General features: G+C 37.6%; 2 protein-coding genes across 6 annotated transcripts; one reads left to right on the top strand and one right to left on the bottom strand.

The window, feature by feature from the left end:
• Positions 1-19684: 19684 nt before the first annotated feature.
• On the bottom strand, positions 19685-71585 carry RPGRIP1L (RPGRIP1 like). 5 transcript variants are annotated; one of them, XM_026036562.1, is made up of 26 exons: positions 71556-71585; positions 68275-68366; positions 67349-67493; positions 64036-64334; positions 62345-62444; positions 61407-61547; positions 58099-58204; positions 54696-54842; positions 54177-54250; positions 50716-50855; positions 48286-48392; positions 47997-48047; positions 46901-47080; positions 46430-46547; positions 45147-45599; positions 44430-44581; positions 42265-42628; positions 41103-41317; positions 39879-39962; positions 39217-39291; positions 38355-38517; positions 37207-37304; positions 31908-32091; positions 27799-27883; positions 22063-22196; positions 19685-20064 (listed from the first exon to the last, which is right to left on the bottom strand). In XM_026036562.1, the coding sequence occupies exons 2-26, from the start codon at positions 68357-68359 to the stop codon at positions 19952-19954; spliced, it is 3813 nt and encodes a 1270-aa protein (XP_025892347.1). In that variant the 5' UTR covers positions 68360-68366; positions 71556-71585; the 3' UTR covers positions 19685-19951. The 5 variants fall into 5 exon arrangements, with proteins under 5 accessions (XP_025892347.1, XP_025892346.1, XP_025892348.1 ...); XM_026036561.1 differs by having other exon boundaries at positions 42265-42631; XM_026036563.1 differs by lacking the exon at positions 19685-20064 and adding an exon at positions 27585-27646 and having other exon boundaries at positions 22109-22196; positions 42265-42631.
• A 744-nt stretch (positions 71586-72329) lies between these two features.
• On the top strand, positions 72330-203608 carry FTO (FTO, alpha-ketoglutarate dependent dioxygenase). The gene is made up of 9 exons (XM_026036536.1): positions 72330-72380; positions 103650-103727; positions 105509-106166; positions 113266-113409; positions 120264-120343; positions 121571-121714; positions 127574-127693; positions 156759-156883; positions 203236-203608. Exons 1-9 carry the CDS (start codon positions 72342-72344, stop codon positions 203297-203299), a joined length of 1452 nt encoding a protein of 483 aa, XP_025892321.1. The 5' UTR covers positions 72330-72341; the 3' UTR covers positions 203300-203608.
• The last annotated feature ends 84750 nt before the right edge of the window (positions 203609-288358 follow it).

A 288358-nucleotide genomic window follows, 5' to 3' on the forward strand; every position in this document is an offset into this window, starting at 1 on the left:
CTGAAATTAACTCATTTGATAGCGTAATCTAGCATGAAAATCAGGGTTACCAAACACAAAAGAGAAACAGCAATTTTTTTGCATAATCAAAGCTGGAGGAGAACAGAACTGTCAAGGCCTCCTTTCTATCCCAGGATTCAGGTGAATGTGCAGCTCTTTTCATGGACTGATAGTCCTTGAAGGAGCAAGTGAGGAGCCTGGAGGTTCCTGGCAACCCTGTTTGCTAGTTGAAGCATACAGACGTGTTCATTTTGTAAAAACTTTCTTTAGCTTCAAATTTCGTTTTTTTTTTTTTCACCACTCTCCTTATTCTTTCACAAAACAAACATATGTTTTGGCGAGGAATCCTAATTCCTTCTCTGTGAATGCAACACTAGGCTGTTACTGCTGGATGTACTGCAGTCCCATTGTGGACACATGCTTTGGAAACAAACCCAACAGCCAGAATTTACTCTTGTTGGGTTTGTTTCCATTTGAAAAGAAATAGACATTGAAATTAGGTGTTTCTTTTCCTTAATGTTGTATAAAGAATGTACAAACTTTTTTAACAAGCAGACAGAAATAGTTGCTTTGCTCCTTCTCTCAAAACCTGTCTTAGTACATCATGCAATGATAGTGAGGCTATTTTACGAAAACCTTGTTATCACATATTCTCTATGAAAAGCTCTAGATAAAGTCTTAGGACTTAATATACTCTATTCATTACTTCTTATGTACGCGTCACTATTTTATCAGGTTCCTCAAAGGAGGCCTGCTTGTCTTTCTCCTGGGACTGTAAGAATATGTTTGAAGAAGTTATTAAAAGGATACCTAAAATGTCCTTACCTCCTAGAATGTTTTATTTTTCCAGAGATAAATAAGAATATTTTTGTCAGCAGGATTTCTACATCATTTCGCCCTCTGCCTTTATTTTTTTTTTTTTCTCTTTTTCCTCATCTTTTTCAGTAACTTCATACATGAGAATTAGTGTTGTTCTTGTTATTCAGCACTGAGTAAAATCCTTGAGGGCATTCACAAAGGCTACGCTCAACCTAGTGAGTCTAATCCCTCTTGATACCTTCTCCCTCGAGGGAGAGAAATGAGTCCACCCAAGATGTGCTCCACGACTGGTTAAACTGCTGATACGAGTCACTGTGCAAAGGAACTCCTGTTTACAGGACAGAGGAACAAGCTGCATTAGCTTAACTGCTTTTGCATTACTTCCTCGCTGTTCTGTAAATCCTCTGTAGGTATTGGGCTGTACTCCCAGATTTGTGTTTCCAGACTCTAATGAAACTTTTCTATAGTTTTCATCTGATTCGGGGGCATACAGTTATTGCGATCTCTAGAACCTGAGAAATTTACAATTTCAAAGCAATTTAAATCTTCTACCGCACCTAAGTGCAACCAGCTTCTCTATTTACTCAAGCTCTTGGTTTCTTACAGACCGTTTTATGAAATTGTCCATAGTTGCTAGATCATCAGAACCTGGCTCAGACCCAAATAGGGTGTGCAATACACCAAGGTTCTTGCAGTCTGGTGGCTTAAAGGTCATTATTTACCTGTTTTTTCCTCAAAAAATTATACGGTACATCTTGATGCTAACATGTACCCATAGAGACACCAAAAGAAGAGGCCAAGCCAGGATAATTAAAATGAGCCCCCACTCAGAGGGACTCCTGTGAATTAAGGGTTTTTACTTTGAAAACTCAAAAAGATTCTACTCTACTAAGCAGCTTATCAGCTGCTTGTTCCTACACAGCACAGATTTCAAGAATCTGCCTTCATTTTCAGCAACTCAGGGGACTAGAGGAAATAGAGAAGTATTTGGTTTTTTTTTTTTCTCCCCAAGTTCACTCACTTCTCTAAGCAATCAATTCCCTGCTGTCTTGTTTATGGAAATATTTGCAACCAGCAATCAAAATGCCACGTGAATGCAACATTAGCATTATCGTGCCTGCGTTCAAAGCCTGTGGCACAGTGTGGTAGATGGGTAATTGCCTGGCAACTTTCCTACAGAGTTCCTCAATCTATAGAATCATTGAAGGAGATACGTGGTCTATCCTGATCATAAATTCCCACTAAGAAAATATACTTTAACCATAGCCATGACTGACTTGTGCAATAATTTGTCTTTGGAGAACTTTGTACCCCCCCTACCTCATCCTCCCCCTGACCTCCCACCCTGGTAATAAGCTAGCAATATCTCAACCCCTTTGTGTTCCTGTGTCAACACCACCCCCAAACTATAAGTGTTAGCAGCTGTGCACAATATGAAAGGGTTTTTGAAACACAGGAGGACTAAAACAGGAGCAATCACAAGAGCCTCTTTGACTCTCAAAAAGCTAAATCACACGCTGCTGATCACTGAAATGGTTTCCTTTCTTTACCCAACTTATGTAGTGGTTTTGCTGTTTTGGCCAACCTACAAATGAACCTTTTGTAATAGGAGGCCTAAAAACTCTGAACATATGTGAGCATCTAAAGAGTCTGTAAGTTTTGGAGAGCTTCAGCTTTCTTCTTGTTGCAAACATTTTCCCCTCCCTGACTGTATAGCTAAAATAATTCGTTTTGAAAACTATTCATATTTCTTTGGATTCAATTTCAGATTAATACTGTGACGTTACCACGTTTATAAAATATCATCATCAAGATTCTGCATCAAGATCAAATCATTGTAGAGAGAATGCAATACCATGTAAACCCATAAAACATGGTGATGCTTATGCCCACACAAGCCCAAAGGCTTCACAGACCTTACCTGTTTCTATAAGCAGGCTCTTTCCTGTCTTCCACACTGTATTCTACTTGCCAAAGTCCTTTTTTAGCAGTCTCCTCTGGAAAAACAGCATAAACCTGCCACAGCGTTAAGGATATCATCTACTAATGTCAAAGAAAAAGGCCTACAAAACGATTTTATATATATAAACAGCTGATCAAACAGGCAGCACTCTAATCTTTTCTTGGACTGAGCTACAGGCCAGACCAAAGAGGTGGCTGCGTCCCTTCCATGCCTCCCTGAGGAGTTTTGAAGAACTTGTCCTTCCCCTACAAGTAACAGGCACAATAACTGCATGAGCAACTGTTTCTCCCATATGTCCAATATTGTGTTAAACCTGACTTGCTGGGCTGAAGCCCTCTTCTTAATTCTGAGCAGAGTTTCTTGGATAATGTTGCTGTTCTTCCTTAAAGTGAGGAGCAACTAGTCCAAGCTATTTTGTACTCACCTTGAACTCCCTTTTCTTTGCAATGTTTTCCTAGAGCAATATCTGCTAGAGCTGCTTCCTCACATTTGCATTCCAGTTCCAGATCCACAAGAACATTAGAAAAGACTAGTTTTGACTACACACAGATAACACATGGGTACTATCACCTTCTCTATAGTGACCATCTGTGTACATTCCCTTACCTTACACTTCCTTCTAATAGGGACAGAATATCTCGCTCTTCAGGTACTGAGCCTCAGGAGGTAGTTGTACCAGGATCTAGCACTGTTTCAGTTATTCACTTAAGTAATGTCATTGGTAACTACCTTTCTTCTAAATCAAGGCCATGGGTCACACCCTAGCTATTTAAATCAAACTCAATGCCAACATAAAAATAAAGAGCATACCAGATACCCTTTAGTCCATTTAGACTGTAATCAGGTAAGGTGCTCAGCACCTGAGGAAAAAGGGCAGTCTCTCCAGCAGAAATTGTGAGGAGACAAAAACAACCCCCCCACAAAACTAAAAATGTAAAAGGGGGAACTTAAGGGTAAGATCTGATGGTAAGATCCCCCATGATAGCACTAGCCTGCTAATAAAACATGAAATTTAAAGCAAGCAGGCCAGCATACAAAGCAATATTGAATACAATTTCATTAGCAGATTTTCTGGAAATAACTGGAGACCAGCTGTTCTAATTGGGGCTGCAAATGACCTTGAAATACTTAGAACCAAATAAGGGGGAGAGAGGTTTTGGGTTTTTTTTTTTTTTTTTTTTTTTTGTTAAACATGGTAAATAGTGAAGCCCCAGAAATGGAGAGATCTGCCATCAATGGTTAAGATTTTCTCCCTCTTGACTCTAGATGGAGCCAGAACATAAGTAAATTCCCTCTTGGCAATACAAGTTTGGAATTTGGCGGAATATGCAGGGAGGCTTTTCGGCATTGTTATATTATTGAGGTTTTAATTTCCAGTACAAACAATGTGTGAAGCTCCCTGTTTTCCCATTTTCTCAGTATGCTCAACAGACTCAGTTCTCCTCAAGAACTCAGAAAGAAAGAAAAACAGTTGTTCAACCTTTAGTCTGTCCTGCAATTATCACCTAATCTAACCTCCTTCTCTAACAAGTTCTCTGCTTAAGGGCACCCCTAGGGCTCAGTCCAGCTGAATTCATTTAGAAAATTAAATCCAAACCTGACTATTCCTATTCATCTCTTAGGCCCATTATTCCTTTCACAGTTTTATGCTACCATACCAAAACGTAAGGCAACAACACATTCTGTGGATTTTATTGTATTCCATTTTAAACCGACTGCTGAAATATGGATTTTGGGAATGTTAGTAAGGAAGGAGGAATCTTAGCACCATCTGACTGAAAGATGTGAGATAAAAGAGGAGCTATTTATAGGAGTAAAATATGACTGTAGTTATCACTGTGGCTAACAATACAGGCTTCATAAGCAAAATTAATCCTTTCCTTCCTATACCTCGCTTGTCCAAAAAAGCAAAACAAGATCAAAACCCACAAAGTACTCCTTCGTCCCCAGCAGCAGAAAAAAAACCCTCCAGCAAGCCAAATAAGCAGAAATATCTTCCATGCTTCTCAATATATTTTGTCTACTTCATCCTCTAAGAAGGAATGTGTATTATTAAAGTTCTGTGAGGCAAATTATGTATATAAAGACTGCATCCTCAGTAAGGGATTGATACTTGGAATCCAAATCTGAACATGGAGAGCTGTAATAACCAGAAACACCAGAAACGCTTTCTTCAATTACTATCGTTACCGAAAAAGTTAAGGAAAAGCCTTTCTTTGACGGCTGGGAAACGCGCCTGGCTCTAGATGCTGCAAACCCAAAGGGAGCTGCAGCCAAGAGAGATCTTGAAGAGAGATAAAAGGGAAGGAGCAGCACGACTCAACATCTCATGAAACCGAACTTCTAATTGAACAGTAAACTTGTACAATTAGCAGCTCGTGCTACGATACTTAATAGCTACATGACAAGACAGTTATCTATACCTGATAAACCAGTCAGCACTTCTGTCTTCAGTATGTTTACATTGACTCTAGGCTGAAATGCAAGCGGATTAGCTCTTTCACATACTATGCATTTCATTTGAAGCATACATTAGATATTGCTCATTTCCATAAAGATTATTTTTCAGACTGCAAATTATTTGCTGATTCAATTAACATATTACATCAATGATAAAAACACTTGGAAGTATCCAGGTCTATTGCAAGGCAATGGTTCTTGGAGATAAAATAAGATGTATCCTATTAACTATAAATTACTTGGGTTGGATTGTGCAGGTACTTAAGCTTGAGAATATGCTATACTGAATTCCAACATCGATTTGTTAATTTTATCTCATTTAGCAAAAAATTATTTTTGGATCACTTAGTGTACAAAATTATCTGTAAGGAGATTAATTTTTTTAAATCATTCTCATTACCCATGAATTCACCTAAGGAACAGATGATAACCCTTCTCTGTTGCTTTCTTTGTTCAGTCATAATACAGAGATATGTGGCAATTTTTACATATTTTTTAATGCAAGGAAAAGCATTCTCTGCAGATGAATGACATTAATTTAGTCTATCCAGATGGTGAAATGTGCTTCAAGTTATATTGCATAAAATATCAGGGATGTCTGTGTTCTAATTAAATAAAAACTTTCTCGTTCTACCTAAATAATTAAAATAGTCACTTTCAAAAGCTAAGCTGTCCAAAAGATGCCCCAGTAAATACATGTGTAACAGCTATTCCTTGTTTTCAGATATATTCACATATGTAAAACTGTCTCCTAGATTTAGATATTGTGTAATATGAGAGATCTGTTCCTCTTTGTATTAAGAGATGAGCAGAAAGGAAAAAAATCAAGATAAGTTGCCAATTACTTTCACAGAATGCTTTAGAGCGCGTGACTTAAAACAAATTATTTAATTTGCTATAGGCTGATCTTAATACATCTTTGGAAACCACTGGATAAATCAAAGCTTTGACCAGCTTATGTAAATGAGAGTTTTGGTACCAATTACAATAGTGGCGGGTTGGGTATATTTAAACCAGCTCAACGTAATTCAAAAAGCTCCCCTTACCTTTCTGAGCTTCCACCTCATGGCTCCACTCACTCCTGAAACTGAAGTGATCAGGTCTCAGGTACCTGGTGACCCACAGGTTGAAAAACGTACCTGGAGCATCTACACCCAGAGATGGGGCACCAAGATCTTATGTCATTAGGTCTAATAGATCATCTCCCACTTCAAAAAAAAATAGTCAAATGAAAGAATCATTTAACTAAAACAATTACAGCAATTCATTTTATTTATCTGCTTAGTATCTGCACTAAGGCCATTTTTAGTATATGGCAATAGAATTTGTTTTCTGGTGTTCTGGCTTAAATTAGATAACCGTTTTTGGATTTTATGCAAGACATATGGAAAATTAATCACTGATTCACTGCACATTTCCACACACAGTCAAACTAATATCTGATCATTACTGAAGAAGCAAAACTGCTTGGCAGTGAATGCAAAAGCAAATTTCCAAACACGTGGACATGTGCAAGAACCCCGCAATGGTTTAAAATACAAACCAAGACACTGCAGCATTTAATCAGAAAGGGTAAAGGAAAGTCTAAATTGGGGTTTCTTTTCACTTCAACTGAAATAGACAATAAAATAAAATGAATATATTTCAAGATCCATTTCTAAAACTTGGTATAATAAGTTTAGGATTTTAGAATTTATTTATACAATAAATATTTTTAGAGCTGCTTAAAAATGTAGAAAATAATTTCTCAGTTTTGAACATTAGCCATAAGAAATAATCTTTGGTTACCTGTGCAATATGTTTTTACTTCTACTCATTCTTCTGGGTAACAACTTGCAGTTGTCCACTGTGCCGCTTCCAACAACAGGAGATATTTGCTCTGCTTCACTTGGGTTTTCTCCTTTTTGTCCTAGTCAACTTTTCCTTGAGTTACAGTTAGACCAACAACACTAGCTTTAGTATCCAGAGCAGGTGGAATGACCTTTCCCCCATCCCTGACATGTTTTATGGACCCTATGTGAAATGATTTGAGAGCCTACAGGAACAAATTATAGTTGAAGTTAGCATCTTCTACAGGTCAGAAGGTTAGATTTTTTTTTTTTTTTTTTGGCATTTTATTACAGACAAAGCTAATAATAAGGTGGCATTCCAGTTAATTAGAAATCCAGCCTCTTTTTAAGGACTCATCTCAGACTTTTTTTTTTTTTTTTTTCTCCCCCTGGAAGGAAGCATAGGGGAAGAGTGACTGGTAACCCTGATTTGGGAGGTATTTAACTACAGAGCACAGTTCACAGATGTTTTTGTGTCCTCAATAGCTTTACCGGTAAGATAGTTAACTTTGATGATATGAAAATGTCAAGAAGAATTACCAGGGAATAAAAACTCAAAAAGTTTTCCAAGGTTAAATGACAACAAGGAACCATCCTATTTTTTTTCTTTTTTTTTTTCTCTCCTCTCTCTCTCTCTCCAAGTAGTAGTAGTAGTAAGAATAAACTATTTCTGATGAGCAGATGGTTCCCCTGAACAAAAGGAAGAAGACTGCACTGGAAATAGAGTATTTGAAAAGCAAAACCATGCCTCTTGCTGGATACTGTCATGGGTACAGAGTAGTTAATCCATCTTTTAGCAAGATTAGCTGTCAGATTAACACTTTATCCATGTGAGTCACAGTTAAAATCTAAATGGAGGATGTGCTCGAAGAATGATGTGCACCCACATGAAGGAAGGTTTACAGAGGCTGACTTACAACACCGCTCAGGAATGCAAACCCTGCCTATTTTTTTTTCTTCCCCTAATGCTGCCCAGAGCTCTAAAAACAGCCATTCTCCAATTTTGGATCACGCTGAGCTGATACAAGCCTTGATGTGGATTTGAACATCCATATGCAGGTCTTCCATCTGCCACACACATCTATGCATTAACTCCAGGGCATAGATGTGCCTCTGTTCTCCTGGACAATATATATTAAGACATTACATAAAGAGTTTACTTACTCAAAATGCTCTTTAAATTTTTTGTTTGCATACATTCAAATGCATTCAATTATGCCTTTGGAAAGCCAAGCATCAGTCAATTCAATTACCCAATAGAATAACAGGATGCAGGCTGCAAACAGGATGTCTTCTTAAAAATGTAAAGAGCCCAGATGGAAGTTTTCCCAAGCAGCTGGTAGGTGTCCAAGGGCTATTAGAAAAGCCACACCCTCAGTCTTGAGTATACCTAGCACTGCACCTCCTGGATTCCAAATAACAAAATAAGAGAAACTTCATTGGGAATGCCTGCCTTTTGGAGATAATCTGAAAGATCTTACTGAAACAAGGGACTGAAGCTCAGAGGGAGGGAATTTTCTCTTGACAACATTTCTGTTTCAGTTTCCTTTTGCTCTCCACTACTCTTCCATCTATTGCTTGATTTTTCGCTCTTCAGCAAGCCAAGAATGTCCACCTTTTCTTTGCATTGTCTATACCTACAGCTTTTTACAAATTTCCAAACTTAATAACCAAGTTAAATGAAGAAGCTTGCTCCAAAACAGACTTTATTCCCATTCCCAAATACTGGGCAAGAAAAGGAAGCCTTGTTAAAGAAGCTTCTTAAACATCCTAGGTGGTGTCTGAAACAGCCAAGGCCAACGCTTGCTGTCTGCAAGAGCCCCTCTAAGTAATGGATATGAAAGAAGCCACAGGAGACAGCTAATTTCACTTAAAAAACAAACCCTTCATCCGCACGTATATTAAGGAATTGAACTCACTTAGAAATGAGTAAGCAGCAGATCTAAGACACAAAATAGAACACGAGTTTTGGTGCAGCCTTTATCAGACCAAGCTTGTAAAAGCTAATTTACCAATTCAGATCTGACAGATTTAAAAAAATGCCTTTAAAAAGCACAGTGAGAAGATGCAAGGGAAATTCCTATCCACTTAAAGTCTTACTCTGAAATAAGAAGTCATCCAACATCTTCAGCTAATTGTTATCTTCCGCTGGCTTATTCCACACTGTACCTGACTGACAACCTCCCAAACCCAATAAATTCATAAGGGTGGAAACAGCAAGCAGGGCCACGCCTTATGATGAAATATTTCCTGTATTCGCCTTGGAAGCTAAAACTCACTTTAAGATCAAGCTGTGATTCAGTATTGCTCTTAAGATGTTCAGCTGATGGGTAGCTCCTACCTAGAACATTCATCTCTGCAGAGAGAAACAATAACTGCTAATTGCTTTCGTTCTTAGTTTAAATACTGCCCCAGTAAGAAGAATGATGTTATTTTATGTGTTGATAAATTATAGTAGTTCCTGCCCTTTTATTTTATCTCTAAAGCACCAGAGAAGACCTGGAGGGTAGGGAGTCATCTGATTTAATATAGATGATAATGAAATACTAGAACAATGAAAACACTTTTTTTTATTTTTTTTTTTTTTTAACGTGTTTGAGCTAAGGGATTTTTTTTTGTCCAGTAGAAACATTCCTTGAATTTTTTCCCCTTATTTCGTTTTACATTTCAAAACAACATTCTTTTCTAAGTAGGCAACAGGAACTGAGGCAAGAAACTGCATTAAATAAATCTCTAAAATCTTTCTAAACAGGCTTTAGGCTACGCTGTACTTTTTCTTTCAAATATTTCCATGTAAAATCAGATGTTAACTCTCTGAGTGAACCCATGTGCAAACTCTTTATTCAACAGATTAATGGCTGTGGAGCAACAGGCAGCTGAGCACATTTCCCCTCACATAAGGTATTCATGACTTCACAGAAAACTTCACATTATTGTAACTACTTTTCAGTCAAATACATTGCATCTAGTGAAGAAGGAAATAAATTGCAACAAGGCTTAATAGGGAAACTACAGTGAATGTATTGACATTGGTAGGAATTTGTTTCTTTGAACAGGACCGTGCTATTAATTTGATAGATGGATTTTTGCCTTGTTGTATATTTGAAAACAAAACAAAAACATTCCTCACCCAGGGATACTCCAGCACTGCCCAGTGTAATATCATTCCTTGTTGCTGCTTTGAGGCAGATTCTGGGTCCCATTAATAAAACCAGTCAGTCTCCTGCACCACTGTATCAGCTAAGAAATATATCAAGATCGATAATCTATGGGCAGAAAATATTGAGGAAACTACAAAAAGTCATTATTCTATAATAGAATTTTTGCTTTCATTTTGCATACTAATATATAACTATACAAAATAAACATACAAAGCTATATATGATTATATATATTAATGGCATGGTTTCACTTCTGGATATTTGATAACAGGGACGTGATAGATATAGACAAGATAAAATATGCATGTAATGATGATTTTACCACAAGAAAAGCAATAAGCTCATCAAGACATAGGTAAATTCAGTAATATGTTAGAGAAAGTAAGAAATTAGACATTCATACATGTAATAAAAATCAATTTACAGCAATAAACATCCAAATATATAAAAACGTATATATAAATATATAAAAAATTTTAAAAATATACCAGCCTAGAGTGTAAGGCCTTGAACTACAAAGATGGAGCTGGAGCCACAGAAAAACAAGCCTAAAGCTAAGAATAAACTTGTGTAGCTTGCACTTACTGCTCCTCATAGCTATAGTTATTAAGTTCTACATACCTCATTTTCCCTTCGATTTTAATCCTTTTTCTGCTGTGTTGTACTTTGCTAGGTTTTCAACTTACTAACCCTTTCTAGGTACTTCTTCCCTACTTATTTTTTTCCTTTCCAAATAATTTGTAGGTGCTACTCAGTTTGGAAAATGCTTTAGGGATTCCTTCTCAGAAACTACAAATCAAAGATAGAGAATACTATTATTTCATGAAAACACCCAACCAAACTGGCATTTTAATGTTATTAATACCAGCAGTATGAACTAAGTAGGCACCTGCTAGAATGTTTGGCAATCACTACTGAATACTTTAAGATCCTTTAATGCAACTGGCATTGACAGACATCATTTGAAAGCAAATACTGCCAAATATTTTGTTATACTCTAGCTGTTTAAAGTAGGAATTGTGCTGCACAAACAGGAACACACTCAGGGTGACAAGGCCAGTGCTCTGCAAACTTCTCAGCAGTTTCCAGTTGTGACAAGATCTCCTCAGTCTTTAGAGTATTTTTGCATCTAGGGGTTTTCAACTGCTAACTCACAAGGCTGACAAATTCTCAGCAGGCAATTACAGGCAGTTAAGCTGAGCTGATACTGTTTAAAGGACAAACAGAAAGTTAAGTAACAGCACCCTGAAAAAAAAAAGAGTATTTTGAGAGCTTGAATACTTGTACATTTGTTTGTTTCTTAATGTCTGATTTGACCAAATCAAAGTTGCAAAATAACCTATCAGGCTGGCATCTCATAGTAGGACACTCTATAGTTAGCATATAATCCAAATAAATTGTTGGAATGGAGCAGTCTGCAGCAGCTAACTAGGCACTGAAAGGGAAGATTTAAACTTTTTTTTTTTTTTTTTTTTTAAATTCATAACCACCATGTAAACAGCTTCTATCAAAATTAAATGTTTTAGCTCCAACTCTTATACTTAATGAAAAGCAGATCAGTATTTCAAAAACATTTGGGTTAGCTTGAGCTCATTTTCTTCCAGTAACATCTCTTTTATCTACTATATTTACAAATGAAAATTTAAAATCTGGAATTGAACTATCTTATTTAAAGAACCAGTAGGAATAAATTAACCTCAAATTTTCCTGTGAATTACTCTTCTGAATGTAAACATTGCAGCAGACAGTAGGGGGCAACTTGCCCCTGCAAGTTTTACTTTGTACATTCTGATATAGCATATTATGACAAATATATTGAAATGAATATTTTTAATATTTATCTAAGTTTATTGTGTGGTCTGTAATGATTCTATAAAATGTAAGTTTTCATGTTTAAACCCTGTTTTGTCCTCCAGACAGTGTGTTAAGGAAATATTTGATTCATATATTAGAAAAATAATGTAAAATAAATTAAGAAAGTTCAATCTCAGATCTGTTGAGAAATGAAAGAGGAGAACAATTACATTCCTCTAGTTCACTCGCATAGGATTTGTGAGAAACCAAAAAGATTATTTTTCCACACTCCATTTTTGATAAATGATTCTTCCTTGAATACATGATTTATAGAAACCATAATACTTAAAAAACAAAGGACTAACGTAAAAAAGTTATAATCAATAGCAAAATACTCACTACTGACATTAACGTGCAAAATTAGACCATCCTTATCAACAGATCTATATTTAAAAAGTGTTTGATATAAGTCAATCACTTTGTATCACTTGGAAAACACTAGTTTTGTCACTAATTCCTTGGATAGTAAATGCTGAAACATGAGCATGGCCTCAGAGAACAAAAAGAATCAAACTCCTACCCTCTCCGTCCCAAGCATGCTGAACTATGCCATATAACTATGATTTCTGAATTTAAAGAGTACATAAGCCATAGAATTTATTATGAAACTGATTTCCCTTCAACATTTATGATTCATTTTTTAAATTATGAGATTGATAATGATTAAAAGGAAGGAAAAAGAGGTGGCACAGAAAGTGTTTTCACACCAAACCCCAGTGAAGGTAAACAACTCAAACACTTGCAATGAAGCCACAAGATGAGGGCTAGTCTTGCTAAAAGGTTCACAGGATGAAGAGGCTAAGCCTAGGGTGAGCTTTAAGCAAATCTGGACCAATTCATACTTTCAAATGAAGGATGTCGCTGGATTCCCAATCATACAAAACCTTATGCTCCATTTAAGCATCAAACTTAAATACACTGGATGACCAACTAGAGCAACAAAGTGAAAAACTCAGTGCAGAACTTCCTTCAAAAGTGTCCTGAGATCCTTTAATAATTCAGGTGGAGCTAAAAATATGACTTTCTTTCAGTCTTTGCCAAGACATCAGACTAAGTGATGATGAATGTGTCTTCTACCTTTAAATCAAAAGAATCTGGGTTTTTTTTTGTCTTTTTTTTTTCTTCAGACTACATTGATGTAGCTAACAGTTATTTTTCTAAACCTTAAAATACAAAACTCCTGTTTCAGTTAGTGCATTTAAAGTGTTTTTTTTTTAATACACAGAGCATAACATAAACATGGATTACACAATGTGAAAAACATCCACCCTCCAGCAGTTCCTGAAATGAGCTTGCATTTTCATGTTACTACTGAAAGAGCATGTGTGTGACTGCTATCAACAGCCCTGCTTTAGAAACCAAACTAATCATAAAAACACAGTAGCAAAGCAAGCCAAACATCTAGAAAGGAATGTTCTTTCTTGATCGCTTTGTGTCTTTCTGTCCCAACTTGGTCAAACATTACTAACAGATAAGGTACCATAATAAATTACTCTGATTTTCCTTCCTTCTTGCTGCCCTACAAATTACTGTGTTGTCTTTTTTTATTTTACTTTTTTTTCTCCCCTCTCCATTTTACCTGTTACTGAGAAGACTCCTGCTGTTTTATCACGATTTGACAAGACTGAACTCTGAATGCAACTGAACTGTTGACTTCCACTCCCTTTTTCCCCTTAGTGACTTTTCCCCCGAGCGTCCTCACAGCAGTTGGCACACCAGGACCCAACTTTTAGTTCATGGGCCTCATTGCTTGCGCCCAGTCTTGATTTCTATAATGATGGACATGGAGAACTATGGTTCTCCAGGCTGAACAAGACGTCCCTGCACAGGCTATGAAGTTCAGTTGCCTCCTCTATCCCTCTGTGATCCAGGCTAACCTCCACCCAGCAGTGAAGCTCACTTTGGAAACCTGCTTCTCCTATGATGCAGGATTCTCTTGCCATAGCCGGCTCCTGCTTGTTCATTCCTTCCTGCTACTGCTTCTTCTTTAGCATCACTTCTCTTGCCTCAGGCCCTCCTCAGTCTCCTGTATCCACCCCACAGGCAGCGATCCCCAAAAGCAGTCCATATCCTTGTTGCTGCAGGTTTTCAAAATGACCATGTCCCCTAACATCTACTTGACATATATCTAGGTAGGCTCAGCCATCAATTGGCTCACAGGTGCTACCCAGGCTTTCTCCTTTACCCATCTGGGTTTGCAGGTCAAGGCCCTCAGGATGGGGCCATGTGGCCGCCTCCCAGCAGGCAGGCACCAGCTTGTTCCTTGGCAAGGTGGCTCCAAATTATGTGGCTTTTCCTTGCATGGAGAGGAAAAAAGCTCTAGTCCCAAGCCAAAACTGAAAGAATTATGAAAGATAACTGCACTAATGTGTGGAATTAGGTTAAACTCAACACTAGCAAATGTTTGTCTCTTCTGTCAGTAATTGTAAAGCCTTGTTTCACCACATGGAAGGTACATGTGATAAAAGAGGAGCTGCTATAAAACACCCAATTCATCTCTCAAGTGAGAAAGGCCTCCATTTCACAAATATCCCAATGCCAGTATTTCAAGGATGCCACAGAAAATAGAATTATACCAGATAATACTAAAGGCTACAATATGGAAATATCCAAAGCTGTTGACCTCTTACCCATTAATTAACTGCATATTACAGATAGCTTGATCTATTTGCTGTCTGTCCTCTAGTCTTTTCTCTCTCCCTTGATGCAAGTTGCCAAAGAGACCCCAAAACCTGTAGGTGCATTTGGGGAGCAAACTGCCACACAAGTCAACTAACCACGAAGGGTGGCACACGACTCATTGCCTGTAGCAGTGCCTTCTGTTTCCGCAACATATAGTGATTTCATTGTTCCAATTCTTCCTGTAAAGAGCTTATTTTCATTCCTGAAAAAAGCACACAATCAAGATAGTAGTTTCACAGAACTTGCAGTCATCTATGTGCAAGAATTAAGGTTAACGGCCTGACAGGTTTGTTTTTTTGCAAAGCCCTTCTGTTAGCAGATTTTAACAAAAAAAAAAAAGGTGACTTTTCTACTAAAAGTCTTCCACTTACCTGTGGTAATGAGATTCTCCCCAGAGAATGTGGAAAATGCAGGAACAGTGCATCTAACACCCTACAAAATTCACAGCTTCTGCACTCTCCCTACATAGGGCAGCTCAGAGAAAAACATTATGAAGAGGCTTAAAAACTACAGAAATCACCATTTTCCATCAGCAGGAAAGGTGCTGTAGGATCTGCTGTAGGAAAGATGCTCCTGGTCTGAGGTTGGGAGGGCAAACATAACCCCTCAACTACTCTTCAGCTTCTGTAGATAACTGAAAAGTCACTAAAAGCTTTGTGTAGATAAGCGTAAACTCTATTTGAAAATGGTTTATTATGCTAAGTTGTTTAACTTAAATATAGCTACACTACAAAAAGAGAATGGATATTCCTGCTCATGTAATATATACTATGTAATGATACACAAGTGATTGATACAGCATTATATATTGTTGACAATATATATTGTATGTGTGCATATATATATAGCCACTAATATTTGACTGTAACAAAAGGAAAGAAGGTTAAGAAATGTTTTTACAATGTAGAAAGATCTTTCCATATGTTTTCTTCTTAGGTTAGCTGTGTTTTACTTACCATTCACCTACTACTGTGTGTAGAAAGTGAGATGATGGGTAGTGCATTGCTTTGAAAGTCTTGCCCTATATGCACTATTTTTTTACTGCGTATTTATTTTGAAGTTATCCTTTATCGCTCAGGCCAACGGCTGCCACCTATGCCAGTCTATTAATCTTTAGGATCATGTAATCAGAAGGCAAAATGTAATCTTCATGCAAAAGCATTTTCCTTTTTCTTTTTGCTTGTATGAGAAGGACCACATTTTTCCAATAGTTTTTCAAAGAAAGTGCACTTTTACAGCTTTAGCACATAAGGAAGTAATTTTGCATTCAACAAGAATGCCAGTTTGTCTAAATAGAAAATAGATTATTTTCCAAATCCACAAAAATGTTAAACAGTTCACTGCTAGATCATGTGCAAGACCTGTCTTGCATTGCTGCAGCTATTGATGTTGGATTACTAAAGTAATATGTCTAATATGTATTTTGTTAGAGGGAGATGGGTTTGGGCAGAGGTTGCACATTTATATTCCTCCTTCTCACTGCTCAGGGAACACATTTCTTTACAAGTTTAAACTTTATGTGTTTAGAGTTAATGAAAGAAGGGCAAGAAGATCAAAATTTAAATGTGAGCCTAGTTTTGTTTGATTAATCTGATTCTTTTTTAAAATAACCTGAAGCCAGATATAGAAGACATTAGGAAGAAAGGGAAAATATATTAGTACTAGAAAACTCAAAAAGAAGAAAATCTGAATAAACCACATGGTTAACTATAACTACCTTTTTTCAACTGCTTCACAAAAGTGTGGATGGAAATTTAATGGCATTCTGGAGAGCCATAGGTACTAAAATCAACACCTAAATGCCCTTAGGCATTTGTACTTTTATACAAAATTTTAAATGGCTGAAATAAATTAAGTACTAACAAAACAAGAGCATTTTTGTGCCATTCATAGAACTATACTCAAATTTATTTCTCATTCTCAGATTTTTTTGATCTTGAAATGTGCAATAAAAGATAATGCAAATATACAGCCAAACTCAAATTAATTTCTCATCTAAAAAAATAATAAAACAAAATTTAACAGCAATGGTTAGTGATATCTTTTGTGACCTCTTGGACTATGATAGAGTGTTATGTTTTAAAGTAATAAAAAGCATCTCAAAACAATCTTGTTATAAGCACATAATATAATAAGTTGAGACTTACTATACAGTACAATTCATCAGTTTCATATAGATGTTGTATTGATTGTCATTTCTAGATTATGAATCATAACAAGGTAAAAGCAACAAAAATAAAAAAAACTTTGAGAAAATCTAATGTTTACTTCCTAATTATTATGCCAAGGCCATCTGGAGCTGTTCTACTGCTTAAGATAATTCAACAAAGCTATAAACTGTAACAATTAACCGAGAATAACATAAATTACAGAAAATAAACAGAAGAGATCAGCTGATCACCCAAAAGTGCCCTATTCATCTTACCTAGGATGCATGTTACAGGTTACATATTACATCCAGTTTGCACTTTAGAAATTAAGAGCACAAAGGGTGTTATTTAAAGTATTGAAAAAAAGGATACTCCTCGACTCAAGCCTAATATTAAAAATAGACATTTTCTTCAAGCTATTCCCAGCTAAAATTTGGACAAAATAGTGTGAGCATTACATTTTCTACTTTTCTTGCACATCACAGAATTCAGTCACAACTTTTAAGAGCTTGTTGGAAATACAGATTACTTAAGCCAAGAACAAAACTTTCTAGCATGGTCATATGTTTATGTTGCCCAAGATAATACAATCCATCTGCTATTAAGTCCTCACTGAATATTCTTAGTAATAAATATGAATAGAAAACAAGATTTTTAAGTCAAAACCGGAAAACAGAGAGCCTTAGGAAAAAATATATTTAGGAACCTGAGACAAATTATACATGTTAATGTTGGAGTCACTGAGAACAGTTAGCACGATGTAACCAAATGTCAACTGGAGTATTTTGCACTAACTTACCAAAGAGGTCTGTGTTTAATGAGTATACGAATACTTGGTTTCTAAGTTTTCAGTTTCAGATGGTGAAGATTAAGTGCTAAGAGTGTTACTGTAAATGTTTCAGTGAGATGAACATCACTGATTTTCTAATTTTACCACATGGTTTATTTCACAAGAAAACAAGCACCAGTTACAAAGTTCTCCTGCAATTCAGTAAACAGCAACTCCTTCAAAAAAAAAAAAATAGGGGGAACAATTCCCTTCTCTTTTTATGCAGGATACTCAGTTTGGTTTGCAAAGTATTAGGAGAATAATGTGAACCTCCTGGTAGAATACCACAACTAAATTTCTCAAAAGCCACTCAGTTAATCTCAGTGTTGAATCTAGCTGTTTTAAATTATTGTAATGTATAATAACAGTCTTAATGACAATATAGGTGCACAGAGCCAAAAAAAAGCTAGAAGCAATGGCCAAACCCAGGAACTAAGAGCCAGCTGAAATGACAACAAACATATGGCCATTAACTTAAGAATGGAGGAGCTGAGGAATGCAGCTGCCTGTGGTCTCCTGAAAGATCCCAAGGAATGAAATGCTGTGAGGATTGGCACTGCCTGGATGAGCAGTACTACTCCTGAAGATGGTAGACCCTAAAACGGAGTCAACCATCAACTCATGGTGGAATTCAGAGATTTCTGTGGTCAGAATATATTCATTCCATTGGCCTCATAACGTACATCAACAAATTAATATTGTATGGATGTCATTTCAAAGCCTACTGAAGACGAAGAGCCATTATTGAAGCCATTAGAGCACAGATGGTTCAAACTATATGCAGATATTCATACTTGCAGTTCTGCATTATAACTGCTTTTTTTTTTCTGTTGAACTGTAATGAATTGTCTCATAATCTATTCCATCTTCTTGCCATTAGCAGGCTTTGAATGTTCACAAATAGGAGCAAAGAACTCATTTTCCAGAGCTTTAATCACACAAAGAGGGAATGCCTAATTCTCTAAATGAAATGGTCTGTGATCACTGAAGCAGAGATTTAATATATCACGGCAAATTAGGTAGATTTTAATAAATTACTTATCTCTCTGAATACTTTACACATGCTTATGAAGAAACATAGCCTGTTTGCAAACAGTGAAAATCCACAGTCTATAAAATCCTTTGAAGAAAATGACAAATAAAAAAGTAAATTAAAAAATGAAATGTATTATATCCTCGTTCTCAAGAGACAATCCTTTTGTGGCATTGATTCACAGCTCCATTAAAAATATCAATTAAATCCTTCATTGAGATTGGTTAAATGCTAGAAAATTAACTTTCCAAGCTGCTTTCTAGACACTGGTTATTAGGATACAACAAATCATTATATGTGTCTGATCTAAGTTCTAAAAGTGACAAAAAGCCAAATGAAAACACAGTTGCCTGTCCCTACAACTAAACTAGGTGAAGCAAAATCTGATATTTTATAGCTTTTCTGTGCTTTGACAGATGTTGGCTGAAAGTAAATCTTTTACAGTATAGAAAAAGGATTGTGCCTGCCCTCCCCCCCACTTCAAATCATCATAATCATAAACAGCTGATTATAATGTTTGGAGAAGGGCAAAAATTATTTTAAAAAAGGCTGCAGTAATTTAATAAGTCCTGCAACTAGCCTCATTCTTTATATTTAATTGATAGGAACTGCATGCATCAAAGAAAACACATACTGAGATTTAATGTGCATAAAATGGATATTAGCATTTTAAAGAGGCAGATTAACACATTAATCCAAGTAATTTTCATATATTGCTTTTAATAAAATCTTCACAGTATAAAATTCTTAATGAGGCTAATCACAGGCATTCCATTTAGTGGGGTGATTAGGGATAACATAAAAGTATTTTTAATCAGTTTTCTAAGGCTTATGGCTTTTTTATTAAAAATTAAAAATTTGACTTGCATTTTTATTACTGTTTTATGTAGGAAAAATGTTGAAAATGCAAATAAAGCACATCATTCAATCATGTAGGTATTAATTATTTACAAGACGTTGTCCATTGTGGAGAGATGCTTAGCCTTAGGGGGGAGATATAAAAACAAACAGACTGAAAAGTATACAAAATTTTACAACTGCAAATCAAGCGTCCTTTCCATATTAATTATACATTAAATAAACTGTAAGAATCACAAAGATCTCATCTTGGAAGAGCTATCAAGCATGTATTTACACTGGGAGAAGGGGCTCCTGTAGGCCAACTTCCCTTTCATGCCTCCTCGGCGTCTCCGCACTCCTCGCGGACCGAGCGCAGCGCGTCAAGGGCCTCCACAGTTACTCTGAGCTTCCCAATTACTGCCCTCTCATCTTGGGAATCGAAAACTAGAAGGGAAACATCAGAAAATGGTCTTAGGAACTTCATTTCTTTTTTTTTTTTTTTTTCCTGCTAGCATTTGTGCAGATTCAAAGGCACCTATATATGCTCAAAAATAAAATAGCTTCCAGCTTTAGCACTCAGGTTAAGAGAAAGGCTTCATTTCTTATGGCAAGGAGCTGGTGCTCAGCCTGCTGGAAACTGAGCACTTCAAGCAGCAGAAAGTACACAAAAGAAGTATTTGTGTTGGAATTAACTTGGAAATGAAGAGAACTGTGTGTCTGACACATTGCTAAATTCATTGCTCATTTTTCATAATAAATCAAGTGCTGAGACTTCAGAATCCAAGCTCTGTTCAAGACGCACATGAATGCTTATTAATTCCTTGAATTAAAAAAAAAGTTCCCAATGAACCTATTTTTCTACACTGTGTATGAGACTGGGCCCAATCAGCCAAAACAGGTACTAGTCTTTCAGTGGCAAATTGTTGTTCCATTTGGTGCAGTGCACAACTATTTTCATTCCATACTTGATCTGCTGTGATGGAAAACATGTTGCCAACAGTCAGAAAGAGGTTCCTTCTCTGTTCTATTTAAAAAACCATAAGACTGCTTAACTTGACTCTAGAAGGAGTTTGAATAACAACAAATAGTCTCAGCACAACTTTGTCAGCTTTAGCTGCATCTTTCTGAGGAACAGAATTACTCTCTATGAGCAAGGGAAATGGGTATAGTAATAAGAAAGGTAATATCACTCATAATGTATAGGGAGAAAATAAAGATTAGTTCATATGCCTTAGGATAAGGCAAAGGAATGTTGTGCCAGAAGAGCTATAAATAGCCGATTTTGCATCATAATGATTTCCTTTTGACAAACACTAGTAAACAAGACAGTCATTCCTGCCAAAATAATTATCTCTGATTGCAATTAATAAGGAGTTTTAAGAATTTTGTGAAAAGTGACTTGCAGCAGTGCAAAAATCATAGACTAATCAGTCTCATCAAGGAGAAGCTATGAGAAAGAGTCATAAAATCCAGAACAAAAGCCATTTTCTAGTGATAGATTACGAAATACCTGTTTGAAGGACATGAGCTTTCAGTAGGTGCTTTCATGTAGCTACTCAGAGAAATTATCGGCAGAGAAAAGATCAAGTGGTTCGGCCACAAAACTGTATCAAATACAGATATTATTTTTCCAGGGTATGGAAATTTGATTCTTCTTATCATTTTCCTTATGTTCCTCAAACTTTGACATATATTTTCGATATTTTAGCAACAACATGGATACAAATCACGCATGATCAGGGAAATGGATAAGATAACCCCCTCCTGTCCCTACTGGGCTCTCCATCACTGGAGGTCCAGCAAGTCCCATTAACCTGGCACTCTACCAGGCTGACCAGGTCTTGCTGTTATGAAGACTATGTTTCAAACAATGCTGCTCTGCTTCTAGTCATCAAGCTAGCTCATTTTCCTTCGGACAAGAGTTTGTGTCCTAACAGATACATTTTCACCTTCTATTTTAATTTTTGTGGAGAAAGAGAATGGAGAGGAACACATAAGGCGAAAATGCACTTTTGGTAACTGCACTGTGCTGATAAATCCACCAACTGCATTGATACTAGCATTAATACTCTTATTAACATCAATTATGTTTTATAGAAAATCCTAGTTGATGCACCCTAAACCGTGTTAGGTTTTAAAACTGATTACCCAAAACAAGTAAAGAAAACTTGAGAATGCTGTGGGTTTTGTCTGTTTGTTTCAAATCAGAAGAATTATAAGCACTAACAAAGTTGCACAGCTTTTAATGATTTTTGCAAATACAGAGGTCTATATTACAAATACTAAATAAAGTAAAAGTAAAAGTAAAGTAAAGTAAAAATACTAAAGTATTTTTTCTTCAAACAGGCATTACATTACTAAAGCTTACAGAAGCAAGTAAAAATATGATTAATAATTTTTCATTTACAAAACGTTACAATAAAGTAACTTTTAAACACTTACCATCAATATCTTGTTCAATGATATCTCTTTCTTTCTGAAGTATCTCTCTCAAACTGACATAAGCAAAACCAATATCTTCACACTCAAGCTCCTGTTCATCTTCTGGAGGATCGCTAACCACTGTAAACCGTAGGCTAAGCATAGAAAAAAGAAAAAAGATATTTTTACCTTCAAAATAGGTGGAAAGTTAAGTCAAAACCCCACAAAAGCCAAAAAAACTCTATATTGCCAGCTGAGCTTAAAACAGATCTGTCCAACTATGATGCTTACCATCATACCATACTATACAGATTAATTCACATGACCATAAGTGTACCTATGAAAAAAATTAAATAGCAATAATATTTCATCAGACATGGATTGTGATCTACATTTTGCTGTTAAAAACCTTTTGGCACAATATAAACTCAAAAAGATTTCATTGGTTCATCTGCATTACTGTTTCAGCTTGGATCTGGAGCACGAAGCCAATCTGCTGAGCTGCCCCCAGCTGCTGTACCTTGGTTCTCACAGTATTCCTGGAGCAAGTTAATTGGATTACTTTTCAGTTGGACTAAAATAAAACTGAAGACTTGCTCCAGGAGCACTATCCCTAATGCATTCCATTGCAAATAGCTTTCAGTCCATGGGACCACCTGGGCATGCCCTGAAGTCTGTTTTACTCTAGAGATCCTCTCCTGCTGGTCTGCACTATTTGCTAATCAGGATTTTGCCTTAAACTCTGGCTATGCATTTTCTTGCCTTTACATCGAGCAGTCCAGGAGACCCGAGAAACATATTTGAGAGCAACTATATCAAATACCTGCCTGTTATCAGAAATACTAGCATGAAACAAGTATTTCCAAGCAGCAAGTGCAAAATATTTGGCTGAAAGTTATTTGGGAATTTTCACACCTCATTTAGAGACTTGAGAGCATATTTTAGTCAAGAAAACATTCAACAAAAAGAACCACCTGAAGGCAGTTCTCTCAAAATAGTCTCTTTCTAATGCTGTATTATGCACTTACTCTTTAAAACTGAATTCTACATGGTAATTTAAAACGTACTGCACTCATTCCTGCTGACTAGTAGAGCTCAAATGTTATCTTCATTATTCTCTTCCTCTTGTGCATGTGAAAAACCACCTATGAAGGTAGTCTGGATACAAAGCCCCATGAATATTTACTATGCACACTTAAATACAGACATTTGGGATGGGCAAACAGGCTAAGACCAACAACTAGACAAAAATATTTGTATTTCTCCTGGGAACTTAAGCTACACTCACTGCATCCAAGGATAGCTTTTCTTTTCAACACATAATTGCAGAAATCTGCTGGAGCTGACTTGAGTTAGTGGCTTGTGTTAAGGCCAAAAAGGTTGAGATTGACAAGATGTCAGGAATTCGGGGTTGACTACTTTTGGATGCATCTTGGAGATAGCATTGAAATCCCAAATGCTTGTAAGCTTTACAGACTAAAAATTTTTCAAAGAGTGATACCAAATGAGTATCAACCAAACTGCACAAAATCTAAGTCTACAAAAAAGGGTACTTTACTCAATATATAACCAAATAATGTTAAAAGCTTTTAAACATATTAACAATGACCACAACATATATAGTATTTCATATTCAAAATGTTTTTAAAATAATAGACAAAAGGGATGATTATCGGGAATTGTTATGATTCATTGTCAATGGTCAACCAAACTGATTGGAGAAATCAGTTGAGACACTGGTAGGAGAGGATGGGACTACTGCCGATTGTTTTTTTATCATTTAAATCTATTAACTCCTAAAATTTTCATGGAAGTAGAAACTCAAACCAGCCCTAACAACATCTGGGACAGTACCTAATAAAGTTATAAATACAGGTCCACTTTCTGGTCCAAATCACATGTGATGCTTTTACACAAACAGAAAGGCTTCAGCCAAACACTTCAAAAGCACCACACCTCTAATGCCCTATGTTCCAGTCCCCTCACAGGTCATCAGCTGGGATGAAAACTTCGCTGCTAATCAGGAAGGAGAGGATCTGAACTCTTAAGCCTGGGGAAATACTGTAACCACAGACTGCTGCAATCAGCACCACAACCACTTGGACGTTTGGATTTTTGAAATATATTGCAAATGACTTTTAAATTTAGGAAAAAATAAAATGTGCTCTCAAACTTTTTTTTTTAAATCCATAAATTGCAAGTGTTTTCTTTTCAGCTTAAAATTAATATTAACAGCACATGTAGCATTGGAACATACTCCCTCACATGTGCAGCCTCCTCACTCCGCTGTAGCATAAAAGGCACAAATATCCCATTTAGGCCAGCTCTGCCTTAACAGGGTAAGGAACTTGCGCTGGAATGGATAAACCATACAAAGATTTTTTTTTAAACAAATAAAGGTTGTACCTCTTCAGTACTTTAAGAACTTAACCTTTCTCTAAAGCTCATTTCTACATTTTTTTTCTGTACCACAGTAACAGCAGGTATCAGTACTCATTTCCTTGCAGAGATTATTGCCTACTGACAGAATGAGCAGAAATCTTGACACTGTTACAAGTACTGTGAGGCAAGATATTTGCTAGTCACTGTAAGAAACACACTAGAGAATTAAGTGAAATATGCCTGCTAACAGAGTCAAAAGGAATCAAAAATGGTAGTTGCTTTAAGCTTAAAAAATACATTACAACATAGCAAAAAGTAACTGAACCAAATGCTTATAATTACAATGATAACACTAGTATTACCACCAGCAGGGAATTTGGAGTGCCTGTGAGAAGATGTGAATAGCAAGTTTGATGTCTCATTCTTTCTTAGAGAGGTCAGGCATTTTGAAGCAGCACGGACAGAAGCCTGGGCGTTCACCTAGCACTTTCTGGTGGCGCTAACCGCACATATCCACTCGCAGCGGGCGCCACGGCTGTGCGAGCTGCGCGACGCTGCACAAGGACTTGATGCAGCTGTGCTCCTCGAGCAGCATCATTTGCAGGCAAGAAGGGCTGCACCTGCCACCAGCAGCCACGGAGGCTCCTGCAAAAACCTGCTCACTCCTGTCCTCGCAGCAGGGTGACTGCTGCACACAGGGGTTGCTCCTTCTCTTCCCATGTGTCTCTTCTGACACTTGCCAGCACAGCACTTAGTCCAGCGGCAGCTCTGCAGGCGTCGCAAGTGCAAACCCACATGAAAAATGAGCCAAGCTTTTCTACATGAGCCCAGTTTCTATCCTCCTAAAGAGCTGAAAGGCAACAAGTGAATACAAACAGGAGGAAGAATAAAGGATAACTGACACTGTTATTGTAGGTTAAATGGACTGTCACAAACACCTCGTTATTAAGGATTTGAGTATAGAGGCAGTAACTCAGGTTAAGCTAAAAACCCTCACATTATAGGATGACACACAATTGTTTGCAAAGTTTGACAAATAGTAAGCATATCTTCATAACAGAAACAAACAAATTAGCTGACGTATCCCTACTACTTGTCACACAATGAAGTTATAAGAAACAACAACTGACAAAAGCTTTCATATATTAATGAAGAAACATATTGTCCAGCAGAAAGCAGGTAAAGACAAAGATGTTTGTCAAAAGAGAGAATATCTTTCTGGCAGGCAGAACCTAAATAGGGTTTTAAATAGTCTTTCTAAATCTCTACTTCTTCATGCTCATATATTCTAGACTCTAACTCATTTTACTTAACAGCATATTTCCTTTTTCACTCATAATTTATAAAATGTCATTTACTGAATATCACATATCCTTGCATTTTCTGCCAATAAAACAATTTTAGGTGGAACCAAAATCAACATTTCTTCAAAAATTAGAGTTATTTCATAACAAGTAGTAAAACTGAAGGAATAAAACAAGTTGGCTTTGAAAGCTACACTCTAACTCCAACCTCATCCCGAGAGAAACATACTTGCCCATGTAGGTATATACCTTTATTTGTGAATATAGACTATAACAGAATACAAAGCTGTGAAATTAATTATTTTCAGGACCAAGCTAGCCTGTTTCAGTTATAAAGTTAGGCTACAGCCAGAACTTAGCAGTAACTTTATTTATTACACTAATATCCTGTATCTGTTTCCCTTGGACAGCAGTGTGTGCATAACTTCTTAGCACTTGTGATTATTTATCTCCTTTCAAGTACGTTCATTAAACTGACTTTCCTTTTGGAAAAGATCATTGCATGCAGCATATCTCCTTATAGGTATTTTAATACGGGCCCAATCATTAAGACTACCATTTCTAACAACATTTATTGCAATGATGAGGACCTTCACCTGAACACCTAATACTTAGCTTTATACACATAATACAGTGCCCCTCCTCCTGCAAGCTACCATCACACATACACCAATAAAGTGTTAGACTAAAGCATGTGCAGGCAATTTTCAATGATATTTATATCCTTGATAATTTGGTTTCCTGAACTTTAAAGCATTAGTTTAGTTCAGTTCCTGTTTCAGCTGAAAAAGCTCTGATATTATTTTGCAAAGGCTGTGATAGAAAACACGTGTTAAAGAAATAACTAGTCCAGGTTTATAAAGCACAGTGCTGAAAATCATTGGTGCACAAGCAGTTTTCCACAAATTTTATTTCCTGGTGGTCCCTTTGCTGAGCTAAAGCAGGGAACTGGACTACTAATCAAACTCCCATCTTGCTGTTTAGTCAACCAAGTACCCAAACTTTCTCAGAGACCCAACTCCACATATTCATAAACAAAAAAGATTTACCTAGAAACATGGAAGACATTACTATGACAGTGAACATAAGCACAACACTTCTGTGGTTGAAACAGGGCTCGCTCTAGCTTTTTTTAATCTTTCTTAAAATGATATTTCCTATAGACTATGTCAGAATGAGGCTTAGTAAACATATAGTATAGATATATAATGAATTCATAGTACCATTGTGGCCTATGAACTAGCTCTTCTTCACTGAATTAACCTTCAGAGATGAAAACATTTTCCTCTCCACACTGTAAAATTCTTGGCAGAGCAGGCTATCCAATTATCTCACCTACATGATAAAATAAGGCTTCTGCTTGCTTATTCTATGGAGACAATCTATTTTTTATTTCCAAACCTCAAAATATTTTGTTATGACATTTCCTTCCCTGAAAGGAATCATTTTATGGAGTTCCTGTTCCATTCCCATAAAATTTGTCATCTGGCCACTGCATGGAACTCAGCTTAAGAAGGCAAATGGACCGAAAAGAGATGACTTCTCTATTGCAGAGTGAATCCATTGTTACGTAAGTAAATATTATATAAGTAAATACTTGGCAGACAGACCAGAAAGTCTTACACTTCAAACACAATCAACATGGAATTCTACTCTTCTTCACATTATAGGAGCCTTTCAATTTACAGTTGCTCAATTTTTATCAAGTTTGACCTTCAAGTGGAAATAGAAATAATGCCTCTTGTTCATTTGCTCAGAATAAATTATTATCACAATCAAAAAATTGCATAACAAATACACAAATTATGAGCTTAGATAGGACTAATTTATGCTTCCAACTAAGTGCTCTATACTTACAAAACTTCTCAGGGAGGACATGTACTTCAGTGACTGCATCAGAACGTGGATATGATTCCTTGCTGAAAAAAAACCCCCTCACATTACTTAACTAACTTCTGTGGAATATTTCTTTAACACAATCAAACAAAACAAGTCAAGACAAACCATAGTACCATTTAGAAAAACCTTTTGAGAAGTGAGATAGGGAGCAATATTCAGCAGCAGTATTTACCTGTCAGCATTTAGATCTGGTTTTTGAAGTATCATCTTCAGATATTCTCTTCTTGCATGATTATTTGCTTTATCCACATAAATCACTGCAAAACAAATTGGAATTAATATAGTTAGCTATAAATTGTTTTCAATCCTTGAGAAAACAAGAGTATTGGGGAAAAAAGGTCTTTTTCCCTTATCTTTCCTAAGAAAAAGGAACAATGCTGAAATCAAATTTGAAAGGGCACATGATCTAATGCCATGTCACTGGCAGGTTTATGCACACACTGCCAAAGAAGATACAAGCTGCATCTAAGCATGCCATATAGTTGTCATTTTCTCTTAATGGCAATAGCAGTCACAATTTTAAAAGCCAGTGGTCTTTATCGCTTTGTATTTGAAAGGATTTACTGCATTTTCTTCCACCCAGGAAGCTAGTGATAATGATAATGTATGGCAGAGTGCTTGTCCTTTTTGACAGCCTCAGTAATTTAATCCTCCTTTCCTGCCACAATATTCAATAAGAGGAGCATTTAGACCAATGGACTGGAGAAAATCCACAGCCTAGGGAACGCGTATGAGTACTCAAAGCCTTTTGTTGTTCTAATTTAAAATACAAACCCCAGAATCAGCTTTTAATTCTTTGTACCATTAGTAAAACCCACAGTGAAAAACAGCTTGGATTGGAACAACATTATTAGAAACAGTAACAGGGTTTTAGGAAAGTCCATAACTAGTTTTTGAGCATCTTGGGTTAAGAAAGCAGCTTCTTTCTTACAAAATATACATGGGCTACCAGTATCAGAACTTTAACTACTGATAGATTGCAGGAAACGCAGGATGTGCAAATTACTACAAATGGATTTTCCTTTTTTAAACTGAGAAAATTTAGCTGAAAAAATGTAGAGAGAACTGCAATGAAGATGACCCTCTGAAAAATAAACACATGCATTAGTTTTTGGGGGAGAGTCTTCATTTGTTTTCAAGGGCAGGAAGAGCATCAGAAGGCTTCTCCAAGTTCCAGCATCTCTAATATTGAAATACTTCTGTCCTCTCTATATACTCTATCCCTCTCCATTTCCTTCCCATTTTCCTAAACATTGGTGGACCCATTGTCACATGGCATAGTCATTCTACTATCCAACTTAAATTTACTTGTATAAACAGAAATTGCACAAATTACAGGAAATCCACCAAAGAATATAGGCGTACAAAAGAGAAACAAGACACAGAATCAGTATTAAAAGTTATTTTCAGGTAATAGTCAATTGTTATCAGAATCCTTCCATCAATGGAATAAGCAATTTAACATATTCCTTACAGAAAAGGAGGGACTGGGTTTTACCTTGGGTTTTATCTTTCTGTTACTTCTCTAGATTAAAAGTAGTTGTTACTTCCATCTGCTCTTCTTTTGGGCATGTGGATGACTTTGCACATGTGCTGCTCTCATGGCCCAACACTCCTGGGGCCACCACAGGAAAGAACAGGGAGGCAGCAGGGAGACAGATGGACAGCAACAAACTTCAAAGGAGCTGCCACATCGACACATTCTTCCCTTCCCCATAAGCATCCCAACTGAAACTCACTGAATTTACAAATCTTGTATCTAGAATGATGTTAAATCAAAGTCTACTGACAAAATCTGGTGTTTGGGAAGCTCTCCTTTTGAGAGCCAAGTTGTGGCACTGCAAGGCTTAGATTTTCTTAGATATTCTGCTGGCTTTTACAACACCTTGAGCACAGCAGCTCCTTTTCTCAGTCATTATGGCCAGCAATAGATAAAACAGTAAATGTGAAGGGAAACTGGGAGTGATGCAGTGCAACCTAGTGTGTACTTTGTATACGACTTTCCATCCCAAGATCTGGGAGAAAGAAAATCTTGTCACTATCCATAATCACAGCAATGATCAAAATAAACAACTCAGGGGAGGTTATATCTCTATTTGTGAAAAGGGAAATTCACAAGATGTTTTATGTCCAGATCAACAGAGATCTAATATATTCTAATATACTGCTTTCCAAAACGTTTGCACTAGAATAATTATCTTGGAATTTTGTGTTTAAAATAAAGGCAAAGATCATGCAAATGAAGGGAGCTCCCATAGCTAAGCTGATACATGTTTAAAACAGCCATGGTGATCGTTATAAATAAAAGTTTTATTTACAACTTTTTTTAGATTGCCTATGGATTTACCATGTTATTTCTATGCAAAATCTAGAAACCTATTAATTTCCCTCTAAGCTCAAAGTACATTTCTTTTCCCCATCCCAATCTCATTTTTATTAAGGAATATTTTCAATTAACCTCTAATATTCAACATTCCCACCTAATTAGGTATGAATATGAGGTGTAGTAAAGCTATAGTAAACACAGGCACAGATTTCATTACTATTAGCTTTCTCAGTGACATTATCGAACAGCAGACTGATTACGAGTTTTTCCTTACATGCAAAGCTAATCTTAAGTAGAAATCTTATGACCAATTATCCAAGTAAAACTCTGCAAATAGCCTCATTAGAAATACGCTGTGGAATGTAATCCTAGAGCAATTGCAACCAACCCCCCCCCTTTTTCTTTTTTTTAATTGATTCATTAGGGTATTTTAAACTTAAAATCACTCCATGCTCAGACAGGAAATGGAAAAATGAAAGTTATGAAGCCAGGCTTCAACTAACAGAAATAATGATATCATATGCCATCTCCAGGAGCATTACACATGACAATCTGTACTAATCTGATCCAGTTTTAAAGCATTACATTTTGATATGCTTAAGTTTCATCATTGTCCTTAGTTGCAGGAATTTCACCATATTGCTGCCTCTTGTCAATTCTCACTGTACTTGCCCTAACTTTGTTACCTTTTGCTAATGTAGCTTTACAGAACTTCAAGATATGATACTTGGATCATATCCCATGTGCAACAGAATCATAAGGTGCAAGGACGTATTATTATATTTTCTGAGTGCTTCTTATACCTTAGACTAATTCTAGATAAAGTAGTTAAAAAAATCAAGAAGCAAAAGAAAATGAGAAGTGTAAAACCTGCTTTCCTGGGTTCATGGTGTTAATTCAGTGAGATTTTAAAAATCTGATTTCAAAAAGTGTCTAACATGTGCAAAATATGTTTTCAGTAACTACCAAGATGACTAATTCCTATTCAATATATACAAATAAGCATTTGTTGTATATATATATCTGACATCTCAGTTAGGATATGCTGCCAGAAATTCCCCTTGTTGAAATGGCAGCAAGACTCAGTGAACAAAACCCCTATTTGAGGAGATATTAGTTATTTTCTTGCTAAAATCTTACCAGAATTACTGTCTTTCACAAAGTAACAGGAACTAAAAACTTTGTGCCGTGTCCCTTCAAATATTCTCTCTCAATATATTCTCTCTCCAAAGAGACACCCCAATACACGGTCGAGGTGTTTGATGTGATGTTTGCAGGGAATATCAAACTTCAGTAAGGTGCAATTCAATACTTTATGAGTGTTAGGAGGACATAAAAGTGTTCAAGTAATAAATTTATTTCTCTTTCTCTCCATTTTATCTCAAGTCTCCTTTTAAGATGAGAATTATAGATAGGTACAATTTAGAGAGTTACGCAAACAAATTCTGAACTTTACAAAAGCCGGTTTTATAAAATGATTATCAAAAGAATGCTTAATTGGACTGTCGGTAGCTGTTGTGTGCCACGTATCTAGCAAACTAACTCACTTGCAGCAGAAGTGCAACACAACATGAAGCAATCAGGATGCATCTTAAACGCAAGCAGACATTCACAGCACAAGTTAAGAACTGAAATATTAAGTAATAGCCGGAAAAAATAACAAGAGCATTAACAGCTGTTATAACAATAGTTCTGGGGATCCTACTGGTGTAAATTATCTTGCACTAATTGTGAAGTGTATTACCTACCTCCAACTGTTCATTTAAAGAAAAGCATATAGAACATTCAGGGTTAAGTACTGTGAAGTAGTAAAACGTGTCCAACTGGTAAATACAATAGGAACTTTTAAAACCCTCATCATAACCTAGAGAGAGTAGATTTTCGTATTTTTTTTTTTTTCATAAAATTGAGTTTAAAAGAAGAAAAAAAGCCTGATCAGAAGAGCTGATGCTTACCTTTACTGTAATTATAGTGAACCCAGTGACCACGTGTTGGTTTTGGGAGTGACACCGGAGTCTCCTCTGCAAGGAAATTGTATAATCTGCATTCTACGAACAGCTGCTGTATCGTGTCATCCACTGCAATCCGTGAGTCCGTAAAGCAAAGCGAGATAATTTCAATCCGGATTTTTTCACCTGCCTATTTAAAAACACAATGCAAACACAATTAAAAAATATTTTGTTTTTCTTGTAGTGTTAAACATCAACTCACAGAGTACTTAAGTGTATAAAACAAGCCTGTATTTGTACAAAACTCAATTTAAAACTCAAAACTTTTCTAGTTAAATGAAATGCACACTTAAAAGGTAAAATTAGAACAGCATTATAAAAGGAATATCCCAGCTTGTCCTCTCTAGGGCCTTTTCTTAACATCTTTAAGACAACATTTTCATAGCATGCAGCAATGCCTTTTTGCTTACAAATAAATTTTACTAAGTTTTATTTCATTTGGGAAGGTGAAATTTGACAGATGAAGCCACAAATACTTTCCCGTGCAACTCATTCAAGGAAATGAATACTAGTGGAATACCTAGTTCATCATTCAATGTTTAGACTTTTCTTCACAGAGGAAACAATGCTTCTTACCATATATAAGCCTTTCCTTCTCTTTTCCAGTTCATAAATTTATTAAAGTTATTTCCCCTATATGGAAATATTTTGACAATTTCTGATTGTAAAATCAAATCATTTTAAGTAATAAATAACTTCAAACATGAGCTCTCTAGATTCAGTGTTCGAACTGCAAATCAATATTCTAATTTATTACAGAATTTGCTTACGCTTTTCCAAGCTTATTAGATAATTAATCAAACTGAAAAGCAGGTGTAGCCGATTGTAAAAATATCCTTCACATGGAACAATTTCCATTGCTGTCAAGCCCTTTCAATATTTGATGAAGTAATTTTACACCCTCCTTTCAGAAGACATTTCCTTTTATTATGTATCCTAAGACACTTTAACTAAAAACCCAAATCTGAATATTTCAATAAGGTTGTTTTATTATTCAGTAGATTCATGGAAATTTTACCAGGATGACAGAGGAAATTCCATACCATTCTGTCTCCACTAATACAGGTACACGGCTTCAGCTGGCAATATTACTAGGATTAGCATAGTATGATGAAATATTTAAAGGAATTTTTTTTTCTAAAATCTAATAAATCAAATGACTGCCAAATGTCATTAAAGTGATGGTCTTTGACTTGAATATGCTTTTCATATTCAAATTTGAAAAGAAAGAGATGAAAGCCTGGAAAGGTTACTCAGTTTCAACTAATAACCTCAAGCACTCTACATTCACATGCATAAAAAATGAAATTGGCTCTATTGTCTAATTTTACTTCAGAAACAACTCTTTTCTTTTTGCACTCAACAGATGTATTAGCATCTGTATTTAAAGTGATAAGCTAAGAGGCTTTGTTCCCCCCAAGTATTTAGCAGTTATGTCAGATTAGTTTGTACACAGACAGTAGTTTATAAATCAAGTCCTAATATAATATCCTGCATTATAAAGTAGTTGTTTTACATAACTTAAAATTTGACATATTTAACACTTGTAATTGCATCCTGTAGGAAAAGAGCATTATAGCTTTTCCAAAAAAAGAGTAGATTCAAGCTATTGATCTTATCCTGCTTGCTAGCTTACAAGAAAACAAATGAGTCCTAAGTACTATAAAATTATAAAAAAATTACTTTAGAGATAAGCACACAAGAATATTTAAAGGTCTATTTTTATTAAATATGAATACACTATATACAAAGCAGAACAAGCTGTTTTTTAAAAATATTATATTTGCAAATTAAAACACGCAACTTACGAATAGGGACAGTTGCCATGTCATAATTCACTGCTAACATAAAAATTCCATATTATAAAGCCATGCAGAAAATACATGCAGTATCCAAAAAAATGATAGGAATTAAGTTTTAAATAACCATTTGTCCTTTTATACTGCAGAGTGGACTTTATTTTTTATTTTCCTAAGTTTCTTTTTTAAACCCTTTCCCTATTTACTAGCTACTATTCAAGTGAAAAATGGAGAGTTTGTAATGATCAAATACTTCATTCGGGTCCTTTTATTTTGATGTGAGTTCAATTATTCTTCCAAGCAAAATTTTAAGAAATCATTTGGTTCATTCTATAGTTCATTGCATTACTGGTAGAACATAAGCTACCATGTCTACGATGAAGGAGACTTCCTGAAATGCTTTTTTCTTATTAGTATTTTTTAACTTCCATTAATCATCTCATGTTCCTTTTAATCTTTAAGTATTTTGGTAATGCTTAGATATTGCTTTTTGGTACAATAATCTGTCAGCAATTTACAACCTTCATCAGCTAATGTATATACCAAAATTCCTTTACGTTCCCTTAAATATTGATTAGATGTACATAACAGAACAAAGGGGACTGAAAACTTAAATGGGTATCTCTGAGAAATGGGTTCAGGCCTTTTAGTTTTGAAGGAAGAAAACAAAACAGGGGACAGATTCTGTCTATGGCAATATTCTTACTTTCTCTATCACTATTTTGATAATGACTCTTGCTAATACTAGGCAAAACCTTGGAAGAATCAGCTATCTTTACAGTCTTGCATTAATAGTTCTTTCACTATCCAAAGACTTCATGCCTTTGCCCATCCAAATACACAGAACTACAAATGGTCTCCCCCAAGCAGGCTACATCAGAAGCATAAATACACAAAAAACCTCATTGGCAAGGTTCAAAATAGCTCTAGTTGAAAATTTTATATAGGCTTACTCGGTCTTAAGTTTTTCTCCATAACTGAATATTTTCAATGTTATCTAATAGATGAGAGGCTACCTAAGAGCATCTGATGTTCTGTATTTTCCACCAACAATGTTAGAAACGCACTTGAAATGAAAACCAAGAAATTAAGACCGCTGAGCACAGCGCTCAAAGGATGGATCAAAAGTAAAGAGATAAACACTTACTTTTAGGAGACAAGTGAAAAGTATTAAACGTACCATTTCAGTATACTATCTGTTTAAATTAAGTCTATCTCAAGCCTTATCAGAATAAATGACTGGGAAGAATGAAAAAAAGCAACTCAGGTTTTGCCTAGAGTCTTCAAGCTTCCTTCATTTCTCTCACTTGGGCTTTTGTCTGCTATTGACCTTAGTAACCCATAAACTTCAAGATCTCATTCTTTTGATGAATGAAAATAATATCTCATAGGATGAATATCAACTAATTGTGCAAAAAAAGCATAATGAAAATGAAATTATAGAGTAAAATAATAGATATGTTCATACTTTACATCTTCCCAACCTGTCACAAAGATGTTTTGTTCAAAAGCAGAATTACAAGCAATTGGCATTACTTAATGGTATTTAAGAGAGTTTAACGTCAAAATTAATTATATCATGAGATCTTAATTTACTTGAACTGGTAATGATGGTATTCAATAAACTGCTAAGTGTACAACACTTGTTGTACATGCAGTGAAGAAGAGATGCAAACATACCTAAAGAAAAATGGGACCACCACGGAATAAATTGCTTTTGCCAGTAATTGCCTTATGGGCACATTTTAAAACAACTTGCAAGCTGACAGCGGTAAATTTTATAGTGATAATTGAATGCCATACTATCTTCTATAAGGATAAAGTGTAGACACGGGGGTGAAAGGGAGGAGGGATAGAAAAGACAATTTTTTTTTTTTTTATAAAGACCATGCCAAAGGAAATGCAAATTCCCAGTTTTGATGTCTATTTTGAGAAACTGAAACAAGGCTTTTAATCAATGTATTATACATCAAATTGATAATGTTAACTTCTGATTATTCAAATGTATGAAATATTCATAGAGAACTGTCCAAACTTTTACATTTCTCAGACTTCTTTTCTCTATTAATTATCATGCCTGGAAGCTTTTTAGTAAAAGCAGCAGCCATCAGCCTGACTGAACCTGACAAGCTAGCAAGGCCCAATTACACTGGCACTCTGTGGCACTTTGATGTACTGGAAACGAAAAGAGATAGGGGCAAATTGTATAGCACATTATGTTAATGACTTGATTTAATCCAGCCACTAAACTTTATGTAGCCTGTTAAAAAAGATGCTAACACTAATTACGCCACTTTGGAAAGGAAAGAAGGGGACAAGCATTTCATACCGACAAAGTGAAGCTCATAAATGTTGTAAATGAAATGAAACAAAATGAAGTAATCTATGATTAATTATACATCATAGACAAGAAGAAAAGAGAAAGAAGCAAGTGGTACAGCTAAGTACTGGAAAATCTGTTAGATTCCTTTTATGATCAACATATCTAAGAAATAACCATGAACTGTCTAATTTGCAACATGCAAAAGAGAAACAGTACGATCTTAAATGGCTTAAGCAGTTTGGCACCCAGCTCGGATTTATAGGATAATTACCATAACAATCTCTAAAAAATCACAAGCCGTATTTACAGTGTTTGATTACTTGCAGGATATTCATCTCAGAAGATAAAAGGCACTGATATTCCATCTTAAACAACAACAAATTCAATCTCAATTTTCACAAGCTGTATTCTTTAAATTACCATAGTTTTCCAATACAACAATGCCTCATTTTAAAACCAAATTTGTATCAAATTTGTTGCCTTAATAGTTCATAGATTTTACTGTCTTGTGTTTTGCTACCTACCTTTCTCCAACACACTCTTTACTACTAAATGAAGGAAGCAAAAGTACGTCTTAATGAATCATAAATAAACCTACACTCACAATTCTTTCAGACATCAGCTGAAAGAACTTTTATCTAATTAAATCCAAGATAACTATAAATGTATATATTAACTGTATTATTGATTGGTTTAACCCTGAGAAGTTAGTCATTTTAGTTCACCATGTTAGAGTTAGTAGCTTTCAAAATATTTCACATATAACAAGGCAATTTCCTCTTTCAAAATACCTTCTATATCAATCTTGAACCTGCATAAGGGATAGTATTGTTAAATTCCTGCTAGAGTTCATCAAGAAAGCAGCATTATTTCTCATATGAAACATCACTTATTATTACTAGTTACTGTGTAAGATGTCACACAGACTTACTTGCATCAAGAACACTAGAACCAAATTCTTCCAGGTTATTGCACATCAGACTATCAACAAAATTTAATGCCAGTAGGATATAACCATATGATACAACTGCTCCTTAAAGTTATTGGGGAGAAATATCAAGCTTAAGGATATTAGGCTTAAAATAATTCTCACATTTGCCAAATACTTAATTGTCAAAAATACCTGTTTAATAGTCCTGGAAACTGGACTCGAAACAATACAATCATCACTGTCTGTTATTATTGATTCAATGGCATCATTTGTTCTTCTGTCATCTTGATCTGGTAAAAAAATAAGCATTTGTTGAAAAATCTGATAGGAATATATTGGCTTTTTTAACAAATGTAAAGCATCAGTGTCAGATGGACCTTCTTTTCCATGCAGATGATAACATTGGGACATCAGTGACCTTTAAAAAATTCTGAAGAATCTTTTTCTTGGTTTTCTAAAAACACTAGTACTTTCAAATGGCAGTGGTAAATGCAATGATTAAGTCTCAGATGAACTGCAGTACCAACATTGATCAGCTTTAGGTAACAGTATGGATTGAAATTGTGGATTTCCTCCAGTTTGGACACTATGTCCATATAAAGAAAACAGTATTCTTGTTTTAAATAAGTTGTTCTTCATGCAGATGGACTGCATGAAGAAGCATTTGGGTTTCTGCTTTCTGGACTAAAGCTACTTACAAACACAACAGGGAGCCAATAGCATGTCTTTCAAGTTGTACTAATGAAGTATTACTGTGCAGAAGTTGCAAAACAACTAAATGCAAAATTCTCTGTGCCTTTTGTTTTGCTAGTGTTATCAAAGACTCTGTTTATTTCCATGATACCAAGTTTAAATTTAGAGGTAAAATCGGACAACTTGGCTTTTATAACCTTTAGGTAAATCTGTTTTTAACAACTTTGTCACATATATATGATAGGATATACTATCCTCTCTGTGTGAAAGGATCTCTGATACCAAGATTGGCTGTTATCTGCAGACAATAGGAGAATACTCATTAAAATAGTCTTTATAACAGCCCAGTTCTAAGAGAGAATATAAAGATATTTAAAACACAAGTCGAGTTTCCTTTAATATTTCATGAATCTAGGTCAGATACCAGATTTTTGCATTCAATTACAATGCAGTTTGAATTTGGGCTGGAAATAAAACCTATATACCCACCACCTACTTCAGCTATAAAGTACATTAGAATATCATTTCTGTCAGGAAGCTTCTCATAATGAGGCAGCTCCCACTGCTAGGAAGAAATGCTTAAAAATGAAAAAAGATATAGATTTATTAAGGAAATATAGGTGCTTGTGCATATAAATGAGTTCTACCTTCTGGCTCCAATTCTTCAGTTATTTCTGTTTCATCTCCAGAGGTGGCTGAGTTTTCGTCAGCCAGCTGTCCCTCAGACAGATGCGAAAAGTCTTCGTTTTCCTGTTGAATTTCCTCAGCAGTCTCCTTCACCTTATCACCAGCCGGGGTTTCTTGTTTAACCTAATGCAAAACCAAGACAGAAAAACTTAGTCTTTATAACACTCCTTAAAACTGAAATTATGGCTCGTGTTCATTATATATACACACACTCTTTTACACAGTTACGTGGTTAATGCAGTGTGGCAGGTTATGAGACTGATCAGTTTTAAACCACAGTAACAAGTAATTGACACAGTAAGACAACAACTATTTAACAACACACATTTGCTAAAATACAACTTCTCTCACTATTCAGTACTTGTCATCACACACAGAGGCTCTTAGATTTCCAAACACGTATCTGTATTTCAGCTCTACCAGTTCTAAAATCATCTCTTTCCAAAAAAGTCATCCTCAATTACTAATTTTATAAATTAGTTGATATAATACTTGGTTTCCAAAGTAAATTAAAATGACATAAAAAACAAACAGCTTTGCAGTTATATTATGAACACTACAAGCATGTCATGTAAAGTAAAAAAACTTCTGTGCATAATTTCTTTCGAAGTAAATTCACCTTCTTTCCCTTGAAGTATTTATTACACCACCTTATCAGCAGATACAACCTAAGAGACACAGCATCTCCCACGGAAATTTGCTGGAAAATCATGTACAACCTATTATTAGACAATTCTCTAGGACTTAATTTTCCAGAGTTGGGAACACCAATTCAAATACACTCTACAAAAGCCACAAACTTTGAATAAACTCATATCATACCACTGAAACACTTGTAGCTGTTGAAGTCTTTATCTTCTGTGCAAGTTCCTTGTGATTTTCAACAGCAACAGAGCTCTGTTATAGGTAAAATAAGAAAAAATCCTTATTATTACTTAACACCTTTATTAGCATATCTTTTATTATATATTTATAATTATTTCTAATTTTCTTGCATGGGCACTTCTGCAATGCAAATAGAAAATTTACATTTCAGAGAAACCCCAGCTATTTCATTATTTGTAGTAACACTTTTTTGGCTGTAATCAGACAGTGAGGCTTGGATTTTTAAAGCAGCAAAGGGTGGTACTGCCTAGCACTGAATGATTTCCAATAAAGACAAAATAGCTAATCCTCTCCCTTTGAAAAACATAACTTTATGAAAACATTTTAAGTTTTAAGAGTCTGCTGTACAGATAGCTAAAGAGAAGAGGTGCTATGCATGTGAATACATCGCTAACATGGTGGATGGGAAACCATTCTTACAAAGTCAGACAGATATCCATGTTGTGCTCTCCCAATGCTATCAGTCATTGCCTGGGAGATCCCAATCTGTTGTTGCTTAAATAACAGAGCATTCACTAACAGTCTTCAAGATTGCCCACAGTGTGGCATAAACAGTCATACTTGCTTCAATAGGTATAAGCAAAGCAGTTAGAACTTACTGTCCTGTGTAATGAGCCACCATCCAGAAAAGATACTTTTTTGTCTGCTTGAGCTATACGCTGCCTTGGTTTAGGTGTTGGTTTCTATAAAATAGAAATAGTGTTGAAAACTATTCTTACTCCTATATTCTAATCACCTTATTTTGCTGTGATTCTTAAGGTCCCTGATTTTTTTGTAAGGAAAACATCATTATACTTAACTTGGAAATCACCAATTCTACACAGGTAAGACTAGGTAGATTTTGTTTGAACCTGCACCCATGCAAAGTTTGGGGATACCTTTCAGAATGAGTGTAACAGTCCACAGCATCCACAGGATGCAATGAGAGTTCTAGGTTAAAAAAATAACAGGTATCTAGCAAAATAACATATTACTGTTATTTATAGAATGTTTAATTCTTTTTTCTTGTTCTGTAAAATTAACATATATTTGACACTCCCCCTCATCCTTTTGGAAAATGCTGATATAGAATCAGTAAGTAACTAATAAGAGTTGCAAAATGAACAAAATGGCCTATAAAGTTTTCTATCTTGGTATTACAATATCAAAGATAGAAAATAAACAGGCAGTGGCTTATTGCTTTTTAAGTTTTACTCTCATGAAGGTCAAAATTCTCTTTCATGTCCATTGATTCTTATGCACAGGATTTTCCTTTTTCTACTAATTTATGAGTCTCTTTATGAGTAACTTTAAGGAGGTAACTTTTATATCTCAGTCCCATGTCCCAGGCAACAAAACAACAAGGAGATGCAGACACATGTAAGCATCTACACAGGGCTTGGAAGTAGCAGCCTGAGAATTCCTTTGGCTCAAAGTTATCCTACTGACCACATCTGGCTGAATATTTAAGAGACCTCAAAAATAAAAGACAGCCTATCTCTGCTATCCCAAATTTCTACCTCTGGCAAAATTATACAAACATATAACTGCTTGATTTTAAAGAGCAATAAAAACAGAATTAATAAACATCAATTTCATACGGAAAACAGTGTTCATTATGTCTCTTCTTCTCCATCACTCTTTTACTACCATTGCACAAGTCCTCTGAGGTTATGGACACAGAAATAACATGACTTCCAAAAGGAATTTCAAGATGGTCATTATATGAACTATTTGTACTAAGCATTATTTCACAGTAAGGACACATTCTAGGCATCATGGAAGAAATGATCTAACAGGTCTTTTATATCTCTTAGTGTTTCTGAGTTGGTTAAATTACTTACTGTCATTGATGTAGTAAAAGAAGGAGTCAGGGCTGGAGCCTGCACTTCCTTCTCTTCTACTAATTTAGTTGCCATTGATTTCTCATTTTGAATGTAATTTTCTAAGTCTGCAGCCATGGCCAACCCACTTGGCAGTAAATAGGCAAACTTCCACTTTAACTCCACTTGGATAGTACCAGCAGCACATTTTGCAGAATCTTTCAGTTCAAAAGTACCTGAAAACAAAAGGGAAATCTTATCTAAATACTCTATTTTAGAAATACATATTAAAATGCAATACAAATCAGAATGCGAATCAGGCATGAAATCACTTAATAGCTGTAATTTTAAAAGACAAATAATGTCAAAACATTACCACCTTTGGTGGTTCCAAATATCACAGAGGAGATAAAGACAGTTAAGAGGTATAAATTACTATTGCTATGTTCTTTCAACATATCCTGTTGATTTCTTGGGCAATCCAATACCATACAATAGATCTAACATAATTCAACATCTATCTTAAGCAAAACATTTTCTTTTTAGTAACTATTACACTTGTTAAAGAAACTTAAAAGGGTTTTACCTATCTGAAAGTTACTAAATCTTTACTAGAGAAGAAACACCTTACATTCCGCTGCACAGCTTGCCCTTTCATACACTTATATATAGTCATTATAGAATCATATTGTTCAACAGAATATATAAATCCTAATTCTGCCATAAATATGATTCTGTCACTCATAGTCGACAAAATTAAACAGTTTTAGTATAAGCACAGTACCAACTGTGCAAAGGATACTCATCTGTGGGGAGCAATCCTTGCACTGATGGCAGGGCTCCTCTTTCTAGAAAAAGGAAAAAGGGGTAGCAACCCTGGAACATCATTAGTCCCACCTTGAGACCAAAAGAAGTTTTCCAAGGTTTTTCTTTCTCTAACATTTGTAGTTGATGCACTATATTCAAGAACCATTTTCAATTCTGTCACACATTTTTCTTTAGTCATGACTTAAGGAACATTATTTATTTTCAGGATTTTACTGGACACTTCTGTCAAATTAAATCCATAAAGGATAGTTAAGGATTTTACTTCGCTCTGGTTCTTAAAGAGATATAGAAACAGGTAATATACCTGCAAAGGTATAGGTAAAGAGTTTGTTAGCCTTAAAGGTCAAATTCTTACCAGAGATACATCTGTCATGTGCCAAAGAAATTAGAGGTACATTGGCTTTTCCCAAATAATCACTTTCTTCAGTTTCAGCATCATCAAAAACGTAACAAGTTAGGGGTTCTGATTTTAGGTATCGGTCTAAATCTACATCCATTGGTACTTGAAAACACATATGGTCATTTATTTGTGGGTTGTTGCTGCTAGGAATGATGGGAGTATCGTGGTCTGCAAAATCAAAGAACTTGTAGACAACATAAGCATTTGGCTGAAGATGTTTTTTCCTGGACTGTAGACTGTTACAACATTTTATTGTAATGTGGAGTTCATTTAAATTGCCATCTGCTGAAGTGCTGACTTGGGCAGTCCCGAGTATCTGCTGCTTTAAATGAAAAAGTAGTAAATTAAAAACATTAGACTTATGTTACCGCACACCAAGAACTATATAAATAGAAAATAACTGATTGCTTAAATGACACTCCAACTTCTGTTTAACTTTTTATATCAGTCTGTTACTTGTTCTATAAATTCAGCTACATCTCTCTCTGGCTACAGGTTTAAAGAAATAAGAGGTTAATTCATTTATTATCTGTGATTATTTGCCTTATTCTCCTAAAACCTTACTGTTCCCTTGGCATTTGATTATCTATAAGTGAAGATCACAGTTTTAAGACTGACATCTTATACCACTTTCAAACTAGACTTTCTGATCTGGACAGCTATGCTGTATCAAGATACAATAACTGCAGTCTTTTATATATGTGCTTTTCTTTAGTTAAAATCACACTGGAAATTAATTTGTTTCAGTATTTTTTCCTTCCCAAACCTTTACATACCCAAATTCTAACATAAAGATCAACAGAAATCAACACATAAATAGTAATAATAAATGTTTAGAGTAGATAGCAAAGGGAATGATTTCAAAAAAATCTTATCAATTACCTATCATTGGCCTGTATGTATTGGGGAATCCTAAGCATACAGGCTATTTTAATAAAAACAGAAGAGTGTCAAGAAAATACAGCTATCTTTATATTGATATCAAAAGCATCTACTTTTGATTATATTATAATACAGATCCTTTCATTCGCTGTATAGAATTATCTTGTCAGTGTTCTAGCAATGTTCTGTCCTGTGCTGAGGAAATGGGTATGAGTGATTCTACATCATTAAATATTTTGATTAAATCAAACAAATACTTATTGAGAAAGAAAAAAAGGGTTTAAAATGAATTACTTTTATTTGCTTCATTATCTGTTGACCTCACGTTTACATTTCAAGCTATTCAGAGCTGAAACATACTCCTTGTAGTAGTCTGCACACAGTTCATGTTTCCATAATTGCTGCAACTACATAGGATAATTTTTTTATATTTCTAACTAGGTAAAGCTTAAATTTTGAAGCACACAACGGAAACTACTTCTCAGATGGCATAGTGTTATCTGAAATTGTGTTATAATTTAAGCTTATATCATGGGGTAATATAGAACACCTAAGTTACTCCAGGCTTACAGTTATTTAGGCTGGAAGATTTAGGACATGATAGAAGGTTTGCAGTACTTCCATTTATACAGTTAAGATCGGTTGCTTTAATTTCCCAAGGTAATTATTCAAGATATCCTGAATTCCCTTCTTTTTTTTCCCCTGTCTGGGACCTTGGTTTAAGCATCATTACATACCGAATTATAGCAACAGAATTTCATCTCCATCTAAAAAAGGGAAAGTGAAATAATACGACCTTCCCACACAAACTTTAACTTTGAGACCTTTCTTAAAAATGACTCAACCTATAACAGTAATCTGACACTGAGTTGGCTTAACATTCCTGTGTATTGTAATAGAGCCAAGTGTTAACAAAATCTGACACTTACAGCTTAAGGAAATTAAATGTATTAATCACATAATTATTTCAAATTTTCAGGCCACAAGGTTATTGACAATTTCAGTAAAAATTAATAACTGGTTTAAGACTTAGTCTCTTTAGCAAAGCCATGATTCAGCTAGTTCTTGAACTCTTTATATGATAAAATTGTCATTCAACTGGTATTTTTCCATTCAAGAAGCTTTAAGCTTCTTAACCTTTGCTATATAAAGAACTGAAGTAAGTTCTTGGAACTGAAAAAGAAGTAATTTTGAACAATGTATTTCATGAAAACTATTAAGGACAAAGACAAACATACCTGCGATGATTGCTCTTGGTCTCTGAAATTGGATGTTAGATACCCCAGAGCTTTTGACCTTTCTTTGTAGAGTCTAATAGCTTGATCCATCGGAACTCGTAACCTGATCCAGTACTCTATGGTACCATAATTTTGGATGTTTCCATTGATTCCTAAGCAAAAAAAAATGCACGTATGATTAATTTCTGTTTCCATGTTGAAGAATTTAACTCAAACACACAAGCTAAGAAGCACAACAAATTCAGTATTAACTGATCTTGTGACAGTGCACCATGACAATTTGAATGGCTTAGTATGTTTAATTTACATCAGAATTAGCAGGAATTTTGCTGGTCCTACTAGGTCTAAAAACACAAGACGAAAATAGTTTCATTTTGTCATCTGCAACATTTACTGTCCACATTATAGAATTAAATAAGGTTCATTATTTTACTCAATATTAAGGAAATTAAAGTTCAGGAACATTTGGTGCACTGAGAGGTGAAAATACCCCCCAGAGTAGCAGACAGTTTTGATTACTAAATTTCCCTTTGAAATGGCTTGTTAAGCCATATCTTTGACACTGAAAAGAATAAGCAGTTACAGGCCTCTAAATGTACCCTGATCTACCTAAGAGGAAATATCATGTTGCATAAACCATTTTTAGTTTCTGAAGTATTAATATATGATTTCAGTATTGCCCAACTGCACCAAATAGACTTTTGATATGTTAGTTACCAACTAAAGTCGCTGAGCTGTAGATCCTGCCGTTGTTTTCCAGGATGTCATGCAGTTTCAGTTGACATGCAGCAGCTGTTTCATAATCTGTGCCATACGCGTGATGAACCTCAACTGTGAGGCTGTTCTGTTGCATATAGTGCAAGAAGCAGTCATCAACTCGCACAAGATACTGAGAAGTGAAGTCAAAGGATGCAATCAACCCACGCACTACTGGGGTTGTCTGAAGTTCAAAGTCATAGAATGCATAAGTACAAAAAGTTGCAGGTTCCTCGGCACCAAAAACTTGCACAGCTTCAGGAGAAAACATCACTTTGCTAATATGAACTTCAAAAAGATTCTCTCCTCTTTCTAAATGTAAAGTTTCATCAAATTCATCCACTGGATCATCTGGCAATATTTCTGGCCTGAATTTGTATTGCTTAGTACCATAGGCAATGTCTCTTAGTTGAGCTGCAACAAACAAAGCAGAGCTACAATATGACATCTTTTTAAAGTGTTACCAAAATAATTGCATATTTGAAACAATACAACTGCTGCTCAATTAGCACACTGACAACAACCAAGAATATCTCCAGCTTCTTCAATACATACAAAATTAAGTACAGGCTCCTAAAAATTATAAGACTATGAGGCATTTAGAAAAATCAAGAATGCAGAAGCATTACAGATTAATCAAAATAACACTATGATGATATGGAGCACTGGCTTAGCACATGTATATATACAGCTTAAGTATACAAAATAGTATTAATTGCTGGAGAAATAAGGAAAAATACATGCTTACACAATCAGGACAAATCATCATGCAACCCTGTAGTACAGGGGATGTCATGTGGAGACAAAGTTAAACTTGCTACCACATTAGGCTTTGGAAGGTATCCTTCAGGTCTCGTGCACACCACTTAAATGTATTAAAAAAGCATTTAAGATTTTTCATATACTTTGCAGCAACACAATAATTATGAAATTGTAGGATAGCCCATTAAGAGATTGACTACAGATTATATATAGTTTTTTTAAAATATATATATATATATAAAGTTTGAGCTTTATCCAAACTCAGGAATAGCTGCAGTGGATAGTGGTATGTTCATTTTGATTAATAGCTTTAGCATCTAAGTTAAGGGAAGAGCACACAGATAAATTTCTATGAAAGACCTGACTTCTCTATTACTTTTAGAAATAAAAGGGTTCTCCAGGTAGGAAACTTAATTCTTGCAAGGATAACTTGCAGCAGATAGACTATGTAAAGATTGGAGGAAAGGATATTGCAAAAATACCTTCTAATTTTCTGATGCGAGCAGCCCTAATGTCAAGAAGGTGGACATATTGTTCCAGTTTTACCTCATAATCTTTCTGTAGACTTTCCATCTTTTGCGTCACTACTTCAACTTCAGTCTGAAAAAAAGGTGTATATAAAAGAAGAAAAAGACTTAAAAAGATTGTCTGTATTGATATTGCATAAATAGTAACAATTCAACAACAGTCTACTCTAATTTCAAAATACAAATTTTTTTTTTCTTTACTATCACAATTCTGTTCTTCCAGGTGAATGTTCCTAGCGGTTTATTATTACTTTCAACAGCAGCAAATCTTGCATTACCTTACCTAAAAAAAACAACCGCCTTTGTTGCTTAACTTCCAAGTCTAACTTATCACTTCCTATTTTCCTAAGGGAAAACAAGTTCTAGTGGTAGAAATGTTAAAATATTACTATTGGGTTATTTTTCGCTATGAGAAGAGGTTAGTACCTGATAATCCTTGTTAATTTTATGCTGTACTATTAACATATTTCTTGTCTTTTCAAGTTCTTGCACTGTTTCTGCATGTGTTAACTGCAGATTCCGCAAGGACTGTTCCAAATCTTTATGGATGCCATCTTCTGCTTTTGCAAAAATCCTAAGGTCTCCATTCTTCTGCTGCTTTTGAACCTGAAGCAATTTGAAAAAAATATTGGAACAGACTTTTGTGAAAGAATCAGACACATTTGTGCATGATTAAATGTAGCATTGGAATAGTATTCTGGATCTACTAAGTAAAGTAACACTAGTAAATTACTGTTTTACTAGTAAAACAATAATGCCAATTTTGAAAATTTGGAGTAGGCCACAGTGTAAAAGTTACAAAAGAGGTATACTAATAAGCATCAGGATGACATTGTGTCCTCTATTATCATCAGGAACCAATTAAGAGCAGCTTGAAAGCAATCAGTCTCTTCAAGCCACTGAAAATACTGTGAGAAGCCAAAAGTGAGATTTTCATGTAAACTTTTATTTTCATTTCTCTTCTCCCTGTTTCATTTTCATTTTTGCTACATAGAAAAGAATTACAACCTGTGTAAACATAACCTCAAAACACAAAAACACTTTTCCATAGTTTTTCTCTGTAATGGACAGAAAAGTTGCTAAGCATGGTTCTTGTATTTTCAGCATTTCCATACTTAGAACATGTACTCATAACTTACAGTACTACTAAAGAAAATATTGCTAGTGTTACAGAACAGAGGCATAAGAACAAATTACAGTGTTACAGAAAGGAAGCATAAGAACAAGTGGTAATAATTCCTTTAACTGTGAAAAAGCCAGAAAATGCTTTCACGTCTGGTTTAATTCACTTTTGATGTTATAATGAAATATGTACAGAACCCTAAGTAAATTACATCCCTGCAATTTTTTCTTCCGCTTCACCATAACTGAAAAATGACAAATGCACACATACAAGCTTAAAGCATTAGCTGCCAAAATATGCACAAACGACATACCCCTTGAAAATCCTGAGCATCATGCAGAAAACGTGCAAGGGTCAAAGTTGGGAAAAATATATGCAAATAAATTATTTCAAAGTTACCTTTATGAGCAAGAGAGCTTCTCGGAGTTCTGCCACTTCAATATCACTTTCCTGAAACAGAAAAACTCAATGAAAAGGTGTTACTGGATGTGAATGAATGAATAATGGAAAGAGACATTGAGAATAACAAGATGCATTCTCACTAGACATGACATTTTGCCTGCTATCATGAATAAATAAAGTCTGCTATATTTCTGCATTCTTTTACTTTTAAGAGAAGTACTTGCATTATGTATAAAACAGAGCAGGGGGGCTTTTTGGACATTTTCTAAACAGAAATAGAGCTCACCTTGGTGAGGAACTTCACGTGATTCCTCAGTTCTTCTAGCTGTTGCTTATGTTCCAGACAGTGTAAGTGCAGGTCTTTGTTCTCTTGGGTCAGCTTTTCATTTTGGTCTTTATATGTAGAGAAAGAATATAATAATCCGCTTAGTTCAACAATAATTGTAGAAACCATGAACTTAGTCATATTAACTCTGTATAAACAACGTAAAAATGAATTTGTTCTATAAATGGAATTACTTGTCTTATCAAATGATAACAGTGACACAGAAAACTCTTATCTGATTGAGCTGCATGGATAAAAAGGCACAATCTTCTTTCCTTATATATTTCATTGTTATAACAACCTTACTTCTTTCATGTAGAGAAGTTTTAAATACTAGCTTTTCTCTAAAATCAAGTTTCTAAGGGACAAAAATACACTTTTCCCATTACTGTCCTTCCCCTTGCAATTCATATCCTCTAGACTGTAACCCAGATCCTTAAACACTGTAAATTCATATTCTAGGTCCAAGGGACACAAATGTGTACCTAATATGCAAGTATTAGCCTCCACAAGTAGCATATGCATTAGTAGAAATTAAATGTCAGAAAAAAACCCACTACTTAGTTGAGAATACACCCTACTCCTTTTGAGAAAATAGCCCATGAAACCCTTTTAATGGTGAAATCTTTTCTGCTCACCCTCAGGGTACGATGCACAGCTACCGATTTTTCTATGCACAAAACAGCTTTTCAGTTTTGAGGTTTTTAACTCAGCAAGAAGTAGCAGTTGACATTCTAGTCTCAAGGGTTTGGGCATGTTTTAAGAAAACTGACATCAAGTTAATTTTAATTCCATAGTGTTTATATATCAAATGACATCTTCTCTAAGAACGAATCATCTGAAATGCCAACGCTCCTACAAATAGTAGCCTCCCTCAGACACATGTTGGGACTCCCTAAGAGTCACTTTCAATTCAAACATGTATTTGCCAGTAAGGTTTAATTCTCTGCAGTTGGGAGGAAAATGCAATATATTTATGCAATTGCGAAGAGCATGCAGTAAGAACCTTTAGCAGCTACCAATGCGAAAGCCAATAAGGAAATAATCAAAACTAGCTTTTTGGGGGATGTTTTGAGGGAGAAAGCCTTGATAGAAGATTGTGAAACATTTATCAGCAATTGATTCCAGATAAATCCAGGATCTGTGTCTGTTGGGTAGGAGGTATCCCACAAATAAAGGCACAGAGTGTGGAGAGGGCTCCTAATGGCAACATTACTTCTCTCTAAGCTACAAAGAGGTCTGACTGGCACTTTCTCTGGGGATAAGAAGAGGTCTCTCTCCTCAGATTCTCTATCTTCTCTTTACTTTTTTTTTTTTTTTTTTTCCTGACAGCAGCAAGCTCAGGTCACTTGTTTTCTAACATTAACCCTCCATTTCTGTAGACCTTTTAATAGAAGCAGAATTCAAAATATCTAGGTTAAGATATCTAACACAGTTTGAGAAATGACTAAGCAGCCTGTAGGTTGGGACCATTTGAAATTTATCTTTACTGCTCAACATGGGGGCAGCAAAGACAGATAATGTAAAGTATGTAGCTGCAGCAAAGAATGCCTAAGTTTTGATTGGGGGGGAAAAAAAAGGAAAAAGCTGTAAATTAATCCCAAATACTTAGGTCTAGAAGGGTTTTAATTCATTTTTCTTTCTTAGGTACCCTTAATGAACACACAGTGCCTACTGCTTACTCCAAATATCCTTTGGAAGGAGGTGTGCGTGCATGGAGAGAGGGGCTGTAGATAAAACAGTTGGGAACTGAAGAGCCACTGTCCAACAAGCAGGAGGATCCACCCAAAGATGTCAGTGGAGCTCAGTCAACTGAGAATGACAGTATCCATGTCATATCTTCATATTAAAACAGCTTAAGGCATATTATGTCTTTGAGTATCACTTGGGGCTATTTCTGCAAACAATCCCTCTGATCCAATCAAGCACTTACATACTTCATCTCATACATCAAGTCAGTAGATCTAACTCAGAACCTCAAAATTATGCACGGGCTCAACTGGAGCCATAGCCATAAAAAAATTACTCACAAAGCAGGCAAAGTCCTACAAGATTATTCACACAAAGGAAGCTACATTTGAGAATGGGTTCTAAAGATATTTTCTGCTTCTTCCTTGCCTGTTCTTTTATTTAAATTTTACATTATCACAGTTAACGTTCATGTAACCAGAAGCATAAAATTCAAAATTCACTCGAAAATAGATACCTGTATTGGAACCATTTTTGTGGCTCGACAGCTAGTCATTACCTAAGCAGACTCTTCACCATGCACTGAAAAGACAGTTTTCAGCTCACCTACAGTAAGCACTAGGCTTTTCTGCAAAATACAACTTTGCCTGCAACAGGAAATACTCACTTCCTGGCAAAGTGAGGGTTATTTCAGAAAGATACCTCTTTCTGCTTTCATCTTGTCAAGGATTTCATTTTTGTCTGCTAAATCAGATTTGAGAGCAGTCTCGAGTTTAGCAATCTGCAGTTTCAGTTGCTGTTCCTTTAATTTCCATTGCTGTTCATGGGTCACACTGAAGACACTGTAATAAAATATGTGGCATGTGAAAAACTTTTAGTAATCAATTTCAACTGAAAATAATAAAGAAAAAGGCTTTTAGTGGCACAAAGACCACTGTCATCATGTCTCAGGAATTAAGTAAACATATGCTGGTCTGCTGCTGTTGAAACCAAGGCGCCTTTCTCAGGCTGCGGTTACAAAACATGAAAGAGTTTGTGGGATGAGCAAAGGAACTGGCCTTAATTTAGAGCTCCAAAGTCTGAAAAGTTGGCAGCATGCAACATTTGTGGGGCTAGAAAAGGAATTCAGATGTGTATTCCAGAGTAATCCACAATTCCAAACCTCAGCAACTGACAACTGACAAGACCATTCTTTCCGCATACAAAACCTCTTAATGTAGAGAGTTGCGATTACCCACCTGATTTCTTTTAAATCTGTGAAGCATGTAGAGCCTAAAGCCAGTCGCTTGTTCAAAGAAACACTGACCACAAAGTGACAACAGTTCTCATACTGTAAAACAACAACTCTGATACTGATTAAGAAGTACATATAAAAGTAATCTTTTTCCTCCTCGAAGATATAAAAGAAAGGAGGTGGGCAAGGAAATTAAAATACTGTTTCTCCTGTAACACATTATTTAGTTGTAAACTACAAAGCTGTCTGCAGTATTACAGACTGAAAAGCAGAACTGGTGAAACCACAGTAAAATGCGCAACTCTGACTGAAGCAAAAGCAAATATATTCAATAATTTACAGTATAATTCCCAATAGGTTAAAAAAAATAAAATAATGCAATGTGGTTTTGTATATTTTATGAGGTGAGTATTATGACCTTCACATTATTATTTAATAGCTGAATTCTTATTGACTGCAACTACGCCCTTCATCTTAACCTTAGCCAATCAAAAATAGTTTATTCGCTTAAATGAAAAGGCAAAAAAAATGCAAAAAAAATCGAGCTAGTTCCTCACCTATTCACTAAAGCTCACTAGAAAAGACATTGCTTTAAAAATAATATTTATAAATATATATATATTAGAGTTTTATATAACAAAAACTACAACCAAATATACCTAAAAGAGAGAGATATATGGCAGAAGGGCAAACTACTCAGCTTGGTTAACTGAAAGGGAATTGCCTCTGCTTTAAAAGCTATGTCTATGACTACATAAAATGGCTGTGAATACACAGATGTCAGATTTTTTTCTGAAGATTAAAGGAAAAAACATACCATAACATAAATTCTATACTCCAAAATATTTGGCAAGAGTTGATATTCTTGCTTTGCGATCTGCAGAAAGATTGGTGTTTTTATTTTCCCACCCTGCATCTTACATAGTTATATTACACTGTTGTCTATGAAGACACTATATGATAGTGTGAAGAATGCCTTGTATAGCAACCATGGTCTAACTGAAGCCTCCAGGTTGTAGAATAATATATATTTCCCTCTTCTATAATTTTGAAGATAATTCAGTGCACCTACAATCCTTATTATGATATTGCATAGAGATAGAAGACTGCACAGCACTCTGAAGTTTGACCGACTACCAAACAAAAGGAAACCAACCATCTTAAGAGAAGATACAAATGCACTTAGTTTTCAGACTTCTGAAACAAGTCTGCAAGGTTTAATAAGCCTGCTATCTAGTTACCCACATTCACTACTTTTAGATACAGGTACTTCACAAAAAGGTGTAGCTACATATCATCTCGTTTTTTCAAAAGATTATGCTGCAGAAAAGTCATTAGCAGCTATTATGAATCCAATTCTGGAATCTGGACATGCTTACGTCAAGACCAGTTCAGAAGACAGGATTTTCCTGAGTACATATCATGCTAAAGTTCAGTTGCTTAGGTCAGTTTGAATTGAGTCCACTTCTATCTCTTCCCTCCCTCAAATTTTAAGATTACTTCTCACTTGAAATCATGTGGAATTTCTTGTACATTTACTGTACTTTGGAGTTGGAGCCATCTGGTTAACTATAAATGGTCAACCACATCTGGCACTGTTTCCCTGGGAGGGAGTCTGAGCATCACTAAATTTGCATTACAAGGTCATATGAAAACAATTCCTACAAACCTTTTATCCAAACGAATTGTTTTCTCGGATACTGACTAAATAATAAGAGTCAACTGACAAATTCATACTTGTTCTTTGTAAATTCTTCAGATAAAATTTTGCAGTCTTGACTCTGGTAAAAATCCCATACACTTCAAAGGGTTTTTCCAAGACAATGACAATAGCAAGGGAAGAGATTTAAGCCTTTCCCTTCTTACCCCCTAAAAATACTATAGAAAAATCAACTAATTTTCTGGCCCCTATGGACACTGGCTTATCCACTGATAGCAAAAACAATGCTGTAGTAAGCTTGCATTGATGAAAATCAACAGAACTAGCAAAAATACTCCATTTCTCTAATTTCTTAGTACCTGTAAAATAGAATCATGGAACAACAATCAAAATTTACATAGGGTATATAAAAAGACAGCCCATTCGACGGGAAAAAATATTTGGTAGATGATAGCATTATGAGAGAGCAATATTTGAATTTAATTAAACTTCTTATCACCTGTCCCACTCCAATTTGCAAACCAAGAAAAGAAACTTTTGAACCAAGATTGCAACTTGATATATTAGTAAATGTCATTTCTTTGCATAATAATGGAGAAGACAAACCAATATTCCAAGTACTTATGTCAACAGATTTTGGAGGAATCCACAACAAACTTTGGCAAGTCATGAGTCTTCTACACAGGACTCTAAATTTTGTGATTATACAATTGCTACATAACATAATTGGAAAGTTTAAAAGCTATATATACTCACAGGTCTTATAATTTTAAATTTCACAGTAGAAAGTGCCAAAAAGTAAACACATACTGCAAGAATACTGTAAACCATACTCAACAGCACTATCATATTTACTCATCATTCCTTGACTTTTTTGACATAAACAAAAAAAGTCTCAAAGGAGAAATCAGTCTGATAAAAGTCTAAAAAAATACTAGAAAGTCTGATGATAGCTTATTGGTTTAATGTCTAAAATCTATTGAATTCTACTTAAATCACATTTTAAAAAAAATAACATACAATTTGAAGAGTATTAGAGCAACCAGCAAAAAGGCTGTCATGTTTCAATGATATAGGTGAACTACTGGTTGAATATCGTAACATTTTCCATATACACATACTGCTTTGAGGAATTGTCTTAAGATATTTGCACAAGTGCACAAATACCCATGTGCATATGCCCATGCAGGTGCACACTGATGGGAAATCAAATTTTAAACAGGACTGGAAATCAAGCTTTATATAAACATCCCCCCTGCCCCATTTTACCTGCTATACAGCTTATCATAGTTTTCTTTTAAGAGTTCCTTCTCCTTCTCCAGATCATTTATTCTATCCTGTAGCTAAAATGAAGAAGAAAGTTCTAAGCAATCAACAGCATAAAAAAAGATTACAGTGAATTTATAGACATGATCCATTAGCACTTTACAAACATTTTCATGTTTTTCATTTGTTCTTTCCATACAATTGTCTTTAGAATTTTCAAAATAACACTTTTTTCACTACTAGATTTCTGCTTGGCCAAGTTAGGCTGTTTTATGTTGCTTAAATGGAGTTGAGAATAACAAGTCTTTGCTGAATAAACAGCAAAAATATTCTGATTGTTTCTGTTCAGTTCTTTAAAACTCTGACATCATTGTGTGTATTATGCCAGCTTTGAAAATTTGTTTGAAAGCTATCCCATCCTTATCCTATATGATGTTTACCCATATACATATATACATATGTATATACAGAGAGAGATAGAGCACTTAAAGCAGATTGTGCCCAAGAGAGCTATCATCTCACCTCCTCTGTCCTTCGCTTGGAAATATTCACTGATTGCAATTCTTTTTCAAGACGGAAGCACTTTAAACGTTCCTCTTTAAGCTGCAGATTGAGTTCATCACCTTTTGTCATTAAAGCATCATGGTTGCTCTTCAGATTCCTTTGGTTCTACCAAACAGAAGAAAAAAATGATGAGATCGGCTGGAGATTGAAAAAAATCATGCTAAGTAAACTGTTACAAATCTCTGCATGTTCAGCCAGGGGTCCTTTCTGGCAGCATTTAAGACATTCTCCATATGGTCAACAGGAGACACTCTTGAGCTAAGAAACTCAAGGATAAACTTTTATTACACAAGGCCAGGAGGAGGTGGCGTTTTCGATCCTCCTACAAACATTAAACCTTCAGCTCAGTCTTGAAAAGGACCAAGAAATACATCTGTTAAACAATTAAAAGATTTTCCTGTGGTTACAGTGGTTAGACATACTGACCAAAAACACTGCAGTAGCAAGAAAAAAATGAATGTTGACCACAGTTATGTTAATCACAGAACTCGCTACAGCTCTGTTAACCCATAGATATAAATATCTAATTGCTCCATATTTCTTATGCACTTGGTTATATTTCCCTGCCAGCAGTAACTTCATAAAAATATAAAAGAAACCTACATTTCTGATCTACTTCAGTGGATTATATTAAGCATTATATTATACATTTAATCAATTTTAATACTGAACAGGAGATGCTGATAGAACCTGTATTTCCAAAATACTAGTTAGCATTAGACTTTTTATATTTTCCAATGTTTAAAAACACTTAATTATGAATTTAAACAAAAATCACACTCACACAAATGATTTGAAAAACTAGTCCAGCAGCCACTCTTGTGTTTAACAATTTTATGTAAAAAATTATACATCTGCTATGTAAGTGGGTAATAGTTAATTATCACAAAAAAGTTAGCTTCATATTTTTCAGATCGCTTTGGCATTCCTAGGAAGTAGCATCATGGAGAAGCTGAATGTGAATCTGTGCAAGATGTTTAGGTTCACACGCAGTGTAAAAAAAGTTAACAAAAATCAGCAGCCTCTTATATCTCATTTCTTCGTAAGAAAAATCTTCTGAAGAATACATCATCTAGCAAAGTCTTAACCCAGAAAGATCATCAAGTATACTACTCATCACTTTGTAACAGTCTTTCTTCACCGCTCTTCTTCCTCTGCAGTATGGCTGAACTGAAATACAGTAACTTCTTCAAACAAATAAGTCATATATACTCTTTTCTTTACATGACTCTCCAAATTTCCTTCTTTCTTCCTCAAAACTACAAACCTTGCAGAGTCTCAACTCTCCAGAAAATACCCAAGGGAACATGACTTTTCTTCCTCACCTCCCAACCTCTTCCTTTTTTTTTAATTCTTTTCTCTTTCAATAAGTTGCGTTACTTTGACCTACTAATTATATATAAATAGTAAGGCTGTCATTCATCGACCATTTCACTCTTCTTTCCATAATTTTAATTTGCAAACAAAACTACAATCCATGTCTTGATTTCACTTTCAGGTTGATGCTGCATCTCCCCCAGTGATCTGTTGTGATCTGTTTCATGTACAGTAACATCTTCTTGGAACTTCTAATATCTTCCTGAAAGATCCCCTCACTTCAGCGTCATTTAATCCTTCAGTAGCTCTACTCTCTCCATCATGTTGGAGAGAATATATCCTTCCTCATTACCTTTAAAGAGATTAAGGCTTCACCCTCCTTGTTCCTCCCTCCCCTTCAAGATAAATTCTTTTTGTGAATATTTTGTTTGACTGTTCTGTCAGTACTTTTTTCCATCATGGCCCGGTTGTTTTTTATTCTGTTCTCTTTGGAAATATTTTGAGATTCAGGGCCTTGGTAACAGCTACGTTGATGATTTTAGTTTACTATTTCTAGTCTGGGATTTTGTTCCTTTGGAAAACATGCCTCAATATAGTAGCCAAGTAGAAATAATTCCCTTAAGAGAATAAATGTATACCATCTAGGAGAATTGCACAAATACAAAACTCAAATCTATTTTTCATTTACATTTCTGAAATCAACAGGTGCAGTGATTGTTCAATTAACTCTACCGTATTTTAAATGGTAATTGTATATGTTTACCCTATTTCATACTGCAGTTCCAGAAGTCTACAATTAAGATGCATAAGTATACCAGTAATATGAATTATGTAATCAAAATAATTTTCAAGGTCCTTTTTTCTTCTAAGTAGATTGCACAACTCCTTAATTCAGTTGCACACAGAATAATTCTTTAATAACAAAGTTTGGTAACAAGGCAGAAACTTCTGATTTTAGTTATCTGCATTTAGTTAGATACCCTTAGCAGATGTTTCAAACATATTTAACTGGAAATGGAAATATTATTGTATCCATTATCTTGTGAAAAATACAGAAAGACAGAAATCATTCATGCATTTGAAAAAATCCTGCTCTGACTGTGAATATTAGAACCATCATATTAAAATATCAGTTTGATTCCTAGGCATGTGTTTCTATTCAGCTGCTGCCAGTAGAGAGACATAAGAACTTATGTTTGCTGTAAATTACCGAAAAGTTGCATATGATTTAGAATGGAACAGTTCAGGTATTATTTTCTACTGAACAACATAGAAAGCCATGTGAAACCTGTCTCCTCTAGATCTTATATTCTATGTAGTTCACTCCATGCATGAAATTAAATTCAAGCTACTAACAAAAGAGCTGCTTTGGTACAGAAGATATAGGTATTAGACTGGGGGGGAGTGAGGCGAAAGCAGAGCAAGACAAAAAGTAGTAGGAGAAAGACACAACAAAACCTGAACAGAACAAAAATCTTAGGGTAAAAGTCTTGGAGTGCTAAAGCAGCAGGATGATGGTAGCAGCAATAAATGTTTTGAGAAAAAAATATATTTTCAGAAAAAAATATAAAGAAATGAGTACAGTCATAGTGTCTTGCCAACTGTGGGGCAAGGGGATGAAAACAGAAGGCTAAAATACAATAAAGAGAAAGGTGGATTTTCACAGCCTCCGATTCAAGAGGGCTAACAGAAGATGACAAATAGTTCTGTGTTCTTCCCGGGCAGCAGTGAATACAGGCATAGGATCCATGTGGTACTTTTAAACAGTTAAAAGACTAAATAACAGACCTTAATTTTTGACAGGCAGTCTTGAGATAGCCATAAAACAGAGGCTGTTCTACAAAAACTTTAAGACTTACTAGACCTCTGAAAAAAGTAATTTCAAGGCAAAACTAACTACACATTTGAGATAGTTCAGGTTCAGTGTATTTACTATATTATCACATATTTAACATTGATTTCAAAACACAATCTGTGTATATTTGTTTTCCATTTGCACAGTAGTGAGAATAACAGAACATAGTGACCAAATAGTAATAATTACCTCTTGAAGCTGGAGAAATTTTCCTTCCATTGCTGAAAGAGCATTGCTTTTCTCAACCAGCTGCTTATGGATCTTGATCATTTCCACATTGTCCCGGATGTTTAACCTTCAAATCATATTTAGAAAAAAAAAGCATAAGGAGATTTAAGATGACAAACAGGTTCTCTTAAAAAGTTGAAATCTCTCACAAATCAGCTTTCTACAAGAAATTCTGGGGGCAGATTTCATATCGAAAAGGCCACTTCAAGAAGTACACAAGAGTTTTTATTTATTAATTTAAAATGTAATGAATGTCAGAATAGTATCTACAGTGGTTGAAGGAAGTCACCTCTTCCAATACTTTTAGACAGATATTGGAAAACTTGTCATGATGCCCTGCTAGAGCAAGAAAATGGACTACAAAGCTTACACATCTGTAAACCAGCTGAGAACACGAAATATATTTCTCTTATTCTTTAAAATATCAAAGCCCATGGTGTTTTGGCATTGCCCAGTAAATTGCCCTTACACAGAGGATAAACATACTCACAAACCTGGGATCCTCCCTAAGAAACAGCCTTAACACCATGTTAAAACAATCATGGGTCTAAAACATGTTCTCTACATAAATTAAAGCTGCGGTGAGTCAAGACAGCATCGCTATCTCATGCTAGCTATTTTAAAGCTAATGTAGTGGCACAATTTTATTAATCTTGTTCCACACATCAAACAAAAGGCTCTGATGCCTTCAAAGGCTTTGTCTTTCTTTCTTCTTTAAGCAGGAGGATTTTTTTTTCTCCCCCAAGTTAAAAAAAGAAAAAAAGCAGATGATAGTGAAATTTATGATGTACAGATGTAAACCCCATGGCTCCTGACTATCAACATTAACTATTTTTTTTCAATGAAAAATTATTTGGTGGGTTTTGGTATACTGATATTATCAAGTCCATCCCTCAAATGCAAAAGTGAAAAAGTACTATTTATGGAGATTTAGTTCAATTCTGATAATTATAAAGTTGTTTCTCAGAGATTCTGCATACCAAAACCATGGGCTATTCACATATTGGTGCATTATACCCATCACAAATTCACCTCTGTTTAGGCCACCGCAATCACATTGTTCTCCATAACACTTTTACAGGATTTTCAGGCTTTTTTTTTTTAATAAAACATATCTAATAAATGGCTGATGCACCCAGGCACATGATAAAGATGCTGCCATTAACACCTGGCAGAATCATTTCAAATTTCATGGGAAAAGCCAAGTTACTTGCACAAGATCCCTTTGGCTTTCCATAAAGACAGTCACCAAACAGCCAAACAGGTTATGTCCATGAGGAAGGGTATTTACTAACATCTTCCTCTCCTGCAGCTGATCCATTTTGCCCCCAGAATATCTTCCAAGGAATTCTGATGTAGCTTAAATATAGGGGCTCTATACAGATTTCATCTAAAGCAACTCCTCTCTTATACAGATAATATTTTGCTCCAAGATTAATCAAATAAGACTAATTAATCTATAAGACTAGATTAATCTATAAGACTAACGCTGTACTAAGATAGCTCACTCAATAATATTGTCTCTACTGCCAAAAAGCCAAAATTTGGGCCTTAGAACCCTGAGAAATGGAGGTAGAGCTGGAATAAAAGTTAGAAAAAGAGCAGACCTTAGAGCTCCTCTTGGACATAGTACCATGAGCTCATGGACATACTGATTTAGCTCTCGGGGCCTTCTGCCCCAAGTATAGAAATAAGAAACACAAACCCTATCCTTCCAGTCTAAATCTTATTTTAAAGCTGCATTAAAGAGTCTGAAATTGGAAATGGAGTTAGGAGAAAGTGACTTCTTAAAGAGCTAAGAATTATGCTAGGGGTTAATGTCTAAAGTACACCAAAGAGATAATCTCTTTTCCAGGCCTGTATCATTTGGATTAAAATAATATAATGGGGTCCCAGTAATGGGCTGGGGACCAGCTGTGTGGAATGGGGGGCTGACAGCAAACTATACCAGAAGGAAATGATTAAAGAAAAGATCATGACCTGCACTGTACAAATTTATGCCAGTAATTCCCAGATGGCTAAGCTAATAAAATCGAGGCCTAATTAAACCACATCCCTTGAATCTTGTCTCTATTTCCATATGAGTAGGGCAAGGATAAAATTATCAACCTGCAGTCTGTAGAAATTTCTTAGAGACCTGACTGCTATATTGACTGGACCAGTGGCACTCAAACTTTCAGAAGGGGGAAAAAAACAAAACAAAACACCACCACAGCCTCACTTACCATCTACTCTACAAAATAAAAACCAATAGTTTTCTAACACTGTTACACCAATGCCCTAGTTATCTATCTAGATGATGCGCAAGGACAGAGGGGCAAAGCACCAAACTGCACTACACATTTCTCATTTTGCAGGGCTTTGGGATCAACAAGATTCCATGTTGGTTATATGTTATATTCTTTCCTTTATCTCTTAAACCAAGAACAAGCTCTGGTTTTGGTTCTTTTAGTATAGAAAAATATATCCTGGAAAATAAGGGTATTAACTGCATTCGGTAAGCTATTTTAGTGGAGAAATTATGGAACGCACATTTTTCTCAGTAGGCACTAGTGGACATTCTCCATCCTATTCCCCAGGGTCCTTACCCTGATCATGTAACTCTTAAACACTTCACATATCTTCTATCAGATTTCAAACAAGAAATTTGAGTCAACAAACCATAAGTTACGTTAAGTACCATGGATTTCTTGTACGTAATTTGAGACGTACATTACTTTCTAGACGTAAATTCTACATTATTTTTGCAGACTGACTTCATATAAGCTGAATTTTGAAATCTATCTTTACTATAAAACTCTTAAAATTTTAAGAGAAATAGGATGGTGAGCATCCAGTTTAGGGGTTTTATTCAGTTTCTGGCTGCTGCACATACATAGGTTTATCTAGAGAAAATGAACACAACACAGGTCTTTGAGATATGTATCACAGTATCTCCAAATAATAAAATCTTTACTTTGAGATATTATTGAAATATCCTATATACACAGAGCGAGAAATTAGTTAGGATGAAATCAAAATTTCCTAAGATGACCTTCAGATGAATCTGAGTCACCTGATATTGAATTCTCTTAAATGACAAAAATGGACTTCTTACCTATTTACCCAAAACAATTGGTATTTTCTTACTCATCTCCTTTCCATGGCCACTCAGTAAAATGTTTTTCAACTTAGTTTCACAAAAACATAGCAAGAGGGAGAAGCAACTACTAAGGCTAAATAAAAGCATTACAACAATGCTCTTTGACAACTTGTATTTTTCACAGTACCTCTGGCTTGTTTCTTGCTCCTTCAACTGTAAGAGAGATCCTTCAATTTCCTTTTCTTTCCTCCTTAGCTGATTCCCAAGCATCTCTCTGGCATGTTCTAACTCCTCAATGTGTTCCCTTTGTGACTCAATCACAGACTCTCTGCAAGGACAAGCACCTTATGTTCCAAAAGCTGACCGGTAGTTAATAAAAACTAAGTAGTCGAGAGCAATCATTTAGAAGTGTTCAACAAAAAAATGTATTTCTTAAATTCATCCTAAGAGATTTAAGAGTTAAACTTGCTATGGAAACAACTGGAGTATTTACAGTTCTTCTTGTGAAGCCTTCTGATCAATGAAAAAATCTCAGATTTCAACATATTATCAGACAGCAGCAGCAACACCATAATACTCTTTACATAACACTGTGCAGCCTGAATAACATTTTAGCCTGTTTAGCAGAAACCAGTTGTTAACATCTACATTATTTGTGGTTTCTTGCAGTCTATATACTCAAGTCACCCTAATCCATTGGTACCAAGTCTATTCAGGAGAGGACATCTCCTTTACTAGCTCACTAAAGAATGCTAGAACAGTTATAGCAGGAACAGTAATATTTAAGCTTTTATTCTGGGTTAGATAATTTTAGAAAGGACAATTCAGATAAGCTGCCTTGAACGGTGGAATTTACCCAGAAAATGTGATTAAAAAAAAGCAGAAAACAGTACAGAGGTCACAGGTTAATATTTCTAGTAGGCTGCAACCTTGAGATTTTGATTCTCCAGGCAACCTCTTTCCAAATACCTTTTTCATTAACATTTTCTTTAATAACAAAGTAGTTACAGTAGAGTAAGCTACAGTTCTTCACTATATGATGTACATCTTCCAAAGTAATAATTTCTAAAAATGTTTTCTCTTAAATAAAACCACATATTTTAACAAGAAATATGGAAAACATACAGATTTGCTATTTCAGCCCTTGCATCCTCAAGAAGACTCTGTCCATATCTTGGGAGCATAAGGTGAGGCGATCTCGCTTCTAAATCCTGAACTCTCATTCCTAAAACCAAGGAAAAGAGAAACAATTTTTTTATGATGCTGAATGTAAATAAATATATTTAGTACAAGAGCCAGAGTCTATTTAGAGACTGTATCTCTATATATGTATTTCTCAAACGTCTATGACTCTTATACAGATTCCCAAAGAAGCATTTTCATATCAAAAACACCAGGAAAAATGTTCCTCGTATTCTGTCACATAGCTCATGTAAAATTTAAAATATAAGCAATACAGTTCACTGTTTAGGAGAGGCATTAAAAATAATTCCTGATTTTTTTTTCCCCCAAAGATAAATATAGATGGTATCTTCACTGAAGATGTAGCAGCAGCAGCAATGTAATTGAACAGGAATATTAACTTGTTCTCTGATTGCACTTCCTTCACAAAGTCACAATGAGAGTGTCATTTATTTAGACAAGCAACTACAGAACCATTTTAAGTTACAATACAAATAATTTGCTCAAGTCCTTTGGTCAGGACTTTCTGCAGACATCTTGCTCTCCAGCCTCCACATTCTCCACAGTTTGAGAATCACTGGCTTGGGCCCAACCACTGTTTAATAAATAAAAAGTATTTTTAAGAGCAAAATTGCCTCATTTTTGATATGCAAAAACATTAAAATACAGATACTTCAAATTTGAAGCTTTATATTACATTCAAGTTAAAAAGGCAATGTGGTAAAGCCTATTGCTTTTCATGGACTGTCTAACAATCACTGAACTTCTTTTTTGGCTAGATAAATAATCAAAGCAAGTCAAGACCAGCAGGGGAGGAAGACAGAAAAAAACGCAATCGAACTGGCTATTTGCCTGATCCAAAACTCATAGAAGTTAATGAGACACTTCTGCTGACTCAATGTTTTGAACCACGGCCAACATCTACCTTTTTTTTCCTCTTTTCTTTTTGTTATAGTACATTTGTACAATGCATAAGTTAACTAAGTGCACCTATTTCTACAAATGTTCTTATCAAACCAGAAAGGTGTTAATGTATAATTTCTAAACATGGTTATCACAAATAAAGGACTGAGTGAGGATGCCTTAAGCTGTACGTCTCGACAGTAAAAAGCACCATTAAAGATGGATGCATTGTGGTATTTGCTTTCCAAGATCCACACGTGTAGTAGATTTTTTTCAAAAGGTCTGCAGTGTTGTGCACACATGTATCGAGACTAGAACAAACCTTGAAATTAAAAAAAAACATGTGCAAACAAACTGCAGATGTAAAACTTTGTTATAGCATGTTAAGGCTAAACTTTTTCCTATCTTGCTTCTTTATAAGCTTTTAACAGTTACAGACATTTTAATTTATACTAGGAAGTACCACAATTTTAACCATTAGAACACATGTTTGATAGCTATTTCATTTTCAAATCTACACTTTTCTTCCATGTCTATCATTGTGAATTCTCAAAACAGGGACTTCTAATGTAAACAAGTTAACATGGCTGCTCTAAATAAATATAACAAAAAGGGCAAGCTCATCGCTTCCACTAATGACACCATGGCCAAAAAAATAAAATAGAAGATGACAGGAGCAAAAATCAGTGGTGTCTGTAACAAAACAATTTTTTAATAAAAGTGAAAAATACCTTTTTTTGCATGCTCCTGCACACCAACAACATCATTCACTTTTCTGAGACCCGTGTTGATGCGGGATTGAACGTAGCTGTATGGGTTAGGCCTGTGGCCTTGAATCTGCAGCTGCTGTTTGGTTGCAATGAGTTTGTTGTGGAGGCCCTCGTTTTGTTTCTCAAGCTCCCGAACTTTCTCTTGCAAATGCTCAATCATTTCTTCCAGCTCCACAGCCTGACCCAGCCGCTTGGGGCCGCCACCAACCTGCTCAGATCTCTTTTTGTCATTAACAAGTCGTATTAACTTAGTGGCCATTCTGGGGAAAATAATAAAAAGATGAAAAAGAATGTGAAAAGTCAGCATAAAAAGCATTCTGTTGAAAGGAACATAATCACTGTGAAGACTTCAGCAAAGAACCTGAATAATAAACTTCAGGTTTTGATATAACTATTACTGCCTGTGAAGAACTCTTTGAAGATAATTGAAACCACTGTGCAGCAATCTGCTTTATAGCACTGACAAATAACAGTTTCCTAAGGCTTATCATTTAAGGTTAGTGAAGGGAGGACACATATTTACTCCATATGCTCCTTCAATGTAATTTTTAACGCATGACCTTATATAGGAACCTCTGCAGGCTGTTAAGTAAAGTTACAGATTTGGGATGTGGTGGGGCAAACTATAAAAGCTACAACTCCACAAAACATTCGACTATTGAAACAATGCTAATAATACACAGTATTCTGATGATATATCATTCCCAGTATTTCAGGATTTAAATACATGTTTCATGTTCTAAAATGCCCAAAACACTTTTGGAGGGAAAGATATTTAATAAGTTACTCAGGAAAGAGATACTTAATAGTTCACATTACTATACTAAATTTTATACTGGTAAACAAAATCAACATGCTTCAGAGAAGTAAAGGTTACTTGTAGAATGTAATTAGATACAGAGGGTATGGTTTTCATCTGTCTTTAAAAGAATACAAATTTTGCTTTTGGCATCTCAAGTGTTGTACCTTTGATTTCCTTTAGTTTTGATAAACATTGGTAAGCTAGAACAAAAGGCAGAGAGGGCACATGGGAGTGATGTAATACACAGAAACAGAAAACATGCCCAGCAGTGAATGGAAAAAACTTGGCATATCAAGAAAGAAAAGGTGGCTTTGATGAGAGAGACAAGTTCAAGACTTTACAAAATCGGTCGCACATCTTCAAGACCTGTATCTAGTTTACAGGGAATCTATTTTTGCAGGCCCAGACAGAAGACTGAAAATAAGGACACACTTCATTTGTTTAAAGGGGTTTGTTTTATTTTTGTATAGTTGTGGACAGAAGCTTCCACTTTAAAAGAACAAAAGTGGAAAAAAAATGTAATAACTTTAGGATGTCACAGAAAGTTATTTGCCTACAAGCATTTTTTTGTTTGTTTTTCAATGCATTTCTCCTGCGAATTAAATCCAAACTTTTAGTTGTAAGGGGTTTTGCATGAGGTATGCCGGGAAAATGATTTAGCTTAAGTTGAGATTTTTCTCTGGTGATCTAAACAAATATTCTATTGAAAATTTTATACTTTCTGTGTCTTTAAATACCAATTTGGATATTCTGTGTAATTCTACCTACACCGATAAGTGCATTAGATAAAGTCAAGCAACCCTTTTCATTTAGCAGAAACAGAACCAACAAGCAACCTATGCACGCTGCCAACTTGTATGTGACAGTAGCCTAACAGCAAAGATGGAAATTATGTCATGCTCATCCATGTGCCCCATCTCACCAACTCCTGGCTTAACAGCAAAGAATGTTCCGGGCTTTAGAAAAGCCTGAAATCATCTTATCTGCTGACAAAGTGCCTTCATGAGCCTTTTCAGGAATCAGAGAGCTTCTGATCAAAACCTAGCTTGGATCCAGCCAACTTTACTAGCCTAGGTCCAACCTAATTTGAATATGGTGCTTTTGCATTAATGAGCCCTCCTGGAATACAGTAATACCCAAATGTATCCTATTATCCACATCCAGTATCCAGAACACATCCAGAATGGATACTGGATGTGGATTCTGCAGAATCCAGGCTGGGTGTGCCAGCACAGCACTAAACTGGAACTCCTGAACCCGAAGTGCCCCATATTACCTGTGTACATTTGGGTCCTCTTGGCTATTTCTAAATTTCTCAAGGTATTTACTTCATGGGACAAAGAGAAAAGTAGGAGTACCTCATTGCACTGGCCCTCTTGAATATAGGATGCAGATGCTGATGAGTAATCAGGCTTCTGTGACCTTTTCTTTAATTCTCAGAATATCCATTTTTTTAGCACATAGCATAAGCTATTGATCCAAGATAACCATCTAGCAAATAAATGTCTATAGATGTCCATCTCACTAATGGCTCTAAATATCACTCACCATAAAAATATGTCATTTGCCCTATAGACAAAGAGAAGTCAATAAAAAAGGAATTGCAAGGAAGGCTTTTGTGATTCCTGAAAAAGATACCCGATGCCCAAAACACATGCTATCTTCTACTTGATACTGATATGCCAAATAACTACCAAGACCATCATATATTGTATTTATGGATAGCTTGCTCATCATAATGTACCGTTCTCTCCATCCTTCCATCTCCTTAGAAAGGAGAAAGTCCTAAGACTTAGAAAGGAGAAAGTCCCAAGAAAATACTCAGATTGACTTCTTTCTTTACTTAAACCTTTAATTAGTAATTATGCAGCCAAAGCTTGAGGTCTGAGCCTCAGTAAAACAAGTTAATAATACTAGAATAATGCAAACAATACCCCGGAAACAAGTGCATCCTTTAAATCCTCATGCTTGCTTTGGAACAACCTACAAGCTGTAGCATAACCTACCTACATTTTCTTCTAATAGCATTCTCTTTCATCTTCCTAAGCTTTATCATCCTTGGCTATAGTTTCACACTACACTGTCTTTCAGTCAATGTTTAAAATGTAAACTGTTTCCACCACCATAAGAAAACTTTCTTTTACTTAACTCCTCTTCAACTGCTGAAGCTATCTTAGTCTGATCATATGATCCAATGAGGCAGTAAGGGAATATTGCTTCCAGGTATTTTATTTTTATGAAGATAACTTCCCATTCCCGTGTAGAAAACCGCTGCACAAAGCAAGGTCCTATTTTTGATTTAACTAAGTCCAGTTTAAATTGTCTGAAAGGTAATACAGAAAATATTAAGGCTTTGAGAGACAACGTTATAAAAAGTGTTCTCAGAGAAATCACTTTGAGTTTCTTGATTACTATAAACAGCAAAAATTTATTTCAAGCAAAAATAAAATTGAAGAACAGGAAAACCCATACCTTTTAATTTTATCCTCTTGCTTATTTGCATGCTGTTTGAGCACGATGTTCTCATCACGCAAACGAAGGAATCTGTCTTCCAACTCCTCACGACTAACCCGTGATACAGCTTGTCGAGCTCTCACATTCTGTGTAGCTGATGGTTCTATCCAAACCAAGACCACTTTAAATTATCTTCATTATGTCCAACAGCATGTAAACCAAAATAACTAATTTCCAGCTATCAAACTCAAAAAAGACCAAGAGTTTTTAGGCAGCTTTATATTTTACATTTGTATGAGTTCATTACTTTTTTCCAGTTTTACAGCTATATTAACCCCTTACCCCTCCTCTTCAACAATGAAGAGTGATTCAAATGACATAGCAAACTAGTTAGCTACTAGGCAACAAAAATAATTTAGCAAGTAACATGGTACTGTCCAACATACTATTTAAAAAGATTACAGTAATCACAGAAATTCTTTATTAGCTATAAACATACCCTCCTGAAGCGCTAATAGATTAACTAAAAATTATTTAAATTCACTCATATACAAGATTGAACCGAGTGATTCCATTTAATATCAACTTTGCACCATGTTAGAATTGCACAACACTTTCGGTTCATATTTTCTCAGGGTGGTCTGGTCCTATCTTGAATTCAGCAAAATGTTTGCCCCTCTTCACACATACATAATTTTTAAGGGTACAGTTTGTAGTTCAACAAGCTTTGCCATTTTTAGCATCTTGCAGCAAGTCCCTTTAAAAGGGGGAATATTGACAGAGAAGAGGTCATACTGTCTTTCATCTTTCAGAATTTAACCCAGACGCTTAATGTTATTTGAACTTAATTTTCTGAGTGTGAATGTCAGAAACATTTTTAGAAAGAAACTAAAGAAGCCACTGATCAAAGTCTGCAACTGTAATAAATAGCAGCTGGTACAAACCTTGCAATCCTCCAACTCCAGCTAGACTTAGACCCACATCTCTCACAGGCAGGTCTCCTGCAGTCTCATCAGCTGGAGCAGACATTGCTTATCTGTGGAGTACAAAACGCAAATGAAATCCTTCTTCCATCTGTAACATAAATTGTTCACTAGAGTGAAATATAATTACAGTCTATATAATGAAGGAAAAAGTAATGACAGATCCACTGAAATGACACACTCTAACATTACTATAAATACTTTTACCTCATATATATGACTCAGGACAAGTTCAATTTTGAGGGTTAACCCTATGCGGCTTTATCATTGCACAAAATACAGCTTCTTTGTTACGTAACTCCTTTTTTGTTTTTTATTCCGCTAACGTGTGTGGCAGAGCTGTAATGCCCTGTACAACACTTGGAATAGCACATGTGAAAGAGTTCTTGGCAATTATGCCATCACTTAAGTGTTTCCAGCTTCTTTCAATCCCTGTCATATGGGAAATTGCATCTTGGGATTTGTGCTAGAAACTCTCCAATGACAATTCTGTCATAAATCAGAACACATTTCTTTCTTGAAGCAACAGAAAGCTTTGGTGGATGACAAATTGAGATTAGAAAGCTATCAATGTAAGCAAGCAGTACCTCTGTTTCAGTAATAAATGAATATATTTGGTAACAACTGTTGTTTTCTTTATCAGGGCAGAAAACAGGTACAAATACAACTAACTCTGAAGTAACAGAGGGGACAAGGGGAAGAGTTCTCACAAACTTTTCCTAATGTTACATTCTCCAGATGAAATCTAGATCACTGATGAATTCAAAACCACCTAGGAACTACCAGGAAATTAGTATAATTATCTGTGAAATGTCTATCAATTCTATCACTCCCAAAACTGCAGTTACAGATAAACTCTTATTTTGCCAGTCAAGTTTTCTACTGGAAACAAGCCTCCTTACGACTTTGTCCAAAAGGACAGAGAAGAATAATTGGAAATTAAGGTTTTCAACAAAACTGTAACAGCACAAATTCTGCTACTAAAAAACTCATACACAGTTCTCCAAGAGCTACCATTATGAGAAAACAAATTGCACAAGTAGCCCTGGTGAAATCTTAGATTGCTGATAAGCAGTCACATTACTATGTTCTCCATGGACATTTTGATCCTTACAACAAAATTCCAGAATCATTCAAAACAATAATCAAGCCACTATTGCTTTGAATATTTAGTTTTATTCAGGATGAATATTTAGGATTAAGTTTTTTTTCTAGCATTCACATTTTAAAACCATCTACATACACTTTTCATCCATATATATATATATGGATGAAATATTTCCATGTCATCCTTGTTTAGTGTGCAATGTAATTTATATTGGTAGATTTGACTTAATCTATTAATCTAATTAGTTTTGATGCTGTCAGTCACTGAAATGATAGATAACCTTTCCTGATGTTGAGGTTTAAGCACTGAGTTCATTCGAACCAATGAAATATGAAATAATTTTACTGTTACATAATCCAGCTCCTCAATGTTCTCAACTCTATTTTTTCATAGGAAACCCCCAAAACTCTGAATAACTCTTTAAATTAGTACTTTTTACAGTCACTGACTTGGATTATCTCTAGGTATCATGGTTATTTTTATGTATCCCTGTATCAGCATTACTAAGATGAGATTAAAAAGTGAAATGAAACTTTTGCTCTGATCAGTCCAAATTTGGTTCATTACAGCAGCAAGAAAAAAAATGCTATCATTACATATGTTTCTAGGATAATAAGTAACAAAATTTTTTTTCTCCTTTTTAAGAACTTTCAGAAAGATCAAGAGCTAAATATATATTTCTCTCAGCATGACTGTTTTTGCAACACTAGTGGTCCATCAAAACTCAGACATTCTAGCACAACCACATGCACAGGCAGACACTGCTGCTTGCCATCTGCCTAACAATCTTTGCTACTGATGTCTGCTGTTATTTTCTGTGTGGAACAAGTCCCATGTAGAAAAATAAAACAAAAACAAACACACACACACACACACTTATCTCTCAAATGAGCAATTAACCCTGCCAGCAATAAACCGTTACCAGCAACAGCAAAACCAGAAACACTGAAGCAGGGAGCCAACAGGCAGGACAGCACTGCAAAGAGGCAGGACAGAAAGCAAATTTTCTTGGCAAGATGGCATAACTAGTAAACAAGCAATACCTGCAACTCTCAGAGGGACAAAATGAAGTAGATATCAATCTGAAGTCCAGAAAAGTTAGAGGGCATTTCAAAAGTAGTAAGCAACATTAGTTGTACCATTCTCTCTACCAAATGATGGAAATAAATCATGAGCTTTCTTTTCTATCCAGAGACAGGAGGAGTTTCTAACTATTTTACTGAAAACAGCATATGGAAATAGAAACAGCGGAAGGATAGAGGGGCACATGTTGTTTGTGCAAATCTGCATCCTCATCTTCAAATGGCAAAATATAATTTGAGACTTAAAGGTTGGCATGGTATCCTTTCCATCTCATTAATACCCTAAGTAGAACTTATGTCTTTAATGACCATCATTTACACTTCTCTGAAAGAGGACACTCCAAGCAGCAAATCATGTGTTACATGTGTTAGTTATTTGATGAATATTAGCTCAGTTAAGAAAGACGATTTGTCTATTTATGATTACATTCAGCGGTTACAGCATTATCTCTAAAAGCATAAGCTTTCCCCACAGAGCTCTAACTTACTTGTTTGAATCACTTCCAAAGTGATTACACCTGACAAAAACATGTTGGAACAAAAGTGACTTTACCCAAGTTTTACATATAGTGACTGAACTTACAGAAACTGTAGCTTTCTTGTAAGTTACAAGTTACAACATCATTTCTACCAGCTTCAGAATCACATAGATTACTACAAAAAGCTGCACACAAGTTTGCAACAATACACACCACCAGACAGCATGAATACTGCAAACTAAGGAACAAAACTCTGGGTTTAGGCCCATGTTCTTCTACAACTCACAGAAGAGTTTCTAAACTAGTATTCCAACTTGGTCAAAGTGGAGGGAGGGAGGGAAGGACCCAGGCTTAAATTCACCCAAGTTTTCAGCCTGTGGGCATTAAGGTTTGGTTTGCTGGTGAAACCTCAATAAAAAAAAAAAAAAACACTTTTTTTCATGGGCTCAACATGAATTTCAAAGTTCTCAGGCTTTGACCATGGCCCAGGTGATGCCTTTTTCCCAAATGACCCTCCCTCCTTGGTAGAGAAAAGACAGAGCAAAACCACCAAATCAGGAAAAACAAGAACACCTGCTGTAGCCTATAGGTGAAATACAAGTACTTCCAGCCTATGATCTTGTACTTTTAACAAATGCTTTAAAATAAATGTTTGCCCTCCACTGAGCTTGTCTAAAAGTCATCCTGTTAAGAAGAACAAAAAAATATATATATAAACACATGTGGACACATCTTTCAGACATCACATGCTGTAGTGTTGTGAATTTTTGAGGGGGTGGGAGAGAAGGAAGAAAAGGGGGTTGGGAGGGAGAAGAGGAGGAGAAAGAGGTGAAGAGGAAACTGACTTGGGGAGCATGAGGCAGCCAGACTAGCACATCCCACTGCGCTCTGCAGGGAGACACATTCCCAGAGCCGCAGGTCCTGGTGCGAGGAAGGGACAGGGCAGCAACCCGCGCTCATCCTCCCGCACGGGCCCCTCAGCCCCCCAGGCCGGCCATGGCGCAGGGGGCCGCGGCGGCAGCGCCTCCCGCGCCCCTAACGGAGCCCAGAAACGAACGTGGAAAACACCTCACTTTTATTATTAGCGTTAATTAGTGCTATTCAATCCCCCCGCGCTGCAGCCTCTCGGGGTCCCCGAGCCCGCGCAACCCGCCATGGGGGTGGCCGTGCCCCTCGCCGCGGCGCTGCCGCCCGTACTCACGGCCGCTCTCCCGCCTCGCCGCTCCTCCGTTAGCAACTGCCTCGGTTGCTACGCGAGCGTTTCCGCTACCGGGCGGCCGGGCCGCGCGCTTCTCGCCGGGACTTGTAGTCCCGGCCCCGGGGAACGGCGCGGGAGCCGCTCGGAGCGCGGGCAGCGCCATGAAGAGGGGAGCGGGGGAACGGGAGAAAGAAACGAAGGTAACGGCCGTCCCCTCCCAGCTCCCCTACAGGGTGATCTGTAGCTGTGAACGGGAAGCTGAGCGTTAAACGGGAGCCGTTAGGACCGTTGGCGGGGCGCGCGGGCGGACCGTGGCGGCCGTTGCTCGCGGCGCGAGCAACGGCCGCCCCGGTCCGCCCGCGCGCCCCGCCAACGGTCCTAACGGACAAGAAATGGGAGTAAGAGGGTGATGCCGCCCCAGCTGCCCCTCTTGAGGGTGCCGGAGGTCACAGCCCACGCACGGGGGGCGGGTTAATTAATCACCTCTCGCTTAAAATCAAGAGGGGGGACGGGGCAACCATTTCTTTTTACTGGCGTCACCTGTCGTGGTGAAACTGAAGTGTGTTGCTGCTGCTTTCTTAGAGCTTCTGTCTAAGTCTGATAAAACAGGTTAATTCTGGTCATTTAAACACTGTTTTAGCATTTTTTGTATAGCCTTGCCCTTTTATTAGTTTTATCAATAACATGTTTATGTGTGGGGTTATTATACATCTATATAAGAACTGTGTTACCAAGTTTATTGTGTGTTTAAGAAAAGACAGTATTGTTGGTTACAGTGCTATTCCAGGTGCTTTTTCAAGGGTTTATTTACACCTGTTTTACACTGCTCAATTGTTTTTAGTTTCTTCTGAGGCCCCGTTCATGTTTCTTATTCTTCAGTTAATTTCATGAACTGAATAGTGGTCTAGGGAGTTACAAAGTTAACTTTTAGAAGTGCTGTGTTTATTTCTATTGCACAGGTGAAAGGAAGCCTGTTTCCTTTATGAGCTTAAGGGAAAGTCTAACAAGGTGAAAGTTTTTCTCTTTTTCATATGGAGTGGAGTACAGTTTTTAATATTTGAATTACTTTATGGTTCAACACTTTATTATGGTAAGATTCTTCCATATAATAAATAGCTTAATTTTATTTTTATTTAATTTTAAAAATGTCCTGTGGAAGTAGTTTTAAACACTTCGTAAGGCCAGCCTCATCCCTTGCTATTTATTTTTCTGTTGTCTCTGTTCCTTGAAGGAAGCAACTTTTGTGTTTCGTTTGGGTTCTGTTCACTCTGTGCAAAAGTGCATAGAGACTCAAGTTTTTCCTTCTAATCCAAAGCAACCAGATTGCAGAAAAGTGTGCTCTTGATTCATCTGTATGTTCATAGTCACCATCTAAGAGCTGGATTTATCATTTGGCTTGCAATATAGCTAATGATGACTGGGAGTTTTGTGTTAAAATGATCCTACTTGAATATAGCTAAAAATAATGTTCCAGTATAAGGAGTAAGTGTGGAGACTTAAGCAATATTGATAAGAAGTCTTGAGGGACAAGATGCAGGTGTGCTGGAAAAGCCTAGTTAAACCAAAATCCAAGGAAGTTAATGTGGAGCTTGGCTGCCTTGGATGTATCTAGCTATCTAGGTGCATGTGCAGAGAAGAATGAAAAAGAAAATACATTTAAGGGGAACTTAAGCAATGAAGAGTTATAGGATGCCTTAGAAACTGTCTGTTACTTGTAGAAGTTTTGAGGAAACTGAAAGTAAAACAAAAGGAACCAGTAGTGTCTTAAAAAATGTTGTGAGAAGAGGCAGCAATGAGAAAAAGTTGCCTCCTCGGCAGCTATATGAAGAGAAACTAAGACTTGATTTTTGAAGGAGCAGCTTTATACTACAGTTGCATACATTTTCTCTGTTCTGTACATGCAAATTGAGATTTGGATTGGATTTGGATTTGTGGCTCTGCAGACAAGTTGTTCACTCTTTAGTCCCTGAGTTTAAGCCTTTTTATGTTGCTCACTGAAGAAATACCCAAGGCAAAGAAAGTGTGTATTTTTTGTAGTAGCTCTGCCAAGACTTCCACTTAGGTCCAAGGCAAAATTTTGCCTAATAAATGAAATATTAGTGTGGTTAACCTGACCTCTTCTGGAGAGTAGGATTTATGAGGCCTATAAATGAGGGAAATGATTTGATAGAGAAGCTGGTTTGGTTTAGACCTCTCCTGGAAATGTCTTTATGCTGAACATATCCTGAACAAAAATTTAGTTGTGTTTTGCTAGATTCATTTAAAGTGAAGTGAATGCAAGCCTGGTGATTGACTCTTGCTTTGTAATTAAACTGACTTTTTATGTATGAAAAGCTCTCTGTTCATACCTAGCCCTGTGAGTGAACCTTGCAAAATATAGATGGTTAATTTTGTATTAAACCCAAGTGACTACAGGTGATGTGATTAAAACCCAAGTGACTACAGGTAGGTTGATTAAAATGCAAGTGGCTACAGGTGGGTTGTTTCTTGGGCTCTGCTGTGGTGCAGTTTCTACCAGTGTAGCTACAGTAACATCTGAGTGTGATAGATCTAAACACAGCTGCTAAGGTTTTGTTTGTCAGTTCTTGCTCAAATTGCTTGTGCTTGGGATTCCAGATCCCAAGGCCTAAGTAGGTCTGCATGCCTCCACACCAGCAGCTTCACAAGAGATGCCAGCAGTTGAATCTTGGTGAGAGCTGACCACTGGTCTGTTGTGGCGTGTGAGTTTCCATTGAAACTCTTTTTTGGTTAACTTATTGTGTAACAAGCTTTGTTTTGTGCTGTTCAGTGGGTTCTTGGTAGAATTTCTGTAGAGTGTGGTGCTGTTATGTAGCAATGTTGCTGATCTGGTTTGAATACAACTGAGCACGCAGCAGTTGGTGATAGTGGTGGTGTCCCAAGCTGAGCACACTTCAAGAAGAAGCAAACTCCTTCTAAAATATCTGACCAAGTCAGCCAGTCATATACATCAAATAATCACTCAGCTCTCTTAAATGCCATTTTGAGTTGCTAGGATCCTGTGTTACCCAAAGTTTTAAGTGAACAGGAGAACATAACTATTCTAAGTTTTTATAGAGATCTCTAAGGCTGTTGTGTTTGGGTGACTTCTGTCTTCTCCACAGCAGATACCGCTTTTAGGTATGATCCTAACATAAAAAGAGAGCTAGTAGACTATATGTTGTTCATTAGCGGGAGAGACCATTTAACTAAATAGCCCATCTCTGAGAGTGGGGTTTATACATGCATGTTTTTATATATTTTTATACTTAATTTTTAATTTAAAGCTTGTAAGTTCTCCTTGTGGTTATTTTGATTATGCTGTTGGCAGAGTTTTGGTCAGTCAATAGTCAATAGACTTTTATTTTTGCAGGATGAAGAAAGGTACCCCATAAAAGAAACACAAGTGTTGTATTTGATAAGTTAATTTGGAACATTTTCTCCTCTTAAACTTTGGGGAAACAATTTCTATTGGTTTTAGAATGTCTATTATGTTAATCTTCGCAGTTTATTTGTTAAGATTCATGTGTAATATATGACTGTTCTCAAGGCTTATTTCATTTTCTCAAAAAAAAAGAAAAATTAAAGTATCTTTCACTGCAAATCTAATTTGAAGTTCCATTAGGTCTGTCCATGTCTGTATTTTGGTGCTGTTGGTGTGTTGAGACTCTATGGCCCTGCCATGTGAAAGGCAGGGTGCTCAGCTACTGTGAATATTCTTTGCTTTTACTTGAGACAGGTTTCATTGATGTCTTCTTGGAACATGCAGTTAGGCCAAGTTCATGGTTACCTGTAGCTATTTATGCTAATTCACTTCAGTAAGAGTGGTTCTCAACAAGAACCAACACCACTGAATTAATTTCACAGACATGGCTGTTATATTTGTACAGCTCCCAGCACATCAAGGACCATATTCCAATAAAGTTATTGCTGTACTATTGCTATGTTGTTATGCATGTATCTGTATTCACAAAGGGTTTTATAACGGTATTCATGTGCAATTTCACATTTGGGAGACACAATAGACAAAGTGCAAGGGAATAAAAGTTTTAAGCAACAGGAAGGTTTGCCTATGTTGTGTATAGGGAGGAAAGGGTAATGCACAGTGGTCTGGTTGAGACTGTGAGTTTCTAGCTTTTAGCTGGTGAGAGGTATTTTCTTGTCTTTGCATCATCTTTGTCTTTGCTGCCTAGGAGGGGGGAAAAAAAGCCGCTATATAGTTAAAAATCCATGAAATATTTTAAAATAGATTGTCTCAACATAGGGAGAAATGGGCAAATATTCTTGGGACACTTAAGAGTAAGTGAATGATTTTTAGGATTAATAGTGAAATACTGACCTGTACCATGCCATTATATGGATCAATTTTAACATTGTCTTGTTATAGTTTGTTCATAGTTCATTAATTTCTTTTTTTCTTTGCTGTTCTGCCTTATCTCTTAAGATGAAAACCTAACTTTGCTTATTGAAAGATAAAATGGGTTCCTTTAGAAGTGGTATTTGAGAAAATTAAAATTAATGTAACAACTGAGATGCAGTTAAATAAGCTTGTTGCCGTGTTATACTTCTGCCTAGGTAAATGGTGGGCACGTTTTAGCAGAATCAGCAGCCAATATACCGGTAGTGATTTTTGTGGTAATCACATTATTGGCCCTTAACACTATTAATGAGACAATAATTAAGAAATATTGTGGATAGCTGCATAACGTGTGATTTGTATATTGGAAATGGTCAGGTAGAAGTCTTGCATATGCAGAATGAACTGTGAGATGGAATGAATGGCAAATGTGCCTTTCTTTTAAATTCATCACATCCCTGCTGCTTAAATTGCCTCAGCTGCTAATGCTGGAACCATTACAGTAATGGACTCAGCAAATGAAGGAGAACCAAGACACACACACTATTACTGCAGGGGTAATTTTCTCTTCATCTGTAATCGCAGCAGTGCCTAGTATTGATCAGACCATCAAGATACTAATCCTCTGTAAAATTACTTGTTATAACTGAAAACGTGTTAATTCAAATCAGTCTGTGTCCTGAGTTTGTACTTACTATGGAATACAGGACTACTGGATGGTTTATTTTTGGTTATTTAAAGCCTTTATATTGATAAGAGTTAGAGCTTCCTCTATGAGAGCAAGTACTTAATCTTAGCTATGGCCCAGAGTTGTTGTCTTCTTTTAAATAAGACATCACCCACTTAATGAAGAAGTGAGTGTCTATCCAGGTGATCTGAATTATATTGGTACTTTGGGCTTCCCAGATTTATTAAGCATCTTGCTTTACATTCAGTCTCTTGTTTTTGCTCTAAGTAAGAGCAGATCTATGCTTCAAGCATTAGAAGCTCTTATGATTTCGAAGCAAAGGATGCGGGGGGCATGGATCTCTTCCCAAGCGCTAATTCATGTCTTGGTGTTTGCGGCCTCTAGGGCTACTGTGTGTGAGATAATGCTCAAGCAGCAGAATGCCAAGGGTTTAAGTGTCTTCTGTTTACCATGCTCCAAATGCTCTACTAAGTAAAAGAGCTGTGCAGTGTGAAAGTTTATATTTTTAGGTCTGCCATATCCAAATATGCAGTGTTGGACTTTTTCTTCTGCTTTTTCTGGATGTTGTTAGCTTTATGTGTTAAGATAGTAAGCTCATGTCTGCTATATGTATACCCTGTAAATACCTGGAGTTCTGATTTTTGACTGAATTGTATGTAATATTTGTTACAGGTGCAAAAATAATTCCTGGGGTGTGGTTGTAGGGAATGATTCTGGTTGCTTTTATTAGATTTAGTAATTTGGGCTGCAATTGTGTCCAAGCTGTTAGTATAATGTAGTATTTTGCCACTTTATGTGGGTTTGTGTTAATTGTTTTACAAGTGGGACAAGATGAAAAGCTCATAGGTATTTTTGTTTGTCTATTTATCAAAAAAAATCCATGCATCTCGGTATTTTTCATCAAATATTTTTTTACTTGGCAAGACATGGCATCAACTTGGCATGTTTGTTTCTTGATTGTCTCTCTCCTTTCTAGTTTCCATTAACTGTTCCAACTTCCAGGATTTTGAAACAATTCACATTTCCTAAAAATGTGAATTTCCAGGTACAGGGGTACCTGGTATTTCTGCTCGTCTGAAGATTCCTAGACCCTTATTTGCGTCAGTGTTAGACTAGTGAGCTCTATTTGCTGCAAATAAAAATATGCCAGGTGAGCCTTTTTTATTTCAAATCCTTTCAAAAGAAAAGTCTGGGGATTCCATAAGAGAGACTTGCTATTGTCAATTATAATTGTGCTTTTTGGATGTGGAGAGAAACCAGTCCAGCCCTCTAACTATGTATAAAAATGTGCGGGAAACTTGTAGTTATCTGCCTGGAAATACTTAGGTTGATGTTTTGGTCAAAGCTTCTTGTGTGGTGGTGTGGTGATTTGGAGGAATGCACTCACCTTCAGTTGAAAACTGAACTGCTGAATCTAAAACAAGAGCCTAAGAATAGCTTTATATCATAGTGAGTTTCAAGCTACAATGTGGCTAAAAGTATCATGCTAGTATGTTCTTAAACCATGAACACCAAGTCATCTCAAAACACTTTTTGAAGGTACAGGAGTCTTATTATGAGAAGAATCTCTGGTACACCCTGTTTAGACTAAGCCCTCCTTATTTTGTTGGTGCTTTGGTTCGCATGCTACACTGCTTGGTAAAAATAATTGTGTTTTTACCTCCTAGAATTTGTCCAGTTTCGTTTTGCCCTTTTATCTGCTGCTCATCCCACCACTTTTATTTAAGACTGTAAAGTTATTTTAGTGTGACTGCTCTTGTCACCTTTGCCCTCAGCTAATCAAATAGTTTACCTTGAGGGAAGCATTTATCTCCCACTTTCATTATTATTATTTTCGTAGCTGTAAAGATATATATTTTATGTCTGCAGAAGGCTGCAACAGTGAAACGAGGTATTGATCTGCTGTATTTGGCAATTTCTCTCCACCTTGCCGTCGATATCATGTCAGCCTGTCTGTACTGTGGTTGACCTCACAAATAGCTCTTTATGTTCCCATTGGATTTAAATGATATACTATGCTCAAACCTAAATCAATGAATGATTATAAAGTTTTTAGTATTATTTCATAACCCCCGGGCAACTTGTACTTCATGCACTGAATGCTTGAAAAGGTACCTAATTAAAGTGTGTTGTGAGTTCTGTTCTGAAGTTTAAGGTTGTGTTGAAATAAAATGTTCTATAGTATTAAATTGAGATGCTGATTTGTGTATTTTTTCAGCAACTAGAATACTGAAGCTTCTGTTCACCCCAGTGCCCAGTTTACAGGGGCACAAGTTTTTGCTTAGAGCCAAGTCACCCATTTCTGATGTGCTGTTTTGAGTGTAGAAATGCCTGGATTTTGCTAATGGCAACTGGATGTTGCTAATGAAAGGTCATGAGTGGCATGCTGCTTTTTTTGAGGGGAAAAAAATGGATGTCAAGATAAACTTTTCATCTCCTGCAGGTGAACTGTATGTGCAAGTAACTGTGATTTAAAACCATTGTCTTAAAACCTTTGCTCTGTGGAAAGATGCACCTTAGGTTTACTTTTGTTAGTGAAACTGGGAACATTTGTGTTAATACACTTAAAAGTTGTTCATTAAAGATTGTGGATGGCTAGCTGGGACTTCTAGAAGTATTCAAAGAACTTAAAAGCCTAATCCTATAGTTGTAAAATGTGCGCTCAAGGCAGGCAAGAGCTTTGAAAGTTTTGACGTGTCTCAAAGTGGTAGACATGGTGAAATGTGTGAATACTGAAGCGTTCACACAAATGTTTATGCCAATTAAATAGCCATTTTCATGTTTGGAAACCATTTGTATGGTGACTGCTTTGCTTCCTGGTTTCTTCCTGCTGAGCAGGGTGTCATTGCTGTGGTTAATGAAAAGCAGCAGTGATGCTCTTGTGCGCAAAGGAAATACTTCACTGTCTGGTATCTAAATCATGTGCTGACCAACAACTGCACATGGTAAAATATAGAGCAGAGCTCTCTGGTGCATGTGTGTGCACCTAATCGTGCACCTAATCATGCACTTAGAGAAAAAATTTTAATCCAAAGAAGCTCTTCAGAACAAACTTATTTTGGTCTTTGTCATAAACAGCAGTGACAAATATAAACAACAGTGCAATGATCACCTATCTGGCCTGAGAAATTCATTTGGAGGCGGAATTTAGAAATTTTCTAGCACATTTAAGAAAATGCTTGTCAAAAGTAACACTTTCACAAAGTATTCAGGAAAAGAAAAAGGCAGAAAAGTGTGCAGCAAGATTTTGATGTAGTAGTGAATGAAATCAGGCAATTCAGAATTTAATATCTTGCTTTGAGGCAAATACAGAAATTCTGTGAACTTTACCTGGGCCATATTATAAGAAAGGGAGGGAGGGAAGCACCTGGAGGAAGGAGGGACCTATTGTGGGTGTAACCCAGCAGGTTCCTTAACAGGTGGAGTAGGTTTTTTCCATTCTCCCACTCTCTCAGCATTTAGAACTTATTGATGGGTTTTCCTAAACTCATTTATTTTTCTCATGTGGATGAGATGAGGGCCATTTGTCTATTTTTAAAAAAGCTTTGACATTGATCCTTTTGTCCAAAATGCATGTTAAATTATACTTGTGGCTTCTTGAATTCATTGCCATCAAAGAAGTAGGCTTGTTGTTATCTATAATTTAAAAAATGTTGACAGTGTGACTTGTGCAATAGGAGACAGGAAGGCAGCCCCTGCCTTGAAGCGTTTGTGCTCTGTGTGCCCATGTATGTGACAGACGAGTGGTTTTATGCTTTGCAATCCAAATGTATTCCTCATAAATAATGACAATTCCCTTCCTCTTTGGTTTGCCTGGCACACACAGTTTGTGAATAAGGGCTTTAATGCGTTGGTATCATGACAGAAATTGGTACAAAGCAGTAATGTCACAAACAGGATGATATCAGTGACCCCGCGAAGAGAAACAAGCACTTTGCATGTTGATGTGTTTTGTTACAGGGCGGTATTTGGCCCTGTAAGTGCAGGAGAGAGATGGACCCTTCATGAGAAGGGCGTAAAGAGCTAACCCATATGGTCCTTTGTCAGCCTGATTAAATTTGGTGTCAAGTATTCATTGGTATAAAAGATGAGAGGCATCACTGTTAATTTAATAAAAAATATCTATTTTTCCTCAAGTCTTTTATATGTTAATGGAGGCAAATGTGAATGTGATCATATAATTTAAATGTGTAAGCAAAAATATACATCTTTTTGGCAATGGGTTAAAAGATGTATATGTATTATGCAAAATAATGTAATTTTGTTGTTAATCATGCTGTTGAAACCATAACTCTGCACAAAACTGCTTTTAAACAAATAGAAAATATTGTTATTGGACCATTTGTTATAGAAATGGGTAGGAGATTTGGAGACTGATGTGAAGTGTTTATTTGTATGCTTTAATGTGTGCTTCTATTGCATCATTTATATAGAAATAAAAAGAAGAATTCCAAGTGCTTTTATTAGTCCTAATTATAAAGTGTTAGGAGATGCTTTATAATACTGGAGGAAATCTTGATAATTAGAAAGGAGTGTTACAGATGTAAATTGGAAATAAATGCATGCAGTTACACAAACTGGTTTGTGAAATATTTGTATTTGTTTAATATAAAGAGAGAAAGGTTGGGTTTCTTTCCATTCACCCTTTCTTCTCTGCGAAAACTGGCTTAAAACAACTGCTGGGCCCTCTGTTTAACGTTGTTTTGCATGCGTTTGTGATTTGAACTAAAAAAGTCAAATGTGAGGCGGACAGCTTGACTGGCAAGCTGTCAGCTCTGCTCGCCAGGAATTGGCAGTGGTCTCATTTAGGACCTTCAGCGATGTGTCTGCCTGGACAGAACGAGACCATTTTGCATCTCCTGCAGAAGACGCCCTCTCCTTGCTGCTGCGTGCTGGCCAGCGGTGCATGACAGTTGCCCTTCAGCGCTGTCTTCTCACAGCTTAACCTTTGACCGTCCACTTAGCGGCTGCGCCACGGTTGGAGCAGGCCCCGATGTTGCTGAATGACGGGCACCGGCCTGCAACGTGCTCGTCATCATCGGGCTGTCAGGAGGAGCCTGCCATTGGGCTCCATCAAGGTTCGAAACCCATGTGCAGCAGCCCATATTACTGAACTTCCAAGGCTGTCAACAGGGTGATCAAATGTGCATAGACAATGTGCGTTGAATACATCTTTTGATCATCATATAGGGAGATATTTTCTTGCGAGTGTGCTCAATGTATTCGTATGACTTTCACAGGGCCAAGAGGTTGAATTTGCTGCCAGGCTAAAAAGTGAACTGTTGTCTCCTGTGGTCTAAGTTTCAAATAGCACAATTTAGATTTGAACAGCTCTGCCAGTGAAACTCTCAGCTTGTCTTGCGTATCCTAGCAGCTTTTCAGCCAGCAGTGTAAGCAGCAAGACACTAGACCAGTGGTGCCTGAGGTTAGCTGTCAAACTGGAATGTTATTTTAGCTCTTGCTGTAATGTAATATTATAGATGGAGGTCAGGCTGTGTGATTTGTAAAGCAGTTGTGAGAACTTAAAATGCCTGAAATGTTGTTTATTTCAGGTAACCCCCTGCTCTCCCAAAAGAGAGCAAGAGAAGATAGAATTTACTGTAAGAGCTAGGAAAAGAAAAAGGCAGTTTAAAACGGTCGTTTTATCTCATGTACAGAATAATATGCATTAAAGTGCATCAAAATGAAATCAGAAAAATCATAAGGTTGAAAATAATGAGGTAATGTTTGTTAAAGATCCTCAAATGAGTGGGACTTGTACTACTGGTTTAAGGAAGAACAGAAGCTTGTTGCATAAATGAATTGCATGCTCAAACTATCATATAATAACTAACAATATGCAGAACTGCTTCATGTTTGCAAGAGGCATCCCACTATAGCATAATACTTGCTATTTATGCAAAAAAAACCCTGTAAGTGCTGCTTATTTTTCTCCATAAAATCCAGTTCTTTATATCTAAAGTATTATAGTAAAATAGTATCACAGAAAAACAAATTCACTAACTCTTGTTCAAAATGGACAGCTCATCTTTACTCCAAAGCATAATGAGCATTGTTTTGCTAAGTGGTCCATAAAAGGTCCATATTTCAAAAAAACCTCTTTGTGCTACTTGAGTTAAAAAATTGAAGAAAACATGGTGACTGGTTAGTAATAGCAAATGAATTATGGAGAAGACATGTAATATCTGTGTATTTTCAGTCCCAGCTTTCCAATTTAAGCCGTGCTCTTGCAAAGCTTCTTATAAACAGGACTAAAAGAAACCTGTTGTGTAGAGATCAGTCGGAAGTCTTTGGTTGACTTCCTCTTAATCTTGAATTGCTGTTGTTTGAGACCATTCTGGCTCTTGTTTTCATTTTTGATAATCCATTAATGTGTGCTTTGCATAAAATGTATAAAATGCAAGTATTCATCTATGGGTTTGTTTATGTAAGTGTCATATGCTAATACTGCAAACATACAAAATTAGTTTTGCAAGTTTGTGATTTGTGTGGTTTAAGACATATTAGCAAAAGGAATATAGAAAAGAGGCTTTACTGTTATTATTTTCCCTTTAAAAAAGAAATGGTACATTTTTCCACTCTATGAATTAAACTTCACTTTCTAGTGAAAATTGTTAGTGAAAGTGAGTGAGAAAATATGTAGACTCTATAAGCACAGTACTCGTTTCACGCACTGTGAAGGACCTGTGTTTCTTGTAACTTTGGGCCCCTCTTTTGTCCTTTCTGCAGTAGTGTTAAGCCTTTCCTCAGAAACAGCGCATGACTGGTTTAAACTGAGTATGACTATGCAGGAAATGACAATTGTGTGTGTAATAACTAAGCAATTTGTGGTGGTGTTGTTGCTCTCACCCTGAAGATCTTTTTAGCTCCTAACTATGTCAGTGGAGAAATCAATTTATCAATGTGAAAAGTTTAAAGGCTGTAGATGGTTAATAGATGATATTAATAAGTGATGTCTTTTGCCATCTCTATATAGCATGCAAAAAACAGCGCCAAGAATGTACTTTCTAACTTTGTTTAGACATTAGTGATGTGTTTGGAAGTGACAAGTTGGTGAATAAGGGCAGTTGCAGGTAAGTGTCACTATGTTGCATGCTGAGTTGAGTGTAGTTCTGACTTGAAGCAATGTGTTTTCCTCAAGAAATGATAAATCAGGAGGTGCTTTTAGAATTGCAGCAGGTTTGCTTGTGTTTATTTCAGCTTCCAAATATGTTCAAAAACTATGTATGTGTAATTGAGAAGTCTTGAAACTTGTACGATGCTCTGTAGTGTTAAAGGAGAAATATAAATCCTATTTCCCAAAATAAATGAGAGAGATACCTTAAGGGAAGTGCTTTGTTGTCACCTACACTCTCTGCAGTACAAATACCAGCTTGTCACAAAGGTTGAGACCTCTGTAGTGCATTCTTCCAGGGTACAAATCTGTCTCTCTTCTGGCTTTAATGCAATAGCTGTGAAATATCTATATTAGGTAAAATAGAGGTTAAGGCACCTTAAGGGCACTGAATTCTTATCTCTTTTTACTAGCAGTGGTGTCAACATGTACTAAAATGTGATGACCTACTCTCATCTTTGATAAAAGGAAAATGACCTGTCTACTGTGGATGGTGATAGAATTGCCTGAGGCAGATTGTATTGTCACCTTTTTTATTTTTATACACGCCAATGCGAAAGAAGGCCAGGATATTTCTGTTTACCATAGAATTATTTGACATTTCTAGCTATTGATAAAATATACTCTAGGGTAGAAGGAACGAACTGGTTTATGCTATTCAACAAGGCTGTGAAGAAATGCAGGATTCCTTTTATTGTCCGAGTCCTTGGTATCACAGAACACATGATCTCCAACAAGAGATTCCTTCTGTTGACTTCAGATGCTCCAAGGTTCAAGTTTCACATTTAACTCTGCTTTTTATTTGCCTTGGGCTTTTTTATACACAAAAGCCAACATTTCTTGAGTCACAATCTGAAGTTCTTGTACACCTGTATGCTGTGCAGCATACCTGCTTTCATTATGTCCTTGCCTAAGTAACTATTCATTATGTGGTTAAAATAAATGTTGTCCAGTTGAAGGCCTTTTTATGTTCCATAGCTCTTATGGTGTCTCATGAAAATAAATTTGGTAGATTTGTGTAGTTATTTACTATTATTTTGATAGGTGAAATATATAAATTAACTTTGAAAGGTGATTGAAATTGTAGACCTAGAACACCTCCAAGTAGTTACAGCTCTAAGTGATATATCTTCATAATTAAAGAATCGTGAAGTAAATCTAAATTTTTGCTTGTTACCAATGTTTATCAATGATGAAAAATTAGTTTAACCTGTGTTGCTATAATCAGACCATTTTAGTCAATAGATTGGAGTAGTTCATTTTAGCTGTAATTATTACTTAATGTGTCTGTGGCAATATTCATGTTTACAGTTCTTATTGACTTTCATAAGTAATAGATGGAATTACTTGGTCCACCATTTACTTTACAAATAGCCTGCAGAAACATTATTGTTAATATTAACGCTTTAAGTGTGCAACAGTTCACAGTATGGGGAGAAATACTGCTTGGCACTGTTTAAATCTTAGTGGGATAAGATCTATAGATCTAGCTCGTTTTTTTGCTGGTTAATACAATTTCAAGATCTGCTGGATTTTTGGAACAGAACTTTTCTTTCTACAGTGGTCTTCTTGAGAATGAAAGAATGAAATTCCTGTCAAGTAGCATTTGGATATTTCTAAAGGGAAATATGACACTGTGATTATATTTGCCTTGTCACTTTTAGTTGAGGTACGTAAGCAAATTAACTTGAATTCTTATGTTCTTGCAGGATGTGTCATTTAACCTCTGAGTTCAATGCACCTTTTATTTTGCTTATAGGAGGAAAAACTAACCATGTGTTTTTGAAGCATAGAATATGCTTGCTCTTTATCGGTTCCTTGTATCAGCTGTTGGTTGGTTTTTGGGTAGAGTAGAGATAATGGCCTGTCAGCTTCCTGCCCTCTCTTTGGTTCTTAGGCTTTGAGAAGTCCAGCTTTTGTCAACCTTGAAGAAATGGGGTTTTATATGTGCGTACATACGTGTGTGAGTGTATAAGTGTGCATGCACACATTCATACTTAGTGTCCAACCAGTTGTGCAGTAGTGTCATTTTTTTACAAGAGCATGTTAGCAATTATTTGGGACTTTCTGTAGGTTTGTTATAAAGTAAACTGACTTCTGAGACGTGTGTGATTTTCTCAAATGTACTGAAATCTTGTTAATTACATGAGAAAGATGCAAAGAAGGGCACACAACTGGTATTTTAGAAGAGTAATTTTGATATCTTCAGTGCTTTCTTTGGTTGCTCGATGAGTCCTTTTTACAGGTTTTTGCTTACTGTAGAAAAATTACATCAAATGCAGGATAACAGAACACTGTCAAGCTAAGAGTGTTTTATATGGACAGCATTAGACAGGAGCAGAAAGATCCAGTGCACTAATAGGCTTGCTCACATGAGCTACCTAGTCCACTGACAGGTTTTTCCTTTGTTCTCCCTCTCGACCCACTTTCTGCCAGTGATTTGTGACATATTTTGCAAGAGATCAAATAAGCCCTTGACACCTGATTGCGATGTAGTGCTTGTTTACAGTTGCATTTTTGAAGGACCTCTAGACAAGATGGAAGGTTTAACTTAAAGTAATTAAATTTGCATTTGGTCTGTGACAGGAATTTTCTTATGTATGCATCCTGTTGAGCAACTTTTACCATAATTGGCCATGAAGTACCAAAGAAAGATGCAGGTAGACAAAATCATTGTTGCATACTACTAAAATCTGTCACTGTTTGCTAAGGACTGCCTTGTACCTGGCTTGTGCTTGGCTCTTTGAAGTGCGGGAAGGGCTATCTTTTTTTGGAAGGTTTGGAAGGTTTTTTGGAAGGAGTGAGTTTTCCAAAGCATTAGACCTTTCTCTAGGTTCTCTCAAGCTGCCCTAAGTGACAAACTTTTCTCATGTAATTTTGAAGCATGTTTTTATGGCTCTGTTTATCAGGGCAGTACTAAACTACCACATTTCCTTGGTAATTTCCTAATCAGTTTTGTTATTGAGATGCTCTCCAATAGTACATGGTTCCCTGAATTCTCATGTTACTTAACTAACATTAGTATCTATGTTTTAATGTTAAAAAGGTCAATGCACTTTCTTACAAGTCAAATATAAGAAGCCAGGACACCCTGTGTAACAGGTTGAAGATCTGTGAGGTTCAGTTCTTGCATCACTTCAAATTTGGACTCCGTTTTGAACAATTAAGCTATATTTGGCTAAACATTTTCTATTTTTCTATTTGAATTTAAAAACTAAAATATTTTGAATTGCTTTGAATTTGCTGTCATTAATTCTTATATACAATGTGTGATATATTATGACCAAGAGCATCTGAAAGGAGTGGTGTAATGTACTGTCTCAAAGCTGTTGCTGAGCTGTCTCTGATCAGTGAGGTTGTCACAAGCTAGTACCATTTCAAGTGGTTTTATGAGGACCAAAAATTATTTGTATTGCATGACCTGTCCTTATTGCCACTTCTGAGTACAACTTAGAAGAAGTAATTATTTTCAGCTGGCTGACAAGCAAGACCAATAGCTTGGGAAAGGGCTGTAAGGAAAGGCTACCTCAAGTGGTGCTTGTATTTTTGTTTGCTACTCTGATCTCTCTCTCAACTTTGGGTTACAACAAAATGTAATTTGTTAGCAGAGCTTGAGAGGAGGTCAGAGGCCATATTTTTAATGAGGATATGTTCCCACTTATAAACATGATTGAGCTTCATGTTTAAAATGTTGTATTGTAGAGGACAGTTAACAAAATTCATGTATATGTGATTGGAAGATGCAAGAAGATCTGATGCTTAACACAAAGCAGACCTGCTGGTTAGCAGGAAGTAGGTTTTTGTTCTCTGCAGGAAAACTGAAGTTGGCACCTGTACTGCTTCCGAGAATAAACCTTCTGTGGATTCCATTTTGTCAAGATAACAGTTGTGTCAAGGTGAAGCCCACCTTGTCAGGTGGAGCAGTGCTGGTTTAGTGGTGTGCTCACCTTAGCCAAGTGCAACTTCTCATGATGTTATGCTTTAGTGAGAGGCATTGCTATATATGACTTATATTGCTACATATAAGCAGTAGCAGAAAAAATAAGCACCTTCAGGAAGAATAAAAAAACATTCAGGAAGAAGTTCTTAGGGTAAGGGAAGGGAAGAGTGGTTGAAAGCTGATTTGAGAAGACTTTGTATTGAATGCTGAAAACCTAAAACCAGATCCTGTGTGACTTGTACTTTGAAAGCTTTTGGCTCTCACTCGTGGGAAGCGGTAAGTGCTAGTTAAGAATGATGGAATGGACCCCTTGAGTTACGTGCAGACAAATTACCAAAAAAATTGAGTTTCTTAAACTCAGCAGCTCTTACCCCTCCTGCCTGCTGCTTTGGCAAGGTCGGCCCCTCCACACTGCAGTCCTGCTCCTTCCCTGTGCAGCCTCTCCTGTGCTTTGCCAAACTCAATCACACGGTTACCATAAAGTAACATAATGTTGGGACTCTCCTTCTTTTTTTCAGTGTCGTTAGGTCTTGAACTATTAATGCAAATCTTCAAAATGATTCTTTTAAATCTACACTTGTTTTACATTATTTTATAATTAAGTTGTAGTGTTTAAAGAGAAGAAAGAAATGAAAGTTTTCAAGTGATTAAATATTAATTTAATTCACATTTAACCCTAATTTACATTAAGGATGTTAACTGAAAGGCAGATCTTTTGAATTCAATGTTTTCATTTCCTTCCAGCCTCTTGATGAATAGCTGCTTCTTGTCATGTGTTCATAAAGGGTGATGGTCTACTGGGATATAGAAGGGATAATTGTGCTGTCTTACACTCTCTGATGGCCTGTTTGTGATGCTTAGTTTCCTAATAAAACAGACTAAATTCTCCTTTAAGATAAAACCAACATTTGAAACAAGAAAAACTTATTTCAGATTGCTAAGACTATCAGACATTTTTACGGCTATTTGCTTTTCTTCTCTTTGCTTTTCTCTCACAATATCCCTTTAAAATTATGACAGCAATACATTTAAAATATGGTGGTGTTAAAAGCTTTCCTGTTGTTTTGAAAGAGAATTTCATAAGGTTTCTCTGCTTAGTTGCTTCAGTTTAAGCCTTAATGAATGAGCAAACAGACCAAACAAGTGTTTGCAAACCCAGCCCCTCCTGCAGTCAGCTGCTGTTTTGTGTGCAGGTGACAGTAAGACCCTGGATTTAAATATATTTTTTCTGGTTTTGCATATGTCATACTAGATTTCACCATTATATACAACCAGAGATTGATTTAATAGATCCATTTGATGCTGGGTGTTTGTGTTGAAAAATCTGACCGTGTGTCATTTGTCTCAACAGGGCTTAACCAAAAAAACTTGGAAGCTGATTTCTCAGGTGTTTCATTGAAAATCTGTCAAGTGATAATGTAGTTTGAAAAATTCTGTGCTATGGATATTAGCAGTGATATATCTATTTTGTTTAGCATTATGAGCTTAGATAAATGGGAAAACTAGTATGATGCATGCAACCACAAATAGGGGTAAAACCAGTCTTTGAGATTTACTTCAATTAGGTTGAAGTGAATTCAGTGCCCTCAAATGGTGGGCATTCAAAGCTGGGTTTCTTAAATGGGAGTTTTGGCAATCTATAACATTTATTTCCTTATTTTAAATTGTCTCCAGAAGCCTCAAAGAGGCTTCTTGGTATGGTATGAGCAGTTAAAGCTTCTGCTGTGCATTTGGCACATGCATGTGTACATATAGAATAGTTTGTGAACAAAAATACTTTGTGAGCAATATGCAATACAATGTTATTGCTTTTAAAATAGCTTTTTTATCAGAGACACTTGAATTTGGCATGTTCTGCAGTTAGGCATTTTGGCAATTGATAGACTTTTGTGCACAGTTGAATAGATTATTGGACTTTGAAGAACCGTTGAGAAGCAGGGCCTTGCTGTGACTGAGTAGTTGACGTGGAAAAAGCCACCCTTGTGTGTATCCAACAGGCAGTAATAGATGCTTGATCAGACAATATGAGCACTGAGTGAAGGATGGTAATAGCATTAAATATTTACATATAGCAAAAGCATCTTGACAGCAGAAAGGAGACTGTCCCTGCAGTAAGGTGGATAAAACCAGTACAATTCAATATACATTTCTATAGGACCAGAAATTTAAATAACTAGCATTTTTTTCTGCAAGAGGCATGTTATCAAAGGAGCTACTTAGGACTTATAATTACCTTATTTCATTCTCCCTATTTTATGAGCTTTAAAATCTGTGAAGCTTTACTGGCACACAAAATAGCTGTGAAGGCTACTGGTATAATCTAATGTGGCTGGTATGCCTGTATCACTCCATACCTATTATAATGTAAAACTGATTACTAAGTTGGAGGAAATGAATTAATAATTGGATATCAATCAAATGCTTAATATTCAACAAAACCCATTTTTAACCTCTGTCTTACTGTCCAGCTCAGAACTACTCTGCTTTACTTGAAATTACCTTAGGTTTACTCTGGATTCCTAACGTACGAGCTGACTTGACACTCTGTGTCCAAAAGAGAGTTGAAGTGTGGGTATCCACAAAAGTTTTATGGAAAGCAGAGAGATGACCACCTGTCTCTTTTCCTATACAGAACTGACCAATTTTATGGGTATAAATTCTTTCTATGGTGTCCAGAGTCTTTGAAGGGTATGGTTGTTGTTTGTGTGCCACTGTTTTCCTTCATTAAGAGCCTGCCTGTTACAATTGTAAAGCAGTAGGTACTGCTTGCCTTAAAATAGACTTGATTACTTACATAACTTTAAATGGAAATTACTGTTTCTGAAGCATATTATAATTTGATTTTATAGTGAAGCAAGAGCAAATGAATTATATTGAAAATTCTTGTTTTTTTATTGCATTCCAAATAGCTCTCAGTTACAGGGAAGAAATAAAACAAATGTGACAAAATTCAAATTTTTTCATACTCTGTGAAGCTTGTCTTATGATGATAAACATGTTTACGTTTAATGATCTGCCATGTTATGCAATTAAACCAAGCTAATATTAAAAATGAAGTAAAATGGAGTAATACTGTCACTTTTATGTGTTAATTTTATTTGTGATATCAGAGACAAACTGCACAATTTTAGAGCTTGTAACTTTGATCACTGAATTTGGTTAATATTGTGTGTATTTGTGTTTTGTGGGTATTTGGGTACTGGAAATTCTTTTACGCTGTTGCTCCGATTTCCAGTTTTCCATTTTGCTTGGGGAAGTGCTTTCCTGTGCTGGCATGATCTGAAAAAGTTGATAAGTGCTGTGAAAGTTCAACATCTGTGAAAATGTGAAGATTGAGAGTAAGGTAAATGACCAGGTGCGTATTGGCTAGTCAAACCTTTTTGTAGATATTAGGGAAAATACTGGTTTCCAGCTCTTAACAGTGGGAATGTAAACACTGGAGGAAAGGGCTGACGTGCTCTGAGGAGGAAAACCAATTTTTGGCGTGTTTTACAAAAGGATATGGAAAGGGAATAAAGGAAATGGATATGACATTCTGTTCTAGGCTAAGTTTTAATTTGAGGTAGAAAGTTTTTGCAGGTTACTAGTCCTCTGCAGGTGTAAAATTGATGCGGATTATGCAGCTAGGATGTTTATAGCTTGGTGCTAAATGTGTGCAGAGGTAGCCCAAATGGGGACTGAGGATCATTGCACTGTCTGACACTTGCACAATATACACGTGGAATATTCAAAGGCTGACAATTATTGCAGGCACTGCAGGGCTCGGATTCCGGGTGGAAATCTGAAAAATACCAAGTAGCATATGGGAGGGCTGCATGTCTTGGGATGCCTGTGCAGCTCAGGGTTCTTGGAGATAGTCATTTCAGAATTGGAAACCTGCGTTGTCCAGGGCTACTTCTACAAGAAGTTTGGGAGCATTTTGAAGCAAACTTCTAATATGGCAATCTGTAGTTATTCCCATTTACGTCTTAGGGATTGTTACACAAATGCTGGTAAATGAAAAGGAGGTAATGTATGTAAAAGCTTCAGTAACTGAAGCTTTTCCAATGGGTTTTCTGAGGGCGGTTGCAATATCTAGCTCCTTTGCATAACCAGTTGCCCAATACAATAGAAGGTTTAATCCCCGAGCCTGGTATCTTAATCTGACCCTCCAAGTGGAAACTGTATCTTGCAGAGGATCTTCAGTATTTGCACATGATTTCAGCTGTGTGGGAAGCAGATGCGTAAATAAAGTAGGTTCTTTGTGAAACTCAGTAAGAACAGGAGGACCTTCAAGGTCCTGCCCCTGTAGGGGAGGTAAAAGAATGGAACTCATGGGACACCTGGCTATAATCCTGTTTTAATTTCATTTAGCTGTGGTTGGAGAGTAGGTAAATAACATTGGATGAAACTTGCTTTCCAGGTACAACTGTTGTAGCCTGCATAGTGTTTTCATAAGCTGTTGAGGGTCCTCCTGCAGTAACAAGAAGACGTTATTGGAGTTTGAGGCTTTTTCTTTTTTTTTTCTTTTTCTGTAGTGTGAGGTTCTAAAAGGTACCCTAAAATATATTGGTCTCATTTAATATAAGGTTAAACTGATTGAGGATTGGCTCTTATGAGGCATGTGAGGTAGTAATTCAATGCCAGTTATGGGAAGTGGCTTTGAGGATGGCTTCATAAAGAAATCAATATTATAGAGTGAGTATGTTGCTATCCCCTTTGTGATAGAGTAAGGTAGAGAAGAAACTTTTTCAATTTTTGTATTGTTGTATCAAGCTTCCATCAATACGTTGTGCACTGAATGGGACGGTGAATCTAAAACCTTTCAGAATGCTTCTTTTGATGAAACAAAACCGAACTGAGCCTTGTGAGCAGAATTACCACCTATGGTAGTACCAGTATTTAGCCTGTGGAAGTATGTGGTTTTTCTTTCAATTTGTGCTCATGACTCCAGCATGTAGATTTGTTTTCACCCTGGTGCTTTTGTTCAGCATGCATATTCACTTATATTCAGTATAAACTGTATGTTGGCCCCTTCAGTTTTTCTTAGGATAGCTCTTGAGTTTTTCTTAGGCTCAGTGCTGAGGCTGTTCAGCCTGTGTCCCCCTGAAAGCTCAATCCAGCTCTCCTGAGCAGAAGTGCTGTGGGGGAATGGAAATGCAGAATGGCTGGGGAATAGGAAGTGCCAAAAGGCAAGCAAGCTGGGAATCAATATGCAGAGTGCATGGTCTCTGCAATTTGTTTTTGGGCTGTGAAAGCATTTCAGGTTTAAAAAAAAAAAAAAAAAAAAACAGGAAGCAGTGGAAGTAGATTGAGCCATTAACCAAGAACCATTTGACTTGCCCATGTTCCCACAAATGTAGATTAGTACATGTTTTCAAAGTGCATACTGGAAATAATTCTTTTTTGCATTGCACAATCACTTTCCAATTTTGTTATTTTAATTTTCAAGCACTTGGACATTTGAATCTTTGTGGGTTGTTTTGAATTAAAATTTAGTTCTACGAAGCAATGTGGCTCCTGATTCATCAAGCTGCTACAAATACAGTAGGTATTTCTTGATTTGTTCCTGTTGTTTTCCACCAACATTCATTCAGACATCAGTTCTACAGAATACTGTACGGATTCAAGGTCAGTTATTATAAATCTCCTTTTTTTTTCTCATTTTCAAGTGGTATATTATATAAACACAGAATATGTTGAGTAGATTAAGTAGATGAAATCAAGTTAAACAAACTGGCTGAGCTTTTCAGTGCATGACACAGGTTTTAGTATATACTGCTCTCTCTCTGGAAGCTCCTTTGCTTGTGGATTATAAAAGCTGGTTGTAATAAAAATGAGTGTAATACTTGATCAGCAGTTTAAGCAGGTGAATTATTTAGACCTAAAGTAGGGAGAGGATATTTCTTTTCATGAACTTTTCGCCTATCTCCTTTAGGCAAAGAGGGAGCCTTTTCTCTGGTGCTGTCAACTCTACACTTGAGCTGAATTAGCTTTTGAACTTTTCCTGTACTGTAAATCTTCAGAGACACTCAAGTTAAAGCGCGTGTCACTAGGTGGCACTGGAACATTGCTGTATGCCAAGTAGAGTCCTGAGCTCTTCATCCCTGCTCCTAGAGCTGCCTGGATTTCTAAGTGTCAGGAAAATTTGTTTTATTGGTGAGGGCCATAGTGTAATATATTCATCTCCATCCCAGGCAGCCATTTAATGCCCCAGAACATGCCCTCGTAGAGCTCTGGCCTGTTGACTCTGCTTATTTGGTGTAATAATTAGCAGAATTTCTCACTAACAGGGCTACTTACTAACACCTTGAGCTTTCCTCTGTTTTTGTACGTGACAGATCATGCATTCTGTGAGAGAAGTTAAGCAGGTCAAGGCCTGTGTCCTGTACAACACAACTTGTTTTCTGCACAATAGCTTTGAATAGATATATATTAACTTCTCTTTAATCCCTGTGGTATGTAATGCAAATGAATTGGAGCCTTTTTCTAACAGGCTATTAAAAATTAGTAAACACAAGACAGCTTGTCAGCTTCCACAGCAGTAGAACGAGCAGCTGTAACAGTGTACTGTCTTCTACCAAGTGTGCACTTCAGAAGCTTCCTGTATTGCTGTGTTAAGTTCTGTATAGATGGCTTTGCTTTCATAAGAATGATTTTCATATATTCTTATATAAGAAAGTGATCTTTCTGTTGTAAAGGTGTTCAAATATCTGTTCTGCCTATTAAGAGGACGAGTGAAGAGTCAAAGATTTTTGATTTTTCTTGCACTTTCAGTAGCTGGAAATGAATGAATCTGAAAATTTTTTTGACGCCCTCAGAAAGGAGAAGTCCTCAAGTAACTGCAGTGACAGATCCCTGGCATCTGTATTGCTTTCCAAAGGCAGTGCCAGGGCAGCTGGAATTAAGGGTTCCATGAATTAATCTGGAAGCTAGTCCTTTTGAGGCAGACTCTAAAGTGGAAATTAATAAAATTTCTGTGATGAATGAATTCAAAATACAAAGTTTCAAAGCATTTGTCGTACAGAAGCTGAGCATTGCATTGAGGCTGTCAAACCATTTCACCTAGTGCCTTGTACACTTTCTAGACGGTGTAAGCTTGGTTGTTCCTGTTTGAGACTGAAATCACAGCATATGTAGTGTAAAATATTAGTCACTATTTGCTACTGCCTGAAATGTTTAAATATAAACGTCTGCCTTGCAGTATATTTTTGTATGCTACCTGACTCGTTCGTTTTTCTGCAAGCCCTTTTGGATCCTCGTTACCACTGAGGCAATTGCATTTGTAGAAGGTAATACTGCATGTTAAGCCAGCAAATATGAACAGAGGTGGCGGTGGCAGCTTTCTTTTAATGTCACTTCTTTGCCCTCGGCCTCTCTTATTAATGCATCTGAGCTGCTGTCACTCAACTGGCTTTAAAACAGACATGCGAGACATCAGAAAAGGTGGCCTAGTTCTTGAGTGTCAGGAGTATCCCTACGTATAAAACTACTATATCAAATTATAGAACAGTTGACTCAAGTCCACATAGGCCTTCAGAGAGAAGTGGGATTTATTTATTCTTATCTTTGATGTCTGGTCTTTAGAAAAGCCAATAGAGGTTAAAATATTATGGTGTCCAGGATCTTTTTACTTGAGCAGAGACCCGAGTGCCTTAAAATGAAAATTTTAACAGAAAAGTCCTATGTCAGGTTATACCCCAGTATTTGCATTTGTGATGAATCCGTGCTATCCCTGTTCCTTTGATGCCAATTCACCTGGGGATAGGCTTGTTATGTTTTTATGTATACAGTTATTTACTTAGAAATAGCATTTTAGTTCAGAAGCATTTTAGGTCTTTTACCAAGTTATTTGATGAATTCTATTTGCAAAGTATAAGCATTGATAAGAGTCAGCTCTATTTAGCTTCCTAGGCCAGTAAGGAATATTCGTATATGGCAGAAGGGAAATTAAGCTTCCCTAAACAGATGAACACAGTTGACTGAACTTCTTTGCATGACCACTTCGGCTAGAGCTTTAGCTCTGTGCGATTGCACCTCATCATTGTCAGTGATGGAAAAATCTGGCAGGATGTCGTTTTGCTGTATTTTCTTCATGTTCTTCAGTAAACTGGGAATTAAGTATTAGTCTTCGCAAGAGTTAGCACTGTTCTAGCTGTAACTACTATAACAATGTTATTTGAAAAAGCTCAACAAATGTTCTTAAGCAGATAGTTGACTGATGGATTTGCACTAAGAAATGTGTTGGATTTTTGATACGAAGCAAATGGTTTAATAGAGCTACTTTCATAGCAGATTGGTGCTGTGTTTCAGGTTACATCATCTGTACCCTGAGCTTACTCTTTAAGCTCTACAAAGACAGTGTAAGAAAAAAAAATGTGAATATAAGAAAATTGAAGGATGCTTGCGTTAACTGTAGTTTGTGTTGTCTTATGATAGCACAAGTGCTCCAAAGACTGTGAAATAGACTCTGAAAGACCTTGGCCAAGTTAGGCTGTCATGATATCTTTATGTACACAAACACCCACACGCATATGTATATGTATATGTGTGTGTGTGTTAGAGCTTGAGGACTCTAATGAAACCTGTTCTCCTGAAGGAGGCCAATGTCTTCTGATTGACAGATCCACAGGCAATTGGCTAAGGGATCTTCAAAACCAAGATGAGGAATAAGTCGCTTGAACTTCTCTGTGTTTTATTGCCTCCAGTTTAGTTTTGATAGGCTGCATACGCAGGAGATGTTAGGGAAATATGGAGGATTCATTGCAGTGAATGAATCAAGTCATTGTTTGGACATGGGTAAAGTTGATGCAGAAACTGCTCCTCTCGTGAGGGCGCCAGTGTGTATGTGCATTTATTATGCACCTTATTTAACTGGATTGAACATGACAAATTGTGCTCTGTGCAATCTGATACACCTGCAGAGATATCAATATTTACATTAATTTTACTGACAAAATGATCTGCTTTATCTCCTTGAAAACTGTTTTTAAGAAATGACGTGAGTGTTGGCATGTAGTTTCAAAAATGACATCTCATTGGCTGTGCTGTTTTGGAAATGATGTTGTCAATTTGTATGACACCGAATTTGTTGTAACCATGATGGTAAATCAGTGGTGGTTTCCTTTAAATTATCTCAGGGAGAGGAAGGGGAATTGCACAAAGCTTTTGCTCAAAGACTGCTCTAGTGTGAGAAAGGTTTAAAGGGAAATCTGTGACTATAAAGGAGAAGGCAGTTGTCCTTGAAAAAGGACACATCACAAAGATAGAAGAGAAGAGGCGGCTGAGCTCTGCCTCTGTAGCACAACCCCGGGGGACCTTGTGTACCCCTTGCTTCTACGTGCTGCTCTCTGCTCTGCTTATGTTAATTGTGAGTTATCCTCCCAAGAAGCCCAAGCGCTTTCTTTACAATACCTTGCCTCTGTATTTGGTGGAATATAACACACAAGTGTTCCTCGAATATATTTGCTTTTATCTTTAAGACTTTCAACCCTCTTCCTTTCTTTACCTTTATGGAGCAAAAAATCCAGTTCAATATCAAATATTCTGTCTCTCAAGACTATGACGGACTTCACATTTTGCTACGTTTGTAAGTGCTACTGCTTTAATAGTGCTTATAAGGCTAATAAAATCTATGGAAAATTAGTTCTGTAAAAATATTGAGAGCTCACAATTTTGTAATGGCCTACGAAGATGTTCAAGCACTGTGTGGTAGGCATGACAGTTACAGTATGTGAAATTTAATGCTCGAGCTGCTTATTGATCTTCCTGTAGCCAACTGCATGGGCACAAGCCTTTGCACTTAGCACCTGCTGTTCCTACATTAACACCATCTTTAGCATTGTTATCAAGGGGACTTAGAAAACCACACTGGATAATAAACCTGAGTATTTATACCAGAATATCTGGGTTTTGTTGCTGGTGGTTTTCCAAGTACCCATTTTACTTTCTCTTTAGTTTTGATGGCCTGTTTTTTTCTGGGTGGTGTTTTAATGCTTAGTATTTTTCTTATTACACACGAGACACTTTAGTCTTATGAAAAGACATAGGATTCCAAGGCCCACAATATTCTGTGCATGATGGAAAAATGCAAGGTAATTCATTACATCTTTCATCCTGTGGTTGGTGGTTCTGACAGCAATTTACTTAGATAAGAAGTCCCTAGAATCATCTCTGGTACTCTTAATGGCAAGTATGTAAGTGGACAAAGTTGCAAATTCAATCCTGATTTCTGTCTTGGGTACAAAAGACATCATGTAGGTTAATACAGCTGGGCTTCCCAAAAGAATATGACTGTTGCCTCTTTATTTCACCTCTTTCTCGCACTGGTTGGCAGAGTGGGTCTCCCAAGCAGAGTTGTCAGTGTCAGAACTGATTGCCTTCTTCCTGATGACTTCAAAGCATTTGTGCCTTTGTGTCCCAAATCCAGATGTTTGCTTATTGTGGTGCATACCCTCTTGCAAACCTCTGCTGAAGTGAGTGCAGAAATTCAGTGCTTTAAAAGCTTTATTGTGGAAACCAAAGACTCCATCATGTGAAGTAAAGGGCAAATACATTGACAGACAAGCAAAAAAGAAGAAAAAAAAACCTTTTTTTTTTCAGTAGTTTCTGTGAAGAAAGCAGTTATTCTTAGCATCTTTATATTTTTATTTTCTTTCACTTGAGGGATGTTCCCTGTATTGGAAAGAAGTAAATCATGTAGGAAGGAGTCAAAGCCTCTCTTCATTCTGTCTTGAAAAGCTGTATAGCTGGCTCTGTAGTTAAGGATTTAATGAAACCACTATTTATCTACAAAGAAACTACTATTTATCTTGCAAAGCCGTGACTGTGCATGTACATTGTACATACTTGTGCATGTGTACTCCATGTGCACACAAAGATGAACTAGAGTTGAGGTCCATTTGAACTGTGATCATAATTTTTCTGCAGTGTTCCGGTGTTCTTTCTCTATACTAATCTAACAGATCCATTTTCCAATGGATACCTGCTGGAAGGGGCTACATAAATGAGGGAAGGAGAAATGGACAGCAGCATCAAAATGTTTTGAGGAGAAGTCTGGACAAAAGTGACTGTTGGAATGAGTTTTCATTTCAAGTTTCTCTTGTATTACTTTAAGTGCTAAAGTATGTGACTGGTCCATTGTCAGCTGGGTAGGAAAATTGGCAGTCCACTTTCATTAAGAGCCATTGGCCAACAGGGCAGTGTTCCTGTAGGTTAAAACAACAATTAAGGGGCTCTGAACATATGAAGGCAGGTCTTGGAGAAAGCATACTGGTAGCAAAGACATTTTTCACACATTGCCTAAGCTGCTTCGATGCATAAGTTAACTGAGTTGAGTTACATCAGTCAAGTATGTCGTGCATATGCATGACTGCTCTTTGTGTGTGCATGTGTGTGGGAACCAGGCTCTGGGCCTGCTGATTTATGAGGAAGGGTAAGAGAGGTTGAAATTGGTAAGCAAAGCCAAACAGCACCTTAGCGGGGAGGAATATCAAGCAGTCTTTACACAGCTGCTCAGTTACGAGGACTGGTATTAGGCCTAAGATCTGTTTGCATTACAGTAGGCTGTTCATAAAATTTTGCTGTGACCAAATCATTTAAGCAGCATTTTAATGCTCTAACTTGGATGGGTTTCTTCAGCAGGACAGTAAGGTGCACAGGGATTTCATTAAATAATTAGCATTTTGAAATGTAACATGGGGTACCCATTTAGAACTAAGTACAGGTGCAATCTTAATACTTTCTAAACATTGATTATTGAGTGGAAGGTATGGTATGAAAAGTACAGAACAGAATGGTCATATGTCTGTCACTGACAGACAGGATCATAGATGGTGTAGCACCGATGAGGCTGGTTAAGTTCTCTCTTGAAGCTGTTAACACCCTAATATGGGTTAACTGAAAGATAAAAAGTCAAATAGTAGATTTAGTGTGTGTGCATATGGATATTACACATACACTGTATGTATATATGTGTATATACATATGTATATGTATACATATACATATATATATGTATATTGTGCTACTCTGACTTAACTTGTCAGCTGAATGTAGTGAGTCAGTAGAATGGTCTTGCGTTTTGGTTGTTGCAGAGTTTTAATAGCTAGCACTTGAAAAAATAGTAGATAAAATATTGACTTGAAAATTTGTAACTACCCAACGTTGTTGCTGTAAGTATTTAAAGCTGCATTTGTCTTTTTTTTTGCTTTTTTCTGCATGCATCTCAAACTGAGAGCTTTAGCACTTGATGTGGTTATGTAACCTTCTTCATGCATGACCTGAAAGAAAAATATTTTATTACTGTTGGGCTTTTGTAACAACAACAAAAAAAAAGAAAAAGAAGACACAGACCCTTATGTGCTTTCCTCACATGAGGAAAAGCTGCAGTAAGAAGGAGGGATTTATAGGAACCCAAGGTTTGTTTCTTTGCATTCCTGAAAGCATAAATTCTTACAGCAAGGCCTGGCTGGGTAACCTTGATAATCTTTCCTTATCCCAAAGTTTATCAGGTAAAACAATATGAAAGTAAAGATATTATGTTCGCCCTTTTGAAATTTGACGCCAACTTGTGCAACCTTTTTGGAATACATGGCAGATAGGACTGAAGTGTGCACGCTTTACCGAGTTTAATCTCTAGTCTGTTTTCTCAAAAGTATAAAAGCTGTAGCTGGAAGTTAACAGAACTTTCTGGCAGTGGAAAATTTGCCTATCTGTGCCAGGCAAAATGATGCAAATAGTGTAGATGTGGTTTTTAGCAATTAACCAAGTGGAATTCTTTTTAATATCCAAAATCTCTTGGAGTGAGGCTGGTGTTTTTCCTTTAGCAGCATCCTGAATACATGAGAGATTCAGGGCAGGAAAGAGCTCAGGGTTATATTTTAGAGGCTAGTCCTACTTGCATTGGTTCAAGAATGCTTGGGAGGGCAAATGTAACTTCGTAGCAAGTTTTTGTGAAAACTTCCTTTTTTTATTAAAATAAAATCCTTTTTGTAAAAAACTTGCTTTATCTTATGAGTTTATATGTGCATTCACTGGGTTTCTGTTATTTCTCCTGCTCTGCAACTTATGCCTTTTGTGAGTTATGTCTTATGCCTTTTGTGTGTTGCTTCATGGCAAACAAAGCATGTATGATGGTTGAGAAGTTCTACTAATATTATACAGCTTGACCACTACGTTCATTAGTACATTCATTTATTACTAATAACTGGGTAGAGATTGATAATGTCGGAGAGTTCATTGTACATCCTAAATGTGGGTATTAGTGCTTCTGGCATTCATCGGAATTCATCATTCATATCAAATCCAGATATAACAGTGCTGTTCAGTCAGCAACTATGAAATAAGCTATTCACAGAAATTATGAAATAAGATATTCACAGATATTTTCTCTCTGGCAGCAGCACACAGGAGGCTGCCTGAGCAGTGCATGGTGGATGATGATATTAAAGTGATGGGGCATGTAAAAAGAGTTTTCACCTATTGGCATTGCTAGTCTGTATAAAAATTTGATTGTCTTTTAAAGCCTAAATGTAATACTGATATCTAGATGAACTGTCAGCCTAATAAAGGCAGGATGTAAGGCTCTGATTTAGAAAAATGTGCTCTTAAATACTCAATAGCTTCAAATAAGGACACCTTTTTTGAGCTATAAAAAAGATTTACTTATTGAAGTGTCTATAGCCAGCTCTTACTTAGCAGTCCTGAGACTTGGTCTACAGGCAGTGGTTATAGCTAGATCTTTGACTTTTCCTTTTTGGACTTTTTGGAGGTATTTGTGAGTAGCTTGATGTTTTTGGCATTTATGTGACAGCCTCTTGCATAAGAGATGAGCAGAGTGTTAAACCAGCCAGCTGTGTGTATTAGTCTGTACATCAAGCTGAGGAGGGGTGCTTAGCCAGAGCTGACAATCAAGTGCGAGCTGGTACTTTCTATACACAAGAGTGTGTTTTAATGCTGGGTGCTTTTGGCTGAGAGACTGGATTTTGACAAAGAAATTGTCAGAATCGTTCTTCTTTCTGCCTTTGTCTCCCTCAGCTGCAGGTATATTAAAATACAGGGCTTTTCTTCTGCAGTTCATGTTTTGTTTTACAGATAATAAAGGCAGTCTAATTTTCTGTGATTATATGTAATAAAATTGTAGCCTGCTTTTATAATGTAGAGGAGTTAGCATTTTGTATGAGGTGATCTAGCAAACCATTTTTTGCCAACTTAATCTAATGTTACCTGATGCTTGGTTTTGCCAATGACTTCATGCCAATATGTATTGTGTCCCCAAAGGGAACTGGAGACCTGGCGAGATAACATTTCTAGTTTGTAAATCTCAGTGATGTTCTTGTCAGGCTGGTTAGGATCAGTAAAAGGCGAGTGCGGGGGATGAGTTAGCGAGAACTACGTGCTCTTGTTTTAGTTTGTCTGGTCTGGCACCTATAAACCTTAAAAGCTTCTACTTGTCTTCCTAAACTGTCAGAGGATGTAGTAGGTGTTAATACTTGTTCAGCTTCCTTGTCTGTGCATTTGCCATAAGCAAGAAGCTGGTCCATGGAATATTCCACTCTACCCATCTCTGATCCCAGACTTGTATGACAAGATAATTGCCAGAACTGGTGAGATCTGTTTTGACCTTGATATGGGACCTCTCAACCGGATGCAATGCAAAAATATTCTAAGAAGGAATTTTTTCAGGAGAACTTAGAAAATAATTGTTTTTAGTAATGAATTCTCATGTCTATCGAAGTGTCAAAGGGATTGAATGTCAATTAAACCCTTAACTACTGTTTTAATCAAGTTCATTATCAAAGACATATATAGGGAATAATTTTGCAATGACATCTGTGTAACAATGTAGTTATTCATGATAACGTTACTGATATCCTTAAAGTTAATATGCATCTTGATATCAAAGCTCTGTCATGTCAACTGTATTCCATTTCCTGATAGTGCTGTTATTACAGATGTTTTAAGGTTGCTGAAAGTACAATTATTTTTGTGATAGTGTCTATATAGTAGAAAATGCTGTAATAAGTTGGAGAATTCAATCCTTTATTTAAAATATTCAAGCGTTTGAAGTAGAAAATAACAGGAGTAAGATATAAGAAATGAGCTTCAAGGGCTAAAGTAGGCATTGGCCAGTACACAATATCAACACGTATACATAATGCATTTTCCTCAGTTGAGTAAGGATGAATTCAGAATCAAAATCTATATGCCATGAAATTACTACTTTATTAATAGAAAAGCTCTTTAAGTTACTTTTTTCTTTATTTTCAAGTATTGAGGCTAGTGAGATGCATCAACTCAGTGTTGTGTTTTTCTAATGCAACAACCTTAATATTTAACTGGGTTTATCCTATCTTTAGACTAATTCTGTGTTTCAATTTGACTCCATAAACAGAAAAAGAAACTTCTTGAAGAGCTTGGAGAGAGTAGACTTCCATATATGACACCAGGAGATGCTGGTTTCCATCAGTTGGTAATGTATTTTTCTGTTAACACAACAAGGTATCCAGGGTGAATACAGTGTTCACCTTGTGTTCTTATCCATTAATTGTTTCCTTAGTGTGCAATGATTGGTGATTTAAAGAAGAACAAGCTTTTATGTTATGTATCTGAAATATATTTCCACTTACTGATTACTTATGTAATAGAATCTTACGCACAATATGTAAAATGTGATACCTTAATTTAAATTTACTTTATTAGAATGTTGTCTTAAATTTGTTGTAGTAGAAGATACAATGTGGTAATTGGTTCATCTGACATGACTATTTCCTATATACGTAATTATTTAAAGAACTACTGAGATACTTCTCAGTATGAAATGTTCTCATTTTTCTCATTATCTGTATACCCTGTTTGCATGGTGATACATATACTGTAAGAACCTTTATATACTGCACCAGGTAATAGTGTCATTAGTAAGTATCCTATGATTGTGAAATTACACTAGTCTGATCTACATGTCTGGAGACAATACTTAAAATTGCAATTATAAATTTCTGTGATAATAGGTCTTATTTGTGTATGGACCAAAGACTACAGATGCAACTCACTGCCTGAGACAAATGAGGCTGTTCATGAACCCTAAATGAATTTTCATGCTTTTGACAAATATCGTAGCAAGGACCTGTTGTAAGGATCTTCTGCAGCTTGTTACTTGTGTAAGGTTTAGGAGATTTAGAAAATGCCAACCTTACAAAGGTTATGGAAACATACTGAATTTACAAGTAGCATGAGCCAACTTAATGACATTCAGAGACTATTCAATGTTGCAGTAATTTACTGACATATTGACAATGTTGCTGTCTAGCAAGGGACTGGTCAAATATTTGAGGGGAAAGAATATGTTCATGATTTACCTTGATTTTATATGTGCATTACCTATCTTTTTATCAACGATGAACCATGAAAAATTTATCTAAAGGGCTCCTGAAAAATGCATTTAGACTTTGTACTGAGACTGACCACTGAACCTGCATAGTGAGAGCACCAAGGCAGAGCCAGGGTTTCAGTTTTGTGCCCAGCAACTTCCCTTGAAGTGCAGGGAACTTGCACCAGTTGTTGCACTGAACAGGAAGCTGAGGAGCTTGGCAGCTTTCTGAAGCTCTGACAGCCTTTCAAAATAATGCTTTAGCAAGAAAGACTGTGCAAGTGTCATACTACTATGAGTGTTTCAAAGCTTTGCCTATACCGCTTGTTAAAAATGTGATCACAAATTTATGAATGTCCTTTCAGTTCATTTTTTCTGTCTTTGCAGAGACTAAATGCATCTTTGCTCCCTGCAGAACACGGCCCTGGAGCACAGGCTGGGATGGAGCTCATGGGATTAGCCAGGATTTTGCAATAAGCCTAATGTAACAGATAATAGGTAGCCAAACAGGATCCTAGATTAAGGCCGACTGTGATATATCAAGGAACATGCCTGAGTAGGCATTGCTCATCCCTCAAGTTTGAAGCCCATTGATGCCTTCGGCAGACTTTTAAAGTGGTGTAGTTGCTTTTAGATGGTACTTTCGGTTCTTAGTTTTGTGACACTTAGAAACAAAGGTTTACTTGGGTGATAAAGTCTAGTTACATGCCACTGGTACATAGCCAAAGTTTGTGTGATATGTAGGAATATGAAATTAAAAAATCGTAGTATCTATGGCTCTCATGTTCTGTACTTGAGCTTAATAACTTATCAGCTGAGCCTTATTTATGAATGTGTGGAATGTTATATAAAGAGTAATATGTTGGTTGTTTTTTCTTCTTCAGTGGAAGACCAAATATTCCAAACTAATTTTCAGGAAATCTGATACAATACCTGAGGAGCTCCATCGAGTGGTACAAGAAGCCTTTTTGACCTTGCGAAAACATGATTGTTTCTTTCAAGATCTTGTAAGGATTAAAGGAAAAGATTTTGTCACCCCAGTGTCTCGTATATTAATTGGAAACCCAGGATGCACTTACAAGTACTTGAACACAAGATTATTTACAGTTCCTTGGCCTACTGAGGATTATGAAATCAAATATTACAGTCCTCACATACGTGATGCTTGTAAAGCATTAATGAAACTTAATGACTATTTGCATACTGAAGCAGTCCAGGCCTTACAAGGACAAAATTCATCTGAGAGTAAGGAAACCAAAGATACTGTTGTAATAGATAGGGAGCAAAGTGTTGATACTTCTATTAAGGAGAAAGAGGCTGTTTTAAAAGATCAAAGCAGTTATGTTTCAGAGGATGACTACACAAGGCTAAAGAACAGAACATCTTTTAACTTGACTTTATTAAATTATATGGATCCTCTGCAAATGCTGTACTTGAAACAAGAGCCTTATTTTGGAATGGGGGATATGGCTGTGAGCTGGCACCATGATGAGAATCTGATTGCAAGGTCAACGGTTGCTGTATACAGCTACAGTTGTGAAGGTGAGTGATGGGGAGGTAGCATGGGAGAGCTGCAATTAGGAGAAATATTTTAAATCCCTGGAGCTGTCCTATTTTTCCCCTATGTGTGCATATGTAAACTCACCTGCATGCTAGCCTGGATTCCTCACTTGCCTCTGAATCCACTGTGTTACTGAAGATGATCTTATCTGTCAAAGTTTTTTTCTGAGTTTCTAGTTTTAAAAGCAGAAGATGAGAATTTAGGTAATTACCTGCTTGAGGTGAATTTGAAGTGATCCCTTATGTTTTCTAATTTGCAGTTAGATTATTTTTTTAATCCTTCAAAATCCTTTGATATTTGCCTCAAAATATGGGAAAAATTCACACTGACTCATGTAGGTTTTGGCTCAAGACCATGATGTAGAAATAACAGCTGATACATTTGTACTCCACCGGTTTTAAGTTTTGAAACTATAGGTCACTTTACATAGCATTTGACTAAAATCGCCATGTTTAGAAAACAGTTTTTCCTGAACATAAAATATCAGCTGTGGGAGCAAACAGGATAGAAAAGGCTCCCTTGACCAGTACAACTGTCATTTTGGTGACTGCTCTTCTGTCTAGTTTGCCAAAAATTTTGTACGGTAAATATAACTTGTCTGTGATTGTTTTCAGTTATATTTTAGAAAAATCATAAGTTATTCATGTTGTGGTAGAATGTCTTGACATGCTTAAAATTTTTTTATTTGAATGCCCTTTTTCCCTGTCAGAAGAAGAGAAAAACTAGTCCGTAAGTAGAAACTAACAAAATGGTCAATTAGCTCATTGACTCTTGATTTTTTTCTCAACAATTTCCAGTGTTACATGAGTAAAAAATTATGCGTTTTCTAAAAAAATGTTTGACAAGGGTAAAAAGATCTTTGATATACCTGCCCCAGAAAGTCTTTAGAGATTTATATATGCTTAATTTTTGTCAAAAAGCAGATGATTTTTGTTTTAAAACACTGTTTTTCAGTGACTAACTTGATGACTGTGACTTTCTTGTGCTTAATTTGGCATTTGTGATTGTGCAGTGATTCTAAAAGTTTGGAATTTATATATATGGTAGAAAATTTAGTAGAGTATTAAGTACACTGTCATTTTGCTCTCATTTGTCTTTTCCAAAGACTAGAACAGAGGTTTTCCTGCTCATCTGTGCTTATAAATATTCTTTTGAGTTGCAGTTGCTGCAGGTTACTGACACTCACCAATTTACTGTGTACTGTATCAAGTTCTTCATAACTTTATGATATTAAAGCTTTGGAGAAGCTTATTGGGACTCCTGTTTCCATTTTCCCATAAAGAGCTTTGCTTTTTCTATCAGTATTTTCCTTTTTTTTGTATCAATATTTTTCATTAATTTTGAAGTCATTTAGTTATTGAGTTTAGTCAAGCTATTTAGTCATTTAAGTCATGTTAAATTAGTCATTTAAGTCAGTGTTGAGGGTGAATCCTGTGAATTTGGGGAAAGAAGTGCTTCCCCAAAGCTTCCCAGCTATATATGTGTGTATGTATATATGTTTGTTGTATCTTGCTGTAAAGGCAGAGTCCCAGTCAGACTTTGGCTAGCAAGTGCCCCTGGAGTTGGGCAGCATGGTGGCCATAGGGCAGCTCTTGGTTTACCTGGCTCTTGAAGGGGCACAACTCTGATTAGATGGCTCTCTTTTTACTGTAAGTGGTATTTTTACATCTTTTCTCATATGTCTTTAATTGTTGAAATGTTATTAAAGCAGTTAATTATGTAATTGAAACACTTGATTTTCTTGTTCATTGTTTGAAGCCATAATGAAAGTTTGATGTTCAATGCTTTGATCAGTATGAAATGCAGTTGGAGCTGGTTTTTGCATGCTAGATAAGTAATGCGAGAGCCAACATAAAGGTATTAGAGCACACTGATGTTCTAATTAGTATTAATGTTTCTTGTTTCAAGTGTCAAACTATTTCAGAGCAACTTAATGAGACACTTTTTGAACAAAGAGGCATTAAAATGCTTAAAGCTCATCTGAACAGTTTTGTTTTTATATACTTTAAATATAAAAAAACACAGTACATTATAATGTTTTAACCCAAAGTAAAGTGGTAAAATATTCTATCCTTAAAACTGTTTTGCTAAATTTTTGTGTTGATGTTGTTGAAAGTAGTTCTTATAGGTTCTTATGCACAGTTGAACACATGTAAAAATGTGTGTTCAATGTTCCTGTCATTATCATAATTCTCAATTGATTTGTACTGACAGAATTTGCCAGGAAACAGAGGTTCCCAGTTCTGACTAGTTTAAGCTTTTTAACAACAACGCATGCAGAGCTCTGCTGTGGCATGGAAGCCGTAATGTAGTGACATGTTCAGAACTGTAACACCATGAATTTAATAACCCATCCATATTTCCTGTGCACTGCAGCGGAGTGATTGTTGTCTCAGTATTGTTAGAATAAGAGCATGTTCAAAAATGGCATTTCTTTTGAGGGCGTTTCTTCCGGAATGCTTTGCCCTCAGGTTCTCCTAAGTTCTGCAGGACGTTTCATCATTCAGTTAATTCAGTGGTAAGATGTTCCTTGAAGAAAAGATACCAGCTTAAAGCGGATGGGAAGTCATGTAGTGACCAGAAGTGCTTATCTTTCTCTTTGCTGTATTTCCCATAAACAAAGTTTGAGATGGAGAAGCAGTTTGCACTAGATACTTTCCTATATTTTCTTTGGCCTGTTGCCTGTAAGGCCTACTCACTGTAAACCTCTTGGAATAATGAGTGACTGGATCTGCTAGCAGACAAGGTAATGTTTAAAGGTTTAACTAACTTGTGGGTAATTGCAGTAATGCTTTTTTCACACTCATTTCTCTTGTAAAATGGTAGCTGTGTTTTTTCAGTTAGATTAGATGCAACATCACATTATAAAGCAACTTAATTTCTTCAGGAATTGGGGATTAGTTTTAAACAAGTTGTGCAGTTTCAGGGATTTTTTTAAAATTGAAATCGTTCTAACCATGTGGCTGAGCAGTAATCTCTTCATGTCCTGCCTCATAAGTGAAAGTTGCTGTACACCTATACCTGGGTTTATAGATATACCTACCTATAAACAATGATATTAAGTGGTTTGTGATATTGATAATGTATTAAAAATGCTGCTTGTAGAAAGAGTAAAAGTATTATGGCAAGTTACTTACTGTTTACGGGGAATAAGTAGATGAAATGGTAAATTCTGTAACTTGTAGATGCTGGCTGCTTGAATGTATTTTTTGAGATGAACAGTTTTAATAAGGTAATTATGTACTCTTTAAAGCTCTTTAATAAAATCATCATTTGAATGAAAACTGGGTTTTTTCTTTTGACTGCAGTATCACTATTCTCTCAAATACTCTTCCTTAGCAGTGTAGGGATATTCCATAGCCCACATGTAAATTGCTAAGAACAACATTGGCAATTCTTTTAAATCTGTTTGTGAATCTTGATTGCAAGCAGAAGTTAAAAAGTTAGTGCAGTTTCAACAGTGGGTAGACACCTGTACTTTCCCTCCACCCTGGGCAAGCAGAGCGTGCACCGCTGTTTTCACTGTCTTGCATGCAGCACATGCGAGGTGCTAGGGTTGTGTACAAGTTAACAGGGGCTGCAGTTTTTCTGGTGCTTGGACTCTGCCTAGCTCTGTATTGGCTTTCTGAAGTCAAGTGGTTTGGTTACTTAATTTGTATACTGTTTGCAGATTTTCTGCTCACTTTCAGTGCTTTGCAAAATCTATTTGATGCAAAAAGATGGAAGTCTTGTTTATAATTGTCAAGAAATAAATTATCAAAGTAAAATTGGTTTTGTTGATCGAGAGTCTGTTACTTAGGTTGCAGTTTGCTAACCTGCAGTAGCCATTGATAGCCATTGATTGTTGATAGCACATTTTTGTTTTGTATATATGTTAGATTACAATCTGTTCTGTAAGCCAGAGCCGGTCAGATCTACAGTGCTTTACTTGCATGCTTGAACATGCTGTCTTCTTATAGAGCTCTTTAATGGTGGAATTTAATTTTTCTTTTTGTCCAGGAGTTCATTTGCTGTGCTTCCGTTTTCATAATGTAGCTGTTCTAGGATATTTAAGGGAAAGTAGCTTAATGGGTAATACTGGAGAGCAGCAGAGCCAAAACTTGATCATAGGGAGGAGGAAGAATTTTAGTTACATTACTGTATAAAAATTATATTAATTTTCAAATTATATTAATTTCTACAGTAGTCATACTGCAAAGGATAACTGTGTTCTATGTTCATGTAAATGGTTAGTTGGAGTCAATGGTAAGTTGATGTTCGTAATTCTTTGTTTTTAGCAGTGCATTGGCAAGTACTTTTTTCTAAGAAATCATGTTAGATTAGATTTAGGATATGGTTTGGCATTAAAATTCAACTTAAGCAGGGAACTCTTGAGTTTGAGTGCCAAAAAAAAAAAAAAAAAACCCTCTCAAGCTATTCTTGAAGATTTTGGTGCCAAATAGTAAATCTTGCAAGTTTACTTTCTTCACTAACCTAGATCATGGAAGACAATTTTTGTGTTGTTCTGGACCTAGTTCTGATCCCAAACCGAAAAGGTGGAGCAAGAGAGCTGGGATGTCTTTGCAATTTGACCATATTTGCAGTTTAACTAGAAGCATAATGTTTTGGCCAAATTTCAGCAGCTAGTTCTCCTTTCACAGTTCAATACTTAATTACTGGTTTGAGTCACCAGTGCTATGTTGTGATAAGCTTGTTACATAGTTGGATCATTATGTTTGAGATGTCAAGATTGTAAAGGACTGTAAAGATTTTTACTGTCAGATTCTGTAACTCTTAACTAAAATTCAAAATAGTTTTATTGTGTTTACATTTAATGCTGTAGCATTTGACAATTTCAGTATAATCTATTCCAAAATAAATATGTGCTCTTACGGCCTATTTGTATAGAAGGTGCTGTGTATGTGTAAGAACCACATGATTTATGCTGAGTTACCTGCAGTTTAGACACATCCAGATGTTTTCACTTAAGTGAGAACCATAATTATCTCAACTAAGGTATAGTGTTCAGTTATGCTTGAGGTGTTGCATAGAGAATTTTATAATGACTTCTTGTTATGTATAAGTCTGTTCATGCTACCCAAACAGATACCACAAATGTTGAGGAGGAGATTTTCCCTCTCACTTTGGAATAGCTTGCATTTAAAAGCTAGTAGCAGCTTGCTTCCATTTGTTTCCAAAATAACATGGCAGGAGCGATCAATTTCAATTGCTGCTGATAATTATAAGGTGCAATCATGGGGAATATAGAGAAAAGGAGTCTGTGAGCTACATTTGAACTCTGTACTTAAGCAATAAAAAATTTATCAAACTGCAAAAAATAAGTCATTTTAACGAGCACATTCCAAAGGTGCTGGATTTATGAGGAGACCCCAGGATACTTTGATTGAAATTGCTGTCTCTGATTGTAGTTCTATATTTTATTGGTGCCATATTGTGAACAGTGCTGCTGCCAAAGTGAATGGGAAAGCAGCATAACAGACAGAGTTAACCCACAAAGGTTACCTCTTCTTATAATATCCATGATGTATTGCATTAAAAATGCCTTGAAAGCCATCCTATTTGCAGTTTTCAGAAAGCATTTTTTCTTAAATTAAGTTACGATTTATCTGAACAGGGCAGAAAATATGAAAGCCCCTGGAAGACTTTAGTATTGATTTTTCTGAGTATTTGCTAGCTCTTGTTTTCTCATTTGTGTGCTCCTTGATGGAAAGGCCTAGAGCTGATCCTGAGCCAAGGCCTCACTTGTATGAGAGCAGCAAAAGCAGAGGGAATATGGGGACGGAGTAAACGGTAGGGGTTTCTGTTCCCTGGGCACTTGAGGTTGGTTTTGAGAAGCTTTGAGCTCTCTGGTTCCTGAATTAGGCAAATCTTAACCTGTAAAATTATAGGAATTTATTAAAAATGTCTCCTAATTAAACAAATGTTAGAGTCCACCTGAGAAGAATGACATGAATGTTTTGAAAGCCTATTTCAAGGCTATGTCTACGTGTATAAATGCTATATGCTATAAATCTTAAGTTTTTTGTTTTAGAAGTAATTGAGTAATAAAATTTAAATTATTGTACAAAAGCAGGTTTGAAATGGACGGGGAAGGGACATACTCAGCTATTAACTTAAGCAATAAGTAGGCATGCTATAAATAGCTGACTATTTCTAACCATTGACTGCAGTTCAGTGCCAACAGCTTATTAAAACTTCAACCTCCTCTATCAAAATGCTCTGTTACATTAGCCACAAAACTGTTATGCTCGAGCTTCCAAATGCCTTGCTATGAAAGCTGACTTGATCTTTCAATTTATAGTGCAGTGAAGTGAGTGCTCAAAAGAGTTCTGAGGGATTAAGCTCCAAATATTATTTCAGTGGAGTGGATGACTTTTTCCTCGAGCTCAACACGTTCATGTTGCTTAATGATAAGAAAAGCATTGTGGCAAATGTAGTGAAGCTTTATTGGCTGTGACCTGTGTTGTCTATCAGGTTTGGCTAGTCTGAGGCTGTTACATACACCGTTTGAGGATGCTTCCCTCAGCTTTGGTGATCTGGATGGTGTCTTTGTGCAAATTACCCACTTTGCCTTCATTTGTGGTTTGGTGAAATTATGAGTATATAAGCAAATGAATTTATTCATAAAATGTATTTTAGTTCATTCCTTTAAATTCTTTTGGAAGTTGTTTATTTTACACTCACCTTTTTTCACTTCCTCTGGTGGTTACTGTAGTTTTAATAAAGTATAAAAACATTATAGAAGTAAGTTTAAAGCTCCCATTATGTGAACCTGAGAACTTCTAAAGAACTTGAGTTGGTTACAGACTGATTTGCCTTTGCTTTGTAGTTCATATGATTGTTTTTATGTGTGTGGTTACAAAAAATTGCTGGTCTCATATGGTGTTTTTATATCTGTTATGTACTTTTGAACTTGGAGATGGTGATTATATCAGATGGAGATTATAGAAAATTGAAGCCTATTAACATTGTACCAATCTGTGATTTCATTAAGTCTGTATTGTTAAACTCAATTTTGTATCTTATGGTTCTAATCTTGTCTCATTTCTCTGTGGTGTTTTCTGCCCCTGTCCCTTAAAGGTTCTACAACTGAAGAAAATAATGAACAGAATCTGAAGGGAAGAGATCCAGCTGTTTGGCATGTAGGCTTGAAGGTCGCATGGGACATAGAGACGCCTGGATTAGCAATGCCCCTTCACCAAGGAGACTGCTACTTCATGCTGGGTAATTTTCACAACCTGGGAAGGGGGACTTGGGGTTGGAAAAAAGAAACTGACACTTAAATAGAAAATATCATACATTTCCTTCATTGAAGGCTCTTGTGACTTACCAAGGCAGAAGACCTGTCTACAGTCTGTAGTAAATTATTCCTATGCTTCACTCATCCGTAGCATGCTTTTGAGAACCTTTTTCTTCCAATGTTTCTTTGACTCCAGAGCTGAAACATTCAACTCAATCTTAGGTCATAGGCGGGATTTCCCTAGCTGCTGTGAGTAGTTGAGTTGTCTCGGTTCCATCCTTGTATTTGTGGATGCTAATTCCTTTCTGTGTTTTCAGTACAGTTTCACAGAATAGTGAACACCTACGTGCTGAGTATTTGTCTTCTGTTTTCTTTTTATCCCAGTTCTTGAGTTTGGGTTATAGATTGACTCTGTCCTGTAAACTGTGACAATGACCATCTTAGTTTTCTGGTTCCATGATTCTTGATGTTCATCTGTGAGTTTTATTGGTCACCAATTTTAGATATGGCACCTTTTCTCAATCTGCTAACACTTTAAGTACATATTCAAACATACCATTTGTTAATATTGTAATTATACTCAGATCATAAACTGATCTTAGTCAAAGGAGGATATATACTCTTTCAATGCCTCATAGAGGATCAAAAAATTAAATTAATTGGTCTCAGCAACGAGCTGAAACAGTGAAGAGACGTTAAAAGAATCGAGACCAAGTTTGTTGACATAACTATTGTATTTCTTTTGTTGTGTGTTTCTTTTGTACAGTTTTTGTTTGAGGATATAAAACACAACCTAAAACAAACAATGCTTTTGTTAGTGTTCAGTGATTTGACTTGAAAAATGTCTTGAGAAGAATATTTGTTGCCCATTTATGTAGTGGCACATCATGGAAGAACTACCTTATAGTGATGTTCCCCCTGCCAGCTGGTTGGGTTGGAATGTTTTCTCTTTCTGACCTCTCCATGAATATGTACATGGCCTATAACTTTTAAGACTGCTCGCAAATGTGTACTGCATTTTTTCTTAGCTCGTCAAATCCTGAATATTGTCATCAGTCAAGTTAAAAAAAAAAAAGAAAAACTGTAGAATAACTGGATTTTCTGACATATTCCGTATATTCAGTCATGAGCAGATCATTTGTTAAGATAGCAAGTGAGATGCTTCAGCCCTGTGGTGTAGGTTGCCCTCCCTCTTCTGTATTTGCAAGGTAATAGAGTAGAAGCCTGGAAGGACACTGAGATGCTTCTTAAAGTCAAGTTTAGATGGTGGTTAAATATTCCTAGAAAGGTAATTATTGATCTATTTTTGTGCAGTAGCTCTTCTAACATAAATCTATCATGAGCCATCTTGTTCAGTAATGCTTCCTGACTGCAAAGTTTGTGCTTAAAAAACCTTGCTGGCCAAACAGATTCAGAAGGCAAGTAGTGAAGCAAAGTTCTTTGATATCAGTGTTTTTATTGCAAAATTCTATAGATTATAGTTGACTTGAGTTAAAGCATAAAAGTATTTCTTTTTCCCCAGTGGAATTTATATTCTTTAACTGAAGTATTTTTGGAAACATGAAGGCTGAGTCAGAAAAAGGCTGAGTCAGAAAGTTGCTTTATTAAACACTGACATCCTGATCATGTTTAGATGGAAACAAAGGATATATTAAACATTATTTGGAAGATGATGTATTCATCACTTATTCTTGTTAAGACTACATGGAGAGCTACAGCTCTGTAGACCAGATGTTTGATAGTCTGTTCTGCGTTTTTGTAGCTTTTGTAATTTTCCCCTGTTTACTTAAAGTACTAAAATAATAAATGTCTAAAGTGGCAACTGCCTGATAGTGTTCCCAAAATGGCCCTATGGTTTTTCAGACCTGAGGTTGTTTAGCCTTAGGGTCTTTTTCCTTATCTGTGTACATCAGAAGTGCTTTTTTATCAACCTGGTTACTTGAAGTGAGGGACGTAAGATAGATTGATCTCTACCTTTTCGATAGTGTGTTTTTATACTGTTCATGTTTTTTAAACTTCTGTAAGAGGAGGTCTTGAGCATGCTGAGAGGTGAAACATGAAAACTTTGAATAAAGATAATTTGACAGTCAAGAAAGTAACTTTAGATTCATTTATCTTGTGTTTCTATACATTGTACTTTCCAGAAAGTCATTGGCAGCTGAGTCCTCTTACTTGCAAGTGAAGCAGCATGGTAAAAGCAGTGGAAACAACATGCAGGGATGTGCAGTGCTAAGTTGTGCAACTCTGGGCATTAGGTGGTAGCTGCCCTTGAAACAGAAAGGGTGCACTTACGGTCACATGTACTTTTCTCACTACCATTCTTAGCTTTTTTCCCAACCCTAGTGAATAACTGAACAGTAGTGCAAGTCTGAATTTTTGCAGTGATCTAATGCTTGATATGGATGTTGGAAAATACTGAAATGTCAAGTCTGGTATGTGGTTTATAATTAAAAAGACAGCCCCTATTAATTCTTGTACCTGTAATATGTCAAAAATTTGCTAATATTGTACATGTAAATCTCAGGAGAGCTTTAACTTGATATTTCTAATTTTAATGTGTATATCCAATAACTCACTTGTAAATTCTGAGCTAGCAGGTAGCAAGAATATTGGACTTGTTTTTAGTTTCTTCTATTTTTTAAGTAATGTTTTTCCTCTGTTCTTCTTGGCTCTGTAAAATCTTTGTTCTTGTTGGTAGGATTTTATTGAAATGAAATCTTGAAATACAGGCCATGTGTTCTCAGCACTCGCCTTCAGGTGAAATAATAATAAGCCTTAATTTGAATGCGTACTCACACTAAACCTGGTGATAAATCCATCCATTTTAAGAGTGGTTATTACAATAACAAATGTATTTTGATTTAAAAATCAAGTCCTAACTAATTTTGAGTATGACAGCTTTTTTTAAGGCTCTTCTCTCTAATATGAAAGGGGAAAAAAAAATTGCTGAAGGATTGCAAATCTACCTAAAAACTCAAATCTGAATTTATATCATTCATGGAACGGAAACACTTTAGCCCCATTCAGAATAATATATTGGTCTGCAGAGGAAGTGCATACTGAACCCTGCTGTCTCAAGTACACAGTCAAGGGGTGTCTAATATGAAACGTGTTGGGTGCCTGCAATAAATCCAAAACGCGTGGAGGTGAGCAGAGTGCCCCATCTGCTCTGCTCCAGAGCATGCTTAACTAGGGTTGTCATGGTCTTACTATTAAATTGCAATCTTTACCCTAATCTTAGTAAGACATGACCACATTTGCAAACAGATTTACAATTTTCACTAATTTTCCTACCATGACTTCAAAACATATATAACAAAAATACTCTGGCCTTTTTCAAAGAGAGAAGATTTACTTTTCCACAGCTGTTTCCCATAGATCAAACCCTTGCTTGAAGGTTAGGGTTTGAAAACAGCATGAAGATGAACTTGGAATTTTATTCTTCTCCCTACCGCCAGCAAAATATAGTTCAAGAAGCATACAAAAATTATTTTCATAACCAACCAGAAGTCGGGTGCACACATTGCAGAGCCAGGCTTGCGGTTCAAGATAACTATTTAATAGAAACATTTCCACATGTATATAGTGGCTCATTAAAGTATTCCTAGATATTTAATCTGCTTCTATATCCACAAACTAACTTGAACCCTTTTTGCTCTCCAGCATCTTGAATGTGTTGGGAGTTATCTAACCCAGTAGTGTTTTTTTCCCTTGACTCCACATTTAATCCAAATGTTATACTCCCTGATTATTAAGGCTTCGAATCCCAGAAACTTATTTGTTGTTACCAAACTTTGATCATGTAGTTTGGCAAATCCCAGACATCTTTTTTTAGTTCAGCCTTTTAATTCATTCTGTGTTTTTGTTTTGTGCACACTTTTTTGTTTCAAAACTAAAAATATTTCTTAATTAGGGCCAGATTATCTCTAGCTTTCTGTTATGGAAGTAGGATAAGACAAATTCCATTGACCTGTAGTTTCTTGGGGAAGAATCCATAGTTTACTCGGTGCTTTCTTTCAATTTACCTGCAGTAATATCAATTTGATTTAGATTTCTGCTCTTGAAGTGTTGCTAAAAGATGGGTGAAGGAGTTGGTTGCCATGGGTTCTGCTCATCTGTCAACCTTGCATTTCCTCAGAGAACTTTTTTCTTCCTTGTCAGGCAAGTGCAGCCCTGCATGTATTTACAATACAGTTGTGTTAGTTCCACCCGTACAATGGTGAGATGAATTTTATGAAATGGTCTATGTGTAACCTTTCCTTTTCAGTCTTGGGTGATGTGATGTGTGCAAACGGATACAAGGGGAAATGCGGAATAAAATGGAGGAAAAGCATCTTAGTGCTTTTGGAAATGACCCTGTGGGATAGTAATCAGAAAAATTATTTGTTTATAGCAGTTAAAATAAATAGCACAAGTGTATTTTGTATTTGTTCTCCTAAATACTTAGGTCAGTAAGAATATCAAAGCTTTTGCCAGTGCTTCTGGTCTTGCTTCCCACCATCTTTCAAAATGAATGTTGGGAAAGAAAGCTGTGTAAATAAAAAGCTCCATTAAGAACACGTCTAAGAAGATAGAAAAGAAGAAAAGAACTCTTTTAAGAAGATAGATTTTTGCCAGCTCTGAGTGGAGTTTGTAGCTTGTGCTTTGTGTTTTCTTGAGATCCATTTCTCCTAAGAGATAGTTTGATGTGTTTTGCCTAGTGTAGTGATCTAGATTTCGTTCTGAGTCCTTACTCCTTTCTGTAAGGATTGGTTAAGATGGTTTTATTTTCTTGTTCTTGCTTGCTGTATCTTAATTTTTTCTAAATGAAGAAAGTCAGTAGGGATAAAACCTTTGTTTCCTTGGATTGCTTTGGATTGTCACATTTCGTCTGCTCTAACAGTTAAATCTATGTATGTTAGGCCCGCAGATATTTATCCGTTAGTTCCTCCTTTTCATGAAAGGAAAATGCAAGTGCGGGACTAATATTACACTATCCATATGTTGTCCAGAGATGACTGGACTGTGGTTCTAATTTGGGAGGTGAGGGGAAAGGAGCCAGTTTCATCTGTCATGAGGCAGCACCAAAAAGCATTGCCTATTACATCTTTTAATAGGATTGTTATACTATTATTATGTTGTTATCCTGTAATAATATGCCATTTTATAAAAAGTTGGAATAATAGTAATTCTTTTTCTGAAGAATCTTGTTTGAGTGTCTCAACCTTGAGAGCTAGAAAAAAGCTCTGTCTGAAGTGAATTTTGGTATCAATTTTTATCTTTTTTTATTATGCATCTAGCATAAGAACACAGCTTATAGTGTCAGTGTTGGTGCTGTTGCTGGCTGCTGAGAAAATTATGCACAGGGAGGTTTGAAAAGAGCCAGGACAGGACTGTGGGGAGCAGGATCAGGCCACAGGGCCACTGACTAATGCTTGCTGCCAGGAAAGTACTGAGATGATGATTATTGCAGTGATGGTTGTGTTTTTCCCTGAAGATGAGAGGAATCGGAAACAGTGTTTAGCAAAAACTCTGTTCTCGAACCCTTTTACACATGTGCTGCCTAAGAATTGTATGCATTTGCAGGCAATCACATCATCCGCTAATCATAGTATTTAGTATTTCATCTGTAAAGTCAAAACCTTTTTGCATCTGACCCCCAAATTATTTAAGCAGACCTCAAGTTGATAACCGTGTTTTCCAAAGTGGCTTCAGCCATCTGTACACAATCATACATGTGATTAATTTCTTTTAATAAATCTTGCCTGGGCCTGTCTCAACTAGTACTGCTATAATGGAACCCGGTTCTAAGGTGGCAGATGAATCATTGAAAAGTGGCAGGTGGAAAGGAACAGGAATAAAAGAACAAAATTTAAAAGGAATATGGATTTTTGCGATATATGCGTTCGGGAAATGGTCTCCATGTTTCTTAGATGTTCCACTTGAGACAAAGTTGAAGTTTTGTTCAGCATTCAAGCACCAAGTTTTGTTGCCAAGGGAAGATTTGGTTTTCTTCCTGTGGATGCAAGCAAACTCCTTTCAATATTGTCTGAATCTATGTTCCCCGAAACAATAGATATTCTTGAAAATATATGTTGTAATTTAACCATCTTGCAGGTCTTTCCCCTTATCTTTTACTTTCCTCCGGTAACAGATTAGATGAAAAGATTTTGGTTTTTTATGTTAGCTTTTGTGGTTGGTTGTTTTTTTTTTCACTTTTTCTGCTGACTTTGAACCTTAGGGGTTTTAACACCTGGTAGAGATTGTATAGTGGAGTTTGGGTTTTCCTGAATGACTTGTTGAGTTTGAGAGGAGAACGACAATGTCATTTTAATGGTAAGAGCGTTATGCTTTGAAGGCAGAGTTTAGAGCCCATTTAGCCTTCTGAGAGCCCAAGTATGTGCCTCTGAGATGAGCAGAGACTCTCAGATGGTTTTGAGGTTGGAAGAAAAAATGATCCGAGTCTTTTGCCTTTTTAAAATCATGTTAAAATCACCTAAAGCAATTAGGTGAAGAAAGCTTTTTGTGAGAAAAGCGTTTTTAATTTCTGGATAGTCCGTTATTTATCATGATGAATTACTTGAAAAATTTGTTTGGCGTAGCTGGGTTTTTTCCACATGGGAGATGGTACCAAGTCTACTTCTAAACCAGGTAAGCTGGGAGAAAATGTAGGTATGGGAGGTCTTTGTAACATTAAGATTATGGTAGTTCTTGTGGTCTACTAAATGCCTGGCTTTAGCAGGACAGTACTGTATGCTATTTGAATTTTTTGCTTCTAATGCTTCATGTCATGAGTTTATATCAAACAGAGTAAAGTATATTTTTTTCCTGTATTTAAGGTTTTCTTTTCTGTTTCTAGATGATCTCAATATGACACATCAACATTGTGTTCTGGCTGGTTTTGTACCTCGATTCAGCTCAACTCACAGAGTGGCAGATGTAAGTCAGAAATGGATTGCTCTTTTTTGTTTTGTCAAGTTAATATTCTGATACCATCAACCAGGCACTGTGCTGCAGTGTTCTGAACTGTAGTTCAGTTATAGCTATGACTCACTAGATGTTTTGCTTGAACTACTGCTTTTCATTTATCATTTGATCAAGGTATAGTTCCTCTCTATAGTTGAGCTAATGACAGAGCTAGGCCTATAAAATACAAATTAGCAGTGTGCTAATTCATGGATTACTGAAGAAATATGGTTGCATGTTTTTTCATTTCTGTCTGAAATCTTTTACAACTCTTGCTCTGTTTGTATTGCAGTCCCTGTTGAAAGGCAATATCCATGATGAGTTAGAAATATTCAAAAACATATGTCAGCAAGGTCCAGTGGCAGAAACAGCCTTTAGGGCAGGTCAGGACAACTAAGAGCAGTCATGAGTAGGTTTTAAATTGGATCCTTCTGATGCTTCTAGTGATGGAAGAAGCACTCAGGTGATGTAGAGTCTGAGCCTTCTCTGAGAGTTGTTTTTGGATAGCAAGGGCTCAACCTTTCACTTTGAAGTGTTAAGATACTTTTTTTTAAGTAAGCCTCTACTTTTTGTTCCTTTCTCATTTTTATCTTTAGCTTTATGTATAGAGTATTCAAATAAAGGTATCCAGAAGTAGAGATATTATTGTATTTTTTTAAAAAAGTCCTTTTTCAGGCAAACAAAATGTGCTTCTATTGCACACATATATCCAAGTACTCTTTCTCTGCCTTTTTGTAGTGTCTAATGATTTAAGACAAGTGGTAACAAATGCAAACACACATAAGAGGTAATAAAAATCAAGTATTGGAACACGAGAATGCTGCTTTATTTCTCAATAAATGTATACTTAGCTCAGTTGAGCTGAGTGTTCTATCAAAGCCAACTTTGATATAAAGTGCTATAGTATGGTGTGCATTTGAACAGACAACACAGTGTTTTTTTCTCTCAAGAATATTCCTGCTTATTGTTCCTGCTTCTGTGCTTTTTATGGGAAAATATATATTTACTTTGAATTTGAAAAGCTCTAAATGCTTATAAGATGTTCTTTAAACTGCTTTGAGCTCATATTGTATAGTATGGAAACTTTATTACCAAAATGAAACTGGGGCATCTTAATATTCTGAGGATGTATTTGAGAAATATTTAAGTTTTCAAGTACCTACTTGCATATTTACATATTTCTTTTTTTATTTTTAATAGTGTTCAAGAGGAACATTGGATTATATACTTGGTCGATGTGAGCTTGCACTGCAGAATTTACAGACTGATTCTAATCCAATGGCTTTGTCTTTGAAATCTCTGGAAGCTGCTGTTGTAAAGCAGGTGGAAGAAACACATAATGAGGTGAGATTTGCTGAAAGAGATTTCAGCCTGATTCTGAGATGCATTTTGCTCAGGAAGTTAATATGCATTAAATGCATTTAACAACTCAAGATACTGCTCTTGACTAGTTTAAAATGTGTTCTTGTTCACTTTATTATTTGAATTCATGTCTGATACTTTCATTCTCAAGCAAGACTTCATTTTTTTCCTCTTAAGATCCCTCTGCTGGTAGGTTCAAAGAGTAGTTTCAGTGAAATTTTAGTGAGATAGGTTTTCTGGTGCAAAATTTGTTGGTATGGACAAACTGAACTGCACTAATGCTTTCAGAGAGGAAGAGAGAGGAAGATAAGTTAAGGCAAGTGCAAGCAAGTAAAAATCCTATAGAAACTTTTCAGGTTTTCATCAGGCATTGAGCTAGTAGCTAATCCTCTACAGAATGCCAGATGTGAGTATATCTACTTTAAAGCATGTTCTGAAGAAAATGCAGTGGAATAGTTTTGAGGAAGAGCCAAGTTCACCTGGTGATCCTGCAGAATAGTATGAAATATAAAAGTGGGTAGTGTCATGGGGAATGTTGCTAAAATTTTGCGAGTTTTGTGTTAATGGAAGGAGTTGGTGGGCTGACATAATCTTTTTGGGTCACCTTACACTACTGGCATTTTCGAAGATAGCTAACAATACATTTTTTTCCTAGCGTTTTAAAATGACAGATTGTTTAGCTCTTCGGAAAGCTGTGCTTCCACCTGAAGTGCTTTTGGCTCTTGCAAACTGAAAAGCATTGATGGTAATCTCTTGGTAAAGTATTTATGCTGAGCTCAAATATCAGTGGTTCTTTACAGCATTGCTATATTGAAGCAGTTTGAAGGAGCTTTGCTGGATTTCGACTGAGATAAGTGTCATTGTCTTTCTACTGGGACACCTATAGTATGTACATAATTTTCATTCAAGTGACATTTGTGCAGATACTTTATTTAAATTGCCATCTCCTGGGGAATGTAATACGGCATATCATTGCTAAAACTTTGTAAAACGTTCGTTTATATTGTGTTTAGGGAAGGTAAAATTGAGTGCAGTGATGGCAAAAGATTTGTTCCCTTCTATTTAGCAAAATGGTTCCTAGAACGATTGCAAGAAGCCTGATGCACGCAGGGCTTTACAAAACATTAATCAGACGCAGTCCATAAAACTCTATGCATATGTGGCTTGCACAGCCAGGGCCACATGCACAGCTGGTGTGAATTTGCATGGGCCCTTGAACATCAAAGACCTGTGCCGTTTACATCAGGTGAGAGACTAGCCCCTGGTGTTTGCAGTCACCTGAATAATTTTGCTGTGTGACATACAGGGATGTTTCCTGTTACACATATGGGATATGCTATAGCAGGAATCATTGTTTAACTTGTACATATTGCGCACTTAGTCTTAGTGGACACATTGGACCTATATTTCATTTGCAAGGAGAATACCCACTCACTTTTTAAACTTTTTTCTGAAGTCACCTCTTCCCTTGAAGGATAAATACCATATGTTGAAGTGCTGTCTAAGCTTTGCCTTTTATTTGCTGTACAAGTAGGAAAAGTCATCTGTGGCTTTACATGGTGATAAATACGTGTTTTGTTTTTGCATATCACTGAAGTGAAAACATAAGTATCTGTGAGGCAGTTTTTTGTATATGAAAAAGCTTCCTACTGTCTTTTATTCCTTGTATGATAAATCTGTGTAGTTTCAGGCACTAGGACTGCTTTTAGATTCAGGTTTTAACAGGCATATGAAGAACATGTTTCATTTTGTCAAAGTACCAAGTTGTTCAGCTACTGATGAAAAAATAAGTGTGATCAGGATTTGATTAGTCTTTCCATTTTTTCTTGGGTTTCTCAGTTTTTTTAAAAGTTAAAGCTCTACTAGAAATGGCAAACACAAAAGAATGAAGAACATAATGAAGAATTCCCACCTTGTTTTGACTGTATATTTCTGTTCGAATGGCCAGCTTGCTCTGCTAGATCTCAACTACCTTGTAAATCTTCTATCTCATTGTAATATCCTTTGTAACAGAAGATTTTCATAGGTGTTAGTCCAGATGACTACATGCAACTGTTTTTTCCTGATTTTGTATTTACTAAAATATTAGTTTTTTTCTTATTTCTTGTTGGTACCTGTGAAGTTATGATCAGAAATGATTGACTGGAACAGAACCATAGAGCAGGCATCAAGCTATGAGCAACTCAGTTAAAAAGTAGTAGTATAGCCCTGGTTCATAGTGACTGCTGGAACAAACAGCAATGCCAAATGAGATCTAGATGAATTAGCTCTGTCTGCTGGAGGGCAAAGACCAGGAGCAATCTGGAAGGGTGATGGAGGAAGTATGATTCTTCACTCTGTGGGCATGAAAATTGACTTGCTGAGCTGATCAAGTAGACCAGAACTGAAAGGCTCAAGCTTTGGAGGAGATTGTTTTTTTTTAATTCTGGTCAGAGCACAGAAACTGGCAACCAAGGAGAATTTAAATATTTCTTTGGACTTCAGTCTTGGTGCTGTGGCTTTGCATTTCAAAAAACAGTTTGTTGCTTTGAGTAATGCAAAGTCTGATAGTAGGTTCCTGTTATGTGAGATGGTGTCAGGAGTTCCTTATTGGCACATACCAGTTTAATCATTAAATATTACCTGTAAAGCAAAGTGTGTGGGAATTTGTGTGTTTTTTGAATTTGATTTTCTCACAAGTTTCAAACTAGGTGCTCAAGTTGCAAAGAGCAGATCTCATCTTGCGGTCTCAGCAGTGCTGACTGAATCCTTCATCTTATGAGGTTGATGGGTTACTCTTCTTGGGAGGTACTGTCACTTGTGTATGGGTTTCTCTTCTGAAAACAGTGGCTCGGTTGAGTATGGTGAATGCACAGGGATATTGGGCAACCTGGGCTACCTAAGTTGCAAGATACGTGGTGGTAAATCCTGGGGTCACCGCTGAGAAAAGGTAGCAGTGTACACAGCCAAGGCAGGTTAATGTGTGTTAGCACACTGCAGCGAAGTGGAAGCATGCTTAGTGGCTGGCTGGTACAAAAGAGAGAAAATATAGCTCACCTGCATGTATGGCATTTAATAACCAATACTTTTAAATAATTGACTGGGGAGCACTGCCTCACAAAATGTCAAATGCTGCTGTTGGCCTTTTACTACCCAGTATTGACTATAACCTAAAACTGGCCTTTAATCATTGTTTAAAGGACAACTTGGAAATATGTTGAGGTTAGGCATGAGGCCTCATTCTCAGCATATGCAAGGAGGTAACTTGGCTTAAATGAAAATTAATTAGGAGGTAAAAATGTTTCCTAAAATGTGAAGCTTTTTTAAATGTTAATCTAGTTAGGCTTTGTGCAATTCAATTACTGCTTCCTAACATGAATTAAAGTTATTCTGGCATACAGGAATCTCTGCATGAAAATTCATTCACAAAGTCCTCAACGAGGGGAGCTGTTAATATAAATTTCTGTCAAGAGGATGAGTGTTCTCTAACTTTGTTTGCTGTCTAGAATGGAGCTTTCTTTTCCTTGTGATGCTTCCTGTTGTTTTTCTGCCTGGTGCCTTTCCTCCTGCTCATAGGAAGTGAGAGAAGCGAGTGACCTAATAGGAATGCCTTCCTCGTGCCAGACAAAAGTACTGCTGAATAGAGTTCAATGAGAGAAAGAGATATGTAGCTCCAAGGGATCTTGGAAAGCAGAGAGCATGTGCACATGTTAAAGCATGTCCTTAGTAATGGACTCAAAGTGTTCAAATGTTAATTTAAGAATAAAAAGTGATTTGTCAGAGTTGGAATTTCTGAAGAATTTTTAACCATTATCTATTTGTGCTTATACATGTCTGAGGATAGATGAATAGAGAAAGTCACCCTTGCTTCTTTAGCATGATATTTTTTCTTGAATCAACAGTTATGTGCTCATGGTTATTTCTGTAATATTTCAATATTTCAAAGCTGGCACTTATTAAGCAGTTTTTGGATAAATTGGTAGATGAGACGCTGGTCCCCCCTCACACACACTCTTTTATTACCTAAGTCAGAGGCTAAACTAAGATGATGTGACATGGTATGAACCTGGATTTGAGTGCTGGTAAAGGTCTACATCATTTAAAAAAAAAAAAAAAAAAAAAACAAAAAACAGATTTCAGGTTGGTACAAGGAGCCCTGGAGAGACCAGCTATTCTAGCACTGAATGAACAAGCCCATTGCTCAGTACATCTTGCACCTAGTGAATGGATAGTTTCCATGTGAAGATGTAGCCTTGTTTTCTTTGTATTAAGAAAAGATATAGATTAATGGCCTTGTATGGATTATTTCCTGGCACATTGTGCTTGCCCATCTACTAATGTTACAGCCCTTCCAATGGGAGAGACCAGCAAAAAGAAGGAAAAAAGGTTGCTGAGTACCCAAAGCTCTAGCTGGATTGTTCAAGTGGCTGGCCATCCCCAAACTCTGTATGCTCACTTGCAACAAAATGCAGCTCCATATTGCATCCCTGGTTAATACTAGAGAAGCAGTAACCTTTCCTTGGTTTTACTAGGAGGGATGTCTGTCACCAAACTAAAAAGCTGCTAAGCTTGCAGGGCTTGTTTCTGTTTTGTAAAAATACTTCTGCCAACTTTTGTTTCACTGAGTGGTTTTAATATTCTTTTCTTTTGCATTTAAGTAGCTTTTACTAAAATCATTAATGGACAATGACTACACAGTTTGTGTTACCTGAAACACTTGCCTGTCCCTCTACTTTGAGGAAAGAAGGGAAGTGACAGCTTTGGGCAGTTCTTGTTCTTGCAGCTTTACAGTTTCTTTGCTCAAGTCATCAGCACTGAGTGGGGATAAACAAAACCTTCTTTGTGGTAGCAAGCAATGATGAAAGCAGCTTTGAACTGTGTACAGTAACTATCACAACAAAAATAAATATGTAGAGACAAGAAATGCAAATTTCTATTGAAGAAAAAGGCTCACCATTAATTACGATAAATGGAAATATTTTGGTGAAAGATTGTTTCATGAGTTACTTCCATCTATTTGAAATTTTGGAAATTTAATATTAATTCCACCTGAAGTTTCATGTACCTATATGTGTAGTGGAAACCACCCTCCTCAATATACCTTCTTTGCTTTATATTTAAAAAATGCATTACTTTGCTTCTGAGAGCATTTGTATTGCTTCATTTGAGGATTAGTTTTCTTCATAAAACACACTTTTCAGATGAGCTTCACGGGGGGGGAAAAAAAAGAAAAACTTGGGTGCCCAGAAAAGCCGTGAGGTGCCCTGCGAGCGCCACTGGTGCCATGGGACAGAGCCCAAGCAGCTTGGGGACATCCCCTCCTAGTGCAGGTCTGACAGAGTAGGGCTCTAAGTCCTGTGTTTAGATCCAGGTAATCTGGAAGTTACTGGTAGTTACCAGATTAATGGGAGAACTGTCACAATCCAGGTTTCATTTTAATGCTACTCTCCTGTTCCTTAGCTACTGACTAGTCCTATTTGGGTTATTTTATTAGTGCAAGTTTCTTTGGTCTTTTGTTTGACTAAACTCTTTCCCCACCCACAGTGTTAATCAAAATAAGTCACACTTGATGCACATTTGACCAAGTTATGAGAAAGCTTAAATTTCTGGAATTTGTTGTACATGTCCTGTGTGTAAAGAAGTTTTTTTTGCACTTCTCTAGGCTTTGTGGGAGTTGCTTGGTTTGCAAGGAGTAGAAGAGAAAACAGCACCTAGGTGTTAGGAGGCATTTGGAAACAAGGACCTGAGTAAACTTCTGCTTTTGTGTGACATAGTCTCAGTGTTGTTGAATTCATTACCTACCCCAGTGTGCTGCCCTAAAGGGACACAAGTGACATGCCACTGTGTGTTTTTGCCTTGCAGGTTGAGTTTGAATGGCTTAGGCAGTTTTGGTTCCAAGGCAAGCGCTATTTGAAGTGCACTGATTGGTGGCTTAAGCCTATGGCTAAACTACAGGAATTTTGGAGGAAAATGGAAGTTATGGTGAGTACCACTAGTGTATACTCTTGAACTTTTAGAGCTTAATTCTAGAGCACGAGAGCCTCCACTATAGTGTTTATATTTGTGTTGAAACATCAGACTTTACTTCAAGCAATATGAAAAGTAGGATCAATGGCAGCCTTCTGTTACCTCCTTGTTTTTCTGTCACAGTAACCAAAATATGAATAAATTTTTAAGAAAAGGGTAAGATTTTAGTTATTTCCTTTCTTTGCTTGTTTATAAAGTCTGACAGCTTCCAAAGATGACAAGTGAGAAGTACAGCATGCCAATTGATACACGAAGCTGTCTCATGCTGTTGTATGGAAGAGTTGAGCGCAACAAGGTGCTTAAGCCTGTCACTGACAGCAGTGGTGAATGTGCCAGGGCAGAGCTGAGAGTAAAATCCAGTGGTCTGGGGGTAGAACTCTGTCCAGCTCATACCTGCACTTAAGTCACAGCAAGGCCCTGCAGCAAATTCTGGTGGGTGCTGAGCCAATTAGTTGCCTGAATAATAGGAGTTATGGCAGTTCCTATATATTTAAAAGCATGTCCCTGCCTTCCTTAAACTGCCTGAGTGGTATCAGTGACAGCCAGTTATCCCAGTAGAGCCTCAGCTGGGAGACCTTGTGTTTGATAAAGGTGCTGCCATGCCTGCCCATGTGTGTTTATGCAGGAGGAGCTACGCTGACAAAAGTGCCTGTCTCGCTAGGATCCTTGTGGCTGCAGCAGCAGCTTCTCAAAGGAATTTCTGCTGGTCATGACTTGAGCCTCAATTTGTCCAGAGCTGTCTTGGAAAAGTTTGTGGTATAGGCCAGGATGCTCAATATGATTTGAGTAGAGATGTTTTCCAAATCTGAGGCGTGTTGCAACAAGGAGGGTGCCAGTCAGTTTGAGAGGCAAAAGTATTTCTCAGACTGGTGTGCAAGAGCTCTAAGCTCTTCCTGCAGCAACTGCTTTCAGATTTGAAAAGTGCTGTGGAAAAGTGGGACTTTGTGAAATCAATTGCTGCAAGAAGTCAGTGAACCCTGGGTTCTTGAACAAAAGTTGGGAAATGATTTTCTAACCTGCTTATTTTTACATAACTTTTTTGCTTTTTCATGTGCTCACGTTCTGCTAATGTTTTGGAGATCTCGAATGAACTGCTTTGTTAGAATAACCTTTTGGTTTGTTTTTTTTTAAATGACAACTTACCCTCTCGTAGCACAGACTTATACGAGATAGAGACAAGAATGTTTGATTGTTATTTTATATCCATTGTGTGTCGAGAACATGGGAAAACAGCAAACTGGGGAATTCTCAAGGGTTAGATTTTCTGCAATTGGTGTGACATTACCATGTGGCTCTAATTAGAAACATGGTGGCGTCAGTGTATCTCCTTTCAACAGGCCTCAGGATGATATTTATCAGCAAGCTGAAGGTTTGGGCCAAGACAGAAGCTGCTTCTAATTTAAAATTTAAAAATTGTTTTAATGTTTTATGACTTATAACACATTAATCACAATTAATTTCAGCTATTGGAGGAGACAGAAGAGAATTTTAATTGAGAATGTCTGTGTTGCTCAGACGCGACGTAAATCTGATGCTTGCTGTGGTTGGGACTTGGTGGTGGCTTTTTTGTCTCCCAACCTCCAGCGCTGGGACTCTGAGGAAGGGACAGGAGGGGGCAATGTTGAGCCGTGGTCCCAGCGCCACAACAGGCACCGGCTACAAAAAATACACCGAAATGGAGCATTAACATCGGGAATTATCCCTGTTGCTTCAAGTTAGCTATAATCTCTGAGATTCCATAACACAGGAAATCAATTGTGGGTTAACAAATTCAACAGCAATTTAACATAAAAAGTGCAGTGTTTTCCTCTGTCTTTGGCTTCCCCAGCATTAAGTTAAATCAAAAAGGTATTTCTGAAGGTACCTCATAGTCTGCATTCAGTGTTTTTACTCCAAATCTATAGTTTTAGCTGGATGATTCTCTTTTAACACAAAAGATTATTGCATTATAATATGGAAAAGTGTTTAAATTATAAGTTTTGCAATTGTTTATCTTGTTTCAGGAGAATATTATGACTTAGAAGGTGTTTTTTCTTAAAGAAAAATAATTAAGCAGTGTATTTTTCTTTAGATTTGTGAGCAGAGCAACTCCCAACATGTTTTATGTGTGTGTCTGGAGTGTTACGAAGTCAGGCATGGGATGTCTGTGTGCTCTTCTCCCGATTTAGTGATGCATTTAAAAAGAGGGGAGAGTTTTATAATATTTGATTCTGCTTCCTGTAATTTCTCTAGTGTCACAACAAGATAAAATAGTTCAGAAAATTTAACGCAGTGTCCCCAAACCTTTGGGCTTTACCTTGTATTTTTGAACATTACAGTAGGTAGCCAATTTTATCTCAACGTGTATTCCTGGCATTTCTTTCCCTGGGGAGAGTTTTACTTATAGCTCACTCTTGTGATGTAAATGCTAAACCTTTCATTTGAATGACATTCTGATAAAGCATCACTTCTCCCACAATATTACCCCGTGCATTTATGAACCATTAAACCTAAAGCAGTTTAACCCATCGTCTTTTCTCCCGGTCTCTTCCCCCCTACCCCCACTCTGAAAAATATGAAGGGTATTCAAATGTTTGAGGGTTTTTTGTTAAAAGTCATCCAAGATTAACACGTTATCATGTGCAACATCGGGATAAACGCTTGCTGGATTCAAAGGGAGAGTTACCATTTGAAAAAAAGACTGTACAAGCTTTGCTTTCTGGGTAAAGAGAAGTCTGAAAAGCTTAAATCTCATGTGATGTGACGAAGTCCTGCTGTAGCTGTTCTGAGATTCAGCGGAGAGACAATTTGTCTCTCAGGGTCTGATATCATGCAAACCTCAAAAATCTGACATTTATTTTAGCTCTAAAAATGTTTTAACACCATGCCAAATCAGCAAGAACTCTCGAAATCCTACAGGCTCTTTTTGTTTATTTTGTTTCAGGCTGATTCATATTTGACTAAGTAAAACGTAAATCAGTGCGGTGTTTTTTGTTTGTGGAATGAAAAGTAAATAGATGTGCTTATACTCAGAAATATCAAATGCCAAGGAGTATTTTTTGTTTGTTTTCCTAGTGTTCCTTTAAAGAATGAAGACGCTAGTAGTGCTATATGGTATGAATTGTATTTCCTGCTTTGACAGTCCATTTAGCAGTGTAGCAATGTATTTATATGGCATTTGGCCTTAATAACCTTTATTGACTTTGGTGGGTCAGAGCCAAGACTGGGATTATTAAAATGTATCAGTTTCATTGCAGTATAAAATCACAACATATATAATTATGTTAGGTAGGCTAGGCTCCATTTAATCCCACCCATTTATGCAGGAATTTGGCAAGAGGAAGAAAATCATAGTACTAAAATGTGCAGAAACATATGACTGATTCTGAGTTATATTTAACAGCAGAACTGTTTGCTTACTATAAAAGTCTTAAAGGAATGCAACATAGATCTTAAAGAACTATTTTTTCATGTTATAACTTAAATGCAAATAATTGTTATACCATTTGTTTTACATTTTGACATTCTAAAAACACAGCTAATGGTATTGAAATGCTGCATACCTTTAAGTTTAAAATGTGGGATAAAACCAGCAGGGCACATAGTGTATTTATGCTGGGCACCGAGACATTTCTTGCAGGCTGGTATCTTGGTATACAACATTTTCACCTGGATTTGGAAGTTTTTAACAACTGTGCTAACTAGTCGTAATTCCTTTTCTCCTCAATATTATCCTTTTATCAATTTATACAAATGAATTGCAATTGGAGAACCAAGCTATTTTCTTGAGACATCATTTTTTTCCTCCCCCTTTTTGAAATCTGCTTCATTATTTGCTGCTGTTGCTGCATGTGAAGCATGTTCCTGCTGTAAGCCACTATTGTCCAGGGCTTTTAGCCCGGCAGGCAGAATTGAGTCTAGGCTGAAACTTGAGCTACAAAATCTCAGCCCAGGGCCATAATATATTTTCATATTTTTTTTCCCAAATTAAAACAAGGGTTTAAATGTGTGTTTAAATCAGAATCTTTCAGTTCCAGAATAACTGTGATAAACTCTAAAGGCAAAATGTTTTTTAAAGGAATTCTCATAGCTTTCCCAGCCTTTGGCCTTTTGAACACTTAACCATGTACATTAAATATATATATATATACACACCGGTGTTGCAAACGGGCTGTTTGTTTAGCATTTTCGGAAAATGCAGAGCAACTGAAGTGACGTTCGAATGGGTCTGACCTTGTCAGGCAGGATTCGGGAGATGCAGAGGCAGGATGTAAATGGCTTTGCTGTGGCGCTGGCCACTGCTGTGGCGCAGCCCTGCACCCGGACCCGCCGCGATGGGTGAGCTTATTTGCCTAATGAGCTGTGAAATGCAGGCACAACGCGGCAGCTCCAAGACCCAAATTTTAGCCATATCTCTTGTCTTGCTGGGCTTTTCTTATCTGCTTATGCCAGACCCCTTGAATAAATGTTTTTGGCAGGTTATGTTTTATGTACACCAGGAGTCAAGTGTTCCTGGAAATGTACCTTTTATCTTAAACAACAATAATAAAACCTCAAAATGTGATCCTGAAGGTCTTTTTTGCCACTAATTTCCTTGAGTCCTGTATTTATAACTCCCAGAAATATGAGCAAAGGTTCAGCATTGTTGACAGCAGAATTGCTAACCGTCTTTTTTAAAGAAAAAGTTGTATTCCACATCTTCCTTAAAAAATATTTACAATTCTGAGGGAATTCAGACCTAAGCTTCCAAAACAAAGTGTGTGCTGAAAGCACAAAGGGCTGTGTTTATGATTCCCTTTGAAGTGTTTTTGCAACAGGATAAGGAAAATTTTAGAAACTGTCTGATAGTGTTCAGGGTAAATACTTAAACCCCTTTAGAGAATTTCACACACAGATACTGTGCAGCAGAAAAAAGGATACTTATGTTTCCTAAAGCTGCTACAGCCTACAGCTTTGTACTTAAAGACAGAGGTGTTGAATAGAATTCTACTGAGGATACATCCAGTGACAATATCTCCAGGAACATCAGAGCAAACCAGTGGATAGCACTTTCTATTTTTAACCCTTATGTGAGCTACTTGAGATCTAAGCTGTGTTGATACGAGCTCTGTAACGTTTCTATTACAATCTGGGAATGTTAAAAGGGCCCTCTTGCAACTCATACGGCGTATCGTGAAAATTAACTCTGCAAACGTTAAGGTTGTAATATAAACTCGTGTAAGCCGGGAGAAGTTTAGGATGGGCTCCCTCGATTTGTGTCCTGTGGGGAGATGAGATGTGTTTCTGACAGCACAAATGGGAGGCCCATGGGTGGTGGTGCAGCTGTGCATGTCATGCGGCTGGAAGCGTGTGCCAGGCCAGATGGTGCCGAGGAGGTGGCCGGGCTGACCCATTTCGGTGCTCCTCTCAAAGCGAATTTGCATCTGAGTTCAAGTTTGTTTTGGATGCTCTTGTGCACAAAACTGGACCTTGGTAAACTCCACTTGTGAATGACTAGATTTGGCTTGTGCTAAGCATATACTGTCTGAGGGCTTCTGTCATTTTCACTATATATTTGTATAGTCGATTGCATACAATTGTGTAGTTATATATACATGTGCATATAAAATACCATAATCTTTACATTAATTTTTAAAAATGCAAATGTATTTAACAAATCAACCGAAATACCATTTAGCGTATTGGTTATATCCCAGTTCTGCACCTGAATAAATTGATTTCTGTCTGAGCTGAGCAACTATGACTTAAAAAGGGTTCTGCATCACACACAAGGGTCTCCTCACACTGCATATGTTACCAGTGCCAGTCTGTTGTGTTTGTGGCTTTGTGCATATGTACAAGCAAATATGTACAGTGCTCCATGGGTTTCTTTAACTGTGATAATCTTCTAGTTAATTTTTTAAATATCTGCTAAGCTGTTAAGTTATACTTAGAAGGCACTGCTTGCAGTCCTCAGCAGCAAGAAGAACATAGGAAGAGTTTTCAAAAGCATTTAAACAAACTGGTAGTACTGGAAGTCACCCAGTGTGTGGTTAGAGAGGGGGGAAAAAAACATATTGTCATTTTAATAGTCAAAAAGTTCTTCTAAAGCCTCCTATGCCATTTATTACTGCAAAAACTGAATAAAAAGGGTTTGCATAGTGAAAATAACTGATGTTTGCTGAAAAGAAAGTCTATTTTAGATATTTGTGTCTGCGTATGTGCATGTATATAGTTAGTATTTGTTGTCTCCTTAATATCGGCAGTTATAGAAGTGATCAGCGAGCTTGTGCTTTTGTGCATTTGTATATTTATTTCTAGGAACATATTGCACAAGTACATTAGAAGATTTGATTTAGCATTGAAACTGTAAATTAGAGGGTTTTGGCAGGAGTAATTTTTCTTGTGTCTGTTAAACTAAGGCAAGTTAAAAGTTCTGATGAAAGTGGAAGCAAATGGTAATTTGCCTTCAGTATTGCTAAACATGGTTTCATTACTACTCTCTTTTAGTAGCTATGTAACCACTTCATAAAAAAGCATGTAGCTGTTTTAATTTACAAATGTGTTTTGCAAGCAAAGGAGATGAAGTCATCTTAAGGTAGAGTGAGACCTTTTGTGTCCTATCTGTTCCTGTCTGTACCTTGAATTCCTAATGAAATTAGAAGTTCAGTTTGTTTTGGATTGTCATTTTTAGCAGTGTATTGTAACATCCTAGAACTAAAATTGACGTTTTGATCAATATATTGAATAATTGTTTGACTGTCTCTCAATTGTGTTTGTTTAGGTGACTTAAGTACAGTTTTCCAAATCAGCACCGAGGTCAAACTGTGAGATCTTAGTTTGGTTTTAGATTGAGGACCGTTCCTGATCTTAAATTACTTGTCAATAAAATGAGGATACAATTTTTACACTGAGTTCCTTATAAGTTATGTTGTAGAGAGCAAATGTTCTAGAGCTGGAAGAACCCTATAGATTTCTGCAAGGAATTGAAATTTGAACTGGGCCCAAAATAACGTTTTTTTCTTTCCTTTTTTTCCTTCTACTTTGCTCTAACAGCTAGACCAATTCTACCCACTCAGGTAAGACAGCAGGAGCTTGCTGTGCTTTGGCACACAGTTTACCTTTGACACACAGTTTACCCTGGTAGGTGGGGAGCAGAATGCACTTCAGTTCCCAGTCCTGTTTTTTGAATTTGGTGGGTGATGTTTGCAATTTTCATTCTTATTACACATGTTTGTGCTTACTAATCTTGAAGCTGTAGATACAATAAAATGCAGCTTATGTGTGTAGCATTTACTACTCTGTAACGATTAGGGAGTGATTAAGATTAGGGAGTTATGCTCAGAATGAAATTCACTTAGTGGTTAGCATGCAATATTCTGCAAAATACACTCAGTTAATAACTGAGAATAGCACATCAATTTGTTCTCCAGCTGCCTAGCTTAAATATAATGATAAAAAAACTGAAGTGAATATTGAAAGTGTGTAGATACACTCTAGTAAAAACTATTTTGGTTTGAACGTTTTCAAGTGACTTCCTATTTGCTCATGGCTTTAAGCCTCACAAGATATGTTAGCTAGCTACTTCATTTTCTAGAAGGTGGAGGGAAGTCCAGCTTAAAAGTGAAGGGCAGGGAGTCTGACCACAATGCAGATACTGGCCAAATCATGTCTTCTCCTTGTGCTGCTTTACTGCTTGTTTTCAGGTTCTGTCCCATTTCTTTTGTTTCATAAAATTAGCCTGTACAAACCCATTTATGCAGATGCTGTGTAAAATGGAAGTACAGGAAAGCTGTATTCCTTCAATACACAAAACAGTCTCTGAAAACCTTTCAGCAACCAAGTTTTACATTTGTTTCCTCCTTTTCATGGGGAAGAGAAGTGTGTATTATGGTATTACATGAGCATGGATAATGCATCTATTCCCAGGGAAGTAAGGACGAAATAACATCAAGAAGTTAATTCTGTACTGCATTTAGATGCTGACTGCAATGGCCAATGCAAGTACAGGCAATATCTTAGTCTGAAATGTTTGTCTCCTTTTAGAAGGATTAAAAAATGTACATAAGTAAAGTGATTAATATTTCTTTTATGAACCTTATGTAGGTGGTATCTTCATCAATGCAACTTCACTGACTGACATTGAGGTATGATGGTAGAGACAGGCTACCTTGCTATTATATTTTATACCGAAGACTTTTCAAATCATTTTTACGTTGTTTTTTATTACCTTTCACATGAGGCACGCACCATATACATGTATATAAAATGTGTTTGTTCATGGATCTGATTTGTCTAAAATTCTGTAGGTTTTTAAAAAGCATATAAGACTTTTTTTAAAAAGCATATATTTTCTTAACTTTTTTCTTTTTATCTTCTAGGTAGTAAGTGTAAAATACTTTAATTAAATCACAGCATTAGCTGGCTTTTTTCTAACCAAACAGCAGATTTAGACTCTTTACTGCTAGTTTCATAAGTTATATATATGAGAGAGAGAGAGTGCATGCATGGAGACAAATATTGAGCACATAGATGTATAATCCCAAAGGAATAAACTGACTTCTGCTAGACAAGCTGAAAGCTGATTAAAATATTTCTCATCCTTTGGGTATGCAACAGCTTTTGATGATGGAGAGTGTATTAATATTCAGCTTAGCTGCCTGTCGACACGTCAGACAGGTCCCAGGAAAGGCTCTGAGACTGACCAGGTTTGCTCGCTCCGTCAGAAAGCTTTGCGAGACGCAGAGCAGGGCCCTTGTACTGGCAGAAGCCAAGATAAGCAGAATGCTTTTTACTTACATCTTTATTTTAGCAATTACTTCTAGGCATTTTGAAAGGATAGAAAAATTTAAAGAACTGTTGTCAGCGTGAACTATCTAGCTATGATAAAGGAGCATTAACTGTAAGGGTGTAAAGAAAAGGGGGTATAGTCATTTCAATTTTAAATCTGTTTCTCCAAGTTGTTTATCAACATGTTAAGATTTCAGTAGCAATATCAGAGACTGCGAATTTCCTGAAGTATGTTCCTTCTGCAATTATTTTATGCCAGTCAGATCTGAAATTTTGAAGCAGTAATGTTCTCAACTTCATTTGTTCTTTGAGATACTTGCCTTCTAGACAAGGATTTATCAGCTGACCCTTTTGTTGTTGTGTTGGCATGCTGTCATGTGGACTGTTGGCTTTTTCTCCTTCCCTAGTGACTGAATATATGCAGTATCTCTGGAAAACATGTCATCTGTGGTGTGAGGTGCTGTTGGGATGGCTCCAGGGCTCAATGCTTCCTGTAATAGGTGAAAGAGTATGGCTTAATCAGCTTAGTTAACCTAATTAAGCTGTGCTGTTTCTCATGGAACAGCCTTAAAGTGTATTTCATGTAGAAATAGTATTTCCTATTTAAGGAATGACATCAAGTTGGAGAAATCCAGTGAGGTTTTTACAGTGGGCTTGGAAATGGTGCCATTTGCCAGTTAGTCTGCAGTGTGAGTACGTGAGTTAAAGGTGGGCGTCTGTGCTGAAGATGTACAGGGGAGATTTGAATGCACTTGAAAATGCAGAGGCTTCTCAAACTGGAAAAAAACAAGTCTACTTCTTTCCCCTGCTGCCCGTGATATTTTTATACGTTCAAGGAGCTGTCTGTGCTCATGCTGATGATGCTGGCTGCTGCAGATGGGTGAGCTGGTTGTGAAAAATGTGAAAATAAAATGAACTAATTGCTCCTCAAATGTGTGCACCTGTATCTTGAACTGTGTGCACTTTTGCGTATTAACTTAGTTCCCCTTTAATTTTCACAAAATCCATGTCTAGACTTGATAGGTGAGTAAACAAACAGGGGTATACCTGTAGAGCTTATGGAAAGACAACTGTTTAAAGTGCTGAGTTGGGTGATATCGTCACCAATAGTCATCTGTTATTGTATAATCAGAAATACTATAATGGGTATTTTGTGGGCTGCTTAGAGGAAGGGGTTGCAGCTCTTTCACCTGCTTGAGGAATTAGTCTTGTGAAATTTCCCCAATATATACAGTTTTGCTACTCTAGTATTTTCTTTAAATCATTTGGTATGCTAGATGTTTGCAGTGTAGGATAGTTAAAAAAGGTCTGAAATATTTCAGTCTTAGCACGTGGTGGGTAACAATTTGTTTTTATCCTTTTTTATATGTTTCTGTATTGACTGAAACTTGATGTTTTTGTGCAGTTATGCTACAATTAATGTTCTACTGAGTTGTATTGCACAAATAAGGGAGAATGGGTTCTTGTTTCAGCAAAAATGATTTAAATTGAATGTAGGAAGTTATTTAAAGCACGTTAAGCTATGTTGGACTTTCATGTAATAAAGTTATTTAAATTACTTTATGGGGGGAAAAATCAAGCGGATTACATAAGCATAGATTTAAGCAGTTTTTAAAAATGTATGTAATCATACAAATATGTTAATTCTTTTATATATGTATGCACGCACACTTATATACTTGTGTACATAGATGTCCAGAGAACGATTTGTCTGAGCCATTCTTTGTAATACTTGGGTTTACAGAATCTTCTTGCGTGCATCTAATATGTTAGTTCTTCATCTTAGTGCTTCCCACTGCTTCTGCATAATTCCATGGCAGACTTTAGTGTTTCATGATTATATGGGGTGTTATAATTTCCTGATGACTGGTTATATTATTTATAATGCAGAGGGTGTTAATCCTTTGGTGATTAGCACTCTATTTGAATTACCAGAGGTCAAAGGTACATTCTTTTATTTGGGCTTTTTGCAGAGTTTCTTCCTTTGATATTTCTTCCACTAAAATTTGTGTGTTCCGTTGTATCTGCCAAGTACTTTAAGGTAATTTGGGGAGGGGAGGAAGAAACTTTCTTCCTTGGGACTCCGAATCTGTTCAAGCATAAGTTAGAACATAAATTCTCTTTGCATTGAATAGTCCTTCCAGCAATGATCCATTTAAAAATAGTGCAAATCTCTTGACCAAAAAAGCATAGACAAAATGAGCTGGCAGAAAGTCTATCTAATGGACCTCTAACAGAGAAGATACCTATACATATGTATGTTATGAATGTATATAGAATATATACCAACAGTTATAGAGCAAGGAAATATTAATGTTAGGAATCCAGAATTGGAAGGAGAGCTGCTCACCTGGTAGGTATTTCAGAGTTCAGATTGCAGCATGTTTTCAATTCAAATGCAGCCTGTATTAGAAGTCATGAAGGATCTTATAGTTTGCCCCCCCCCCCCTTTTTTCCCCTCTAGTGGAATGGTAACTTGTCTTGCCTTGGTGTTCTGAGTCATGTCTGTCGGACGAGGTTGGTCAACCTGTGCCAGGTTTGTTTTGCAGAGCTGGAATGTCACTTCCCTTGCCTTTAAATTCTCTGTGCCAACTCAGTCATTAGCTGTGAGTTTCATGCTCAGCAGCTGCAGGAAGTTCAGCACTCCATCCAAAGTTGAGTGTGATCCAGGTTACATTTTAATCTATGTACTAAAAATGTGAGTCTTTTAATGCTTTTGTGGTAAATTGATGGCCAATAAGTAGAGAGCAGAAGTGTAGGACTCCTGTCCAGATCTACATTGATGAGGATTGTATTTTGCTGCCTGTTGTGTGCAAACTTCCTCTCTGCTTTCTATCTGGTGGTGTATGGAGCGTTATAAGGTGCTAAGATCAGTGCTCTTTTGCTTTTTCTCAAAAGCTTTCGTGTTTGCAGTGACAGAGGTGAAAAAGCAGTGTTTGCTCTGCTCCAGCATGCAAGAAACGTAGCTCTGACACTGAGGACAGCTAGTCCTAAACTTTTTTCCTGTACATGCTCTGAGGAAAGTCTTGCTTATAGTACTGTGGCTTCCTGCATGGCTTTCTGTTGAAGATTATTTAACTGCTGTCTGCCAGTCAGTTACTGGCCTGTGGTTAACTTGCTTGTACAAATATTAAGTGCCACACAGGCTTCATTCCTTCTTTTTTTATTCCTTTGGTGTGTGCCACTCGTATTTCAGTAGTTTTATTTATGCTTGGAAATCAGTAACTTGCTTCCATTGGGCCTATTTGTTTGTGTTTTTCCTTGGCTTCTGCAGAAGTATAGGGAATACCACAAAAATGATGAAAAGCCAAAGAACTTGAGGAAGGGTTCAGAAACAAAGGCTGAAGTGGATTTGTGAGCCCCTTGGAAGAGAGAAATAGGGAGGCAGTAAGCAGCAGAGAAGGGAAACAATTTTGAGTGAGCAAAATTTAACCAGGCCGGAGAAGGCTCAAGTGGATAAATGGGCATAACGATGATGGAAATGTAAAGAATTTTGGATATGCAGGAGATTCTGAAGTCGACAGGGGAAGGATGAACAACAGGGTGCTCTTATAAGTTTACTTGTAGTCATAATGCAATTAATATGAAAGTAGGTGTCTCTTCTTTGAATTATTTTCCCATGGTCTTAAAGAAGATCAAAGGATTCAGGCTTGAAGAGTTATTCCACTAGGGCCCTGCTATAGGTAGAACATTGTCAGTACTGTGAGTGTGTGAAACTTGAGAAGGGCTGAGCTGCCCGATGGACGTGGAAAAATACTGTTGTAAAAGTTGTTACTGGTGTTCTACAAAGCTGTTTTTACTGCTTGTGGGGTGGGAAAAAAGGTGGAGAGAAATTGGAGGGTAGCAAGGAAGGGCTGAAATAACATGCAGTTAAAGGCATGTTATTATGAACACTTCAAATATGTGAGTAGTAATATCCAGCTTCATAACTACCATTTGCTTTGGGGAAGATGGGGTAAGCTCCTTGCTAATTTGGGTGGTATGACTAGAACAATATAGTTATCAGTTTTAAAACTGGAAGTTATTTCATGTAGAATTACATAGTATATTGTAACTTTGCTAGTCCTGGTTCGAAGTCTGCCGAAATCTACTTAAATCCTTTCTACATCTCTCTCAAACTATTTTTTCTAATGCAGAACTGCAGTTACTCTTTTGTTTTATATAACCATTTGCTTTTTATTCCAAAAATGTGTTTGAAAAGTTTGCATAATGGCCTTAAGGTAGGTAACACTGTGTCTTCGGTTTATGAATTTATTATTTATGATACTCTTTTTGTGAGTCTTCCCACAAACAGAAGTTATACATCGGAATCAGCTATTAGGCAGTCCATGTATGCTGCATAGAGTCAATTTAGAGAGGTACCTCAGGAATTCCAGGTATCTGCTCGTCATTTTATGTCTTATATTTGTACTAACTTGGTCAGTAAGTGTGTATCATCTGTGCTGACTTCTGATTTTTTCAAGGACCAATTGCATTTCAAAAATACTTCGTAATGGAAACGTATTTTTTCTGCAGTCAACTTCTCCTAAATCTAAGGCTAGCTAATGCTGGAGTCACAAGACAGTAGATAGTCTCTACTGTGTCTGAGCTGGTGCTCCAGCTCCTGATGTCCTGAGGATATATGTAATTGCTGCAATATAAATGTTTTAGATCACAATGACAGCTGTGGAAATTAAACATAGCCAGGAAAATTTATTTTCTGTCTAGCCAAGTAAAGGAGAGGACAGATGAAATAATTCCCTGGGCAAATAATTTCTTATGAACAGTGATGAATCTTTTCCTTTTGCTTTATTAATTTTATTTTATTTTCTTTAGGAAAAAAAAACTGACTCAAGGTTCCTTATATTCAAGTTTGTGTTTTAATGATGAAATTAAATGGTGGATATAGTTCCTATGTCATGTTGTGTAACATATTACAAGTGTTTCTCCAAACACAGGGGAAATTCACTCTTTAGAAAAGCATCCAGGGGAGTTATAGGGTTTTGCAAATGGAACAAACTTTCAAATTCTGTGAAAATCTGGGGATAATTTCCCGTTTTCTAGAAATTTTATGCTTTATTTATTATACCAGTATTGTGTTTTCAGAAGCTTCAGAAATACTTGGCCATATATCCTTCTTTAAAAATCTTAAAATATTGGATCTTCTGTAGGTCCTGTTTTATAAACATTCTGCTATTTGCTTCAGGGGTTATTTTTAAAAGTAGAAAACTCAGAGCCCTTTTGTACAGACTGTGGCAGTTTAACTTGCAGGGAAAAAAGAAGCAGCAGAGAGAGGCCACCTTGCCAAAAAGGAGTGAATACTTCTATTCCCCCCGAGGTTCTTCCCTGGTTTCTGTAGTTCTGGGAGGATTCCTTTTCCCTCAGGGGCTGGCTGCATCTTACCAAACCTGCCGGCTCTCCACACGTGGTTGGTGTCCCCAGTGAGTGGCCTTGGGACACGTTGCTCTGCCTGCCCTTCAGAGCATCCCCTCTGCTTAGGTGGGACAGCCTGCTCTGTCTGGGCTACTTCTTATTTCCACAGCTACTTGTTAAGTATGTCCATTTAGCAAGGTATCAATTCATTATTAGAAGCAACTTGACAGGCATCTTTTTGAAGCATCCCAAGGCTCTGGGTGAGCAATGGAGTACTAGGTTTCTGAATCTATTACAGTTCCTTTTGACAAGGTGAGGGGATTAATGTAGGTCATAGCTTAGAAAAGAAGTTTTAGGATATTATTCCTGTGTTAAAAAAAAAAAAAAAGAAAAAAAGAACGAACAAAAAACCCCCACTTCATTACTTCATTTGTGACCCTTAGCATATATAGAGCTTTTCTGGAAACCAGTTGTCTTAAATGTTTTTTTTATTGCCAAGTAAATGGTTAAAACTGAGCTGCAGTTACTTGAAAGAGACAAATATACATGCATTATTTCCTGAGTATGTTCTTTTTATGGGAAAGCAAAGGAAGCAATGGCTGGGTGTCATTAAGGAGTAGCTAGTGGAAAGTGATGAAATGAGCAATGAGACTTGTAAAGCGTCATGAAAACTGAAACACCAGGGTACAAAGTACCGCTTATCCTCCCCAATATGGATACCATATGGCAATATTAAGGAAAATGGAGAGAAGGAGACAAGCATCCTATTATTCCTCACACTTTCAATTGCTTGCTATTTGCTTTGGGCAAATGACTTAAGAAGTTGTGCTTGAACCTTCTCCTGGCACAGTATTTAGTGACAAGGCACCTGTCTTCCCAGTCAGGCTCCTTGAAGTTTCTTTGGTGTCCTTCCAGCTTTGGCACTTCGAAATGTCTAAATATAATTTTACTGTTGCTTTTGTAATAGTCATAAAATCTCTCTATTTTGCCTCCTTGATTGTGCTTTGATTAACATCTCCCCTCATTTTCTGTTACCGTAGCCCCTTTGTCTTTCCCTGAAATCTTTGAAGTCTCTTCTCTGCCTTTCTCTTTTCCTTACTCTGCAAGCTGCCATGCCTGGACGACTTGTACAACTCCTTCCTGTAGATGGGCTCTTTGGAGACAAGTGGACTGACTGAGAGTACTTTGGTTCCAGGCATTAAAAGGACAGGCTGTGTGCAGAGATAGTTATGTCCCCATGACTTTCAAATGATGTGTGCGAGACCCTTACAAACAGATTTGAAGTTGTTGTGAACCTCCTTGGTTACTATATCAGGAGAAAGCGAGAAAAGCTGCACAGAAAGGGTGCCTGGTAGTGCAAGAGTTGCCCAGCGTTTACCTCTCGGAGCACAAGTTTTATGCTTTTTATCTAATTTTGAAAATTAATACTTTTTGTGTTATGTCAGGATTGTGTTGTGGGCATGAAATTGCAGTGGCAATTTCACAGATAATAAATGACTACTTGTGCTGGTGAAGCTGTAGAACCCTCTCCTAATTTTAGTATCACAAAGAAATGCAGTTTAGTGGTTCTCCATTATGGAATTGAATGCAACTACTTGAACTTTACCGTGGTCTGGGTATACTGGTATTTTAGGAATTATTTAATAGTTCAAAGGTCATCATTATACCAATAGTATTGTGGTTTCATAATGCTTTGCTCGGTGGAACAGTACTGTTTTTCTATTCTTGTGTGCGTGTGTGAAAGGGTGGACCTGAGGACTCTCTTCAAAAGATGTGCTCCATTTGACACAGAGTATTAGAGGGCTGAATCAAGCTAATATATTCTCACTTTCAGGTACACAGAGGAGGGGGGAAAAAAGTGAAATACGAAGCTATTCCCACTAGAAATGTTATAAGTCTTACAAAATACATAAACTTTCTTTTCGGACATAGATCAAAGACATGAAAGTTGGGAAATTAAAATATGTTTTTAATCTTGGCTTGATGAGGAAAACTTTCACTGTAATATTTATTATGAGAGGCTCTACTTGTGTTGCCTCTTCCCTTTGTTCTGTTTGTATATGATTTCCTTTCTTCCAAAAAAAAAAAGTAGGAAGTATCACTTTCACAAAGCCAAGGGATATTGCAATGGTTTGTTCATTTAAGCTGAGTTGTAGGCCCACGTGGCAGACACAAACTTTCTTTTATTGTCCTGGGTCCCAGAGGAAGAGCAATGCTTTCTGATGGCTTCCCATGAATGCCTTTCATTTGTGGAGGAGTTTCAGTGGCTTATGCTGACTGTACAAAGATCAAACAGACAGGAAAATTGTGGTCTGCAGAAACTTGGCCACTATCTTTGTTTTTTTTTTCTTAGAAGTTTTTCTTCTCTTACCTTATTTTTTTCAGGACAATATTAGGATAATTAGTTGTAGCTGCTGATGGAAAAAAAAGTTGTTGCATCATTTTCTGTTTAAAAATGAAGTATTTTCCTACTTATTAGGAGTTTTGTAGGTATGTATCGAGGAAAATACTAACCATAATTGTAGGCTTTCTTTATTGTATTTGGAATCAATGGTATTCAAAATTAAACTTAAAAAAAACCTTGTGGCTTCTTGGTCCTGCAATTTGATCTATATTGGGATGTTGCGCCTGCAGAGTTTTGCTGAAATCAGGCAGGTTCTATGCTGGCATAGCCGTTTGTCAAACAGAGCTGACCAGGATCTGAGGCATTGAGGTCTTTGTTTCAAGGAAAAAAAATTGAGCTTTTTTTATCCCTTTTCATAAAGATTTTTTTCTTTGTGAGTGACTTGAAGTGCTTAGAAATAGACACAAAGACCATAACAGCTTTTTGACTGGCTGATAGTATTTTCTAGTAACAATATGCTATTTTTGATAGCTTTGCTTATGTAAACCCTAATTTCTCATGCACTTTTAGGTTATATTGAAGGATTATTTTAATAAAACAAAAATGGCTTGATTTTCTGAAGTAGAAGCCAAAGCATCTTTAGGGGTCAGATGTAGCTGAGACCAGAACAGCTGTACAACATGCATCCTAGATTGTTTTTAATTGTCTTCCCTTTCTCCAAGAGCAGTAATTCTTGTTTATCTTGTCAAGACCCTTTGCACGGCGCACAAGCGCGTGGTCCTTGAAGGTCGCATGCTTAACCCCCCTGCGCTGGCAGTGTCAACGGGCCCCCTTTGTTTCCCTCAATGCGTGAGGGGTGGGTGCCAGGCAAGGCTCTTCACAAGACTTCAATAAGTCGGGGGGAAAGTGTCCTAAAGCATATTTTGTTTCCCAACTGCAGGAGTTGAACATTGCTCTGGTGCATCCAACCGAGAGCCCGTTTGACAACAGGTTTTTGTGTGGCATTTTGTTTTGGGCCATGATATTTTTTATTTTTTCTTTGCTTTTTTTCTCTCAGCCAGTGAATTCACCTCAAATAATAAAAACTCTCTTCCCCTTTCCTTTTTTAATATTATGTATTCAAGAGGGTTGTATGCGATGGTTTCTCTGTGTGTACTGAATATACAAGCGGTGAATGAACGAGGCAAGGGGAGACTATTATCTCTAGGAGATGAACCGGTAATACATGCTTATCAAAGCAGAACACCGTTCTGAATATAGCACGTTGTAGTTTAGTAGGAATTCCTGTCTAGGGCAAATAATACTTTGTGGATTTTCAAATTGTATTAATCAAGATAGAAAACTGGCTTTTGTTTAATAACAGGTATTTGAGATCAAAATGTGTAGAGCTTTCTGAAGCGAACAAGCCCTGTGAAGTTAAATTGGTAGTATTTGGTGGATGTGTTTTAAAATTGGTATGCCATGGCAATAACCTACTTGCAAAAATGGTTATAAAAACCTTTTTATTCTTAATAGTAGTTGCTGTGTTCTTGGGCTTTGGATGCAGACATCTTGCATCTCTTTTGGGGTGTGTGTATATATGCATGCACACATATATATCTGTAATGCATATATACACATATATATCAAGTGCTTACTATATTGAATTACTTGTGTATAAGAAAAACTCTTGCTTTGACTAGCCATTAGAAATTTAAGCAGGATGACACATATCAAGCTTGAAAGATTTTTTTAATGTTCAGACCATATAGATGTTTTTGTTCCAATGCTTTTATCTGTTAATAAACACTTAAATATTCTTTTGAAGAAGAAAAAATGTATTATTTTAAGACTCAAGAAATACGAGAAATGTATGTAGTATGGAATTCCTTTGTGATAGGATTCTGATGATGAGGAAAAATCAAATAACTTCAAAGACAATTGATTTTCTACTGAAATGTTTTAAAGACTTACTAAATGGTTCTGGAATTATCTCTGTGTTTTGTTTTATAATGCATATATCAAAAATTGCATAATAAGATCTTGCATGAAAATAAAAAGGAGAAAAATCAAATATTGAATAGAGAGCCTGTTTTTTGATGAACTACATTAACTTTTAAAAAACAGAAGTTTATATACAGCATATGAAGAGTGTGGGTTCTCATGCACATGGATGGTCTCCCTCCTTGTTGGGTTCCAAATACTTCAACGTGATGCTGTAGTGCAAATCAAAGCCGAATGGGATGTGGATAAATCAATGCTCCTTAGAGTTGCAGTGTAATTAGTGATGAAACGTCATTAAAGGTTGGAGCTTTTGTATGCGAAAATATGGGTCAAATTATCCTCTTCATAGCGCTATTTCTTTGCTGTGGCAGCATGGAAGCCCAGAAAGCTTCCCTGTTTTTACTTTGCTGAGAGCACCTCCACTCAGGCATGGGCTCGATCTGTGTAGTTATTTCTGCTCGAGGATGCTTAGCCAGCTCATGTTGATGCATCCTTGACATTGCTTTAACTTTTAGCAGTGGATTAAGTGATCCTTTTCAAAGAGGGTGGAGGTGATTAGGCAGCCACCTTTGACCTCTCTCTTGAGTTGGACTTTGCAGCTGAACTTGAGAACCTGTATCTTATTTCTTGTGTTGAAGAAGCAGGCATTAGTGAATGCTAACGCGGGAGCTGAATGAGTAACAGAACAGCCTGTTTCCCAAGTTGTATTCTCATAGTCTGAGTGTGACGTGACAGCGCATTTCTTACTCCAAATGATTTTCCAGAATATTCAGCAAATGAGTTTTGGTTTGAAAAGTAATTGATGTGCATCTAGTCCTGGGGATCTCTAGATGGTTCTGTTTGTTTTTTTTGTTGTTAGGCACGTGAATCACATGATGAAGTGTGTTTTCCATGATTGGGTTATATATATTTTAATAAAAGCTGTATGAATAATGACTTTTGATCTGCAATAACATTTTCGAATAGTTGGTCCTTCAAACTTTAAATGTTTTCTCCAGTGTTCATCTATACCTAAATGTTGAGGGAAAACAAATGTGACCAAGTCACAACCTTTAGAGCTTAGACTTTCAAATAAAAATATATCCAGAAAAGGTTTCTTATGATTTATGCACCTGTAGGTGGCAGGAAGTAATTTAAATTTTTCAGAACGGATTTATTGTTCCCCTAAGCTACTCCCGTGTTCTTTTCTTGTGTGTGCATTAGTTGTAGAGTTAATTGGTTAATAATCTTCCTTTTAAGAATGAACTAACCTTTTTTTTCTTCCTGAGGAGATAAACTAATTACTGAGAACTATATTGCTCCCTTCCTAAGGGTGTGAAATAGAGCAAAAATCCTTCCTTCAAATCAAAATAAAGCAAAGAAGAACCTATGTGAGAAGTAAGGTTAATGCAAGGGAAATAGTGCTTTGATAGCAGAGAATTAGCCATGAGTTGGCATTTATGTAGCTATACCATTAGATCTCCCTGATGAGAGGGATAACAACTGTGGGGAGTGACCTAACTTTGGAGAAGGTGGAGGGCGGCCGGCGTGGGGGCTGCAGAGCTCTGTTAGCATCCTGTGACTATGGGGGCACCATCTGTGTTGTGCCCTAATCAGGGGAAAATAGTCTATGGGCAGATGTGCCTAGGATTATACAGCACTTACTTGGGCTTCATTTGCTTTGAGTGCGGTGCATGTGTCAAACTTGGTACAGAAAGTGCTCAGAGTACAAGAGGGGTAAAAATAAAAATATGCACTTCCCTTGCAGCAGGGGTCTGTATTTGCTTTAAGTCCAGCATCAAAGACTGGGGAGGGGATGTTAGATGAGCGTTAACTTGGTAACCACCTCTGTGTGTTCTCCTTTGGCAGTCCCTTATTTTCTATTTACTGATGTATTACATTTGTCTTTGCATTTTACCGACATATTATACTGACTTTTATCTTTGCATCTAGATTGCACACCCTCTTCACTATTTGATCTTCACTATTTGCGTGGACTATAAAGTGCCTAGCACAGTTTTGGATATAAATATTTAGTTGTGTATTATAACAAAATCACACTGGAAGCTAGGCGCTAAAATCACTGTCTGTTTTGGATAGAACAAGAGTCATCGCTTGTCAAATACTATGTGGCCAAACATTCCTGTCCTGGTCAACCCCTTTCAATGAGCGTTGTCTTTTGCACTGCTTTTGCAGTGAACATGAATGCATGTTCTCCGTGCATTCAATGAATATATGTAATCCATTAAATTTTCTTTGCCTTGATTTTGTGAGATCTTTTCCGAGTTGCATGAGATGCGTTGCATTTTCTCAGATCTTCTGAGTTGCATGTTCTGAACTCTTTTTCTGCCCCTTTTGCCCAGATGCCTGGTATGTATGTACTACTGCCTTACACAGATGTGAACTTTTACACATTTAGGAAAGTGAGCCATGGACTCCTGGGGTAATGAAGCTGTTTAGCTGAGCATGCCAGAGTTTGGCTTCTGAAGCAGGATGCCGCGAGTTCTGTTTTCACAGGGCAGAGATGTTTGCAGGCACCGCGCGGTTGGTGTTTGTGGCGTGATAAAAGCCTTGAATCCCCGATGCCATTGCAAGACATGATTCAGCTGTACGTGGCTATCTTGCATATGTACTGAATTACTATTCCGCTATGGCATGTGTCTCAGACAAAGCATGCCCACAGGCACTTTTGGGCATAAGCGAATTGCTCTTTCATTTGTTTAGAGCTTGTAGCTTCTCCTTTCTGTAGTGTTTAACCCATTGTGTAGCTTAATTCTCTCTATTTAAAAGTAAGCAAAAGTAATGCCTATCAAAATAGCCTGCAAATGTTTGCACAACTATTTTTTGATAAGACCCTGTGCTAGGAAGTAATGTGGCTAAGACAGTGAAGGGGTTTACGGCAGCAGGTACTAAGTAGCTTCACTAATGCAGGAAAAATGGTGGTAATCTGCAGTTTGGGTGGCTTCTCAATTAAGGTTATTCCTTTTCAAGGAATAATCAGTAAGCTAGTATTACACTAGACAAAAGGCAGTCACAATCAAAATTGCAGTCATAAATATGGACTCTACCTACTGTGTTCTTGTCCTTCATACCTGTATTAATTTTATGCAGTATGTAACAAATGAGCAGGTGGAAAAATTTGGACCTAGATTTCAATTTTCATTCAGAGCACTACAAAGAATGGAGATGTGCAGTTTGGAGATTTTGGTATATGTCTTTGTATATATTTTTAAGAGGCTTGTGAGTCACCTATCGTACTAGAATTTCAGTGTAAGTTATATCAGGCAAAGGAGCCTTGCTTACATGCAGAATTATTTCAATTAATTCAAACTAGCATTCATTTCAGGCAGTGTTCATGGTGTTTGCTTTCTACTATGAGTTGACTGAACTACCAGCTTTGGTCTTCGGAGACCATCATGTTTGCCTTGCTTTTCCCCTAAATCATTCCTAACAGTTGAAGACATTAACTTTGAGCATGCTAGAACCAAGAATAGTTTCAGGGTACTCTTCAAATTCGTTTTCTGTGTATAAGGTTCTTTGTGTGCTGCTTCAGTGTATATTAGAAGCGGAGCATCCTTGAGGACGAAGGCGCTGCCGCTCGCAGAGTCAACTCGCGCAGGTTGTGCCGAGCTCTGCGTTGCCGCCCAGCTCAGCCTCTTCCAGCACTAGTGGGTAGGCGGTGAAGCATGGGCTGTGTGCAGCCCTCCAGAGCTCGAGGGTTTGCCCTCGCTACTGCTTGCATGTGAGCAAAAGGGGCAAGGAGGTGTGTACAAAGGAGTGAATTATAACAAAGAGCGCTTTCTGCTTCAGTTCTCGTTCAGAAAACATATGTTCAGCCATGCAGGCAACAGTTGGAGTAAAGACACACTGTAGGTTTGGAAACAAAAGGCATGTTCTTTTCTTGCCTTCACAATGTTTTCAAACATATTCACTTGTTAGGGACTAGCCTGTCAGCTGGATCTTCTTGCAAGTGTGATTTCTTTTTCCTGACTCCTTTCAAAAGCTTTTTCCCCCTACAATGTTTTACACTTCATATAATCCACTGTGCATGGCAGGCCTGCCTCAGCCTTTGTGCTGTTGACGTCTGAGGGCCGTGCTCGGCGAGAATGCGGCTAAAGGGTAACCTTTCACTCACCCATGCATCTGAAGGTGCTAAGCCACTCTCATTCCAAGCATCTTGAGCGGCTCCCTTGCCTGCTCTTGCTGGGATGGGTTACACATCACCCTTAGAACCTCAATGAACTGATTAGTGCAGTAAAAGTGGGTTTTTTGAACTGTGGAAACTGTTTATTGGCAATTGAGTATGGAAAATTTTTGAGACCTATTAGAGTTGTGTTGGATTATCCAATTAAAAAGATGTGATTTTTTTCTCTTGTGGAAATTCATTCACTTTTGAGAAGCTAAAATCCTCTAAAATAACTTGGTCAGTACTTTCAGATTCCTTTCCCTAAACGTATGCTTGGAGATATGATTGGAGATTCTAGTATAGGTGCACTTATATAGTTATAAAAATAATGCTTATTTCCTTTATTATGTAGGAATAGGCTCTAACTAGTTTAATCTGTTTATCTCATTTCAACTCATGTAACTAGAAAATATACCGCTTGACTGCATGGTGTAGTTAAATGGTACAGCTTTCTGGTGTAGACAAGATGTTAAGTTTCTTTGAAAATATCCAAGTTATCTACTCTCTGTAGGTTTTTCTAGGTCAAACTACTCATCTATCAAGTCAGGTATTCATCCTTTGTTGTCAGCAGTGAATACCTCAAAGAGAGGCAGAGCTCCCTACATTTTAATGCATTTAGACTCATTGTATTTAGAGCTTAAGCATATGTCTCACTTTAAGCATTCTGCTCTATAATTGGGTTCCCTATGTGCTTAATTTAGATGTGCTGAAACACTTTAACTAATTGTGTGCTATTGAATGCGATGATAGGGGCGAATCTTTTATCTTTGTGACTGCCTTCATAACAGCAACTCGATACTCTGTTCCTTTTGTCCTGCAAAAGTACAAATATTCCTTATCTTAAATCTACCAGACCTTTTTTACTATATGATGTTTTTATCTTGTTTAGTATTTTTCCCTTATTTGATTTTATCATCTTATTACATGCCAGTGTTTACAATAAAAAAAAGGGAGTTTTATGTTGCCTTGTGGATTTTTCATGTATCCTGTTGAAATATTGAAAGCGCTAGCTGCATTCAGAAGCCTGGGAAATTGCCACTCGGGAACATCCAGTGATTAGGATTTCCCGCATAAGGTTTCTGAGCAAATGAGGATAACTTGGACAACTAGAAAATCCACAGACAAGAAAACTCTGTATAAATATTTTCTACTTGAAGGTGCCAACAAATACGTCCTTGCCAACATATGTCAAAACTGCTGAAAGATCTGTGGGGATAGGGATTAACTTCTTAGCACTGTCATTTTAAGAGCTTTGAAAGGGAGACATTATTTAAACGCTTTTCTCTGACTGAATATGACTGAAAAGATGTTAACGGTAGATAAAACTAATATAGAGTAGTTAATGATAGTGACATGTATTCCAAGTCTGCACTTCTCGTGAGCTCTGTCAGACATCCCTAAGAACAGTGCAGCTTTAAAATACATTGGCCTTCCTTCTCAAATGAAATTTGGTGATGTGTCTCCAGTCTGATAAAAGAAAGCACATGCTAATATATTGCTTTCTTTCAGAATTTTTTTATAGGCCCTTTAAAGGTAAGTTACATTTTAGATGTTGTAGTGATTTCTCTGAGTCTTAGAAAGAAAACAATGATGATTTCTTTTCTTCGAACTCCCCTAAGCTTACAGTTATTGTATAGTCTGCATATATAACAGCTAGTAGGAGTACAAAGTAGCAAACCTGAAACAAATCTATTAGGATCACCATGGCAAGCAACTTGGAAAATGGCAGGAAAAACGAACAATGATTTTGTAAACCCTCCAAAGGTCAGAAAAAGGCTTTCAGTAAGTATGCAGAGGCTAGAAATCAAATCCCATTTCCTATCATAAGAAACCAGTTGTTTTAGCAGCAGTGGTTAATGTACTGTATGTGAAAGATTTAAGACTAGTTGGAAAGCTTTGCTTCTGTTTTATTAGGCTGCTATTGAAAAGCCAACAGCATAACTTCAACTAGGTGCTTTGAGATTTCTTAATGGGCTGTCAAGGGCAAGACACCAGGTCTGTGCTATACTAGCTCTTTCCTGTACATTAAAACAACAGGGGCCAAATGATCATATACAGAAGTATGAATTACTTGATGCTTTCTCTGTTCCATATGGTCAGCCATGTCTTTGGCAATTAATCATGTACAGAATCAGTTGAGTGCTCTCTGAAGCATTGAAGTCAACATTTAGTTGTACCTGTGCCAGTGGGGGCAGTGGCGGTTGCAGGCGTAAAATAGCAGGATGAAGAGCTGCTGGCGCCGAAGCCAGAGCAGCTGGCTTCTATAAACAACACTTTTTTTCCTCTTTACCTTTTTTTTTCCCCTTTACTTTCTTTGACAAACACGAGCCATTTTTCAATATCATCCAAAAACATGCGAGTTGCTGAGTGAAACTTTGATATCTGGCAGAGTGGATTAATAAACAAAAGGCAGAGAGCTGAGCTTAATGTGCCCGAATTGTTGGGTGATAACTTAAAACATACTGCCTACTTGGATCATATCAGTGAAATTGTGTGCTTTTACTCAGGTTTCAAGTAATTATTTAAAGTAGAGAAGAAGGAAAGGGTGGTTTGTAATCAATTACTACCTTTTTATTTCATGGGAATTATGATATGTCAAATTACATGGCTTAATAGATTTCAGAGTTTTTTTCAAAAACACATTTCTTGTTGTACAGAGCTTCATCGGAGGTTTTTTTTTTTCCCCGAGAGTCACAAAAATAGCAAGGAAGATGCAGAAAGGCATTATTTTTTTTGTCCTGCTTACAGATTTCAAAACCTGCTTTTTTCCTTCCTGCATTAGTAATTTTTAAGCATTGTCTGCTATGCTGGAATAGAAGAGATTAGTAAAGACTCAGAAGTTTATCCTATTTAAACTGGCGATGAGGAAATTAAATCTTAACTCAGAGTGAAAATCTCATTTGTTGACCCAATAAAGTGGAGACCAAGAGGCAAACTGTCCCAAGTGCCACTTTAGTTCAGAATGAAAGGCTAATTTGTTTGACAGAATATTAGGCTTTATGTCTCCAGCTATACAAAGTTTCTAATCTTAAATCTACCTCCAGAGATCTGGAGGAAGTAAAATGTAGCCATAACGTGACTAGTATCTTGGCTGAATATATCCTGGGTAAATACCCAGACAGAGTTGTAACAGTTTTCATTCAGTGCCATGTCACCAATTTATATTTTTAGTGCAAAGGAGAAAAATGCTACATGGCTCTCTCTTAATCTTATTATTTCACTTTGTTACATACAGCAAAAAGATGTTCTGATGGTTGTTGCCTATTAGGTCAACAGAACTCTAGATCAAGTTCTACTGTTTTACCCAGAAGATGGTGAAGGATGCATCTTTTGCACCTAATTTTTAATGAGGACGGCCAGATTGACAACAGACCTAAATCTTCATATTTTTGAGATGGATGTGTGTGTGTTCTTTGGTTTAGCAAAGAAAATGCCCTAACTACATTCATAGTTTTTGAAAATAGGAAATGGGGAAGACTTGGTGGAAATATTAACAGTGCTATCTGTTGGAGTGCCATGCCGGCCAGCACTTCGTTTCTCCTTCGTGATAAGCAATTTGTGTAATCTCTTTGCTTAGGTTGTCCAGGATATGTTTTTGCCAGCTCAGGAAGCAGGAGAAAGAGTTTCAGCAATTTGTAAACATTACCACCCTCAAGAATCTCTGCTAACACAGGGATGAGATAAGGCAGGCTGGGGGGCTGGTCACACTGTTTGTTTGTTCTACTGTCCTGTGGTCCCAAGCGTGTTGAAAAACACCGAGTCAGTGTTGAGTCCAGATTAGAAACCTGAAAGCTTCACTCAGCATTGGGCAAAAGGGGCCTCTGCAGACAATTATCTGTCATTAAGGAACATTAAAAGAATTGAGACAGAGGGTCAGATTTTCTTTGACGGGGTACATAACTGTAGTGATGTTCAAAAGAAGGTCATTCCTGTTTTTTAGAGCAGAGGTGGCATCACCTGCATTTCTGATGTTTTTTAATCAGTGTTGATGTGAGGAAATGGCTTTCCCAGCTGATAACATCTTTGACCAAGTTTCTTGAACCCTTGACCTTTATCAATCAAAGTATATATTGAATCCTCTTGTTAAAAAAAAATTCCAAAAGTTACCTGGGTGGAGGAGGAGAAACCTTATAAAGGAAAGTGTTTTATAATATTATTTCACTTAGAATGTTGTTTCATTTTTTAACCATTTGAGAATTTTTATTGAGACAATAACTATAGCCAGTTATTAAGAAATGCCTCTTTAGAAGCTGTATATCAAGTAACATTCCAGAAAACTCTGCTCTCAGCATCTTTAGAAGAGGAGTAACTCAGTTAAATCATCATGTGATGGTGGTGGTGTATGTATGTGTTGTGTTGCTTAATAGTTCTGTGTGATCCTCAAGGTAGCTGGAATTGGGCTCAGTAAAGAAGCATTTATGATATCAGTGTCAGACTATCAATTTAACTTGAACTATGTACCTTCCACTTTAGATTTCCACTATCAAGATGAAGCTGTAGGTTATGGGCAGACAGTAGACAGGATTTCTTTTTCCCCCCCATCAAATTTTAACTGTAATTTTCAGTCTTCTAACTTTCTATGGTTTATATGTTGGGAACCACCTACTTAAGGAATCTTGATTTTTGTTGCCTGCAAATAATTGTACTTTCAGCTGTATGGTTGCATAGTGTCATGAAACTGGCTTTTCTGTGATCCTGGAGAGAAGCAGGTTTGCCAACTATCACTAGTTTCACCATTTCCTGAGGAGTTTCCCACCCTGTTGTGATTCGTAGGGCGATAGAACAGCTCCACATGGGAAATGCTGCTGTGCTGTGATCTAGTGGTATGTCCACTCTGTTATAGTGCAGAAATAACCTTGGCACAAGTGCTGTGTCAATCCTGCACACAACAGCAAAGGATTTCAGCCTTAATAGTTATATATGGAAAGGTGTAGCAGCTATATTTGGAAGACGAGCCATGTTCATTTTCATCTATTAAAGAACGTTCATCTCTTCTCACACTGGTATGGTCTTACCCCTCAAAGTTCTTCATCGAATGCTGCTTTAAACAGTGGGGTTGCTTGAAGTGGGCTATAGATCAGGGTTGTTGAAATGGGTTGATACTGGAGCTTGTGGAAAGATGTTGTAGGTCAATGCAAGGGATATCTATGTCAAGGAATCCTTATCTGAAAATATTCTGACGTTGTTTGCTTTCTAATGTCAGAATGGGGTCAAGAATGTGATCCTTATGGATAAAATTTTTTGAGATTATTTTTTTTGTAAAATGTGGCCTTTTGATGGCAGTAGTAATTTGCTGTGATGGGTTTTTGTGTTTTGGTAGACTACCTAGTACAGGTTACTAGAGGAGGGGGGGAAAAACCTTTCTGGGTATTGTCACCCAGTATTGGTATAAGTGTTTTCTTTCTCTATGGACCTTGATCTTTTCCCTTGAAACCATTGTGGTGGTCACCATGCCACCTCTACTCTATGTACTTTACAAGAATATAACCGGAGTATTATTCTTTCTAGTAGAAAAAAAACTGTCAGACCAAGGATGGATTTTCTGTTTTCACAAACGAAAGGTAATAGCGACCATCTATCTCCTGGAATCCCCGGAGGAATTTTAGCGTGTGTGCATTTGGGCAGGGCAGCACATAATGTATACTCTGATGTTTAGAGCGAAGCTATATGCTCTATCTTTTTGTCATGTTATTCCCACGAGAGAGGTAGCAGTTGCAGCTGTTAAACTTTGGTTATACCTGAGTTGTGTTTTCCAACTCCTTTCCACAATTGTTTGAGTTAGAAAAAAAAAAAAAAAACTATTTTTAAACTCCTTTATGAAAAAAAGGCTTATGCAAGCAGTCTGTCCTTTCAGTCATCCTTCTCCAAAAAACACTTAGATACTTTACTAAATCTATTCATTGCATAAGTATCTTGTGGTAACTTATAGTTCATTCCAGAAATGAAAAAGGTATTTGTTTGCTTGAAATACTTTACATTAAAGAGAACCTGAGGATATCATTAGAAATTCCTTTCTAAAGATACAGTACAAGTCGGAATTTTCTACATTAGCCTTAGTGAGGATTAAAGGGAATGGGAAAATCCCCCAAACAAATGCCATATTAGGAGGGAAAACCTCTGATACTGTTTAACACCGGAAAACATTAAAAACAAGTCTTGAAAATAAATGTTGGAATGCACAATGCCTTGTTGTGTTACTTAAGGCAATGAGATCTTAAGACTTACCATATGTGCCATGTACATTGATTAAATACCGAATATATGGTGGACACTCTGATCATCATTTACAGTATTGATTTGTCAGCAGTGAAACTGTAATAAAAAAGCCATTGATTTACTGTCCTCATTTGCTTATGGGCTTTTTATTATTTTTATCCCTTGTTTCATATTTCTGGATTATAGTTTTCATAATTTCTTTTTCTTTCAAGACCAGCCTGGCCCTCTGTGAAGCTGGAAAAGAATATCAAGCTGTAGAAGAAAGGAGAGAAACGATTAGTTGCCTTTTACAAGTTCTTAAGGAGCGACAAAAGCTTCGTGAAGAATGGACAGCAAGGTCAGAAATTTCAGAAAAATCATGTGATGTGGGATTGAGAAACGAGCATATCAAATCTACTTTTATAATACTTTGTGGGCAGAGGGGAAGAAAGGAGCTTGATATTAAACAAAACAAGCTTTTACTATCTGTTAGGATTTTTCTTTGAATTGAGTAGCCAGATGTTCCATTTCTGATTTCAAAGTTACTTTATGGGGTGGAATACTCCCTTACTGTGCTTAAATAGTGCAAACCATTGATAATAGCTTGATAGGAAGCATACGCATTTGAAGATTGCTGTTGCCTTAGAAGCCAAAAGGACTTCCTTATATTACTTAGATATGACAGTATCATCAATACTCCTTGCTGACATAGGCTAGATATGCTTTTGTCCTCCTTGCCTGCCACCTATCAGTTAGGATCATCCTGACATTATTCTCATGGTACTTAAGAATATTAATCAGGTTGTGTTGGGTGAGATCAGCAGGAAAATACTACTAGAATTTACAACAACATATGACTATTTTATTCTGACTTTCTAAATGGAATGTATTAGCATGGTAAAAAAGGAGACAAGTTGCTAACGGTTTATAAAAGCTGGGGGTTTGTTATCATTTGAAAAAGCTTTTTTGAAGGTAGCCAGAATGTATGCATTACATAACCACAGGTAAGTCATACTTCTAATTATTCAACTGCATGAGAATTCATAAGAGAATTTTCATTATATTTTGTCTTGTCCTTGCAATTTCCTCCTTCTCTTTAGTTGCTGAGGGAGTGCACCTCCCCTTTTCCTCACAACTCCTTTTGAAACCTCTACATTTGTGTTGCACAATCTCTTATATGATATCTGTGCATTCATTCTCATACCTGATTACACAAATGAGAAGGTTTAATTCCAAATGTACAGCAGCCTGGGAAACAGTACAAGTCCTGTGCTTGCAGTTGTGTGCAGTCCTTGACCCAGGGTATATGTATGTAAAGGATTTTTTTTCTTTCACGTTCCATTGCTGTATTACTGAATAATACAAGTGTTTTGGCTGTATTGGAAACGAGGAAGATTGCAGGAGAGTTTGCGTGGGACACATGCTTTTTGTGTGAGCCAAAATAGAAATCTTCTTAAAGGAATGCCATACCTAAACAGTTGTAATAAGTGGAGTACTCTTTTAAGGTCTTAGTTAAATAGTATTTATTGCTTTCCTAGTATATTTTATTATTTTCAGAATGTACTAAGTCATCAGGAGCTGTGAGAAGATAGAGGTTTACAAGTAATCTTTTTTCAGTGTTTTTGGCCTCTGCTTATTGCCAGTTGAATCGGAAGCTGGAGCCACTCTAGCAGTTGTAGACACAGTCGCCGTTGTCTCAGGCCCAACTGCTGAAGCCCTGGCGTGGGGGCGGCGAGCCTTGCAGGCAGACCAAGTGCAGGCCTCCTTAAACTAAACACCTGAAAGAAAATTTCAAGAGCACTGTGCCTTGAAAGCTCTGAAAGGAAGTGTCCTTTGAGTATTAAATATCCATAATCCCTTTGCTTTCCATTTGATGTTTCACATCCTAGTGACCTATCGGAGTCTCATCCATATGATCTGCATAAACAGGCTGTTACCATGCGCCTCGCTTGGCCTTATCAAAGCCCCAGCTAGATGTCTGGCATGAAGCACAGACTGTGGTAGCCATCAAGCACACGGTGGTGCAAGTTAGAAAACGTTGGCTGTGGTACTAGCAGAGCTGCCCGTGTTTGAGACACCAGCCTATTGTGTACTTTGGACTTACATGAGAAAAATGTGCTTGGACAGGAAATAATTAGCACTTGTCAAAGGGCAGGCAATAGGTTACAGTATTTTACTTTCAACAGGCTATCAGGGGATCAGCTAGATTAGATAATAGAATTTTTTTTCCTCTGGAAGTTAAATACAGATGACTCTAATTACTTTACATTGTGCATTAAGGAGTACATTATGAGCAGTACAACTTCAAGAAATTTAGGTCAACTAAGGGAGAGCAGCTGGCAAAAGCTTTTCTCTGCACTTAAGTCTTCCCAGAGCTCTGCAGCCTTGCTGCTGTTTCTTGGGTTTCATTTGTGTCATTGGCATCTTAAAAAGAAGAGTAATAAATGATGCGGACTGCTAATACAAACTGCCTGGACTGCTATAAATTTGACTTTTCTCAGAGAAAGATAGCCAAAGTTTTTTGATAAATCCATCTGTTTGCTTGGGTAAAGCATGCCCATGAACGGCTTGCTATAAGTAGTACCAGTGTTTCTCCACGTTAATCAACTGAAATCACTATATTTTCATTTATTTCAGCTCTGTAATCCCAAAGACATAGATGTGCACTTACTGTTATTGTTTGACCTTTCAAATGCTTGTGACTCAAAGATGTCATCAGTATCTCAAGTGTCTGAGCAGGTCTTTTAGGCATGCAAGTTGTTCCCTACTTCAGGTAGGACCCAGTGAATGTTGTGCAAGTGTTAAAAGAAATGATCCAGAGTTTCCAAAGCCTCCGCTTTGTTTACGCTGCGCGATGGTGTCTGATGGACAGGTTGTTATAGCTGTTAAAGAGTTGCTCGAGCCCTTTGAACCGACCCCTTCTTGACCTCTGCTTATAGGAGGTCAGTGTTCAGCTTGCAAAGCAAGGGGAGCCTTGGCTTCCACTGTAGCAAAAAGAGGGCAAAGAGAACAGCTGTGGATTTTAGACTGCCCATGCAAGCTGAAGTAGACTTTTTAGGGTCACTGTATGATAATGAAATTGTTACCAAATTATATGGAAATTTAACAGCAATAGTGGGAAAGAGAAGGTGGAGTCCAATGCATTGGGTTTGATAAATGAAGTGTGAAGTTACCCATCTGGCTCTAGACAGCCCTCTTTTTTTCCACGAAAGGGAAACGTTTAAGAATAACCATGGTACATCTAGAATCAATGACCCATACAGAGAGCTGGAATAGATCAAGATTTAATGGTGACTGTGGAAGAAATCATCATTTGAAAAGTGAGACAAAGGATGAAAAAGTACAGTTTAATATCTGCACCTGATTCAGTTTTGAAAAAGATTGTAATATTTTGAGTCGATTCATGATGCTATTGACATTTTTTAGTTACACCTTCTTGAAATGTAGCTTAAAAAAGTTACTTTATTGTGCAGTTATAGTTTGGATAAAAGCGAGTGCTTGAGTTTTAATAGAGAATAGTACTTTCCTAACTGTATATGCATGGTAGAGCTAGACAGTATAGGTCAATAATAATTGTAACTTTTTCCTTAATAGAATTTGTATCATATTATTTTCTTTAAAGTTTGTAAGGTTTTTTACTATCTTTTCATCTACTCGTACTTGCATTTATTAGCAGAATCAACAATAGATTATTTTGAAGAGTAATGTATAATCACAATGAAATTATTAACTACTAGTTAAAGTGGATCTGTTAAAATCCTTTTCATGCAATTATTTTATCTAAAATATTGTTATTGCAAGGCAGACTGGTGTCAGTTAGGCAATTTTCCCAAGATATTTACAGTGACACTATGTCTCGTAAAGAAAACTCAATCAGCTAAAGTTTTGGAGAGAGACAAAATGAAATAAGCTAAATGACAGGAAAAATAAGATTATGCATGATGGGTGTATTCTTAGTTCTACTCAGTCAAATTCTGAATTCTTTATAATAAAATTCTCTCTAAGTCATTATGTAATGACAAGATAACATAGTGCAAACAGAATAAAAGTTCAACAAATAACTTGAACCAAAGTAAACACTGAATTCTTTTGAGATTTGATATTTTTATGAGATAAGCGGTGCAAAAAATGTTAATTGATTATATCATTTAAGAATCAATAGCTTAAATCTGTGGCTCAGTGGAATAGCACAATGAGAAAGTCTTTTTAAGAGGCCCTTACTATAAGCAGTTGCATTTGGGAGATTGGATTACCGTGTAATTCTAGAGTTAGTATATTCTATATGTCTTTGACTCCTTAAAAAAAGAACTACTAGAGCATCTGTTGAGAGTAGGAATATCTGTTTTAAAGTCAATCTGCAGCCCTTATTCTTGAGCTTTTTCTCATTGCCATATTTGCCTCTCTCCAACCCCTTCTAAGAAATAATTTAGGTCATGCAATTTTAACATATAAATACAAAAGTGTGTATTTTTTCCAGATGCAGGAAAGGCTCACCTTAGTGGTAAGATGGTCCTACTGCTCAGTAATATCTGAATTTTTATGTGGATATTTTACATGCAACTTTATAATAATATTGTTTTAAGTGCTTATTGTGACAATTGAGGCCTAATCTATGGTAGAGCTTTCAGCTTCAGTAATAATAATAAAAAAGAATGAGAGTGTAATCCTAAGAAAAATAGGCATGTTAAACAGGGCAAAGAGAAGTGTTTTGAGATATTTTCCCTTTTGAAGAAAATGCTGAACATTTTTTGTGCTCCTTTTTAGCGTTTTAGGTCTCTCTTTAGGTTAGTTTTTTTGCCGTATAAGCTCCACCAGTGATGGAGACTGTAAAGAAGGGACATACTCTCTTCCTTTACAGAAAAAAAGGTCCCTGGGTTAAGAAGCTAGCATGGACTCTCTCTGCATATCTGAATTGCTTTAAAGTGTAACCAGTTTTATCTGTGACAGTTCAGACTCGTGAGACCAGAATAATGCTCCTTTATGTCACAGGACTGTCAAGAGGATAAATATATGAAAAATTGTGAACTCTTCAGAAACTGCCGTAATGGGAGGTGCACCAGTTCCTGAGACGGGCAAATCATGGGTATCAAGCCAAGTCTGATGGATAATGGGGTGGAGATATTAAGGTTGTTTAAAAATTGTTTTTTTCTGTAACACTAAAAGGATATTTTTTAATCGAAGAATCCAGCATCCATGTTTTAAAAATTAGTAATTGTTTTAGCGAGAAGCAGAGGCAAAATCCAGGCAAAAATTCACTACTTGAGTAATCACAGCAAAACAATCCAGACTATTTTGGTTGAATTTCTTCATATTCCTCTGTTGTGTGTTCTTTAGAAAAAGCAAATGGGAACTATTAAGCCCCCACTGCAGAACCTAGAAGAGTTTTTAAGGAAGTGAAGTAAAGGTACATTGTACATAGATGTTGTCACTGAATACTCTATGTAAATCAGACCCATTCCTTCAAAAAGGATGGGGGAAAAAAAAAAAGCCTAGTGGCCTTTAATTGTATGTAGGAAACTGAGACTTCAATGAAGTTGTCAGGTCTCCTGCTGCAGTTATGCTTAGACATCAGCTGCCTCGATTGACCTTTGACTTCTCTCCCCTTGGTTATTACTGGGTTGCTTTTGCTCCTCGTGACCCTTCCTGTTTCCTGCCTCTGTCTTTCACCTGGTTTCTTGTATTGAGGAGTCAGCGAAGCAGCCAAGCTTGGGATCAATAAGTTCAAGCACCCTACAGAACAATGCAAATACTGCTTAATTCAGTGCTGCTCTTCAACAGTCATTATTTGTTTCCAAAGTGTTTTGACTCCTGGAAAGAATTTGTCTAGAAGTTGCGGATGTTTGTAGAATATTCTGTTTCTTACCTCAGGGTGCAAAAAATTTTAAAATATTTAGCATTATATAAGCCATTTCCTACAAGTCACAGAACTTGAGCTCTACATGTGCCTTTTTGGTGTGTCTAGTTCCTTCTTTAAGTTATTTTGTGGGAACTCTTTACTCTGAGGGCTGCTTTATCATTTTATTTTAGTTCTAGTGCTTTGGTTCTGAAAGCCATGAACAGTTACTTCATCTGGAAAATGAATGAATAACTTGTTTTTGCATTTCCTTTCTTTGATATCATACTTTACTTCCTGGTAGACTTCATGGGCTTTTCAAAAATAGAGGCAGTGACACTTCTGAAAGTTGACAAGTGACACAAATTTAGTCCTTATTTATTGTACAATTAGCGCTTCCAAAGAAAAAAGGTACAGAATTTTCCTAGTTTGGCAGAACACATATTTTTAAAACCGTTTGGTTAAGTTTGTTGGAGGTTTACATTTATATTCTCTGGACAGGCCTTTAATGTCAGCATGGGTGACATTTCCGTATTTATGTAAGCTTTCCTGATTGCAGAACAAGAGAGATCGTTAGTGTTGTTTTTCCAGCGGGTTGACAACGATTTGCTCCCTACCACTGGGAGATCTCAATGCTGGGAACAGAGAAGATTGGGCTTCCAGACTGCAGGATGCTGGAGACTGAGTGTATCACAGAGGTGACAAATTTCTAATCTGCGGAGACAGTGTTAGCCACTCCGTCAGGCAGCTGAACCACAAAGTAGCATTAGCATCAGCTGTCATTATTCCTGTAAGAGAACGGTGTCTGCCAGAGGCAGGGGAGAAGGAAAAAAGCAGGGAGAAAAGTGCGTGTTGAACACTGCTCTCTAGCTACCTCTATTAGCTAAAGACCTGGTGTTTTGAAATAGGGATAAAGGATGACTCGTCCAGAGAATGAAAAACAGTCATAGATTTATTTGGCTTTATCCACTAAGGTTTCTTTCTTCTCCAATATCAATCTGTACTTTCCTGTGCCTTCAGCAAAATAGTCTTACTGTCATGGTACATAATATCTCTATAAAGCCTGCTCACCAACTGAGTATGAATTAAAACTTGGTCTGAAAGCAGACCTTTAGAATTTTTCCAGTGTAAAGACAGAATAAAATAATAGAGGAGAAATAGAAATAATATCCAAACAAGATGCTAATGTTCTTGCAGTTGCTGTCACAGTTTAATTTAGTTTTATGACAGGTAAAGCTAATGAAATTGGGAAGATCGGTTAAATTTTATATATATGTTATATATATTACCAGTGCAGAAGAAAACAGAGGCCATCATAAAGTGTATGCTTAGGCAGATGATCTGCTTATGTGTCATTGCATGAGACGTGCGTGAGCAGCTGCTTACAGAAGTACATGACTTAAGTCTTAACTGCTGTCAGCCTTGCGCTATTAAAGTTTTTCCACATATATAGCACTTGATGGCTCTAGGGATTGGTAATGAAATACAAAGCCTTTTGTTTTCAGGTCAGTGGTTCAAATATGGTTCAGGTAGATGGTGCCAAAAAGGATTCCCATTGGATATCTGTGTTTGATGGCCTATATGAAATGCATTGGTTCTCCGCTCCTGGTAGGCAGGTGTGTATATCACATAAAGCAACTGTTACAGCTGACACTAATTGGTACCCTTGCTGGCATTCCCGGAGCAGCCAAAAATTAATGGATGTAGAAACTGAGCAAGATGCTGTCAATGCTCTATGCAGCCTAGACCATGGTTGTGAGCGAGTGATAAGCCGGTGAATATCAAATGTGACCGTAAGCAAATATCAAATGGGACTGTAGGCAAAAGAGGATGTCAGTCTGTCACATTTTTCTGTTTTTGCTTCCACCTGAAGTTGAGATGCAGACATGCAGATGCCCCATGTTGAGGGGAGAGCCCACTGGTTGCTTTTTGGGCAAGGTGCAGTCCATTGGCAGGCCAAGTGTTGCAGTGGACATTTAGCAGCTCATGAGAGAAGCTGAGACCAACTCAAACACAACCAGTATTTTTTGCTTATTTTGACTACTAAAGGGATCTTTATGGCCTTTAGCAGCTTAATTTGGCCATGTTGTTTGTGCTATGTATTTTGTCTGCCTGAATTTTCAGTTCTGAATGAAACTTTCTTTGTGAAATTATTGAATTATTTTAAAGTATAATTGTTTGGGATAGATATCAAAGGAAGTTTGTATTATTTTTGCATAAACTATTCTCTAAACCAGAAATTCAAGGACAGTTATGCAGCATGCATTGTTTTCATATTCATCTAAATTTAGTAAGTGACCCCAAATGGGGACAGTGCTTAAAGATTATATAATGGTAGCAGATGACAATCCTCCTATAATTTACTGAGAACTTTGAGTAGCTTAACCTACAGAGCAGATTTTGAGATGTATGTAATACCTGCATTTTCAGCTTATTTATATTTCCATCGTGCAGTATACCAGAGATTATCTGGCCTGGGTTGATGAGGGAGCAGATAGTGTTCATAGGTACAAAACGTATTAAATATCTGTGAACAGCAGTGATATCATTCAAAATGAGAAAAGTGGAACACATAAAAAGATAGTGTGAGATGTATCCAAAAGAATTATTGCTCTCAAAGCACATGATTTGTGGAGGAAACTGTGGAAAGGGTGTGTGAGAAAAGTGGAAGTAGTAAGATGAGGAGGAGAATGAGAGAATGTGTTCTGCAAGCAAAGGAGCATTTCAAGAGCTGCTAATAAGAGGGTGTACCAGGCTCTTTACAAGGATAAATTGAATGTTTCTATCAGCTGTACCTGCAGTTTTGGTGGAGTTGGATTTTCTTTAAAAAAAAAAAGACACAAAAATGTACAAGTTTATTAGACATGGTTGTGTTTTTTGCCTGTTTTGGAGGCACACTAGCGTTTTTCATTTTTTTCTCATCAAAAATATTAGATATAATTTCAGGGAAGACTTGGCTTACACATCAATTTGTGAGAGTTCTGGACATAATACCACATTTTAGATTATACATTTTGCTATTTTGTAAATCCTGCAGCCATTGCATGAATCTGTAAAATATTTTTTAAGAGCAAAAACAGTTTTAGTCCAACTTTGAATTTTAATTTATTTTAATACAATTTTAGCAGCAGGCTGTCTGAAAATGAGCGTGGTTCAACATGTGGTCTTTCTGAGATCTGCAAAATCTTCCAGTAATATTTGTTTTTGACCACCTAGTGGAGGTACCTTTCAAGAGGTACTCGGGCAATGCAAAATACCTGATGTATCCACACCAGAATAGATGACTCTTGGGCAGCATGTTGATAGTAATATGTAATTTCCCTCTCATTTGGTCTAGCCATTTTGTGTTAGAGCGTTCAAAAAGGTTTCAGATGCCCTTCCATTTCAATTTGGAGACAATAGATGCGGCTCCTCAAGGCAGACATTGGTAGAAGGGATAAGGAGGAGAAAGGAAAAGGGAAATTTGAGAGGGTAGAGGGTGAAATGTTGAAGAACAGTCGGGTTTTTCTGTTTTTAGCTGTTTGGCTTGCCTGTAGGTGACACTGTTGCATCATTTATCTGCACATTTTCTCATATCTTGTCTAGAGGCAAAAAAAAAAAAAAAACTTCATTAAAATAATTTGAGGAGATTCAAACAAGTATGTTGCCCTAATGATTCCTTAAGTCTTGGATGGAGGGTAGAGCCTTAGGGAGAGGAATGGCGTGTTGTCCTTCCCAAAGATGGCAGCAGTTTATAGCTGGTATTGCTGCTTCAAATGGGGGTCGCCTTGACAGGCAAGATGCTAAAAAGATTATTATCCATCCTTCTGAAGACAAGTACAATAACCAAGACAATAATACATTTGGAAAAACACATCTTCATTTGCAGCTAAATTATGGTAATAGCAATTTAAAATATTTTTCCTTTGCTCTGGTCATTTAAATTAATGCTGTGTGCCACTAAGTGACATCTTGCAGAGACGTTCTCCTTTGCTGTTCAGTAGGCTGGCTCCCGAGCAGCTGCAATATTCCATGAGGCTTGAGCAATCATCTATCTCGAAGCTACCGTGTGCCTGCTGCCAGATGTTCAGGTGCTGCTGCTGCTGCTTTGACATGTATATTTCTTCCAGGCAAAAAACAATATATACATCAGCCCAGGTGCAAGGTGGCCTTGCCAGCAGTCCCGCCTCCTCCTAGCTGTGACACTCATCCGCTCCCCGTCAGAATGTGTACATTAGACGGGGATTGTAATTAACCCCTGGAAAGCATAGGTTTCTCTCAAGTGATGTGCACAGTAATGATATTGTTAGCTTCCTTGCTTTCCAGTTTCACCATCAATTATGCCATGTGTTTCATCCAGTTGGTGCTACCCTCCCAGTGTTAATTATAACCTACAAGACTGTTACAGTTAATTTTATGGCAAGCATATTGTCTCTTCAAGGCTCCACAGCAGCTCATAAATTATCTTGAAGGTAAAATGTAACTTGGGGAACTAGTTATGAAAATTCCATCCATCTCGCTTAGGAGGTGCAGCTGCTACTGTCAGCTGCCTCGCTGCTGCCTTGTGAAGGAATTATGGTGGGTCAGGTTTAAGAGGCTCGGCCCAGGCTGTCACTGCGGAGAAAGGCTGTCCTGGCCCTGTCAGACAAGTACCTTCTGCCAATCCCTGGTGGTTTCCCGGGGCCGGCAGTAAAAGGCAGGCAGTGCAGGTGGAGAGTCCCCAAGCTGTCTCTATTCATTACTTTACAGAAACTTGTTTTAGGTAGGCAGCTACGGAGACCTTTTCACTGTTGTCATAATGTTAGGCATCATCTGCAAAGTGCAAGCTGGATAACTCTATAAATAACTCGCAGCTACGTTGGGCTGTGGGAGTGGAGAGGAGATGATTAGCGCTGTAGATGCACATGAAATAGCTCGCTGGCCTGCGCAGCGACTGCTGCGTTCATGGTAGCTGTGGCTTGCAGCACAGCTGCTCCCTTTGGTTTTGCATACGCGATTGCAAGAGTTGCCGTTTCACCACTAAGTCGTTTGTGTTAGAGCTTAACATTCAATAAATTAGGAAGGTTTAATACTGGAGTTCTTCTTGACATCTATTGGTGTATGCTGTTTTGGCTGAAGAATTACACTGTGGTAAAAAACACTCAAGGTTTTCTTTTTTCTAAAAGAAAAAAAAAAAACAACTTACTCAGAACAATGAGCTCACCATTCAAGGCTACTTATATTTTTATGGGTGAACCTCCATTATTATTGCAATGCCTTATTCTGTTATTTATGGTAATGCAAGAATTCCATGATGTTTAAGGCCAGATCCTGCTAATGTCTTTTTTCCTGGATTTCATTAACTGCAAATACTGTCAAACTCTGGGAGTTCCCTTAAGAATAAAACTGAAGTACAAATCAGGTTTCCTGAGGGATTTTCTTCCTCCCCTATCTTAACTTTCCAAAGCCAATCTGTGCACAATGTTGCTTCCTAATGTTATCCACAGCTGGGAGAGCAGATGAGGAGCAGGAGAGGAAGCTGGTACTTGGGTAGTTCCATTGGTAGCTGCTGTGCAGATGTGACTGTGGAGACGTGGTGTAACCGAGTGAATGGCATGAACTGAAATAAGGAGAAAATGAGCACAAGCAGTACAGAAAACCATCAAGGATAATGCTCCAAAATGTATATTGTTCATTTGTTTTGGCAGTCTTCAGTTTCCCTTGTTTTGGTCCTTCAGCCTCCTGCTAGACCTTCCAATTAAACATATAAGGTAGAGGTTTATAATTAGCCTTGGTGAGAAATGTGAAGATATTTTGAATAGGATTGCTCAAACTGCCAAAATTCTGTGCAGAATTGTGCAATTCAAGTTATATGATCAAGAAACAGAAGCTTTGTGTGTGTTTGGTACTTAGTTCAACAGAAATCTTCAACAAGATGATAGTATTAAGAATGTAAATTGTTTTTGGAGGAATATAGCTTGCAGTAAAGTAACTTGAATCATTTATATGTTTAAATTTCCGTGTTCACAGCTTCTAGCTGTACGTTTAACTTCTAGCATGTGTTTAAGTCGCCTTGCTGCTAGTCTTTCACTTTAACCACGAACACAAAAGTACCTGGTTGAGACATGAAGTTACTTTGATAAATTAGGACTGTGTTTAGAGATTTCTCTCTCTTCCTTCTTTTCCATGCTTCTCCATAATATCCATCTACCTATGGACAACTCTCTTCAGAATGTATTAACCAAAAAAAAGATACTTGAACATTTTATATTTTATTTTCCTTTATGAAACACAACCTTTTCTTTTCTCACAGGGACTTATGCATGCATTAGCATACTAACATACTTGCTGATCTTGAAAAGTGCTGACTGAGGAGTTCTGCACACTTATCTCCAATTTATAGGAAAAATACTAACCTGAAAATCCTTTTTCCTTAAACTTGCGCTATTTTTTCCATTTTTATTCTGTTGAAGCTACACTACAAATTCCCAAACATCAAGAAAAGTTTTCACTTTTTTGCTTAAATGTAGTTTTAAATATATATTTAATATTATGAGATGCAGTTGATTGTGAATACTGAAGAATTTTGTCTGATCCCTTTTTTAGTCTAAGTCTGACCTTTATTTAAACGTATTATTTTCGTGTTGAGCAAAAATAACTACAAGATTTATTGGCGTTTGTGTGGAAAAAATGAAAGCATTTTCATGTTTTGTAAGAAACTTAATACACTCTCACAGATGGCCCAGCTCAGGTGTGATTTTAATTATGAGATAAAACAAAGCCCAACACAGTAGGAAGTCTTCTTAATAAACGGCCCGAAGCTTTTGTCTTCATGTGTCAAAAAGCCTTTTTATTGAGTGATTAAAATATTCTTTTTTTCAACTAGCTGTTTTAAAAAATGCTTTAAAAGATACAAGGGCTTCCAAAGTTCATTTGAATTGTTTTGGTCAAGTTTAAAAAAAAGCTTTGCGAATTACTTTTTTCTTCCTAATTATTTTAGGCTTCTCCTGGAGAATGGCATAAAAATGTGTTAATAATGAAACATGCAAAGACATGACTTGTTTACAAATAAATACAAATGAAACTGTTTTCTAATTGCATGTTGTCTTTGCTTGTTGACATACCATGTTGCTTAGTAATAAAAAAAGCTGAGAATTTAAGTACTGCTTAAACCGCACCATCAGAAACTAATAATGAAGTGCTCAGCCTCTATTATTAAGGCAGAAATGGTATGATCCTGTTGTTAAATATGAGTAATACCCTATAATAATGTTGTACTGTCTTGGCTGTCCTGGGGAACTGAGGACGTGGTGTCCAGACCTCCGTGTCCTGACACAGGTAATTCTCCCTAGGTGATGATGTTTGGGGCAGCAACTCCACACTGTTAAGGGCTTAATAATCATTTGCAGACTCAGGTATGGTGCCCCTATCTGGTCTCTGCATAGGAGTCTTCTTTCCTATGTTTTCTTTCCTCTATTATCTGTGTGTCATGATAGCAAACCTCATGATGGAAATGGAAAGCTTTATGTCCACTGTTTTATTTGTTGTAGTTTTGCTAACTTATCTTTCATGGAGTCATCTGTCTATTCCAATACACATTTTTCCTTAGAAAGCTGCAGCCTATGGGATTTAGTACTTTAACAGTGCCTTTCAGTGTAATTATTCAAAATGTCCTTTTAGAGTAATGTATAAACCACAACCACCTGTGTTGTAAGGTGAAAAACTGAAGTAATGGATTGTTTTCAATGAAATGCTTTATTATTTTAATTTATGAGATTAGTAATAATTATATCAATTAAAGGAGAGTGAAAGGTATAAAGGTAATGAACTTGTGCAAGTAAATACAGACTAGGATTTTTTTTTTCCTGAGGTTGACTGCATCTTACGGGAAGAAGTATCCTTGAAGATTAGGTAGGTTTGTATCATTCTCAATTACAGGTTGAGAAATGGGGTGGTTCTTATGTAATATCTCAGCTTTAATTGCTGCAAAATAATAGAGTGAAAGGAGAAAATACTGGTTTTATGGAAAGGGGACTGAACCACATCTGGAATGAGACCTGCTAGTAGTAGGAGCTCACCTTAATGGTCTGAGTAATTCCTCCCTGGGTTCACATGTGGACTGAGTCCTAACACTGAAAAATTTCATATATTCAAGGACGGAGTTGTTATTGGAGCTCAGATTGGTTGTGATCTTGGAAGTAAATGGTGCTATGCACAGTAATGACATTAACTCTTTTTTAAAAACAAAAAATCTCTTGATGTTTCATGTTTTTCTCAGAACCTTAACTTCCTTAGACTTGTGACTAAATGTCTCAGATTTCACCTACTTTACAGCTGCTTAAGACAGGTTCAGAGCATGTCTCATAAAAAAAAAGTATGTGTATTTATATATATATGCATTTTTATAAATGCATGTGCACACACAGGTGTGTGTGTGGCTTTTGGAACCTGACTCTAGTTTTGTAGTTTTTTCTTTGATCATGGAAAACCTATGTATGTTAATCACTTTTAATACTGTCAGGACATCAACAGCCTGTCCTTCTGCATTGATGCTTGTAATCTTGTTTCAACTTGTGAGTACAAACACTTCATTTTTTGATGTGGAGTGGCATTGTACGCTAATGTTATTACTTATATTTGTTTATTTTGAATGTTAACATTAAATTTGAAAAAGGAAGAAGAAAAACCTTTTACTTGATTGTGTAACAAAGAGAATGTTATATCAGGCCTCATAAGTAATATGTCAATAGTCACTTCAAAACAGACTGCATGTCCTGTTAGGAGATAGTATAGTATAGTATAATGTTTTAAAACAGGAATTATAATTGACTACTGCATTCCTCAAAATAACTATAGAGAGTATTTTAAGTAATATTTTCCTTGTAAATTCCATTGTTTGCAGCAAAGGTGAGGGGTTATTTTCATAATTTTTTCTCTTCTGTGTCCCAGCACGTGCCCTCATCTCCGTTCTTGCCTCTAGAAGCATTACATAGTGTTAATGCATCCCTTTTCTAGTCAAATTTGACATATATTATGAGAAGGTGTAGCAGAATTGGTTATCTAGAGTGAGTGAATAATGGGGTGTTTTATGTTATCTGTCACATGCTGACTGTAGGAACATTAGAACAAGAGGGGATGGACAGTTTTCTATAGAATTTATAGTTCAATTTAAGCGAGAGAACAATGCTTCTTTTTCTTATACTGTGTAGATTGTCCACAGAGGTTCTTAGATTATGGATTGCTAAATACTCTTAATATTTCTCTTCTGTGGTTCTTGGGAAATCTTGCTCTATCACTGATGAATGAGTGCAGCCGCCTTGATGGTTGTGTGTCCTACCTTGCTCGGGTTGCCACGTGGAAGCGTGTGTGCTCAGCACTCATTGCCCTGCTCGCTGGCACACACCTGCCTGGTTGTGGGCTTTCCTACATGCAGATGGTGTTATCAGCACCACAGCATATCAGGACATGTGCAGGACATGACATATCAGTCTTAGTAGTATTGAGTGTCATGGCACAGCTGAAGTTATGATTATGGTGTTCCATATGAAAGTCTTAGGCTGGGCTTTGCTACAAATCTTCAAGAAGGAGTTTTTACTCTGGTGTGCATCCAACACAAATCAGATGATGTCTTTCCTCTTCTTAATGCAGTTGTGCTGAGTGACACATAAAGCAAGTGAAATAAAAGCTGACCCTACTAGTCAGTTCTGCTCCCACAGGTGCTGAGTTGCAATATTGCCCTGGAATTGGGAAGCACTGCCTGCTAGCGTGTCTGTGTGGCCATAGAGTCAAGCAAGGTCTGTGCTCCTAAACTCAGATTAAAAGAAAGGAATATACAAATAATATGGCTTCTAAGCACTTCTGGACTGGCTTTCCTTAGTTGTGCCTCCCATTAAACTGAAGACATGGTGGCACTGCTTGCTTGTTCTTAATTTCTAATGTACACATCTAAAATTGACTTGAAAAACGCAAAGAATTCTAGGATTAAAATTCAGCAGTAGAATAATTAGCTTCAACTGTGTGCATTTTAGATTGAGTGCACTTTAAAGTGAATCTTCATTCTGTTGGTAACCTACGCCCATTTGAGTCATTAACAAAATGTAACTGATCTTGATCTGTTTTTTTTAATCTCCAGTATAATCAAAGCAAGAAGCTTTTGGCTCATGAAAGTAAATGTTTTCAACCCTTTGTTGTCAGATCCCACAATTTTCTCTACAGCAGACTTAGATGAAACAGAAAACTGATATACTGAGCCACTGGAATTGCAGTCTTGTAATTTAGAAATATCCACTTTATCCCATATAATTTCTTCACTAAGATTCTTCAGTCTGAATCTGATATAGGTAGGAGCCAAGACAAACAGTAACCACTTATAGTCATTCAGACCAGTTTAGATTTCACTAGAATGCAAAGCCAAAGAGTTCTTGGCTTTGTCTCATCTGTCTTGCAAGGATAGAAAGAGCATTTAAATAGTCATACTCACTGGAGCTGCATGTTTCTGTAACATCTGCAAGCTTTTATTTTCAATGTATTATAAAGATGTAAAAATACTTGTGCAGCACTCGGTTAATTTGCCAGCTGAAGAGCTTGTCCGAAGGTCTTTTAATGTGCTACCCATAGTGTATAGAATAAGCTGCCTTCAGTTCTCCGAGTATTAGCACCAGTACCCTTGCACTGATGGTGTGTGTTTGTATAAAGGAAAGGGCAGGTGCTTATCCCTACTGTGTGGGGCATTGCTGTTAGTGCTGGCATGGAGCAAGAGATTGATCCTTCAGGTGCTTCACTTTTAAATAAGTGCACAGCCAACTTGAAGTCTTTATAAGAGCAAGTGTTGCAGCAGTTTGCAGGACTGAGTGATAAAGCTGCTGCCATAATTTATGTGTGTACTTGCTTTAGAGATAGTTGCCAAACAGCTGGAATAGTGAATACTGTTACAGTTACCTAACACAAAAACATGAAAAATAAGCCTATTTTGCTTCCAAGCATCTTATTCACTGAACTGGGAGACCTGCTGTAATAGATTCTTTCACTTTATTTTGCTATGTTAATTTATTTCCCTACTATCCTAACCCACATGTGTGTGCATGCACCTACCTGGTTACAGATTCACAGAATATTTAAGGTTGGAAGGGACCTCTACAGATCATCTAGTCCAACCTTCCTGCTCAAGCAGGCACACCTACAGCATGTGGCACAGGGTGGCATCCAGGCGGGTTTTGAAGACCTCCAGAGTAGGAGACTCCACAACCTCCCTGGGCAGCCTGTTCCACTGCTCTGTTACCCTAACAGTAAAGAAGTTCCTCCTCACCTGGAGACGGAACTTCTTATGCTTCAGCTTGTGGCCATGCAAGTTACCCTACAAGACTACCGAACTGATATATAATGAATCCTCCTACTGAGCAGAATTTGCCAGGATATCATTCAGAATTTGTCCTGTCTTGCTCTGTCCTCTTGCTCTAAATAACTCAAGGTATAGAACAATGGTTTATTTATGCTATATTTTTAAATGAGGCTTTTGTATGTAGCTAAGACTAGGATTCTAAGACTAGGATGGAAGACTATTCCACCTAATATAGCACTTGAAAATTTCTGTACAAAATTGCATGATAGTATATATAATGATGAGAGAGTCCTCGCATTTGCTGCGTCCAAATTGAGCTGAGAGTAGGGCAAGAATAGTGCAGCACTGTGTACTTGACTAGGAGCTTTAACCAGTTTTAGCTATTGTATGACCCAACTACTAGGTGGGTAGTCTGTACAGAAATGCCATAGTAAGCCATGTTTAGCAAGACTAAATTAGCAAAGTGTTCCACAAAATTCTCTTAAGAAAGCTAAAATAATTTTGAAAGAATAAAGGTAATGTTTAGTTAGCTTAGACTGTTCTAATTAACATACAGAAATAACCAAATGGATAATAAACTAAGGAATTCATAAGGTACCTTTTAGTTGTTCTACACATATCACTGTGAGGATAGATGACCTTAAGATGACCTTTCCACATCTGGGGTCAAGTCTTAGCAAAAATCGTCTTACCCTTAGACTTCAGCTGGGCTGGCATTTCTGACAGACGTGTAAACAGATGCAAGCCTTGTTGCTAATGACAGGTGATTATAAGTGGCATGGGTGCCAAGGTAATTAAACCATGCCTTGACAGCAACATTTGGTGATATGGTATTTCAGCATTAGAAAAATTGTCGTAACGCATTTTTCCCTGCTAGGCTGTAGGCCTGAATATCATTCATTTTGGTTGCTTGGCCCCAGGACTTTGAAATCTGGAATTTTGCTCATTGCTCGAGGTTATTCAATGTACTAAGAGGGGTAGAAATGGCTTCCTGGACAGAGCAGGTACAGGACAATAGAATTTTGGACATTTGAAATCAAGTATATAATTTGAGGAAGATTTTTAGCATGTAAACACTGAATAAAAATTCTTCTCTGATGGATTGGAGAGATATTATACGGTTATTACATTAGTTGATGACAAAGTAATTGTTACTGTTCCAGATTTTTTAATGGCCAGATTACTGTCTTATTCTTTGTCATATATTATTGAATATTCCAACTGTTTCAACTGCTGCAGCTCAATTTGTAGATTTATTTCAGGTTATAGGGATAAATGTATATTTCACAATATAATACAAATTCTTTTTTAACTAGAAATAACAGTTGTTTTGGAAATCACACATTTTAGTTAACATCATAATTTTTATAAATAACCAGCAGTATATTTCCAGATCTTTCTTCATCAAAAAAGTTTGTTAATAAGACTTTATATTTTGTAATCAGTGTTTTTTTTGTTTTTTATTCATTTATTTTTAAATAATCTCTTGCTTGTGTGAGAGCTATGGACAAATCTGACTTGATGCAGTTCATTCTATACATTAATCGAAACACCTTTCTCCTAGTAGCAAGTCTTGGAGCTTTTCACCCAGTGAGTCTTCCAATGAATGCTTTAGCAGAAGAGTAACATGAATTTAAATTATCTGCACAATTCTCAGTCTCTTGACCGAGCCCTAGATTCTGTCCAAAGAAGAAAAACTTGCATGGTCAGTGAAGGTGGCTTGAACAAATTAAATATGGTGGTAAATGGTGTGCTGGTCAAACGTAAGAGATGATCTAGTAAAGCTAGTGGTAGTCTCTGTTACCAAAAAGCATGAGGGGGGGAAAAAAAAAAAAGCATGGAGAGACCTTTTATAAAGGTGAGCAAGTTGAAAACTGAGAGGAGATAACGCTGGTATCCTTGCATTAGGAATTCTTGGGCGCAGGACTATTTCAGCCGTCTTACCAAGCCAGGGTGTTTTCCCTTGACTTGAGCGTGTTGCAGACTGAGGGTTATGCTCCCTCTTTGTGCCTAGTGCTGTGCAAGTAGAGAAGTGGTAGAAGAAACAAGAGGATTTGAATTGTTATGGCTAAGAAAATCTTAAAGCTTGTTAAAAATAAAATCAGTATTTAGTGTGTATGCTTATACACACAAGACTGTATATAACTTTAAGGGTTTTAGATTCTGTTTTTTGTGTGAGTACCTGTGCAGATGCCCATTTATTTTTTTCTGATGTTGCCTGCAGCAGAGGAGCGATGGGTTTTTTTGTATCCTTTGCCCTGCTTTAGCATCTGCCACGTCAGCTGGTCTGCAAGAAGCCTCTGCTGTCCCCGGCTGCGGGGCCTGGGGAGCGTCGCCGGCCTCACGAGTTGGTGCTGCCAGGGTAACGTGTCACGGAGCCCCTCTCCGTAATGACAGACACCAAATATGAGTGACAGGAACTCTGACCGAGCGCAGGGGGTTCAATTACCAGGGATGTAGGGTTACCTGAGATAAAACCAAATGGTTCAATTGTGCTCACTTGTGACCCCTTGACTCCTGGCTACCCAGCAGCAAAGACAAATGGCTGATTAACCATCCCCTAACCCTCCTCTTCTGTGATAAACTTGTTTGGATTTCCCTGTCTGAATAAAACTTTTAAGTGTGGCATGTTTCTCAAAGGAAATATGATAGGAAAACAATGGCCACTGGTGCTGGTTGCTCTCTTCTCCTTACGACGCAAAAAAGAGAGCGGCCGCTCTATCTGGGAATGCATCTAGGACATAGTGTGCAGAAATCCATACAAGATAAATGATTGCTCTCTTAACCTCACCTTTCTTCTGCTGCGGCGCTTATGTCGCTCCTGTTCACCTGTAGCCAACCTGACGCCAGAATAAATGAGAGAACCTGCCATTAAAAGTATCATCTTAGGGTTTTTGTGTGTGTACATGGAGGGGTTTGGAGAGGATCATTTTTTTTTGCTAGTCAGTACTGAGTGCAGTTTTACACTTGTTCTAGTCCAGTGCCTCCAGCTCCCGGATAGAGTTATAGCAAGCTCCCTAATTAAACTGCCGCTGTCTGCCCTCACTTGACTGCCTTTACAAAGCCATTTAACTAACAGACATTCCTGACTATTAAAGCTGGGAGCAGCGTGTCTCCAGGATTGCAGATAAAATGAATGAAATTTGTTAATCTCCACTGACACTTGATCCTAGATGTTGAACTAATGCTGTTGCACCTGAACTTTTTCTTGATTGTAATTACTTCTCATGTTATTATTTCATATAATAAATTGGAAGAAGATTTCAACAGGTATTAAATTATTCAAGTTGATTTATGGATGCTGAATGAATATGGCATTCCTCTTGTGCATTCATCAAAAGCGTATTTCAGTGGATGTTCAGAACTGGATTCCAGGATTGTGCTTAACAGACTACTATAGTAGGGTAATGTATTTCCTGCATCTAAAAGGAATGCCATTTTTAAGTCTGAAATCTTCCAGTAACAAGGTAGATATATTTTGTCTTTGGGGTTTTATGTACTGTTGATTAAAAAAAAAATGCAAATTTAATACCCTTTTAAACAGTACATCAAAAGATGTCATTGGTAAAAGTCAAGTAGGGTTGAAATAAGAGTTGAATTTGGTTCTGTTTGAAAGGAGCAAATTTGTTCTGTGATCTTGTTCTGTGATTCATAGATTCATAGAGTTTAAGACCAGAATGGAACCATTAGATAATCTAGTTTGACCTCCTGTATATCATAAAGCATTATATTTCACCTGGCTTTTCCTATATCAAGTCTAATGATCTGTCTTCAGAGCACGTCTTCATGGAGGTGGAAGAAGTAACAACCAATAAAATAATTTAAAAGTAAAATTTCAGAGGCTACTTGAGTGGCTACTCTTTATGTAGTGTAATATGTGTATGTTGTACCATGGAGACCAAGCTGAGCCAATGTCAAGGGCCTTCTGACAGTTGTGAAGTCTATGATGCAAAAGAAAACTTTACAGGTATCTTGAAGATAGAATTATAGTGGAATCTTTCCATCTGTCTTAACTAAAACTGAAGCTTTCTCTTGACATTAGTTTTGGGATGGCTGTGGATATGCTGTTGGATATTTAGTTTTATTTATTTATTCCTGTAGTGTGATAGTATTCTTACCGTGTTCTCCTTCTGCTTCCCCTTTTACGTTCTGTTTCCTTCCTTCTTGCCTTAGTCTTTAGATGCTTACCTGTAGCCTGAAAGAAAAATTCCTTTTCAAATTCCATGATATCTAATGTGTTTGGGAAAATCCATATCCATGTATATTGGGCTCCAGTTCTATCCACTAGAAACACATTCCACAGCTGCCATGATGTGGCTTTGCAGCAACTTCACTGCTACACACCAGCAACTTCCATCTCATTTTTAGAGTTCGATGTATATGTGTATATATATTTAAAATCTAAAAGTCTCTTATTTCTTAAATCATGTTTAAAAAAAATCATGCCCCAAGGTCTACAGAAGGAAGCATTGCTTAATGGAAGAGTCAGCAACACAAGCGAGTTGGTGCATTACTGTACAAGGTACTGTGGACGGTCTCTTGTGTGACTGCCTAGGTTTCTGTGTGTGTCTCAAGAGGAGGGTAGAACTGTGGAATGAAAATATTTCTATAGATATTTATTGCCTTGGAAAGCTGGATTTTTTGGCAGATCCAGTAAAGCTACCAGGTCAACAACCTGCAGAGTCAGAAGGCCTCTTGGGCTTCTTTCACTCCTCGTATTCCTACAGAGAGGCTGCTGCAGAACTTCTGTAGGTTTGCAGGTTTGAAAACATAATTTACACAAGTATCAAAAAAAAAAAAAACTTTCTTGTTCAAGCAATAAAAATAATACTTTTCTTAAAAAAAGCATCTCTGTGAAAAATGGACACAAGAAAATAGGGAACTGAAAAGGCAAGTAAAATCAAGTAAAAGACAATAGGTAAAATAGAAGTAAAAAAATAAGGAAAAGACAAAAGAAACAAAAGAGTAGGGAAGTGGAAAAAAATCATGAAGGAATTTTTAGGCCAAAAGTAAGAGTTCTTGAAGTAAAACAAAATGATAGTGAACTTATGTGCTTAGAATTAGAAAGGAAAAGAAACGCTTTCTTTTCAAGTTGTTAGCCATTACAAAATGGATAGTTTTACTTAGAGGACTTTTCTGTCAAAGTAATAATGCACTAGAACTTTAAGAAAGTAATATCACTTTGGCTATAATATTACTTCGGTGATAATAGTTAATATCTGTAGAGTGGATCCTATTACAGCAATATAAAGGTGCCCATAGTCATAGTGATTATTCATTGTAAGAGCAACCTGACTAACGTAAAGCACCTTTGTACTGATGAGCATGTTTCAGTGAAGGGCAACGTATACCTTATGTATACACTACTATGTTTACGTTGATCTTTCTAGTATATCAGTGGGTTAGATACCTGGTTTAGTCAGTGTCAGTTATTTTTATATATATATTACTTTCTATACTAGTTCATCAAATGTGCATTTGAGAAGGACTGAAGTTTAAAAATGAAATAATCTTTTAGTAGAATTAGCTATTTTTATTGATTGAATAGTGACCTTTTTACTTGGAGTAACCTAAAATATATAATTTTTTTAGTATTGTAAACTAAAATACAAAATGTCAAGAATTTATTGAATGTCAGTATCTACCTAATATTTCTAAAAAGTAGTGATATATTTGTGTAAAGCATTAGCTTATGAGAAGAATGGTCTGAAGCCCTTCGTTCAGAAGAATATGTAAAATTCTGGTATTAAGTTTTTTTGAGTTAGTAGAAAGCAATATCTGTGTTTTCTCAGCATTTTTAATGCGTGGTGTTTTATTTCACAGAGCCTTATAAAAGCCATTTTCTCTCAGCAAATACAATGTTATTCTTTATTAGCACTTCTCTAAAATTGAATTAAGAAAACACCATGTTTACTGTACTTTAAATATTTTAAGTATAACCATGTGCTTCAAATAGCCCTGGCAAGCATTCTGCGTCAGAGACCTTGCTCTTAGTTGGTCTGCAAGCTAAAACAGATCTCAGCCTAACTTTAGTGCCGCCGGTACCCAGACACATGTCTAATTCTGCTAATTCTCACTTTAAAATTCTGTCGCTTTAAGTCCACACTTCTCGCGTTTCGTGCGGGTAAATAAAGCTCCTCCTGCAAGGCAGCCAGCAAAACATATGATACCATTTGCGACTGCAGAATGCGGCATGCTGTTCTCCTGTAATTATAATGGCCTGAGCAGCGAGGGGCTGGGGAGCCTTCCCCGGCAATCATTAATCTGCGGAGCGGCGGCTCCAGCGGCCCATCTTGGAGCTCAGCGGGCCTTGGCGAGGGGCGCTCGGCCCGCGGGGCGCTCGGCAGCGGGGCCGGCCCTGCTTGTTACGGGCTGCTGCTCCTGTCCCCGGGGAGCAGCGTCTTCCTCGCCTCCATGGCCGCTCCTCCTCTGCCGCCTCCTCCGGCGTGTCCCTTCATTTCTCCTTGCTGCCGAAGTTTCTTTCCGTGCGAGCGGGAGTCTCTTTAGCAGACCATATTGCAGGGGAAGGTGCATCGTTTGTTGCCTGATTTTGGCAAGGCTGGGCAGTCAGCTGGGATGTAATTAAGGCTCTGCGAACAGGCTGTCTTCTCCACAGGAAGGGCATGTTAGATGTTGCTGGGATTTGGGGCTGTCAGTTTGGCCAGGCCTGGAAAGCGAGAGCTGGGGACAGTGATCTTTTCTTTCATTTATAATCCCTTTATGTACAGTGTATGCACTTGGCAAAGTTTACGTATAACCTAGTGGCTGGAGCCTACAAGCCGATGCGGCTAAATTAGCATATGTTACATGTATATTTTAGTAATATTTTAAAGCAAGTGCAAATTTCCAAAGTGAATTATGCATGTATGACAGAAATAGGGTTGTGTTGCATTGGGTGTCAAATCCCACAACTTTTTGTCAAGACCATGGATTTTACATTAAAAAAGCAGAGAGACTAAACGAGGTAAAACAGTTTTAATTTTTAACAGTTTGGTCCAGCCCAAGGAACTGCTCTCTGACAGTTATAACTGACATTTGAATAATTGGATTAATTCAGAGAGGAGCAAATCCTGTATTGATGGCTGTGCTAGTTCTGTATGTTTTTTTAACTTAGGAACGGAGCAGAATGGTTTAATTATTTAGAGGGACTTTGTGCAATATAAAATACTCTTGTTCTTAAACTTTGGTCTACGTTGAAGGAGGAAAAATATTTGCATTATTTCATTTCTTTACATATAGAGGCATAAAAAGATATGAAATGTATTGTTTTAAGCTTTTGAAAGGAAGGTAAAGAAAATCAGAAGGCGTGGGAATTGATGCATGTGGCCCAAAGCACCAGAAATGGAGATAAGATGTTTCAGTCAACTCCACTCCAGTGCTTGCTGTAGAAAGTGTGAACCTGTGAATTCCTGGTAATAATCATGTTACGTTGCAATTGCAGAGTATTCAATTAATGCTATTGCCTGCACTATCTCTTTTTTTCTTAAACCAGTAGATCAAACTTCTTTTTATTCAGACTTTTTCTTGAGAACTATTTTAAGAAGGCAGTGGTTTTGCTGAGCTGAAAGCCAAGGGGAGAAGCGGGCTGTTGTCAGAGACGGTTTAGGAGCGCTTCGTTTCGGACTGCTTGACCCAGCAGGACGTTCACAGTATTAACACCCAAGCAAGAAGTGTTGATTCACTGCTTAGGATATTAGCACTCCGTAAGAGAAGCATGCAACATGCCTGGGAAATGCCACCTGCGTATATGGCTGCATATATGATTTAAGACATGCAGAAATGCTTTTAAAGGTGTTTTGAAATTTACTTTGGTTTTATTAGCTTACCAAAATATTTTTATGTGGCAAAGGAAGCAAATTATTTCTCTCCTAACCATAGCTGCCTGCCATATTGCACTTGCATGTTACATCTTCAGAAACTCTGACAGCATAATCCTGTTTGCAGAAAGAAAGTCACACTGCTTGTTTCTGCCAGGATAGATGGCAAGGAAACGTATTCTTTAGGTTCATTTTGTACATTTTAGTCCTGAAGAGCTTCTGTACATTCCTGACATGCTTTATCATTTGCTTTGCAAACAGGCCAGTGAAGCTTTCCTGTGTCCAGACTAGCATCCCTGGGGGGATTCTCAAAGCCTTTGAAAATTATGGTGTTTTTTTGTTTGTTTTGTTTTCTTTTTTTTCTGGGGCAGTCTAAGTAAGTCCCAGGAGTGAAGTTGCCATCTGTCCTCTATATTACAAGAATCTCCTATATTATATACCTGATGTTCTTGTCCCAGAGATAAATGTTGATAATTAAAAGGACAGCATTTGTCCTTTATTCTGAATAAAAATTCTTTCTAAGCTTACAAGCAATTTTTAGGTTCTTGAAACCAAAAAATTCTCCAGCCTTTCTCATGTTCGTTATTTTTTATAAATTTTCATTCCAGAGTTTTAGTGTATACTGATATATGTATTGGCTAGTTACTACTCTAAACACATGCATGTATGATTTAAGTCAGAATAAACACCTACATAATAGCAGCAGATAAATTCTTGTCATCAGTAAATGGTGTGAGGGAAGACAGTGGGGTGAGAATGGGAGATTGACTTGAGCCATACATATATTTTGGGACTGTTTTCATCACAAAAATGGCAAGCTAGAAGCCATCACCTCTGCCCTGCAGGGAAACCATTCATTTCATTGTGCAAACTTATTTTTCTAACAAATATTTGTCCAGGAACAATACTGCTTCCTTGCACTTCAGTGGAACCTCATTAGTGTCCATAGTTGCTGCCAGTGGTCCCTCTGGTCAGTGAATATTTATGTATATATGTTCTGCATACAAAGTGCTTATGTTCTCAGCAGCATAATTAGGCAATTCAAGAATAGTAATTTACAAGTGCTCTCCTTACATGTGGTTATAATACAGTAATATAAGGTGAAATATTTTCATAAAGAAGTAGGGGGGAAAAAAAGGGGTAAAGGGCAGCAGTCCAAGGCGCTGTCTTCCTTGCCCCAACAGTAAGCAGGGCCTTGCCAGGTCTCACCAAAGATCTCTCTAGCTCAGCATCGTATGAAGCTAGACAACAGCAGATACCAAAAGAAGTAAACAAGGGTAAGTACATAGTGCTTTTTCTCTTGAGATAATGATAACAGTTTATGCTGCAAAGGCAGTTTGGCAGTCATCATCAACAGATAATGTTTTCTCTCAGTGAAATATTTCTCTGAATCATTCATACAGGCTGCTATCCTTGGTGTTGTGTTGTGAGCATTTACGCTACCTAATAAGTTTGTGTAAAAGATATCTGCTCTGGATTGTTTGTTTCTTATGTTAGGAAGCACTGAAAAGGTAGTCTTTCCATCTCTAAGGATCCTATGGATTTCCATCACTTCTCCCCTTTGTGATCGCTTTTCCGTGAATGGTCTTACTCTGTTTAAGGACAGAAGAGTCCTTCTTGAAGAGTCCTTTCCGTATATTTGATCATACTCATTTCTCTTCTTTATGCCTTATGTAATGTATCTATTTTGACGTTAAAAAAACAAAATTTTGCTTTTTCTTTTTGTTCTGTTCTCTAAGAATACTAAAATACTCCCTCATGCATGTAAATGATATTTTTCTTATTTGTGATTTGAGGCATTACGAATGAAGGCTGTTCTGACACATGCCATTGAACAGCAAAGCCTTAAAATTTCTCTGCATCATCGGTATGATTTTAAACTTAAGTTGTCATCCCAGAAAGTTTATGTTTCTGAGCTGGTTGCAGTATTCTTTGTCTGGGCTGAGGAGAGACAAAGAGCTCTTGGAGCTCTGCTTCCCTCCTTCAGGTGAGGTGTCTTCCTTGGGAACTGTGCGTGCCCTCTGGTGGTACAGCATGGCCATCAGCCTGGGTTAGTGCACAGGCAGGACCAAACCCTAGTGAGGGAAGAATCTTCCAAAGGCTGTACAGAATCTTTAGTCTCTTTCAGAGTTTTTAGTTTTTCTTCTTAAAATCACCCTTTGCCAATCTCCCTTATACAGCATGCACAACAAGAATGTAGAGTCATATCTAACTCATTACAGGAAACTTTATCAAGCATTCCTGTTCTCTAGTAGCTGCTAATGCATAAAATTTTGTTACCTTAACATATCCTTTCATTAGTATTGATTAAGCTATAAAGGGTTTCATTGCTGTTAATGGGGGGCACACTTTAAAATTTAGATCATTAACATTTAAATAGATTTTAATTGTTAACTATAACAAATTTATGCAGGTAAAGATTCAATTGCTTCAATTAATTTACATTTATATGTTTAGAGATCTTTGGCTAAGGCTATTCTCATAAAACTTTAAGGGTCCCACAAGGAGCTCTCCATATTTTTTCTTTTTTCATTTATTCTGTTTTATCTCTGCTAATCTCTGCGTATTATGTCTTTAAAACTGCTAGAATTTTATCCAAATGGCCAAATTAATAAAATAATGTTCTTTTGGCCTTTTAAGCAGAGGTTTGTTTCAACAGAGTTGTACATAAAGAACCAAGTGAGATTTAGATGTGTGTAAATGAACTCTAGTTTTTCTTTATGACTTTGGTAATTAATCATTCCCTCCAATAACAAAATATAAGAGAATGAAACTCTAACCTATTTGGTGGAACATTTAACTTGGGCAAAGACACAATTCCTGGTATTACTATTCCATTCCCACAGGTTTTAGAAGCCCAAGTGAAAACCATCAGTCCAATACCTTATGTCCTTCTATAATGGAAAATTTGGAAATAATTCATTTTTATATATATCTTGATTGATTTGTCTTTTATCTGGCAGTATGTTATCTTAGATATTGTCTGTGTGTGTACAGAAACATAGTATGTCTTAAATTATTAAAGTTCATGAAGGAGGGAGACAAATTTCTTTATTTTCTTAAAACATCCTAGTCAGTGGAGAATTGCTTATTTAATGCAATTACAAATAAATTGCTGAAGAAAATCTGCATAGATATAACATCTTTGTATGTTACCGTATGTTTATCACATGCTGTGAGCTTATCTTCACAGTTTTGTAACCCAACATGCAAAGAGAGGAAAAAAAGGTAACTATAGGGGATCGGTGATTTGGTTGAAGTTTTTAAGTTGGTGAGAAATGTGGAAAGAGCTGTCAGGAATTTGATGCAAATTTTATAGGAGTGTCAGATTCATGGCCTGCAGGGGTTTAATATGTTGGAAAGAAAAATGTTTTAATCGCCTTACAAGGGATCAGGTCCTTCATGAGATGAGTGGGCCAAGAACAGCTGAAGGGAGGAGAAGGAACTTCCCTAAGGCACATGGAAAGGAAGAGCAGATGAGTCTTAAACTCAGGTACGGAAAGATTAAAGGCAAGAGAGATGTAAAGGAGAGGAGAAAATCTAAAAATTTTCAAACAAAGTTTTAAAACATTTTGTGAAAATGATTTCTGTGCACTAAGGATGGACCTGAGGGGTTCTAGAAAGAATTTGAAACAACAAGAGTTACAGATATTGAATGGATGCGGGAAGAACAAAAGTTTGAAATAATGATTAAAGACAAAGTTGATAATTTGTGTGTGGGGAATAGTTCTCATAACAATAAGCATCAATATCTTAATAGGACTTGGCCAGTAAGGAGTGCAAAATTAACTGAAAGATGAGAGAAAGAAAAGATGGAGGATGAGGTTAGTAGCACAAAATATGATCAAAATGATGCTGTGAAAATATACTGATCAGTATGGAGCAAAAGGGTATGTTTCTTGAGGATAACTTGGCTTGTTCCTATTTTAAAAGGTAACTTCTGTCAGGAGCTGGAGTCTTTCTTGATAGCGATAGGAAAAAAAAAAAAAAAACCACACTAATTTCTTTAGCAGATCAGTTCCCTGATTTTTGTTACAGTAGTCTGTATGAAAGGGAAAAAAAAAAAAGAAAAAAGAAAAATCCAGACAAAAAAAAACAGACAAACAAAACTACAGCACCATATATTAATATGTATAGAGGAAATTGAGTTAGGCTTGAAAGTGATGCAAATTATCTCCAAACAGAAAAACCACAAGAATTCAAAACAAAGGATATTTCCCCCATAGAGTATAAAAAAATCATTATCCAGTGTTTGAGTGAAGCATTTGCATTTCCAAGTTTATGCTTCTGCATCTGTCCATCAGCAAGCGCACACGTGGTTCTATGCTTTTGATTCTGAGTTTTAAGACACGACACAGCAGTCTGATTTCCAAGAAGGAAAGCCTTTCACAATACAGCATTGTGTTAGTTTTGGATTTTTGTTAATGAGAAAATAATATTTACCGGTGAGGGACTGAGATCTATACATAAAATATCTATGAAGGAAATAAATATTTTAAACTGCAGGCACTAACATTGTATTGGCATTTCAAAATAGGGTCAGAGGCTCATTCCCCAGTTAGAAATGTCAGTGTTCTAAGACTGCCTACACTGAACCTTTCATGATAAAGTGACTGCTGTGTTGCTTTCCTATTTGAAAGAAAAAAGCACGGTTTGTTTTTACTTGAAAAAATCACAAGATTTCTATGAATGGTAATAGAGGACTTCAGTGTTAAGAGAAAATGGAAGTTTTCAGAAGGACTGCACAGAGGAAACCACCAGAATAACATCTTCCTTGGCAAGTTAAATTGTGTATCTTTTAATGAAGATGGTTTCTGTAAAAATGGAGAGATGAAGCACTGTTAGATAAATAAATCTTCAGTGTAATCCATGTTTAATAACAAAAACAGTCAGAACACAGTTCAGTCTGTATATATTTGGCCTTAGTGCATGGAGCAAAGAGGGGTGTTTGGAAGCCAGGAGTTCCTGCAGGCTCAGCAGCCTTTTGTTCTAGACAGTGTAATATGAAGGCTGCAGAACCTGGAACTTCAAAACCTTCCTGCACCTGATATTGGTGATGTTATGTGATCTATCTTTTTAGTAGTCCTTTTTCCTCTGGCATACAATGGCAACAGGGAGTACTTAGATCTACTTTCTGGCTTTGCATATTCCCCAATATTAGTTTGTGTTTTAACAGCAGAGTATGACTTTTGGTTTCAAAGCCATTGATTTTTTTCATACAGAATTAGGAATCAAAGTGTATATTATGCACTAAGGAATTCTCTGTATATTTAAAACTTCTGGTAGTGATGTCTGGATTCATAAAAGCAAGAACAGAGTAGATTATAACAAAACACAAAACTGAGTACCTGTAAATAAGTGCTTATCCATTTCAACTTCACTTAATTTGTGGAACTTGGAAGTTTTTTAGAAATTATTTTCAAGTCAGTAAGGATTCTAGAGCACATATGTACATGCATATGTAAAGCAAACTGGGATGTGAAAACTGATACTGTTAATTTCCTTCTAAAATGTTTTAGGAGGCATTATTATAGCCTATGAAATCAGGAGAAATACAGAACCATAAAATCAAGTTTTATTTTATAACTGGTTATCAAAGAGAACACTGGAGAGAATCAAGACCTCAGGAAAAGCCAAATACTGTGAATTTGAACATTTTTAGTATTCCTTTGTTCTAAAAAGCTACTGTCTTTATCATATTTGGCTTTGCTATGTTGTGCACGAGGCAAACGTGTGTGTGTGTGTGTGACATCGTTGCTTTTTCCCAGCAAAGCAGGAAGTGCACATCTATCTTGTTCCCATGTGTTTCTAAAGAGGGTGAAGTTTAATCCGTGTCAGTCAGTTATGGATAGCCTGCAGACACTGAAGGCATCAGTTTACTTGAATGTTTGCATGCACATTATTCTCAACAATTAGTAGATAATATCCTTGGCTGTTTAATATAAAAATAATTTGTAAGGAAATCATGACATGCTCTTACGTGTTGCTCCAAAGCTCTTCTCACCAGCTTGATGAACCTTTCCAAGTCACTCATGGTTTACCATGTGAGTAGAAATGTAGGAAGAGAGAAAGAACAGATTCCTGCAAACTGTGGATGTGCCCACGGAGCTACAATGGCAGGTCTAAATTTCAGCATCTTCTGTCTACCTCCTCAAGCATGCACAAATGGCTTGAAAAGTAAGTGTGTGGAAGACAACCTTTTTAACTCTCTGTTAAAAACATTTTTAATGAAAAATAGATTTATTTTTTTTAAAGGACATAAAGGCTTTGCATTGTACTCACTATATTTTGATTATTCCCCCAGGTTTACCACTAATAAACCTGCATTTGAGTGGGAGAGACAGAAATAAATATGGTGCACCTTCTTTAGTTTGCAGTTCTTTGCTAAAAATAAAGTGTATCTAATTGCACTGTTTGGGCCTGATTCCAGAGTCCAGCCAGGTCTGCCTGCAACTCTAATCAAGTTGATTGTGTTGCACTGGTATTCTAATTTCTACTTTGGGATTTTGCTATATAATCTCTAGTAGAGTATATCTAATCTTTATGGGACCCGAAGTCTTTGTATAAACTCTCTGGATTTCCCTCCATGTGTCTCTGCTAAAATGAGATGTGTCTTCTGGCTGAGTTGCAGAGACATTAAATTACTGAGTAAATCAATACAGCGTTGTTATGTCACTGTATCTTTTTCAAAGACCAGCTCAAATTTTGTATGCTGTAGCTTTGATCCCTTTCATTTAATTCTAAGTACACTTGTTATTATAGTAACTGTTGTTTGTATGTTATTTTAGCTTTTTACTTAAGTAGCTATTTAGCAATTTAAATGAAAATGTAATTAGGTTACATCTGTTTTACATGCATGTAATACCACGCAGATGTAAACTTATATTAAAGCCATATTTTCTTTTTGGCAAAAAGGCATAAGAATAGACTTGTAGTGATCATGCAATACATCTTTTTTTTTAATAGTGTACACAAGATGTATTCCAGTGTTTATGTTGTGATGGCAACAGCCTTTTCTATTTTTGACAGACAACATGGGAAGCTGATACAGCCTTTTATTTTAGTTGTACAAGGACAAGTACACTGTTCCACTGGTGTAAATCCAGAGGAACGCCACTTAAGTTAGTTAAAATTTCGTGCAAAACTCATCAATTTCAGTAACTTGGCCTTTTTGGAGCCAAATACAACTCTAAAATATTCCCCTGAAATGAGGAATCAGTGTGGCTTTACACTGTTACAAATGACAGTATTGTCTGTCGTTCAAGAACTTTATTATAAAAATGAACTTTCTGCAGGGCAGATCTCAAAAGGTTCCAAGAAGCCTCAATGATCACTAAGTAGTTCTATAACAAGGAGAGAAAAAGCATGGATGCAATTCCAGCTTTTCCTTGGGACTGTATATAGACCTTAGGAACGTACTTAATTGTGTACTACTGTGGTGGTAATACAGAATTTCTCATTTCTTTTTTTTGGACTGTAGGCTCTGCAGACCTCCTCCTTTCTCTTACAATGTGTAACACAGTGGGCTCAAAATCATGAGTGATCTGTTGATACTTGTGTGAGAAAAAAAGAATAAGAGAAATAAATAAGGCAGTTCTGTTTTGAAACCTGGTAGTTCCTCTGTCTTGAAAGCCTTAGTAATTTCCTTGGAGTTAGCAGGATGGCTGTCAGTAGGCTAAGGCGATGATAAGTTTATTCTGTGGTGTAGCACACATTTTTTGCTGGGAAATAATGCATTGAAACATGAAATAAGGTAAGGCATGTTTTGTTCATTTAGGTTTGTTTATTTAAGTCTAAATTCAAAGTAAACAATGTATTCTACCTTGAACAAAAGTATATTTTAATGATGTTTTGTTGCAACCCTTGCTTTTGTTCAATATTTCTGCCTTCTCAGAGAATAATTTTAAAGCAAGCTTAACTGGTTCATATTTTGCTGCTTTTTTGCTATGAACAAATTTCTGCAGCTGTGAAAGTAAACAAACGACTACATAAAGACACCTTTTAAATGAATAAAAACTGGGAGTTATCCTTGAAAAACCCACAGTCCAAGTCTTAATTAAAATTGTCATTAATTTGTAAATATTGATGTTTTCTTCGTATATTTGTAAACATTTAGACTTTTTTTTTACAGCATCTCAGTTTTAAAGTACTCCTTCACAGGTTTTTTCCTCTAAGTTCCAGCATTTCATAGAATTAATCTTTTGCTTTTGTGTTAACTGAGGTGGCTCGGGTAACTTAGGTGCATGAGGTGCTCTCAGTTTCCTTTTCCTGCAGAGACCCTCATGTGCAATTAATCAGTTGTTCGTCTGCCATGTGTGATTGTGTGAGATGTGTTTCTTCATTGTTAATACTAGCATCCTAGATACAAGGACTTCTAAAAACATATATATCTGTGTACATATTTAAAAAAATATAATACACCTATTTACATTATAGATATTTATTTCTTTTTTTCTCTCTCTCCTTTCTACATGGAAATATTATGGAAACAAGAGGGGAACCCACGTATTGGGAGTGATACATGGCTTTCTACCTTCTGGGAGATCAGCGTGATTCTCTTGTCCTGTAGCCTCTGTTGTGGAGGGCTTGTTCTCAAGTTGGTATAGTCATATATGTATAGATGCAGATGTATAAATAGAGGTGTGTATGTGTATATTTAACACCTCTTGTGTTTTAACAGTTTTAGCATGCCTCAACGCCCCGTATTACTGTACTTTAGGTAGAACAGTCTCTGTTTGCAGGCTGCCACTGCCACTTTAGAGTCCAGCTTTCTTGGAATCTGCAGACTGTGTGGGCAAGCGGTGCAGAGAATGATTCCGTATTAACTAACACTGCAAGTGCTTGCAGGATTTATGGTGACTTTAGGCAGGAGCATACTCCGTACAATGGATCCTTTCTATTTCTGTCTCCTTCTGGCCTGCCATATCTCCATTTACTGCGTGTAAATATATAGCTGCCTGTGGTTGGCAAGGAAGGCAGTCTCAGATGCGGTGTAAGGGCTCTAGGTAAGTACATCGTCCTCATTCCACAGCTGCTCCACACCGCTGCCCAGTGGTCCTTCCTCTTGGCACTGCTTGTTGTCCCTCACCTGGCCTCGCTTGCCACTCTGGTATAGCACTGGTGGTGAATAAAATCACTGCAATGAAGCTATGATTCAACACTGGCTTTGATTATTGTCACCTCTAATTGGTCAGGACAGCTCTCTGATTACTAGTATATTTTTTTAATACCTTAAAAGTTGTCTTACACATCAAAGATATGTTCCATATTTCAAATTCAAAAGATCATGTGTGAGGGAGAGAACCTGGCTACGTGATTAATAACAATTATGAAAGCTCTTGCATCGCACATAACATCTTTCCGTTTCTGTTATGATAGCTCTCTTTGCTGAAGAGGTGAATGAGTGTCTGTTCTGACTGCCAGATTCAGGAAAGAGCACTGAAACCTGGACTCAGTATCAGATCATGTTTCACCAACAGAGCAAGATTGATTTATTGTGTTACATCAGGGTTAGATGGACCTAGGACTGCTTCACCACATGCTATTTCATTCCCTTGTCTACTAAGTATGCAAGTACAAACAGCTTTAACACAATTCTTTACCTAGAAACAAGCCTGAGGCTTCATCCAAATACTTTTAACATATGAAAATTAAGCTGCTTTGAACTTGTATGTTTTTGATAACTGCTTGGTATGCTTCCTGGAGGATCACCTGTAGGCTTTTCTTTCCAAATCCTAATCCCTTTGATTAAGTGCCAGGACAGATAGCTCTCATTGAATAACTCCAGTCTTCCTTCATTCAGAGTTGAAAGGGAACTGCTGAAGCTTCAATAGGTAAATCCTCAGATTTAGTTAAAGTAATTCAGACACTTAGAAACTGAAATTGTTCTGTTCTAAAACAGGGTTCACGTGGGCTACTGAACATTTACATACCACTTGCTGCCAGAAGCTGTAGGATGAAAAAACAAAACAATTTTTTTAGCAAGTAGGATTAAGAGGAGGAAAACTTTGAGAAGCAGACGTTAAAAGACAACCTGGCGTGGAAATTTAGGCTCAGGAATAGGAATGTAGTTACTTTGCTTGACTGTTCTGTTTTCCTCTTCCCACAAGATTGGGCTACATGTTACGTCCCTTTCTTAGCTGTTCTTTTTAGCAGCCAGCAAATACGTGGGAAGTGGGAGGTCTGCTTTATGTTATTTTATTTTTTTTCCTTTATCTTTAACAATATGCCTGCTGGAAACAAACCTGAGTTCAAGATTGTTCTGTTTAAAATGTTTGTGGTATATGAGTATGGCGGAGAATTAGAAATAAACACATTAGCTGACAGATCTAATGGTAATAGAGTTTTTTAACACACATCTTTGTGCACAACATTTTACATATGTGCATAATGAAGTGATTTCCTTTATGGAGGACTTATTGTTCACCTAGGAAATAAGAATATTTCCCCATGAAGAATCTGTCTTGGGTTAATTCTCTTACAATAGGAAGAGGAACAGAGTAGTTAGATAAATAACATAGCTGATACATGTGATAGAGGTTTTCATAGTTGTTTTTCCTGGAAAAACTGTTATCTTTAGCAGGGTACAATTTGCAGAAGTAGCTTGTAAAACCTATTATTGTAACACAGAACTGAAGAATTAGTGCATTTTGAAACAAAGGGAAAAAAGATTGCGAGTCAGACTTGAGCAAAAACTATTTAATGACTGCGCACATTGATAGCAGTAAATATTTGGTCAAGTCAACTTTTTAGTACTGAATATTCAATTGGTTCCAAATATTCATATACTAATGATCTTACAGTCAAACTCTTTTTTTTTGACCTTCCTTATCTGTACCTATTTGTTGTTGCCCTTTTAGCTAGTAGTGTTACTTCTGCAGCTTTTTGGCATGCAAACCATGCAAGTCATTTAAAGATGTGGCTTTATCATTAAAATGAAGCTACCTTTGGAATGAGTTTTGACAAAAGCAGGAGAGAGCAGTTTTTCAGTTGCAAGTGTTCCCAAAATCTCAAGTCTTTGAAAACTGAAAAAGTAAATTAAAAAAAAAAAGAAATTAAAATAAAGCCAGCCCATTCTAATTCCAGTGATAGTGGCTCCTGTTCAAATCACTTTCAATTATGACGGTGAAGTTTAGCTGCTTTGAGTTGTTTTTTGTTCTTGTCATATCATGATGTGACTCCAGAAACTAAACCTGCATCAAAAGCTTCACTATCAAGAAAGTTCTAATTGAGCTTCAGTTCAGGTAACATCAATGCAGTTAAAGCTGGGAGTAAAATAGAATGTTAGCCAGCTGGAACTGCCAAGGAAAACAAAACCAAGAGTAAGGACGGCATAAACAAGCCAGAACTTATTTTATATCCTTTGGAAAGACACTGCTACTAATTTCTTTGCAGTAACTTTGTTTTTGCAGCAACTTTCTTTTGATCTAGAAAACATTTACGTATGTTAAATATGGATTTGAGTCTTTTCTTTCTGCAAGATGTTGCTGCAAGCACCATAGCAAACTCTGCTATCTTGGATCTGCAACAGGCAGCAGCATATTGCCTTGGAGTCACCATTGCACAGCCAGCTACACCTGTGGATGAGGTCATCTGGCTCAATATTAGGAGGCTTTGTAAGTCTTAGCTCTGACTTATTATTTGATTCCATTGCTAATTTGATAAATTAATCCAGTAGGTCTTCAAATTATTACTGGGGCTAATGAGAGCTTGAGGTTCTGCTGGTTAATAAGATAATAACAACAGTAGTTTGGTTAAATAAACTTTGAAGCAAAAAGCCTGAAGGCCTCTTGTTATTACCTCATTAACAAGAAATGCCATTAAGTTATTATTATTATCCTGTAATGGTTCTCTGTCTTATCACTCTTAAACTCTGATCAGCAGCCCTATTTAATGAAATACTAATAAATTTTAAGAAATGATCTGTAGCCAAGCAAGACTGAAAACTAAAAAATGAAAATGGAAAGATTTGAATATACAGTTTTGAAAAGGAGAAAGATTGTGCGTGTTCTTACGACAAAGCTTTGGAATGAAAGCAAAGTTTATGACACATTTTATTATCCCTGTAAATCTGAAAGCTTAGCTATAGTTTTTAATTTTTATTTTGTCTCTAACTATTTTTATACCCTTTTTATAGTTGAATGGTCCAAGGTTTAAAATAAGTTCTACTGGGAGTCTATGCCCCATTAGTCTTCTGTAATAAAATGTGAACCTGGCTAAAATAAAACATGATGCCTTAAGAGCAATTAAGAATGGTCTTTTGTAGATAACTGTAACATGAAATACAATCACTGTTTTTATTAATGGATTTGGGAAAAAGAGCTCAATGATTTATAGTAGAAGAGTGGGTTATTTTACATTTTTATTCGTTTTTTTGGTATGCCTCATTCTTCTAAAAACCTTTTAAGACTCTTGGAATAATCAAATTCCATGTTTAAAATGTGGATCATGTTAACATGAACTTTGGTATCCGCTTTATTTAAGAAGTGCTGTGATGTCAGCTAAGAAGGTATCCTTGTTTTTGCCCTTATTCTAATCCCTCAAAATTGTTATTTTTGAAAAAAAACATGGGTGAATGTTTTGAGTGATAAAAAGTAAACGCTGCGCTTTGTACTGTAGAATGGCAGGATTTGTAGGACACTGGCATAATCTACTGGACATTGTCTGAACACAAAGCGTAGCATCTCATTAACTCATAGTTTCTTAAAAACTATGAACGTAGTTGACAGATGTTGCTTTCCTAGTACAATAATAGTTTCTTTGTGATTATCAGATTAAGTTTCTTGAAATGTTTGAAGCTTTGTGTTTAATAGAGCTAGAAATAGAATCTGCGTTGCTTAACTTGGAGTAGTTATAGGTTTTGTGTTTGAAACGTTAAGAAGCCTTCAAGGAGCTTTCCCCTGTTTGGATTTTAATAGTACCTAATATGCTGCTTGCCAGCACAAAGTGTGTACATGAGGTCAGTACAAATGAGGGCGAGAGAAAAGGAAGTGAAAGGAAATGCCAAAATGTCCATTTTTTTCCTTGAGAGTGTGGCTGTCACGTGTCTGCTGCCTCCTCCGTTGGAGGCCCTACGGAGGTTGCCACAAAGCCCGAAACAGCTTTCTAGGTTTCTGCTGACAAATCACTTCGCTAGCGGGGTTATTGCACACGTGCCATTTAGGTCCCAATATGCGCCCCGGGGGACCTGCAAAGACTTGAGGCAGCACCGCCTTGGCTACGCAAATTCAGAAGCATGTTTCTAGACTTTGTACTACTGTATTTATAGCTCAAATAAGAAATAATTAGTGCATGTTAGTAAGTGTGAGAAGATGTTTAAATGAAGGTAGTTTATGGTGTATTTCAAGTCTTTTTTTTCCACAGTAGGGCCGCTTGCAGCTTTACAAGCCCGTGGCACACGAAGCGAAGGGCCCGGGTGATATTGCAGGAGATATGGCCAGTGTTGGCACGTAGTGTTTGTGGGACGTCAGCACACAGCACGTGGGACCTGTGACAGCTCCCGCTGCCCAGGCTGGTCGAGGGAGGAAGCCCCATCCCAACTGCAAAGGCTGAGCTAGGAGCCCCGTCCTGGAATGACGTTTAGAAGAGCAATCAAGTTTGTGTTAGCTGAGCTTCTCCGAAATGGTCTGTGTGTGTTTTAGTGAGAAAGAAGCTCTTTGTGCCTTGGAAGGGCAATGTCACTGTCCTCGTGGATATGTCGGTGGTGGTCTTGTGTGAGGGGCTGCAAAGGGTGCTTGGAGTGCCTGTGCTCAGGCTGAAGAACAAAATCCCCAAGTCCCTTATCGTGGGAGGGAGCTAGAGTTGCAAATCTGTGTAGCTTCTTTGATCTGCAAGAAACAATTTTCTATTTAACTGGTATGTTTGAAAACTAGAGATATGCAAAGGAGAGATGAAAAGGAGAGGAAAAATCAGGGGGAAAAAAAGCCTTCCGGCAGGTCAGTTGCAGCATGGCAGTTGTAGGTTCCTGAGCTTTTACCTGCTGGATCCTGAGTGCCGGGAAGCCCAGGGAACGGGCTCTCAGCAGCACCGTTGGCCCATTTGTCTGCTACTAGAAAGAGCAAGTTTTAGGTGACGCTGGTGTTGGAATACACAATAGGAATGAATAGCCTATTGTTTCTGCGCTTGTAATTTGCAAATGTTTGTTTTGCCAGCCTCAGACTTTGCGGTAGCAACGAATTCTGGCATTAAACTTTCTGGCCTGAGAATGAAGGAGTGATCTTAGCCCTCTCTAAATGCCCAGCCCTAAGTATGATTGGGACGAGACAAGTCGTAGCAGCCGTGCCCTGTGCTAGCAATGTCCTCCGTCTGCTGTAACGGAACGCTTCGCCGGCCAGTGCTGTGCCCTGATTGGGAATGTGCTGGCTCGCAGTACAAAGTGGGAAGCGCAAGTCACCTTGAATTCCAGCAGCTTGGCTTTCAGTCCCCAGGGCTCGGCTCCACTCTCGGCGCGGGCCGCGTTCGCCCCGGCGCGCGGCTCAGTCGGGCTCCTGGCGCATTGTTCAGCACCGGCCCTTCCTTGAGATAAGGTCTGAAATAAATCTCTTTAAAGCTCTGTATAAAGATCTAGTGCCTAGCTTCTCTTTACAAATGAGAAGATTTGTGTCCTGACCTGATCCGTGCAGTCCGCAATGTGCTGTGAGACGCCGGTCGGGCTGCGGCGCGAAGCAGCCTGAGGGGACGAGCCTGTGTGTACAAACCAGGCCATCCGAGTGGGCAACACCACCTCCAGAAAAGGCTAGTAAAAGTCAGAGTGGCTAAACGATATCCCGTAACTTCCAGAAGCGCCTCCTGACCCTCAGGAATAGTTCTGCTGGAAGAGATGGGTTCTCATGCAGTCCTGCAAGACGTGCGTAGCAATGACCAGCAGCTCGGTTGTGAGTCTGGCAAATCTAAATAGATTGCCGTTAAATGAGACAAGTTCAGCCCCACCTGTATCACACGCTGACAAAACACTAAAAATAAGTTGCTTATTCTGATGTGATAACGGTCCATTTGCTGTGGCACTTTGTCCTGTGTTAACTTAGTATTTTTATTTACTGCTAGTGTCAGCGTAGCCAATTTCCAAAGGTTTGCTCTTGGTTTGCTGTGAAAATGTACTTCCCTCGTGCTTCTAGTAGTGACACTGTCAATGTGATTGGGAGATTTGCATAATGTTTTAATTATCACACTTTTTTCTTTGTGTTAGAGCAACAAAAAGTAACTTGCAGAACAGGTCAAACCGTGTCTATGCTCATACACGGTGCAAAAAGGTCTGCAAGACAAATAGTTCATATTTCAGAGCAGGGAGTGGCTGGGGTTCAAGGGAGTCTCTGATTTCTGGTCATCCTAGAAAATCTTCTCCACCTTTGTCTTTTTGTGTTTGCCAATACATTTATTATATTGTTTTTTAAACAATAATTGCACTTTCTTAGCATTTAGGATTTTAAAACACTTTGGACTTTCTTGAAGGATGCTATGCATCGAAAAAGGGGGAATTCTATTGAAGAAAATGGTAATTTTGGCCTTTTATAGTAGATATTAATTTAAGAGCAAATAATGATGAGATTTGATGCATGAATTCATTCAGGACTTGGGCTTTAGACTCAAGGCTTCATGTTGCTGTTCTTTCCTTGCATTGTTTCTTCATTGTCCAGAGCTTCTACTGCTTGCATTTTTTCTTTAAGGCAGGAAATGTCTTGAAGCAAATCACATCCCATATCATCTAATGATCATATGGAAAACTGGCAGGCCAGCAGCTGATGGTAACTGGTTATGACCCGACTGATAAGATGCTTGTTTACAAACTGACAACCAGGGATGATATCACTGCCATGTGCTCTTGACCTTTCTATTGACATATATACTATTTGTATATTGTTCTTGATGTTTGATGGAATTTTTCTTTAATTTAGACAAAAGAAAAATGTAAGAATATATAGAGGATAAGAAGAAATAATGGTATTACTTGGGATCAATAAGATTTATACATATAGTAATTTATACAGATTGGTTTAAATTTATTTATAATTATCTTCTAAATATAATAGGCTTCTTTGTAGTGAGCAGACATTTTTTGTATCCCTTATAAACAGATAATAAACTAAGCTGAGTTTGACTTTGGGCTGCAGTGCTTGGTATTGGAGCTCAGCATTCTTGCACAACAACACTTGCTTTCAGCTCCCTTTTTATGTGCAGTAGCTGTGCCATTAAGGCTCTGCTTATTTTCACACCTGCAGCAGTTTTATCCTTAGCCTGCTGCATTGCTATTATAAATCTTGTAAGCACTGGCTATGCACAGTGCTTTAAACATGTGCAGGTAGAGTGTATTCTGTATAAAGCTGAATTACTGAAGTTTTTATATTAAAAAAGTTCCCATTTGACCTATCCTTTTATACAGAAAACATAAAATACTTCTGTTTCCCTATCCACTTCCTGCTTAAGTATAACAGAAATTAATTAACTTTCAACTCTTGATATTATCTATTAAGAAATCTTGGCGTTTCCTAGTTCACAGAGGTTACTTTGTACTTGGTACTTGTATTTGCCAAGGTCTGTGACAGTCTGGTCTATGCAGATTGTACCATAACACACAATATTGCTGATACTCTTAAACACATTATATAAACTGAAATGAATATAGAGGACTTTCAGTGATGGAGAAATACTTCTTTAAAATTTAGTTTGTGCTTTTTTAGGACAAAGGGTTTTACAGAGCACACACTGGGATTGTACGGACAGACATTTGTGCCTTCTGTAATTTTTAATTGCTTCTTTTTTAAATGTGTTTTAAATTGTGGAGTAGAAGCTGTTTGTATTGAAGAAGGCTGAGGGTGTTTTGGAGCTTCTGCTCTGGGCTGGGGGCTCTGGCTGAATTTTTTACTCCTTTCAGGGATTCCTCCGGTGTCTTTGGATGAGTTTCTTACTGTAGTTTTGAAAGGCATTAGTTAGCAAACTGAAAAGAGCCTCTTGTGTGGATGGCAGAAGAGAAGTCTCCAGCTTCCATGCATAAGGTATATTTAAAATCACACTTACTCACAAGCTAAATGGTATGTTTGGATGGCTTGAGGATTTAGTCCAGAGAATGCTGGGAACAATCCCAATAATCAAAAGATTTTTTTCCGAATAAACATCAATCAGAGCTCTCTCAGGGAAATAAATATCGGTGTGTCAAGGTTGGGTTGAAATCTTCTGTAATGAAAGTCCTTTCACAAGAAGGTAGAAAAGTTTCTAAACTTGCCTCTGTCCTTTACTTGAGGACGATAACAGATCATCTTGCAGTTACAATTATCCTGGTTTTTTTTTTTGGCTAGAACAGGTAATATAGTGACTGTGTTTCAGTACTCTTGATTAATCTTGTAAATTACGTAATGAATAAGAAACCTTAAAAGTTCTTTTCAAAGGCATAAATTGTTTAGTTAGAGGTGTATATACACTCAGTAATGTATTGCCTACTTAAATTGTGATATTTCCCTTCCAAGAGCTTTTGGAAATTCCATTAGAGCGTTATGTGGATCATATAGCGAGCATGAGGGAAAAAGGGGTAATATATCTTGCCAAAAGAAGGCAAAAAATAGCATTTTAATTATATAAGAAATAGAAATGCCCATGTGTCCTTTTTGTCAAGAAACTGAGCTAGCTTTATATTATTTATATTCGCAGCACACAGTCACACTTGACTACTGTTTTCGGAGCTTTTCTGTGCAAGGATTAATTTAATCTTTGTTTCCCTTGGACAGCATGTGGCATATGACAGTATGTTTTGAAAGCTTCTATTATCTGGGAGAAGATATTTGGTTCAAGTCAGCTGACGAGGGTGCTGGGAGGGCAAGCAGAGCTTGTAAACAGCAGTTCTCGGCAGCGCCGCATTCTTCTTGTTGGTGAACTTTGGGAATTTTGATTTTTATATCAGAATAAATAACAATTGAGGGATGAGGTCCTACTAGTTATGTGCAAACATTATCGCGCTGCTGTTACCGGCTGATGTCCCGGGAAAGCAGTTGGATCCCCAGGGATGTTTTCTGAATTGGCGGCTCCTCCTGATTTGCTCCTAGGAAGGAGCGACTGCAGGTCAGTTGTTGTCAGCTAGCACTAAAACAGACCCAGGCCTATGTTAGGTCACGTTTTAGAGAGACATCTCTCATCTAAATCAAATTAAGCCTTTTCTGGGCATCTGCTTTTTATCATTGAGATTCCTAAACTGCGAGCGCTCGTTATTACCACGAACGTAGAAACTCCTCTCAATGCAGCAGTAAGTAACTGCACATGGTTTGTCTGGTCGTTTCCTCGCTTTTTGTTCATGTGCTTGGGCTTGTGTCCACATAACTCTTGGAGATGCTTTTCCGTAGTGCAGTTGGCTTCTGATCTTCCCTGAAATTTAAAGTTAAGAAAACTTCCTTGCCCCAGTTTGTCTATTTTAAAGAAATAAAATGAGTTTTTATGATTGGTGAGTTTTACACTTTAAAATTTGATACTTTTTAAGTGAATAGATAAACTTGACAGTCTGTTTCCAGATACTTCTCTATGAAACTCACTTGAATTCAAGCAGTAACCAGACACATGCTTGTTTGCTGCTGGGGTTTTCAAGCCAGCCAGGTGCTGCAAGGAGGCACCTGGGGTCGGCGTGCAGAGCTGCTGAGCGGCCTCTTGGCAGCAGGAACATTAGGCGGGGAGAAGTTTTTCCCGTTACAGTTCAGCCCAATGACCAGTTCATTCAAAAGCTGAGAAATTGAGAGCTGAAATACTAGGGAAGGTGGCTTTCCTCTTTTAACCTTTAAATAAAATATTATACCAGTGAAACTGAGGTACAAACTTTAAAAGCTTGCAGGATATTCTGAACAAAAGTAATTAAATTTAAATGTTTTTTCCTCATTTTCTTTCTAGTGTAGTAACTTTGGTTTTATTTTTGATTAATAAACAGCTACTCAAATAGGATAATCTTGAGCATTTTCAATTTTCTTCCAAATATATTTTAACATAGACCATCGTTACTGTCAATTTTTAGTATATAGTGAGTTCATTATTTTCTGATATAACTATATAAAAAGGAAAGAACATTTCTGAATTGTCTAACAGATATGTATAATATAGAGTATTCTGCTTGAGTAAAAATAAAATTTTAAGTACTATATTTATTGTCCTTAGTTGCAAATCAGCATGTTTTAATACATAATAGCTAGTTAAAATCAATGTTTTTGTAAGAAAACAACTGATAGATATTAATGTAGAAAGCAATTAAAATTGATTTAGATACATAATTTCATGGAATTAAATGATTCTTACAGTTAGGAATTTTAAATCATTTTGTTTTATGCTGTCAGGCAAATAAAATGGCCAAACTCTCCAAGCTTGGTTTTGTGGACCATTATGGCACTTGGTACTGACCTTCATGGGAATGGCAGATTGTGTCTTTAGATCAATAGGTGGTCTATCTACCGAAGTTTAGATTCAATTTTCATCTCCTAACTTTGACACTTGTCACTGAGGCAAGTTCCTTCATTCTCTGCTCAGTGCTTATGGCAGGCAAGTTGCAAGGAGGTTTTCTGGGGTGTGTGCATCTCTGTCGAGTGCTCTCCAGCTTCTTGCAAAGGTTCCCTTTGCTTAGTGGTTCCGCTTCTGTTTAATTACTGGTCTAAAACTGTTCTTCTAGGAAAAAATGTAAGGTTCATAGTCAACTCAAGTTTTAATCAGTTTTTCCTAACCTCTTGATTCTGAATGTCAAACATAAGTTAGTTTTTTTAAAAAGTTGTTATGTTGTTGGTCGTGCTCTTACAGTTCCCTAAACAAAGGCTTAAAGCAATGTTCACAAGGACCATCGAATACTGCTTGAGCATGATTTCAAAGGGACTTTTTTTTAGAGCTGCGGTTATAGATAACTAATTTCCCTTTCTGGCTTATCTCTATTTCATCCTTCTGTAATTTCAAGATTCATATCCTTTTCCCTCTTACTTCACAACATATTTTGAATGTGAGACTCTCATGTCACAACTCAACTGAACCCTTCATCAAGCTTTTTAAACCCTACGTTAAAATTCTGTTTCTAAGGTAAACAGATTTGGATCAGAAAGATTTCCAACTAGCTAGTATGCATTCTGGCTGAGAGTTCAAGCAGTGGCTTTAATCATATTTTTGTTGATTATTTATTAGTTTCTGTGGGAAATCAAAGGATGGACAACCTAAAATATGTCTTCCATAAAATACTTCATGAATCACAAGCTGTAGCAAAGAATTTCTAGGAAGTGCTGATACTAACTGATTGAGAGATTAAATATACATCTTTAGTGTGTGTGTAACATGCAAATGAAGGTTGACCCAAAAATGAGCAACTCTGCTGTCAGGCTGGAGTAGAACTGGTATTGCTTTCCTTGAGGAAGAAAATCTGTTGGGAGGGGAGGTTCTGTGCTGGGACATCCAGAGGAGGATGATTGAAACCAATTCAAAACATGAGAGAAAATCACAAGTCCGGAGCTTTGATTAAGTGTATGCTGTGACTATGTTTGGCAACTTGAGATAATATGTAGTTCTTCACCCGCCAACTACTTACAAGGTGTGCTGATAAATTCCTAATCATCCAAATATTGCTGTTAAGCCCCAGTCATCTGCTGGTAATAGCTGTATGTGGCGTTATATGCTTTGGAATTGTGGTAGCCAAGGAGCATCGTAGGAACTGATGCTACCTGGGGGAGAACAGCGTCCTAGCAATATGTGCAGTGGGGATTTTATTGCAGAAGATGCTGTAAGAAACAGGAGTCACTTGAAAATATAAGTGATTGTGTAGAACCGTGCCTGGATTTTGTATATTCTAAGGGAGAAATACTATTCTAAAAGTGCTGCAACTATAGTAACCACATTTCCTCTGGGAAGTTTGGTAGCTCAGAGAATCAGCCTTATCTGCCATTGCAAATAAGAAACATTTAGCTCTTGCCTAACCAGCAATTCCTGCTTGTCAGTGAGTTCCTTTCTAGCTTTCTCAGCTTGCTGGGGGGTTCACTCTGCCTCTCCCTTTCCCTAGTCCTTCTCATGCTCTTCTGCATCATCCTCATTCCCTACCTCCGTGGTAACAGGGCATGTGTGATAGAAAGTGCAAAATTTTACTGTAATAATATTTTGGTATGAACTGAGCAGACATATCCTGTCCATCATGAAATACTATAGCAAGATTTTACTGGCTGCCTAGAGAAGGATGGGAATATCGTGCAACAATCCCCAAACCTGCCAAAATTGGGGAGGAAAAAATGAAGTGCAAGTTAGATTCAGGCCAAATTTTTAGTCAAATTCAGATTTTTTTTCCTGAAATCTAGTGACAGATGAATAAAAACAAGCAGTTTTCATATAATTAGTTTATAAAGAAATTTAATAGTTTATCAACTTTGTTGTTTGGGTGACAAATATAAAATTAAAATTCATAATTCTTTTTTTTGCAAAGCAGTCAAATATTTTATAAGATTGTCTTTCAATATATGTCTTCTTTCAATATATTGAGTTTTTATTTTTAACTTTTAACTTTCTTTAGATAAAAAGTCACCATTTAATTTTTTTTTAGCATTTCCTCTCTGAAAATTCCTGAAGGGCAGGGTAGAAAACAGAGGTTCAGTCCTGTATTTGGAACTGGGAGGTGTTTGGCAGTCTAAATATCAGTGCTGCCAAATATAATATGATTCACACACCACTAATAGTTTCTACTTAGCCATATGTGAGATTTTGTAAATGTCTATGGAAATTGTGCAATACTCATCTTTTGAATGATCTAAATATGCAAGCACAAATTGTGTCCTCTCTCTGCATCCTAGGGCAATGCTCCCAGGAAGAGAAAGCACAAGCCAGGAGCCAAATATGGTACAGTTCCTATTTTGAGGCATCTTCATCTTGAGTGCACAAGTTCTTTCTGTCAGAAGAATGAGCTCCAGGATTGAGGAAACTGTTGACCACTTAATATTGTCATGACTGTGTATAAATTATATGCAGAGTTTAGGATCTCTAGGTTTATCCCTGCAGCCTTGGATTTGTGTGCCTCTGCCAAAAAGGTTGGAGATGTTACTGCAGACGTGTGTGTTTGTTTTTCAGTTTTATGTCAAACTTGGAGCAAAACCTGGTGTTATGTTTTCATAAGTACATTTTTTTTCCTTTATTGTAGTACAGTGATTTAAGAAGACTTAGGAGACAGGTTGTTTTTTTAGTAGTCATTACTTAATTTCTAGATATATTGGTAAGGAAACAAAGATCACCTTGTTCATAAGGGAATTAGTGCCCCTGGTTAATGTCCAGGTGTTCTTTCAACTGAAGGCTGAGACTAATTTCTTCCTGGCCCTCTGGAAACCAGCTGAAGCCGTAGTCCAGCTGGTATATCTTCACTCTGGCATCCAACATCTTTCACTGATTCACAGATTTCCTTATGTCTTTAATACTTCCTATAATGCTTACAGTCTTAGAATGTTAATTTGAAGACAAATGCTGTTGCGCTTTGCTTCATCTGAACCGAGGGATAAATGAAAAATTAAAAATAATAATCTCAGTGCACCTCGTGAGCTCCGTTTGCCAAGTAGTCATCTGAGAATCCGTCAGAGGTTTGCTAAAAAAAAAAAAAAAAAAAAAATGCACAGAGTATTGTCAGGCTTGAGACATATGGATTTGGATGGCATTTCAGCAGTTGATGCCTTAAAGAATATGTTTGTCTAATTATTTTTTTCTGAAGTCCAGCTTTGGATATTGGCACACACAGTTATCTGACGCCTATCGTAGATCACATTATTTTTTTCTTGCCATGCTCAGATGTCAACAATGTCAATCTAAAAATGTATCGAGTAGCACAGGTGTGTGATGGCACTATGCTTCTGTAATGCTTTCTGAACTTTATCATGTATTTATCCTGTGCTTAATCATTCAAACAAGGTTTGCAAGCCATTAGTAGCAGCCCATCTACCCATAGCTTATAGGTCATTTGAAAGGAGGTGGTTGCAGACATAAGATGGAAGCAGATCAGGGGAGACCCAAGGGGCAACCACCGAATTCAGCTGTGTTTTGGTGAAGGATTTGCAGACCCTCAGGATGTACTGAAGATGGTGACATAAAAGCTGTGCTTTCATGGGGAAAAAGGGGACGAGCAAAGGTCATTTGTGCAGCTGCTGGGGACCTGCAAAGGAGGAGAGAAGCAGCTTCCCCGTGTGAGTGCTAGAAAGTGCTAGGGGAAGAGTACAGAGTCTAAAAACCCAAGAAACCTAACCTGAGTTTGGAAGCCCCAGTTTGAATTGAGAGATCACTGCCTGGAAACTGTTATCAGGGAGCAGCACTGAGGTGGTGGTGACGGACTCATGGGAAGACTGAATTTTGAGTAAAAATAACTTCAGAATTCTTATGTGAGCCAGGGTAAAACTCTGCAGTTCAGAGTTGCAGTTCAGTGCATGAATTTGTGTGGTGTTACTTGTTTTTATATAATTAAATGATGCTATGAAAGAACAGATTACATATATTTGGTCATTTAGACCAAATAATCAAATGTAGAGGGCTGCATTGGCTGTGAAGGACTAGGAATTAAGATGTGCTCCCCCCAAAACATCATTGCTCACCAGCATCCAGCTCTGCTTTCCTTATCGTGGTCCAGACTTTCTGGTCCCTGTTAACATTTAAAAGTTATAAATCACTATTAGGAACTCTGGAGGAGGGAAGGTGGAAGCTAGTTATAATGCTTTGTGTAAGGGATTATAGTTTGAAAAGCTGTTGAAGAAAGCCTCAGAGGTGAGTCCTTTTGAACAGTCCAAAAACTGAAGCAGAGCAGCTGAGCTATATGGATTCTCGTGTGTGTGTGTGTGTACAGTATCTTCTGGGTTTTCTTCATTTTTTTCTTCAGCCTTTACAACATAAAAGCATGTTCTAATTATGTAATTACATATTTACACCACCACCTGTGCACTTGTAAGGCCTTAGACTTACTTTTCAATTGGTAATTTTATAAGAACACATTACAGGAAAGCTTGGATCTGTGATAGTGTGTGGACCACGTCTGCGCGTGGCAGTTTAGTTTCTCTGTCCCTGATGCAGTATTATTCACATAGGGACATTTGCATGGATGTTAGGACGTTGGTAGAACATCCAGATATAGGATGAGCCGAAGCTGTGGCTGCTGTGCCCGTTCCATGTGTGTGCCCTGCGCGTGCTCCTGGGAAGAGCAGGGTCATTGCCCAAATGCCCGTGCGGAGAGTCCCTTCTGCCGCAGTTCCTTGGGCTGCTTCGTTTGGACTCAGATTTATTGTTGCTAAACTGTTGGTGTGTGTTTAACAGCTGCTGCCTTTTATTCAGAGCTGGCTGGAATTCAGTGATTTATCTTGAGTTGTGAAGCTAGTCAAAGACAACTCATCAAAGGCTCAACAGAAACAGTTTCTTAATGGGAAGTAATTTTCCAATCAAAGTATAACAGAACTGTAGTAATACATTGGAATGTGCTTTGATGTTCCTTAAGACATATGGTTGCCTAATAAATGCACCTAATTGTATACGTTTCATTGTATCTAGCTGAGAAATCATTTTGATTAGATTCTACGTTGCTGTGAGGTACTTCAGAATGAAAGAAATTTAAATTCAAGATGATATCGTGTAATGAAAATGGAGACACACTGTATTAGCATAATTATATATCTCTAGTTGTAAATGTTTCTATAATAACACTGCAAAGAGCAGGTATTGTAATGTGCTTTTATTCTAGTTGGTGCAAACATTCAAGAAGAACTTGTTCTTCAGCAGTTCTGGGAATAGTTTATTCTTTGAGTTGTAAATGAGATGTTAGAGGATTTAAGCACGCTTTTCTAAGATAGTATTTCTCCTATTTGTTCTTCTAGCATTCTGATATCACTCTTGTTATGCCATAGCATCCCAGTTTCCTGTATTAAAAAAAAGGGGAGAAAGTTACCCCACTTTCTTTCACATAAGTTTCTGTTAGGAAAACACTTTTTTTCTCCCTCTTTAAAGCTCACCTGTACCGTTCTTTTATCAAGGCGTGGGGAAGGGGGCACTGTCAGCGAGGTTACCCGCTCAACATATGGGCTGAATTACTCAGGAAAGAATTGAGCGGCCACTGTTTCAGATTGGTTCCGCTGGTAAAGAAGTGGCTTGCCCTGCTCCGCACAAGAAGGATGGATCAAATGCTCTTTGAACAGTCAAGGGTTTTTCAAAACGTCAGTGCAGAGGGCTTGCATTTTTATTTGGCTTTCTAGACCTGCCTCTTGACCTTCTAATTACTTTATTTGAAACAGCACTGAGGGTATAATAAAACTGGAGGTTGTCTCTCGTTTGCTTTATCATAAATTAAAGCTGTTAGTTTGGCGAGGTGAAAGTAGAGGCAGAGTGTTCATTACTGCTCAAGTGACGGCTTGTCAATAGCACTGCCTTTTAGTTTGTTCTAGTCAGCACTTGCTGTGCATTTTGTTGGACCACTGGGAAATAAATACAACAAGATTATACATTTGGAATACCACAAGAGTTCATGGAAGAGGGGGAAAAAAAAAAAGAGAAAGATAAATTATACACTTGGTATGAAGTGACATGCTATCTTGTGCTATTAACAACCAGAGATAATTGTGGCGGATTGTAATTGCAGTTTGCAACTTACAGTACAGTGTGTCCAACATCAATCTTAATAGCGCACAAAGCAATTTATATTAAAACTTAATTCACTTGGTAAGTTTGGGCTGTATACAAGGGAGCTAACAGATGTAGCTTTTCAGAAAGTTCAAAGGCATTTGGAACATGGAGCGCAATGCTAATGCAGTAAGCCTTGGAGAAATATTGCATTACGACTTATAATGAAAACAAATGTATGCCATTATATCCTAGTTTGTGTTTATTTAATAAACTACACAGTTTTGTACGTCGAAGAAATTCTGTTTCTGATTGTAATAAAACCAGATTTTTTGCTCGCAGATTAGGCAGGAATAGCAATTATGTATGTACTGGGTATGCGGAGTCTGGATTTCCATGTGCCTGAGTCTATGTTCAATTTAACTTTTATGGCAGTACTAAAATGAGGGGAGAAGTTTTTATATATGTGTGTGTATTTATGGCTTTATTTAGGAATTATTTACTAGTGTATAGGTTATTTTTCAAGGTTGCCTGGTAGTAATTACTCTAATTAGTGATATCTTGAATTTGGTGAAACTGAAATGACTCTTTGCTTTGTGAAAGCCTGACATTCATTCTAGTGAAGATGATGTCCTTCCTTCCACTGGCCACCTTGTGGTGCCCTAATGTCTGCAAGAGGTTCTTCTTGCTGCTGAATTCCTGTTTTATAGGTTACGACAGCAACTTCACATTTACTTTAGCAGGTTTAACCATTTTCCCCATGTGAAGATCAAGATCCATGAACTCCCTGTTCTGCTCTCTGGTTGACAGCATGCTCGTGGGTCGAGTACTTGTCAAGCACAGAGCGACAGTGCTGAGTGATGCCATTTTGGAGAGTTATTTGTCACAGCATGAAAATCCCCACGTAAGAACATATTTAGATTTGCCTAATTGAGTCATTGCTACCTTTTTAAAGTTGAGGAAGAGAGTTCCATGGGTTCCAGGGTTATACTTAACTCTGCTTCTTACCTGCCGTGACCATATGTTGCAGCCACACTTCTGGGGCAGACCTTCATAAAGATATATCATATTTAAATGTGTAGTCTTAAATTATTTTGCTAGTGATATAGTATGAAGGGAAGCCCGCATTGCTGGAAAGGCATTTTAAGGAGGCAAATGTCTGCAATTTTTGGAGTGGGATGTGAAGGAGAAAAAGCTTTGCTTTTTGCTGGTAATGAATTTTCTGGTGTGTTTGCAACCCGCTATCTCTGACACCAACAGGCAGGAAAGGTAATTTGAGAAACTCAATTCTGCAACATTACAAATAGTTTTCCATTTGTTTTAGCGAAAGGTGTCTATAAATCCAAGTAGTGTTTTGGCAGCTAGTCATTCTGGACGTACGGGACTTGAATTATTTTTCCTTTTCTCGTAGGTGAAAGTAGAATTATTACAAGGTGTAAAGTTGTCTGATACAGTATTGTTTCGTAGGAAGAGCAAACGTGAGGCTCGGCTTGTCCATGCTCTTCTCTGCATCCTCGTCGCCACAGAGGTGTCACTGGGAGGAAAAAGAGTTTGCATTTTTCAAAGCTCAGCAGCTAACACTTTCTGTTTAAGAATCTAATTAAAGGAGACAGGTTTTCACAGGAGTTCAAGTGCCATATATATATTTACTTTGCCTCTATATACATTCCCTAAAAAGGTGTGCCTATCTGCTGCAGGCACTCTTTGAGAAATGTCAAAAGTACAGTTCTCCAAGTAGGCTATTGGGACCCTCTCTTCAGCTGGTGATTAACATAAATCATAATCTGGCAGCAAACCTCGTTCCCGCTCTTCATCAGCTCCCACCAAAACACCTACAATGAAAAGACAACCCAATAATTCAGCTCCCATGAAGTCTCCACCTAAAACAGCCTTTTTTTTTAACGCATACACTTGAGAAAAAAATATCTGAATATTAGCCTTAATAGATTCTTTGCATTTTTTTCAGAGGTGGTTCATTATTATCTTTCCTGTACATAAAAAGTTACTTTGCTAGTTAATCAGTATGTATGGCAGTTCTTACTATGTTTAACAGAGGGGAAAAAATACTTGAGAAGAAACACAACGTGAGGGATTTAGTAAGAAGTCAATACTATGAGAAAAGCCTGGAGATTTCTACCGGATATTTTTCGGTATTCCTGAAATGGAAAAATATAAGTAACAGAAGGAGCCAGCCTGCTATCCTCAGACCTTCTTCAAAAATGAAATATATGAGGGATGAGGAGAGGAACAGAATACGGAAGACATGTAACAAAGGTTAAATTGAAGACTTATAGGGAAAGGACAAAGGTCATAAAACATACATGCAGGACAATCTACTTTTAGTCAAGAGGACTAGACAAGAAAGGCTTCACAAATCTCTTTGTACGAGGAGAGGCCAGTAAAACTGCAAACAGACTGCTGTGTTAGAGTGCAGAAAGGAGTTCACGTCTAAGGAATTCTCCGCTCATCAACAGAGCTGAAAAATCACTTCAGTCTTCACATTTTTCTTTATTCTTTAACAGAGTCACTGTAAAAGTATCTATTGAATGCAAGAGAATACTTGAAACAGTCCAACATGTGAAAATCATTAGGTCTGGATGGCACATTTTATTATTTGCAGAGATTGCACTAGCAACTCCTTTTTAAGAACCAGGATGGTAGAACGACATGAACTGGAATTCAGAAATAAAAGCAGCAAGTTTGGGTAGTTGTAAAGTCTAAGGTGCTATTATTTCCTTCTATTTTATTCTCTATTTATTATTTCTATTCAAGCAAATTTTGTGCATCATGGAAAAAATAGGTTGTGTTACAAATTTAGAACCTTCATACACTTTCTGCTCACTGATCATCATTGCCAGTCCTCCCATAATTTCTTTTTGGCTATAGGTCTTTGAATAATTCACAGAATGGATAAATAACATTATCTCTTAGGAAACAGATGAGTAGAAAACTGCAGTAACTTGCCCAAGTTGGCTGTGGAAGTATCGTGGCGTGTTAGTTTGCTTAGCCTTTTTGATTTATTCTTTCTAACTGTAAAATCAATGGCGTGATATTTGGGTCACATACCACGTTTTTTAGAGAAACCATTGTCTGAATTAATTTGTTTATTGAATTTAGGCCATTCTTGCAAACTAAATGAAAAATCTAATCTTCCTATAGGATTGAACTTAACTCTTGGAAGGAGGGGTCATTTCTGCTGAAAACTTTCTCCTATATTGGTGAAATAATTACTGAAGCTGTATTACTTGTTCTTAAGATGTTAGAAGGAGAGTTCTGGTTTTGTTGACACAAATCAGGATCCACTGCTGGTCACTGAAAAGATCTAGCCTGAGTATTTGGCGTGATGTCTATGCCAGGAAAAAACCTGGGCAATTCTGGGCAATTCAGGCCACAAGAATAAAAATATGTAGTATTTTTTTCTTAAAATATGTAGACCTGATGAGGTTATTAAGAACTTAGTATTTACTGAAGTGCATGTGTTTTTTGAGATTGTGCATAGCGCTCTCATGCCAGGCATTCATATCAAGGAGAGATTTTGTTTTTTCCAAGTGGCAGAAGTGAATGAAGAAAAGTTTAGGTTATTAAGTAAAGTTCTAACACTTCTTACTTGCCCAAAATATTTGCAGCAAGTTCTATGAAGTAGAAGATGAAGGGAAATATGCCGTGCAATTTTTCTTTAGGCTTTTTGCAATGCAACAGGGCAATCGATACAAATCTTTGCGGTAATCATATATTGATTTTCCTAGAATATAACTCCATTTAAAACATTTTTATCCCCAGGAGTGAAAGCATTGGAGGCTATCAAAGGAGGAAGTAGCTTTCCTTGACCCCATCTGCAGTTCACATTGATTAACGGAGGGTAGGTAAAATAAATAAATAAGTGTGAGGGAGAGAAGAAAGAAAAAAAAAAGTCACAGAAAGGTTAATACAGGCTGGGGAGAAACATAATTATAGTGCTTTTTTTTTTTTTGTAAAATTATTAGGTCAGGATAAGCTAACAAGTGACTTGGAGAAGGTGGATTCTTCATTAACTCAGAGCTAAATATTACAGTACCTATTTTTCACTGACAGTGCTGTGAATTCAAGTAATGGGGAGCGTTCTAATGATCTGCCCGTGCACACGTTCAAGTACTAGTACAGCTGAAACCAGTAGTTTTCCATTTTACTCTGAAAAGGAAGCTCTGTTATGCTATTCTTGAAAAGGAAGCTCTGTTATGCTATTCTTGGTCTGGGACCGAGTGATTGTACAGAGGTATCATTAAAAGTAGTTTAATAAATCCAGACTATTGGGTTTTCTTTAATTATAAAAAAACAGTCACTACAGATATGAAAATACAGTTGTCGCAGCAACTTGATGCATTTTTTGATGCTGTTTTATTTATTGCTCGCCCTTCTTTTGTGTTTGTGTGTGTTTTGTGACTGAGCCCACTCTCAGAGCCAGACTTTACTAAATTAAAAGGTGCACAGAGCCTCATTATCCTTCGCAGTGCCTTGCAGTTGATACTGTTTATTTTACCAGCAACTTCAGAGCTCTTTTGCTGGAGGCAAAGCATCTACTACGCAGTGTCAGATAAAGTACCTTATCTGTCAGCAGCACTCTTGTGAATTAATCATAATTCAATAGGTCGACTAATCAAGATTGGAGATGAATGTTTTGATAGAGCAATCAGATTTGTCTAATCTATCATTAGCTGACAGGCACTCTAGGCAGGGTGCTGGCTTGGCATCGCTACCTGCCCGCGCTCCGCTTGGCACCGTGCAGCAGCGACGGCAGCAGGGACCTCTCCGGAGCCCTTCCCGGCTTTCCGGAGCGGCACCGGGGATGAAGCCGAGCTTGGGCAGCTCCCGCTGATCCCGCGACGCCTCCTCGACATGTTCTTGGAGCGGGAGTTCATGCTGTAATTTCCACAAATAGCAGAGGTACCCGGCGCTTGTTGACAAACCTGAGACATGATTTATGGCAGCCTGTGCACATGGTGCTCACAACTGAAAGGGTCACTGGGATAGAAAGGAGATAAACTTAATATATTGTTAAGTGTTACTAATTATGAACCCAGTCACGTCTGATGTTGCTAAAATTTGTTCTCTGTTTTGCCCAGTTATACATTCTTGGGGGTAATTTACAGCATAGCTTGCAGCCGTTTGCTCAATTTGAAAGCATAAATGAAAGCTTTCATTGTATATTGACATATTTTTCGTGTTAAGCAATGTTTAAAGTACTGATACAAGATGCTGTAATAGTGGGTTAGGCTGCAAGTGCAAGTTTGGTACGTTGTAGTCAATAATGCATTAGTGTGGGAAAATCAAGGAGAGAATTGATGCCTCTTTTTTTTTTTTTTTTTTATCATAGGTAGAGTCCTGTCTCCATGTAGAGGGAAAATCCCATAGGCATCAGTGGCCAAGTTTCTACTTGAAAGTAGAAACTCCTGTTTCTACTTGATTTAGTTTTTAGAGTCATGTGGTGTCAGTGGTGTGAACACTATATATATATATAGAGAGAGAGAGAGAGAGAGAGACTCTTGAAGCCCTTAAAGCAGAGGCAAAACCAAAATACTGCTAGCAGAAGTAAATGCTTATCCTGTCATATGGTATCTGAATCATTTGAAAATTTGACATAAGTTAGGTCAAAGAAGAGACTAAAAAAGCACCAGTTCTGCTGTAGATGCTTTAGGCCCCAGAGCTGTACGGGTGTGATGTTTATATAGCAGAGATAGTTCAGTGCTGAAAATTGCTGTGGAGTAAAAATACCACTATTAATAATAATGATCATACTAACCATGCCGATGGAAGTGAATTGAGTAAAAATCTAATGGTCGACCCAGCTGTGCTGAAGCTACCAGGGATGAGTGAGGACAGAGTCCCCTCTCAGCAGTGACAGGTGAGATGCTTTCCAGGTTAACTTCATCGCAAGTGAAATGGCCTCAGTATCTGCTGCAGGTCAGGAGGAGCTCATGTGTCATCCTGTAACTTAACACTATCTAGTTAAAGGAAAAAAGAGAGATAATCAAGTGCAAAGAAAAATGTGTGTCTAACTTTGGTGCTTTTTTCCTTTTTTTGTTGTTTTTCTTTTTTTAGAATGGTCTGGCAAGCTTTTTAAAAAAATGACCTTTCTATGACTTTTGCTTTAAAAAGAATTTTTGTATTTTTGCCAGTCAGTACACTAAAAGCCAAAGTGAATGTTACTTGTACTCACTGGTCATAAAATACTATAGGCCTGTTTCTATGGAGTGATGAGAATTGCATTGAGTTTACCCGCCACAGGTTTCCTTCTAATATCCTCTTAACAGTCTCATGCCCTGCATGTACTGCTCTGCTAAATCCCCTCTCTCCATAATATTTAAGAGGAATAAGGAAAAGGCATCCTTTCCAGGGTCAGGCTCCTCTGTTGTTTCATTTGTGCACTGAGCTGCAGGTGGTTGCTTCAGAAATTCCCACTCTCCAGTAAACTGGGCAAGACTTTTCTATATAAATTTAGATGAGGAAGGCTTTTTGATGATCAATGAAGTACTGTGTATGGCAAGTGGTTGATTACATTTCCTTGCTTCCTCCATCAAATTCAAGTTAAAAATCCCCTTCTGAGGTTCTTCGCTCACTCAGAGCCTCACTGCCTTGACAGCCACCTTTGACTTCATTTTTTTTCTCGATAAAATCTAGCATGACATGCAAGAGTGCCTCGCTCATATGCGAGATGAATGATAGTCCTGCACACTCGCTACAATAACATGAGATTAACATAGATTGACGTTTTGCTAGAGATACTCAGAACAGGCAGCCTCAACATGCTCAGTTCATCTGGGTTTTTTTGCCCTTTTGCTAGTTAACATATCAAATTAAAAAATAGCAGTGGGTCCTTTTATTCTTTAGCTTGCTAGTAAATTTATCAGAGTTGACAGTTTTATAATAGTGAAAAGATAAAAGAAAATATTATTGGTAGCAGGATGTTCCGTGTGAGTACTTGTATGCGTTGCTGTTCACATGGCCATATATATAACACCTGTGTGATCCCTCAGGCAATTCAGTTGCTCATTTTTCCTGCCAATTTGCTTGCTTCATTTTGATCTATGTTTGCTATCATTTGTCAAATGACACCTTTCGCATGTTTGCACATTAGTTGTTTTGAGAACATGAATGCTGATAATTACATCAGTCCGGCCCCATTGCAGCAGGCTAGGCTAGACAGTCATCTGGGATTGTTTTTTAAACTGGATTGATTTCTGATTTTCCTAGGTTCTAGAGCTGCTGATTGCTTATCTGTTTTTCTCACTCCTTTGGCAAGCCCGCCTCACGGCTTTCATGCTGGAGCTTGGAGGTTGGCTGCTGCACATCTTGTCTCTCCTCATGTAGATGTCAAAGGCATAAAGAATGATTCAGATTTCTGTGCCTTTGTTATTCTCAGCTTTCTTACCTCATACACAGGTTTCCATAGGGTTCTTAAGGTGAACATGAGCAGCATCACTGCACACAAACTTGCCATGAGAAGGCAGTCTAGCTCTATGGTGACTCTTTGAGGTGCTTTAAGGATTTTGTGCAGATATTTTTTCATGTGGTACATCCTTATTTCTATCTCTTTGCCATTGTCAAGGTAGACCCCTCATCTGAATCTGTTATCAGCTACTCCTTATTCTGCCTATCTGTGAGGGCAGCCATTGCTCTAGCTCCTACTTTTATAGAGGAGAACAGATAAGGTCTAAATAGTTAATTGTGGGTTCCCACTCATGTAGGGCTTTCACAGACCAGCTGTCCCTGAAGGCCTTCATCTTCTCCTGACTCATAGACCTCAAATTTAGTCAACTAATTCACCTCTTAGTTTGCTTCACACTTTGAGAGCGTTTTCGATGCAAGAAGGGATTTGTCTTTGTATCAATGTGGGATGAAGCATTTCAGGAAATCACCCAGGCTCTTGTCTTTTTGCCTGAACAGAGAGCATGAATGCAGCCGAGGGACTCATTGAAAAAGAATCATGTCATCTTAAGAGAAGCATATTTCATACCTCTAACTGGTAGGTGAATTTCCATAACGCAGGTCTTAAATAACATAAGAATTGTTGCAGCAGCATTAAACGGTGCTACTGCTTTAAAAGAGGTTTGGCCCCAAAGGACTTATTACCACAATTTTCCAGGTCTTTAATTTATGATGTGCTCAATGTTTTATTACTTTTCCCAGATTTTAGTCATCTCAGCCCCACTTTTGAGTGCTGAAAGGTTAAAAGGTGCACTGCAAAGCTGTGAGAGTAAAGGCACATCAAATGCCAAAATGTGTAGACTGTTTGAAATCAAAGAATAAATTGTAAAGGTGTTTATTTCCAAGGTGCTTATACATTTCATGTCATACTTTGGAATCCACCCCAAGACCTATTTAAAGATTATGTTGCATAATAAACATTTGCCTTTTTATCTGTGTGTTTTTCATAAACGTCTAGGCGAGGAAGTGTTGTAGAGTTCAATAGGGGGGCACTGTAGCACAAGGTCTGTCAAATTTTCCATTTTTAGTTTGAAATCTATGTGTGTTCTTAGTTTGTTTCTTAAAATTCTCGTGCTGCATGAGGTTTACGCCATGCTGCTGGATCTGGGGGAGGAACAGGCGCTGCAGGATTTGGGGCAGTGGAGCAGCTGCTGGCGGGTAGCAGGACAGGCTCTCTGATGGACGCGGCAGCACTGAGCTAATCCAGACACCTCCAGGCCCCCCGAAGGGGCTCACTATGGTAAAGTCACCTCTACGGGTTTCATTTTGGCAATTCTGGCCCTGCTGGGCCAGAGGCTGAGTCAGACCAAAGTCATCCTACCTTTCTTACAAATAATTCTAGGCTACCTTAGCAGCTGGTTTAGGCCACAAGCTCTGGCACACTGGGCATAGCACCAGTATCAGTGAATATTTTGTGGTTTAATGTATGAAAATGTGCTATCACAGTTGCTGTGTGTAAAATGCTTTCACTTAAATATGCTATAATCAAAATAGGTAACAACTGTGTTAAGGTAGGTGATATCAGAATAAATATGAATATCTTGCTTGTGCTCTGTATAAAAGTTGGGCAAAATTTGAAGTCTGTTAAAGCATTCCTAATCAGTGGACTGGTTTGGCCATAAAGCACTTGCATGTTGATGCAAGTGGAGGCTTAAATTTGAACATTGCCAACTCTGGATGTGGTGGATGCCAGTAGGGGTAGTAATCAGAGAAGGGAATTTTAAAGGAAATAACAGGAAATATTTAAAGGAAATAACCCTTTCCCTTCTGCGGAAAGGGTAACGGAACAGAAAGGGTAAAAAGTTCCCTAGCAYTAATGAATATGATACATCATGATCAAAGCAGATCATCAAAGTATACGTAGCTACTGTACCAGCTGTATCTCTACTAACGCTCTCACTGTCTACCTGTCATTGAACTGTAGAGAGAGGGGAAAAAAAATAGTTTAGAGGACAAAGTAATATAAGGGGGAGGTTATTTTCCCAGACACATTCCTGATATTTGAGTCCCTGGGTCGTATCTGACAATATAGGTTAGAGTATTCTGCTGTAATTTCAGATGTATGACTTCTATCTAGCTAAAATTCGTAGCAAGGAGAGCACTGAGGTCCTGGTCTGATTCTGCAGGAGGTGCAGCTTGGTGCATTGATATCAGTAGTGCTTGATGCATTGATATCAGCGGTGCCTTGATTCAGAGCTAAGAGCTTTGTCAGACATGGGTAACAGCTGGGGGTTTTTTCATTTTAGCAGTGGGTTTGCATAAAATGATCTTTTATGATTCAAAATAAAGGAGCATGAGTTTGGGAAGATGTCATCTTTCTGCTTCTTTGGTACTCGCTGATTCTTTGGAACATGCTTATTACTTCTCTGAAGGCTGAGAAGGCTTTGARTTGTCAGCAGCACGTGCGCGCACATACACAAGTCTGCAAGAAGCGGAAACTTTTTGTTTTGACTGGCACTTGCAAGATATCAGCTAAGTAAAATGTGATATATAATGCAGTGTATAGCTGCGAACAATTTCCTCCTCCCTTTTCTGTGTTCACATTTTATGTCTCTTTATGTGCTCCAAATCTTAAAATTAATCTGATGTTATCTGATAAGAAAGACCAACATTTTTTTTCCCTTCTTSCCTCTCCCAGTCAAATCAAATACCTTATCAACTTAAATATAATAAGAACAAGTTGCTTGAGAATTGCCCACAGCCGTTACCAGGCTTTGCCAGGAATGCAGTGAAGTCAACCAGCTACGGGGGAGAAAGTYGGTGGTCTGGCTGCCTCCTGTTTATCAGGGCTGCTTTTCTGAGACGATTCTGCTGAGTGCAACTGCAGCAATTGCTCTTGTGGCCAGAGAAAGAAAGGGCATTTAGACAGTTTTCCCCCAGGTTAAAAAATTTACAGGACAAATGGAGTTTTAAAAAGTGCTTGGAAGACAGCAGTTAATATAAATRTAACTCCCAGCTCTGCGCTGCTTACAGAACTATCACTTAGCCAGCAAATTGTGCATTGGCTGCCATTTCTAAATAGACTTATTATAGATTTGCAGCATTGTACAGTAGTCACTGCCATGTTTTTCCACGGTAAATGAAGTGATCATTCAGCAGAAAGCAAAATGAAGCGAAAGCAGGTGGTGTGGCATCCGTCGCTAGCTACAGAGCAACTGTGAAGCCAGAGCAGCTTCMACCAGAGCTTCAATCAGAGCTGAAAGGCTCTGCGAGATGCTCCTAGCCCAGCGATGTTGCACGGCATGGGGACACAGATTGATGAAGTTGGAGCACTCAGATTATAAAATTATTTTTACATTTTTTGAAATACACATATATCTGCACATCCTGATCTGATGGGACTGAAACTCTGTACGGAGGCGAACAGATACCAGGACTAAGCACCGTCATCTCCTCAGCCCAGACCAGCCCCAATGCAGGGGTCCATCAGCCTGAGGTGATGGGATCCTCTTGATGGCCATGGGCTTCTCGGCTGTGCAYGTATCTGGGTGGTGCTGCAGGCCCTGGTGGGGAACTTACCCTTTAGAAAAAGAATGTATAGAATGTAACTCGGTAAAAGACATGAGYTGGATGTACAAACTAGCCATTTTATTCTTCAGATTGCTTACTCTCTGGTCTGTGTTCAGAAAAATCTAGAGAGAAGGCCAAGTGATTTGGTCACCGTCAACTCTAGTAATTTCTCTGAAATGATTTTCTCACTGTGATTTGGAAAACATGACAGGATAGGAAGAGGGGATAATTTACACCTCTTTTTAATAATTTCCTTTTAACATTAGCCCATTATTTTAAAAAAAAATCTTCACTTGGGCTCAGCTATTTCATAGCAAAAGGAAATGACTTGTTTGTGCCGTTGTCTTCCTGTGGAGTATTTGAAATAACAGAAACGAAATTAATAGACTGCGTGAAATAAATATATTGAARGGATTTGGGAAATGTGGGTTATGACTACATCAGTGTATGTAAGGAAAKACACTAGGCTTGTAATATTGGAGTAGATATTGTTCCTTAGGTTGAAAGCTGCTGCTCTGTCCATATGCTTCTCTCATCTGTGTGTCCAGAGAAGCCTGTGCAYAGAAGACAGAAATGTGTCCCCTAAYGATTAGTGAGTTGAGAGCTTAAATACACAAAAAAGTAACATTAATGCAACTAAAGACCAAACACATTGCAAATTAACTGAGAAGAATAATATGTGTACGGTTGGCATATCTGCTCTTACATGAATCAAAAGGAAGAGTTGGGCAGAAATCATTTCAGGAAGAAAAGAAAAACATATGTTAGTTATTGTATTGAGAGGATGTTTTTGTGAGAAAAGGGGATGCTGCGTCATTAATAACTCTGACATGTCACACCAGTTCTGATAGGTCTGATAGATTAAACATGAACCTCTCGTTATTCAAGTAGCTGAAATGAATTGGCTGCTTTACCTAATATTTATTCTTTGCATAGTATAACTGCAAAATTGACATCTTCTTTTGGAATTGTTTGGCTGTAAAAAATCTAAAACTTTCACCATTAATGTAAAGCATTGATAGCTGGCATCATTTCCGATCCCTTTTTAATTAYTCTTGACACTGTGGAGAAACATCTAATATAAATCTGTAATGTGCTCTGATGACAAACTACACGGTTGGAAGACCATGTAATCTCTCCACAATTAATTAAAGTGCACAGGGCCTGCCTTTTTTTTTCTTTCTTTTTTTTCCCCCTTTTTTTTACCCACCCCCCTGCAACCAGATGCCACCAACTGGCTCAAATAACATTGCTGTCAACTGTAAAAAATTAAGATCCAAACCCTAAGAAAGGTACTTAAATAAAGAAACCGGATGCCAGGTTATTTTTTGATATTATGGCATACATCTTGGTGGAAGTCGCCATTGTTCAGCATCTGTAGCTTTGCGTACTTAATTACTCGCATAACTTAGCAAATCTGTCGGCAGTTCATTTCTGTGAGGATCTGTCACTTCAGCAAATCCTCTATTAAAAATTGAGCAATKGGAATCTGTGTGACTCGTTCACCAGCGCACCAGGAGCAATGAAACGAAGGCAGCTTTTGCTGCTGGGTTTTGGTGTTGCAAAGGGGTGTGAGTCCACATCTCYGGCCTGATGCTCCTCCCAGTGCTGCCGGGCTCGTGGGACACATGGAGTTGATCAAATGCAAATTAATAACAATTTTTAGGCAGTATAAGAATGCTGTTGTAACATTTACTGACTGTAATAAAGCCAGGGATAGAGAGCAGGTTAATAAAAGGTGTTTATTAAATATTTCACTACTAAGCTTTGGGAACTGTGCTGCACATGACTTTTAGGGGGGAGMTCTGCAGCAACAGGAAACTGCAGGTGCACATTAATTTGTGAGATGGTATCAGAAGTTCATATCCTGTTTCTTAAAACTAGCAGGAGAAGTTGTGTAAGGCCACTGTAATATTTTGTTGATGTTAGAGTTTTGCTTCACCTCCTTATCATTACCTGGCATGGATGCTTTCACAGAAGCAGTTAATGGATCTCTTCAGGAATGGGAACACTGATTCAAACGTTGACTATAGAGGAGCTTTGGCTATAGGAGCATGCTCTTATAGTCTTACAAATCATGTAATTTATATAATAATATATAATTAGTAATGCTGATAAAATTTAAATAACTCCGATTTAGGTAGTCTTGATAATTTAGGATGCACTTGGAAGGTTTGTGGTCTGTCGCATTTTCTTTGTRCATAATAGCATTAGTATTTTTAGACTGTTTTTTAACTCCCTTTCCTTCCAGTTCATGTTTCGCTTTATGGCACTGTTCCCTCACTCTTTATGAATGACATTTACRTTACATTTCCTCGCTGTGTGTTGTATATCTTAAGACTGTTACTGTTTTCTGCTAGTATTATTAATGACAGTGGATGTTTTTTTCCCCTCTTACCACTAGACAGTTGGCACAGCCAGAGCTTCTGCCGCTCTCTACTTGTTAACTCTCCTGTAGAGAAACCTGCTCCCTTTTAGCAAAAGGCACCAACTCAAGAAAAGTGCAAGCAGTTTGCTCGGGTATATCGTGTTCCTGATGAAGCTGTTTTAACACAGAATGGTGAAAATACAGAGTGGATTATAAATGGACAATGTAGGTAAAACAGTTAAACCATATAAAATCATGCAGACGGTGTATAAGTTTTTCTGTGGCGATGTTTTTTCAGTATTTTTAGAATACTTCTGCTCTATCTGGAGCAGTGATTACAGTTTTGAATTATTTTATTTGGGGTTACGTACAACAAAGTTGTGTGGTTTAAACTTGCATTACAGTTGAGGGATTTCAAAATGTGTTACAAACTATGGATCAAATTTCACTATATTGTACATTCAAGAAGTCCCCTTAGTTTCACTCATTTTAATGGGCTAGTGGGCTGTACGAGACAGGCTTCAGGGATCCATACAGATGTGTGTCAATGTGAGACACCCCTGGAAGCTGCTTCTCTGGTAGAAGAGCACCTGGTGCTGTAGGAGGATGATGCTCAGCGCTGGACACTGTGGGACACGCGGTGAAGAGGCCCTCTCTAATGGAAAGCTGTAAGGAACAAGGATAGATGACAATTTCTATACTAAAATCATTCCAGTTTGGGCAAAAGCAACGTTCTAATACACAGTAAACACCAGAGGATTTTAATGACCACAATCAATGAGGACCTTGGTTTTACATCTCCTCTGACCAATAGTTTATGATGCACTGTGGTTTTTGCTGCTAAGAACATGTTTCTTGGATCATTTAAAGTATTTGGCCTGCAACACCTCAGAGGCATGGGTTAGCTCACAGTACTGCATACTTTGATGTGTCCTATTGTTAAATTATATAGTGCATACAATATTTCATTTTATTTAATACAAATCATTTTTATTTACTTAAAAGGAGCAAGCTGTCTTATTATATGTGTTTGGCTTAGAAACAAAGGAATTATATTCTTTTAAGAGGTGTTTTATGTTTTATGGATACCAAGAGAATACATAGCCTTTTAATAGGCTTTTATATAAGTGGGATCCATGTCTCCACTCTATTATATATTTTCAAATAATTAAAAGTGCTACACAAATCCCATATGATGGCCTTCCAAAAAAAGGGGAAAATCCATGTGGTTTAAGATGTCAGGGAAAAAAAAATCCTATTTCTTGGGGAGAGAAGGAGGTAGAAAGGTTTATTGGGGTAATTTAATTTCTACTGATGCTACAAACATGCTTGGGATGAAGACAGGGGAGTTCAAACGTAGACGYTGCTTGTTCTGTTCACTGCAGTGACCTGTTCCTCATTGAGACAGTCAATTGACGCAGACGCCAGTGCCTTTATTACTGAGTCTACTGTAAATGAGACTTTCAGGCTTGCCAGGGATAGATATTTTTCCTGTGTTCACCACTATCACACATCACATTGGAAGGAGGGGAAAAGGAACTTTTAAAACAATAATATCAAACAACTTGGAAAAAAAATGTTAAATATTACCATATGAAGAACTGATTAAATTTGTATGGTTTTCTTTCAGTAAAAATTGATATGTGATGAAACACAGGGCAGCTGGATAACTTGTTTTGGCTAACGTTCCAGTGTTCTCTGATCTCTTTACCCAACTATATATATATATTAAAAAAAAAAACTGTATCAGCATTCCTGTTCCTATTGTACAAGTCCCAATGTAAATGCCCTCTTTTCATTTACCTCTTACCATGTGTACTGTAAAAAGCTTAAAGTGAGCTCGTCTCAGAGGTGTTTTATCTAAGTATCTTTTTTGYATTCAAACCAACTCTCAAACACTGTCATGTTTGCAAGTCTCCTCGTAGTGGTTTTCTTGTATTTAATCTGCGATGCCCCCGCGCTTGGGGCTTCCACTTCAGCCCTGCTCAGGATCCAGTGGGCAGGAGCTGCTCGGGTTTGGATTTTGTTGTCGCCCGCAGGCCAGTACGTGCTGGTGGCTGGGASCCAAAGGCTGGGTCTCCCTCTTAGAGATTGTCTTGTTCTGCTCTTCAGACTCCCTGGACTCTCTCATGTGGTCGTTAATTAGGGAAAATGCCACGTGTTTGCATACCTGTTCCTGTTCCGTTGCAATGTGTTGTTTCTTTGAGTATATAGGGTGTGTTTATGTTTGTAGCATTATTAATATACCAGAGAAACTCAGGAATAGTTCTTCCGTCAGGATATTTTTTTTAAACAGTTAAGTCATTTATTCCAATGTCATCTTTAAAAGCATCAAGTCTCTGTTAAAGCCACAAACTTACTGTCAGTATAGGAGACGATTATAAAAATTGTGGTCATTATCAATATTCTTCAGTACGGTATATGCAGAAGTATGAAATGAGATTAATTTGTTTATTTTAAATTCCTTTCTGCAGCCAAAGGCCCTGATATTTCAGGCTTTTGGMTGGCATGGGAAGATCTGACTTCCTGCTCATTGATGTAGATAGAATTTTTCTTTTATTTTGGGAGTGGCAGGGGGTTGCTGCAAAGTTTAATTTTCCATTTTGTTAACTAAGAACATATGCCAAGGGTCTTGGACTCTCTGAAGCAGTGACTGACGTAAAATATAACGGCAATGCAGTGTGGGCTGGGGTTGGCAAATTTTGGATTTTTTCCCACTAGGAACTGGAAGACTGCAGGTTTTTTTTTAACTGGGATTGATAGCATGGGTAATTTGCTCTTCACTTTGGCACTCTCTGTTTAATTGCACCTACAGCAGAGCAAAACCATCTGCTAAAGCGATCGAGGGGTTTTTGAGTTATGGATGTTAGAGGAAGTCATGGATACAGTTCTTCTTGTCATTCCCCGTGGCAGAGCACCGCAGAGATGTGCTGGGGTCTTGGTACTGAGTGCTTGTCTCGTTGCTYGGTGCCAGCCCTTGTGCTGCTGTCCTGCTGCCAGCGCTGAACTGCCCCACCTGCTCCTTGCTCTCTATGTCTGCAGGCTTCCCAACTCTTCCGTGCTTTCCAAGGGTTACGGTTGCAGCACAATGCTGGAAAAGATCTGAACGTTTGTCAGGAGAAAGCTAAAAGTGGTCGTCGTGACCAATKCGTTTTATATCAAGAGGCTTTGGTTAGAGTCTGCACAAACCAGGACATCTGAAGCTATGAGGTTTTACGTCCATATGATGACAGACCTCTTATTTAAGCCTTTTTAGCCAGACTTTTCTGCTTTTGCTGCTATGAGATGAAAAAATGCTTTCTGTTTTCAGGAAATTCTAATGAAATTTCATATTAAAATAGATAATTTTTCCACTGCAAGTGGAAGAGATTGTTATTGTTTATTGAATGACAGGACAAAAGTATAGGCTTTGCTTCAGTGTACTTGCAATCCCCAGTATACTGATGGTGGAGTTCTGACGCTCCTCTCCAATGACAGTATTCTCATATTTAGCCTTCAAGAATATGGCTGTTATATAACAATATTGTACGGAGACACAATGTTTTTGTCATTGGTAGTACTGCACAATTATTCATGCATATTTTTCCCTCTGCACTCTGACTTCACACTGTATCTCCAAAGCATTGCAGGTCCTGCCTTGTTCAAAGCCATAWTTTTGACTCCTGTGTGCCGTATTTATTTGGGTATAACTGAGAATAATTGTCTTTATTTGTGATAGATACTATCTTTTAATGGTATTTCATAGTAATTAAGGAGRAAATGGTTTATGGATGAATTGAAACAAGTCATTTTTTTTTTTTTTTTTTTATGCAGTGCTTAGTTGACCTCTTCCAACCAAGGCATGATTACACACAAAAATCAAAGTAACCTGTCGCAGATTTTCCTGGTGATTGTGATATGCTTGATTGCTGTATTTGGATGCTTTTGTATTAAAGGTCTATACAGTCAGTTAGGAATTTAAAACAACGTCTGTGTTCAAAAAGACTCCAAACCAGAGATCACAGATCTCTTTAAAGATAAACTGGTACTTAYAAGATGTGAGAGGAGATGGGTATAGAAGCAATAAAAGTGAGAATATTATGCGTAGTCTGAGTTTCTGACTCCCCCGTTTCATTGAGTTATCTTAATGTATGTGTACCAGGATATAAAGTACTGCACGATTGGCATGCTAACACTTYCCATGTGCTGACCTGGCAAAGTGCAAATAACAAAAATGCAGACTTAGCCCTTTCTGGTAGGGTCGAGCAAGGAAGATTTTGGCAGATGGTACTCGGGTCTGATTGGAGTGGCTGCGTATGGCATGTGRCTCCACAAATGCAGTGCTTATGTTTGGTTTTAGCCTATTATTATTTGACAAATCAATATATGATATGTTAAGTTTCAGCAAATAAAGCAMTGTTTTAAAATATAGGTAGTTTGGTGGGACAAATTGATGAATTTTGGACCCTATCACGCCCTGCAACTCGGCCCTATTTGAAGCAAATAAAGACAGCAAAACCAGGGAAGACTAGGGAGCCCAGGTGTTATGTTTTACAGTAATAYATTTGCTATTCTGAAATTACCTTTATTTGCTGTATGGATTGCTTGTAGCAGACTTTCTTTCCCCAAAGAGCAAGTTGAGAAGATGCAATTGTCTCCACTCAGAAGAGCCTTCACAGTTAACTTTTAAAATATCGTGTGTGCRCTGTAAGCTGTTAAATGTAAATGTTTCACTTTCAAGAGAAATCTGAAGCTTGAGTACCTTATAGTGTGACCCTTTTCTCTTAGAAACAAAGCTGTTTCAGACTCCCTTGGAGTGTCACATCTGCAGCCCCTTTTCTTCCACATCCTGGTGTGGGTTTTTCCATGAACACTTTTTGCTCTTTAGTTATTTGTTGTAATTATCAAGTTCATTTTTCTCTAATAGATGTGATTAAGTATATTTAGCACTGTGTAATGAGTTTTCTGCCTGGTTGCGTTCTGGCTAATCAGGAATTCCTCCGAGTCGCTCCTGACAGCTGCCGTGGATCCCAGGTCTGGGCTGCCACCAGAGACCTCTTCCAGGAATTGCTAACATTAGAGAAATTAACTCGGTTAGACTAACCATAAAATCCAGGCTGAAATTTGATTACTAATAGATCTCATGGTGCCTGTCAGCAGCAAGAGATTGTGGTGTTCCCTAGAACTGAAACATCTATGAAAAAAAAATCCCAAACAACCTGGACATGCTTTTGGATTCCCTCATAGTCAATAGGGCAAATTTGCAAAGGCCRGACTGACAAAAATACTGCCTGAAAATGATGCTAGTGATGATTGTAGAGTATTTTTGTTTTTGTAGTCATTACTTTTTTAATTCTTCCCATCCCTCTGCTAACTTTCTCATCTCTAATACTGTTGTTATCCTCACTGCCGCTTATTATTATAGCAGCTCCCAGATTTGTGAGGCTGCAAACGCGGAGCAAAACCCCTCGTTTTGCATCTTAGTGCCACGTTCCTGCCATGGAGTTGCTAAGCAACAGGAGCTGCTGCCTCTTCACCAAGTCTCCGGAAGGGGGATACAGAGACAGGAAGATGAAATAAATACAGTTTCAGGAGGGGTGACTTTTGTCACACAGCCATAAAAGCTGGAAGTTATTTTTCTGCTAAGTGTCCCTAATTCTGGGAAAATCTTACTGTTTAAAAAAAAAAATCCTACAAAAAGAGGAACGAAAGGAAGCGGCCACTTGACTTTCTAAATTGCAAGTGTGCAATGCAAATCTAACAGTAAATGTATTTTTCTGCTAACTGCGAGGCTGCGTTATGAGATATTTTCTAGTGTGGCACATGATCGTTACAGAAAACGCGTAACCATAACCATGTGTCTCCTGTTTATCGCTACAATTGAGTATCAAAATCATGGCGAATAGGGATTGGAAATTAATGCCAAGTACCTCTTAAATTCCCTGCTGGTATGTTAATGACATAAAGGCTGCTCATAATAGGGTTAGTGGTAATGTAATAATTATGGATGGGGCTACAAATTTAAATTCTTTTGAGATCTGAACAACTCTGTGTTTAAGATTGYGCAGTATTAATTGATAGGAAGTATATTTCAACCCTATCCTATTTTATCCAGTGAAGTATTTTAGAAAGACTGAAGGGATTACTAAAGTATCGGTGTTATTTTCAGTACTGTGTATCCCATACCCCTAAACCCTTGGAAATCTGCTGGAAATCTGGAAGTCTCTCTGCAGAGCCAGGTATCAAACTTTATTAATACAAAATCTCAGCCCTTAGAAAGCATAAAATGTAAAAAGAGTTAGTAAGTTGATGAAGATACATCCAACTTTAAGATGCTCTTACCTTCAGTAACAACAGTGTGATGTTTTTATCCTAGTGCTACGTCAGTGCTATGTTGCAATTAATGTTGGGGCTCCTAGGTAAGGTGGATTTATAGGAATTAAAACAGACAATGTAAATGCAAGCAAGGAAACTTAAATGTTTTGACTTTCTTTGTGCTTATTTATTTGTGAACTCATTCTTAAGCAAAAAAAAAAAAAAAAAAAAGTAGGGAGAAAATTATGGCCAGAAATATAGCAAATAAAAAGCTTGTATAACCCTTTGTACAGGTTCTCTTTTACACTGCTCTGTTTTGCAAATGATGTTGTCTTCCTCATAAGCTTGGTCCTGAAAATCATCATAAACAAGACTGTAAATGCGGAGAGATTTTTGATCTAAGTGGGAGTCCGTTGTTGGTTTTCAGAAGGTCAGATTGATRGACAACGTCTCACAGTCGAGATAGTGACTCTCTCAAACTAATTCTTAAACACATGGTAGTACAATGAATTATTCCTGTCTTGGAAGTATGGTTTATGACCTTGCTGCCCCAGGTATTATTGCTGATTATTATCTGAGAATGGGTAGTAGGATGCTTTTTGTTTCATTGTTTTATCATTTTAGATTTATTTTAACCCGGGCTGTTTTTTAAGCAAATATATTATGTGAACCATTTAATACAGAAAATTTCTGATAAAATAACTTTGTCATATAGCAGAGTAGTGTAAAAAAAAAAAAAAAACCCACAACCCCTCTTCTCAGCTTTGTTTTCACTTAGAAGTTATTGTTTAAGCTAATATTTCAGATTATGCAGATATATGTTCTCCTAATGTTTCATTTTTATATTTCTTCTACATTGATTTGGAGAAAGCTGTAAATGTCTTCAAATATTTTATTTTTCAGAATCTTCATTTGCTAATTGCCAGCTTTTCAAAAAGAAACTGGTGGAATTCTTGATGTGAGGCTGCATAAAAGATGGACCTATTTTGTATATAGAATATTGCCTGTCCTTTAGATCTATGTGTTTTGCTTATGGAATAAACTAAAGTAGGAGAGATAAACTAATATTTTGTATAAGCTCAGCCAGACAATACACATGATAAAGATGTTTCATCTTCTTATGTATGCAGAAAATATGAAAAATTGTAGTTTACACATATTTTCTCAATTCAAGTGTAAAATTGGGCCCCCAGATTGCCCTGGGCCACGGTGCTTGTGTTAAAGAAGCACTATTTACCTAGCAGCTGAGTGAAAAATGATCAGAATATTAGACTCATCTAGGCCACATTAAGGAGCCATTGCATTTCCCGACAATTTTATGCTATCTCAATATGAAAACAGAGCAATTTCAGCTCATATCAGGTTATGATCGGCAATTACAGTTGCATAATTCACCTAGTCGTCTCTTTTCAGGGCCTTTATTTTCCCTCTTKGTGACATTCCTGAGAAAGTGCCTGATAAAAATGTCATATATCATCCCGGCTTTAAAACTCGTAAGGGGGTAATCTGCTATGCCTTGCTGAGCCTATATTCATCACTAGATTTTTGACTTGGAGGGGTCATGACACTCATAATTTCCTTTCTGATATTGTCCTCACTAGATATGACAAGGGGCTGTAAAAGCGCCGTTGTAGGCAGCGGTTCAGAGCCGTTCCAGTGGGGCTCATCACCAGCAATAACAGAGCATTACTGTGCATTGTGCCGGAGTTGGCCGCTTCGAAGATAATTAGATTTGATGTCAACATTTCTTTATCACCTGCATCCTTTTGTGCATCTGCGTGTCAAGTTGTTATTTCCGGATTTATTAGCACCCTCAGAGCTACTATCTATCTGTCAGCCTGTGCGGTGGTTGTGTTGACAGTTGTAAAGTTAATTACTAGTACTAATGAGCATCGGGCTTTTGGTGGACATGGCATTTTGGGCATTTAAAACTGTAATTAGATTTTTTTTTTCTCCCTTTGTGTACAGCCACAGGAAAAATGCATAATAAGGAAAAGAAATGTAAACCAAGCAGCCTGACCTCAAATCTCTATCTGCAGTTTGACACTGTTTACAGTGTCTTTAATTCCAAGAAACTCAAAAAGGCAGCCTTTTTTGCTTTTTACTGTTTTTTTTCTTCCCATCATTGACTTCATGAATATTTGTTTTATAATGTTATCCAAATGAAGATCCTAAAAAAGTTTTATTTTCAGCTGATTTTACAAAAACCATGTCCGGGCAGTGCATGTAGCAGGCTTGCCCTTTTGGGTAAAAGTATTTTAATGCACATAGTCAATATGAGCAGTGCAGGGAGAGAAGAGGGGAAAAAAGAGAGGGGGGGGGGAAAAAAAAAGGCAAGGACTGTAAAACACTAGTTTATATAGGAAATCCCTCATATGTTAATAAAGCAATGTATTAAAAAGCAGTGAACACAGACACATTTATTGTCTATTATATGACTGTAAATCCGGAGTAATTTCAGTGAAGTGGGATTAACACAGGTGTAACCGAGAGCAGAATTTTGATACTTATTGCCTTGCATACGTGCTAAATTCCCTATCCGGTAAATCAGATTACCGCCTCTGTTATATAATGTTCCAAGTAACTTGTAGCTCGTAGGATTTAGAATAATGGCACTTACATGTGACATATACTTTATGTAAGTATATTGTTTATTCTGGCGCTGCAACTAAGAACCACTCCCTTGCTGCTGTTTCTATTTGCTTTCTATTTATCATTATGTGCCATTTTGTTAAACAACTACCCTTCCCAGACATCAATCATCCCTAAAAATACTCTGGCTCGGAGAAAATTTCACCCTGGCACTGAAATGATGAGATAACCATTTTCATCTCTTGTTGAAGCATTGAGATTTATTGGGCTTTGATGGGCTACAGCCCAGACATCATTCTCTGCTAAACAGACTCCCACTTGCATTTATTCTTATTGCATTTAGCAATTCCAAATGGAGCTCCCGAGGTCCCCGGAGAGCCCCTGCCCAGCTGAGGTGGGGCCCGGCACGTCAGTGTTATTACTTTCTATTAGATAAGGAAAGGACACACAGAAGCATGTGGTGATTCAGATGATTTTTTATTTCCGTTTAGCAGTGATGACAGAATGTCATAGTGAAATGACTTCAAAAGTCATTTTTCCCTCTGCCCTGGTTCTGCAGCCTTGTCCCTCGAGGGCACTTCTATTGTACAGTTATATTAATTCTGCTAACTTTCAGACTTCATTGCTGACAATAGGCCTTTTGGCTTTCCCAGACTATTACATTAAATTTCCCATCAAACCGTGTCAGCCTCTGAGGTCAGAGATTCCAGGAGAAGCTTTAGATATTTTGCCTTTTGACTTCACGGGCAGGTATTTCTAAATTGCTTCTAGGTTTGTTTGGCCGGCGTCAGAAATCGTGTTGAACCTCTGTGAAACCTCAAGCAAGGGATGCTCCCCGGGCGAAGGACAAATGGTCGGAGGGCTGGCGGGCACGCGGGGACACCTCAACACGAGCTGCTGGAGATGGGGGGTTCGGTTCTCAGCCACGATGGGCACCCAGGATCAACCACCCTCCCTCCAGGTAGCAGGGGTCACATCCACCCCTTGAAAGCTCATCCTTTAAAGGTCCATGTTCCAAGCAAAACCACCCTGGAGGGCTCCTCAGAACTGAAGCCCAACAGACTGAAACAAAACCCAAATTACATATGTGAAACACGGTCGCTCTAAGAATCACTGAAACCCTGAATCGTACCATGTGACCATTTATTATTATTATTATTATTATAAAAAAAAAGTGATTCTCAGCCATCTCCAAATATAACAGTATGTTGCTTTTAAGTTGATGCATTCATTTCTGCTTGGAAAGGTGTTGTATTAAGGAAAAAAAAAAGTATTTAATACAGGCCTAGTCAAATCAGATTTGTAATTCATCATAGATTTACATGCAGCCTTTACTTGGAGAAAATACTATTTTAAGTAAATATTACCGCATGCAGAATACGATTTGGTAAAAATATGCAATAAAAATGATTAGAGAAGAAACAGGCTTTATACGATAGGATCATATCAAGAAAGTAAGACTTAAATAAAAGGCTTGTAAAATTCAACAAAATTCAATAGGTACAGCCTTTTAAGCTACTAGTTTTAATTGGTAATTATGGTGGCATTTTTCCCCTCTTTATTTCCATTCCCCCAAAACTCTATTATTTAAAAACGGTACAGAAAAACAAACATCCTTAGAGGAAAAGACTGCAGCCCTAAAATCTACCCTCCTCATTTTTCCCATTATTTTTAAAAGAGCTGAAATTACCATCGTCTTCATTCTTGCCCGAGACCTGCAAGCGCCCGCGGGGAGCTGCGGGCGGCCGGCGGAGCGGGGCAGAGCGGAGCCGGGCGAGGCAGCGCCGCCGCGCTAGTACCTGCTCGCAGCCGTAAGGCTAGGGAATCATTTGTGACACTCTGGGGACAATTTTGTCACCCTGACAGTAATGCTGTTATGCACCAACTTGACACACAGGAAGAATCCATAAAGACAGATAAGTAACTGTGCGAGTGGCTGGGGAGCAGCCTGAGTGCTACCACTCACCTGCGGTGACAAATGGGTAGTCAGGAAGGATTGAGAATCCTGCCCAGCACGGAGATGTGTCAGTCCAAAGCTCGGATCCTGCCTGGTTACGCGCGGAGGCTCTAGTAAAAACCCACACCAGACACATGCATGGAAGAGCCCCCAGGCATAAGCAGGGGAAGGTTAACATCAAGGAAGCCTCGTTCTTCTTTGTAGCTTTTTTTTTTTTTTTTTTTTTCTTTTTTTACAAGAATACTTGATGTCTTTTGCAATTTGAGCCAAATTCTTCTGTTAATTGCATTTACTTCGGCTGATTCCAGTGATTTTAATTGAAATCAGTACAGGTTAACATGGATGTAATGAAAATAAAAATTTAGCTAATGTAATTTTAGTGGGAGCCAATGGGGCTGTTTCCAGGTGTCATTTTTTTTTGTAATTATTTTATACCAATAGAGGTCCCCATCTGCAAATCAAATGAAGAAAACTTGTGACTAAACAAATCCATTCTAGTTTTTAAAAATATTGTGCTTCAGTTACTGATACCGGCCATAGGTGCTAAAAATACCATCAACCCCTTCCTGTTTAATATGTTAAAACATGTATTAGCTGCACTAGCTCTATTGAAATGCATTTTTCTTTAGGAAAAAAAATTGAAGTTTTAAAAAAATTCTCTAGAAATAAAATGGTAATTCTAGTGCTTTTTTTTTTTTTGAGACAAAGAAATGAAATCCAACCTTAAAGCCCATTTTTGAATTCCATCACACTTTGACCTTCTTTTTATTATTCYTATTCAATAATTTGAAGTTTATCTGTCAGAAAAGAAATGAGTTTTGAACAAAGACAGAAGTTGCGCATAGTTTTTTGTTTGATTTAGTTCATAAACTCTGAAACTAAACTCTTTAGTTCATAACCAACACAGACCTTTCTGAGACAGCATTGAAATATTGTCATGAGTAACATAGACATTTTTAGATGCTAAAAGACGGTTTCTAATGTTTTTTCAGCTTTTATTTTTGAGCGGGATTCATATTTCCTTTACACTCCTGAACAGTAAAGGCATTTTAAAACAAAGGTTAAGATTTATGTCTTGCTGCAACTCCAAGAATTTCTTATTTGAGAAAAATATGGCAAATACCGTACATTTTGTTACAATATTATAAGAATTAAGAAAGCAGTGTCTCTTTTCCCATTTTAATCATATCTTTGCTGACATTGGAATTGCTCAAAATCTTGTTTTTCACTGAAAACTGCAGTTTTTCCAAAGCTAAAGGATTCCATGGAAAATATTTCTGTTTTATTGAAACAAAATTGATTTAATTTTGTGCGATTTTGATCTGAGGTRTGAGAATTCAGGGTTTTGATTTTTCCAAAACCTTTTGTGCTACTTGAAACTGTTTTGTGGAAGTTGTGTTCCCACTTTGTTTGTTCTGCATCCAWCTCTGCTATTTCTGTGACGTATTTTGAGCTTTCTCTGATCAAGCCCTGTAGTGGCCTATAGGAGTTACGTGGCTCTGAATACAGCATAGGAGGCAAAGTCTCAGTGCAGAACCTTGACCACAGTGTGAATTGGGACTTCAGGTACAGCTGCCATCAAGCGAACGTTGCAATTTTAAATTATTTGGACATTATTTGATTTTTAAAAATGCAATATATAAAAAAGCGATGAAAATTTCGAAATTTCCTGCGGCACAGGGATTCATGTTTTTGCTCAGCTCTGTGCAATATGCCACTGGCAAAGCAATTCTCTCCTATACTCAATTGATCTTGTTGGTTGAACTGAATGCTAATGGGAGAAGCTTTTATCTCATTCAACACATATTAGTCGGATCCCAGAGAGCAAGAGGATACTGCCAAAAGGTGTCTTGCGTTGACAGCAAAACTTCTTGCTCGGGAGCTCATCTCTCCCATTTCCATTCTAATCTTGACTCTGAGTTGGGGAGAAAAAATGCAGTTATTCCCTGTCACCTTTAGAAATACAAATCAAAATGTTTGTTTCCCCTTTTGCTTTCCCTCTGTAGTACCTCTCACCTGCAAGGTAAATAACGATGGCAGTTCTTGTGCATTGAATAGTGCTAAAGCTTGTGCTTATGGATTTGCAAGAGGAATTGCAAGGAATATGTTATGCTTTTATTCTCTCTTCCATATACTCATGAAACAATTGAACATAATCATTCATATTTCACGTGTTAGCTACAGTATTATATTAGATACATTTTATAATATCCTTCAGAAAACTTATAATGGGACATCTGTGTTTCCTGTGCTCATATTTCTTTGGAYGCTGTTTGTTTTGCCTGGGAGTTCTGATTTTTTTCCATTTACACATTCATGTCTTTCCCAAGAAAAATATTCTGAAGCCACCTCAGTCTTTATATCCTGGTTTAATGTGTAATATAATTGYGTATGCAAAATATATGCATGATACACAATATCAACATCTTAATTACAAATGCCTACTCTTCTAAAATGCATGCTTTCTTTGTGCACAATGGCACAAAAGATGTCCTTAAGGACTGTAGCAAAGGTGTTCTTACTTGATGTTACTGCAAAATCTGAATGGAAAAAAAATGTGTATTATCCCCCTGAAAATACAATATACCAGGAATTTTGTGACAGGAGGCTCACAAGGCTAGATAATTTTCCATAATGCTCTAGACTTTTGTCTTTTAGATTATATATATGAACCTATATCTTGAGCTGCTATGCTTAGTAACCTTCCAAGTAGCGTATCCCTTTTTCTCTCTGTGTTTGAGGTTTGTTTTGGGGGGTAATGGGCATTCTGGTCCATAGTTCTTCCAAAGAAAGGTAAGAAGTATAATTTGGGATCAGAAAAATTTATATTATATTAGCTTCCAAACTTATAATCATTTGACATTTCAAACTGCTGCGTCAGCCAGTTATCAAATATTCATGGTAGAGACCTCAGGTCATAGTTGATATGTCCCTAAACGTTGTCTATAGAAAATCCTAGCAGGATCACAAGTGGCAAATATGGTGCATATTTTCCGAAAAAGAAGAGTTAATTTGTTGTAGCATTTATTGTAGGGCTTTGTGATAGTTCTTAACTAATACAGAAGTTACAGATGGACTCATATAGAAATTWTATATAGAAAGTTTCTAATAAGAATGTCCACGGGGAAGCCTTGCTTGTCATGATGATATTATGTCTGGAAATGGTACTATTCAACTAATAAGGTAAGCGTTTCTGCATCAGGATGATAGCAACTTCCAATGTGTGGTTATTGCAATGTACAGCAATTGATCATTTGTTCTGCAGACCTATGTACGTGAGCACATGCACATACATGCATTTTTATGAAGAAAAAATGAACTATATTGAGTTCCTTTAAATGAGGAAGAGAATTGGGAGTCCTGGAAAAGGGCAAGGATGAATATGGGAAGCAGCTTTAGCCAGATCTGGGATCAGTGGCAAATGACATAGGCAAATGACCAGTGGCATAGGCAAAATTGCTTGCTTTTAGATATACCATGCTTTCCCAGCAAGCTATTCTCACAAGACCAGACAAATCAGTTTTACTGCCGCTAATCTAATGTGCAGTGGGACTCAGATGCAGCTTCCAGTGCCTTTTTCTTGCTTCATCCAATATAAAATACGGAGGCCATCATTTAGCAGCCTGCTCCTCTTACACTGATTTATCTGCATTTCCCAGTGCTACTGTCAAGCRGAGTGAATGGGAAGGAAACTGATTGTGTGGGTGTTTGGTCAGACAGGCCCACAATGTTTCCAACCTGTGAAAACCCAGGGTGTCTGAAAATCTGGGAATGTGCTTTCCACTGATGGGCAGTGTGGACCCAGGGGGTTGTTTCTCAGGAATTGCTAGCAGGAGTTGAAGAAACAGGACACTGTACATTGTGCAGAGAATCATTGSGTTGTGCAAGAAAGGACCAAAGTCACAGTATTACTACAAGTGCTCACAGAGGTCAAACCCTCAATTACAGGCATACTAGTCTATAAATAATATGCACAGGCACAGATCTTTTTCCCATCATTAATTATGTAAATGTGGTATTGTAGCTTATGTCACATCTATGACCGTAGCGTGTTCCTTTTCTATGAAAAGTCTGTGYTCTACTTCCTGCCCTTGCAAAAAGCAACTATTTAGCAGAGTTTCAGAACTCACAGTCTGCATTTCTTGATAATTTATTTCAAGTAAACTGCAGTTTATGGGCTTATCTACTAATTTTTTTGATTAAAACGCCAGCAAAACTCAACCAACTTGAACAGGTTGAGTGCCACATCTGTGCAGAAGATATCAGCACACTTATTTATGGCTCAAAGAAACAGAGTCTAAATTAAGCCAGCTATTGCTATAGAGTGGATAAGCGGCCATTATGAATTATCCTTAATTATAGCGATTTCCTAAACTAATAAACCTGCTAAATCTTTATTGCAAAGGTTAGTTTACACAGTGCATATAAAATCCGCATGTGCTACGCATCAACCACCAGCTGTCTGACAGTGTGTTGCTATTGCAGTGAGTGCTCACATAAATTTTATGTTGGTTATATTAACAGTCAGTCCATATCACTACCCACAGATGCCAGTAGACATAAAAATTGCTCTCCAGTGAGCCTAAATATCCCTAGAAGCTAGTTGTGTCTAATGTTCCATGTAGTATTTGTACGTGAAAGCAGCAGATTGAAAAGTTATTTACAGATGAATATTTCAATCCAGTTAGTTCATATTGGCCTACTTAGCCTTCTTTGCTGGTTTATTTGTATGCTAAATAATTCACTAAAGGTTCTTGTTTACTTTCAGAAGTAGTTTCTATGAAATGCAAACAACAGAACCAACTTGAGGTGCTCAAAAGGCTAAACAGCCCTGCATTTAAATGCAGGTCAGAGCGGCAGACGGAATCTTGCAGATGGGCTGTCRCTCACTGTGTTCTCCATTTTATTTTTATTTTTATTTTTTGAGGATTAACTGAGAAACTATGTTTTCGTATGAATTGGCAAGAATGGGTTGTTTCTTCTTAATTTGCCTGTTTTACGGACAAATGTCGAGTCCTTCAGAGGCTTCCCGCTAGCCAGGCCGTGCTGGCAGCCTGCAGCCTGTTGTGGGCTGTTGGATGGATTCTTGACAGTGCACAGGGCTAGCAGGTGCAGTAGATACGTGATCCTCCTGCTGCAGGGCATAAATACTTCTGCGTGTGACTTTCYGTGGTGCAGTATTTGCTTGCCATTTGTAGCATGCTTTGGTTTCTTTTAATCAGAGATGYAACCACTATTTATTCTTGACTGATATACAGGGTCTAGGAACTTAGATGAGTTCCTAAGTTCACACCACAGTACCATCTAGATCACAGAGTTCATCCACGGTGCTAACTTTTTATTTTATGGTATTGATTTTATCATTTTACTGTTTGTAATAGGAGTTGCTTTATTGATATTTACTCAACTCCTCTTTGTGCAAACACTGTAGAATACTTTGTTGCAAGTATTGACATACATCTGCTGGTTGCACCACCATCATCTGCTTATTTCACCCAAATGGTATTCAGATGCTGTAATTGTTTCTTGTTATTGATTTTAGATTGCATTTATAGCATGCTTCCAAAGATCATAGCACACATGCTGTGTCTAGCTAGACTTTCAGTTCRACCATTCCAGTAAGAATATGAATCACACATATAAAATTGATACAGCTTAATATTTTAAGTCTAGATTTTGCTTTACACAGATCTCTTTAGTAAGACTGAGACCAGTTAGTTCTTGAGATGCGGATGAAGTATCTTGATGCTTCCTAAAGAATAGTTAATTATTTCTTGCAGGCATTCTGTGCCAGTGATGAATATTCCAGCAGAATACTAGGGATGCTGTACTGTCAGCGGTGACCTATTTTTGAACAAGATACGTAGTTGTTCAGGTTTAGTTTCACAAAACATTTAGAAAGCTGTTATTTTGTTGCCTGCCTGTCCCAGTGTTTGTAAAATGAGGCCTCTTGGGCAAGTTTTATCTTGAACAGTTGCTAGAGATGGGTGAATATTCAAAATTATCTTCTGTAAACATTTCTGTGAAGAATGAGTGATTTCACTTTGATTGTGTCCAAGTCCGTTTTGACCTTTTGACTGATATTTTTATGAATAAGCCTTCTGGCTGAAGCACCCGTGGAAGTGCATCTCTTCAGGTGGGTAGGGTGAATCCTCCCCGGAAAGTGAAAACTTTGAATGTAAAGTTAAAATAGTTGCACCAGGAAATACCCAAGCAGAAGTCTATTATATCATCCACTGATATGAATCAATAGAACCTGTATAAAATGTATAAATTTGTGTTTTGGCTATTATCAGTTATATTTATTTATTTTCACAACAGCAGTGGACCATATTCTTTATATTAGTTTACATAACCTTTGGAAAGACCAGAGTAGAGTAGGTGTTATAACATGTAGGAAAATGGCTACTCTTGTGCCACTAAATGATGAGATAAATGCTGACTTACGACTTATTTGCTTGATGGTGCATTTTGTGCAGCAAGTGTTGTGTTATCCAACTTCTTGTTGAACTTAATATCTATGGAAAATATTCCAGTAGTTTCTCTTTGGAGAGCTGAATAATATTTTCTCAAATTAATGTGTACACTTGTTTTCAGTAACTGTGCTGCGTTTTGCATAAAAAAAAAAAAAAAAAAAAAAAAAAGAGAGAAGGATAGTATATTAAATACACAATTCCTGGGAAAGTTACTGAGGCTTTGCAACCAGGAGCAGTTGGGCAGTTTTGAACATTCCATTTGCACTAGGAAAACTAAAAAAGTCAGAATATTTCATAAGCATGCAAGAGCATCTGCGTACGTAGAGGGACAGCTTCATTCCACGAGGAATTCGTTTCCCCCAAAGGAGTCGATTTGAACATTGTCAGTATTAAAAAACAAAACTCAGCTACATTTGCCAAAATATCAGCAATCAGATTCAGTCCTCCTGTGATTGCATCAAATAGAAAAGTTGGCCCCACAGTGTTAGCTGCAGATAAAAACAAATCAGCAGCACTTCCTCAGCAGACAGGCGAAGGAAGAAAAGCCCTTATGAAATATTAGTGTACATGTTGTGAGACATTAGTATTCTTCAGAAGCTCGCCTGTTTGTCAGGGCTGTCCTAGTTGCTTGAGACTGCACGCATTTAAAGAAACCTTTCTGTGCAATTTTGGTATGGAAAAAACCCTGAATTCAATCTAACTCGTCATGTGCAGCAATGAGAGACGCAAACTTTGAGAAAGGAGTGAAATTACATGCTTTCTGCTGCTTCATGTTTTGATAAGAGCGGGTAAACATTTTGTAAACCTCCTCAATATTTGGCAAGCCGTGTTTTACAAGGGAGCAGTGAGGGTGCTGGCAGGGCTGAGGCCGGCGAGGCTGCAACGGCGCCAGCTCCGTGAGGCCACTTGCCCACATATCCCATCTCGGAGCGGCCTAYGGTGCACCAGCGCTGACAGGGATAAATAGGCTGAAGAGAAGGGAGAGACGAAGGTGGTGGGAATAAGGAAGGGAAGTACGAGACTGCATCTGCTCATGAGTACCSATCACCTCGGCTGCAGCTCCAGTGACCCACTTGATATTCCCAGCCGGAAAAGCCATCTCTGGCCTTGGCTCTCCATCTGCTTCCATGTCCAGACATCAGCTTCAGGGAGTCTTCTGGACAGAAGGGTAAAGATGAGTCCAAATGCTGACAAGAAAAGACTTGGAAGTATCTGCTGTCAGATATTTCCAAACCAAACATCCGGCCAAGGAAAGGGCTGTGAGGATGAGCAGTGGCAATGGGAATTAATAATTAGGGTAATCTTGTTAACCCTAATAATCCAGTGATAGCCATTGGAAAAGGAACAACAACCTGTTTATGCTGTCGCCATAGTGGATGGAGTCCTAGATGGCACCACCCCAGGTTCTTGGCACGGCCACCTCCTCTTGCGAGGCTCGGCCTCTCACCAGGTCAAGTTTCTCCCCTTCCATTAACATTTTCAAGGTCAGGTACACTGGTCACAGTTTTTACTGCTCTTTTAATGTTTTTGTTTTCTCYGATATCCCTTGGAGAGCAGACAAATTGGGTGCATACATGTAGCYGGCCATCCTGACATTGATTTTTGAAGGTTCATTAGATAAATGCTGACATCACAGATTGATGTCTCTTTAAAACAGTGCTGYGCGCAGAACCATTGGGGGAATCAAAAATATCGACTTGCCATGTTTGCGCAGAAGGCCCACTGGAGACTTCTCCTGCATTAATGGAGTCCATCAATTTAGGTGTTCTTTAATTATTCTAATTGCACCCTCACAGCTGGAAACCGCCCTTATTAGGACTTCTGGCTAAGGAGTCACCTCTTTTACCGAGAAGAAATAACAGTGGGTAGCAGCAGCTTTCGTGTGTCGTCACRATTTTCTATTCAGTGTTTAGATTTTCTTTTTAGCTTTATTATAGGATAATTTCTCTATGTAGCACGGTGGTGTCACGGAACGAGTTAAAAACAATGGGGATGCAGCAATGGGCCAATGCAGAGGCCCAAAAGCTATATAGCACTTTGGAGAAGTACATGCCAGTAAAAGAAAGTTGATGTTTTTGTTCGTGTTTAACCCCTCACCCTGGTACCATCAATAGATTGAACACATCATTTGTATCTGCAAGTGTTTGTTTAATTAAGACCTCCTAAAAATCTTTGCTATTGATTCATTCCATTATCTTATTGATTAACTGCACTGGATCATGTACTTGCTCTTTAGTGGAAGGCAACAGTTTCAGCCTGCTGTCATTTACCCACAGATGTGAACAGTAAGCAATGTTCAGCATCCGTGTCTGCCAAAGTGTCTTGTGTTTTAATGAAGCACTGGCTGCAATTCCCTGTATTACATGAGCAAAGCCAGTTGTCTCCTGCTGGTGGGGTGACCAAGTATAAAGGGTTTCTTCCAGTTATTCATAAAGCAGCTGCTTACCAGAGTATGCTGGAAAGTTGTGCTTTGCATTTGTATGTCAAAATCTAGAGGTTTCAAGCAAGAGCAGCAAATTAACACAGCTGACCTGCATATTTCATTTCCATGCTTTTGTATTTTGTGTTTTTCCATACTGGAAAATAACACAAAAGAGGATTTTATTTTCTTTTTAATGTGCTCAAGTGTATTTGTACTTTGCAGTCTCAGCTAGGGGAGTTTGCTGCATGACCTAGTATTAATATATGTGAATATCTGATAAAAGCATCACACCACTGCTCCTCTGAAGACTTTCCTCAGGAAAATAAATCAGTCAACAACATTCAGACCACTGAAGAGTTGGGCTGCCTGGGTACATTTGTGCCGCTGCATGTGCTCTTGTTTATCAGCTCCTTGTTGTCCTTTCCGTAGAGCCAAGTCCCTTTCTTAGGCCAGCGTGATGGCTGCGTGGCAGGTAGGGCCTTATTTTGCAATTCAAGAAGCAGGTTTCGGGGTGTGTAGGGGGGAAAATCGGACTCCTCAGACTGGTGGGGACTGTCTGCCAGCAGCTCACGCAATTGTAATGTCCCCTTCTACCAGCGTCCCTCTCAGCAGGCTTAGTCGTGGTCTTAGCAATGCTCCCATCGCCCCACAGATTCGCAAGGACCAACATTAGAGGCAAGAGAGAGGTGGTGACTGACAGCAGAAGTAGGGGCAGGGGAACTTTAAGGCAAAGGAAAAAACCTAGCCCTGTGTTTTCTCTACCCAGCTCTGCGTTTTCTCTTTCTGTCTGACACTTGAGTGACAATCCAGATTGGGGCAGAGTAACTGCCAATATTTCAGTGGAAAATTTTAAAACATTATGCATGCCATGTTGAAGTGTTTCATAGGAAATAGGGCATATATTCTTTATTTTCTCATGCAGCTCTTTCTTGACTTTTCCAATATAGTGCCTGTAGTCTGGGTGGTCTCCTAKTGAAGGCCAGTGGGCCTCTGTTGTCATTGTGAAGGGGAGGCCTCAGAAATTCCCGCCATGACAAAATCACTTCTTTTTTCCACCCTTTTTTATATAAAATGAAAACTTCTCCAGTTGATCTGTTTTAAAATTCTAGCTCAATTGAGACTTTTGTGTTTAGTTAAGTTTATATATCTGCTGGCATGCGTTGTTAATTTAAGCCAAACCCTCAACTTTACCTTGGCAGAGAGACTGATTTTGTTGGGTTCCCTGCACCCTGTTAAATGAACTAGTACCGAAACAACATCCAAAGGACAAATGACTGCCTTCTGATCACTGTTTAGGCTCTTTGATGGCAGCGTTAAGTCCTGACTCAGCCTTTATGCTACCTTAGCGTGGCGACTTTGAATGCCTCAGGTGATTTGTAACTGCATAAATACTAAAATTGAATCATAAGGGAAAAGTTCTTTAAGTTTCTGTTCTTTAATCCATCTCTCGTAGCATATCACATAATGTTTTTGTTTTGCTTAGGATCTGTTTTTATGCAAATAGAACCTCTTTTTTGTTAACATAACTTTTTTTGTGTGTGATTTATGGTATTTTTGATATCATAAGAAAGGGTAGAAAAGATTACCATGTTGCAGGAATCTCCTCTTTTTTTTTAATCTATTCTTCTCCAAATTGTTGAATTCTGGTTTATTTAACCACAAGGCCTACGTTGCTTTGGGGTTGCTGTTGTGGCCRTTCTTGGGAGTGTCTCAGGTGTCTCGTAATGTCCCAAAAGGACTAATCTCAGAATGGACCTAGAAGCTACCTGTGTATTTATTTGGTGGGGAATCAGGGCAGGAGCTGCAGTGCTTGCCTGGAGCTMCATGGAAGACCAAGTGTCTACGAAGGCAGATTGCTCTAGATTGTAGCAGATTTGGGTTTGCACCATAGTTGGATAGGGCTTTCTCAATTCCACGGTCTTGGCATCTGTGTGATACTCTTTCTGTTTCATGTCTGACTTACATTTTTTGCTTAGCACCAGTCTGCTCCTTTGCTTAGGTTCTGAGCACTTATAGTGATTAGAGGACAGAGCAAATACCGAGCCAGAATGGGTTTTGTCCAACTCTTTAGCAGTAATTGAAACGATGGGAGAAAAGCTCCATGAGTCGCTTCTTATTATTTCATTTATGGATGGACTGAGTGGACTCAATATTTGTAAACTGCAATTCAGAACCTTAAACTCACTTTGCATGGTCACACCTTAGTTGTCCTTAAATTAACTGCAATTATAGAAGACAGCACAGCTATCAAGTGTTGATCAAATTACTGAGGTCCTGGATTTCCAAGATGGTTGAGCATTTTACTGGAAAATACTTTTTTGTTTGTTTGTTTATATGAAACAAATTCCTTTGTAATCACAAGAAAACTCAACTGAAAAAAAGCAGAGATGAATCTCAGAGGAAAAAAAATCAATATTTTAAATATTTTCAGTTAGGGACAAAATTCAAATTCTTGAAAAATTTCTGCGATGCTTAAATCAAAAGAGATTTTAGCACAGCTTAGTTGTGATATTTTGTGTTCACAAAACGTATTAAGTTTGAAGGTCTTCTAAATATGCTTAGCTGAAATTTCCAAATGAAAGTTACTTGTTTTGAATATGTTAAAATTAGTTTTCTACAATTTTTAAATACCTTTCCAAAACAAGTTTGATATGTTTAGTAAATTGAAACTGACCTTTCCCACCATCTTTCACAATTTCAGGAAATTAGGATTTTCTTGGGAAAAGACATTTCATTGAAAAGATCCCAGCTAAATCTAGTGAAGATTTATTATTTATTGTGGACCAAATCTTGCTGTCTGTACCTACATAAATAGTTAATGAAAGTGCTTCCAAGCATAAAGCATGAACTATTTCAACCAATGTTATAAAGTGCTTTGAGCTGGGAGAAATAGAAGCTGGAACATGGAAGTTACATTATAAGCAGAGTTATTTTCGTTCTGTAGAAAAACTTCTAATTGTCAAAGACTTTTAAAAGAAAGGATCTTTCTTTCTCCTTTCTATCTTACAAGCTCTAACTTCGGCACGCATTACTCATGTTTTATTGCAGCTGTCAGAAAATTAGTGTTACTGGTTTGATGTTTGAGATTTAAGCAGAGATCAGTTGAACAATTAAAATCTGCAAATAAAATTCCTTGAATCGGTGAAGTGAGTGCGAGCTCCCAGTGAAAAGGGTTTATTTTTAAAGTTAAAAGTTCTGCGTATAATGTCCCTGCCAGTCTAAAGCTGTGTTAATTTGAATATATAGAAGTCTTTCACCAGTTTTACAAAGCATGATATTTTGGCTTTTATAGAGGATGTACTTACTACATTCACAAATATATATATATATATATGGATGGATTTGTATATCTGTATGTAATATCAGTTACAAATAGGTTATTTTAGAAGATAACATTTCTAATTGCTGAAACTGGCAGAGGTGGCTGGAGTATTTTGACATATGAATTGAAAGAGAAGAACTCTCTGAAATAGTCCAGCTTAAAAAACAAGTGTAATACAACATTTTGGAAAATGTATAGAGTAATCCTTTTTGGTATCCTTAATCCTTTTTATGTATTTTTTTCCTAAAAATTTGCTGTTGAACCTTTGATGTTAGGCAAAAATAGGCAAAATATAGTTAAGAACATAAAAAAAAACTTGGAAAGTATGCTGAGTCAGCAGCTCTCACAATATTAGCAGTTTCCAAGCTAATCTTSATATCCAATGCAGCAGAGTAGAACAATCCTGAAGCAAAACCCACCCCTTCCTTGGCTTCTTACATACCTTGTGTAGCTCTAGTCTGAATTATGACTAAGTTTTGTCTAGCTCACTAGCCCAAAAGTGCTGTAGATGTATTTTTCTGTAAAGAGGATTGACTCAGGGTTTTTGTTGGGCCACCYGAGGAGGCTTTGGTTGTTAGTTGCTTGTAGCTGCTCGCAGCCGTGGTGAGCTGTGTCTCAGCAGAGCCATTCATTTCTTGCCGGTGAGGAATCTCACAGAAGTGCACAACAGCACAACCCAAAAGCAAACAAACAAGAACTTCTGTGGCTATTTTCCTCCACAGAGACTTGCCTTGTGGAGATATCTGTTTAATTTCTTCCATTTGCCTGCATACGTACTTGTTAGGATTGCTTGGAGGCCGTAGCAGGTCCATGATTGCCATTTTACCTACAGACATTAACACAGAGTTTTCTGAATCCTTTGCCTGGATTCCTCCATCAGGAGTTGAGAGTAAATGGGAGATACTTACCCGTCAAGGAGGCTCCTATAGTCACATATTATTTTCTGCCCAGCCCAAAAGATGGGACTTTTTTTTTTCCCTTCCAATTATTCCATCTCTCTAAAGGTAGGCACTTGTCCTTTCACCTGAAAAAGCAACAGTGAAACAAGTTTTTCTAAATTGCCTTTCTTTCCTGGACAGTTATTGTTAAAACAATGAAGTTTACTGTTAAGCTTGTCTCTTCTTTTGCAAAATCCCTAAAGAAAAGGAGCAGGGTTATCTACAGCTTAGCCCGAAGCACTTGCGTCACTGTATGATCTTGTATTGCTTGCTTAATAGACCACAAAAGTCAACATCTCTTTGGAAGAACAATTTGTGCTTAAAGTAGGCACAAATTCCAAGAGATCCTGTTAAGGCAGGATGTTGTGAGAACCCCAGAGTTGGAACAAAAACTCATGTTTCCTAATTGTAATGTTAATACTCAGGAAACCTTGAGCCACTCTGTCATGGTTTATGTCAATAAAGATTTGGTGTTTCTTCTTTCTTTCCTGCCCGTCCTGCTCTGGGAAGTTGGAAGTAAGTCAACAGTTTTAGCTGCAACGTAAGAACATTCCAGTTCTCTCTCATTATGGAAGTAGATGCCAGGTTACCCAAAAGAGATGAACGATCAGCATTCAAGAGATCAGCATCAAAAGATGATTCATCTTTTATCATACAAGGTAAAAACATATAGTTCAGAGGATGATAGGAGCAATTAAAATGGAAGGGACCTAAGGAGGTCTCTGGTCCAATCTTCTGCCCAAAGCAGGGTCTTCCATGAGGTCTGAGGTCAGGTTGCTCAGGGCTTTACCCAGTCACTATTACTTTTGTACCATGCAAGAGAAATGCAATTAAGCCGTTAGTCTTACAGGAGCATGAAAGTGATGTATAGCCATATTCATGCCAAGCCTTAACTAGCACTTTAAAGCTTTCATATTTGAAAGATTAAAATAATAGCAATTCTCCATTGCCTCTCTGCAGGTCGCTGCAAGACTTCACTTACAGTAATCACTGCCTGCCAATATTCAGTTTGCATCAGTCTAGATTTATCAGTCCGCAGACTTGGGATAGGAACTTTTTCAGGTGTAGTTCTCAACATGTTTATTTAATACGAAGGGTTAATTTTTTTAATGTTGTTTTGCTTTCCTTTTTTTTTGTTTTGTTTTTTTTCCTCGTAAAATAGACATTAATTATAGGAACCAATTATAGTATATCCTTGCTGACTTTGGTTCCTTTATTCACATGTTAACTTCAATAATTTTCATAGCAGAAGTACCCAGTATATATTTACATGCAAAATTAAGCCGTTAAAGCTAAATTTTATAATTTAATTTAAATTTATAATAAAAAAGAGCTTAATTTTAAGATTTATATGAAGAAGCTCACTATCAGCTGGTGTCATTACAAGGGTTACATTACAAGGATTTATGATGTCCAGCATTAGATAGTTTACAGTGAGCGCATGAAAACCAGTGTATGATTGTCTAGTCTGTCTTGAACTATGAAATACAAAGCCACACCTCAAATAATTTTGAGGTGAATATAGCCCCCAAAGAGATCAAACTCTTTTACTCTTCTGGCACTGCTGCTAAAACCAACTGATTTGTATAATAACACTTTGTCCATTCATTCATCTAGTTGAAATTACTGGTCTCACTGGGTCATATTGAAATGATTTCATTTAATTTCAGGAAAAAACGTTTCTTGTGGCATATACATTCCTTGCAGTGTCTGTTGGGAAGGATAATTTTATTGATTTCAGGCAGCAGTTAAARTTTGCTAGTCTCTTTTTCTTAAAAAACAAGTCATGAATGATTCCTGATATTTGTGTTAATATTATATATGTATATTATACATTTTTTATATGTTTCCTCAGCCTACATATATATCTATACTTATACATTATCCTTACCTCATTTATCCTACCTATGCTGCCACTATTTTGGAATCAGTATTTCTGTTGAGAGCTCTGTCTGAAGCTGAGTGTATCTTTATTGACTTTGTTGAAACACAAGCAGAGTATGAAAGGAATTGAGTTAATCAATATCTTGCAGTTCRGAGGTGATAAGATACTTAACTATATGTTAGTAAAATATTGTGATTTTATATTCAACATTACTTTTCCCTCAAAAAATCTTTTTTGTAAGTGGGTTTACTGTTTTTTCTTTTTTTTTTTTTTTAAGGGGAAAAAAAAAGAGTTTTTAAAGGACAGCATGACCAAGTATCTTAATGCAGTGGTGAAAATGGTCTAAGCAGCTTATCTAGTCAGTTCAGCTGTTTGTTGTGGAAAATCTACATTGTTGTCATCTTTCTTAGAAGATAACAGTCTGAACAATCTGGTTAATTCACCATTTTTTTTTTTTTTTTTGCTGCAATAGATGTTATTAGGGTGTCTTAGGATGCTAAGTGTGCTGTTAATCTGATCTGCACATGCATAAATAACCTGAATATTTTTAATGTGGATATATTTTGTTCTTTACAATCATACCATATATTTGATGGAAATAATTTCATGTAGCACCAGTAAACTGGTTAGAGAGTATTGTTTTTCACGTCATTCTGTTAGCGCCACCAACATACAGGTTAATTTTGACATTTTGCTTTGGAAGACTGTCATATATCCATTTAAGTTCTTTAAATTTATCCCTTATTTCATTTTCTCCTCCTCACTATAAAGTAGAGTATATATCTGAAGACAGTGACCTGTTTCCCAGCCATTTCATCTCTTGCAGGACAGTGATGTTTGCATGTAACACTTCCCAGTCTTTCCATCAATTGAGCAAGGCTGTCTGATCTGTATAAGCTCAAAGTATGTCACATTTTCAGTCCTTTTTCCTTAGTGACAGTGAAGTGTTGAGCGAAAGAGACTGAGAATAAACTCTTTGATGAAGCATAGGCAAGAATATTAGCTGGCAATTAAGAACAGGTTTTGAGAGCTGGAAAATATTTGTGTGAAGATTAAAAAGAATCTAGGTGGTAGATAATCAGAGATGAAAAGAGGTAAAAGAGACTAACTTAAACATTGAAGAACAAAAAAAATAGCATGATGTAGACTGGGGTAGCAACTAGGGTCCAGCATGCAGCAATGATTGTAAGTCTTCAGAACATGAATCAGTGTCATAAAGAGAAACATGAGGATGCCAAGTTAATCCCTTCTGTACCTTGCCTGAGTAGATACAGCCAGAGAGAAAAAAAAATAATTTTGAACAAATACACTGCAAGAAATAAAGCATTTGTAAACTGTGCAGAAAGTGTAAAAGGATGAAAACAAAATTCTTAATTATAGAATGATGGAAAGAATGCTTTAATGAGCTGTCTAATGGGGAGATTATTAAAGGTGACCCAAACTCCAGCACTTTATAAGCAACTGAGCAAACTTCTGAGAGTTCCATGGGGCAAAGTGCTCAGGTACAACAAGCACCAGGTGCTGGAAATGTTTCTGCTGAATTATTAAAAGCAGCAAGGGCCAAGTTCTGTTTGAAGGCTTTAAGTGGAGATATGAAAGCCTTTAAAGCTACAGTTGGTGGTTGTAAAATAAACTCAAAAAAAACTTGAAATTGGGTTGTCAAAAATGAAAGGACAGTGAAAGTTTCACAGCCTCTCCTAATTTATTACAACCCTTAGGATTCTATTTTTGAACCTGATGTGTAAGCTTGCTTACTCTTTGGTAGAAATGATAAGCAGATATCAGTAAGGCTATGAAGAAAACACACCCACTACAAGTACTCATTTCATTATCAGTGCAGGGTTTTGAAAAAACAAGCATGAACCTCCACCAGCTTTTAGACAGCTAGTGGTTTTATTATGGTTAGGAGACAGAGGCAAGTGAAAATGGCAAGAAAAGAAGATTGTATCTATAAGGCATCTATAAGGACCCAAACAAGTTTATGAACAGTTCATGATGATAATGTTAAATAGTTTGTGTATCTAGAAGCATTAATTACTACTAATGAGGGAAGACAGTAAGGCACAATCCACAACAGTAGTGGATTTTGTCTATCTACTATATTACTACTTTTGTCTATCTACTACTATACTAGTACATGCAGTAGTGCATGTTTGCCTATATTTTGTCATTTGAGAGTTTTGTTTCCATTACCAACTTAAAACTGGAGACATACAAGTCCAATTGAAAAATACTTAAAACCTTTTATTTTYTATTGATTTGAGGTCTCGGCACTTATGGTGGAGGAAGTAGAGAAACCCTGTAAAGTATTTCTTTACTGAGGCATGTGTTTTGGGAATGACTACAGAGTGGTCAAAGCCCTAATAAGGAACTGTGGGAGGTTGGTAAAGAAGCAAGTATATGAACAAGAAGCCCAGCGTATCAAGAGGCCAGAGCAGGCAGCAAGAAGGTCAAAGAGACCAGCTGAGTGTCTTCTGGAAGCTCACACTTTGGGGCTTGATCTTATGCCTACCAAAGACAAGATGGAGCATTAATTTTGAGTGAGTCCTAGGAGTGCTTCATATGATTTACAGAAGATAGCACTGACATAAAAGGGGTCAAATTAGGAGTGCACCTGAGCACCCTTCGGGTCTGTAGGGCCAGGCAGTATTTTTTATTTTTAGTGATTCCTGTAACTGCCCACAAAATTTTTATTACAAGTCTTATGTAACAACTGTTGTTTCACCACCACTAAATTAAATTCATTATCTAAAGTGAACAGGAAATCACAGGGTGCCTATGGGGGGAAGTTTATAGAAGACTTTCTAGCAAATACAACTTACTTGATCAAGCCAAGGGTTTGAGATCAGGTTTTCAGGCAGTGTCCTGCTCAATTCCTCCTCCAGGATGCTGTGCAATAACCTCTTGACATCTGCCCGTTATTTCCTACTCATTTCTTATAGTGCCCTGAGTGTTGGCAATATGCCTTCTGTTTAAGGTTACTTCCATTAATTAACCATAAGTTAATTTCTTTGCAAGCAGACACTCTGATCTYGTTATGCCCTCTTTAAACCTGAAGACCTCAGCTTTCCGTTTGGACTTTGCTATCACAGCAGAAAGCATAGTCTTTAAGTTCAAGGCCTGTCTCTCTGGGGCTAATTTGGYAGCCTTTTGCAAAAGGGACAGTTTGGGCAATCAAAACGCAATGTTCACATTTTATTTAAAAGTTACAGAATTCGGGGCCCGATGCAGCCCTGGAATGTGGAGCGTGTCCTTACGGCAACCTGGCCTTGCCGTGGGTGGCACGGGGAAGAGCTCTGCTCAYGGGCTGCCCGCTCATACAGCTAAACACATCATCACCTCGGTGTTAACATGGCAGAAGCACTTTGGCTGCCCCCTGACTCGTGATCCTTTTTCTAGGGGAGGGGATATGTGCATAGTTAAGCTAATAGCTGTCTCTGACTTGTACACCATTTTGATTTTTTTTTATACCAGCCACATGTTTAAAAGTTTATATACTCATCCGTGGCTCGTGTGTACTATACTTCTGCTTTGGGATGCTTCTTTGCAGAATAGGCTGATACTTTTTTTTTTTTTTTATATATATATATAAGATAGATGGCCATTAACAGTACATGGGAACAATAGTCAAACTTGATATGTTGCATATACTATGAGCTTAATGTTTTTTTTCCATTGCACTGCATTTCCCTGATGCTATCTGAGGTATTTGGAGACATACGCATCCCTGTCTTCTGTCTTTCAGAGTTAACTTCAATTTGAGCACTAAAATCTGGGTGCTTTTTAGAGCATTAAATCTGGCGAGCGGAAATTTGTTGTGATGTCTTTCAGGACCACCAGGTGTATGTCAGACAGTGGCAAAGTTACTCCACAGGTAACTCAAATCTCTGCGAGCGAGGCTGGTACATGAAGAAGCCATTTGTATCCCACTGAGTCTCATAATGTTGAGCACGTTGCTGAGGTTTACACAAGTCCAATCTATGCAACTGATCAGATGACTGCAGCTGGGTAGCGACTGTGTGACCTGAATCACGGTTCCTCATGCCTCAGCGGCTGGGGCACTAGAGAGACTTTTTGGTTTTCTTCTTCCTTTTTCTTACCTGGGTCACAGCCACTACGAAGGGTGCATTTTATTGAACTAGGCAGCTGGAAAACGGTTAGGTGGAAGAGCTCAGGAAAGGAAACCCGGCGGTCTCTGGGGCATGGGGTAGAAATCCTGGGTCAAAGGTATTCTATTGGCAAAAGTCCTGGATGGCTCTTTCTATATCTTACTTAGGGTTGCCCCAGTGCTTTTAGACAGAATTATTGTCAATGGTATTGATTAGATGTTTTGATCATCCAGTGAGCTCCCTGATGTGTTAAATTTCCTTCCTTCACTTGGCTCTAAATGTGGGAGAAATGAATGTAGCCGCAGAAGCAGCTCTCGGTGGACGCCACCAAAGTCTGGCCACTCGTGGTCAGGTGGTGCTGCTCGTGCCAAGTTGCATTAGTCGTCTGTCCATCTCCCTTAACACGTGCTAGCAGTTCAGTGGCCCTTTTCCCCTCCTAATGCACTAGGTGCTTCTAGAGTTTTAATAGTTTTATTTTCATCTATGTATGAAAAAAAAATGTCTGGATTAACATTTTGCATGTTATTCTGATAAGTGCATATGCAAACTCAAAAGGTGGCAATGCAAACTCAAAATCCTCTTTTCAAAACAATTAAAAGGAGGAGGATCAAATGTAAAATTTGTACGCAGAAGTAGGAATTTGCAGAGCATCTCCAAAGAAAATTAACTTGAAATAAACTACTGATTTCTTTTGCTTAAGCACACTGATAGTTGTTCTGTGAATGAATGCTTACCTTGGAAGATACCTCTCAGCTTTAAATGGACTTCATGTTTGGAAGCGGAGACAATGTGAGAGGAAGGGCCTGATTTCCAAGGCGTCTCCCTTTCTCTCGGTGCACGTGCACACGCAGGAGCAAGTTGAAGCTTTCTCATTTTCCAYGCAGTGTGGAAAATGCACACTGTGCATAGCAGTGTGCACTATGCACAATGTGCATAGCAGTGTGTCGCTATGCACATGGGAGGCCTGGCACAGCCAAGAGGGGCCCCTGAGATTCCCCAATTCCATCTGAATTCCCATCAGTCAAAATGAGGGCGAGAAAGGGGTTCTCACAGCGAGAAAGGGGTTAATGACTGTGTCTCTGCTTCAGCAAATGCACAGTAACGAGGTAGATTAGTAGAGATGAAAAATTTATTGCAAAACTGCCACAGTATTATGAAAAACAAAATGATTTCATTGAGCAGTAGTTCTGTTACCATAATCCTAATGATAAACTCAGTTACACTGATAATAGGAGAAAAACTAATTGCAGCGAGGACAGGACAAATCTTTTTTAATCCTCGTTGTCATCTCAACTAAATCCAAACCCGTTTGTATTAACCTTTGCTGACAGAGTCACATGATGGACATAATTTCTTGTAATTTACCAGCAGTAGATCTAACCTTTCTTCATCAAATATTCATAAAGGCATGATTCCCAATGATTTTCTGTCTCTTTTCATATTTACAGCTTGTTGTCTTCTTCCTTTTTACTATAATTTGAACACAATTGAAGTCAGATGGAATTAAAGTTAAATTGCTTTAGTGGCTACAGTACCTGAAAGCAAAGAATAACTAATTGAAATTTCTTACAAGGAGGGCTTGTGCTGTAGTCAGATGTGGCTGCATTAAACAGTCCAACTGTCTTTTTCTCTGGGGAAAAMGCAAGCAAACCAGATGAAATGGCATCAGTTCTTGTCATAACCATTAAAGGTATGTGTGTGTGTTGTGTAGATTCGCATCCATGTGAGAAAACAGACTCGAAAGTCCCAGGTCTGCAGCATTTTGGAGCCTTGCATAATGCATTTGCATTGGGAAGTGGCGTGCCGTGGGCTTGAATCCTTATTTAAGGCTAAGTAAGAATAATCGTTGCAGACAATTCAATTATGCCAATGTAAAACTGATGTAAAAGGTCGAGGTTAAATCAATTTGATTAAGGCAGTGTAAAACTGGTATGAGAACCTTGGACCATGCATCTATCCAGGAAGTTCAGCTCTGAACTTCCAGCTGTAGAATGACTGCATTTTACTGTAGATTTTCTGGTGAGGAAAAAGATTTTAAAACTATAATGTAGTTATTTTAAACTATAGTTTGAAAACAACTATAATTGTTGACAAATATTAAACAAAAATTTATATATTTAAAATATTCCAACTTGAAAAATTCCTAGCAACACTTTAGGCTGCTATATTTAGACTTGAGATGAATAACTTGTTGTAAACTTTCTTTGCATTGTGTTATAACCAGCACCCATATCAACCTAATTTTGATGCCCATGATAATACCAATAGGTAACTTAATAATGAATACTGCAGGAGAATTGAGAACTCTATGCTTCAGGTAAATACTTATCAGACACTTTAGCCTGTAGAATTGTTCATCTAAAAAGCACAAACACCAAGTTAGGAGTGTGTTGAAAAACTTGACTTTCCATCAGTCCCTCAGCAAGGGCAGGAGGTTACAGGGACTAATCAAGTTCTTGTGGTCTTGTGAGCAGCCAGCGAGACCTTATGGTTTCCCAAGTGACCTTGGTCCTGTAATGCACTGTTAAGGACTGAGTTTCTCCATTAATAGTTTGTTTCTGAGAGCTGGAAAGGTGACTTGTAGTGCAGCTCCCTTTTCCCGCTTCCTCCATAATGACATTTTGGACAAGCAGATGATGTCCTTTGATTCAGTATGACCTTCTATATTTTTGTGATTCCAGAATACTTTAAGAAGAACAAAGTAAATGAAAAGATTTACTTAGATTGCTTAGATTTGCTTATCTTGAATATTTTTACATGACAAGTCGGTTGTAATTTTAGTTTAATGTAAATACGTATATGTACCTTTTGACCAGTTCTCTTCTCAGATAAACCAGTGTATATCAGAGTGTGAGACTAAGTGAGTTTGTGACAGGTGAAAGTGAATAGAGAAGATGGTTGGTTTTTAAAGGTCTTTATTCCCCACTTGAGGGTTTTTTTTTTTTTTTTTTTTGTCTGTAGTAATACTACGTTCAAAGGCTAAACTGATACTTTGGGACTCTCACAATAGAAATCTGTCTTCTCTAATTCTGCCAAAGTATCTATTCTGATTAGAATGTATAATTTTGGACCACAATATATTTTAAAGAATCTTAATGCAAGTCCTACTCAAAGTAAGTTCATTAAAGAAAGTCTCTATAAAAGTAGTATCATTGTATTTAGGATTTTCATGTCATCTGGTTTTATCTGTCTCAAGTTGCTACTTTTTATCCTTTTATCCCTGTGCTAGCTGTCTAACTGCATGATTTCCAGGTGGGATTCTTTTCTTAATTTGAAGATGTCAGGAATGAAAAATATTTTATTCCTTTAATAATTTGTCCCAGTATGTGATTTACTTTGTTGTAAGTAGTGGACACTTTTGAACTTGCCTGTGTTCTGTTTCAAATCCAGCTTCCTCTACTAGATTAGAGAATTCTGTAATACAAGATATTTTACTTCCATGAAGGAACCGTATGCAGTAATCATGTAGTCTATCAGTTTTAAGTCTGATAAGTGAACCAAATTGAGTTAATCATTATAACACATTTTCTGCCAGTCTCCTCAGTGTCTTTTCTGTACTTGTTTCAGTTTTTCAGTGTATTTCTAAAAATCTGGAAATAGGATTATTGCCTGGTTTTCTAGGTTTAATCTCTGTAGTTAAGTATGCAAGGATACAGGCAGAGCTCCAGTCACATTGACTATTGCTATGCCTCAATGTGTGAGAGAGTATGATTTTTGATAGACTCACACACATGCAATTTCAAAAAATTCAATTTTTTTTGAAATTTCAAAAAAAATAAAAAAGGGGAATTATTGGCTAGCTGGCATAAATCTACTTGTATTCTACCTCTCTATTTTATTCTTGTAATCCTTCAAGTTTGTCCAACAAGACCCGTTTTTCAGAAATACATACCGACTGGCATGCATTAGGTATCCATATTATCTTTCAAATGAATTCTGTACCAACTTTTCATAAATTCCATGAATCAATTGAAAGTAACGTTGATGGTCCACAAGCTTCCACAGTCGAAGTTAATAAGAGAGCATAGTGCCAGGCGTTAACATCTTGAAGGGGGCTGGCTGCATGCAAAGATGGATATTGTTCTCTCCTATTTGCGTTCTGGAGCAGACTGGGAAAGAATTGATCTGAACACTGCTGGACGCATCCTGGCACAGCCCTAGCTAACTTCTACCAAGAGCATCTTTCATCACTGAAGGACTGATTCCTAAAATTCAATAATGCAGAAAACCTGTAAGAACATTGTTTTTTGGTGAAGAATTGAAAAGCTAGACTGGCAGACCAGATTTCTTAAGTCCAAGGTTTCCATAAAGCCAAGTAGAAGATATTTTAAACCTTTCAGTTAGAAAAGTTACAAATAAATGTCTTAAGATTGGTACCTGGTTTAAATTATGAGGCAAATGTAAGCAAAAAACATTTTTTTTTTATTAATATCTTGTCAGGGAAAAGAAAAGGAAAGAAAAGAATGGAGCAGGCCTCAAGGACTTAAGGGTCTGCAGTTACGGTATGACTTCACCAGTCTTTCACTCTGGCTAACCAGACAAGGGAATTTAAGTAAATTGAGCCTGGCAAAGTCATTAAGGCTTGGAAAAGAGGGATCAAATTGATATCAGCTAAAGGAGAGTAGCTAACCCAGGCCTGTGCCTGTTTGAGCTGGATATGTATGAAAGAAGTTTGTTTATGTATTTCCAAGGGGAAATTAAAAGAAAGCAACAATATTCTGCATGCTCAGTGGGGGTGAAATGCAAGAAAAGCGAATGTGGAAGTGGAAAGGACAAATTGTACAGAAAGGTCTAAAGAAAACTCTTTTCCTTTTGCAAAGAAGTGTCCTTTTTCTTTCTCCCAAGATATTCCTCCTAGTACTTAAACAAGAGGCCTGTGAAATTTGCTGGGAGAACTGCACATATCTGAGAAATACAAACTACACATTAACTATTCCTCAGAAGTAGTTGAAAAAGGGAAAAAAAAAGAAGACAAAACACTTTGTATTGGTACCAAAATGAGGGAGATAAGGTATCTATTGCCTAAACCCCCCAAACTGCATCAAATCCTCGTCAGGAAGACGGGTTAGAGTAGCAACATTTCAGCAAAGAAAAATGTATATTCTGCATATCAGATTTATGTAATCACAACATTATTTTGAAAAGCAAACAWACAGTGGGAGGGATGTTAGATCCATTGCATGCTTGAGGAAGTTCTGTTTCTTGCAACCCAAGAAGAGATGAAGTTTAATCAGCAGTTTGTTGAAAGGAATAACTAATRTAGCTCCACTGGCAAGCAATAAACTGGGAAAAATGGAGTCTGACAACATTCATAGACAAAGCAAGACATGTGGAAGGCCCGAACTGTCCAGTTTTCATGAACTTCACATAACTGTTCTTTAACAGACACGGAATGAATGAAGACAAAACAGTAGGACTCATGTAMGAATAATGAAATGGATACTTCTCATTGCATATTTCTTCATAGCCAATGAATCTCTAGAAAGTGTGCAAGGATGGACAGCTTGAAAGACCTAAGATTGGATTTCTTTTTCCCCAGGCATAAAAAAAAAAAAAAAGGAAAAAAGACAAAGCAAAACAAAATTATCCACAGAATTTAAATCTGATGGTACRACTACTATGCAAGTTACTTTGCAGAAATCTCTGAAAAGTGCCATTAGTACATTATTGTATCGCTACATTGCTTCATGTAGCACGTGAAAGATTCAGGGCTGTTGCATAATGAATTACAGAGAACAGATCAGAAGAGTACAGTGACCAGAGACTAAAAGCCAGGGTAGGGACAGGGACAAGAAAGCTACCTTGAGTTCTGCAGAAGAGCAGCAGTTAATCATGTATGTGTATAAGGCTGTGCATCAAGCAGCGATATAAAGAAACCCTCTCCAGGGACAGTGCACAGGGAAGCTTTTAAGCTGATGCTGAACTTGAAATGTATTGGAAAGTTCCACTGAGCTGCATGAGATTTAAATATGTGACTGTGCATTTAGCTCAGCACTGACACAAGATTGAACCAGGTCCTTAATTAACTGGTGTAAGTGGTCTTTTGAATTCTGATGTGATGTTTTAAGAGGAATTTTATTTCAGAATAACGCAATAGGAGCAGGTCAGTAGGTYCAGGGGATGTTAGCTTCTCTCATTAAAAAACTTCAGGTTTTGTGACTATTTTATATTAAGGAATTAATACGTAGAAAACACACAAATGTTTGAGAACGAATTTGAGTTGTGCCTCGGGAATACTGGCAGAATAACTCATCTGAACTGGTCTTAAGGCTTTGGCATCGTACCCTTTATTATCGTTAGAATGTTCCCTATGGCAATAACTTCATCCAGGAAGAATTTAAAGAGCAGTTGCATTATCTACTGAAAAGCAATTTTTTAGTTTTTACTCTGGCAAGATAGTTTTAAGAATAACTCTGAAGTTTACTCCAAAGRCCATTTCAATAGTCTGTAGATCTTATGATATTATGTTACTGTCTTTCGTTTCGAATTCACAGTATAAGAAAGAAAAAGARTGACATAAATTGGATGTTCGAGGAGTTCTGAAGATAGACATCAGAAGAATTCAAAAGTAAGAAGAGAACTCAGCATTATTTGTTATTTTCCATGCCAAAGTAAAAAGAAAACAAAGCATCAAAAACATCAGTAGTGAGAGATGGCTCAAAGCCAGGACTATATATCATAGAATATAAAACAAGAGTGTTGGCACCACCAAAAGGTCTAAAGTCTGTGGTTTAAAGTCATTGATATTACAGTCAGGGAGATTCTTTATGGGAGAGAAGAACAATATGAAGAGCTATAAGCATTTATTGTAACAGGCATTGTAGCTTTTACATAGTAGTAACACCTGTAGTAGGTTGTATTCACATAGGTGAATATGTCTTGATGGGTTGAGAGAATTCAGATCCTTCAATAGGATGTTGTAGACCTGGATCCTACGCATTCTTTAAGGACATTTGGAAGTAATGCCTGTGAAAGTAGGGCAGGATCTGATGCATATAGTTCATATTTTATTTAAGTGGGGTAAATGCAGTCACGCCCCATAAAAGTGTGTTCCTGTCTGATATTTTTTGCTCATCACTCAGTCCATACAGGAATTTTACTTTGTGTTCAAAATATTGCAGAATTGCATTAATTGCTAAGTGCTGAAGTGGAGCCTGGTCCACTAAACTTTTATACTGAATTTCTTCCTTTAATGCATGGAATGACTACAGAATATGTATCTATATAATATTTTTTGTCATTTGACACTGAAATGCAAAGGGTAAATAGAATATTGAGATTTGGTTATCAGAAATATTTGCTTGAGTTATGAAAATATAGAAGCAGTGTCCTGTCCATATAGCGATAACTAAATAAAAATCTGAGATAAGATTGCACAATTCACAAGGTGTACATAGTTTATCTCAGAAATTTGTTGACTTCTACCCTAGAATCTGCTCCATTATATAGAAAGAGTTCAGGAGTGTACGTCATGATGATAYATAGACTTATGTATTTCCTAATTTACTCAGAAGAGAAGCACCCTAAATGATCCCAAGCACTTTGATGTTTAAGTAAATAAGAACAGAAGCATCACCAAATTGCAGTGGTCACTGAGGCTCTCGGCTGAGACTGGAATTAGCAGGTTAGCRTTTCCTATTTCTTTGCCAGTGCTGGAAAGTTCCTGATTGTGTATTTTAAGTCAAATTGTCTATCAAATAAGGTTGAGTAAATCAACATCCGTTGATAAATTCAGCTGTGATCCTGGTAGGTGAGTAGTTACGGAAGAATTTTTCTATTCGTAAACTTTTCCCTCCTTTTCAGCCTCTCTGCCTTTCTTGTGTTTTCTCATTTTCCCATTACTTGTTCCCTTCTGCTTCTGCTTGACCTCATGTTGACCTAGAGGAAGCAGTGTTTTAGTCCACGGGATTGCATTGCTCTTATAGTATTAGTTCCAATATATGTGTTATAAACATTCTGGTTGCAGGCTACAGCCAAAGTGAACAACACAGTGAAGACAATGTAGTTCTGTAGCACAGTAAACCATATTTTCATTTTCTTCCCTAGGCCAAATAGGAGTTCAGGGCTGTTGGTAGAAAATGTGGTGTAAGCTCTTCTACTACGTACCTGTGTGTATGTGTGTAATATATATGTATATGTGTGTGTCTGTGCATATATATTTATATAAATATGTACATATGTGTGTGTTTTAGATGAAGTATTTTGATTTATATATGAATTAAATATCAATTAAATATCAATTATATATCAATTATATATCAATTATATATAATTATATATTTTATATATATCAAGTGTACCTGTACATACAGAGAGAGAGATGAAGGTGTTTGAACATATATACATTTATATCGCAAGTCAGAGGAGTAAACAAGTTCTTTAATTTCACCCTGCAAACAGGGAATTAGTCTTTTGGTTGTTGGATTTTCTCTTCTGGGACTTGCTGCCTGGGTGTCCGAGTCTGTTGCTGGTCGCTGAAACCTGCAGGTTCCCTGGAATGGACCAAGGAGGCGAGAGCTGTGAATTAGTGCGAGTGCAAGAGCAGCTGGGCACTGGGTATCCTGGGGCAGGATGCCCTTTTGCTGGAGTTGCATCAAGGACTATTTACTGTAAAATCTAAAAACAGTAGTATTTTTTTGTCATGGTAACTGTTGAGAGTGTCCAAGTTCCCTTTTGCTCCCAAACTGTGCTCCTGCTGTGCCATCCTTGGTGGGCACCACAGGATTTTGAGGGTGGGTTTTGTTGGGAGCTTACAAGGCTGGCACATGGGGCACCTGGAGCTGAAAGGATGGTTTGGCTTTGATGCTGAGAAGATCCTGCTCATTTCTATGGATTCTGTTTAAAGTATCAAGTAATATGGTTGCTGCTATTTGCATTCAGCAGGGCAAACATACTACTTTTGATTTTGCTTTCCACATATAACAGAGGGGTTTGTCATACAGCAGTCGATTTTTATTAACCTGAAAAGCTGTCATATGGAAAAATGCACCCTCGGAGAGGAAGACTTAGCTTCCTTTAAAGGCAGAGTCTTTAAAGGCAGAGCCTTTAAACCCAGAAAATTTGGGAAAATGGGATTTCCTGCTTTAAATGAAGGGCTATCAAATGGAAGGTCTGTCCTCCTGCAATGTCTTCCAACCCCATGCTGCTTCTAGATATATCCCTGGCTGCGAGACCTCCACATAAAAGGAGGGCGAGAGATAAAGTGGGGCAGTAAATGGTGCTGGAAGCATCATTAACCTTTGGTGTGGGATTCTACTGGAAAATTCAGCATCTTTGGAAGAACATGCCATGTGTATGGCTCGACCCCAAATCTCCAGCAGTTTAAGGCCGCCRGCAGGATGGGGGGAGAAAGGGGAGGGGGATCTGTAGCCCCTGGGAAGCAGGCTCTTGAGATTCCCTTTTCTCCTCTTTGTTGGTTTTTATTTCCATTTCCTTTTCCTCTCTCTTTCTCAGGCATTTAACGCCACACTGCACAACAGAGGGGAGCATCTGGCCCCAAGTAAACACCCAATAAAAGAAACGGGGCAAGTTCGCAGCTCCCTTGGTGCTRTTGTGTCTGTCTGTCTGTCTGCCTGCGGATCCAACAAGATAACCATGCATCAGTTTACATTGTCCAGGCTATCTTCACAACCAGAAGTGCTAGAAACCTTATTTTAAAGGAAGCTTAAATTCTGGAGAACACAGCAAAAATCTCTCCAAAGGCTCTAAATCAGCAATTCCATCTGTGTTTCTGCAAGTGTAGGGGAACAATGCCCAGCTGCTTATGCAAACTGAATGAAAATAGTTATTTTAAAAGTGCACAAAATCAATACTTGGGGGAAAACAAGTCAGCTGTGTTTATACTCAGTGTGGAGCAGACATTTTGTTTCTTTGTCTGAGAAATCAGAGAGAGGCAACGATCGCATGTGATATAAAACAGCAGATCATACAGTGCAGGGAGGGGGGACTGGAACATCAGATGCCTCAGCAAAGGCTTCGAGCATTTGAGGTTCCTTTTGAGACAACATAAATTATATTGAGGTTGATAAATTTTTTGTGTTGTTTGAAGTCAAAGCCAAATATTCTCAGTCTGGTGGGAATAATTCACATCCCATTGCTGATAAAGAGAAGTATATAACTAAATCCATGTCTGTGGTGCTGAAAATTTCCTCCTGAATGCTGTCTCTTTTGGACTGATGGGATTATTTGCAAGTGTTGGTATGGAGGGATGTGTACATAAATATATATAAATATGTTTCTTGTGCATTCGGACACATTGCTTCTATACGTATTAGTCTAAGAAATGGGAAACAAAAGCATCTGGGAAAGAGGGCTGAAAGAGAACAATTGGTAGACCTGTAGGTTAAACTGGATTAAACTTCATCTTTCAGGCAATGTTGCGTTATTTGTTCAGTGTTTCCCAGGGGTTTTCCCCACACACACATTATAGAGAGCAGTGATGTTTGTTAATTACGAAATCAAAGAAACAAGGAGTGGAGATTGCCCCACGTGGCCGTTCTCCCAAGAGAGCAGGGGACTTGCCGAATGTGTTCTGGAGGCTTCCCAGGCCTTTAGGACACAGGACCGAGGAAAGGAAAGACTTTGTACAGGGAAGCCAAGTTTCTCTCACTGGTTCTGCACAGTTCCCTCAATACGCCAGCAATCCCCTTTGGTTCTATGGGGTGGCTGAGGAAGATCACTGAGAATCTTTATCAGAAGATAAAATAGCTTCTTGTGTCCTCCCTTCCTTCAGTCTTTGTACCTGGGGCTGCAAAGCTGCCGAGGTTTGGGGGATTTGTGTTATGACTTGAATTAATATGGCAGGAGGAAAAAGAAGTTCAAGATTGGTTTTAATTTCTCTTCAGTTAAGGCAAATCAAAACATTCTTCAAAAAGTAGTTTGGGGAATTTTGCATCTATTTCTGTAAGTGCATGTGAAGCCCATTGCTGGWGCTCCACTGGAAAACTCTTTGCAACAGGAGCCCACGTGGCCGAGTCCTCCCCTCCACAGAGAYCTTTGGGTATGAAGCTCTGGTGTGAGTGACAGTAAACTTGGTTCTGTAATAAGGGCCAGGGAGACAAATTAATATCAACTTTTGAAAGAAGCGACAGCTCCTAGCATGCCATCATCCTGTGTATTCCTATTTGTGTGTTTGCACAGATGGCCCTTAGTGTTTTCATGGATTAAAATTTAACTGATCCTGCCTCCAACCCTTCCTAAATCTGTCATTCGCTTTTCAAATTCCTTTTCTGGAAACAACCCYGTTTTATCAATTTTGTGCCCTCTATAAATGGAGTTCGGCTCTTACGTGTGGCTGGGCACACTCTACTTACAGCACATGAAAGAACATCAGCAGTGGCCGAACGTAAGTGGGACAGACTACCTGGGAATACCCTGGGGATCAGATGTTGAAAAGAATGAAGCACTACTCGCTTTCCATCTGGTCACTCCATTTCAGTGCCTTTTTGGGATAGTACTTTGGAAATCTGGTTTGCGAAGTCCAATATTGATGTTATTTATTTTGTCCTTAAAGGCAAAAGAAGCCTTTAGAAGCTTTTAGTGCAGAGTCCCAGTATGAGCAGGTATGGAAGAACTGAAAGAAATTCTCTCTGTCAAGATTGATGGCTTTCTCATTCAGTAATAAAAAAAGAAAAAAAAAAAAGGCAAAGAAAACCTTAGGTTTACGGCTTAATTTGAACCCAGTAACTTTCAAAATTCCAGTTTTGGCATTAAAAAAAATATAGRTTTTATTGGTAATAAATACTAAGTTATTTACAACTAYATGAGAAAAAGTCTTCTATACTTTTTTATTTCCATATTTATGCTTCCTCYGGCCCTCATTTTTTTCAATAAATATTTTTGGGGATACAAATTACAGAAGCTGATCATAATGCCAAATGAAGGAGGTGTAAATTACTGGTTTGATGGTGTTTTACTGGACAGAAAGAAGTAATCAGAAAACATTCCACCACACTAACACTGGGTCATAAAGGAGCATTACCTGTTTCCAGGGACCATTCAATTTTGCTGAAATTCCAGCTGATTTTGAATGTGAGCCTGACTTCACTTTGGATAATCCTACCATTGAGATTAGTGTAACTACACCTAGTTTGCATAATAATTTCAACAGAGAGGCAGGGTTTGAAGGACAAGGATGTAAAAATCCAACAAAACTCTCTGTACCAGGAAGGAGAAAGCTRGAGTGAGCATGGTGCATATGGGTGAGCATCTGGAATAAGATAGTTTAAGTATATTGGAAATTGATACTTCATAGTTGCAAAACTTTGCAGTCAGGAAGAGGCCTGTTTTTAAATGAACAGTTCACACATTACTGTAAAATCTATTGATTAAAAACAAAGCATCATGTTAGTCATTTAGCCAGTAGAGTGATGCAATACTGAAATAAATTCATCCTTTGACTTTTGCATTAACCTTTTATTGACTGCGTGCATACTCATAATTAACGCACACTTTAGCTAGCTTGGTTAATTTTAGCTTCGTGATCGGTGTCCCCTAATGTCGCTGACACCCTCATTGTCAAACTGTCAGGGCATCCCAAGGGACCATAACCAGGCAACTGTGTGGTTGACCCCAAGAGTGAACGTAGACCTGCCCGTAGTGAAATTAGCCACCACCCAAGGGCAGGAGCCAGCTATTATACAGGTGTTTGCCATGACTTAGTTGAGTTGATCTTAATATTCAGCTGTCGGTAGATATTAATGAGTGAAGTCTACTTGGCAAAAATCGACCAAGTGGGATGAGAAACCTGCAGCTATTACACGGGAGAGGTAGTGAGAATGTGCACAGCAACTGCAAGCAATGCTTCTGCAGAATGGGCTGTTTTAATTGAAGCTGGCACAGGCTTTGATTGTTTTAGCAAGGAGCTAAGGGACCATGGGCTTTCTGCATTCTTCACGTATTCAGACATATGAATCATCCTTTTTTAATGTTTCCCCTTGGCAGACTTGTATTATCAAGGTGTTGGAGCTAAATTGCTCTGAATTGTGTCACGGCAGTTGTTCGGTTCTGCTGCTGCAAATACAGTATGAAGGATGCCTCTTAGTTTGGCATCTTTCTTTTGTCTTGGAGCATGTGATATTTCCATTCTGAATGCAACGTGTATATACAGTAAACATGGATTAGACTTACCCTGCTTTGGAGACTTGAGATAGCAACTCAGATAATAGTTTTCAATTAGAAATATTGGTTTAAATACTTCTCCACTGCCACCAAATTTTGCTTGCAGTGTTTCCTATATCAACCCTCATCTACTCCTTTGTACTTAGGAAAAAATTGGATTTCTGTGCATTACAGGTGAAGTTAATGTAAGTTGGCAATGATTTCTAAATAAGTCTGTGCAGTTTGCAAGTGCCCTTGGTTGTTATTCCTCARATGAAATTGTTTCTATCCGTGTGCAGGATCTTCAGGTCTACTACTCATACAAATGGCCAATGTAGGAATAATTTCTCCCCAGAAATCTATTAAAATCAATAGTAATATAATAATCAGAAAAGGACTGTGCTTCCATACCAATTCTGAGTCAGAAAGTCAGTATGTACCTGAGCTGCTCAAAGGCCAGCGTGATAGCTTTAAACAGGGGAACTTGGCCTGGCTTTGATGTCCACAGATCCTACCGAGATTGCAATTTGTTCAAAATAGGTGTATAGGTGTATATATAGGTATAGATAAATATATATATATAAAATAAGCATAATGTAAAACTTGTGCTTGCTTGGAAGTTGAGGCATGCGCGTGGCTGCTGAATGACCTTTCCAAAATGACTCTTCTTGTCAGAAAATAGAGAAGGGAAAGCAGCAACTCGCAGTGTTGCTCATGGGCTGTCCAGGCACAGCAGCACTAGGCACTGCTGACACCTACACAGTGAGGGAAGGAGCTGCCCACACCCAAATATGAGAGGAAGRCTGGTGTATGTGTGAGAGAGAGACTTTATAGGTAAAGACATGCCCTGAAACGTCAAAGAAGTTATAGTAACTTTTTCCTCGGTGAAAATTAACATTTTAGGAAGTATGGGAGAGTAGGAAGTAGGAGAGAAAGAGAATGTTTATTATTATAATCGAGTTTTGCAGACCACATACTATGCCTGCAGTAYTTACCAACTGAGCTTCTTGATTTGTCATCTTTAATAATCTGTACATGCTTGATTTATCCACTTTTAGATTGAAACGCTTAAACTGGAATATCTTCTAGTACCCAGCAAATTGAGCGTATTATTTTGTGCCAAGACAGAAAATAAAGCAACGTTTTAAAAGCCTCATAGAGTTATGCTGTAATTAGTTTCAGCTTCCCCTGCATATTAATTTTCTCCCGTTCCTTTATATAATTTGGAAAATGTCTTGAGAACATGATGGCACAATCAGTTAAGTACCGCTCAGAACTCATGCACTAAACTGCATTTGCTCTAACAACTATTATAAAGCAGCCTGCAAAACAAATCCTCTGTTATTCTGTACAGTGCAGCTTATCAATGCAAACAGTTTAATATTTATGCTAAGAGGATTGTCACAAGTAGCTTCTGTTCCTTTAATTCTTGTTTTAAATAAATAATGAGAACATTTAAACACATTACTCTTCTCAGGGCCCGGAGGTCGGCTAATCTTATTATTTATGAAGTGATGTGCTACATAATAGTACTTAGTGCATGTTAACAGATGCTATTATCAGGGGCTGATGTGGAGAGCTGAAGATATATTGGAATGTTATGTGTTAATACTGTCCTTGCAGTGTAATGTACGATGGATTGAGTGCCCGGGATGCTGCCGCCGCAATTAACCACACACCAACATGGGTGTAAAGCTGAAGTATGTTTTCTCCTGGGTATTGCACTGCCATTAATAATCCCCTAGAGAAGAAGACATCTTTCACATAGGAGCAGGCTCTTCCAGAAGGCTGGCAGTGCAGGCAAGGAAGTTGCTTGTGGCAGTGCTTTTGAGTTCATTTCCAGAGGAAAAAGGCACCTGTGATATAGGTTCAACCCTCCTGGTCCAACTTAGCAATTGCATACTTTATAGACAAATTGTAAAAGACGTCTAACAGGAGATCCAAAAATTTATTTCAACAGTTAGATTATTTTCTTGAGGAACTACGTTGACTTGCAGTGTATATCAAAATATAGGAGAGCTTAGTGTTTGAATTTGTCTTGTCCCTTTGCTAACATTTACCRAGTTATCGGTGGCATGCAAATTGTATGAGCGGAGAGGGAGAAGCCCTCCTTGAACTGGGACAAATCTTTTGATGCGGCGTCCTGTGTTGCATCTGAATCTTAAGAAATATGATGGTTGCCACTTAAAACTTCCCTCTGCAGGCTGCAGTTTAGTTGAATATTATAATTAGACTTCACTGGAATTGATGAATAATCCATTTAATAAAAAACACTGTAATTTAAACATTTTCTCTGGGGACTAACGTACACTAACCTTTTAATTTAATTTTATTGAAGTTTTGCCCACCTATTCATCATTGGAAGTTGTTATTAACCTCCATTTCCATTTATCTTTATAGAATTTTCTCTTTTTATATTGCCTTTTTCAGAGCTAAGCAGGTTGATACACTTGTAAATCTCCAGAATCTACAAAGCTAGTCTGGCTTCTTTAATATTGTTTAATCTATCCCCCCTGACCTTAATGCAGTAAATTCAGTTTAATCTTTCTCAATAATCTAGTAATACATTGGAAACCCACAAACATGTAAATCTGATAATGGTTTAATCACATACTTTAAATAACAGCTGAGATAATGAAAAAATAATTCACCATATAAAGATACACTAACTGAGTTTTCTCTGTGATTGGCTTTTGAGAAATCCCTGTAGAAAATACTAAGCTGGTAGCAGAAATCTAAGCAACTTCACTGTAAATTAACAATCCATTTACTCCGAAGATGCAGTCGTTCTTTGTTATTTTCATCTCTTTTTCTAAATTAATGCACACATGTATCCTCACTGAGTGTTCAGTTTCCTGATAAACTTTTCATTAAGTAGTTCTTCTGCTTTGCTTTCTTTKCAGATGCCAGTCACAAGCCGCAGAGAGCTTGCCCGAGGACGAGCAACCAGAATGCCATCCCTTCTGGACAGATGATGACACTAATATGCCCCTGCCGTATGATCTCGAAGAAGTAATTGCTAATCTGCAAAGCCTTGCTCAGAAGGTAGCATAATAGGTGACCTTCCAGCCTAGACTTATTAATGTTCATGGTTTGGGAAGAAGTCTTTTAGTTAGAGTGATCTGTGTGATTGCTCAGTCGTGTGTTGTTTTATGTGTCAATGCAAATTTGTGCTTTTACCAGCCTCCACACAACCTCTCACCTCAGTTACTGTCTCTCAATAAAAGAAAAACCTACAAAAACCACCAGCCTAGATTCTCCTCTCTTCCTCTCTGCTTTAGCAGATCCATAATCACATCCACCTTCCTTTTTAAAGAATGGATAAAATCCATCCTTTTTGTCTCTTGGAGGTGACTTAATCCACACGCTCTAAGAAGGATTTCCAGTGTGAATCTTGCCTTCTGGAGCTCAGAATTAGATTCCTGAGCCTTCCTTGGTTCTACCTGTTGTGGATCCCTCCTGAGGCCAGGTCTCCCAGTGCATTAGCTCGAGAGCTAACGGACCTCTGTGGAGGGGGTTTGTTTTGGGTGACAGGTCTAATCTCTGTGATACTGGGCATTGCAGCATCTTTGTTGGTGTAGCCATGAGCAGAAAATTAGATGGTGAAAAATGAAGTTACATGGGATCTTTTCCTATAATAGCCTTCTATAAAAAGAACATTTCTATGCTGCTCTGTGCAGAGGCACTCCTGAACGAGCAAGCAATTTTTCATTTGGCTAAGTTGTTATTCTAACTTCAGTTAGTATATGCCTTTTCCACTGTGATAAAAAGCAGAAGAAAATTATTATATTGTAGTGAAACAGCACTCAGGCTGAATTACCACTACAAAAAAAACCCTTAAGATTCAGCACTTGATGTTGCCACCAAGAAATGGAATATGCCTCCTGTGTTAATTTCTGTTTAAACTCACTGTCGAGGCTAGTCTTACCCAGACTGTACCAGTATGGTCTGTTGGCAAAGCATTCAGCTTGTGGAGGAGGCTTGGACTGCTGGAGCTCTGCTTTTGACAGTGTAACATATGCCAGACCTCCCTGGAGCTAAAGAAGCTGTGCCAGCAAAAATGCAGTTTTACTGGTATAAAGCTGTGTCCGCACCTACCAGGCTTTGCCAGTGCAATTATGTCAAGTCAAGATTGTGCCTCTTAGCACCTTTGACACAGCTATGGCAGCAAAAGGATGAAGACCTGGATCGAGTACGTTAATTATATTCCTGGACTTTTGCGAAAGCTGCCAGGCACCCTTTAGAATGTAAAGCTTCTTTAAAAAAAGAGTTATTACTTATATTAGGTTTCATGATGGTGTAACCTTGATCCCTGCAATTTAGCTGTTGTCTCTTGTGCCACAATTTTCTTAATATTTTGAGAGAATGATATATTATGTCTTTTCCTGCACTAGCTAATGCTGGCTTTACCAGTGGGCAAGTGGCATATATTTGGATTAATGCCACACTAAATACTGTTTACTTTGGAGATCGCTTAGAGAAAAGCTAGCTGAAGATGTGGGAATTTGCTTTTGAACAAAATGCAGTCTCACAGAGGCAGATATTACTTTGGAAATGAGCGAGATGAATTCAAACAAGCTAATGATGTAACACTGTTAACATAGGGTTTGAGGAGATTGTCTGTTTATGCTGTTACTTTATGATTATTTTGTGTTTAATTAGGCACTGCTAGAAACCACGGGGATCACAGCACTGAAATGAATCTGACAGCCATAAAGGAGCATGAGTGTGGTAGTCTGCAGCTGAAGTTGAAGCAGAGCTATTAAGGAATGATTGGTGAAAAATTATTTACAGCAGTAGTGARAAACAGAGTGCTTAAAAATACATGCTTGTGTATGCTGAGAATTTAAGCCCGTGAATTAAGTGAACTTGTCCCACCAGCCTCAGTGCAGTCAGATAGAGCTCACTGAAGTCATGGATTGCAATGGCATAGACTCAAGCAAATGAAAACTGTTGGAACGGGTAAGACCTAAGATTCACTGGCACAATACCAATAATTGAGTGGTTAAAGAGGATTAATGCTCTGTGTTGCATTCCAGTCTCACATCATCTAAATCAGTGTAATTTGATTGAATTCAGAGGGGAAAACAGCAGCGTAAGAAGGTTTCATTTCTCCAAAGCCCACAGGAGGTGATGGCGGAGACCTTAGTAAGGTTGATGCAACTTTGAAACATGAACATCCTTACAGGTAATTATTTATAAAAGAAAACCAAGTAGTCAAGTGTAATTTTGTTGTGTTAGAGGTATTTGCTATAAACAAACAAATACTTGAAGGTTTTGTTTCATTTAAATAAATAAGTTTAGTTCATGTGCAAATGACCCCTTAGTAATCCGCTCACATTTCAGCATTAAGTACCCACTGCTGTTTTGGGTGAGCTAAAAACCATTGTTAACACAGTATCTAATSGATGCTGTATATATAGAAAGTGTTGGGTGGATCCTCTGGAGTCTGAGGACCAAGGTCCAGTTGTTTCAGGGAAGAGCAGGGAGCACAAATTAACTTCTAACATTAAGATTCGGTGATTCTTTTTGAATGGTGAAGTTCACGACTTTGCTTACATTACTTTTCATCAGCCATGAAAGAATTAAGGTAAAATAGTTCCCTTGCATGTGTGTGTCAGGCTAAATGGATTACAGAAGATACAGATCTGTTTGCCTGTCTGCACTTGCCTTTAGACAATATTCATCAATTTTACAAAAGCTACTGACTAAACAAATGAACCAATACGAATGAAATGCTCAAGGCAGGGGCTTTCTTTTAAAAAATCTGATACAGAGTTGGTTTACACTGATAAAAAGAAAATGTTGGCAGAAAATGAAAACCGTTTATTGTTTCGGTAGCTCGGGAGATGAAAGGTAAAGGCCATTTTTAAGTATCTGATAAAATACTGCTGTGTTATGCCATGTAAATTAGAAAAGTTTTCAAAATGCTTTCTTCATATATCTGCATCTGAAAATATTTTATCTTGTAGGTTCTTGTTTTTAAAAGGTTAAGTAAATACAAAATATTAATCCCACTACAGTAGATTCTAAAGGCACAATTCTTATGCTCTGAGCGCTACAAAAGTCTGATTATCTAGAGTGTAAAGAAGAATGCTGCGAGTAATTGCCTACTGGAAAATGTCCAGGATGGGTTGCATGCAGCATAACAAATATCTAGCTCTGTTATCATATTATTATCAAGAAACAGTATTTATTTTCACTGGTAATGAAGTGATTTACTTAGCAAGATGTCGTTTCAAATCATGCTAGGCTTCTTAACGCTACAGCATGTATTCGGGGAATCCAGTATCATCACAAGAGAAGGGAAAAAAAAAAGCATCAAACAATGCCAAATTCCGTCTCAAAACGTAGCTGAAAGATCCTGGCATGTTAACAGTGGGCATTGCTCATGTCTCAGTTACCGCAGTGCTTTCCCATTTGCTCAAATTCCAGTGTCGGACGCAGGTTTAATGGAGCAGAGATGAACCTAGCCCAGAAGCAGTTGTCTAAGATAGGATGAGAGGATAGGAGGAGATACAAGATGCAAGGGATGTGGTTTCTCAAGGCCACAACTTTATTAACCGAAGTCATATGGGAATCATCGAGCAGTAACTTGTACAGTGCAGGTCGTGCCCCCTGCCTTAATTGCTACCACCTGGTGCAGAGTTAATGTGAGCTCCTTAACCCACTTCTCGCCCCCAACAGCTGGTCCCCAGCTTTTTGCTGAGAGCTGACCACTATCTTCTTGTGCCCAGGTTAAAGCATGAGGAAAAGCTGTTGTTCTGCTGTAACAACAGGCCCAGTCCATGTTTCCACCTCCTACCTCCACCTCAGTCCTCCTAGACCTCAGCAGACTGGGTACCTCCACCCAACATCTGTTTCATGTTGAGGTTCAAGTTGTTGCAGCTCATCTTTTGAACTATCCCACCAGGCCTGTGAGCTGCCACGGAAAAGGCTGAGACCGAACGCGCTGTTCACAGCGAGATTCCTTGTCTCAACCAAGACACTCTTGAGCTCCCCACAGCAGAGCTCAGCCACACACTCATCACACTGTTGAACAGGTAGTGGGAAAACCCCCGGGTGAAAATGTTGATGTTTAGTGTCTCTGAGGCTCCCCAGCCTGCCTGATTTTGGCCCAACTGCGAGAGCAGAAACAATCTGTAATGGAAACCCCTTATTTTCTCTTTCCAGTGCAAACTGAGACTCAACCCATTTTGCTGGGCTTGAATCTTAATTTACATCCATCTTTCTTTTCCACGTTAAATTGGGGCACTCACGAAATAAGAGAAAATAATTTATACATTTGTAACAACACTGCAATTCCTGAGGCTTTAGAATTGGCTGAACCAGACTGTCAAATAGAAGCCAACAAATAATTGATAAATTGATTATGTTAATATGCTGATGCTGGGTGTGAACACTTCACATACCACATGAAAACTGGCCTGTGCTTCTGTGGTTTCTTTCTCGCTGCTTTGAACATAGCACACAGAATTCACATGGTAGGCAAGGACCTACTATTCTACAGTTTCTATCCCCTAATACTCCCTGGTTTTACAGTGCTCGTCCACGATGAATCGGATTTGGTCACAAATGTTGCTCTCCTCCCCCTCTGTATCTTCAAATACTTGCTTTCATGCCAACACATCTTGGTCTGATTAGTCCCCTTGATTAGAGGCTAAAGTAGAAAGTCAGGTGTATAGGATTCCCATTATCCTTTATTTCAGTGGTTCTAAGAACAGGTCAGATAGAGTTATTTCAGCGAAAATGTGAACAATCAACTTCTGTTTACCATTAACCTTCAGTTTTCTTTTCTTAAAATCAAATCAGGGTTTAGTAAGCAGTTATTTTCATACATGTCCCTTGATCAGTGGAACAATCTGTCAGAAGCCATTAAAGCCTCTATTAGGTTGAGCTGCATTCAAAGCTAAGCTATCCAATCATTTAGAGGGTTGTGATGATTGTTTTTAATATCGTATACATTTATTTCTCTCTCTGAGGAGTAAGATAACTTTGAAACTAAGCATGTGTGACTAGGGCTTTTTTTTTTACTATCCCGCAAGTGCTGAGAAGCTTGATTTTATGTGGAAGGTAAATGTCTACAAGAAAAGAAAACCAAATGCAGTCAACCCCCCGTATGTTTTCCAAGAAGTTATTCCTCAGATTTTTCCAATTTTATTGTATCCATCAAGATGTAGGGTGTACGGAATAGGAAAAAAAAAAATCCTTTCCTCCAAAATATCACTGGAAAACTTACCAACTAGTTCTGTTGATATTTTAATGTGGATTTTATTTTCGTATCTCAGGACGCTTCACACAGAGAAACTGATGTAGGGGGGAAAAGGGCAGCTATGCTCTCACAGCAGAGCCACTATAATGGCTCTGTCTCCCTTTATTCCAGTTAATCAGTGCAGTTTACAGATTAAAGATACTCTTGTAGAACTTCTTTTCCCCCAAAGTAAGCTGGGATCTGAGCTGGAATCAGTCCTCTTCATATAATGCACATGCATAATATGTAAAATACAACATATGTATGTTTTAATACGTTGATATGTTTTAATTTTTTGAAAATATACAATTTTATTATATACAGTTGTTATATAATTAYATAATAGAGATATTTACATAATAGAGATAATTACATAATGGAGAAGATGCAGCTGTAATATGTACGCATTTTTAGTTGTGTTTTAAATATGCTCACTGGACAGTCCTGCAAGGTCCCCTAACTGCTGTACGAGGAAATTCTTAGGAAAACACCCTGTGGGTATTTGGGTGCTATTTTTCAAGGGGAAGATATGTTGCTGGAACACACGGGAATGTTTGTTGTGCACCTGTTAGCACTTTTTGTCTGGTACCTATTTTTGGGGTCTGGTAGTACTTTACTGCGGGAACTACTTCTCTAGTTATTTTGGTGAACATCCTAATAATTTATTACCCAAACATTATCAAAGCATTCCACAATTCTTTCACTGTTGTTCTCTCCCTTCTGTTCACTGATGCCCTTTCTTTCCCATTTCTGCCGTTATTACCAGCAATTTTGGTAACAAGTTGTTTTCTCTATTAGGCTGACCTGGCTTCAAAGCAAGAAAACCTAAAAACTATGTATCATAGAGTATGCTCTCAAGTACATTTATTTTCCAACCAATTTAATTGGACTTTTTTGCAACTTCCTTACTTGCTATTACTACTTGTGATTTTTTTTATTGAGCAGTTTATATAGCACTGTGATAGTTAAGTTTATGTATTATGTATTTGTTAATTTGCTCACATTTGTAAAATAAACCACTTAAAGAATCTCTTTGGATATCATTTGTCCTCCAGAAGGTGTTAGCTCTCATCTTCAGCATCTGATTGTGGCAGTGAATGAAAGAACAGGATGGGGTAAGAGGAATGTGCTTTTCACACCATCTAACCTCAGGTACATAGATGAATTAATTTCTTTAAGGTTTCTATATGCTAAATTGTGAGAGATAAGTTTTTTTCCAAAGCAGCAAACTTAAAAGTGCTCTGAATCTACCCTTTTATGTCTCTGTACCTTAACTGTATCGCAAGCCCAAGTTACGCCACTTTGTTATCCTCATTTGCTTGAGCTAACCATTTAATGACAGTAAATAGTGAAGAGACATAAAAGTAGAATCTGGGAGTTTGGGGATTTGATGTTGCTATTGAAGGTAGTGGAATTAAATTGTGTTTATAATGCAAGTGTTCTAGTAAGGCAGATTAATTTCTGCTATTTGGTTAAGATTAGTTTCTGTGATTTTGGTAAGCATCTTACCATAAATAAATATTACTGTAAATAAAATGGTCATACCGTACAGTCATACCCCTATAACAGTGCTTCCTTCAGTACAAGTTTATGGCTCTGCTGCAGGGTTTAGGAGATGCTCTCCTGGCTTTGCAAGCTCTCACTTCCCATATTCTGCTCTTACACCATGTTTCCACTAGTAACTCAGTGCCTAACGACACTGCAGGAAGCAGCTTGTGTATATAAATTTTGTGCATTTGATATAAGCTTTTCTGCAGTTGGGTTTACAGTTTAAAACATGCAGTCCTGYTAAGGCAGCCTCACAGAAATATGTCTTGTGCATGAAGAAAAAGGTGGTGACATTTATAAAGTCCATTTTTTCTGGAGAACTTATTTTATGGTTTATCACCTCATAGTAGCTTTGTGTGGAGAGTTCTTCTGTGTCCAAAGAATGGAGAGTTCCTCGGTTGCCTTCGTCTTGGAGCTGCGAGTAGCCTAAAGTCTAAACCTACCCCGGACTCAGAGCACAGAACAAGCCATGCTCTAAATTTTATTAGATATTTTGTCGAGTGCCGTCATAGGGAACAGCAGACAGGTTTGATGTTGCTGAGATGCACTGCAGCATTTTGTATTACTTGGCCCTACTGCCAAAGGCCTCGTGCCCAGCTATTCTGCACTGCTAGGTTCTAGCCAAGAGGTGACGAAAGTACAAATAACTGAGGCCAGGGCACTACGTGCCAGGATGGAATGGGTCTCCTCGCCAGAAAGAGCTGACAGAGAGAATTATTCACAAATTCTCCAGCTTAGAGTCAGCAAGGCATCCAAGAGCTAAGAAATGTGATTTCTCAGCCTAGAACATTCTTTCCTTGGCTTTGGAAAAAGTTTAATTGACTTAACYGAAACAGTGAGTGTATGAGCAACTGCAGCAAGGCCTGCTTGAGAATGCCCTGTCACTGTGAAACATATTTAATATATGTTACATTTATGTGGCAAGATCAAGCCATGTTTCCCTGAGATCTAGATGTCCTTAAGCTGTTCATTTTTTTCTAGCTATGTCAGAGCTAAAGATTCCCTAGAATTTCCTGTATCTGAGCATTTTATAAAAATGGGTAAAACACACAGCACTAGCAAACTTTCCAAAAAAAAAAAAAAAAAAAAAAAAAACTAAAAAGGGATCTTTTGGAAGAGTGCATGAGCACAAGCAGACTTCACTGCTGCTCACTCAAGGACAAGCATCTTATGGAGTAAGAAAGGGCTTTTTCARTCTCTTCAGTCAGGAACAGCTCATCTTACATGAAGCAGAGACTAATCAGGATGGCTTCTCTGCACAGGTGGCTGAGGAGGGCCAGGTACTCGTGCTGCAGCAGAGCTGAAACAAACCGATAGTTGCTGAACCTGATCTGTGTTGGTGCCATGGGAGGAAGGTGTCTGTCCTGCAGAAGAGTGAAGCTGGGAAACCTTGCCCTGGGTTGCAGGTGCTGCAAAGCCCCTTGTGCAAATTGTGGTTTCCCGTCCTGAGATCAAAGAGAAGGCAGAAAATTTTAACTCCAAATTCTGGAGCTGCAGCATGTGTTTTGTTGAGTAAGTGAAAAGSGAAGCCTCTCTAGTAGAGTGCACTGCACTCTTGTAGTTGTCCTTTCATCACAACAAGACCCCCAATGTRCATTTATCACACTGCAAATAAGAGTTTGCGACCAGGGATGTACACTCAGCTATAGCTAAGAGAGATCTCTTTTCCCCTTGGTGCAAGTCTTCTGTTTCTGAACTAAAAGGTTTGATGTTATATTCCTGAAGTTGCAGGTGTGCATCATATTTTGCCGTAGTGCATTCATAACTAAAAGTGATCTTTTTAAAATATTTTACTCCATTGTCCTTTTCATTCCAAGATCATTCACATTAAAGAGACAACATCACAAAATAAAATAATTGAATTGACTTCTTGAACACGTAAAAAGAAATGGAAAAAAATCTATGGAGGAACAGAGAAAACTTTGGACTCCTATCACTCTGGATACTTGCTTTTTCAGTGAGTGAGAAAGGTGATCTGAGCCCTTGCATCTGAATCATGTCTTATCAAAAATAACATATGCAAGTTCCAGGCTGATCTATATTACATTCTCTGAGATTACTTATATTCTGGGCAATTATATTTTATTTCACTGGGTATGAGTGAAATTTGTTGCATAATGCATCTACCTTAARTACCACTAAAATTTTGCAACTAATGGCACTTCATAAATTAGGCTACTGTTATGACCCAGTTCCTGGTTGCATCTTAGTTATTAGGCTGAAAATAGAGAGTGCTGTTTTATAAACCTTCAAATTTTTTGTTTGCAGTGATTTTACTAACATCTAATAAATTTAATGACCTCTAAAAACTAATTCTACTTAGCAAATTCGTAGCTTTTCAGTGCATCGTGTGGCTTTATGGCATTCCAAACCTTAGGAATGTAAAAGCAGTTTAAGGAGCTGTTGCTGGGCTCAACTGGCGGCGGAAGCCGTTAAGTTATTTTTGTTTCCCTTTTATTGCTTAACCTCTGGGGCCTAACTCCAGCTACCTGATAAAGCAGGTATCCAGGAACTTTAAACCTTACGAGCTTTGACTTGATAGACATAGAACAGGGCCTGGTATTAAACACACATTTTAAAAACATAATTTCAAATCTTGGAATTGATTGTGGCTTGACCTACTTATTTTGAGGAGCTCACAGTTTCTTGGTTTCTTTCCTTTGCTGGTATTATTAGATCTATTGTTCTTCTACCAGAACTCCCAGCTGAAGGCAGATCAATATAGTGCAAAGCTGGTTGTGCAGCAGCACTTTAATTTCACTAGTGCCCCCAGTGCCACCAGTTCTCCTGCCCCACGACGCAGCAGCACAATTAGCTAAGACTAAATTATGACATTAGCACTTATAAAAGTTACAAACTCTTGTGTTATTTCAGCTTCCAGGGCGCGCTCAGGGCCAGAATCAAACATCCATGAGGCAAGCTGGGAACAGAGCAGTGTTTTAAAAAAAGCCATATCGCAAACTACATTTAATACATCCTGGCATGTAACAAAAATATGTGTGTTTTCTAGATCATGCACTTTCTTTCCAATTCTTTATTTTTCTTCATACCATTAAATTTACTCATTTTGGTGACCATTTGGGTGTACCATCCTCTCGGCTGCCTGTCGCAGTGTGTCTTTGGCGTTGCCCATTGGAACAGAACTGCGTGCAAAGGTATCTCCAAGGGTGCCCCCCTTGCAGGCACCAAGGTCCCCGCTGGCTCCTCGTGCCTTGAGGCTACTGCGATGCTTAGGAGAAGGAGCTAAGGCTGCACAGGTGGTCRCCAGTGCTTGGCCTCTTGATTATGGTGGTTTGTCACCAGGTTAGGAGTGTGTATGAAAAGGTATTTCAGGGTTTTTTATTTGTGAGATGATTTGGCAAAATGTGGAACGTTAACTGTTGATAATATTTGAGGGCTTTTTYTCTCTTTGAGAGCAAGCATACGGCTCACTATTAATGGTTAATGAGAAAGAAGAGAAAAATCTTGACATTTGTACATTTGCCATTGGGTGCTCAAGGAAGGAGTTAAATGTGCAGTGATCTAACACGTGCACAAAATGGCTCYGGAGAACTGCACAAGATGAGTGGTATGTGACTCTCTTAACTGCCAAGAAACTCAAAATTAAAAGGGGTTGATTTGAAAACAATTACAAGCTAGAACTTTAACACATCTCTACAGGACCCCTCACCTTTCTGCCCATCTGCCATCCTTTCTGCCCTTTGTACCTAACAGTTTTGTGATGAAGACCCTCTATTTGCTCCACTATTGCCAGTGGTAAGTAGTATTGAGCTTATCTAGTATTACTAATTTTACAGTATTTACTTATCTAAAGCAACGTGTCCACACTCTACACAGTAACTACTTGAAACATATATCTCTATTTACCAAAGCATTATATAATTCCTTCCTAATTCTTATTTACTCTACATACCTTTCAGAACCTCATGGCATGAAAGATTTAAAAAAAAAAAAAAAAACCACTCCTCAAGAGTAAATATGTTTCAGTGTTAAAGGAGCAATGGAACAATGAAAGTATATTTGGTGAAATGTAATGCAGCATTTTCTATTATTTAGAAAGAAGGTATATCATTATTTTGCAGAGATGTAAAATATGTAAAAACATTTCTATGCAATTCTTTTCCAAATCTAACAGAGAACCTTATTTCCCCCCTCTGCTTTTTTTTAAGCAACCATTTAATAAAGTCTGACACTTAGTAGCAATGTTTTGAAATAATTTTTGCTGCTCTGCCAGCAGTTGGCTTTGCTGTGAATCTCTAAAGACAAATCCATCTACAGTGAATCTAGCAAAATTCAGCTCCGTGTTGTATGTCAGGGTTGAGGACTACTTGTCAGCTCTGGCACTGTCAGATTTTATCTTTAAATATGACAGGCAATTTGTTCAGGGAGCACTTCTGAATGACAAGATATAGTGGTGTTGTAAAACATGGCACCTGTGTGGTATGCCCTGCCTTTGTGGACATCAGAGGCTATTGTTTCCTTTGCTATTAGACAGCCACAGTCACACAATAAGGTGTGTAAAATGTTCACAGAAACCTTTTAAATAGAGTAGCAGGAAAGTAGATACCCTCCGGTCATTTAAGTCAGGCCATTTATCATTTTATCTTATAAAACATAACATTCACTAAAATCCAGTGTAAAGAGAAAACCAAATGCTCCTCTGAGCATCACTGGTGAAAGCCCAGGATTGGAACCAAGCTGTAAGAAAGGGGAATGTTTTTCAAGTGTCACGCAATAGAAAAAGTAGGATTTTATCTTCTTTGCGATCAGATCAGTAGCAAGAGTCATTCAGAGGGCTGTTGTTGCCATGCAGAGTGAATAAGGTCCTGCTTCCGAGATATCTGTTGTGTGGGGTTCCTGCAACAGGACAATAAGAATGGCTGCTGAAGCATTAATGCAGTTAATATGTTTGGTTTAAAGATAAATAAATAAAAGGGGCTTAGTCATTCCGCCTATCTTTGATATTTGTTTCAGAATAGAATGAGCTATCTGAAAAAGCCAATCCTTTCCTGTGGCCTTTAGGGAGAGCTTTGGTAAGTCACTTCTCTAAGTCACTCTAAATAGTTAAATTTGGCTGCAAAAAATACCATCTTTAGTCACCTTGACTTTCCCCTAGGCCTAGAAGCCTTGGTCATCAAGATGTTTGCCACAAGCACTTGAGCATCTGAGACAGGTTAACTTCATAATGGAATCTGATTCAAAGAGCTTTTAAAAACAAGGCGAAAGATCTTATTGTAACTAATAGTGATGGATGATTGGTATGGTCACACAGAGCAGCATAAATCTTTGTGCCATGGCCAATGCTAAAAAGCAGAGAAACTCAATAGCTCAGGGAACCCATGTACTTAGGTCATACAGGGAGAGGTTTTTAGACCCTRCCTCCATTAGGAGGGCAGATAAACACTCAGTGAAGTAATTTGGGCTGCCCATCGTTGGATGATGTGCTCTGAAATGAAGTCCAGTGCTGCAGTTCCCCTCCTCAAGCGAGCAGCCTTGCCAGCAATTTGGGGGACAGCATCATCAGAAAGTAGAAAACCCCCAAAACGCTCGGGGGAACCACAGCCACCCAAATTAACCGTGCCATGGAACAGAAGCAGAAGAGAAGGAATATGTAATTATCAGTGATCTACCTGCTGGATTTTCTTATTAATTATGTATAAAATAGTGCGTTTATCATGCAAGCACTGCAGGTTTACTGGGGTCTCGGTGCAGGCACACAGCGAGTGTTGGGGTTACGGAGCAGGAGAGGGTTTTCCAAGGGGGTAGTGCCAGCGCGGTGACCACGCTGTGTGGCTGTGCTCTCTCCAGGGTGCTGCCAACCTCCGGAGCGTGGTCCCATGGGGGTGCATCCACAGGGAGCCGCTCAGCAGCCAAGGAGGGTCACACATGGGCACCAGGGCTCATAGTCTGGCCTGTGGCTCTTACAGCAGTTCCTGCTCTCCCCTGGTAGCAGTTTAGAGTGCAGTAGAAACAGCAGTTAGCTATTTCTTCATGCAAATGCTGCATTTCCAATATTTATATTACAGGAAACCCAGGATGTTCCACTTAGGAAGGAGCAGTTCGTCATGCTAAGCTCTCTGCTAATGTAATGCTCCGGTGAGTGGGCTTTAAAAGTGCCTCTAGTRGTCAGTCGGCAAGAGATACCACATGTATGGACCTGGGGTGTTTTCAGTGGCTGAAGCATATGGTTTTTTGCTTTAGTGGGTTCCTAGTTTAAATCCACTTGCGTATGCCATGAAGGTGGTCATCATTTCAGTAAGGGTTCATGTTCCCCATTGACAGGGGACATTTGTGATTCATTGGTGTACAAGAACCTCTGAGCCTGAGCCATAAAAGAATGTGGTTGTCCACAGCTCCAGTAAGTCTATGGAGATGGGAAACAAGAGAGCTTCCTGCATCTGGAAGCAGATATGGACAAGCTCCGTGCACTTTTCCTGCTGCCTAGGAAGAAGCCTCGTCCTCAGCAATGGGATGAGCTGGAAATGGGATGGAAGCAACTCGGAGAGGTTGGAGGAAGCTCATGGTGGTACCTAAAGGTTGGAAGGTAGGTGGGAATGTCTCTCTGTGGGTCTGAATTTACTGCAGTGGTTTGTAGAGTAGACAGTTACTTTGGGTGCAGCAGATAAATGAACACTTGTTTTCCGTGATTAATAGAGGAATCAAATTAATAGAGGAATCAGGCATGGAAATTTTTCAGCATGACAGTTCCAGCAGTAACAAGACTTTGGCATCATTGGGAATAAAATACTGGCTTGGAAAGATGCTATCCCTTGCTCTGACACATTTTAGCTCTGTCTCCCAGGTGGGAAGGAGTTCCTAAGAATGCATCTYCATTATTTATCCACCTCCAAGCTGTTCTGGAGACTTTTGAGTCTGAAGCAAATTTTAATTAAGTATGAAAGATAAATTCAAGTCTCAAAGCATTGAAATTTCAGATTTTTTTGTGAAAATTGGAAGGTGGCAAAAGAAGAGATGTATAACAGTGTCTCCATGGAGGATAAGCCAGCAAGACTTGACCATCACTGTCCATTTAGATCTGCCACGTGGTCAGTCACAATGTGTTCTATCTCTTATGTGGAAGAAATATTAAAAAGAACAAGCTATTGTGAGGAGATGTGGGCAGAGATTCGGGTGAAAAAGAACTCCAATCCATAGGAAATTTCATTAGTTCTGCTGCTCGCACAACAGCTTTCACTCTATTTTATACTTATAAATTAAAGGTAATTAATAGGTTATTTAAAATGCTTTGGTTATGTAAAAACTAACATATTATTATTTGGTTATGTAAAAACTAACATATTTCAGGCTTTCAAGAATTATCCACAATGGACACAAATTATTAACCCATGTTTGCTTGAAATAACAGTCAATCTGACACTTTTATTAAAATTGGGTTGAGTATTGAGCATGATAGCCCCAAGGCAGCAAACCACTTGGGCATATATTTGGTTTAAGTTGCATGAGTTTTCTAACTAAGGAAAGGTGTAAATGCTTTGCACTTGCTATTCAGTATTTTTCAGTAGTTTATTTCTGAAGAATAAACTGTTTAGCCTAAGAAAAATATGATGTTTGCAGTTGTGCTGTGTTCTCATGTGCATGTGTCTGTTTGACCCAAATCTCTTTCAAACCCAAGGACCTGTTTAAACCAAACGTAACCAAAGGACTGGGCAGATTTCTACAGGTCCTGTGAAACTAGAAAAGAGATGCCATTAATGCCCTGAAGGAAAAAGCTGTTTTGAGAATTCAGTCCTGTTAGAAATCAGATAACCTATATAGCAGTTAAATTATGAGACRCAATTCCGTAGGAAATAAGAACTCATGGGTTAAATGGCTCAGGGAACTACCTGTGTTTTTAGTGTGATAAATCTTTAAAAGAAAATATAAATTCAAAATGATTTTTCAGAATTTCTGACCCAAAGCGCAGATCTTTTGTGTACTAAGGGACATATGTGGTTAATACAGACCCTTGTGTGGTCCAGCCCCTCTCCATGGCTATGGGGCTGGTGGGAAGCACAGCTGCAGCCTGGGCTCCATCCCCTCCTCACCTTTCCAAACGCTCCGAAGGGGAGCAGTGAAAAGAAAGCTCGCCCAGATATCTGAGAACTACAAATATCTTGCCAAATCACAGTATTATGCGAGATAATGTTTCTGTATTCCTACAAAGAGTTAGCAATTACACTGCAGCTTTGTTTTGTTTTGCTTTTCTTTAAAATCAAGTGAATATCAATCTACAATCAATAAAGTAAGTTGCCTATAGGCAGTTCTGCCTTCAAATCTACTTCATGGATCAGCTGCTGGTAATTTATACAGTCAATAAGGCACATTTCAAAAAGTGAGGCTTTTTTTTCTCCCAAAAGGCAAAACTGCTCTAATTTACAGCTGGATATGAACTGGGCAAACAACACACACCTGAAGTAAATGTAATTTCTAATTTACAAGCAACTCCAGTGCAAGATTAGATCTGATCTACTCTCTATGCAAGTAATCTGTGGTTATTTATATTAAGATAACTAGAGAGAATAAATTGCTTTTGTTTTTCCTTTTAGGTATCTTTTTCATTTGTTTGTTTAGCAAAACCTGCAGGGGAAACTAGAACAACTATAATTACAGTCACAGTTACAAGTGGTGGGGTCTGTAGATAATAAGCTACAAGGCATTTTTATTGTGCTTTTTATTATTATTTAGTTAAAGAATGCTTTTTCCCAAGACAATCCATCTGTATTTTGTAGAAAGGAGAATCAAAGCAATAGCTGTCAAGTATCAGTGAGATAGTGGAATTACAAATTAATCCCATTGCTTGGTATTTCCACAAAGGTTGAAATCTATAATTGGTGCTAGAAACTATGATTAACTTATTAGGAGCACTCAAGCAGCTAGGTGTGCAAAATGGCAGCAGGTGTGTAATATCATTAGAAATACTCTGTATAAAAAGCACCTCTGAGTTTTATCTCTTTAGTTTCACGCTACCAGATGCCAATTTGATTGGTTAAGTAGTTTTGGGCCATGCAATACTCTTTCTTTTGGATTGATGTGTTTATTACTTTTTATGACAGGGGATCCCAAGGCAGATGTTCAATAAAGAAACAAGCTGCTACAGACCAGAGTAAAGAGATAGGTGGTGTAGATGCAGGAAATTGGGAAAGTTATCATATGTGCTAAGTTGTTATTGAAGATTTTGCTCCCAGCATTTGTAGCAGTTGTGTTATATACTCTTTCACAGACAGTAATCTAACAGGGAATTATTGAAAGCCAAGTGCCAAGGTTTTAAATTGCACTATATGATCTGAAGCTGCTACTCAAACAGGGAGCTGAAGCTTTGAAATTATAAAGATGTGGCCCTGCCGTTTTGAGGAGGATGGTGAGAGCTGTTAGAGCCGTTCTGCCCGTGTGCAGCCTGTTTCCACCGAGATCCACAGCCGGAGAGCTTGCACCTTAAGCAATCATTTACATTAGTACAAAGTGAGTGAAAATCATTACCGGAAAGGACTGTAGTTCAGAATTTGGATAAAGGGAGAGCAAATTATAGCTGGAAAGAGACCTGATTTATGGGTCAGTCAAAGCCAAATGCTGCTTTATTTTCACCAGAAAAACAGAGATATCATCACGTTTAAGTGAATGGTGACATACAGACAGATAAATGGGAAATGCAAGAAGAGAGGCAGGCTTTTTTATTCCTGTAACTGTTCACAGCTTAGTTTTCTTGCACGGTGTTCTGCTTGATCTTAAAGGGGAGAGAGAGAAAGCCCAAGTTTCTTTCATTTTCTTCAGAAAATTTTAAATACTCCTTCTCTCCTAAGGGAAGGGAAGAAGCTAATATTTTCTAGAGAGGATTGTTGGCRTAGAGCAGCCTTTCCTTCAAGTATTTTAAAGCAATAGAATGTGATGGACTTAGAAATCTCCTTTTAATCAATTTAGTAGATTTTGCTTTTTTTTCATGGCTTCAGTTTAATGTATTACAACTGTATATGAAAAGACCTAATAATTCATGAAAAAGATTTTATTCTCTAATGAGATTTTTTTTAATGCCCCTAAAGCCTCCAGAAGCAGAAGCTGGCCAACAAATTTGAAAGATATTGACAGCAAACKGTTCTGCTCCATCCATGGTCTCTAATCTGCCTCTTTATTTGCTTAGCTATTTGCAGCTATTTCACTGCAAAATAGTGTTATTTCACCTATGTTTTGAAGGAATGAGTATCTCAATCTGTTGTCCCTCACCTTTGAAGTAGGTTCCCATCTGCTTCCCAGTCTTCCCGTTCTGCCATGGATGGAAAACTGCTGAAGCACCAAGAAAAAATACTCAAGTTTAGATATTATTAGATATAGGCTAACTATTGGAGAATATATTAGAACTAATCTGAGCATTAGGTTATATATGCTGTTTAGAAATTGTCTTGATTATAGTTCAGTCAGCTAGACACTGAGAGAGGTCTATGACTGCTGTATGGAAAAGATGGAGAGAAAAAGAACGGCAGTTTTAAAATTTAAATGTAAAGGGTAAAGAAGGAGTGATGACAACCAAATTGTATTGGAGCAAGGGGTGAGCATGAAACTTTCAGAGCACTTTCAGTGACAGGATGTGTTTCGTCTCAAAGCCCTAACAAAGGTGGTTGGAAGAGACAATACAGACCTTGCAGGAGCTGAGGAGTGGAAGAACAAGGGGGATGAGGAGCAAGGCAAAAAGCAATATAAGCGGTTGTGGAAGTGACGATTTTAAAACAAACCACTGTGGTTGCTGCATTGTACAAACTTAATAAGACATAGTGAAAAATATTGGATTTATTTTTACAAGTTAAAAGTGACCTTGTTGGCCTTATGAATGGATTCACTCCTCACAGTACCTCTTAAGGGCATTAGGGTTATGACTAACTCATAAAAATAAATCCAATATTTTCCCCTTGGCCATGTTATATCCAGTGTTGGAATTCAGCTGTGAGAACTGGTGGGGCTCTGACTTTCATTTAGTTTGACCTCCCATTATGAGAGGTACCTAGCTCTCAATCCTGGTGGGCTGCCGCTTAATTCCAGCAGTGGCCATATCACATACAGAGTGGGAAGAGAGGAAAAATCCAAGGCGGCCTAGGAAAAGGTCATGCAACACAGTGTGTGGCTGCAGACAGCATATAAAGGGAATGAGTTTCAGGTACTCAGAGGTCTTTTCCTTCCCTGATTTTCATTTGACTTGCATAACAGATCAAAACAGGACTGTCAGTTTAGTCATACACTGTATATGGGGAAAAAAATTAAGCTAAGGGCTTAGCTCATACAGATGTTCCTTTCAGAGGGAGTCAGAGCAACTTAAAAAAAATATCCAGCCAAGAAAATAACCAGAGAACAGGTGGATTAAGTATGTATTTGAGGGCTTTAAGGTTGATAGACAGACCACACTAATGTTGGAGATAGCACAAGACCTCAACTGAGCAATGAAAACTCATTTTTCTTCAGCACTCGCGCATGTCTGCAGTTACAGATCTGAAGCTCTCCTCCTGCACCTTCACTAGCTCTGTCGTTCCTGACACACGTAGGTGTGATTTGGCCATACGTATGGGGTGTGCAGATGAGGAGAACTTCACTGTAAGGGTRGAATGCATGTGCTGTTTGCACATCTGCATGTCTGCACTACGTGGTAGCCATCCTCTTTCCAACAATCTCAGATAAATTTGTCCTTCCCTTGCTTGAATAATTCTTAAAAATCTGGCATATGAATCTGCCATTATCTTTAAGCCTAGCTGTTAGAGCACAGGCCTCTGCATAGACTTATTTAGCCTGTCAAGAAATGTAAAGTGGACAGAAAAGCAATGAATGGAGTGATAGTGTTAAGGAACTAGCACTAAGGAAAGGATGCGCCAGGTAYAGTTAACTAGACCAGGCTGGAGTGGAAGCAGCGTGGGATTAAAAATTTCCTTCACTGGGATTGACCTTGTAGGGGTAAACTCTTAACTAGTAGAGTTGGAATTTAACACAAACTCCAGTGCAAAGAACATTTAAATCCATTTAAGTGGAAGCCAAGTTGGATTGGAGACTTAGTTACTTCAAGGTTAATTTTACTCTTTTTCGGTGTTGCCCTTTCTCCTCGCAGATTTTCTCCCACCAACTTGAACAACATGCTGAATTAGAACTGTAGAAAATCATGAATGACATGCATATGCTGGAGGCATTTTTGGGCTTGCAAGGCTAACAGTAAATATTCACACTTAAAATATTGAATTTAGGTTGATATGGCATGGTAATGTTGAGTACCTTCCTTGCTTTGTTTTCTTGGCCTCTGCTTTTCCCATGACTCTTTTATTACACTGAGCAAGTTCTGTAGCTGTAACATCCAGAAGTTGAGTTCTCACATTGCATTTCCTTATTTTCCCCAAAAAGTTTCAATGAGTATTATTTTACCTGCATTGTTATATTATCCAAAGCATTCCCATAGTTGGATCAATCATGGGAAAATTTTTCGTTCCTTGGAAACATGTAGGATACAGAGTCTTTCTCCATAAATTGGTGAGRTTTCAGCTCTGCTGGGTGTGCTGTGTGGCACAGATGAAGCACTGGCTTCCTCATGTGGCACCTTGGTGCCAACTTTGCAGCCCAAGCAAGGGAACATGATGCTCTGAGCATCATGGTGACCACTGCAATGGAGAGGTATAGAGCTGGCAACCAAACCAGAACCTCAGAGACAGCTTACTTGCTTGCATGAGACATCTTAGTCAAGATTTAAAGGTGTTTTCCCTGAATGTGGCGAATAAGCCTGCTGAACCAGCTAGGAATTCCTGTTTATGTAAATCAGCAATGATGTTACCTGGTATAAGATATGTTTAATCTTAACCAATGCGTATTTGAGTTATGGTTCCTATAAATGTTTGTGAATACATTATGATAAAATCTAAAACCTTGGCAACAGTTAAGAGAARAGAGTTTGCAGATAAAAATCAATATTGCCTGCAGTATCCCAAGAGAACATACTGCTAGAGAAGTTTAAATTAGCTTTGCCCTAAAATCTAAGACATTCCTGCAGCACACTTTAAAGCATCTTAAAGTGTGAAGGAGTTAAGCTAATTACTGTAGCATTTGAAGACAAGACATTTGTAAAATTAATGGGCTAAAGTCTGCAGTCTTTCATTCAGCAAAAACTCCCACTGAAATTGTGTATTTATGGAAGACCTGCAGAATTTAGTGCCCGGCTTTGAAACGGTTGCGTTTATCAAGAAAATAYCCTAGATGTCTTATTTTGTGATCTCTGGTCGTGCAGCTGGAGGCAGGGACAGTCGGAGCACTTAACTTCCAGCATCGCTTGCTGCTAGTGCTGGTCCTGCTGTCCCCATTGCCTGGGGTGACCTCGGGCTGGGGTGGGATACCTACTACAGGTCCCCCAGGGATGCTGCTTCACCTTGCTCCAGCTGAGGACACTTGGTCTGTGATTGGGACCTGCCTACCAAGTGCAGATAATTAGGGGGGAATTCAGTTAGCAGTTTCCTTTATAAAGCTTTACAAGAATATACTGGTCTGTTTGAGCATTGCTTTGCAGAAAGTGCTGCCTCTGAGCTCCGCCTGAGGAAGGTAGGTTTGCTCTTTGCGTAGCCTGTTTCTCCTCTAAATCAGTCAAAATTAGTAGTGCAATTACAGAAAAGGCCAAACCCAAGTTGTTTCCCCCATAGTGGAAAGTAGCCTTCCAGATTCTTCCACATCTGCTTTTTAGCTGAAGATTTTTACAAGGCATCCATGAATGTGAAAAGAACCCTAGCGTATTAGGTGAACATTTGCCCAGCTGTGTCRTGCAGGGCTTTATTTTGGCTATGGAAGCTGCTGGCTGCAACCGTTCTGTGTAACAATCTTCTTGGTTCTTACTCTTTGAGTGAGAGACTCCAGACTTTGCTGACCTTAAAAAAACCTTGCACAGAAAAGCCTTGTTTCCTGACAGGTAGGACTCAATTAATGGAAATTAAAAGTCGGTTTGAGGTTGAGGGCGAGCGGCTGGTTGGGGAGGCAATTGCTACTTGAGAATTTACAGCAGGGAGTCTCTGCTGTAAAAAGCCAAGATGTATGGTTCACATTTTTATCTAAATATAATTGCATTGCTGAGAGTGGGCCAGGTGAAAAGAAACAGTGCACCAGGTGCAATTTATATACATATMTTTCTGCCCTTGATCTTTATAGAGAAATATTGTCCTTCTGGTAGATTTGTTTTCTGATGACTGTTGTTTGCCTTTTTCCAATTCAAAGATGCAGTGAATAAGTGCAGTTAAGCTGGCAAAGATGGTACAGAAAATTGCTTGGACCCACAGGAAAAGCGAGATAATTACACTTTCTATAATCATCTTCCAACGAAATTGAGCTTCACTGGACCAGTAACTGTTAGTATTCAGTTTCTTCCCAAATGCTATTTGAGGAAGGGTTTTTTTGTTGTTGTTGTGGTTGTTATTTTTTAACAAAATAAACCTAAGTGATCCTTCTGCAATGTTCTTACAGTTTGTTACAATTTCCCAAGTAAYAAGCTTTCATTATTGCAAAACCCACCACAGAAATGCTTATGGAGCAGCTGTGGAGCTCATCAACTTTTTGCAGAAGGTGTTGCATGCACTTAAAGGTTCATAGATTTGGACCATGTTCTGAATCTGTCCCTTGCCTTCAAATCCCTTTAGCATTTCTTGGTGTAACTTGCCCTTCTTTCACCTTTTTAATCTCGGCTTTTAAGTGTCTCAGTGACCCCTTTGGCTCAGAGTAGGAGCCTCCAAACTCCTTCCTTTAGATGGTCGTCCATGAGCTGGCAGCGGAGCACAGAGTCCTATGGTGTCCCCAAAACTGTCCCCCATCCCGAGCAGCCTCCAGCACACACTGGATTGCCTCTTCCCTAGGGCAATGTGATGGAATATGCTGCAGCTGACTGCGTTCAGGCAAATCCCACTCTTGCCTTTCACTTGAGTCAATTTAAATCTCCCACTTTATGCCGGAGCCAAAGCCATTAGCCCATGTCATCCCTCTGTGTAATGCAGATCTGCTCCTATCTCATTACAAGGTGCTTAGTTCTACTCTGGGGTTTGATACGCACACTCCCTTAAACCAGTGAGACTGGGGAAGTTCTGAAGCTCCATCTTTAATGTAACCTGTAAGGTGTGAGTGCTAGGGACA

The sequence above is a fragment of the Nothoprocta perdicaria genome, unplaced genomic scaffold, assembly GCF_003342845.1.
Source record: "Nothoprocta perdicaria isolate Ctin4 unplaced genomic scaffold, notPer1 scaffold_18, whole genome shotgun sequence".
Classification (NCBI taxonomy): Eukaryota; Metazoa; Chordata; class Aves; order Tinamiformes; family Tinamidae; genus Nothoprocta; species Nothoprocta perdicaria.

Bases quoted from the DNA above. Each gene is read 5' to 3' on its own strand.
- FTO (XM_026036536.1), top strand. From the start codon at position 72,342: ATGAAGAGGGGAGCGGGGGAACGGGAGAAAGAAACGAAG. The intron at 103,728-105,508 runs GTAATGTATTTT...TTTCTTCTTCAG, and splicing joins ATGCTGGTTTCCATCAGTTG to TGGAAGACCAAATATTCCAA. The intron at 120,344-121,570 runs GTAAGTCAGAAA...TATTTTTAATAG, and splicing joins CAACTCACAGAGTGGCAGAT to TGTTCAAGAGGAACATTGGA.
- RPGRIP1L (XM_026036561.1), bottom strand. From the start codon at position 68,359: ATGTCTGCTCCAGCTGATGAGACTGCAGGAGACCTGCCTGTGAGAGAT. The intron at 48,048-48,285 runs GTGAGCTCTATT...TTTCTGTTTCAG, and splicing joins ACGTGAAGTTCCTCACCAAG to GAAAGTGATATTGAAGTGGC. The intron at 39,292-39,878 runs GTAAGTTCTAAC...TACCTATAACAG, and splicing joins GTGGCTCATTACACAGGACA to AGCTCTGTTGCTGTTGAAAA.